The 288,358-nt window shown below is 40.6% G+C and overlaps 2 protein-coding genes and 1 pseudogene across 9 annotated transcripts in view; 1 reads left to right on the plus strand and 2 right to left on the minus strand.

The window, feature by feature from the left end:
- Positions 1-19,670: 19,670 nt before the first annotated feature.
- Positions 19,671-133,933, minus strand: RASA2 (RAS p21 protein activator 2). Of its 3 annotated transcripts, none has more exons than XM_059920192.1 (24): positions 133,760-133,933; positions 110,192-110,309; positions 105,761-105,864; positions 96,386-96,480; positions 86,954-87,030; positions 70,682-70,765; positions 68,940-69,012; positions 65,589-65,665; positions 63,649-63,750; positions 54,351-54,507; positions 53,833-53,981; positions 53,102-53,216; positions 52,598-52,672; positions 52,032-52,155; positions 49,593-49,699; positions 44,812-44,895; positions 44,301-44,378; positions 40,790-40,863; positions 40,087-40,193; positions 24,759-24,841; positions 23,895-24,103; positions 23,129-23,232; positions 22,577-22,766; positions 19,671-21,093 (listed from the first exon to the last, which is right to left on the minus strand). In XM_059920192.1, the coding sequence occupies exons 1-24, from the start codon at positions 133,884-133,886 to the stop codon at positions 21,063-21,065; spliced, it is 2,544 nt and encodes an 847-aa protein (XP_059776175.1). In that variant the 5' UTR covers positions 133,887-133,933; the 3' UTR covers positions 19,671-21,062. The 3 variants fall into 3 exon arrangements, with proteins under 3 accessions (XP_059776175.1, XP_059776174.1, XP_059776176.1); XM_059920191.1 differs by having other exon boundaries at positions 40,084-40,193; XM_059920193.1 differs by lacking the exons at positions 19,671-21,093; positions 23,129-23,232 and having other exon boundaries at positions 22,633-22,766; positions 40,084-40,193.
- LOC132365211 (large ribosomal subunit protein uL22-like) lies at positions 58,057-58,626 on the plus strand (annotated as a pseudogene).
- A 43,674-nt stretch (positions 133,934-177,607) lies between the features above and the next one.
- The window catches only part of ZBTB38 (zinc finger and BTB domain containing 38), a 117,314-nt gene continuing 6,563 nt past the window's right edge, over positions 177,608-288,358 (minus strand). Inside the window, exons 2-6 of one of the 6 annotated variants that reach the window (XM_059920196.1) lie at positions 253,159-253,321; positions 251,871-251,945; positions 233,977-234,042; positions 219,915-220,019; positions 177,608-184,175 (exon numbers count right to left, since the gene is read on the minus strand). In XM_059920196.1, coding sequence (XP_059776179.1) covers positions 180,582-184,175 — 3,594 coding nt within the window. In that variant the 5' untranslated portion in view covers positions 219,915-220,019; positions 233,977-234,042; positions 251,871-251,945; positions 253,159-253,321 and the 3' untranslated portion in view covers positions 177,608-180,581. Of the gene's footprint in view, positions 184,176-193,803; positions 193,913-219,914; positions 220,020-220,798; positions 221,117-221,446; positions 221,739-233,976; positions 234,043-251,870; positions 251,946-253,158; positions 253,431-288,358 lie in introns of those variants that run through there. The other 5 variants (XM_059920195.1, XM_059920197.1, XM_059920194.1 and 2 more) reach the window with 5 other exon arrangements.

Genomic DNA, 288,358 nt, shown 5'->3' on the forward strand with positions numbered 1-288,358 from the left:
GTCTTTTCAACAAATACAGGAGAAATAATTGGCTATGCATATGGAGAATCTTGATCTTTACTTCTTATCCATGATGCAAAGTTAAATTCTGTTCCTCCAGGGAAAATTTCAGGGCACTGCCCTTGCCACCACCAGTAATAGAGATGGCTTGGGAAGCATTAGAACCACCTCTAAGCTGGGGTTTTTATGAATCTGAAGTGGCTCCTCCACTGTCTCTTTCCCTTTCTGCTAACTGAAGCAGAAGACTCTGAGCCTTTAGAACAGGGCAGTACTCCTCAACATTGTCGAGGTCATCAAAAATGAAGAAAGTATGAGAAATTGTCACAGCCAAGAGGAGCCTTGGCTTCCCGTGGCCGCCCGGGCCCGCGTCCCCGGCAAGAATTGGCTCCTGGGCCTGACGTTTCCAGGTACCCAGAAGGGGGAGCGCATGTATGTTTTTGAATTATGGTTTTCTCTGGATATATGCCCAGGAGTGGGATTGCAGGATCATACGGTAGCTCTATTTTTTGTTTTTTAAGGAGCCTCCATACTGTTTTCCACAGTGGCTGCACCAATTACATTCCCAGCAAGAATGTAGGAGGGTTCCTTTTTCCACACACCCATTTGCAAATGGTGTGACTGGCAAGGGGTTAATCTCCAAAATATGCAAATAGCTTATGCAGCTCAATATCAAAAAAACAAACAACCCAATCAAAAAATGGGCAGAAGATTTCAATAGCCATTTCTCCAAAGAAGATACAGAGTTGCCAAAAGGCACGTGAAAAGATACTTAACATCGCTAATTATTAGAGAAATGCAAATTAAAACTACAGTGATGTATCACCTCACACCAGTCAGAATGGCCATCATAAAAAGGTCTACAAAAAAGCTTTCTTTATATTATGTCTAAAGTATGTATTATCAGTGTTCCAGAAGTTATATGAAATTCCTGGAAATTTTATACATCCTGACATAGAATGTTCTCTGTCATCAAAATTGAGGCTCATGCTAAAGGGACTGAACCCGAGTATTAGGGAAATGCCCTTTCATGCAAAGGCAACAACAGAATGTCAAGATTATAGCTCCTGTAGGTAAAGTCCATTCTGTGTCTACAAAAAAATTAACCCTCATTGCCAGACTTTTGCCATCCTGATGCCCTTGTAACATGGCAACAGTCTGCTCCTAAATCAGAAATTAAGATGGGTAAGCAATGCTGTTAATTAAACAGTCAGGGCTGTGGGAAATGCACAACAGCCTCTTGGCTCTTCCTGGCTCCCTGGAAGGAAAACCCCGTTATATTTGATGTGTTAAAGCCTTCCCTGGCTACAAGGCTGATGCACTCATAATGATAAAGAAAGTGTTAGAAAATGTGTTTTCCACTTGGTATACTTTCCACAATCTCCAGCGAACGGGGCGGCACCCACTTCATTGGACGAATCATACAAGCCTTAACAAAACCTCATCGACTTCTTAACTTTATCCTTAGTCATCAGGCAAGGTCAACAAAACTAATCGAAAAACTGGACTCAAGCAGAACAAAAGTTAATTACATGGGGCTGAATGAACTGATAAATATGATTATAATTTATATGACTTTTTTTTTTTAAATTTATTTATGGCTGTGTTGGGTCTTCGTTTCTGTGCGAGGGCTTTCTCTAGTTGCCGCGAGCAGGGGCCACTCTTCATCGCGGTGCGCGGGCCTCTCACTGTCGCGGCCTCTCTTGTTGCGGAGCACAGGCTCCAGACGCGCAGACTCAGTAGCTGTGGCTCACGGGCCCAGTTGCTCCGCGGCATGTGGGATCTTCCCAGACCAGGGCCCGAGCCCGTGTCCCCTGCATTGGCAGGCAGATTCTCAACCACTGCGCCACCAGGGAAGCCCTATATGACTTTTTGTCGGAACTATTACTGGCTTTTAACCTCTGTTTTCCAGATAGAAGAAAACCTTTCCCTTTAAGCTAATTATGACTTATAGCAGTTTGGTAAAACATACGTTTGTAACCAGAATGGAAGCATTTATCTTTTCTCTCTACCTGATTCCTCCTGAATTTAGAATCTCTTCAGTTCCTAGTAGGCTTTCCAAGTGAAAAAGGAAGGCCACTTCCTGGCAGAAATAAGAACCTCAAGATATTTTGGAACTTGAGAAGGGAGGAATGCACCCAAATCCGTAGGTATTGCAGGTAGAATCTAATGGTATGGCTTTCCTGGCCTTGAGAGGCCTTTTAAAACTTCAATTTGAGATCCCTTATGAAAAGTTCCAATAAAGGCAAATTTAACAGAGCCTATATGATCAGTTACACTTATGTAAATAATCAGGCCAAGTGTATAGAAACCAGACTTATTTTGCAAAAAAAAAAAAATCTTAATTGACTATGGTCAAAATGAAGATAATTTAGAGAGAAAAATTGTTTCAGTAATACATCTTTGTTGATATTGAGGTTTTATATATACTGAGGCGTTGTATTTACATCCAAGAAGCCACTTTGTTGTTATGTCACATTATTGTAAAGCTTAATTGAATTATTAAAAGGATATTCGAAGCTCATTTCTGCATCTGATCACAGTGATCTATCTTTGGATGAAGGTCAGGTGCTCCATGACCTGCACCTAGGAGATCGTGCATGCTGGAAAAGATATCATTTAAAGGACTATCTCCAACCTAAAGGGAAGGATTCTTATCAGGTACTCTTAACTAGATCATACACAGTGAAACTGAAGGGAATGAACTCTTGAATTCATATTTCCCACATAAAAGGGGCCTCTGCATCGGACTGGTTTATAGAGGGGACTGCTAACCTCAAACTCACCTTAAAACAACCCTCGGGCCAGGACGAGAAGCTGACGACAACAGTAGTCGACAGCTGACCCAAGAATCCAGGCCAGGCCTGTGAGACCCATCCTACTGGTTCAATTGAAGTTATTCAAATGTTTGTCTCCCTATCAAATTGAAAGTTACTCTTTTACTTCTAGCTATACTTTTGCCCCAGTATTCAGGATGGGAAGAAAATTTTTTAGTAAAGCTGTCACAAAGCGTATCTACTGGGATAGGCCCTTCATAATACAATACCTATCCCTGACTTTTCAGATGTTCCTCATGTTACCACTCACCCAGACCAACTTCCCTCTGACCTAATCTTTCAAGTTTAAATTCTTCAACATATTAATATGTCCATTCCTTATCCGATACTATCTTCAGTTCTTAGAGACTGAGCGCAACTTACCCCGAACCCCCACCCTTTCTCCCTTACTTCATTGAAAAATGTTTTAATAGCTGACAAATAGAAGGTTTATGTTTATTAGAACATTATGCTATCCTGTTGTCTATACATCAGGAAAGAGATGAACCTCCTTTCTTTCTTCTTTACAGAGTCAAGCAATCTATGTTAGCAAGATAGCAAGACACCGGTGGCAAAATCTTTGTGGCATCTTGGTTCCTAATGCAGGAGTGTATGTACACAAAGAGATGATCAGAAATTTATCAGCCACCATTGGTCAAATAGCTGAAAAGATTGCACTGCAGCACAACAGACATCCCTAAATTCCTTAGCTCAATTAGAATTAGATAATTGGGTTGCCTTAGATTTTCTAGTCCTCACACTTACGGGTTAAATTTTTTTTTTTTATTAGAATGGGGATAATAGTAACCTGTGCGACCTTGTTATTACAATGATAATTCCTGAGATAATGGTCAGTAGAATGATAGTAAAAACAATAGGGTTTCTTAGTACTGAAAGGATACAAACCAACATTCTTGAGGTATGGGCCCAATAGCTTAGTTAGCTGACTTTACTATAGAATGTAGTACAAACTGGTAGCATGAAGAATTTAAAATTAAGGGTAGGTTCAATTTCTATGATTCTAGAAATAAGAAGGTTTAAACCTCTATTATTTACTCTGTCAAAGTAACTCTTTCTTCACACATAATATGTTTGTGGTAGAATGCCTGATGTGATGACAGGTAGTGAAACTTCTCATATACACAGGGCTAATGTTAGTGGTAAAATTTTTTCATAAGAGATATATATGCTGATCATATATACGTGCGGCTGATTCACTTTGCTGTACAGCAGAAACTAACACAACATTGTAAAGCAACTATAATCCAGTAAAATTGTGGGTAGGATGCTTGAATTCATAGAAAGGAGACTGTTAGGAGTGTTTTAAGGATGACATTGACTGTATAGAATTCTGGCATATGGGGGTTGTTAAATGCTCCTAAAAGTAGAGTTGTTGTGAAAATATTTATTATAATGATATTGACATATTCTGCTAGGAAGAACAGGGTGAATGCGCCTGCTACGTTTTCTACATTGAAGCTAAAGACAGGTTTTGATTCTACTTCTGCTCAATCAAATGCAGCTCTGTTGGTTTCTGCTACAGTAGAGATAAACATTCTGGCTAGTGGTCAAGATGGGAAGTTTAGTCAAAGGCATTCTTGTGTAATAATTACTGTTGAAAGTGTAAATGATCCATTTATCAGTAGGACTGATAAGAGAATAATTGCTACTGTTACTTCTATGAGATTGTCTGTGCTACTGCCTGTAGACCTCCGATGACTGTGTATTTTGAATCTGAAGCTCATGCAGATCAGAGGATAGTAGAAATGGCTAGGCTTGATATAGCTACTATAAATAGCACACCTAGGTTTATGTTAACTAGCAGATAGGGCATGGGGAGAGGAATTCATATCGTGAGAGCCAGGGTTTAGAGCCATTATTGAGGATGTAATAATAAATACATAAACTGATGAGATCGATGGTCATAGTGGTTCTTTAATAAATAATATGACTGCGTCAGCAATGGGTTGTAATAATCCATAAGGGCTGATAATGTGTGGTCCCTTCTAGCTTTGTATATAGCCTAGGACTTTCTGTTCAATTAATATGACGAATGCTACAGTGAGTAAAAGTGGAATAATGAGTGAAAGAATGCTGATTATATATATTTTCTTAGGCAAAAGACTTAAACCTCTGTGGAAAAATGTTTTAGTTTTATGCAATTTACTGGACTCTGCCACCCCAACAAACCCTGCTCTATAGTGGGGTATGTATCAATTAATTGAATTGAAATTATATCATCAATTAATTCAAAGACGTTTTATAAAGAAGGCCTTATTTCTCTTGTTCTTTCATGCTGGGAGAAATCTAGAAGAGAAACTGACCGGGATGACTCCAGTCTGAACTCAGATCACATAGGACTTTAATCGTTGAACAAATAGATCACTAGCAGCAGTTATACCATTCGAATGTACTGATCCAGCATCAAGGTCATACACCCCATTGTCAATATGAACTCTAGAATAGGATTGTACTGTTATGCCTAGGGTAACTTATTCCACTTATCAATATTTTGGATTAATAATGATAAAGCATTTTGACTAGTTGGTCTAAATTTGAATCACTCAGAGGTTGTCTTATTCTCCAAGGTCACCCCAACCAAAATCGTTAATCCGTTAAAAACTATGTTATCCTTTAAAGTTCAGTTATTGTTTATTTTTTTGGATTAAGTAATCAATTAAAGCTCCATAGGTTCTTCTCATCATATATTATTCCCACTTCTTCATGGGAAGGTCAATTTCACTGATTAAAAGAGACAGTAAAACCCTCGTGTGACCAATTATACAAGGCCTCATTTAGAGAAAAAAATGACTATGCTACCTTTTCCACACATAGGGTACTGTGACCATTAAACAAGTGTCACTGGGCAGGCAGTGCCTCTGATACTAGAAGTGCTGGAGTTAATGTTTTTCATAAACAGGCAGGGTTTGTGATTGCCGAGTTCCTTTTGCTTTTTAAAAATCTTTCCTTAAATGCATGCCTGTGTTGGGTTAATAATGGTTTTAATAAATAATTAGGTAATGGTTTAGGTTTATTTTACTGCTAACTATCAGTGGGCTATTCATTCTGATATAAGCTTATGCCAGAAGTATTTCTTGTTACTCATATAGACAGTATTGCTTCTATTAATTAATAGATTAGTCCCTTATTAACTTAGGGGTTGGTTTGTATACTATTGGTATTACGATGAATATGTGGTTGACCTTGAATGCTTTCTTAATTAGTGGCTGGTTTTAAGCCAGATATGGTATTGTTTATGCTTACTCTCTAGGGAACTTTGTAACTAAAAGCTGTACCTTTTTAGAATAACATTTAAAATTATGTTAAAAGTGATGTTTTTAAAGTAATACTTAAAGTTGAAATTTTCTGGGCAACCAGCAGCCTTCTTAGGCTTCTCACCTTTACTCCTAATTCTTCTATTTTGCCACAGACGTGAGTTTGTTCTTGTAAACTGTTCATAACGAGCTCTTCTGATTTCAGGTGATTTACCTTCTCTATGTTAGTTTTCTAGTTAAATCATTATGCAAAAGGTAAAATAGGTAAGCCTTGCTTTTTGGTATTTTAATGCTTCTATCCTCATTCCCTTATGGTATTTTATTAGAGCACCAAATTTAAATTTCTATCTCCTACACTTTAGATGTTGAGTGAATGTTTAATTTACTTATGATAGTTGAATCTGCTGGGAAGTTACGGCTAGTTTTAGTACAAAGTGTCCATGTAGAATGAAATCTCCTGGGGGTAAACTAGGTACACCCGCATGCATCCAAGCACACTTTCCAGTCTGCTCACCTCGTTACAACTTACCTCCTCTTATATGTTTGGAACTTATTACTGGGATATGAAGTCATCGATATTGGAGAGGATGTGACGGTCAGTGTGTGTGTGCTTCCTGGCCTGAGTCAATTAAGCACTCTACTCACAATTCACTACTAAATCCTCCTTTGGTTTTTTATTTCACACAAACTTTCGTAGAAATTATCTTATGTTCCTAAGGTACAAAATGTAGCCCATTTCTTCCCCTCCCATAGGTTACAACTTGACCTAACGTTTTTATGTCTGATAATTATGCTTATTACGGTATTGTTCTTTACCAGGGTACCCTGAGGTTGGTGATGTTTAGGGCTGGTGAGGTTCATCAGAGTTTATCAGTTATAGAATAGGCTCCTCTAGCGGAGTACGAGTCACTGCCAAGTCCTTTGAATTTTAAGCTGATGTTAGTAGTACTCTGATGCTAAGAATAGTGGCATAACTAATCCCAGTCTAGATCTCAGCTGCCCTGTAATCAGAAATGTTAAAGTCACTTTCATAGCTTATTTTTATTTTAGCTATGGCTTTTTGCAGCTTAGCGAGGACATCATTTAATTTTGGGGGTAATCTTTTTTTTTTTTTTTTTAATTTATTTTATTCATGGCTGTGTTGGGTCTTCGTTTCTGTGCGAGGGCTTTCTCCAGTTGTGGCAAGCGGGGGCCACTCTTCATCGCGGTGCGCGGGCCTCTCGCTATCGCGGCCTCTCTTGTTGCGGAGCACAGGCTCCAGACGCGCAGGCTCGGCAATTGTGGCTCACGGGCCCAGCCGCTCCGCGGCATGTGGGATCCTCCCAGACCAGGGCTCGAACCCGTGTCCCCTGCATTGGCAGGCGGATTCTCAACCACTGCGCCACCAGGGAAGCCCTTGGGGGTAATCTTTAACATGCTTTACACTGGATTTCTACTAGCTTGGGTTAATCTTATGACCGAGGTGGCTGACATGAAATTTACCAACCCTAATTAGTTCATATAACTTACCCAGACTTTCGTTTTGGGCTTAATTTTTATCAATGTCGATTCCCATGGGGGCGTAGTTTAGCAAGTTGTTTTGAACTGCATTTTAGTGTGCTTGATGCCTACTCCTTTTAATCTTTTTTGATTTAGAGGGCATTCTCACTGGGATGCAGATACTTGCATGTGTAATTTCATGTGAAATTAATGTAAAGGCTAGGACCAAAGCTATGTGTTTATGGAGTTAGTAAACTCACCCAGGCATTTACAGTGCCTTGCTCTAATTATTAAACTCCATCAACAGTTGAGTAGGATTTGTACGTATCACATTTATGTATTTAATTGATGCATGGATATTCAATGTACTAGTTTGGGTTGTGTTAAAATTAGTATTGAAATATTTATTTTTTTCTTGTGGAGATTATTAAAATGTAATTTTTATTTTAAATTTTATTCAAAGTAAATGGCAGGTTGAGGGGGATGTCTGTCTATATAAGCCTTATATATCTAAGTAATTCAATGGAATTACTAGATTCTAGAATCTAGTAATTCTAAAATGGAATTACTAGAGTTAGGAGGCTAGTTTGTAGTTATACTAACTTTGGGTTGGTGAAGTGAAGGCAGTAGGTTTATTAAATGAGTTAGTTGAATCTTATATAGTTCTATGCTTTGACTTGTTTTGGGGGTTTGGCAGGGTGATAATTGTATATACATTATGAGAATTAGCAGGGATAGGGGTTTGATTAAGCAAGCTATTTACCTGATATGAGTGTGCATGTGTACAGAAGTGTGTAATTGCTCAATATCCTGTGACCACTGACTCAATAACATATGATGTTAAGAGTCTCATGCTCTATCGACTGAGCTAGCCGGGCACGTAGTGGGAAGTAGCCGCATAGCACAGGGAGATCAGCTCGGTGCTTTGTGTCCACCTAGAGGGGTGGGATAGTGAGGGTGGGAGGGAGGGAGACGCAAGAGGGAGGAGGTATGGTGATATATGTATGCGTATAGCTGATTCACTTTGTTGTAAAGCAGAAACACACCATTGTAAAGCAATTATACTCCAATAAAGAAGTAAAAACAAAAACCAATATATGATGGTAGATGATGTTGGAAAATAATATTCAGTTTCAGCTCAGCTACAAATTTCTAGACAGTGTGAAGGTCGCTATGGCCATAGCATGTCACAGCACCTCCCCCCCCACACCAGTTCCAAATACCAAAAGCATGAAACCAGTTATGTGTGAGCCTGGGCTGATTAGTCATTAGTCCATCGAGGTATATTAATGAAGGCGAAAGAGTGGGTGATTTTAGGTGAGATGGTCCTGAAATAAGAACCAGATGCCAGATATAGTTCGTTTATAGGAATCCCCATGGTTCATGAGCCTAGAATGGGGAGAGAGGCATATTTGTGGGTGGGTTGATGGTTTTTCGTGGCTAGATGATTAAGCTCTGGTTACAGGTTATGATAAACATGCTGAGTGGAAATGATTTGATTTTATGTGTTATGTATGATAAACATAGGTCCTATATAATATCAGTCACTTCAATTACCCCTGTGAATATTTGTGGGGACTGGAATCTAATGTGAATTGAAATGTTTAATGCATTATGTAGTATCAGTAAGCTGATGTACATGCTTATACACATGCAGTAGATAATTCATGATTATACATATGTATTACGTATGAGAAAGCATATGTACTTACTTATATATGTGGAAGGGCACATAATGCACAAAGTACATAGGAATGTTAGTGTAATGTTAATGTCCCAGAAGCAAGTTGTTCAGGGAATCGTTTAAGTAGAATTTCAGTTTTGGGTGCTGATGGTGGAGCTGGAGCTTCTTGCTTGAGTCTTAGGGAGTTATGTTGCTCTCCTTTCCTGGTTTAGAAGAACAAAATAATAAATATACTACAAAAACTCTTCATTTTAGGAGGTTATTTTCAATAATGCTTATTAGTGGCATGAGGACTATAATCCTAAGAAAGTATAGCGTAGATCCCCTTTGTCTGATGATAACAAAAGGGTGATCAATGGTTTGTCTTCCAATCCATGTTAATGTTCATAGGTGCCCTACAAGTACTCAGAATAAACATTGGCTAAGAGGTCATAATGTTATCCTTTGTTGCTTTGTTGTATGAAGTTTTGGGAAGATTGATAAAATGAGGAATGAGATGACTAATGCTAGTACATCTCCTACTTGTTGTGAATGGATCAAGAATTGCATAGGAAAATAAGAAGTATCATTCTCATTTGATGTGAGGGGGAGTGTTGAGGATGTTAGGTGGAATATCATTGTCTGGGTCCCCTAGAAGGTCATGTGAGACTAGTAGTAGTATTAATAAGCTTTTAATTGGAACAAGGTAACCAAGATATCTTTAATTGTCTAGTATGGATGAAGTGGGATTTTGTCCATATAGGATGAGATCCCTCTTGGACTGTTAGAGCCTCTTTCATGAAGGAATAATAGGTGAAGAACTGTTAAAGCTGCAATAATGAATGGAAGGATAAAGTGGAAGGTGATGAATAGGGTAAGGGTGGCTTTATCAACTGAGAATCCTCCTAAGATTCAATTGACTAGGTTAATGCCAATGTAAGGAATTGTTGAAAGGAGATTTGTAATGACCATGGCTCCTCAAAAGGATATTTAGCCTCATGGTAAGACATAACCTATAAATGCTGTGGCTATTAACTTAAATAGTAGGATAATTCTGATGTCTCATATTTCTAGGAAGGTGTAAGATCCATAATACAGGCCCCTCCTTACATGGGTAAATAAGCAAACAAAGAATAGGAAATGTCGGTTTGCATATAAATATCAGATGATTCATCCGTAGTTTACGTTTCGGTAGATATGCTTAACTGAAGAGAAGGCAGTTATTGTATCTGATGTATAATGTATTGCTAGGAATAACCGTGTTAAGATTTGTAAAATTAAATAAATATCAAGCAGGGAAGGAAAATTTCATCATGATGAGATTTGATGGGGCTGGTAGATCAGTAAATGCATTGTTAACAATTTTGATTAATGGGTGGGATTTTTAAATGTTGGGCATTAGTGTTCCTATAGTTGAAATATAATGATGATTTTTCAAGTCATTGGCCATGGTTACATTCCATGTAAGAATAATGATGACAGGGACTTCCCTGGTGGTGCAGTGGTTAAGAATCCGCCTGCCAATGCAGGGGACACGGGTCCGAGCCCTGGTCTGGGAAGATCCCACATGTCACAGAGCAACTAAGCCCATGCGTCACAACTACTGAGCCTGCACTCTACAGCCCGCACGCCACAACTACTGAAGCCTGTGTGCCACAACTACTGAAGCCCATGTGCCTAGAGCCCATGCTCTGCAACAAGAGAAGCCACTGCAATGAGAAGCCCATGCACCGCAACAAAGAGTAGCCCCCGCCCGCAGCAACTAGAGAAAGCCCGCGCGCAGCAACGAAGACCCAACACAGCCAAAAATAAATTAATTAAAAAAAAAAAAGAATAATGATGATATAGATTGTATTTATTTTAAGCACTATTTTGGTAGTTAGTTTTGTAGGTTTTTCTTCAAAACCTTCACAGATTTATGGTGGGCTTGGGTTAATTGTGAGTGGTGTGGTATTGTAATGAATTGTGGTGGATCGTTTTTGTGCTTAATGGTTTTTAAATTTTACTTAAGGGGAATGTTAATAGTTTTTGGTTATGCAACAGCTATGTCTACTGAGCAGGATCCTGAGGTTTGAGATTCTAATAAAACCCTCTTAGGTATATTTCTTTCATGTCATGATGGAAATGCAAATTAAACTCACAATGTGACATCCATTCACATACAATAAATGGTCATAATCAAGAACAAACAAATTAAAACGCTGGCAACAGTGTAGAGAAATTGGAGCCCTGACACATTGCTTATGGAAATGTAAAATGGTGCAGACAATATGTACAGTAGTTTGGCACTTCCTCAAAAAGATAAAGGTACAATTAGAGTTGGGTTCAAGAACTCTACTCCTACAAATATGCCACAAAGAATAGAAAGCAGGTGTACAAACAAAAACTTGTACACGAATATTCATAGCAGCCTTGTTGACATTGGCCCAATGGTAGAAACAATTCGAATATCCATCAGTGGATGAATGGATAAGCAAAACAGGGTAGATCTATAAACTCCCATATTATTCTGCCATATACAGAAATAGAGTAAGATGGTGCAGTGGATGTGGAAAACAGTATGGCATTCTGTCAGACACTCAAATTAACGTATGGTCACATCAAAATCCAACCCACAGGCTCAGGTCGGCTCTCACCAGCTGTTTCAAACCTAGGGAAACGTCTTTTTGCATTATGATCCTGTTTTCTTCTTTTGGAACCATGACTGATACATCTCATCAACTTCACAACCTTGATGGATTGAAAGTGCACAGGATATGATCTGGTTTGCCTTTTCTGTATGGTAACAAGTATCAGGACTTCATTTTTTTTCTTGTGATTAATTGTACATACCAATTACCATTTAAAACATTTTAAGTGCAAAATTCTATGGCATTAACCACATTCACATTGTTGTACAAATAACCTCAGCATCCACGTTCAGAACTTCTCCATTTTCACGGTGAATCTCTGTAGCCATTTGACACTAGTTCCCTTTAGCCCCTGGCAACTGCATTTTAAATATTTCCTTTGAATTTGACTTCTCTGGATACCTCCTATAAGTGGAATCATATCGTTTTTGTCCTTTTGTGACAGGGCTATTTGACTTCTCCTAATGGCTTCAAGGTTCATATATATTGCAGCACATGTCAGAATTTTCTGAATTTTTAAGGCTGAATGACATTCCTTTGTGTGTACACCACGTTCACTTTATCCATTGATCTATCAATGGATGGACACTTGGTTCACTTCCACCTTTTGCTACTCTGGTTAATGCTGCTAGGAAGATGGTTGTACCCATATCTGTTCCAGTCTTTGCTTTCAATATCTTGGGTATATACCCTGATGTGGAATTAATGGATCGTACGTTAATTCTCTAATGAAGTTTTTGAGGAACTGCCATACTAGTTTCTACTGCACCATTTCTCTTGATCCCTTTTATGGCAGAATAATACGGCGATTTATGGACCAAGTGCATTTTGTTTATCCATCTACCCATTGGTGGACATTTGCATTGTTTCTTCCTTTTGAATATTGTGAACAGCGCTGTTATCAATAGATGTGTACACCTGTGTTTAATACTTTCTGTTATTTATTCTAGGAGTGGAGTTGTTGTTCCATATGGTAATTGTATATTCATATTGAAAACATAGGTTGCGCTCTTTTCCATGTCCACAATAATGATTAATGGTTCCAATGTCTCCGCATTTTTGCCAATATTAGTTATTGTTAACTTTCTTGATTATAACTATTTTAGTGTGTGTGAAGTAGTTATTGCATTGTGGATTTGATTTGCATTTCCATCCTATCTTTTCATCTGCTTGTTGACCATTTGCATGTCTTGTATAGAGACGGGTCTGCTTAAGTCTTTTTTTCATATTTAAAACAGCTTGTTTGTTCATGAATTGTACAATAAAAGCTCTTGATATATACTGGATAAAGACCCATCAGATATATAATGTGGAATTATTTTCTTCCATTCTGTGGGCTGTCTTTTCACTTTCTGGATTGGATCTTTTGATGCACAAAAGTTTGATGTACAAAGTTTTCCATTTTGAGGAAATCCAATCTGTTTCTTTGTTGTTGTTGCTTGTGCTTTGCTGTCAGATCTAAGAAACCATTGCTAAGTCCAAGTATATGAAGGTTTATTCTCATGTTTTCTTGGAGATTTTACAGTCTTCCCTGGTATTTGTGGGGGATTGGTTCCAGGACTCCCAGCGGTTACCAAAATTCATGGATGTACATGTCGTTTTTATAAAATGGTATAGTATTTGCAAATAACCTAGGCACATCTTCCTGTATACTTTAAATCATCCCTAGATTATTTATAAGAACTAATACAATAGAAATGCTATATAAATATTTAAAATACAATGTAAATTCTATGTAAATAGTTGTGGGCATTTGGAAATTCAAGTATTTCGTTTTGAAAGTTTTTGGAATTTTTTTTCCTAATATTTCTGATCTGGAGTTGGTTGAAAACATGGATGTAGAACACATGAATACATGGGGCTGAGTGAAATTTTATTTTTTGCATTGAAGCCTTTTATGTATTTTGAGATACTTTTCATATGTGGTATAAATGGTCCAATTTCCTTCCTCTGCCTATGGATAGCCAATTGCCTAGCACCATTTGTTGAAAACATCATTTCCCCCCAATTTCATGCTGTTTACTCTTGTCTAAAATCAGTTCATCCTATACAGATGGCTTTATTTCTGGGATCTCAATTCCATTCATCTCTATGTATAGCTCATGCCAGTATCACAGTGTTTTATTTCCTGTTGCTGTGTACTAACATTTGAAATTGGGAAGTGTCAGCCTCCAACTTCGATTTTCTTTGTCAAAATTGTTTTAGCTGTTTGGGGTCTATTGAAATTCCATAGTTTGGGGTGTCCGAGTCTCCCCTTCACATGTATGTACCCCAATTTCCTTATGCATTCATCTTCTGAAGAAACCCTGATTCCTGGAAGGTTTAGACGTTATGAGTAGAGCTTCTGTGCATAATATTGTTCTTTTTTCATTTGGATATAGTTTTTCAAAGCAGTTCTGTGAATACTGGAGGCATAAAGATGGATCTCAAGGGGTGAGACTTGTTTGGCTTTGGAAAATACTGCCAAACTGTATCTCAAGCGGCCATATTTGTGTGCCATCAGCAATGAAGGAGAGTTGCTGTTTTGACCCATCCTCCAGTAATTGGTGTTGTCCTTTTGGGAGGAGGTTAGCAGTTCTAATATGTGTGTAGTGCTGTCTTATTGTTTTCATGTGTAACTCCCTAGTGGTATACGACGTGGATCATATTTTTGTACACTTATTTATTATCTGTATATCTTCTTTGGCCAGGTGTTTGTTCAGATCTTTACCCATTTTTAATGCAGCTGTTTGTTTTATCGATTTTTGTATAATGTGGGTACAAATTCTTTATCAGATATGTATTTTGCAAATATTTTTCTCCCAGTTTGTTGCTTGTCTTTTGGCTTTCTGAATAAGGCATTTTGCTGAGTAGAAATTTTTTATTTTATAGAACACATATTATGAATATTCTTACCCTTTTGGGTGTGGGCTTTACGTGTTGTCATGAAATTCGAAGCTCATGATCTACGTGACCAAATCCATGGCCATGTCAATTTTCTTATATGTTTTCGTCTATAATTTTTATAGTTTTATTTCTAAATGTGTCTGTGGACAATTTTGAGTGACTTTGGGTGTAAGTTGTAAAGTTTGTACCTATATTCATTTCATTGCATATGGTTTCTAACTGTTCTATAACTCTTTTTGAGAATTCGTGGGACATTGCCTCCATCTATCTTTATTCCCAAACATTAGTGGATTCGGCAGGACCGCCAGCAGCGAACTCAGCCTCCACTAAACTGAGTGGGTGCGGCCTGCAATTCCCAGTTTGCCAGCAGAGGGCGACAAGCCCGCCTCTCTTACCAGTGCAGGGCCTGCCTGATCTGCCCACAGACCTGGCTCTGTGCACAGCTGACAGGAGCTAGGTCTCCTTAGAACGTACCAGGGACTTGGTTTCAGGACAATGCAGGTCTGCATCCACGTTGAGTGGATCTCGGTTTCTTTAGGACCTGCTGCAAGGTGCTGCCATGGGAGGAAAAGTGATGAAAAATTGAGGAGAATCTTTTGTGCATGGCTGACTGCTGGAGGTCCGTCATCAGAGGACCCAGCAAAGGAAGGGCTTGATGTAAATAACTGTATCTCAGTTAGCTTTGTGGGCGAAGCAGACGATGTCCAGTGTCCTTCTGCTTGTGATGTTCCAGTTTCCAAGCAGTTTATTGGGGAACATGTCCTTTGGCGACTGCATGTCCTTTGTATGGCAGCTTTGTCATAAATCAACGGACCACGTATTTGTGGGTTTATTCCTGGGCTCTCTATTCTATTCCTCTGGCCCGTGTGCCTCTTTTGTTTACTCCAGCTGCTGGTCTCCTTTGTCAGGATTCCCTTGGCTGTTCGGGGTCCTCTGTGGTTCCATACGAATCTCACACGAATAGGACGCTAGTCTACCCAATCTCCTGCTGCCTCCTACGCCTGCGAGACTTTTCTCAACACAGCAGCCAGAGCAATCCAAAACAGCCAAGTTCATCATGTTACGCCACTGCTCAAAATGGTCTCTCACCCCGGGCTCTTACCAGTCCCTCTCACTCATTTCGCTCTGGCCACACTGATCATCTCCTTGCTGTTTTGAGCACACCACACATTTTCTTTCTTCTGCCTGGAAGGATCTTTCCCCTCATATCCTTAAGACTCCCTTTCCTCACCTTCTTCAGATCTTTGTTCAAATGTCACCTACCTTGTAAGGGCTTGCCTGACCACCTAATTTTATAATTGTATCCCAGCCCTCCCGGTCCCACATGCAGCACTCCGTCTCCCTTCCCCGCTTGACTACTTTGCTCCATAATACTTACCACCATCTGACATATTTTACCTGTTTAATCTTCCGTCTCGCCCCAGAATGCAAACTCCAAGGAGGCGGTGATTTTGGTTGTAGTTTTACTCCTGACAACTACTTCTGATGTAGAGTTTAAGAGACTTGGGATCATGATTTGGAATTTAGCCCATATTCCAGTGTTTCCCAAACTTTAAAAACAAATGCCCCGCATTAACACAAATATCTCAGCCTCCATATTGCAAAGGGCCTTCAGGTAATTACCAGGATCATGGTCTCACCTATGCTATTTGTACCAGTCAATATTTTGTTGTTTTTTCTGTTCTATGGATTACAAAAGTAGGTGTTTTTTGCATTTTCAAGTATAAAAATTATATTGACTCATGCCTTTTCAAACTACACCTGAGCCCTCTATCTCCTCAGGGAGATTCTGATAGGCCTCTCGAGGGGTCACTTACCCCACACTGCACTGAGTCTGACTAAAAATGATGGGTGCTTCTGTAACAGTGCAGTGTGGCCTTCTCAGTTCTGGGTGGAGTTGAGAAATATGTTAAATTTGGAAAACAATATTGTTCACTCCAGACAGAATTTTCCTTCATGAGCAAAAACTTCATGTATCTAAAACCATGTCAAAAAGTAGATAAATGCAAAGAAAGCAAAGGCTTTGATAGTATGAAATAAAAAGGATTTAACATACAAGGCAGAAAACTGAATGAATCTTAATAGGACTTTAAACAGGTTACCTTCTCTGCTGTTAATATAAAATCTAGGTATAAGCTTAAAATATGATGGCAAATGGTTCACCAAACTGAGAAGTCAAATGGCAAAATGACAAGCCAATGAATGAGACTTTCGGCCACAAAAGACTAAACCTCAGGTGAGGATACATAATGAGGAATGATGACCCAAGGTCTCTGGACATGTATCAGTTTATTTTTGAAGTACGTCATTCTATCCAAGGCAGGTATTCTCTGAAGGGCCACAATGGTCATTGAGACTTGGGGCAGTAGAGAAACTTACACCAGCGAATGGAACATAAAGGGACTCTGCTTGGCCTTAGGTGTCTCTTGTTTTGGAGTCATGAAACTTAAAGAGAAACCCAACAGAAGTATTATTGCCCCCTCTCTCTTCAAAGAACTAGTTTGTTATGTCATAGAATAGAACCCACACAGAACCCTTTGATGTTTCTATTCTAAGGTCTATTCTTTTTTTTTTTTTTTTATTTTGAAGGAACTAGTCTATAGATGTGCATTATATCCAGTTGACTGATGTTGTTGAGTTCAACTATGTCCTTACTGATTTTTCTAAGGTCTATTCTAATACATGGGCTAGTATGAGCGGGATTCTGGTATTTCAATAAAAACAAGATGTTTAGAGATTCAGAACCCTATTCCTTCCTCTTTGTTAACCTTCAGTTCCTCTGGAGTTGCAGGGACTAGGTTTTATGGAGGTTTATTTGAGGATACTAAGAGGCTGCTGAGGCAGTAATGGGGAAGATTCTGGCTTCTCTCGTTGGGGGTGCAAGTCAGCTCTAAACTATTTACTCAGAAAAGAGGGGAATATATTCCCACACACCAGATGTGCACGGCTCTCAGGAATGATGGGATCCTTCACAGCACCTGCACACCGTAGGTCTTCAAAACAAGTCTGCTGAATGAATAAATAAGGACCTCAGTCCATCAAAAATCAGCCTAGATAAATTCAGAAGATTACTGCACGCTTTCCAGATGGTTTGTTCTGTGTTACTGAGGACTCCTCACTTCTGCTATTCCCTTCCTAATAAATAGGTGAGGTACAATAATTTTAAATGAGAAGAAATTCTTACATCAGTGAAAAGGTAAGGTCACACAAAGAGTGGACAGGCTTCTTGTGGTTTATTATTTGAGTTATTTCCAAGCAACAGCTACAAAAGTTCTTAATTTTTATAATACTCTTGATAAGAAAATAAAATTTAAATAAAAATACATTCTCAACAATACAACATGGTTACACAAATTCACTACATTAAGTTTTGATAACTTACATTTTCAAACTGGACACTGTAAAAACCAATATTTACTAGCAACATTAATTTCCAAGTTAATAAAAATGGAAGCAGATAATATCAATCAATCAAGACTGGCAATTTAACTCTAGAATGAGTCCTGTATTTTTCACATACTGTAAGGACACCTAAAAGGCTTTGTAGCATTTTGTCTTTACAGGATGTACCATTAGAACAAATTAAAGGTGCTTTTACTTAAAAAAACAAAAAAAAACAAAAAAATCTGTCTTCTAAAACCTGGCATGAATGAGCCTTTCTGACAAATGAATGAAATTAGGCTTCAGAAACAAAAACAAAAGCCACATCATTCGTCATCTTTTTTTGTACAATAAGGAAAGCCTTGTTTTGACACTTAACCACTACCCGTGATAAACATATTTATTTTCTTTGGCAAAGAAAATAGTTCAATTTGATAAATTATATTCCTGGGAGTAAAAAAATGTTGCTATTGCCCATTATCATATTAAATGAATATTAAAAAAACAAAGCTAAATAAAGAACAAAACAAACAATAACAACAACAAAACAAGCAACATACCAGCATAATTTCAAACGATAGAAATGGCTAAACTAAGAACCAGAATTGGCATTTATGGCAAGAGTTTCTCCATATCATCCTTTTCTTTCCTTCGTGGGGTTTTCAGGGTTTTAGGGTAAAGTGAGCTGCCATGTATTTTTTTCAAGTTTAGAAAAGGCAGAGAAAGCAGATCAGGTAGTAAAAATCAAAGTACTCATAAGTAACAGCAGAGGAATGAGGAGGCCCTTGGAAGCAAGTAAGTACCTTGGTTATTTTGGGGTCCCACTGACGTGGTCTCTTATTTCAGAAGACTTTCAAAGAAAATTTCATGTCATATTACCTGTTTTTAGGCTGTGCCAAGGTGGTTATTAATTCCAGTCAAACTGGCTGTTTAAAAAGTGTCATGTGAAGAAAATAACTAGTAACTGAACTCTTCAAATTCTGAGTTACGTATTCACACAGCCTTGGTCCCTTTGAGAACGCTGTGATCTTTAAAAACCGTCATAACTGAGGGCTTAACATTAGAAATATTAGAAGAATATAACTAAAGAAGCCACTAGAGAGTAATGAGTGGTACCTGGCAATGTTCACATGGCCTTTCCAGGCAGACATTCAGAGACTCTTAAAATGAAATTTCAATCTGAATGAAATTCAAAAGTGAGAAATTTATTAAATGGTAAAATTCTTTCACACTGATGAATCAGTGTAGTTTATGGAATCTACAAGCTCATAAAATTTAAAAGACTTTTCAAACTTGTCTTTAAAATGGGCCAGGAATGACCTACCATAATGCAGACTAGGACTGATTCTTAAATAAAACCAACTGATTTTTACAAGTCCTTTAGAGACCTGTACATTAGAGACATTGCTCCGTTATAATCATTTATGGAACAACTTTGATTGTGTGCCAATGGTCTTTAAAAATAATTACCTAGTAACATTATAATTTAAAAACAATTACCAATAACATAATTGGCAAAGTGTATCTTGAAATATAGCTTATGCTCAGGGAAACAAAATAAGCACTACTAGCTAGATTTACATTAATAAGTAATCACAGTTTTAAACAGAAACATGTAAAATACTCCAAGGTTCAAAGTACCACATTTAGAAAATGTTTTGAATTTAAAAAGACAGAAGAAGAGTACCATGGTTTTTAATACTGATGAAGCAAAGTGCATCCCTCTTAACTTCAAGGTGGCAACTTGCTTCGATTGCTTATTTACAGTTATGATTTTAAGGATAAAAGTAAATTAGGGAAAAATAGGATTCGAACAGTTGCTTGCCCAAATTCCATTTGGCTAGCAGGCAATAAGAAAACAGCAGTGAAATATAAACATTTTCAGGAAAGCACTATTTCTAGACTTAAACACTGATCATTCAACTGATCATAAAGATTAGATACCACGGAGTATCTAAAGTATAATCTGGGGTGGCCCAGATGAGTAAAGTGCGCCGAGTGACTGTCCTCGAGTTAGATCTCACCTCACGCTGGCAGGAGGGCGTCCTATGGTGGTGGTCCTTATAATAATGGAGTAATGAGTGAAGTCGAGTGAGTTTACCACCACCTTTTCCCATTGTTTACTTTCTCTTCTTTTTCAAAAGTGAAGTCCTTAGAAGTCACATTAACCTGAACTCTCAAATCAAGAAAATGAGTACCTGATGTTTAAACAATGAAAAAAATTTAGTGGTCTCATTTTATTTCATCTGCCGTCACTCATCCCAAATGTAAACAAGATGCAGACAACAGTACATGTTCCCTGGTTTCTCCTATCTGAGTTCTGTTTGCATCATCTCTAAACAGACAAAAGATCTACCAGCTTTCAAGGATACTCTGGCAGGTTTCTAACATTTCTGTCGTTGTTCCTAATGTAATCTGTAACGACCAATGGACCAAAGGAGATTTTTTTTTTTTTTTTTTTTTGAAGAGGGAGGGTCTAGATGAACTAAATGGAAAGCTCTGAATAGTCATGGATTGAAATATTCCAGTAAAACACAATGTTGGCAGTATAGAGCAGGCACTAATGGTAGTGAAAAGTCCACAGAACACAGAGTGTTACAAGAAGAAATGGTTTCTTGCTATGGAGGAGTTTCTCCTTTTGTTACAAAGCTTCTTTAGGAAGATTCTTTCTATTAAAAAGAAGTTGCAGAAACATGGCTTTCGACATGTAAGATATGAAGGGAATCTTGGGTTTTAAATTCTCTAGGAACACATCAATACCAGGATTCCCAAACAGTTAATTTCAATTATTAAATATTAAATACAAGGTGAATGCAGGTGACTGACAGTGAAGCCAATGTTCATTCTTAAATACTATGAACAAAATATATGATGAATTGAAAAAGTCCAACAAAAATAATATTTTCCAGTTCTTCTGAGTCAATTGGTCAAACTCTTAAAATGTTCTCCCAATAATTGGATTTTCCCTAGAGAAAAATAGAGAAAATAAGATGAACAAATAAAATATTTAGTACAAGAAAGATTGGTATTTTTTAACAGAGGAAAATACAGCTGGGAAAGGGGGTGTGGGTACAGGGGGAGTGAGTGTGGGTGCAGGGGGAGAATACTATTTAAGAAGGATGGTCAAGCATTGACTAGGCCCTCATATGGAAACCTGCCGGGGCTCCAAGAAAACTGGATTACTACTGTTGGAAGAGAACAAAGTATACTAATGTATAAAAGACAGTATTAGGATGCTTACACTAATCTTCCTAATGTACTGAGCCTTCTATCTAGGGAGAACACAAATATTTATACCTGTCAAACTGATTTTTATTGTTTATAAAACATACATAATTATTAATCCACATAGGTTAAAAAAAAAGTTAAAACGGCGGGGCCAAGATTCAAAGCCCCCTCATTAATCAGCTGTATGACCTTGTGCAAGACGCTTAACTTCCCTGAGCCTCGGTTTCTCTAGCTGTGAAATGGGAATATAACCCTGTTGGGCTGATGTGAGGGTCAATGAGAGGGTGTGCACTGTGGCAAACACTTAGTTGCTGCTCCAAGAACCATCTGTCCCTGTCTACCTCTGTGCAAATCGAAACCTGACTCTAGCGCTAGTACTGGGCAGGGGAAGCTAGGGGTAACTCTAGACAAGGTTTCCTTCCTCTTGAGGAGGAAATAGCTTTTTCTGCCTCTGGCTGCTATTATTAAAAATGTGGGGCTCTGAACTATTGCAGCCCAGCTGTGACCATGAGGGGACAAGTTTGAGGAAGGCAGAAATCATCTTGTTGAAGATGGCTGAGCGGCTGGATTGTCCTTGATGACATTGTTGAGCTGAGCTAACCAACTGTAGAAATCAGGACTTAATTTGTGAGGTAAAAAATTTCCTATTATTTAAGCCACTTCAATTGGGATTTTCTGTTACTTGCTGCTAAACACTATCTAACTGATGCAATGTAAAGTACTAGGCACAGTGCCCAGTGGTAAGGAGTAAGCTCCTTAATAAACATTAACTCTTGCTGCTGTTTCCACCAGTGTCCATCTGCATCTGAGATGGATCCAAAGCATCACCTATAAACTACTTCCAGCACTACGTAGCTGATTCTTTTTTTCTAGTACTTAGTATGTATACAGGTACTGTAAGAGATAAAGAAGGAAGAGGATCAGCAAAACAAAACAAAAACAGAAAACTACTAAGTATTCAATTCAAAGATTACATTGGAATATAACATTAAAAAGTGATGACAAAGTACTGCATCAATATAATGAAATGATACCAGAACTGAAAAAGACAAAGATCCCTGTATGAGTGGCCAGGGAGATTCTTGTACAAGAGAAAGGTTCTGAGCCAGTTCTGAAAGACAAAGGTAAGCAGGAGGCCTGCACTTCCGGTGTGAGTACAGGGTAGCAGAGGCAATCTCAAACTATGTTGGCAGATGTTTTAAGTATCTTAAAAATACTTACTTGCTCCCATATTTTGCACTACTTGATCTTTTCTTCCTATACTTTTCATGAGGTTCATCTAGCTTCTCTACGACGCTTTTTATTTGTTGAATTGTCTTAAAGGTTGTTACAGAATCCTCGATTACAAAGTTAGAATAGTCATCAGGCTCTTTCTGTGGTCCTTGATAGACTGCTATAGTTCCACAAGCCTCTACAAGAAGCAGTAAAATCTCTGATCAGACAACTAAATTCATTAAATGTAATTTGTATTAATAGTATAAATAAGAACTTTTCAAGGGGCTCAAGCTGGGAAGATCTCCCCTGGAAATGCATAGATAACCAAAATACATACATTTTATTAATTATGATAATCACATTTATTCAAAAACAGTATTTTTACTTGATGAATATCTATGAAAAAGGCTCCCTTTGGGAGTTTGTCAACTTTCATATAAGTAACATTTTGGTAAATCTATGAGGTATCTTTGACTTTAAGAAAATGCCAAAGCAACACTTCAGGCATTGGTAATGAAAGATCATGGTTACATAAAAGTATTTTAATTGTATAGTTACCTTCCATTTTCTGCAGCTTAAGTAAACTGAGGGTAAAAAGGGAATAAATTCTTTCTGTTTCTCTGTCTTCATCAATATCTATTTGGATGTCTGCAGGGACACCTCTATGGTAAAAATGAAATCAAAGACATTGGAAAAATATCACTTTGTTAACATGCTAAAGACTTTTGATGGTTTGAGACTGAAAATAGAACCACAGAATTTTGCAGAAGGAACCTTAGGAATCTAGACTAATTTGATAATTAAATAAAATGGGGCCAAGAGAGGTTTGGTCATTATGCGACTCTAATCAAAAGGAAGGGAATTGTAAAGTGAAATCACTTTCATTACCTATGCTTCATCCCATTACTTTTTAAGTCTATAGGGCTAAGCCCTTCTTCCTCGGTATCTTGCTCAAGCTTGCCCATCTATTTAAACATTGCCCTTTTTTTTTTTTTGACCTGTGCAACCATGATTTATTTGAGAACATTTTCACTGCCCCCAAAAGAAACCTGTATTCATTAGTACTCCTCATTCCTCCCTCCCTCTAGTCCCTCACAACCACTCATCTACTTTCTGTCTCTATAAATTTACCTATTCTGGATACTTTATGTAAATGTTATCATACAGTATATGGCCTTTGTGTCTGGCTTCTTTCACTCAGCATCTTTTCCAGGTTCATCCGTGCATGTATCCGGACTTCAATCCATTTTATGGCTGAATAATATTCCATTGTATGAATATAACACATTTAAAACATTGCTTCTTTAATCAAAAAGAAACTTACGCAGTACATGGCTTGCAGCCGAGAGCGTTTTCACTGGTCTCCAGACAGCAGAGCCAGTTTCCGTTTAGATATGCAGAGGGATGGTAAGAACTGAGCCTGTTCTGATTGCATCGGCTCACCCTGCAGAGTACATCTATCCATTCATTAGCTTCCACACAATTATTTGCCTGGACATAGAGTGGTTTCTCTGTGTGTATCACTTGGAACATCTTCATAGGCAATTAAGACAAAAAGTTAGTGACAGAGTCTAAAAACCAAACACAGTACAAAACACAAAAAGGTACATAAGAGAAACCTAGTTTGCTTGGCTAGGTAACTGTTGCTTAGGTATCTTATAAACTATTATGTTTCAAGCAAGTTAGTCCCTGGGACTGTCGAGTCACATGGTATTAAATGGTACAACAGAGTATAATTTTTAGAAGTCACACAAATCCAAAGGAAGGAACTAGCATATAATCAGGAATAAAGGGACAGAATTTCAGATGGAGGAAAAAAGTATGAGTAAAGACAAAGCAGTGGGAAAACAGAGACAAGGAAATCATCTTGGTTGACTTGAGCGTATTGGTATGTACTGAAGGGTAGGAGAAGATAAGGTTGCACAGACTGGTTGGGACTATATTCTTAAAGACTTGAATGTCAAGCTGAGAAGTTTGAGAATACGCAAATATTGAGAAAAGTACCTTTAACTTAACAGGGGAGGCAGACTATATAAAGCATCAACAATAATGGACAATTTTAAGACAGATTTCTAGCCACCGATTATAAGATATTAATGATTAATAACAAATACTAAAATAAACCTCTTTTTAAATTTCCAGCTAAGTAATATATGTAGTTTAAAAAGCTTTAAATTATGTAACTTACATTTTTCTTGTTGAAAGAGCTCTCTTCCAGTTTTTCCACAGCAAGAATGTTTTTCACTGGAATCGTGTAAATTGCATCTTTGCCTAAATTATAAAAGAAGTAGGATAAAATTAAAATAGTTTCCATCAGAATTACAGAGGTGAGAGGTTAACTCTATAAGGTTTAAGATCATTCTCTTGATGGTAGGTGTACAAGAAACTTACAGATTTCCAAATGGTGCATATATAAGTATCCTTTGTTTTATGGAACAAATGAATTTTGATTGTTTTCTATAATGTGACTCCCTCTTTACTTTTTTAAAAATAAAATTAAAACATTTTCAAGGAAAAATGGAATAAATCTGATCTCCATGTAGAAAATAAAAATGTTATTATATTTGTAACACTAATTATGTGGGGACTGAAAATATACTTAGCAATAAAGGTCTACTCAAACCTTGCGGAGACATGGAATTTTCTTTCATGTAGTTATTAAATAAACAATGAATCTGACTGTATCTAAGTGGATTTTTCTGCTTTTCCAATCAAATATTTAATTAAGGAATTAACCCTCAGAACAATGATTTGAAATTGAAAAATTGTTCATTACTATCACATAATGGCTGGTCAGCTGACTAGAGCTACCAAATTTACTCTAAGAGATACAGGAAATAAAAGTAAAATTTTATTTGGTAGATCGAATCATTAACCTAATTTAAGAATTTGGGGACTTCCCTGGTGGTCCTGTGGTTAAGAATCCACCTTCCAATGCAGGGGATGTGGGTTCGATCCCTGGTCGGGGAACTAAGATCCCACATGCCACGGGGCAACTAAGCCCAAGCGCCACAACTACTGAGCCTGCATGCCACAACTGGAGATCCTGTGTGCCGCAACTAAGACCCAACACAGCCCAAAATAATAAATAAATATTAAAAAAAAAAAAGAATTTGGAAATTTGAGTTTTCTAAAAGAGCTTCACAATAAGGTGGCATGAGGATACAAAACATTTCAACTTACAATTTACTTGAGAATAAACTACATTCATATAGTCATAGAAACTATAAGAAACTATAAGCAAATATATTTATGACTTTTTCTGGTCATTTTGTAATGTTGTTCTTAGAAAATCAAAGCCTCGCTTCCCCTTCCACCAAACTTTGCTTTAATGACATGTGGGTTGAAGTGCTGGAGGCTAATACCTTTATATTTTATATTATCCATGGATTAATGTATAGCTTTTTGGTCAAACACACTAATTTGATTAATAAAGGTTTTCTTTCTTGAACAGAGAGGTTAACAGAGTATTTGCTAAGCCTGGTTCCTGATGTAAAATCTAAAATTTGTGTAATTCAAGAAGATGTGATATACAATTTTTTTAAAAGATAAAGTCACTTAATTCAACTATCATACACTGAATGTTTACTATATACCAGACACTGTCCTGTAACCACTTGGGATACAGGAGTAAACAGAATGCATAAGGCCCCTAATGAAGTTAAGCATTTAGGTCTGGAAAGACTGACGAAAGACAAATATTAGGTAGAGATGAATGCTATAATGACAACAACCCAAGGCGATATGATAGAAAGTAGTTGGGAAGTTACTTTAAATGGGGCAGGTAGGGAAAACTTTTCTGTGGAAACGACATTTAAATTCAACAAATACAAATTATATATACATGGGAAAATAAGAAAAGACTATCAGCAGTCTCCTGGGAGCTAGCTACAAGATCAAATTTATGAGGAGGTGGGAAGGGAGTAAACTGGAAGAAGCCACAGCCCAAACCACACGTAGGAAAAGACATCTGTAAAAGGAGGACTGGTTTAGAAAAGCTTCAAGCCAGAGTCCATGGACAGAGACAGTTGGCGGGGCGAGGGGGAACACACTCAGACACGTATCAGGACGACTGATTGGTACGCTGCATCTGGAACAGCTGGGTCAATTAGGTCCTCACCGCCGCCCTCGCCCCGCCACCTTGTGCTAAGCAGCAGTCAACAGAGGCATAGCCCCAGGCTAAAGCAGTAAGGATGCGTACTGGGCTGTAAAGCAGGGCTGCCACAGGTTGTTGAAAGCATCCACGCCAGAAGACAAGCACTAGCACCCTTGCCCCTCAGCAGCTCCTCCTGTCCCTCCCTCGAAATCACTGGCTGTAAGCTACTGAACACTCAAGCAGGTAAATGGTCTGTAACACAAAGATGAGCAAATCGCCAAAAAAATCACCAAACAGATGAGGAAAATCAGCACTCTGGAGGAGACACATATACAACAAAGAGAATAACATCTGAGGAAATCAGGGGTATAATAAATGAGGGGGCAAAAGAGACATGTCTTTCGGTACCAATCTACATGGGGCACCACAGAGATTCCAGAGAATTTAAAAAATTTGCAGGAAGTTTCTATCTTTAGATTTGTTGAATACACAAAAGCATGCCCATATCCTAGAACTGCTGTATTTGTTCATTTCTGGACAATACAGCATATGTAGAGAAAGTGCACTGCTCCAGGCACATATGATGTTATTAGAGTTAATTTCAGTTGATAATGTTAACTGGAATGAATTGCAAGGTGAATTAGTAAAATGGAAGATTTTACTGAGGACTCTCTAAATATATAGTACAAAAGGGCAAAGAAACAAAGTAAAAATGTTAAGAGCCATGATGGATGAATTTAGAAGTTTTGATATCTGTCTAATAAGCATTCCAGAAACAGAACAGAAAGTGTTCAGAGTAAAATTACCAATGAAAATGTCCCAGAGATAAAGGTATAAATCTTCAGATTGAAAGGATCCATCAAGTGCTAAGCAGGATGGAAGAAAGGTAATACTTAGACACTGGGCAGTAAAATATTAGAGCCTGAAGATTAAAGAAAAGTCCTAAGAGTTTCTAGGGAGAAGAATCAAGACTAAGAATCAGAATGACATCAAAATTCTCAGCAACAAAGGAAACGAGCAAACCATGGAGAAGTATCTTAAAAGTTCTGTGGTAAATGATTTTAAATCCGATCTAAATTATCCAAGTGTAAGGGTAAAATAGACTTTTTTTTTTTATATGCAAGGACTCAGAAAATTTATCAGCCCTAATGCCTATCTGAAATAATTCCTTGAGGACATACTCCTGCAAAATAAGTAAGAATTCAGGAAAAAGACAAGTACGTTATATAAAACATAGTGCTGGGCAAAGAAATCAGAAAAATTGATAAGCATGGTTAGAAAAATCATTAAAACATAAAAAGGTAAAAGAAGAGAACCTCTAATGATTAGTGATGTTGAGCATCCTTTCATGTGTTTGTTGGCAATCTGTATATCTTCTCTGGAGAAATGTCTATTTGGGTCTTCTGCTCATTTTTGGATTGGGTTGTTTGTTTTTTGATGCTGAGCTGCATGAGCTGCTTGTATATTCTGGAGATTAATCCTTTGTCAGTTGCTTCATTTGCAAATATTTTCTCTCATTCTGAGGGTTGTCACCTCACACCGGTCAGAATGGCCATCATTAAAAAATCTACAAACAATAAATGCTGGAGAGGGTGTGGAGAAAAGGGAACCCTCTTGTACTGTTGGTGGAAATGTAAATTGATACAGGCACTATGGAGAACAGTATGGAGGTTCCTTAAAAAACTAAAAATAGAACTACCATACGACCCAGCAATCCCACTACTGGGAATATACCCTGAGAAAACCATAATTCAAAAAAAGTCATGTACCACAATGTTCACTGCAGCTCTATTTACAATAGCCAGGACATGGAAGCAACCTAAGTGTCCATTGACAGATGAATGGATAAAGAAGAAAAAGAAATGAAATTGAGTTATTTGTAATGAGGTGGTTGGACCTAGAGTGCAGTGAGTCAGAAAGAGAAAAACAAATACTGTATGCTAACACATCTATATGGAATCTAAAAAAAAAAAAAAAAAAAAAAAAGGTTCTGAAGAACCTAGGGGCAGGATAGGAATAAAGACACAGACATAGAGAATGGACTTGAGGACACGGGGAGGGGGAAGGGTAAGCTGGGACGAGGTGAGAGAATGGCATGGACATATATACACTACCAAATGTAAAATAGTGGGAAGCAGCCGCATAGCACAGGGAGATCAGCTCGGTGCTCTGTGTTCACCTAGAAGGGTGGGATAGGGAGGATGGAAGGGAGACGCAAGAGGGAGGAGATATGGGGATATATGTATACGTATACCTGATTCACTTTGTTATACAGCAGAAACTAACACACCCTTGTAAAGCAATTATACTCCAATAAACATGTTAAAAAAAAAAAGAAACAAGAGAACCTAGTACTAAAATTTCAGATGACTTCATTAGGTAGATGCTAGGGAAAAATAAATTGAAAGTATGCTCATGTTCTTTCTCAGCTTGAACGGAGACTGTGATTAACTGCAGACAACAAGGTAAACATGTATGTTTAAACCTGTCTGTTAACAATTTAAAAGCAGAAACAGGATGCCCAAATTCTCTCACTAGGTAGGACAGAATGAACATGCGTGGGACTGATTATTCCAATAAAAAGGCAGGAGAAAAACCCTCAATAAACAGAAAAGCCTAATAAACAAAAAACATAAAACAAAGTAGCAATTACAGTAATCACAATAAATGTGAGTGTATTAAATTTCCTTATTAAATAACTAAAGTCCAGTTTAGATTCAAATCATCATCACCTCCTCAAAAAGTTAAACATAAAGTTAGTTACCATATGACTCACTGATTCCACTCCTAAGTACATAGCCAAGAGAACTGAAGACATATGTCCACACAAAAACATATATGTGAATGTTCACAGCAGCATTATTCATAATAGTAAAAAACTGGATACAATCTAAATGTACATCAACTGATGAACTGATAAACAAAATTTGGAATATATCCAAACACAAAATATTATTCAGCCATAAAAGGAATAAAGTACTGATTCACGCCATATCATAGATGATCTTTGAAAACATTATGCGAAGTCAAAGAACCCAGTCTTACAAGGTTACATACACACTGTTTAAGTCCATTTACATGAAATGTCCAGAATAGGCAAATCCATTGAGACAGAAAGCAGATTTGTGTTTGCCAGGGGCTGGGAGAAGGAAGGAGCGAGCAGTGACTGTTAATGGGTATAGGTTTTTTTGGGGGGGGGGATGAAAATGTTCTGCAACTAGTGGTGATTGCACAACTTTGTGAATACACTAAAAATGGATTGTACACTTTAAATGGGTGAATTTTATGGTTATGTGAATTATATCTCCATTAAAAAACCATTACCACCCCAAGAAAAACAGAATTCCAGCTATATATCGGTCCCAAGGAACACAGGTGAAATAAAATAACTGTGAATCTATCTTTTGATAGTAGTGTAAGGAAGCTGAGTAATTCCATTCCTTAGAAAGTAAGTATAAAACTAGGCAAATTATTAAAAACAACCACTTCAGAGCACTGGAAAACAACCAAAGGCAAGTAAAAATCTGAGATGTGTTTACTCAACAAACAACTGCTACCGCATAGGATAAGAACTGTGCATTTACAGTCTTCCTCCCTGAGAGTGTTTCCATAATTCCCCAGAGCAGTGAAAACTCACAGCTTTACTGGCTGGAGGTTACAAATTCAGTTTAAGGGTGAGATTTTGGAAACAAGAGAGCTATAGAAAGGCTGAGATAATAAACCTGCCACATCCTTGGCTGACTGCTAAAGATGCATGTATGTGGACCATCCCAGAGAGTCTGGCAAAAGTGGAAAGCCTGGGGAGACATGTGAATTTGCTGTGCCTTTGAATGTGTTCCGATTCACAAACAGCTCAGGTGATAAAGGGTGGAAAACTTACTGGCTTCAGGTATTTGAGCACTATGCTCAAATCACTGGCTGACCACGAAACTGAGCAAGCTCAGGTGAGAGCCCTAGGGAGGTAGTTAGGATTAGGGAAAAAAAAATCTGAGCAAAGGCAACAGCAGCTATACACTGACAGAGAGAAAGATAAAAAGAGACAGACACACACACACACAGAACAGACGTTGCAGTCTGAGTTCTTCAGAAGAACAAACAGAATCCAGACACACTATAATGTATTACCTACAAAGCCCAGTTTTCAACTAAAAAATAAGATGTGGAAAGAAACAGGAAAAGTGTGACCCATACTTGGGAAAGAAAGAAGCCAAATGAAACTGACTCTAAGTGGACTTAGACGCTGCATTTATTCTATTAGTGAACAAATCCACTATTATAAATATGTTCAAATAATTCAAGGAAAATATGCTAATAATGACTGAACAAATATGGACTCTAAACAGGAAAAGTAAAACTATAAAAAGAATCAAACAGAAATTTTAGAGCTGAAAAGCACAATAAATGGAATGACAAATTCACTACATGAGCTGAAGAGAAGATTTGAGATGGTAAACGAATCAATGAACATAAATAGAAACTATCCAATCTAAAGAACAAAGATAAAAAGGAATGAAGACAAATAAACTGAGTCTCAGAGAGACCTGTGAGACAATATCAAGCATGCCTGAGTAAGTATATTTGGAGTCCTAAGAAGGACAGAAAATGGACAGAAAAAAAATATCTGAAGAAGTAAAAAATTTCCCAAATTAGGTGAAAAACATTAGCTTATGGTTTAAAGAAACTCAAATCCCAACAACCTCTTGAAAAATTTCAACTGCCAAGCAACACATTTTATGCCCATTATCATAACAAAAAGGTAGGAAAAAGCAGTGATGATATAAAGAATGGGAAAGTCTTACTTTAATGAAGTTCAATTTATCTTAAAAAGATGTTTAGTGCATTTGATATCCTAAGAAATCCCTGTATACTCTACAGGTGCAAAGATATTCTCTTATGTTTTCACTGAGGCCTATGATCCTCTTGAATTAAATTTTGTGTGTAGTATGAGGTAAGGTGAAGTTCATTTTCTCTTCGTTTATCCAGTTGTTCCAGCACCATCTGTTGAAAAGACTTTCCTTTCCCAACTTAACTGTCTTGACACTTTTGTCAAAACTGAATTGACCATATATATGTGTGTGTGTCTTTCTGGACTCTTCTCTGTTCATTGATCTCTCTAGCTCGTATGCCAAAATTTCAGACTTGAATTACTTAATAATTACTAGTCTTAGTAAGTCTTAGTCCTCCAACTTTGTTCTACTTTTTCAACATTGACTCAGCCACGTTAAGTCCTTTGTTTTCCCATTGACATCAATTTTAGAATCAAACTGTCAATTTTTACCCCAAAAAACTTGGGATTTGGAGTGGGATTGTGTTAAAATCAAGATGAATTTGAGAAGTGACTTCTTAAAAAATATTGAACCTTAAAATCCACGAACATGATGTATGTCTCCTTTTATTTACATCTCCTTTATTTTATCTCAGCAATGTTTTATAATTTTCTTTAAAGTCTTATACTTATTTTAAAAAAAATGATCCTAAGTATTTTAGGTGGGTGTTTTTGAAGGGGGGGCTGCTACTGTAAATGGTATTATTTTTTAAATTTCATCTTCTAACATTTTGATGCCAGGTTATACAAATACAACTGATCTGTATATACAAGTCATGTATCCCAAGATCTTGCTAAATTCACTTATCAGTTCAAACAGTTGTTGTGAAGATTCCTTAGGATTTTTTACGTAACTCCATATGTCCTTTTCTTCTTTGGGGGGAAGGGGTCTTATTGCATTGTTTACAACCTCCAATACAATGCTGAAGAGAACTGATTAAAGTGCATAATCCTTGCTTTGCTCCAGATCTTAGATATGATGTTACATTTATTCTAATTACTTGTTATAGCTGGGCTTAAGCTATCATTTTGCTATTTGTTTTCTATTTGGCCCATCCGATTTTTGTTTCTCTGTTCTTCCCCTCCTGCCAAATTTATTTTTTGTGCAGGGGAGAGGAGACGGGCGAAAAAATACTTTTTTTCTTTAAAGTTTTCTTCTAGAGATTAATATATACAGCCTTAACTCATTACAATCTACTTAAAATTATTCTTGTGTCATGTCACATAAAATAGATGATCCTTGCAATAATTTACTCCATCCCCTTCCTTTGTGCTACTACTGTCATATATTCTACATCTAAATTTGTTATAAACTCTATAATTCAATGTTATAAATTCTGCATTAAACAGCTGTTTTTAAAAAAATTAAGACAGACATTATTACATTTATGTACATATTCACCATTTTCAGTGCTCTTCATTCCTTCCTGTAGATCTAAGTTTCCATATGGTGTTATGTCACTTCAGCCTGAAGAATTTCCTTTAGCATTTCTTATAGTGCAAGTCTACTTAACAATTTATCTAAAGGATTATTTTCATTTTTGAAGGAAATTTTCACTAGAATTCTAAGTAGAGAGCTTTTTTCCTTCAGCACTTGAAAGACACCATTCCACTGTCTTTTGGCTTTGGTTGCTTTTTATAAGAAGTTAGCTGTCACTTGTATTGTTCTCCTGTATGTAATCTGTCTTTTGTTCCTCTGCTTTTGAGATTTCTCTCTTTATCTTTGGTTTGATTTTTTAAAAAATTTATTTGTTTATTTATTTATTTTTGGCTGTGTTGGGTCTTCGTTTCTGTGCGAGGGCTTTCTCTAGTTGCGGCGAGCGGGGGCCACTCTTCATCGCGGTGCGTGGGCCTCTCACTATCGCGGCCTCTCTTGTTGCGGAGCATAGGCTCCAGACGCGCAGGCTCAGTAGTTGTGGCTTACAGGCCCAGTTGCTCCACGGCATGTGGGATCTTCCCAGACCAGGGCTCGAACCCATGTCCCCTGCATTGGCAGGCAGATTCTCAACCACTGCACCACAGGGGAAGCCCTGGTTTGATTATTATACGTCTAAGTGTAGTTTTCTTTGTATTTACTATGCTTGGTGTTCACTGATCTTCTTAGATCTGTAATATTATGTTTTTTGCCAAATCTGGGAAATTTTAGGCCATTATTTCTTCTAGTTTTTTTTTCTGCCTCTCTCTTTCTCTATTCTTTTAGGATGCCAATCATGCATATGTTAGACTGCCTGATACTGTCCCTCAACTCACTTAGGTTCTGTTCATTTTTCCCAATATTTTTTCTCTGTGTTCTTTGAGTGGATAATTCTCATTGATCTGTCTTCAAGTTCACTGAATCTTTCTTCTGACATCTCCAACCTGTTGTTAAGCCCATCCAATAAACTTTTCATTTACGATGTTGTACTTTTCAATTCTGGATTTCCATTTGATTCCTTTTTATAGTTTCTATTTTTTTCTTTTGCTGGAATTCCCCATCTCTTTAATCATGATGACTATCTTTTCCATTAAACCCTTGAAATATTTATAACAGCTTTAAAGTTCATATCTGCTAATTCCAACATGTAGTTCATATAGGGGTCTGCATCTGTTAAGTGCTTTTTCTCTTGACTAGTGTCATATTTTCCTGTTTCTTCTCAAACTTGTTAATATTTCACTGTATACTGGACACTAAGAATAATACATTGTAGAGACTGTGGATTCAGTTATCTTCCCTCAAAAAGTTACATCATTAGCTGATCACTCTGAGGCTTGGTTTTAAACTTTGTTTATATGATACTTTGTTTATTCTTAATCCTAGGGCATAGTCTTTACTTCTGAACCACCACCTTCTAAAATTCCAAACTCTGTCTCTGAGGAGGAAAGAAGCTGAGATCTCTGCTCATCTTTTTTAATCTTTCAGTTATTGCTTTTCACTAGCCTCTCTGAAGTTCCCCCTAGCATGAGCAGTTCGAGTCAGCTGAGGATTTCAGGGGAGTTCAAAGCAGATTGGAAGGCTCCTCCTTTTAATCTCCTCAATTTCTGCCTTCTCTGGCAGCCTTGAACTCTGTCCTTTTCCATTTCAAGGCAATAAAACTATGACTTTCTGGGAATTCCCTGGTGGTCCAGTGGTTAGGATTCCACGCTTCCACTGCAGGGGGCATGGGTTCGATCCCTGGTTGGGGAACTAGGATCCCACATGCCATGCGGTGCAGCCAAAAAAAAAAAAAAAAAAAGCAAACTATGACTTTCTGTTTGAATTCTAGCCACCTCATACCGCACAGATTGGGAGTTCTCTCAGGGGGAAAAGCCAAATAAACATAAATCTCACCCAGCATGGTTCTCATCTTTCAAGGGTCAAATTCTTCAGAGAGTCGTTTTATATATTCTGGCCAAAGTTTTTAGTTATTATCTATGAGAGAGTTAGTCTAGTACAAGCTTCTTTACTATTACCAGAACTCCCATGTCTATTTTTAAAAAGGCAACTTCATCAGTCTACTTGTGTAAGCCCAAATCCCTGGCATTATCCTTGACTTTCTCTTACTCTTGATATCCAACCCTACAGCAAATCTTGTGAATACTATCTTTAAAATAGATCCAAGATGTGATCTATTTTTACAACCTCCATTGTTACTAACAGGTAACATTATCCAAGCCATTATCTTGTCTCCCCTGAATTAGTGCAGTAGCTTCTTACTTGGTCTCCTTGCCTGCTTCAGTCTAATCTCCACACAGCACTCCACATGGCAAGGGAGATCAATCCTATCAAAACATAATTCAAATGATATCATTCCTTTGCTTAACACTCTCCAGTGCCCTGCCATCTTATTCAAACTCTTCCAATGATCCACAAGCCCTATAATATCTAGCTCCTCCATGGTCTTTTTGATCTCAGTTCCTGTGATTACCCCCTCATTCATTTTTTTTTTATAGTCACAAATGTGTTCTCTTGTCTCCTGAATACTCCAGGTGTACTTGTTTCAGGGCCTTTGTACGAGCTGCTGTTAGCTATGTCTGCATCACTACTACCTCAAATTTATCCACATAGCTCACTCCCTCACCCTCCTTAGGTCTGTGCTCAAATGTCACTTTCTCAGTGAAGCCTTCCCTGACTAGACTTTTTAATATTGCAACTCTCCTGAGTTCTTATTCCCCTTCCCTGCTTTATTTTTTTCCATCTCATTTATAATCATCCCATATAGCATAAAATTCTTTTGTTTGTTTGTTTACTGTCGATCACTACTAAACTATAAGATCCATGGGGGTAAGGATTTTGGTATGTTTTGTTCACTACTGTCTTCTCCAGAGCTTGGAACAAAATCTGGCACTCAGCAGGCACCCAATAAAATATCTGTTGAATATAATGCACAGACAAATCAATGGTGTTCTTTACTTATTAAAGAAAAAAAATACTGCAGAGCCCTGTGTATGAAAATATGAGCAGGTAAAAAGAAGTCAACCTAAATGTATTGAGATGCATGTTTAAAACATCATGGAAACTTCTTTTATATTGTCCATAGGTTATATGAGCTAGAACACTGATATCATATGGAAGTTGTGTAGGCTGGATGTATGTACCTGTGTATAACAGGTCATCCAAAAGTAGACAATATCTAATCAAGTTTGGAGAACACAAATGGAATTTCAGAGATGAATTTGTTAATAACCTATTATTTAAAAGAATAACCTATTAGTAGTAAGCTTGGCAGAAATTTTAGAAACCCAGAGCAGTGGTTCTTAATGTATTCAGATAACAGCATATCTGGAAAACATGGTGTCCTCTGAAGAAAACCACTTATTAAAAATTAATAAATGCCTTAATGAAGGAAATAAAAACATGGTCCTTACCACTGAGGAGTTTAAAAAACTAGGGCAAGAGGTAGATAAAAGTAATGACCACACAGTGTGACATAAGTTATCACTAATGTGCTAAAGAAACATAGTAAGAGAATACTCAACTGAGGTGGCCAGAAGCTTTATGAAAACGACTTCCAGAAAGAGCTGACACTTGTTCTGAGGGTTAAAGGACAACAGATTACACAGGTAAAGAAGGAAAGAAAGGGATTTCTAGATAGAGCAACTGCAAAAGCATGAATGTAAAAGAGCACAAATGAAAGGAGCTTCAGGAGTCAGTCTGGCAAAGTGACACATGGAGAATGCAAAAGATGAGGCTGGATGAGACAGGAAAAGGCTGGAACATCAATAACTCATTTGATTCCAGCATACAACTAGGAGAACTTTTACTTGTAGAAGATGACCACGTTATAGTGGATCAATATAAAATCATAATCACACTCAGATCCATAAGAAACTGTCAAGGTAATCGTGACTGATAGCTGACTGAATGCCCTATGATATTCATTTGCCACATGTTAATTTAGTGATATTGAAGAGTAATTGCTTACTATTACTAAGTGGGCATCAAAATTTAATAACTTATTTGAGAAAAACCCTTAAAATTGAGAAAATTCTATAAATTACTTTTCCAGTAAACGGGAAAACTATTATTTGATTCTAAGTGGTAGAAATACTTGATTCAGAATACTAGTGTTCAGTAGGAGGAAAGAGTGAAAGACTCAATGATTTAAAGCTATGTTACAGAATATTTGGGAGGCGCTCTTTCAGACACCAAAGTCATAAAGTGTAATAAGAGACTAATTACTTAGCAGTCTTAGCTATGCAAAAAACTGCAAGGAAACAGGAAGTAAGCAAAACATTTGCTGAACAACCAAAGAGAGAATCCAAAGCCTATGTATTTTATTCACAGAGGAAAGTCCTGAAATCGTCAATCAAGGCCTTTTAATCTTATGCATAATTTTAACAAACACAGTACCTACATCCTCACTCATAGTATATTGGCAGTAAAAAATGGAAGTAGGGGATAAGAGGTGGGAGTGAGATGTTACATTATTGTTCACTGACAGCACAAGAAATTTAAGATGACAGCCTGAACACAGAGGGGATAATGAAAAACTGTATAAAGCAAACACAGGAACACAAAAAAGCACAGCAGTCCAAGGCATGTAGCTGGGAAGTAAACAGCTGCACACACCCATAAGCAGCCCAGAAAACATCACTAAATCAGAGTACTATATAATAATTAATATTATCAATGACAGCCCCAAGCCATCTAGAAAATGTTAACTTACGTTCAATGAACTCTTTTTTAGAAGGCAGGGAAGCATGTAATACATTTTGGAAAAATCCAACAAAATAGTTAAAACAAAAAGCATGGATGCTTAAAACTGTACGCTTTGGTAAATAATCTTGAAACTTCATATAATAGAGCTCATTCCTCCAATGCCATTCCAACATGTTAAATTTCTTAAGGCCTGAAAATAATGTAACGTCTAATGTGTCTATTTTATACCTTAGAGCAGTCTAATCATTCTAGAGAATTTTATCATCATAAGATCACTGGATAGAACAGAAGTTCTTGAGAACTGTGCATGGACTCTGGGACTATGAACTCCCTGAAATTATATGCAAGATTTTGTGTCTATATTTGTTCATGTATTTTTCTAGAGGAAAAGGGTCCAAAGCTATCATCTGATTCCTAAAGTCTTAAGCCAAAGAAGACTTTAGAATGTTGGTTTAGATTAGAAAACACTTTAAATGAGGAGAAAATAGCCAACTTATTCACAGAGAATGACTAACTTACCTTAAATTTTATTTCAGTGTACTGCTGATATAAACATAATTAGCATATTATGCCAGCTATTTAAAAAATGGTGCTATATATGTGAGAGCATTTATATAGTATTCAACATAAACTGTAACTTCTAAAACATTAAAAATATGCTTAGCTTAAAGAATGCTGTCTGGAAGGGCAAGTATGTAGCTGATTGATCCTTAGTCACTGGAATATTTATATTCCACAACAAATTATCTGCGTGCCTGAAAATATAGTGCATTTGGCCTCTTATGTCTTACTAATATATTTGGACATATGTAGTCATTCTGGCTAAGGATCCTAAGGAATTATGAAACAAAAAAATTTCTTTTCACTTCACTCTTCGAGAGTCTCCACTGAAGCACTCTGCTTAATTGAGTCTACATTCTCTTGAAAGTATCTTACGTCTGGTGTTTGTTTTATCATTTCAGAATCTATACCAGAAGTTCTCTTAACAGATCTTTACCTAACAAACAGATTTGTCAGATTAACCAAGACTCTCCATTTCCTCTGTAGAACTTACTGAGTGACGCTCATGGGATGCTGAATGCTTGTGGCTGCTAGGGTACTAACTATTAAGCTTGTACCCTTCTGTTTCCATTGGTTAGGCTGTTTTCATTACCAAGTCCATTGAGTTTGTTCCCAGACATATTTATGCCATTTTTCCATGGTGTAATTATAATTTACTTAAACATTATGTAAAGTGACAAAATAAGTGCCGCCTACCAAGAGGCATGTATTTATTTGAAAATCAGGCAAACACTCTGAAAAGCTTTTCAAAAAAGGAGACCAACACCCACACAAATAAAGTTGATTTATATGGGTGTGAGACAGCTGCAAAAACTTAGGGTGACTATCATGACACTCTAAAAGGATCCTATAATTGGACTACTTTTCAAGTATTTAAGTTCTAGCTTCACTTTAGAGAAATCAACCTGAAAACTGATGCATTAGGGTTATGTTTGCACAAGAAAGACAGAGGGGAAATCTAATCTATAGATCCATATTCAAAGAAAAGATCTTGGCTATCATAAGACTGCTAAACAAACATATAAATATTTAAGGTATGAATGTATCTTTTTGTTTGTTTTTCAGTGATTCTTGCTTTAACTGACCTTTCTGGTTAAGTGAACAACTTTGGATCCTGACCACTTTGAACAGAAGGAATTTTACTGCATGTGATCTATGATCTGGATACTAAATTCTTGCTAAGGTATCAGAAACTAGTGGCCTTCTATGGATAATGCTTTACCCCCAAAGGAATAAACTTAAAAGGTAGAGATTTTAAGCACTATGTCAGTCCACTGAGGGACGAACTTTGCCTCTCTGAAGCCCTCAAATCACACTGAAGGAAGATGGCTCTCTTTACCCAAACAGATAGCCAATTTGTGCCTTTTCAGGGGGCAAATTACCAGAATTTTCATCTTGGAGTTAGCTTGGCAATAGTCTAGAATGAATCTTTTAACTGAATAGGAATCACAGCCTATGGTATGACTGTGGGAACTTTTGGCAAACCACTGAAACACTCTCATTTACTAGAAACTGATTCTTACCAATTTGACTCTGGAAGTTAAAATTCTGAGTTTTAAAATATCTGTTGTTCCTTATAGATTGATTACAAAAACAGGGATTTACCAGGGATTTTTAGAAAACAGGGCATACTGTAGGAACACCATTTTTAGTAACACAAGACATTCAAAGTGAGAGAAAAGTGTAATTTACATGGTGTTACTTGTCAAGTATTTATTACATTTTTAGTGTGTGCATATCACTGTGAGAAACCATGAACTACAGTAACATTAGTACTACAGTAGTAACATTACATATTAGTATGTAACATTACATATACAGTAACATTAGTAAAAACTAGTCACATTAAGCAGCAGAGAAAGAAATCTTCCGTGGGGATCAGGCAAAGCCCCACGACAGAGCATAAACACAACTACCTGGCTGCCTGTGGTAGGTGAGCTCCCTGCTTGTTAAGCAGAACCACCGTTTCTTGAAATTCTTTTTTCCAATCCGAGTTCTTCCCTGAGCTCTTTTATACATCTCACTGCCAAAACAACAGATGTAAACATTTAGCTACAAATATTAAAATAATTAATCCAAAACAAAGAATTATCCTTTAATTTTAAATGACATGAAGAGCTGTCAAAGACTATATTAAGTTTATGAAAATGTCTTTGCCATCTATAACTCCTGCATTTATTTTGGCCATAGTAAGGGAATAAAGTCCTTAAATAATTTGATATTTACAACTGTACTATCCAGAACTAAAAAGGCCAAGTGAGTAATTTTCCCCTTTAACTTCCAATGAAAACAACGCTACTTTTAAGACTGAATAATGCTGTTACTTTTTTCAACGCTACTTTAAGACTGAATAATGCTGTTACTTTTTTCAAAGTACTACTCTACCACCCATAATCTCATTATATTTGCAAAACAACTATAGCAGTGTATGGACAAGAAGTCATGCCCATCTGGCATGAAGTTTATAGGATAGTGAGGGTGACTTACCTGATTGATGTTACTTAGGCAGTTTTAGCACAGAATAAAGCCCAGATTTCCTCACTCCTGGACCCATGCTCTTTGTACTTACTTAATGTCTATACTGAAATATGACTTTAAAATCTGATTTCATTAAATTACCCTTCTTTCAGGTGCACAGGCTCACTGGTACCACTGGACACTTTAGTTTCAGTAGATGAAATTTCATCCAAGAACTAAATGGGGAAAGGGGCAAATATTACACTTTGTGATAAGGTACATCATAAATTCAGTTTATCAATGTCGCTGATAGATAATATCGTTAAGTTCTTCATTATTAAGGAATAAAGCAAAATACGTATTTAGTTGTAGAGGAAGTCCCTAATTTACATATGACAGGTATTCTAAAAGTTTATTGTTAAGTTACTTAAAACCCAGAATATATGTCCCTGTAGAAATAATTCAACCCACAATTCCTTAACTGCAACTCTGAAATCTAAAAAGCTCTGAGTACAAAGAGTTTTTTGGTTTGCTTTTGATTTACAGTAAACTCATTTACAGTAACTTAACCTGAACTGGTGAAAGGCTACTTATAGCCTGTATTTATCCTACTTAGTGTGAATATTCACTAATGTGCTACATAAACATTACTGTGTGACACACTTGGGGTATTATATAATATATAGCATATACCTATTATCTTTCAAAACTTTGAAAAACTGAATTCTGAAATACTTCCGTTCCCAAAGATTTCAGATACAGGATTGTGAACCTATACTGTGGGTCAGGAATTGTCAAACTATAGCTCAGCAGGCCAAATTCAACCCGTTTTTGTAAGGCCCACAAGAACAGTTTTTAAATTTTTTAAGGGTTGTAAAAACAAAAACAAAGAAAAATATGTGGCAGTCCCCTTACGCAGCCATCAAAGCCTAAAGTATTTACTCACTGGCCCTTTACAGAAGTTTGCTGACTTTCATCATATATAATTGACTTTAGCCCTGAGAGCTAGTATTTCAGTTATGACTAAAGTATAATTGGGTTCTTTGGAATAGACTGAAAAATCTAATAACCATTTAGAAACTTCCCATGGAAAATGTGGGAATGTGGTGGCTCAAGAAAATTTGAAGTACCCAAATCTAGCAATGGCAAACTACCCAGTGAAAAAAGCATTTAAGCTTCAAGAATATGCTACCTCAACTGGTCAAGAGATTCCTGACATGTGGCCTTCTCTTCATGGGAGAGGGAAATTAGTAGTTCAGGAACAATTCCTGTTCTTAGAGAGGAATCCTATTTTGCCCCATAAATGAACTATTTATTTGTTTAGTCCTTATTTTTTCCTTTATACTTTTCTATGTTGTCCCGCTTAGGGTTTAAAACAAAAACAAAGTACATTCCAATAAAGATGACATTGAGGCACCAGTGAATAATCTAAAGTAGAGTTTGTGGGCACAGTCATTTTCTCCTAAGACTGGCTACAGACTGCCCACCAGAACCTCCACTTGTGGGATTTTCCAGTGGAATGTTTACTTCTAGTTTGCTGGAAGAAATCTTGGTAACTGAAAGAACAAGAATAGAGTTTCTTTTGAATTATATATGGGTGACACAGAACAAGTATCCAAGGAAACTAAAGAAATGTCCTATTACATCTTCAGTTCTCACAGATCAACCATCCACTAATGGAGCGTGAAAAGAGTTATTTGAATATTTCATTTCTTAATATTTGCCTGCGGGCACTAATTTTCTAATTTGATAAATATTTATTATTTATTTATGGTAATTATTAAATTTATTATTTATTTGTTATATTGTTAAGGAATATGAGGTAAATCCACTTATATAAGGTGAAAGAAAACATAATAATTAAGATGGACTATAGGCAGGGTAAATATAGGCCTCAATTTGCTCAGGGCCATCTTTGTCTACAACTTTGGTCCCCTCATAATCAAAGTACTCCTCTTCACTCTTGAAAACTTTGTAGTTTTGGACACTAAATTATATGGTCAGCCTGTTTACAGACCTATTCAGGTTATTTTTCCTAAACTTTGTGGAAATAGTATAGGATTCAGAATTATAAACTGTTTTCTTCTGGAGCAGTGATCAATGTCACTAGTGAGAACACCACTAATTGAGAAATTGGGTTTCATAAGCTTTTGTACTTTCTAGCACTGCACATATCTAGACTAGTAAATAATAAAGAAAATTCATATATTAGGGCAAAATATCCTATGTAAATGTGAGACAGGAGATGTACTACAGTGATAGTGCATGAGAATGTGAGTGGGTGACTCAGAGCAGATCAGGAACAGACTAAACTCCTGGCCACCCTTAAATACTTTCTCCACTGACATTACCAACTATACACATTCCAATCGTATCCGGAAAAAGAAATCAGATGCTGCCATAGCCTAGGTCATAAAAAATGGAAAAACAACCCCAAAACAAAAGACAGAACATCATAATCTTGCCAACAAAAGTCTGCCTACACTGTCCCACAAACTGTTTCAACAATGTCCTGAGAATAAAAGGGCAGCTTTTTCTTTGCCTATTCTTTTGAGAGACTTTCTCCTCAAAAGCATTCAATGGTTGCTTAAAAAAAATTTTTTTTTTGGTTGAACTTGCGCTATGATTCAAGATGAAAAAAATCCAACTGGCTTTAATTTTTTAAATTATCACTTTCATTTACGAGTCCCTGTAAGAAATGTAAAAGTACACATAAAAAAATACAAACAAAATATACTCCTGGCAGTCACCTGTGAATCATGCTACAGAAATTGAATGTAATCTTTAAAATCTAACCATGTTAATTTAGATTCATTAAGTTAGAATTGTGATAAATAAGATACAGTACTTTCTTCAAGCTAAGTTTAGATGTACTTCAAAATAACTTTTCTTTACACATTTTTAGGGTTTTGTAACAATGCTACATTTTGTTTGGTGTGATTCAGAACTAAAGACTCAAGAAATTAAAAATCTTCCCAAAACATTCTCAACTTCTAAGTATAGCAACTTCTGTTTGTTGCAGCTCTTTTGTTATGACCTTATATACTATAGACTTTTGTACATTTTAAATTAAAGTAACTTTCCTCAGGTTACTAATCACAAGCCTATATTGTTTATAAGATATTCAATAATTCATATATTTTCTCCAATGGCAATTAAGTGCCCACTATACATCAGGTACCATTAAGTCTTTCCCCCTAGACCAGAGGTTCTTAATCAGAGGCAATTTTGTTCCTCAGGGGACTTATGGCAATGTTTAGAGACATTTTTAGTTGTAAAAACTGGGAACATGCTTCTGGCATCTAATAGTAGAGGCCAGGGCTGCTGTACATTTTACAATGGACAAAAATGCCCCTCATAGTCAAGAACTGCCCAACCAAATTGTCAACAGTGCTGCTGTTAAGAAATCTTAACTCTAGATATTTGTCATTTGTGTTACTAAGACACTGGCAATAGTAGCTGTTGCTAAAACTCATTTAGGTATTTTCACAGCTGAAAAACCCATAGTTCTGTATGGGTGGAGAAATATAGTAAAAGACAGCCTTTTCATGTTTGATGGACAGGTTAAACATTTTTTTTAAACTGGGGATTGATTCCTAGGAACAATATAAAATGTTATTTGCCTAATGCTATATGATAAGAAGTTAATATTTCCAGAGTAAAACAATCATACCTTTTTAACTGCCATAATATATCCTTCTTCTTGAAACATTTTGAAAAATTCACACATGAATGTTTCTTTGAAACTTGACTAAGAGAAAAACACATAGAATTTATATATGTTAAGTAGAGAACTAAGAATATAATTGACTGTATTTTTAAATATAGGATTAGGGCCTAAAGGGATTCAATCGTATATTTCAAGAGAGTTATGGGGCTTGGAGCTGAAGATTTCTCTCAACAGCTGCTGGATGATTATGGCACAAAAAGATAAACAAAAGGCTTTTGCATCTGTTAACCAGACTCTCTACCCCATCTTAGACACATTAGTTTAAATGAAACTGTCTTCTGTAACAGGTGACTAAGACACAACATCTAAAAGACAACTATCGCATCTATACATATATATGTTTTTGGTTCTGCTTTGTTTTTAATTTGAAAGGGAGTAAAGTGAGGGAGAAGGGATCACAGGGTACAACAACATTTAGAAGTGTGAATACAGAGCAAAAGATGTAAAGACTTACCTTGCTTTTGGACAGACTCCCCCAGCTTCCCAAAGTTTGAATGGTTTTTGAGATGAGAGTTAATGTTCTAATTGTCTGTGGATCCTAAAGAATGCAGAAAAGACACAAAAAGTCTTGTTAGGTTTTCAAGAAACAGAATTTGTGTAAAAAGTAGAATAGAGTGAACAGGCTACTTTGCTCTAAAACAGTGACTCAAAAACGTTCACTCAAACCAGTTAAAATCTAGCTAAGGATTGGCACAATTCACTGAACTAAGGAATTAAGAGACTAAAGAAGCCACATGTAATTGACAGTTCCTCTCAAAGTAATTATATCTAATGACATGTTATACTTTCTTTTGAAAGCCATAATTTAATCAATATTAATTTTTGGGGGGAGGGTACAGTATGGCAGATGGGATTACCTAAAAAATTGTATTCATTTTTGGAATGTCAATGGCATCTACTTTTTTCTACCATATGACTTAAAATGGCAGTTTCCAAATTTTCTGTATTCAACCCACTTGTAAGCATATTCAATACTTTTATGGCTTCTGCAATCAATTCTTTTCACCATGGAAGCAAAGATCTAAATTCAACTTAGGAAATGAGAAGTCACTTAGTTTATGTAGGATCTTAGCAGAAGGTAACTATTTGAGTCTATTATCCAGGCCTATCTACCAGAAAGAAGTAAATATAAATAAAGTTGACTAAATAGTGCTCCCTAATGAATCCTTGCTGCTTCCTTTCTTTTTTTTAATTGAGGTATAATTTACATTCAATAAAATGAACAGATTTTAAATGTATATAGTCTGATGAGTTTCCACCAATCCATCCATTTGTATAACCAATTCCCTTATCACTATATAAAACATCTTTTTTGTTTTGGAGATTCAAATACCCATAATCTGCCATCAAAAGACATGTTCAAGGGCTTCCCTGGTGGCGCAGTGGTTAAGAATACGCCTGCCAATGCAGGAGACACGGGTTCGAGCCCTGGTCCGGGAAGATCCCACATGCCACGGAGCAACTAAGCCCATGCGCCACAACTACTGAGCCTGTGCTCTAGAGCCCGTGTGCCACAACTACTGAAGCCCGCGGGCCTAGAGCCCGTGCTCCGCAACAGGAGAAGCCACGGCAATGAGAAGCCTGCACACTGCAGCGAAGAGTAGCCCCCGCTCGCCACAACTAGAGAAAGTCCGCGTGCAGCAATGAAGACCCAATGCGGCCCCAAATAAATAAATAAATATTTTAAAAAAGAGATTAAAAAGAATCAAAATAAAATTAAATTAAAATTAAAAAAGAAAAAGACACGTTCAAGAAAATTTAGATACAGAAATGCTTTAGTTTAGTGTTTGGTTGACATTCCTTAATATTTTACTATCCCCACACTGAAAATAGGCAGTGACTGTGAAGGTGAAGAGATGACCAGGATGTAAGGCAATTCTGGAAAAGAAGGAATATCTGAGATATGATCATTACGATATACTTGTGAAACAGTTACACACCTTAATTAAGGTTATTCAGAAATATTTTAGCTACAACATCCAGAAAATATTTTAGCTACAATATCTGTAAAAGGTCCCTCCAATTCTCTGCCTTTGAAGAATATAAAATTCTTAACAATGTGCTAACAACCTGAATTTGAACTGAATTTCATCAAGACTTCTCTGTTCAAATTTGGTTTTGAAATCAATGTTTTAGCTCATTATTTTCCTGAACTGGAAAAAGTGAGCAAACCATATTTTACATAATTTCTGCATGTCAGAGGTTTGTTTACACCAATATGGCCCTCAGTACTATTTGACAATCATATCATTTAGCTACTGCTGATTCCCTAGTGTACTCTACAAAGAAGCTGTTCTAAATTTTCACCCTGCTACTATCTGCCATCATAATTTTTCATAGATGCCCAGGACCTTCGTCATCTGGCACCTAGTACACAGACTAGCACTAGCATACAGTAGATGCTATATTACATTTATTAAATTGAACTGAAATGTTGACTCTGTCACCCCAAAACAATATATCCTATCCTTTTTTCCTTATATTAAGCTGAACCATGTGAAATTGCTGTTGACTATTTTTGATCTACAAAAAAAACAAAACAATTTCATAGGATTCACCATAATACTTCAAAGGAGAAACTGTTCTTTCCCCCCACAAGTTTATCCTATCACTTTTTCTTTTAAAGACACTCTTTCTGAATCATCCAGTATATTGATATATTAGTAAGTCCCCTTCTGTCTTTAATTTCTCCCTTTCTGTTGGTCTCTTCTCCTCTATTTAAACCATACATAGCTTTCCCCATTTTTGGAAAAGACATCATTTGATGAGCTCTCTCTCTGAGCTACCATCTTTCACCTATCAAACATTTACTGAGCACCTACTTGTCCTAGAAATTGTGCCATGTGCTTGGGATACACAAATTTGAAAAAGATCCAGCCCTTGCTGTTAAGGTATTGACAGTCCACATGCAGAGACAATAAATAGATGATTATAGAACAGTATGACAAGTGCCATGACAGAGAAAGCCCCAGGGTGCTACAGGCACATATAAGAGAGGAGCCTAACCCAGACTGAAGGGTTAGAGAAGTCTGCCTTGGCTGAGTCTTGGAAGGAGCTATCAGTGAGAGACTAGGGGATAGGATGAGAAGGAAAGTTCAATCTTTCTTCTTCACTATGAAACTTCTCAAAAGAATGGTCTACCATGTCAATGTTAATATAACCCATATTTTAAAATTAGTGTTTTTCAAAAGAAGTATTTATTCATGTGTATATGCACACACACATGTACATGCTTGAATTTGCCCATGTCTTTTAGCAGCAGGGCAAGCTCACTTTTGATATATTTCCTAGGTAAAACTGCATTCACCTACTTATTCCTTCATCTTCTGCAATTGGATTTTCTTCTTTTCTACTCTCCTAATATTCTCAAAATTCAAAGAACTTATAAATGTAAAATCTAACGACCTTTAATCGGTTCTCCTCCTCAACCACTCTGTAACTTTCAATACTAGTCTTGACAATGTCATCACCCTTAGGTCACTGGGATCATTCCTTGCTCTCAATTTCTATAGTACGGATTGTCTATACTCCTTACTTGGTACTAATCAGGTGCTAGTTTTAGGTTTATGTATGTAGTTTTAGATTATGTGTCTTATATATTTGCCTTATTTCCCCAATTAGAATGAAAGGCTCACTTAAAAGCAAACAGTAAAGTTATATGACAGTTTGAAGCAATCCTTCTGACATACTGATTGGAAAGATGACTTCAAATACAGAGTCTGTGGTTAGAAGGACTTTATTGTAACATCTGTTACAGGGATATGCAAATTCAAGTCTGAATATAAGGCAGGGTCACAAGCTCAGAGGTAGGAGTTCTGTTTATGTCCAGAATGTCATCAAGCTTTTGCTGCCCCACAGTCCTGTACAGCTTCAGTAACACAGCCACAGAAAGGACAGCCCTGTGAACAAAAGGCACTGGCCCAATCCTCCGCTGTAGCTACTCAGAGACCATTTGTTCTTTGACAAGAAAGCGTGTGATGCCGCCACAGCAGCATGGTTTTACTCAGTTCTCAAAGTTAAATAAGTGGCCAATGTGTAGCTGTCAAGAGAAGCAGTGGCCGCAGAGCCCAGTTTAACTCCAAAACCTGTGTGTCTTCCCTACACTGTATTAGCGAGTTTCCTAAGGGCGGGGAGTGTCTCTTCCTCATCACTGCATCTCCAGTGCTGAGCACAGCATCCGATACACTGTAGATGCTCAAACACCTGACTGCCTAAGAGGCAGGAAGGAACAGGGGTAAGCTTACAGCCTGGGAAGACTGAGTGGGTCAGTCAGTGAACTTTCTTAGTCCAGTTCAAATTGAGTGAGATCAAATCATAATTTATTAGTTGTGTGACCTTGGAGAAGTTCTTGAATTGTGGTTTTCTTATCTATAAATAAAGATGAGAATAGAATTTACCTCACAGGGTTACTGGGAGGACTAAGTAAGTTAGAACATATAAAGTACTTAGAAGAGGGCCTCGTACAAAGCAAGGACTAAATAAATGTTGGCTTTTATTATTATTATTTGTTATAAAAATCAGCAACAAAAACAATTAGATAAGATTATAAAATGTTTGGATCATAAAAGGTTAAAGAATTAGCAATAATACACTGTAGGAGAAGGAAACCGAAACAGCAAAAATAAGGAATTTTAAAATGTTAAGAAACATGGAAATCTATGCAGTGCAGGTTCAGATTTAAGTAACTAAATATGACTTCAGAACAGAAAGATTATATGCCTTAAGTTTTAAATCTCATATATTTATATCATCATCTCAGGTGAATAAAAAGTAAAAATATGGAGATACCAAACAAATTACATTCCAATGAAAGTTTCTACACCTTTCAGAAATGAGCCTCTTCAAATTTCTGTGAGATTTAAAGATATCTGCAAGATCAAACTAAACCTATAACTAATGAAAGAAAAAAGAGACATCCCTGTATTATGGAAATTTACAAACATACAGAACAGCAGAGGGAAAAGATGATGAATCTTCTTTGTACCCATCACCAAGCTGCAGCTATTACCAACATAGTATTATTATTCATGTGCATATCTTTTAGCAACAATAACAAAAAAACAGAATTTTCCACCTTCTCTGAAAGAATGAAATGGCTAAGAAAAATGCCCAGTAAATTTAAGTATCCGTTATAAGAAAACATAGCCAAGTGAAATTTGCCTGTTATTTTATCTTTTCTTATTTTAATAAAAATAAATTAAAATGGAATAAAGCTTTGAGAAGAACAACACTTACTGGATGATGAGGTCGCAAATGAAAAGTATGAGGTGATACTACCGCTACAGCAAAGAAACGAAGAAACACAAAGCTGCTCACTGCAGAATACTGAACATGAGGGTCATCTGCAGGAAAAAAACGGTGAAATGTCATGCACAAAAACACTGAATTAAAAGCCGAAGATGACAAGGTAAAAAATATTGGAAAAACATGTAAATTAAATAGGAGATAAATATAATTTGTATAGTAAGAACTGAGTGGATGAAATGATAGTAATGGTTATGACTAAATTAAAGGAAAAAAATCCTATGACTAGAAAAAAATCTGAAAGAAATAATAAATAATAAAGAAAGTGAAAGACAAAGCTGCTAGGTTGTCAGAAATATTTTAATTTGGAAAAATATGTCTTTCCTCATCTGCAAGAAGAGACTCCTGAAATTACAACAACAAAAATAAAAGTAGTATCTACCACTACCTAGTGGTAATACTGAATCCCCTAAGACTAAGATAGGCGATTGTCCTCAGTTTTAGGATACTGTTTCAATTTTCCCCTCAAAAATCTTGACAATATTAAAGGTTATGTAATAAAAACAGTTAGACAGAAATCTTTACTTTAAAAAAGCTACGAATATTCCCTATAAAAATGCAGATGAACTGAAGACAACTTGTGGCTGTGATCATTCAGCTACAGCTTTTGTTGCTGACTGGAGTCAACACTTCACGCAACAATCAATCAGATGGTAGAGACGCAGGTGAGGGAAACAATGTCTGCATTTGGTCTGAGTTTTAACTCTTCTAAGTCACTCAGCAGGTGGTCACCCACAAGTCATCTAATGTGTAGTTCTTTAATAACACTTGCTTCCCATGACTGCCTCCCCACTCCCCACCCATCTTCCCAGGGCAGTAAGAACAAATGAGAAAATAATGAAAATACTTTATGAGAACAGAACTATCACTACTGGAGTCTACTGAGAATATCTAAGGCCAACAAAAAGATAGTTAAGGAAATATGTTTGCATTTATTAAAAAATCATAGGATGTGTTTTAGATGATTCACATAAACAAGAATTAAACAGCTAATGCACACTGAAGGCCAAATTCACTGGGTAGTGTAGAGTACGGTGTTTGGTAGCATGCTTTGGAGTGGGCCGGGCCCAGGTGTGAGACCCTGCTTGCCTGCTGGCCATGTCACGGACCTTGGGCAAATTACTTGACTTCCCTAAACCTCAGTTTCATTAACTACTGAAGGGGAGCAGTACCTATCTCATGTGGTGTTGTGTAGGTGAGAGGAGATAATTCAGGCCAGCACTGTGCCTGTGCACTAAGTCCTCAATGTGGTTATTATGCTCTAACACACTACTTAAAAATATAATTTCAGTCGGCATTTCATCTTTCCATACTCTAATGTCTCTGCTCCCCTTATTTTCGTTACAAAGTCTAGATTCAGTATGCTTATTTCAAGTTAACTGTTTATATTTTTACTATAATTAGCAAAGACATCTAGGGCTGAATTTATCTACATGTTAGTTAGACAACTCAACCCCACTTTAGCTTTGGGTAATTTAGTGGAGCAGCAGATAACTGCACACACCTGTGTGCACATAACACACTTAAAAAAATATGATGAAATAGCAAAATCTCTTCAGATGGTTACAGAAATAAACTTACAGTTTCACACGGCTGGATAAGACTGATAATTTAAGCAGCTGCCTTACCTCCTTACCCTCCCCCCAATTACAGGCAGATCTGGAAAGACAGCCATAGTAAGTTTATTTACTTATTAGAGATGCATATAATTAGAATAATTCCAAGTATTGACAATCAGAGATAGCAACTGTTAATTTAATTGAAATGTTTCTAAGCAAAGCCTTGACACAGGTGTTCTTGCAAAATTAAAGCATGCCAGATATTGATATATGTTACCTCAAAATTCTATGTATATTGCAAGAGAGATGTTTCTAATGTCTAAAACCATTTTTGCAAAAACCTCTCATCACTAAAACCTTAGCATTCTCAAACTGTCAAATCTAGTCAGTTGTACAGAACTTAAAAATTCTCACTATTTTGAATGCATGCAAGTGGAAAAGGTAGTTGGTACAAATAACAAAGCTGTTTTTGTTTATCATATTTAACAGTCTCATAAGCAGCTGGTATAAATATTTACTTATATACTGTCAGGGTTCTAAGTTTCTGCCTTTCTTAAAATTACTGTTGATTTTGATTTGCTTGTATAAAGTTGCTATTATATTGAAATAAACAAGAGTATTCTGTTTTGAGATTACAAGAAAATTAAATCAGATGTTTCATTAAAAAGCTAGAACTATTTTGAAAAATGAAAGAAGACCATACTTAACAAACCATGAACACATTCACATAAACCAAACAGATAATAAATCTACAGAAAAATCAAGTATAGAAAAAAAAAAATGGCGTATTTTAGTAAAACAAGGCACTTACTAGGAAATCTTTGAGTGGCCATTTGCCTTAGAGAATAAAAGATATCACACATTACAGTGGGGCAACTCATACTTGACTTTACAATTGTACTGAATAACTTGTCTACATAGTAGCGCAGATTCTCCTGCAGGATTTAAAAAGGTAAACATTAAGATTTTGACTTTTATACATCTTCAATAGCCTTTATGGAAAAAAACGCAGCGAAAATGAGATATATTAGGCAGTCACCATCTAGTATTCTAAAGCTTTGCTTCCCTTCTCTAAACGCACTCAGCTAAAGGACATTTAATGAACTCATTTAATGAATTAGATTTAGACTAGTTAGATATAAGAGGTGAATGTATGGAATAAAATTCATAAGAAGCAGCAGAGAATAAAATGATCCAAAGAGAAATGAGGGAAATAACATTCTAAAAACTAGACATAGGAAATGCTGCTAATAGTATGGGCATTATGCAAATAAAAAGCACTGCTTCCCTCCAAATAACATTACTACAACATAAGTGGGAGATAGGTATACCATTAAGACCAATTTTAATGCAGTTATAAAGACAGTGAAGACTTACCTTATTATTTTCTACATTATCTCCCTCTTTCAATTTAATAGGATCAATTTCACAGGATTTTGAGGATTCACATATCTGGAAAATAGATTAATTTTTCATCTAATGCTCTTTTCTAAATAATTTGGCAAAATGAAAATAACTATTATTTTTCTGATCATACAATTATAAAAATTAAAACTGTAACGAAGTTTAAAACTCCCATCCAGAGATAATGTATACAATATGCCTAAAGAACTATATCAAAAAACATTTCTCATATATTTGAAACTCCAGCTAAAATAAACCCTATTAACAAAGAAATAATTATGTAGAGTATACTACAATGTGCCCTTCAAGTAAAAATCCATTGATGGAAAAGTAAATCATTTATTTTACTTCTAAAGTGTTCACCTGTGTTCTTTCAGTAATGTGTGAATGGATATATCATCCCCATCAGTAGATAACTTGATGAAAGAGATGCTATAATAAGGACAAACTATTAGTATCAGAGGTTATATTCTGTACCTCATCTAGAATAGGTTTTAATGTTACTTTCAGGTAGTGCCTTCCCACTATTTTCATCATCTCATCCAGACATCGGGTAGCCAAGGAATTTCCTCTAAAAATTGTGTTTGCATCTCTGAAATACAAATAGAAATAAGGTGAAACCAAGTGTAATAAACAAAGGCTGTAAAATCAATAATGAGGTATTCGACTTTGGTCATATATACAATTTTAGTAATTTTTACCAACCTGCTACAATTAGGATTTTCAAACTTAGCAAAAACAAAAAAATAAGTTAGCAAAAAAAAGTAACCTATATTTGAACTACAAAAGTAGTGTGTGTCTAAAACAAGTGTTAGACTATGACAGGAACAGGAAGCCATCTGATTGCTTTTAATGTCACACATGGGCATATAAGGGTGCCACATAATGGATAAGGGGGAAAAAACCCTTTTGTCCTGGTGTTTTATTTGTGACATGTGACTCATTACAATAAAGAAGCAAAGATTAGTAACAGGATATTTTAACAATGAGTGAAAAAAATCTTTTAATTGTTAACTTTACTGTTGGTGGATACTGCTTGCTAACTTAAAGAACTGCCTTTTATTACTTGCTAAGCAGTTCTTTTTAAGACCTCTATACAGAAAGGCTGGTCAATACAAAAGAACTGAGATTACAAAAGCAATTTGGCAAATTAAGGTCCAATTTCAACAGCAGCACATAATTAACATTTAATAAAATATAACTCTTACTGTGTATCCTTCAAGTCTAATTCAGCTACTGCAGTGGCAAAAGGAACAAGTTTATCATGGTGGAGCAGCAGTCGTACAAGGGGCAAAACAGCATCATTTTTATCTCGACATATTTCACCCAAAATGTAAGCAGCTGAGGCAGATATCGGCTAGAATACAGAAAGGTAGAAAACAAGCACAAAATCAAAGAAGCATGATTAAATATTCAATCATTAGCCTTTAAAAAGTAATTCAAATATGTTCATTAATGATAACTGTTGTATAGAATAATATTTAATTTTCTAGATCTTTATCAGAGATGAAATTTGGAGCAGATATTGGTATACAGTACTCTGGTTCAGAATATATATATATTTATATATATATACACATACATACAGAGTGTGTGTGTGTATATACATATATACACATGTATATATAGTTTTAATAAAACGTGATACACTGAAATCTTTTCCTCATCATTTACAGAATTATTTTAGCCTTTCCATATTAAGTAACACACAAGATTTTTAAAGTACCTGAACATCTGGTGATTTTAGCAGCAAGGTTTTCAAAGGACCATAGTACTCTGAAGGAAGCACATAGTCTTCTGTATAACATATATTTAATCGAAGGGATCCCAGGTCATCAGTTTTAGATGACTTGTTTCCGTTGTCTCTTGGTTGTAGCAAGTACCTAAAGTAAAAATAGAATCAATTCTATGCAATGGTAATGGGCATCAAAGTTGGTGAGGTAAACAAACAGCTAAGCTATCAAAAAACTAAATCAAAAAAGTCAATTTAATATTTAATGTTAGGATAATTCATTAAATAGCAGAGTATTAATTTTCAGAGGCTTAATAGTGGCTGTCTATTGAAATAGAAAGCTAAAAATAGATTTTAATCCAGGAAAAAAAAGTATAGATAATACAAAAATCAAGATCTCAAAAGGACTGAATAAGAGTCTGATTAGCTTGCAGGTTAGGAAAAAAATAAAAAATAAAACACAAAATCCAACATATTATCAAAAATAACTCTTTACCAACTAAATTTAAGAAAGACACATTTGGTTGAAATAGATAAGACGTACTACAAGAAGGTATAAGTGATCTCATTTTAAGGTAAATCCTACATTGTAAAAATTTGAACTTATTTTTTAAAAGTTAGTGATAGAAGGTTTATAAAGGATTTTTATATTATTAAAGGATTAACAGTGCAAATATATTGAAAATGTTTTTATTTGCAAAAATCAGATTTACATGAATTTTTTCAGGTAAGTAAAAGGCAAAAAATATATATGTAAAAAGTAGAGGCAGCTTTAAATATTCCAAGGAAAGAGAAGTGTTTAAAACTCAAGAGAAGTTTGTAGGACCAAAACCAGAAATCTAAGTTATTTTTAAAGACTTTCTGTCATGGAAATTAAAAAATACATACAAAAGTAAAAAGAGTAGCATACTGAACTCCCATGTACCATCACCTAACTTCAATAATTATCAACTCAAGGCTATTCTTGTTTTAGCCATCTCTCTACTCACTCCTCCCATCCCACTCCTGCATTATTTTAAAACAATTTCCAGGTGTTTTATAATCTCATCTATAAATATTTAAGTATATGTAACTATATAACTATAAATATATATATAAACTTTTAAAAATCATTACTATCCAATCAGTATGCAAATTCTCCCAAACTTAAACAGTTTTCTATATTCTAGTCAAATCCAAGTTTTATAGATTGTAATTGGTTGATAGCTTAAGTTTCTTTTAACCTATAGATTCCCTCTAACCACTAAGAAATCAGGTAATTTATCTATACAATTTTCCAGACTTGGGACTGTGTTAACTCTATTTCTGTGATGTCATTTAACATGTTCTTTTGTCTCCTCTGTATTTCCTGTAGTATTGTAGATAGATCTAGGGGCTTGGTTAGATTCAGATTTCATATTCTGGCAAGAACATTTCATTTAGAGTGTTGTGTAGTCCCACCAAGAGGCACTAATGTCTGACTGTTTCCTCTTTTTGTGATATTAGCAATCACTGATGACCACTGCCGAGAGTCATTAATCTGCACAGGTTGCAAAATGATAACTATAATTCTATCATCCCTCCTTCACTCATTAGCTAGAATGCTTTGTATAAAGGAGTCAGTAGTTTTGATATTTACTTTTGATGTCTTCCCCTAATAGACTAACTTGTTTAAAAATAGAAGAGAGGGGGTTTTAATAGAATTCTAGCTTTCAGAAAGATATGATAAAGATATAAAAGAGAACTAGAGAATTAACCAAGCAAAGTTTAAAAGATGAAGGAATGGTAATATAAGGAGAAGAAATTATACAGAAATTATATCACTACCCACAAAACAGGAATTCTTGTCTCAGAAGACCAACCTTCAGAACTTCTAGTCTCTGATTTGAGAAATACTGATTTAAACAATTTGCCTATGGAAATAATTGGAAATAAGGCTATTAGCAAAGATGACTCTGAAGTGCCTCTAAGGGAAGTCTAGCTGGCTGATCCTCAAGCATCCTGATGTGGGCATCACTTTGGTCAACTTCCAACAATGCAGTGTATGTTCTGTAGCTTTGCAGACTCAGATACCTAGTTTTAACAGCACATCTCAAAGTGAACCTGAATTGCAATGACTGAGCACAGAGACTAATATATTTAAAATAGAAGGCCAATTACTAAATTTATGAAAAGAAATACTGTTGACCCTTGAACAACATGGGTTTGAACTTCACGGTTCCTGGAAGTAACCCCCCATGGATACCGAGGAAAGACTGTACAACAGTCAAATGGCAAAGAGACCCACACTTTTTTGTGACTAATACATTTTATTATGGAAATGTTAATTCACAAAAGTAGGGAGAAGAGTGATAATATTAGTAAGCAACACCCTCACCATCAACCCCATGCACTTATCACTTGGCTTCAACAATTATCAACATTTCCCATAGTGTTTCATCTACATCTCCTACTTCAACTAATACCTCTTTTTACCTGTTAATACAATTGTTTATGTTTGATCAATACATTTTTTACCTATTGGTAAGCTATTTGGAAAGCCAAATTATTTATCAGAAGGTGCTGTGGTGAGTACAGAGACACAACACAGAGATCTAAGGAAATCTTAAGAATCTCTCAGCTAAGACAATTTTGCCAAGGAAAGAACAATACTTCTAGAACAGAATCCCCTTACCGCTTGACTGTGCTTGAATGGGCAGTCGCCACCCATGTTGGCCTCTTTGGGATACATTTTTATTCTGCCCCTTCTATTTTAACTCATGTTTTCCATATACGGAAGGATAAAATTACTTGCGTTACAGTTAAAACCCGGCTCTGCCTCCCAGGGACTGCACCTATCCATCCTAAACAGTGTCCTCAAACTCTAGTCAGGTTACAGACTCTGTTTTGGTTTGTTCTACAGAAATTATATTCAGAGGGCATCTCTAATTCCCTTATCTCCAAATTACTGGGGGAAGGAATATGCTTTATCCCTCTGGTACTCTCATAAAACTACAAAATACCCGCAAAATAGGTCTATAGTCCTAACATGGCACATTCTTTGCAGAGGGATTAGGGCAGTGTTATGCAGTTATTCATTTTTATGCATACACTGTTTTAGGATGCTCAGGAACTCCAGAAGGGCTTGCTCCTGCCGCTCTTTTTAAACTTGTCTCCTTGGGTTTCTTTGGCAGGATAAGAAATTCCTATGGACAAAATACTTCACCCATGTCTACTTGAACAAAATACAGAATTTCAAAATTGTCCTACCCATTCCTTGAAAAGATCATTTTTTTAAATGAGAAGGGACCACTCACTCGATTTTCTTTTTAATAATATTTTATAAGCAAGGGACACTCAAATCTTTGCTGACAGCTTAAAACAGAGAATACTTTTGAGTTTTAAACATATTCAAAAGTATTTATGCCAAAGTACAAATTTATTATGGTACATTGGTTAAGAGCACAAACTTTGGAGTCAAAGAGTTTGGTCCAAATCATAGCTGTATGACCTTGGGAAAACTGTTCAATCTCTCTGTGCTTGTTTCCTTACCTCTTAAATAAGGGGTAATAATAGTATCTAACTGATTTAATCCCTAAGGAGGTTATATAAGTAAAGCACTTAGAATAGTGCCTTGTACACAGTAAATGTTATTTATAAAACATTTATATACATATAACTGTTACCACTTAAAATATATTAAATAGCTTTTCCGGTAAACGGCCTGAGGTAACCTCTAAAAATGGTTCGATATTCACTTGACCCAGAAAACCACAAAAAATCAGGCAAATCAAGAGGTTCAAATCTTCGTGTTCACTTTAAGAACACTCGTGAAACTGCCCAGGCCATTAAGTGTATGCATATCTGAAAAGCCACCAAGTATCTGAAGGATGTCACTTTACAGAAGCAATGTGCGCCATTCCATCATTACAATGGTGGAGTTCGTAGGTGTGCCCCAGGCCAAACAGTGGGGCTGGACACAGGGTCGGAGGCCCAAAAAGAGTGCTGAATTTTTACTGCACATGTTCAAAAATGCAGAGAGTAATACTGAACTTAAGGGCTTAGATGTAGATTCTCTGGTCATTGAGCACATCCAGGTGAACAAAGCCCCCAAGATACGGCACAGGACTTACAGAGCTCATGGTCGGATCAACCCATACATGAGCTCTCCCTGCCACATTGAGATGATCCTCACAGAAAAAGAACAGATTGTTCCTAAACCAGAAGAGGAGGTTGCACAGAAGAAAAAGATATCCCAGAAGAAACTGAAGAAACAAAAACTTATGGCCCGGGAATAAATGCTGCAAAAAAATAAATGCAAGTAAAAGTTAAAAAACATATATATATAAAATAACTATACATAATGTCATTATTTATATAATTATGTACATGTAATTTATTATTTTAAAACACTGTTACAAAAATCTCAATTTAAACAATCTAAAGGAGCCCTGGTGAATTAAGCAGTCTTGTACGAATTAGAGCTAAAAAGAAAAACCTCAAGATTTGTTAAGTGGAGGATATCTGGTGTGTCTGAGGTCTAGGGATACAAAAAAAAAACAACCTCAAGTATATTTTCTTCAGTTTTTGAATGAAGTGTTTCAGTTTGAAAGAATAAGGAACAGGAAACAAAGAGAAGTTATCAACTGAAAGTGGCACTCAGTTGCTCACATGTATTTTTTTCATTCATAGTTAGACAAAAAAGCAATCCTAATGTTCTCAAGAGTCAGCAGTTTTGACAGCCCCTTAACAGAAAAAAAATCGGCATTTGAAAAATTTTAACAAGGTCTGTGTAATTAAAATTGAGGTAGGCAGGCAAAAACTACAATTATTTGTGTATAATGCTGCCTAATCTGGAAAATAACTGTTCAGAGGCACCATTACTAATACTTAAATGTTATTTCTGGTTCCAGAAAGATAATCATTATCAACAGAGTTTTACTAAAGATAGGAGATTAAAGATAGGTGCCAAAATTAGCAAACTAGAAAACCAACTCATCTTAAAGCAAATATTAATCTAGTTTTAAATTTGTATAAAGTGCTTATATTGAAAAAAACTCCAACCATGTGTTTTATTTACTACTTGGATCTTACTTTCAAAATTTTAAATTATAACATGAAAAGATGTTTGCATCTATTTTCTTAATGTTCATTTTGGATCATTTAGGAGGAAATTACTGTACCAGTGTGTACAATCACACAAAGGCTTTGCACATGTTAAGTTCTCTGACACTGATGTAACTGGTGAAATGAGACTGAACTAGATGATCAGAGAACTAAGGTTCTCTTTATTTATACCATTACAAACCAATGGAATACTGGTACCAAAAAAAAAAAAGATGCAGAAATTCTATATGTATTGATGTGGAATAATGGTGATGACAGCAGCAATAACTATAATGATGAGAGCCTGAGTTATACCCACGGTATACCCACTTGTAACTTACTTTACATGAAACCAATTCATCCTTTAACAACTTTGGGAGGCAGGTACTGTTTGTACTATCCCCATTTGATAGCCAAAGAAAGCAAAGGCATGCAGGTGGAACAACTTGTCCAAGGTCACCCAGGTAGTTAATGACAGAGTTGGGATTTGAACCAAGGCAGTTTCGTTCTGGAGTCCATACTCTTAACCACTATAAAAAGTCAACAAATACTTACTGAAGTTCTACTAAATTGAAAGTGAAAAAAAGTAAGGTACAGAATATGATACAGTATGTGTCCATTAAGGACCTAATTAAACTCAAAAGCTTTTGCACAGCAGAGGAAACCATAAACAAAATGAAAAGACAACCCACAGAATGGGAGAAAGTATTTGCAAACGATGAGAGTGACAAAGGATCACTCTCCAAAATTTACAAACAGCTCATGCAGCTCAATATAAAAAAAAAACCCAATCAAAAAATGGGCAGAAGACCTAACCAGACATTTCTCCGAAGAAGACATATGGATGGCCAAGAGGCACATGAAAAGATGCTCAACATCACTAATTCTTAGAGAAATCCAAATCGAAACTACGAGATATCACCTCACACCAGTGAGAATGGCCATCATCAAAAAATCTACAAACAGTAAATGCTGGAGAGGGTGGAGAAAAGGGAACCCTCCTACACTGTTGGTGGGAATGTAAATTGGTACAGCCACTATGGAGAATAGTAAGGAGGTTCCTTAAACAACTAAAAATAGAGCTACCAGATGATCCAGCAATCCTACTCCTGGGCATATATCCAGAGAAAAACATGGTTCAAAAGGATATGTGCACCCCAATGTTCATTGCAGCACTGTTTACAATAGTCAAGACATGGAAGCAACCTAAATGTCCACTGACAGATGAATGGATAAAGAAGATGTGGTACATATATACAATGGAATAGTACTCAGCCATTAAAAAAGAATGAAATAATGCCATTTGCAGCAACACAGATGGACCTGGAGATTATCATACTAAGTGAAGTTATGTCAGACAGAGAAAGACAAATATCATATGATATCGCTTATATGTGGAATCTTAAAAAAAAAAAAAAGACACAAATGAACTCATTTACAAAACAGAAACAGACTCACAGACTTAGAGAATGAACCTATGGTTACCAGGGGGCAAGGGTGGGGGGGAGGGAGAGTTAGGGAGTTTGGGATTGACAAGTACACACAGTGCTATATTTAAAATAGATAACCAACAAGGACCTACTATATATAGCACAGGGAACTCTGCTCAATATTCTGTAATAACCTAAATGGGAAAAGAATTTGAAAAAGAATAGATACATGTATATGTATAACTGAATCACTTTGCTGTACACCTGAAACTAACACAACATTGTTAATCAACTATACTCCAACATAAAATAAAAATTTTTTTTAAATGTGTACATTTGTGTAATGAATGGGAAAGAAGGATATATCCGTGTTTGCCTATACTTACATAAAATACTTCCACAATCTCAAACTAGTGGCTGCCTCAGAAGAGGGAAAATGGTTAGCTGGGGGACAGGGGCAGGAGATAGACTTTTACCTTTTGAACTGTGAACCATGTGAGTATACTACCTATTCAAAAAGTCTAATCAAATTCTGTGATCTACATATGATAAAGTTAAAACTAGATATTATCAACACTAATGAGCTAGAATATTAAGATTAGAAAGAATATGCCTGAAATGCTGAAGGTAAATAAAGCTTTTCCTGAGTTTTCATGTAGTTACCATCAACCCCACAAGGGGATGCTGCAGCTCTACAATTGACAAAGGAGGCTGAGTTTTAATTTGACTTAAAAGAAAACTGCATTCACATTTTTATATTTCCTTACATGCAGGGAAGTATAAATGAATTAGCAGATGTTTCTATTTCATGCTGTATAAATTTTAACACATACTTTTGGGCAGGTTACTTTTAAAATATTATTAGCAAAAAAAATAAAAATCTATGGGAATAAAATTAATTTCTGTTTGTTAGTGTTCTTACATCCTGCCTAGGTAGTTCTACAAATTTTGCCGAATTTGGAGGGCCTGTCTGGAGACCTGTTACTTAAAATAAGGCTATAATGGCACATTTCAAGTTCACTTTGAGGGGCCTTGGGAGGCACAAGGACTCACATTTTATTTTGTACCAAATAGCACGGCCTATCATTTTAAAGACTTAATGAACTGAGTTCATTTTAAAATGTATGCTAGGGACTTCCCTGGTGGTCCAGTGGTTAAGAATCCACCTTCCAATGCAGCGGATGCAGGTTCGATCCCTAGTCGGGGAACTAAGACCCCACATGCAGCGGGGCAGCTAAGCCCACGCACCACAACTAGAGAGAAGCCTGTGCAGTGCAATGAAGAGCCCGCGCACCGCAACGAAGATCCTGCGTGCCACAACTAAGACCCGATGCGCCAAATAAATAAATGAATAAATATTTTTTAAACAGTATGCTAATTTTATAGAAGGTGGAAGAAGATTGGCAGGGGTGAATGACGAGCCTCAAATGTTCATCAATTTTTCACAGTGACCAAGTTTCCATCTATGGACACATTTTGGAAATTACAGCGTATAAAACGCCACCATAAAGACTAATAAATCTTAGATCTGCATTAGCAAGAGGTAAAAATAAAACAAAATTTTTGAGACTCTAAATATCAGTCTAGGGACTTCCCTGGTGGCCCAGAGGCTAAGACTCCGTGCTCCCAATGCAGGGGACCTGGGTTCAATCCTTGGTTAGGGGAACTAGATCCCACATGCTGCAACTAAAAGATTCTTCATGCCACAATTAAAGATCCCGTATGCTGCAACTAAGACCTAGGATGGATGGATGGATGGATGGATGGATGGATGGATAGATAGATCGATCGATAGATAGATAGAAATAAGTATCAGTCTACTACGGAGAACTGTTTGAGGACAACAGAGTCCAAAGTGAAAAATGCCTGACGGCACTCAGGAGAAGCAAAATCCTAAAGACAAATGAGACTGCTGTCCACAGTAAGAAACATCTGAACACTCAGTTTCAACTCCTCTTCCAGGCAACTGAAACCGAGCCCTAAAAAGGGGGCTTTAAGAGGCAAATGAGAAAGGCATGCTGTTTATACTCAGTTGAAACCCAAGTCTAGCATGAGGGCTACTGGGCAACCTACTGGAGGGGAAAGGATATACACTTTTAGGTGCTGTAGACAGAAAAAAAACAATAGTTTCACACTGATTCTACTAAGGAAACTAACATCAGTTTAATGTCTGAACATTAACATGAGTTTAATGTCACTATTAGAAGTCACGAAAAGGTAATATTGTAGCCAATATTGAGCCACTAGAGCTCCTGAAAAGTGTGTTAACTGGATCAGCTCAACAACATCTAGATCATAGGCATTTAGAAAATAACATCAGAGCCATCCATGGTGCATTTCAATGGAAGCTGGGGTAGGAAAATCACTGGTGAGATCCCGTAAACAGCTGAATCCCTACAATAAACCTTTTGCTTTCAAACATCTACAGTTCCCATGCCCATCTTCTGAACTATAGATGCTGATTTGTGATCAAGCATCTTCTCACATGGGCAACTCTTACGTAAAGTTCGAAATGTTTTATATTTTTTCTTTAGAGTTAAGATTAAGTTTTGAACAGGAAAATATTCCTAGACAATTCAGTTCTTCTATCTCAGTACCAGAGGACAAGTCATAAAACTAATATAACTGTACTTATATTTCTGCAACAATAAATAAATGGCCAAATCAGTTAGTGTTAATGACTTTGGGCTTATCCATTAAAAACTTAAAATATGCTCAAAGTAAGCATTTATTTGCATATACAGTGCATGAAAGGGGATGACCTACTATGCAGTTCACTACAATGTTTGTCTTCTTACCAGGCTTGATGAGAAGCATCATTTCTTAACACGTTCACAGGAACCTTAATCTCACCGAGGAAAACATCTTGGACCAGGTTTCCATTGTTCCACAAGTCGATCCTGAAAATTTAAAAACTGGCTTTATTTTTTGCAAACAATGTGTAAGAGAACGCACATGACCAAAAAGCTTCAAATTACTATGATTCGTATTATAGCATTAATTTACGGTTCTGGGTACTTCTGCCATAAGCATCTTTGCCACAGACATCTTTGCCTTAAGCACTTTTTGCCGCAAACATTTTCACCACATAACTAATTGGTCAAAAGGCAATTCTGTGATAAAAGATAAAATAAAAAAATAAGAGAGACATTAAAAAAGACACAAACATAAAACATAAAAAATAAACAACAAAATTAAAAAGACTTTATTGCAAAATACAAAATTTATTTGAATACATTCAAAATGTGTGTAAATTCATGGCAATGCTGCACAAATACTGATTCTATTTTGTGGGCTGTACCTAAACGCTTATCTTCCAAGCCTTTTGTTCACAGTATTTCACACGTTGTTTTTGTTTTTGCTTCTTGATTTGTCTCCTCATTCAGCATTGCACTTTTTTCCTAGAATTTCTTCCTTCGTTAAGAGAGGTATGCGTTTCCAAACACTAGGATGCGTATTGGTTTCTGAGTTTTGTACTGAAGCCTCCACACGGTTGTTTGTTCTTGCCATAGTGTCACATGTCTGCTGATGGATGCTTCGAAGTCCTACGCGAAATGTGGCTTTGACTCTGTGCCTTTCAGGCCCTCAGACTCTTTCTCCTCCAATGTGGTGTGTTTCAAAATAAGAAACCAACTCTTGGGGCAAATCACCGTCACCTGTCCGCTCAGTGAAGCTATCAATAACGTCGATAACCAGGAGAAACACTAACACATTTCAACCAGTTGAAACCAAACTGTCAATCAGTTATTTTATTTTTCACAGCAAAGCTGACTTATGGCCAATTAGTCATGTGGCGAAAATGTCTGTGGCAAAAATGCCTACGGCAAAGATGCTTATGGCGAAAGTACCAGACATAATTTTACATGCTTAAAAACAAGAGATGTTAGCATTGTCTTATACCTCACTATCTAAACTAAGAAAGCAGAATACTGCAGTAGCTTTTACTTAAAAGCATAGAAAGTGACTATCTTAAATAATCTAAAAGAAAGCACTTAAGTTTCTTAGTTTCAAAGTCTACGCTTTATTTTAACCTGTAAAAATAAGGACTACAGAGTTCCTTTTTTGTTTTTGAGAAAAGAAACCAACACAAGACTACAGTTTCTTTCTCAATTAAAACCAGTTAATATGTAAAGATAGGTGATTTAGAAAAATACATTACCTGATCATTCCAAACATGTGATTAATACACCCTTTAGATGAACACACTGTTAACACCACACCTATACATGCATTCACAAAACTTTCCCCTCCCAAACAGCATAGATATTTAAGACCTAGGAAACAGCACAAACTTCAAACACATGCACCTGTTGAATCATCTTACAAGACTTCTTACCTCACTGAAATTTCTGTTAGACAGCAGATATGTTAAGAAGAATAAAAAAATTATTTCTAAATTGGCTAATATATAATTACTTTTCTATATATTCTTTGCATCCATTATGCTATGATTTAGAAATTTAAGGAGCAATTAAATTCGGGAAAAACTAAAAATATAACAAAATAGGTGAAAATTAGCTCATTTTATTTTTAAAATAAATACACCTTAACTATTAGTGCAAAGAAATCGGATTTTGAAAAGATTATTTGGATTTAAATTAGATGCACATTCCTCTAAGTTTCATCAATTAACTTGCTAAAGAGAATTCTGTTAAGCTTGAGTCACATTTTTTAGTTAAATTTAGGATTTTCTTTTGGCACAGAACATAGCAATTCTGTAAAACCCCAAGACACATACCTAATTTCCAGCTTTTCAATGTCCTCCTCTTCTACTTGAAACTGGGACTTTCTGGTGTAACTACTGGATCTGGTTACCTATAAACAAAATATTTTAGTAAAAAAAATTTTTAAATATCTTTCTCTTACATGAACTTTAAAAAACTATCATCCCTGAAATGTTCGACTGTGTATATTATAAACAGAGGGAAATGCCTAAGTAATATTTTACCCAAAAGCTAAATACAAAAACAGCTATGGAAATAGCAGAGTGGCAAGAATAAGGTGGCAAAAAAATATCAAGATCAACCTGACCTCCATACCCGTCCTCATCAGCTCAGTCTATGGCGACACTGGGTTCTCTGGCTCATATGTAATCTCTTGGTGACTCAGAGTAAAAGTGCTCCATTTCAGGGAAGCTGCACAGGCTAGGAACTGTTTGAAGACCTTCCCACATTTCTCAAGATACCAATGCCACCCGTACACTTCCTTCTCACGTTTTTACCAAAAACATCAAGGCCGTTGGCAGGAACTTCCTCAACTACTGTCCACCTGAACGTGTCCGTTCCCACACAGGCCTGTTTACTTGATGAGCGTTCTCATCCTCTTCCAAACAAGAGGATGAGACGATCCTCCTCTCTTCTAAGACTGCTCCGTCCCCACACAGTATGCAGTAATAAGCACGCAGTAAACACGCAGCAAGCATTTGATCTATTTTAATTACAGCTTTCTTGACCAGACTGTTCACCTCATTCAAGCCTAAGAAAAATTCTCCCCTTAAATTATGGTCTTCCTATCTCTCTCCTTTCACAGACAAATATCTCAAAACTGTTACCCATCCTTACAGCCTCCACTTCCTCACCACCCACTCACTACAGTAACTCCTTTTAATCTGACTTCCTCACAGATCACCCTCCTCAAACCCCTCTCTTAATCATCAAGTCTGATGATGAAATTCTTAGCTCTCACCTTCCTTGACCGCTTTATCTGGACAAGTGACCATACAACCATACTCCCTTTCCCCAGAGCTACTCTGCTCTTTGAGTTCACCCAGCACTATCCTGGCTATCTTCTGCTCTCTTGGCTTCTTCCTCTGGTACTTCTTCCTCAGAATCTATAAATATGGGTTTCCTCCAGGGTTTTATATTTTATTTTGCTCTAAGAGCTGCAGCACAGTGCTGTACAAAGTGCGTTCACATCCATTATCTCTTTTATTCATCAGAACACTGCTCTGAAGCAGGCAGGGCTAGATTTATTATCCTCATCTTGAAAATGAGGAAGCTAAAGTACAGAAATTAAGAGACATACTCAAAGTCAAATACTTAATATGTGGCAGAACTAACCTTCTTCACTTTTTTCCTTTATCGTATACCTCTATTCCCTTGGCTTTCTTTCCTGACTTGCTGTAAGCAATTCTTGATTCTTTATCTACAACGATCACCCATCTCAGTCATGAACTTCCTATGGGAGGATTTTGCATATCTGAGTTCAAGCTCATTATGCCCCAAACTGAACCACTTATGTTTTCCTTCTTAACTTTTCTATTTTTCCAGATTTGAAATCATGAAGACAACATCTGAGTCCTCATTTTCTCTCTTCTTCTATAACCAATTTGTTATCTTGCCATCTGCAGTTTCTTTCTCATCCATCTCTTCCTCTCATTTCCATATTACTCTCTTGAATCAGAGCCCCCCTGCTTTCTGCTTTTTCCTTTTTTTAAAAAACACCTAAGCTACAACAGTCTCTTGATCTCTGTTCTCTCTCTCAGCCATCTGGCCCACAGATCATGGTTAACTCTTCCCAAAACAGTGCATTACTCATTACTTCCAGGTTCAAAAACATTCAATGGCTAACATAGCGCTTCAGCCTGGCTCTCAAGGCCTTTCATTAGTTGGTCCTACTCCCCATTATTCCCTTTTAGTCAAATCACTACTTGCTACTCTTTGGACATAACTTTCTGCTTTTCTGTCTCTATGTCTCTGCTCAAAATGTTCCTTCTCTAATACTCTTTCCTCTGGCTTAACTCACCTAGAGCAGAGCTACCCAGTATCTACTACTGCATTTTACTGCTGCGTGTGTGCACGCATGTGTACGCTTTGGGTCTCCTGCTCTCACTAGAGGACAGAGATTGGACTTTTATCTTTATAATCAACTCAACAAAGGGCCCTTTGAATGAATGGTTCAAGGCCTAATATGTATGCTTGCACATAGCAAACAGGTCAGGTCTTGACTGTCAAAAGACCATCTGCTTGCTGCTGCAAGTCGCCCCTTCTTGGTTTTCTCCAGGCTAGATGTAACAGCCATTTTTAAGTACAGAACAACTGAACTGAGGAAGTCCTGAGCTGGGAAATGGGGCGTCTCACACTGGCGCACTTTCTTTTGTTTTCTTTCTTCCTTGCCTCCACCCCCCCACAATTCCTCCTACTTCAATCTTGGCATTTCTTCAACTGTGTTCCCTTATTAAAGTACAGTAATCAGGCATGGCTAGATGTGCCCTCGCTCTTTTTACTTTGAAACATCAAAAAAAAACACACACAAAAAGAAGGAAAAGCACAAAACGTAACTCTTTTTTTCAAATCTTCCCTACATGGTAATCTCAACTGCAAAATATTCTATGGGTAGAACACAATCTTTTAGAATAGAGTTTGATTATTTTTGTTTTTTTCCTATAGTTTTCTAATAATATGAAAAAGGATTTATTTAACAAATGCTCCACAGTAAAGAACTCCAAAGCACTGTATTTTGGGCAACTTCAAGGCAGCTGAAGTTCTCTGTGAAAATAAGCATGTGTCCATAGAGTGATTTAGCTAAAAAGAACTTAATAATAAGGCCTTAATCATGTAATACTTTATAGTCTCAAAGCATTTTCACATTTGAACCTCCTAAAAACTCTGCGTTAGGTAGGGATGCTACTGTTTTCTCTTACAAAATTATCCTTTCACAGGATAAGAAATTTGAGTCTCCCATGTAGTGATCTGTTCAAACTCAACTGGGACCAGAACCCAGATCTACCAAGTGATATCGTCCTTATTTAACTAGTGGTTTTCAGATAATATTCTGCAGAAGAGTCCTGGGGCCACTGCATGTTAGGTCAGGGGCTGGGTAAGGTAGGGTTCTGTGTGAAGGGGGTTGTGATATTGAGGATGACTGAAGAGTAGGTGTGGTCCTAGATCTCCCCATCCTCAAATCAATCAGAGTTCTGCCTTTATTTGTTTTATGCACTGGGCCTCTACTGTGTTACACTGTGGTTCTACTGCTTAGAAATGCTTAGTTGCATTAGTTAATAAAATTATGACTATGGCCAGAATTTGAAAAAAGAAGTAAATCAGCATTCAATATTCAATGTTAACATTTAAATAAAACAAAATGTTACCTCAAAGTAAAAGATTTCATTAAACTGCGGATTGCTTGTTTTCTTCTTTACTTTTGTCTTCTTTTGGTCATTCCTGTTCCAATGTGGTAGAGTTTTACCTTGTAGAACTTAATAGTACACAATTATAAAACATGCTATTTCCAACCAGGGAGCCTGACCTCTTTCTGTTTAACTGTTAAGATGACTCGGGGAAGGCAGTAGCTTTAAATATTACTTGGGGGAAAAAAACTGAGGTGTCTCTAAAACCTCAAATCAAAGAATACACAAATTTTGTATATCTGATATATGCCAAGATTTTATTATTCTATGGCTATACTAGATTGACTGCCAACCTTATTTCAGGGGTTTTTAATAACACATTCTATTATACAAGCAACTCGAAATAAATGGTAGAAGGAAGACAATGAGATTCAGAGTACCTTTATCTATGTTGAAAAATACCAGAGGAACACGAAAAGCATTCTTAGTTTACTTCTTGGGCTTCAGCTACAATGTGGCTTTTTTAAAAAACCTTTTATTTTGAAATAACTACAGATTCAGAGGAGGTTGCAAAGAAATGTACAGGGAAGTCCCATGTTACCTTTCCCCAGCCTCCGCCAATGGTAACATCCTCCAAATGACAGTACAATATCAAAACCAACAGTGACTTTTTAAAACAAATTCACAAGCCAAATAATTTCTATCTGTACATTACTAAGCAATTACACTAAAGAATCTATTAGGTATTGATTATAAACAAGAACAAAAACCAAAAACAGCTCCACTAGATTAAACATTTTTAACACACAAAACTCAATCCCTCTGATAGTATGAATGTTATAGGATTGAGTATCTGCTTTTAGCAAACAGGTCAGGTTTATATTTTTAAATATAAAACCATCTATAATAATAATAGGATACTATTGTTTGAGAACCCAATAAGTACCAGGCATGGTGCTTTACATACATAGGGACAAACACATTTTTCAAAGTGACTTACTGGTGATTTTCTAAAAAATAAGAATACATAGCTTGGGGTTGGGAAGAAGCAGTACATGTCTATGTGTATATACATGTGTTTGTGTAGAGGGAATAGTATGCTCTTTGTTTCCTGATTCTAAACCTTCAAGTTGTAGACAAATTTCAGACTAGTCAGGCTCTGAAAGAAACCATAATGAAATTATAAAATAGAAAATACTACAAAGTGTGATAGATTTTCCATAAATTATCATAAGTAATTAAAATCAATGATACAGTGCACTTCACCATGTTCTGGTACTTCAGCAGTTTGTCTACAGCTTGGAATTCTCTCTGTACAGCACAGATGCCATGAGCAAAAAAGGTATTTTTAGTCCTGAGTTGTTTTCCAGATAAAAATATAGAAATTCCTTTGCTATTTTGAGCTAGCATTTATTAAAACAGGATTCTACCTGCAATAAAAATCTAAGACGTTTGAAACTAGGAAAGCTGATGATGAATGAAGGTCAGGTTTATGTTTTAAAGTACATTTTAACTACTGTAAGACACAGGTTGCTCCCCATAGCCTAAGAGTCTGGCAGATTTGAAATGGCACTCATTTTCTTTTATAAAAATAGGAGTTGATTGTTTGCAAGTGAATAATAGAACTAACTGAAGATTTTTCTTTCAAAGCATTCGTTACTTTGTGTCATAAATAGCTATTTAGCAAGTTCTCTCAGAACTTTAATTTTGTAATTGTTAAACTTTAAAACTTAAAAATCTAATACTAATTCAATAAACATTACCTAGAAGGGCCCACAAGAGAAACTGTTGCATAAGGGTCACAGCTTTGTCCATTTATGAGAGGCAAACCATGGCATGCCTTGACACTAAGGAAGCATAAAGAAAAATGAACGTTATTATATTCAAGTTAAACAACATAAAACATTTATATTCAAGTTAAACAACCTAAAACATTATCTTTAAATACGAATTAATACATTCAAAGGGTTAAAATTGTTTTCCACATGTCTGAAGTTGTATGCCTATATACCACCTACCCAAACATATGTACATATGCATTTATTTAGTTTCGCTGTATTTCCAAATAGGACTAGACCACCTCAGTCAGTACTGAGACTACCAAATAATATTTGGATATACACAAGGTCTATCCAACAAGGTACACGCTGTGGTTTGATTATACATTAAAACTATTGTGGCTTCTAAAAAGGAAAAGAAAGCTGTGTGAACCTTAAAGGAGACAGTACAAACCAAGTCAAATCTGTGGCATCATATCCTCTGCTAAAGCATGAATGAGAAACAAGGAAACAACTGTGGTTTCCACTTAAAATCTGATTCATAAATAAAGGGCAAGCCACATACAGTTCTGCAGCCTTTTATTCTGACTCTCAGTAACAGCTCCTGCATCATTCTGTAGAAAAAGTTTTAGACCATAAAAACCAAGGTCATCTCATCCACTCCATGACAACACAGTCATTGGTATTTACAGAGAACACAGAATCTGACTTAATGACCTGCTCCTCAAATTTTCTCTTTATTGAGTTCACGAATTTAGTTTAGCATCTAAAGGTGTGCATTTCCCAGTGCCTACAAGAAACTCCTGAGTGTTAGTGAAAAGTATTCTTTGTTGAAAGATGTGGGCTATTGAGCAACATCCTAATTTCTCTCCACAACCCACAGATCATATACGTGGGTGAGGTGCAAATGGTGTGCTGCCGAGTAAAGAAAGAAATGATAATATGACTCATTTCTATTAAATTGGGTATCAAAAATCAAATTTAAAAAATTTCTGAAACTAACCGAAGAAAGTACAGGCCAAGATAACAATTCTGGTTATTAATGTCAGGCCTGGGTACAGTCAAATTTTCCCACTGTACATACTGTTTGAAATTTACACTTCTCAGGCTAAACCTCAAAATGATACCTGATTTTGATATAGTATTTGCAGTTTACTATTTATTTTCACAAAATGCATCAAACTCTCACAACTGCCTTTGAGAAGGGTATCATCATGCCATTTTAAAGAAGAAAGTAAGGCTCAAAAAGCTTACGTGAGAAAGTAACAAAATAAGGCTAAAGAGGTAATACAACTTGTGAGAAGTGGGCCGAGACTCAACTTCTACTTTCTTAACCCCATTTCTAAAATTTAAGTCCTCCTACAGTCCCACTGTGCCTGAATATACTGTATTACTTTCCTTCTAATACCAAATTTACCTCATGTAAACACTAATTATGTAAAATCTTAATAATAAAAATTCACTATAATTTTATGAGGTATAAAAACACTGAGAGGACTTCCCTGGTTGCACAGTGGTTAAAAATTCGCCTGCCAATGCAGGGGGCACGGGTTCGAGCCCTGGTCCGGGAAGATGCCACAGAGCAACTAAGCCTGTGAGCCACAACTACTGAGCCTGCACTCTAGAGCCCATGAGCCACAACTACTGAGCCCACGTGCCACAACTACTCAAGCCCGCGTGCCACAACTGCTCAAGCCCGCGCACCTAGAGCCCGTGCTCCACAATAAGAGAAGCCACCACAATGAGAAGCCCGTGCACTGCAACGAAGAGTAGCCCCCGCTCGCCGCAACTAGAGAAAGCCTGTGCGCAGCAACAAAAACCCAACTCAGCCAAAAACAAACAAACAAATAAATAAATAAATAATTAAAAAAAAAATAAAATTAAAAAAAAAATGAGAATAATGGTGACTTCCCTGGTGGCGCAGTGGTTAAGAACCTGCCTGCCAATGCAGGGGACACGGGTTTGAGCCCTGGTCTGGGAAGATCCCACATGCCGCGGAGCAACTAAGCCCGTGCGCCACAACTACTGAGCCTGCGTGCTGCAACTACTGAAGCCCACACGCCTAGAGCCCATGCTCTTCAACAAGAGAAGCCACTGCAATGAGAAGCCCGCTCACCACAATGAAGAGTAGCCCCTGCTCGCTGCAACTAGAGAAAGCCCATGAACAGCAATGAAGACCCAACGCAGCGAAAAATAATAAATAAATAAAATAAATAAATTTATTTTAAAAAAATGAGAAAAATGCTGTTCAGTATACAAACACTTCTATAAGAATACCCACAAACCAAAAAAACAATACCCATAATCCAAAAGTATGAGTCTATAAAAATAATCAGAAGTACTCAATTTTTAAATCTAAGTATAAAAATTGGGTTTTCTGACACACAAGTAGTATTATTAAATACAGATTATTTTATTTGCTACGTATGTTATGAAATATTTTCCTAATTACCTAGGATACAACTATTCTTCTAATTGGAAAATCAAGCAATTTCACGTCATAAACCATGGATAAGCTGAAAACGAATGTTAAAATAACCTTAGTATGCTAAATTATCTTGTATTTTATTTATATATGACACATAACGTATTTGATATTGACACATTTTTTAGGAATACAAAGGAAAATAAGTTTAGTCCAAACTTGTTTATAATACAGAATGATCTGATTGTTTTCCTTGGATTTTTTTTTTTTTAACTAAAAGACAAATATTAACTTCTACATACAGGAGTACATAGTACAGGGAGTAACAGGGAACAGATTTATCCTCCCACCTCAAACACTTAAAAAAAAAAAAAGGGGTAGTATCAGCAGCTCAGGACAGTGATCTCTGATGGGGGGAATAAACAAAGTGAGCCCTCTAACTGTCCCAGCCTACTGTTAGATGGCCTCCCTGAGAAGAAAGGAAGGGCTGTCAGCTGGGGAAGGCCAAAGTGACTAGAGTTTCCAGGGCAGAGTACTGGAGGAAAGAAAGCTGCACAGAGAGAAAGAAACCTCCAGAGAGCTACGAAAGTACTGGTCCCCCCACCCACCCATACCCGGAGTCTCCAGCTGAGCGCTGATAAACATACACATGTGAGGAAACTCTCTGAGGCTGGGGAAAGAACCATTAGAAAAGAGCAGAGGGAACAATTCCAGAAGCCCACAAATGACTAGCAAGAGATCCCATGGGCCACAGTAAAAAGCTGGTAATTATGGGTGCTGCCACAGTAGTGGGAAAATATTAGTCCCAGACTAAAGGCCACTCTTGTTCCATCTAACAAAGCCTATAAGCAAACCACAAATGAATCAAACTGTTTCCAAGTAACTAAGTCTTCAAGTATATTCATAGGAGTACAAAAATATCCAGCAACTTCACAATATCTAGCATCCAATAGAAAATAACCAGGAACACAAAGAATCAAGAAAATACAACCCATGATGAAAAAGAAAAACAAATCAATAGTAACAGATCCAGAAATGACACAGTTGATAGAATTAGTAGACAAGGACATGAAAAAAGTTATTATAACTATATTTCATATGTTTGGTAGAGACACAGAAGACATTAAATTTTGAAAGTCTACAAGGTTTGACATGACAAACACACTGAGTGGCATTAACAGAAGATTAGATATGGCAGAAGAAAAGATTAGTAAACATGAAGACAGAGTAACAGACACATTACATAGATATGTGAATGGCCTAAGCATGCCAATTAAAAAGCAGAGATTTTCAGATTGGACAAAAAAAGTTATACAGTGCCTTTAAGACTCCTTTAAATATAAGATAAAATTAAGTTAAAAGTAAAAAAAGTGGAAAAATATATACCATACTAATACTAATTAAAAGAAAGCTGATTTAATGGGTAATGACAACCCAAATGTCCATTAGCAAGGGTTTAGCTGACTAAATTATAGTATCTATAGGATGGAATTCTAGGTAGTTGTCAAAAAGAATGAGGTAAATCTATTCTTTAATTATTCTGATATGGAGTGATCTTCAGGATATATTCTTAACTGAAAAAAGAGGAAGTTACAGAACTCTATACTCTGTGTAAGAATGGAGTGAGAAAACGAATATATTTTAATTTTTATTTATACATGTGCATATATTTATTTGCTTGTACTTGTAAAAATACTGGAATGAAAGGCCAAAACTTTTAAATATAGGAGTTAGGAGGGTAGAGGACTGGGAATGGACTTATTCAAAGATACCTTTATATAGTTTTGAGTTTGGCAACATAGAAAACTTTTACATTTCAAAAGTAAGATTCAACTTAAGAAATAACCCTTAAAAAGTAAAGAAAAAACAAAAACAAACCTGAGAAACCACTAAAAAAAAAAAAGGGAATTAGTTCCAAGGACTAGAGCACAGTATTTGATTCTATATCCTTAGTGATATATTCTATATTCTTAGAACAAACAGAGCAGTAAGACCTCTAAAACTTCATTCAGTAACCTAATTATCAGTGATAATACTGGTATTATTATTTTGAATCTATTGTCTATATCTTCAAAGATAATGTAAATAAATAATTATGTTGTTAAGTATTTATGTAAAGTTAGGGATTAAGATTTCCAATGTTAGAAGAAAGAGATACCAGTATAAAATCAAAGTTAGATTAAAAATCTTGTAATATTAAATTTAGAAACATGAAAAAAAAGAAGGCAAGTAAACCAGCCAGCCAGGCAGCCAGAGTGGCTATATTAATAACAAAGTAGATTTTGCAACAAAGAATATTACCAATATTAGAATAAAGAGGGTTATTTTATAATAATGAGTTCAATTTATCAAGCAGACATAAAAATCCTAAATGTTAATAAGTTCCTATTATAGCTGTAAAACAAATGAAGCAAAAACTGATAGAACTGCAGGGAGAAACTGACAAATCCACAAATAGTTAGCGATTTCAACACCCAATAAAGCAATTAAGAATGAAAGTTTAAACAATACTGTCAACCAACCTAACATAATTAACATTTATAAAAAACAGTGTATCCACCAAAAGCAGAAAACACTCTTCAAATGCACACAAAACATGTACCAATATAAACTATATTTTGGGGACAAAAATTAAGTTTTGGTAAACTTTAAAGTATTCAGATCATATAAAATATGTTGACAACAGTGGAATTAAATTAGAAATCAGCAACAAAAAGATATCTGGAAAACCCTCAAATATTTGGAAACAAAATTAACTTACCTCTAAATAATCCCATGGGTCAAAAAATAAAAGAAAAATTATAAAGTATTTTTAAATGAATGAAAATGAAAACTCAGTATATCAAAATTTGTGGGATCCAGCTAAAGTAGTACTTAGATGAAAATGGATAGCACTAAGGAAAGAAGAAAGATTTCCAATCACTGACCTCAGCATCAATCAAAAGAAACTTTAAAAAGAAGAGCAAATTAAACCCAAAATAAATAGAAATAATAAAAGTGAAAATCAATAAAAGAGAAAACAGAAAATATATAAAAACAATAAAATCAAAAGCCATTTCTTTAAGAAGGTCATTAAAATTGATAAACCCCTAGCTACACTGATTAGGAAAAAAAGAGTGAAGACACAAATTACCAACATTAGGACATCACCATGAAGTCTACACATATTAAAGGGTTAAAAAGGAATAACTGAACAACTTTATACAAAGAATTGTACAACTCAGATTAAATGGTCAAATTCCTTGAAAGATATAAACTACCAAAATTACTAAAAAAAATTTTTTTTGAATAATTATGTATCTATTAAAGAAGTTGAATTCCTGGTTAAAAACCTTTCCAACAAAAAACAAAACAAAAACATTCCAGGCCCAGATGGCTTCACTTGTGAATTCATATATTAATCATATAAAAAATAAATTACATCAATTCTATAGACACTCAGAAAATCGAAGAGGAGAAAATACTTCCCAATTCATTCAAAGAGACCATTAATATCCTGATTCCAAAACCAGACAAAGACATTACAAGAAAAGTACAGACCAATATCCTTCATAAACAGAGATGCAAAAATCCTTAACAAAATTTCAGCAAATCAAAGCCAGCAATACATGACAATATTAACACAACATGACCAAGTGGACGCTGGCTTAACATTCAAAAATCAATCAACAAGGTTCACCATATTAACAAATGAAAACAAAAAAAGCGTAAGATCGTTTGAATATCCATCCCTGATAAAAATTCTCAGCAAACTAGGAACAAAAGGGAACTTTCTCAACCTGATGAAGGACGGCTAACATTGTACTTACTGGTAAAAAACTGAAGGTTTTCTCTCTAAGATAAGGAATAAGACAAGGATGTCTGCTCTCACAACTTCTATTCAACATCGTACTGGAGGTTCTGGCCAGTACAATAAGGTAAGAAGCAGAAATAAAAGGTATTCAGACTGAAAAGGAAGAAGTAAAACTCTATTCATAGAGGACACAATTGTCTATGTACAAAATTCAATGGAATCTATTTTTAAAAAGCTAGTAGAACTAATAAGTGAATGTAAAAAGGTTACAGGATACAAAACAATTTTTAAAATTTCCATATAGTAGCAACAACCATATATTCAATTTGTCTCAAGTTTCTCTCCTCAGGTTCTTTCCCTCAGCCTGTTTCTCTAATATAAAGATCACTGCCTGGACTTCAAGTCACTCTGTACCTATCTAATTTTTCTGTTTTTCTCTCCAAATTTCTTGACCTCCCCACTCACTCCTCACCCTACTGAAACCCGGTTTTTTCTGCATTTGTCATTCTATGGACAGTCTCCTCATTAAGGTCCCCTGAGTGTCAAATGCTATCCATGTTTTTCAGGGCTCCTCTCACTGGACTTCTTAGCTGCATGCAATATTCCTGATCACTCTCTCCTTGAAAACCTCTTCTCTCTTGGTTTCCTTGACCCTCACTCTCCTAACATCCCTCATATCACCTATCTGTCTCCTTCATGTTTTCCTCACATGTTTTTCTACATCTACTGCTGGATTTGCTCTCAGTCAACTGTTCTCTTTATGCTACATAACCTCCCTTAAGCCTACTTCTATCACATCTATTCTTATGGCCACAACTACCATCAACCATACATTTCTATATGAGATCTCACCACAGAGTTTAAGATTTTTATATCTAAATGCCTGATGGAAATGAAATCCCTACCTAGATGTTCAAGAGCAGCTAAAACTCAACTCATTACCATCTCTTATTAAAGCAGCTTCTCTTCCAGTATTTTCTCTTCATTGTGCATACCACCACCACCAAGCAACACAATCTAGAAATCTAGAGCCACACTTAAATTCTCCTTCCTCCTCACTTTCTATATCTAATCAATCAGTAAGTTTCAGTGATTCTACTCTTTAAATATTACTTCCTCTGGCCTCTTTTCTCACATCTGCAACTGTTGCTCTGGCACAGAAGCCATCACCTCTGACTTGGATCACCCTAACACCCTTCAAATTCACCTTTCTATACTTACTGCTGTCACAAATCTGATCTTTCTAAAATGCAAATTTGTCCATACTCTATTGCCTACAATCTTCCAATAGTTCCATAAGCTCATATAAGTTTTATAAGGTCACATGGTACATAAGCACCTCTTAAGATCTAGCTCCTGCCTATTTACCAATTTCTGACCAATCTCTGACTCAAGGTTCATATATTAGGCAACATCAAACTGCTTTTAATTATACACACACACAAACACCATGCTGTTTCTTGCCTCCATATTTTTGCCTATACTATTCTTTCCTTCTGGGGGAAAAAAAAAAACCCTCACTTTTTCTAGGCAAGCTTCTTTCTCTTCATCTTTTAAGAAGACAGTGTTACCTTTCGTCATTTAGTTGTTTTAAAATTTATTTAGTGCCTATTAAGTGCCAGATGCTGGGGCCATGAGGTGAATAAGACAAACACGGCCCATGCCCTCATGGAGCACAGAGTCTACCTGGAGAAAGAGATAACAAGCAATAAATGAAAAATAATAATAATTAGAAATACTGGCAAGTGCTATGGAAGAAAAAGAATAGGGTACCCTATTTTAGAGTAAGTGATATTTAAGTTGAAACTTAAAGGACAAGAATGAACCAGCTGGAAGAAGAATGGGCATAAAAGCATTCCAGGCAAAAGGAAAGGCAAATGTACATCTCTGAGCTGGAAGAGTAATGTCACATTTGAAGAAGTGAGAGAAGGCCAGCAAGCATATGAAGAGGAAGCACGCCACAAAATGAAATCAAAGAGGCAGGCCGGGTCACTGGTTCTTATGGGCCACAGTAAGGAGATTGGATTTTATTCTAAAAGCACTGCAAAAATCACTAAGTGTTGGGGCTTCCCTGGTGGCGCAGTGGTTGAGAGTCTGCCTGCCAGTGCAGGGGACACGGGTTCGAGCCCTGGTCTGGGAAGATCCCACATGCCGCGGAGCAGCTGGGCCCGTGAGCCACAGCTACTGAGCCTGCGCGTCTGGAGCTTGTGCTCTGCAACAGGAGAGGCCGCGATGGTGAGAGGCCTGCGCACCGCGATGAAGAGTTGGCCCCCACTCGCCTCAACTAGAGAAAGCCCTCACACAGAAACGAAGACCCAACATAGCCAAAAATAAATAAATAAATAAATAAAATTTAAAAAAAAAAATCACTAAGTGTTTTAAGCAGGGGACTGTCATGATCTAGTTTATGTTTCAGAAGACTGCTCTGGGCTGCTTATAAAGAGAATGGATTGCAGACTGGAAGACCAGCTAAAAGATTATTGAAATAGTCAAGGTAAGAAATGATTGGTGGTTTGAAATAAGGAGGTGTCAGTAAGTATTATTAAAAATTAGAAAATTCAAGAAAAATTTTTATAGAATCAGTAAGAAATAGATCCAATCTTGGGGGAGAGAGAGGAGAAAAGATTTTAAGTGACTCCCATATTTCTGGCTTGAGCTGTGGGGAGGAGCTGGATAGATACAAGAATCAATATAGCAGTTTTAAATGTGTTAAATTTGCAATGCTGTGAGACATCGAAGGTAGGTAGACATGTAAGTCTGGAGCTAGAAAAAAGATCTGGGTTGAATGCATAAGGTGTAGACAATTTTTTAAAAACTTTTTATTTTGAAATAATTTCTGACTTCCAAAAAGTTGTTAAATAATATGCAGAGTTCCTGTATACCCATCACCCAATGTTAACATTTTGTGTAATCAGAATAGAATTATAGAAGCAGGAAACTAACATGGATACGATGTTAGTTAATAATAAATAACAAGTTGTATTTAGCTCTCATGTCTCCTTAGTCTCCTCCATCCTAAAACAGTTCCTTACTTTTCCTGCTTTGCCCCATGATCTTGCCAGTACTGGCCAGTTATTTTGTAGAATATTCCTTAAATTGAACTTGTCTGATGTCTGTTCATGATTAGATTGAGGTTATGCATCTTGGTATCCTTCTCAATGCAAATTAACAGGAGGTACTGAATGTCTCATTATCAGTGACATTAACTTTGATCACTCAGTTAAGATGGTACCTATCAGACATCTTACAGGGTTAGTCTTTGAGACTATGCATGTATGCTGTTTGTCATTACACTTATGCTCACTTATTTAGCATCTCTAGATGATTCGTCCCTACACTAATTATTATTGTAGTGTTTGCTAATAGTGATGTTTCTGTTTCCATCACTTGTCCTATATTCATCAATAAGGAAAAGTAGTCCTTTCTCTCCCGTGTATTTACTTAATTGTTGTATCAGCATTGGCTCATGGATATTTATTTTATTCTACAGGTTTTAATCATTATCATTACTTATTTTGATGATCAAATTGTCCCAGATTTGGTTATTTGGAGCTCTTTCAAGTTGACTTCAACATCCTTTCCACATGCCCTCATTATTTTTTGAGCAATTCCTTACTTTCTGATTCCATAGATGCTCTGGGCTCATCTTGTATTCTTCTCTGCCCAAACCCTGAAACTAGTCACTGCTAAAAAGACAAAACAAAACAAGACAAAAAAAACCCCTCCACGTTCTTTTTATTGGAGCAGTTCTAATACTGTAGCCATTGGCCACATTTAGCTATTTAAATTATAATTAATTAAAATTAGACAAAATTTAAAATTTAGCTCTTTAGTTGCACTACTCATATTTCAAGTTTTCAATAAGCCACACAAAGCTAGTGGCCACCGTATTGGACAGTTAAGACATAAACATTCTCATCATCACAGAAAGATCTAGTGCATAGTGCTGACTAGAGAATGGTATTTAGAAGTCAAGATACGGGTGCTAAGTATGCTCATTGCTACTGGGATGACACTGTTTGCAGGCTTTCTCAGTGAACACTCAGAGCTAGTGTACACACACACACACACACACACACACACACACACCCATATCTATTAGACAATCTTACTTTGAGAAGTCTGCATTCAAAGGAGAGCAGAGAAATGGGGATGGTAGCTGGGAGAGGGGGCTGGAGATGAGGTCTGCGAAGGCATGTCTCTTAGAATGGAAGATCCTAGAACATGTTTACATGCTGGTGAGAACAATCTAAAAGAGCAGGTAAAGTTGATGAAACAGAAGAAGGGATAACTGAAGGAGCAAAGTCCTTTGTAGGGGAAAGAGAAAGAATCCAGAGTTCAGATGGAAGAATTCACTCCCAACAAGAAAAGGAGCACCTCATCGACTAAAACATAAGGACAAAAAGATGGAGGCCAATACAGGTTTGCAGATTTGGATTCAGGAAGATGTGACCAATTTGCAGTCTGTAGCGATGGAGAATCTCATAGGTGTATTAGAGAAGCACAGTAAAACTCCGTGATAGTTGTAAGTATCCATGTGAGGTTTGTGATCATGAATTTAAAGTAAAATTAGTCTTTCTGTGTGATTTTCTCCAGCAATATTCAGGTGCAGACTGAACACAGAAGAAGTTGAGTTCATTCATATAAAAGGGATATAAATATAAAAGGAAGAGAAGATCAGGGGAGTTTAGGGAAACTGTAAGAAAATGACTATAGTGACAGATCATAGAAAAAGACCTAGAAGAAAGTAAAAATAGGAGCAGGTAAGAAATGTGGTAGAGATTAGCGGATGGAGGTCTTACTGAAGTTCAGGAAATGCTACAGTGGGGAGCTTCCAGGTCTGGAGAATAATAGCAACTGCTGGGATATGAACCTTTCCACACACTACTCCCCAAAACTGTAGTTCAGCAAGGAGCACAAAGAAAACAATACATAAAACCATGCCTTGAGCATTACTGAAAAAACGAAAATACCACAAACTTCAAATACCTCTAAAGTTGAGAAATCAGCAGTAAGTTCCACAAAACTACTGCTGGAGTTCTGTTGCTGTATGGACAGTGAATATGGACAGTGGAGGCTTAAGTGAAAAAGAGAAGGAAGAAAAGAATGCAGATCAGCATATGTCCACATACAGACCTGTTTGTGAACATTTACAGCAGTTTTCTTTATAATAGCCTCAAATGGGAAACAATTCAAATATCCATCAACTGGTGAATGGGTAAACAAATTCCATACAAAGGAACACTATTTGTAAGTAAAAAGAAATGGACTGGTTTCCAGTTCTAGGACAAGATGGAGTACGTGCACACCTCCTTCTTCTTCCCATTAAGCACTGCTAAAAACCCTAGATGTTAAACAAACATAAGAAAACTGAAAGGTGAAGAGAAGAAGGCAAGCCAATTAGAGATCTTGGGACCCAAGGAAATTGGAACCCAGCAGTGAATTCCCTGGGCTTTCTTACACTTTATATATCCCAGACTGAGTGCTAGAGAAGCTACCAATGCAGAAACACCCACCAATGGGAGCAGACAACAAAATGCCCCAAGAAAAGCCAGCATTCTCTAGCCAAAGGACCAGGAACTGGGCAGCTTAGCAAGATAGAAACCATTTTTAGACAATAACCATCTACTCCAATCAAACACCATGAGAAACACTGTGGATCCACCCTCACCCCCATCAACAAAGGCCAAAAGTTCAGGGGAGAGCCTAGACTTCTACCTCTGACAGGTTGTAATGAGCCCCTTCTTCCCATGGAGTCAGTAGAGACCACATGAGGAGCCTGGATTTCCATCACCAGCCAGCACCAATGAGGCACTCCTCTCCCTCCATGCCAGGGTGGTGTCAGAGAATGCTGAGTGGGAAGGCAAGACTTTCACCACTTTCTAGGGGTAACTAACTCCTCCCAACCAGGGTGTCAGTGGAGGCCACGTGGAGCAGTAGAAAGGTACTCCTCCCTATCCCACCAAAGTGGTAACAGGAAGGAATTAAGGGGAACGTGAACTATGACTTTTGTTCAGCAGTAACAAGGAACACTTCTCACTCTTCCCCCAGGGTTATCAGGAGCGGCTGAGTCAGGAACCTGGACTTCTACCTCTACCTGACAGTAATGAAACTGGGACTCCTCTTCCCCCACCAGCAGAGGGTCAGAGGAGCCTGGCTAAAAGAGAAGATTTAAACAAGATCTAGAGTCGCATTATATAACACCCAAAATGTCCAGGATAGAACTGAAGACCATTCAACATATGAAAAACCAGACAATCTCCAACTTAAATGAGAAAAGACAACTGGCAGATGACAAGACTGAGATAACATGGATGTTGGACTTATCTGACAAAAATGTGAAAGCAGCCACCATAAAAATGATTCAATGAGCAATTATGAACATGTTTGAAATAAATGAAAAAATAGAAAGTTTCAGCAAAAAAATAGTAAGTCTCACCAAGGAAATAAAGATATAAAGAAGAACCAAATGGAAATTTTAGGACTTAAAAATACAATAACCAAAATAAAAATAATTCAATAGTTGACTTTAACAGTAGAATGGAGAGGACAGAGGAAAAGACCAGTGAGCTTTTAAAGACAGAACAACAGAAATAACCCAATATGAACAACGGAGGGAAAATAGACCGGAACAAAAAAGGGCAGAGCCTCAGGGATGTGTGGGACAATAACAGATCTAACATTCACGCCACTGGAGTCTCAAAAGGAGAGGAGAGAAAGCTGGCAGGGCTGATAAATTTAACAAGAAATAATGGCTAAAAGTTTCCCAACATGGCAAAAGACATAAGCATATAGATTCAAGCTGAGCCAACATCAAACATGATAAACCCAAACAAATCTATGGTCAAACTAAAACACTTAGAAAACTAAAGACAAAGAAAAAAATCCTGAAGGCATCCAGAGAGAAACATAGGAAAACCTGCATAGGAAAAACACTTTGAATGATAGTGGATTTCTCATCAAAAATCATGGAGGCCAGAAGGAAGTGGCACATTTTTCATGTGCTGGGAAAAAAAAAAAAAAAGAACTATCAACCAAGAATTCTATATCCAGTGGAAATATCCTTCAGGAATCAAGAAAAAAATCAAGACATTCTCAGATGAAGAAAAACTAAAAGAATGTGTCACCAGTAGACCTATCCTAAAAAAATGGTAAGAGGAAAAATTCTCTAAACATAAAGACAGTGATAAAAGAAGGGATCCTGAAATGACAGGAAGGAAAGAATATGGAAAGAGCAAAAATATGAGTAAATACAATAGACTTAGAATTCTCTTCTTTTCTAAATTGTGTTAATAACTGAAAGAAAAATTATAACACTTTGATGTGGTTGTCACTGTTGCACAGGAAATACTTAACACAATTATATTACAAATGGTGGAGGATTAAAAGGTAAGGTTTCTACATTTTATTCTAACTGCTAAAATGTCAACACCAGTAGACTATAAGTTACACATGTACAATGTAATACCTAAAGCAACCACTGAAAAAACTATACAAAGAGATACACTATAGATTAAAAAAACACTATAGATAAATCAAAATGTAATTCTAAACAAGTTCAAGTAACCCACAGGAAAAAGAAAATAGAGGGGACAGAAAACAAAAAATAAAATGGTGGATTTAAGCCTAACATATCCATAATTATATTAAAAGTAAATGTATAAATTCACTAAATAAAAGACAGAAATTGGCAAAATAGATTTTAAAAAGTGACACAACCATATTCAATCTTTAAGAAACTTGTGCACAACTGGCTGGATCTGAGTGGAAAAAAGCCAATCTCAAAAAGTCACAAACTATTAAGAGTCCATTTGCGTAAGATTTTTGAAATGACAAAATTTTAGATATGGAGACAGATTAGAGGTTGCAAACGATTAGGGATGGGGGTGGGGAAGGAGTGGTTGCGACTATAACGGGGTAGCATGAGGGAAATATTTACAGTGATAAAATAGTTTTGTATCTTAATTGTGGTGGTGGTTACACAAATCTACACATGTGATAAAATGATACCCTGTACACTATACAATGTCAATTTTCTGGTTTTTATACTGTATTTATAGTTATATAAGATGTAACCACTGAAGGAAACTAAGTTTAGAGTACACAGGACCTCTCTGCACTTTGCAATTTCTTGCAAATCTATGATTATCTCAAAATTAAAAAAAAAAATCAAACTGCCAGAGTTCAAATCCAGGCTCTACTCTCCCTGTACAAACCTGGGCTTATTTACCCAATCTGTGCATCGTTTTGTCATCTGTAAAACGAGGACAACAGTATCTACCAAGTTATGGCAAGAAACAAAGAAAATAATATCTAAAAAAGGATGAACTCCTGATACATAATGTGGATGAATCTCAAAAGCATGCTAAGTAAAAGACACAAGATACTATATATTATATAGATCTGTTCATATGACATTTTGGAAAAGACAAAAACTATAAGGAGAGAAATCAGATCGTGGTTGCCTAGAGCTGGATATAAAGAGAGGGGACTGAACACATCTCTGAGTAATGCCTTTTGGTATAGTTCTGACCTTTGAACTCATCCTGATATTCTACATATTCAGTAAAATAAAAGTAAACCAACAAGGATGGGGGAAAACAACATTAAACTAAATGCAAACCAAATCAATCCAATTAACTGTATTTCAAATGTACAACATAACTGAACTGAGCAGGGCAGAGAGTAATCCAAATACTTTCACTATATGCTCTCAGTCTAGGGGGAAAAACTGTAAACAAATTCTGTTTTTAGTAGGTAAATCCAAACTGAGGAACATGTGAAAAAACAACTGGCCTGTATTCTTCAAAAATCTCACTACCATGAAAGACAACGAATAGCTAAAAGTACAGGTTAAGGAGATTAGAGACATGACAACTGAATGTAATACATGATCTTGAACTGTACCCTTTCTTGGAGAGAAAAAAAAATGTCTTAAAGGACATTATTGGAACAGTTGACAAAAGTGAAATATTGTAACTGTAGATTAAAGTATTGAAATATAAAAACTACAGATTATACTTTTATTCTAACAATGTTAAATTTCCTGAATTTGATAACTGTACTAAAGTACACTTAAATATTATATTTAAGAGAATATCCTTTTTCTTAGGAAATACACACTGATATATTAAGGATCATAATATGTGCAACCTTCTTTAAAAGAGTTCAGAAAAAATTAACTGAGTAATATTATATATAGTATTTTATGTATATATATAAGCACATAAATATCAATATGTATATTTATATAGAGAGAGAATACCTCAAAGGATCTGGGGTGTTCATAATTAGGAGAATAAATTATAGTCTGGAGCAGCAGTAGGAGAGTAATATTGACCCTACTCCCTGGCTCTAAGGTATATGGGTATGGTAGAATACATAGCCTCAGACTGAGAAGGCAGTAGAGGAAACAGTACTTCAGGGGATATTCACGTATCAGTTAAGACAAAGAGAGAAAACATTCAGAAGTCAGGGATATCCCATTGTTCGTTGACAACACAGACGAAGGGTTTGGGTGAGAGGGAAAAGGTGGAAGATTGGGCTGAAACAGATTTCCAGAACAGTTAGAAGATTAGAGTCGGGGTGATAAAAGTAAGTTGAGAGAAAAGAGGAAAAAAGGAATTCAAAGCAGGTGAGAATCAATACTGGTAATCTCAAGGTATACATTTAGTTTTAGCCCCAAGGTCCCTAATGCTCTGCTGTGTTATATCTAGAGTTTCTAGAGGCCCTCTACTGGGAAGCTTTTCCAACTCGTTGCTGCTAGGTGGTTAGACACGTTTATCTGTGATCCTATATCTATCATGTAACACACATTAAATAAATACTGGTTGAATGAATTAATGACTCATCATATGTAATCTGAGTAGACTAGATGTGAGAAAATAAAGTGGAAAACAAATTAATAAAGAAATGGCATAGCAGAGTTCATTTCTGAAAAAAGTTTCTGAAGTATTTAAAATAAGGAGTTGGCTTAAAATTCAAAGAATACAAAATGGAGAATTATATCTAGTTGACTTGGTAAAAGAAATATGCTTACTGTACAACAAGCTGCTGGCACACAGTTCCATTTTCTGTTATCAGTTCATTCAATTTTAATTCAAGGTGAACTTTACCCTATAATGAAAAAAAAATTACAAACTGAGAAGTCTATTTTACTGATAAAATATTAATTAAAGGTATGTACTTTTTCAAATGGTAGCCATAATATTTAGTTATTCACTAACTAAATACTAGTGATCCTTAGCACATGGCTTTGTCTCCATTAAGTACTTGTTAAATGACTAATAACCAACAATGTAGATCAAAATCTGAAAAATAAGCAGTCAAATGCTTATATCAAACGTGGTATTCAAATCTAAGAATTTTATGCCCAGTTCAACACGTATTTATCTCAATTATCATGAATCAAAAAGAAAGATAAAACTTACATTTTAGGGAATTTTGCATTTAGCAAATTACAAGATGTAGAATGCTTTTTCCAGAGAAGATAATAAGTATAGAGACAGTATCATTAAAAGACAGAGAAATCATACAATTCTACAACAATAAAACTAAGTTAAAGCTAGTAAGATTCAATTTGTCAACACTTATTTTTCTCAAATAATTAAGATTTATGGAATATCTACTACATTTTAGGAGGCACTGTGGGAGTGGGTAAGAATCCAAAGAAGTATAAAACAAAGTCGCTGCTTATAAGAACTCACAATCTAGTTGGGCAGACAATAAATAAAAGATAACAATATATGGCCAAGAGCACTGATGAAAAAATGGGATACTGAAAATGAAAATAAAGGACTACTTTCTTAAACAGCCATTAATAAATGGGTTTTTAAAAAATTCAGTAGTATAAGTTTTAAGCAAACTATCAACTTCTCAAGAAACAAAGGCTTAGGAACAATATAATCTGGAGCTTGATATTTCTACCCTGCCACTGGTGATAAGCAATTCTAAACTGGTTGTGAGCAATTCTGAACTGGTTAAGAATCAGTGTTGGATTACCTCCACCCAGCTGACAAGACAAATTGCCACATTGCCAAGTGGAAATTTCAGGGGTGTGATATCCAGGGACTAATGACGTAAGTTATTTCATCAGAGATAGGAAAGTTTATTATCTAGTCACTGTTCCTCTTTGGAACAACCTTTTCAGACATACACAGAAATCTAACCTGAATCAGCCTATTTTTAATGGGCATATTTTATACAAGAGTGAGTCTGAGGTCCACTAACTACAAATCTCAGGGTTAGATGGATGAGCGATAAACACTGATGGATCTCAACACAAAAGTCTGCATGAGAAAGCTAAGCTCTAAAAAACAAAGGCAATAGCTGTCATAAAATCAGCAGTTAGGTGGAATTGGAACTATATCTAGCCAACCTTCCACTAAAAATCTAGACACAAATATTTATAAAACCATACATAATTTATAAAATAGGTCTTTCATTAGTCCAGCATTTAATATTCACAACCCCTACTATTCAAGAGTGACCTCAGGAAGGTTCATGATATGTAGTAATTTATAATATTACTCAACCAGAATTTTGAATCATATTTGCTGTCACACCAGCATCTGTGTCACTTGACAAATGAGTGAGCCTAGCCAACTGCACCAACATTTACATCTCAAAGCAGTTGTACCATTTTAACATGTATGTATTTTATGGTAGAAACCGTATACTAACAAGGCACTCCCAACTGTTTCTCAGGAAATGTCTAGGATCTAATCTATTTTTAAAACAATACAAACTTAATATAGAGTAGGAAAAAAGTATAATAATTTCATTCACAACTAAAAATCACAGCACTGTAGCAACTCAAGACTAGAAATCAGAAGATATTTAATGGGGTTCTACCAGGAATCATTATCAGAGTCAGAGCCTACCTAATATGTTCACTACTCCCGCTGGCTGTTAAACAGAACATTCCTTTGGCATTAGTCAACAATAACGTAATTACGTATTAACCTGGTCAAGAAAAGAGTGGGGAGAGAACAAGCAGACACAAGACACATACTATAAGGGTGGAACACTAAAATTAAAAAGCATTATGAGTTAAATTAAGGAAGTTATAATTTCTAAACTGGAAAACACTACCTCATTATATACTTTAACATGGAAATATATACATGATACTTAGTAGAAGAAACAAGTCACAAAAGAGGGTGTATAATACAATATTAATTTATAAAAATAAAACATACTATATATATTACTATATAAAATTACTACAAGGCTATCTACCACAACACTGATAGAACTTATCTTTGGTTGGTAGGATTTCAAATTTTTTTCTTTTTGTTCATCTAGATTTTGTAAGTTTCTACTACCATTGTGTTTTGCTTTCTAATAAAGAAAAATGAACAAGAAGTTTTAAAAATTATTTGAAGCTATTTTTTAGTGTTAGAAACCCAAATTTGAAAACATTTAAGAAAAATTTAGTATTCCTTACTATGTTCACATGACAGTTCAGTTTTACTTACATTTGTCACCATTTTATAGAGTTAGATTGCAGCAAAACAAGTTTATTTGGGGGGTGGGGAGGAGAGTTCAGCAAAACATTTCCTAGTTTCCCTTGAAGTCAGGGATAGTGGCTAAGGATAGCCATAAGATACAGTTCTGGCCAATGAGATATAAACAGAAGTTGCCGGTAGAGCATCCAAAGAAGCTTATTGCAAAGGCCTCCCTAACTTCAGCAGTGGCTTGAGAAGCTGGAAAGCTTACTCAAAACTTTCCACAATCTCAACTGGGCATGATAAAAATGGGAGCCCAGGGCCCACCAAGATGGAGTGGCTCTCATAAACACCCAGGCTTTCTGTTGGAACCTTTGAAGGCCTATGCTTGAGTACAAAGGGTGAACAACATAGATCAGCCTTTACAAAGAGTAAAACCTAGCCTGGAATCAGCCAAATTCCTAACTGGATTAAAGTGATCGGCCTCTAGCCTAACCACATGCCAAAAGCAAAAGTAAATCTTTCCTGGAGGAAGAAAAAAATATCATCCAGAGTTTCAAGTTATCTCTAAAATATTTCATATTTCAATGTCCAGCATTCCATCAAAAATTACAAAGCATGCCCTAAGACCACACACCAACCCACCCCCCGCAAACACAAAAACCAAAAAATCAAAAACTGACAAAGAGCAGCAGATTCACAGGAGACACAGATGCTGGAGTTAACGGACAGATTTTTCTTTTTTTGAAATAGAAAACAAAATGAAAACTCAGCAAATACCTGGAAAGTATAAAATATGTCAAATGAAAAATTTAGAATTAAACAATAAAATAACCAAAATGAACATGTATTTAACAGATTAGCCACAGCTGAAAAGAGGACTGGTGAAATAGGAGATAGATTAGTCAGAGAGGGAGAGAGTATAAGAGACATATGAGACATAGTAAAATGGTCTATTATTCACATAAATGAAGTCCCAGAAGAGAGGAGAAAGAATGAACAGGGGGAAAAAAAAAAGCTGAAGAGATAATTGCCTGGAATTTTCCTAAACTGAAGAAAGACAACAAGGCACAGTAATCAAGAGCCCCTAGGAACACCCAAGTAGGATAAAAAGAAAACCACACGTAGCTGCAGCATAGTAGAACCGATGAAAACAAAATATAAAGAGAAAATCCTAAGGCAACTAAAAAAAAACAGGGACATTACTTACAAAGAGGTAACTGTTAAGATGCTGACAAGGAACTATATTTGGTGATAAACATGCAATGGGATTCGGTCCACAACAGCTTTCTTATTATCCAACCTCCTAGGGGAGGTTCAGTGACAAAATAGTATACCTTTCACATGTCAGAAAATAATGGAAGTTCAAATATCTGACACTATATTCTATACTTCTATTTAAAAATAAATCAGATACTTAAAGGGTATTACTCTATATATATTTCATACCACTAATTATATTAGGTTGATATAAGCAATTATATCACATTAATTTGTATTAGGCAGCGTATTTAGGACCTTATTACTGTCTGAAGGTTTATATTCTAACTTTATTTCAGTTACTATTTCAAAAATTTCACATAGAAAAATCTGTGATTATTTTAATTTTATAGTATGTATAGTCTTGGTACCATTTAGAAGATATTATGTGAATTTCTGCATACAATTTGGGAAATTCAAATGAATATAGGTATTTGGGCAAAACACAATGCATGCACTTAAAAACTTCCTGAGTCTAAACATTTTTTTGTTTTATCAACATTAATAAATTAATTTAAACGACCATTAAATTGAATTTTAACAATCATTCCACAGAACTCAAGTATATTTCAACTGATGAAAATTTTTCTTCATATGAAGGAAACTTCTAGATTTCTGATGGATGTTTTTATATATAGTAATTAATTCTATAAATCATTTTGGACATGACTGCCTATCTGATGAAAAAATAAAGGTTTTACTTAATACCTTCTGTTTATGGATGGATTTGTTTTCTCTTTAAAGTAGTATTTATTATGATCTAGAATGGCTCATTCCTTTATTATTTCATGTTTATAAATTTACAAATGAAGTTTTTAAGATACCTTTATACTCATTATGTCTTAACAGCATGTAAAAAAAAACCCTTGATTTATGCATTATTGGCTATAATCTTTGGATTTTTTTAAATGCTTGCTTGTTTTAAACAAGGGCAGAGGCCATATTACCACCCCACACACACCAAAAAAAAAAAAAAAAACCTATAAAACAATCAATAACTTATGGCAGGATCCAGAAATTCAAGATAAGCTTGTTGGTAAAAAGACTTATTAACTAAGTAATTACATCAAAAGGATGTGATTGATATTGCATCTGGATTTACTGCTTGTACAAGTTGTGTGACACAAACACCCTTAATTAATGAGAGCACCAACTTCTCCATATGAGAGATTTGGTTTAATCAGTCTTATATAAAGGCATACTTTTTATCATAGTACCTAAAAAATAAAGAAAGGAAAAATACTTAAAGTTATTGTGAGTTCCAGGACCAAATAGCTAAAAGCATGGCTGCAGATGACCTAAGCCAAAAGAAGATTTATAGGAAGGGGCACCAACACAACTCATATTAACTTCGTTTACGTGGCAAAGAATACAGAGAAAGAACACAAAGTGAAATAGGATGATAACCAGGACCACAAACTTAAGGAAGAAAATGCTTTGAAAAAGAGGGAGCAGTCAACAGTGTCAAAAGTTGCTGAAAGACCATGTAAGAGGAGGACTGAAAAATGTCCACTAGACTTAACACAGTGTCATGCGTAACATTAGTGAGAGCTGTCTATGCTCTCCCTCCAACCCACTGTGGGGTTTGAAGGCAGATTAGAGTGGGTTGAGAAAAGAATAGCTCAAGCCAAGGGGGAACGCTGCAAAACAAAACAAAAAAGAACAGGAAAAAAAAAGTGTAGCAAAACACACTCATGAAATATTATTAATATTGTCTTGAATGTTTGAAAAGAAAACTGAAAACAATTAACATTAACAGCAATAATAAAGCATCTGGGAAACAATTCAAGGTAAGAGGTTAGTGTTCTTAGCAATTTCTGAACTGTTTTGGTATAAAACCCATCTTACTACTATGGAATCCTTTCATCTGAGGGCTAAATTATGTTTCTACATGTTACTTCCCTAGAACTTTAGAACTGAAGAGAATCCTATATACTGAAGTTCTCATGTCACAGTTGAAGGTCCTCAGACAACAATAATTTAGCAACTCTTTTGGGTACAAATGCCAATTAGAGCTAGGAAATCAAACATCTCCTCTGAAGTAGAGATACCAATCATTTCCTCTACCTAAACCCCTTTCTTAGGGGACAATGCCCCAAAACTTTAATCCCCAGTCATATCAAATTAGACTGCAGTGGGCATCTGACCCAAGTCTGCCAAATTTTCTCTCTAAATTGTGGCAGAGAACTGAGTCAGACCTTAGAGGGTGAGGGGGCCGTATGCTCAAGTAGGCTCAAAGACTGATGTGGCATTTTTTAGCTGTCAACAAGAAATAAGAGTGGATTTATAGAGAGAAGCAGAAGGGAGAGACATGTTAGTCTCATCAGACATACAAAAAGAATACCATGGAATCTCATCATTAAACAACGTTTTTTTTCTTTCCCCTTCCTTTTGCACAGTGAATAGTTATTAAAATTAGAGCAGGGGCTTCCCTGGTGGCACAGTGGCTGGGAGTCTGCCTGCCAAAGCAGAGGACACGGGTTCGAGCCCTAGTCCGGGAAGATCCCACATGCCGCGGAGCAACTGAGCCCGTGAGCCACAACTACGGAGCCTGCGCTCTAGAGCCCGCGAGCCACAACTACTGAGTCCGTGAGCCACAACTACTGAAGCCCGCGTGCCTGGAACCTGTGCTCTGCAACAAGAGAGGCCTCCGCAATGAGAGGCCTGCACACCACAGCGAGGAGTGGTCCCCGCTCGCCGCAACCAGAGAGGAGCCTGCGCGCAGCAACGAGGACCCAACGCAGCCAAAAAAAAAAAAAAAAAAAAAATTAGAGGGAAAAATAGAGAGAAAACATTAACTATTCACTTTACAAAATAAAAGGGAAAGAAGAAAAACACTGTTTAAACAGTGAGCACTTATACTCAAGGAGCACAGTGAGCACATGAGTAGGGAGAAATCAATCAGTGGGTCTCAATCCTATGTGCCTCCTGCAGTATCTACTGCTGTGCTGAGAAGTCTACACTCCAAAGATACAGTATATATTTTTCATTCACCGTGGTGCTAAATGCAAGCCAGCTAAGCTATTTTATGTGGTGGTCAACCAAAAACAAACAAACCACCCATTATTTTAGTTTACTTTATGAGAAATTAAAGTCTTTTCAAAAATAATTCTATGTGAACTGTATCTAGTCTATTATAGTAAGAAATCTGATCTCCACTTAGGATGCAGCTCCTATGTAAATGCCTGACAACTTTCTAGCTCTCACTGGCCATACTGAAGTTCTTGTAATTATACTCCAAGGAGCTTCCCAGGAACTTTCTAATGTCGCTCCCTATTTCTCTGAGCTAATTTGGGTAAGCTTCTGTGCCTTATACTCAGATTTTCCTAAGTGATTCTCTTAATAATCTATGTTGAAGCCTTTTTAAGACCAACAGTACAGAATAGTGAAAGGTAGTAAAGCACCGTGGTTAGGAGTTTTAGAATCAGACAAGCTCTTTATGGGAATGATGGTTCCATCACTTAATAGTTTTGTGACTTTGCAGATGTCATTTAACCTCTATGAATCCATTTTCTCCATCTATAAAATGGAGGTAATGCTACCTACACCTCATAATGCTAATCTGAAGATTAAGTGAGATAATATATATTAAGTCCTTAGTACTGTGCTAGATATATGCTGTTCTAATTACTAACAGTAATTATTAGATTAAATTCCTGCTGAACTCTGTCTCACAGCTTTCTCCTATGGCTCCACCAACTGCTCTTATTTCCATGATATTTTTATAAAATTTTATAAAACTTATGCAAGTGAACAAATTCATTAACAAAATAGGATTTGTATGAATCAGGCTGCTTTTCTATCTTTTTTAGACTCACGAGGTTGATTTAATACTCCTAGATCAGCTTTGGAGCGAAACAATATTCCCAATGTACAAGATTAATGTGATAAGTGTCATGCACCCCCTCCCATCCTCTAAAGTACTCTTCCTTCTAAAATTTATTTTAAATAGTGAGTAGATCTTACAAATCAACCATCATTTAAGACAAAAGAACTGTAAAGGTTAAAAACTCATGGTTATGAAAATAATTCGTAGCAAATAAAAAATGTCATGATATCTAACGGTTAAATGCTGTTTGCAGATTTTTGTGTTTCAGCCATGAGTTTTATATATACAATCAAATAAAAAGCCTGTTACCCAGTACTGAGCTCTAAAACCATCTCCAATAATTATATAAAGAGTATTCTATAGAAATTTCTAACTTTGGAGAGCTGGGTCCCTTAAATCCTTTAGCAAATAACACTGGCCACAAGAAAAAGAATGGACTTTAATAAACTACATCTTAAAATAATCCTCAAACTTCATTTTAGACCAAATTCTCAAAGTCTTTTCTTATCTTTCTTTTTTGTTAAAACTATTAAAAAGAAAAACTAGCACTTCAAAACTTTCACGTCTGCCTTTCGGTAAAGGCGTATTAGGGAAATGGACACCTGACTGACGGGTGGTAAACAGACATTTTACATTTGTATAACTATTAACAGCTTTCAAAATACTCTTAAAGGTATTTCATTTAATTCTCACAATCATATGAGTCAACATGGCAACTTTCATTCCCATTTTATAGAAATAAAATTCAAGGTCAGTAAAATAACCACATATGAAAATTAGGACCTCAATTTTTAGACTTCTACTTTAAAACCCTTTCCACTTCATCACATTGCCTCTCACCTGGATCATTTACCATACAGTATAACTGGGATAAGAATAAAAGTTATTGTCAAATGGAAAGAAAAGAACATTAAAATGGGGTAGGGTGGAAAAACAGGAGACGTTTCAATTATATTTTGTACTTAAGAAGGGGTTTTAGCAAACAAATACTTAATTTTTTGAGAATTTAAGCAAACAGAATGCTTGAGAGGTTATGAGGAAACAGACACAGGCACTTTATTTGCAAATACCTGTGGGTGTGTGTGCAGTACTTTTTTTTTTGCCTTAAACTTCTGTTTGAGTCACAGTGACAAATTATAACTTCTTTTAGAGAAGAAGAATTCTGCTTGCAGTTATGCCCTTGGGAAATGGTTTCACAATCCTTATCATATTTTATAAATAAATAGGGTTACAAAAAAAGGATTCCCTTTAGATAGAAATAATTTCTAAGAGTAACTCAGACTTTTCAGAAACAAATACAAAAGTTAAGCTACATGGCTAAACACATTTTTATTCACACATAGAATCTTTAAGACCTCTTATTTTGGCAAGAGGAAAGAAGAGCTTTAAAATAAGTAATGATACCCTTTCAAATAAAAAGAAAGATGAACAAAAGGAAGGGTGGGGTATGGGAATGAAGGCTCTGCATGGTGGGCTCAGGCATGGTTTGAATGAATAACATTTTCCCAAGTCTAGTGTATTAGAGAGTAAAGAGAGCATCCTGGTCAGTACAGATGAAATAAATCACAGACTTCTAAGGATTCTCCTCAGAGTTAATAAAACATACCTTTTCCATTAAAACCGTTTCCCCATCTAAAAAAATTAGTAATTTGCTACTGTGACCCAAATAAAAGAGCGAAGGAAGGAAAAAAACTGTCCTAATATAACCCCCCCAAACACATACGCGTGCACATACACGTACATTATTCTTGATTTCATGTGGCGAGGCATTTCCTTCCAGTTATTTGTTACTCAGAGGTCTATAATGTTTGGTGCCAGAATCTAAAATAAGGTATGATTAAGCTCTCTCTAAATGAACTAGTATAATTAGTTCGTTTTTCACTCATTTTCTGTGTGTGACAATCTCTTTCGTCACTTAATCCTTAATATTTACCTGAACCTCTGAATTGGAATCAATAGGCTGTAGTGAAAACCAAGTTTCTCTGCCACTGTGGTTACACAAGTCTTCTTTTTTGATGGCTACTTTTCCTGTAAGAAATAAGTAAAACAATGAGGAAACATATTATATATAATCATTAGCACTGTTACATATAATACTTTGTAGAAAACATTTAAAAATAATTTGTATCTGTTGATATCAAAAAATCCATTTTTATAAAGCATTTTTCTATATCCTAAAAACTGAAAAGGTGCCTCATTTCCCTCTACCCATTGGCAGACCCTTCTCTGGGCCATTTTGAATTAGGGGTTTAGACCAAAACTCAGTTGTATTTATATGCAACTGCATTTTTTTAGTACTTATTCAGATTCACATTTTCACCCAGAGTACATTCATCAGTATAAAAAGCAATGTACAATGATAGCGCAAACTAATCCTCTCAACTCTTTAACACTACGAATAAACCATATGTTCTGTCTGAGCAGACATATCTGCATTTAATAAGAGTTTATAAGCTCCAATTAAGAGAACAGAAAAACAGTATCATATGGTCACTAAGAATTTTGAAAACTGACTTGAAATTATGAGATTAAAATAATTTTACTAAAAATTTGCTTTATCAAAACACTGTAAACACTGCTTATGTTGCTTCAATGCATACACACACACACAAAAAAATCAAAGCAGTTCCCTAAAGAGTTTCTACGTCTCAGAGACAGATACAGTACAATGAACAAAGTAGTATGAGAGGAAGAAACAGAAATGTTCTTATTATAATGAAGTATTTGCCATGTTGGTACAAAGCATTTCCTTCCTCAATTCAAGTTTTAAGAAGTAGACATAGTTTTGCATATGACCGACAATTTATTCCAACATTCAACACAAAAGCTTCAACAAAGGATACATGCTAAAGTAAAAAATAGTTCACTTTCTTTTATTTTATCAAACAAGAATTTTCATTTTAAGTACCCTAATTATACTTCATACCCTTTTCACTTATGACCACCTTGGTCTTTTAGTTCAACATTTGAAAACTTTTAGAAAACAGTAAAAAAAAATTTCTGTCAAGATGTATCAATTTTTGTGTATCAAGTGGAAAGAAAAGGCATAACAGGAAAACAAACACAGAAAAACTGTCTTTAAAATTTTATTCTAGAATTAAGACAGTGGTAATGGTTGCACAACTCTGTGAATATACTTAAAACCACTGCACTGCACACTTTAAAAGGGTAAGTTTTATGGCATGTAAATAACACATCAATAAAGCTATTATTTAAAAATTTAATATTATAAGACCCTTATTCTACAATTTCCAGGATTTTTAGTTTTATACATAGTTTATGAATGTGTATGTAGATGTACATACATGTGCATGTATAATGCATACAAACATCACTAAAGCAAGGCCCCAACTTAAAAAAAGGGCTTTTAAAAAAGTTTATTCAGAAGTTTTCCGGTTTGATTGATGCATTTACTCATTCAACAAATAATCACAATGGCTTTGTATTTTAAATGGTGAGTTGATTTCCAGACTTCCTTAACCAAAGTCTATTTAACCAATAATGCTTCTAAAAACTAGAGTAGGAATCTACCTGTTCAATTTACAACTCACAACTCAGATCACTGGAAACACATCTTTGTCACAAGTGCCTTCCCAAAAGAGAATCCTCTCTTAGTTCACAGGTAAAAAAAAAAAAAATCCTAAGGCAAGGACCCTCTTCCTCCTATTTCATGTCTCATGTATCCATGGTACTCACTGTCACAAAAGAATTGAATGGTTCTTGTCTTTTGAGAGGGAAACTCTTTTCTGACTAGCCATATAAATAAGCCGTTTGTAAGTTGAGAAAAACCTGCAATTTCATTGCCAGCTCTTATTCTTATCAAGTTCCTTTTAAGATGTCAGTTTCTAAAATGTAAAGATTTAGTCAGCCTGAAGAAGCATGGAAGAACACATGATCTCAAGAAGTCAGAGAAACTGACAAAGAACAACAGAGAAAAATAAAGAAAAATATTTAAAGTCATTAGGTATTAGGATACCTGCAACATGTTCAGCACTTCAATAGGCAATATAACATATGAAAAAGAAATATATGTCATCAGCCCTAGGGAATCAAACAGGGTAGAGAAGGGTTAGGAGGGCAGGGAGGGAGGGAAAATGAATAAAAGAATGAATGAGAAAGGTGGGAGGGTAAAGGGGAAAGGAATTTGGAGAAAGAGGAGAGGAACAGGGAGGGGAGGAACAAGTGTCTGAAATACAAATAAGACCAAAAAAATCGTTCATCATTCTTATTCGTTGTGAGCTATCCTTAGTTAAACAGGTTAGATGACAGCTATTAAATATTAAAGGTAGGCAGCCTGATACAGTGGAAAGAGCACTGAACTGAAAGAAAAGCCAGCATTTACTGAACAGCTACCAGGTAGTAAACATTCTTACACATTTTGTTTAATCTTCATAACAATCTTGGGGGAAGAGGATATATTACAGATGAGGAAAGCTGAATGATATCAAAAACCTGCCCACTAACAAGTGCTAAAGCCAGATTTCAAAACCAAGGTATGCCTGCCTGTTCATGTTCCTTCCAACACAGACACTAACTCTGTAGTATCTACACTACAGACACTACAGACACTACAAACACTAATTCTGTTACTTATTAAGCTGTGTGATCTTGGGCAATTTATTTAAATTCTACATCTCATTTACCTCCTCTGTGTTTGAAACAACTTTCAGCTCTAATGAAACCTATTCCATGCCTCCAACGGTCTCCAAAGTGTTTTAGTTTAATGTTTACTATTTTAAACAAAGTTAACTCATTATTTCACTAGCTGTGAGATCACCAACATTGAAAATAAACAAATATATAAATAATCAACCAACCACCCCAGGAACCAAATACCCAACACACTATTTAAAGGTACCATTTCATTTCCCCACTGTACTGACAAACCCATAGACAGAAAGAGCTTAGACCACATATATACACAAATATATACCAGACGCTATATTAGTTCCTTAAAATCAGACAAGGAGAGGAAACACAAAAAGAAATGAAGGAACTGTGGACACAGAAACCATTTCTGTTGGTCTGTAAGTAAAAAAAAGTATTCTTAGCTTTCCATTACCACTTCTAAGCAGCATTTTCTTACTATCTGTAAATATCATATTATACTAGGCCCCCATTTTTAGGCACAACATATTCTTAGAAATTTCATCCTGATACAGATCACCAACCGGCAAAATCTTGATGGCCTTGTTCCTACTTGGCTACTAGTAGAAATGGCCGAAAGGGTAGATAAAAGTAGCAATAAGTGTGACTGCCTATACAAGCTGAAAAAGAACCAGAGGACTGAACAAATTCTGGCAGTATCAATAACAGCAATTCAATCGATGGCAACACTTAGATGCCTTAGTGTACAGGGTTTAGATTGATACCTTTTGGTCTCTGCGGCAGACTGATATATTAATGGCTTCCAATAAATCATACTTCCTTGTTCTATGCCACTGTGTGGTCCCCTCCAGCACTGACTCTGGGTTTGGCCATGCCACTTACTTCTGCCAATGGGACATCAGCAAATGTAATGCAAGTAGTCTTAATAAGCACCTGCAGTAGGGCTTAGCCTCTTGCAACCTCAATACCATGTGGAGTGGAAGGCCCAGATAATGGACAGCACCAGCCATCAGACCTATGGGTCAGATCATTCAGCCCAGTCAATTTTTCAGGTAAGTGCACATTAGTGACCCCAGGTGAGACCAGCAGAAGAACCACCCAGTTGAGCTTGGCCCAAATTGACAACCTGCAGAATCATGAGCAAATATATGATTGCTAAATTAAGCCACTGAGTACTGGGGTGTGATTTGTTATGTAGCAATAGATAACTGATACAGTCCCTGTGCAAACAGACACAAAAGTGTAGTCATAAGCAATTTTTAAACAGTAGGTTTGACTTAAGAGCTAAATGCCAGGAGAAATTACAATTCAAAGGGTTTAAGAAATACCTTCGCTATCTTAAACCCAACCTTATTTTATAGGTGAACAAGGCCTAAGAACGTAGAGTGACCTATTTAAGGTCACAAAGGCAGTTAGTGATAGAGTCATGAATGGAATTCAGGTCTCTAATATCCTAGTGAAATTCTCTTATAACATTCTAAACCATGGGGAAAGAAAAACAAGTTAACCAGTCTACTAAGATAACCATGGTTTAACTGCTTAAGCCTAGATCCCTCTGAAAACTAAAATAACTAGAAAATACACATTAGAAGGTTAAATATATATGTTTTAATATTATTAGGATCCTCACTGGAAATGGAATTTTATTCTTACATAAAGTTTTTCTCTTCTCTTTTTCTCCTTTTTTAAGGGAAGAAGACACTATAACTCAGGACAATATATCACACAGTAAAAGACTTTTAAAGCCTTAATTTTACAATTTTCTATCTTTTTGCAGCATGGTTCCTATGTTTCAAGTTTTCAATTAACCTATAATCAAGTTTTCATACTAACTGTTCCTGGCATATAAGGATTCGTAATATGAAAAACTATGACCCATATTAATAACAGTTATTACTTCCAGGAAGGGGACTGGGAGGGGGTCAGTGGACAAAATTAATTGTCTGTAATACTATAATTAAAATTTTTTTTACAAAAAGGAAAATATCCATATATTATTATACAATTAAAAATAAAAAACAAACAGGCTTTTAAAGCTATTCAACAAGTATACATTCTTAGATCTTCTTAAGTTTAAAAGGTGGCTCTCTCAACCCTAGCTCAAATTTCATTCCCAGAAAATGCTATGGCACTGTTTAGCCTACAACTGGGCAACTCAGTTATAAAATAATGAGGGAACTCAATTTCCAGTAGCTCAAAATTAAAAAAAACAAACTGCCGCCTAACTTTATGAGTTAATGACAAAAGAAAAATACGTTAAAGTAAAAAAATGTAAAAATTTGTAAGTGAAAATATCAAGATTATTTTCCAACTTTAAATTAAAGGCTATGTACGAACTGTGTTTACTTTAATAATTCCTATCTATAAAAGGAAAAACAATTTCTACTAAATGTAGAAATTTTATTTCTTAATAAGAATAAACTTTTTTTTCTTTTTTACCAGTTCCCACACCAAGTTATGGCCTTCTGATACCACTCCTCAAAGGACTGATTTTTACTTTAAAAACAAATAAAAAAACAAAACAAGGGCAACTTTTGGAAATCATAATTATAAACCTCAACTAAAGGCCTTTCCAAGAAATACTATATAATGACTACTTGTAAATAGGTAATGAAAATTACAAAACATTTTCTTAAAATGTTTAGTCAATCAAAGATACACACTCTCTCAAGGGTCGTTAATAATCACCAACAGCCTCTATCCAATCTTTATCCTACGCTACCTCTCTCTAGTCTTGCCATTAAAAGATCTCCTTGCCTTCTGAGATATTCATCTCTTCTATCTCTCTTCCAACTTCCTGATACATTTTATCAATCTTCACTAAAGCCTCATTTTCCCTGCAACCCTCCTTGAATGCTCCCAGGGCAATTTCATTCATTCCAGCAGAGGCTTCAAGTATCACTCAGTGCTAACAACTCTCAAATCCATACCTCCACATCAAATCCAGATTTCTTCTCTGAGCTTCAGATCTGTATTTCCAACAGTCAACCAACATGTCCACCAAGATACTCCCCAGGTAACGCAAGTTTAACTTGTTTGAAATTTAACTTATTTGAAATCAAAGTCATCCTCTCCCTTTCCCATCCTGAATGCTCCTTATCTCAGTTAATGACAAGGTGCTCCCACAACAAGACCATTTTTAACTCTTTCCCTTCTTATATCCTCTTTATCTTCTTAGTACCTATTTCCTATTTAAAGCTACTCCTGTGAAGTACATTCCCTCATTTGCATTTCCACTGCCACTACCCTACTCATCTCATTTGATAATAGCCTCCTTGATGGCCTCCCTGCCTTTAACCTCTCTCCATTCTAAAGCATAAACTATAGATCAGGGGTCCCCAACCCCCAGGCCACAGACCCATACTGTTAGGAACCCGGCCGCACAGCAGGAGGTAAGCGGCGGGCAAGCGAGCAAAGCTTCATCTGTATTTACAGCCGCTCCCCATCGCTCACATTACTGCCTGAGCTCCACCTCCTGTCAGATAAGTGGCATTAGATTCTCATAGGAGCGCGAACCGTACTGTGAACTGCACATGCGACGGATGTAGGTTGCACGCGCCTTATGAGAATCTAATGCCTGATGATCTGAGGTGGAGCTGACGCAGTGATGCTAGTGCTGGGGAGCGGCTGCAAATACAGATTATCATTAGAGAGAGGTTTGACTGCACAGAGACCATAATAAATCAACTGCCTGCAGACTCATATCAAAACCCTGTCGATGAGTGGCAAGTGAAAACAAGCTCAGGGCTCCCACTGATTCTGCATTATGGTGAGTTGTATAATTATTTCATTATATATTACAACATAATAATAATAGAAATAAAGTGCACAATAAATGTAATGCACTTGAATCATCCAAAACCGTACCCCTCCCCCAGTCCATGGAAAAACTGTCTTCCATGAAACTGGTCCCTGGTGCCAAAAAGGTTGGAGACCGCTGCTACAGATGGCATACTTAAAGTAGATGTTTATATACTTTAAAAATACGTGTATATATAGTTATATATATGTATATATATGTATACACACTTTAAATACGTAACCTATAGACTCTGAGTTTGTAGTTTGAAAGTTATTGTTTACACCACAGGAAGTTGTTAAACTACAAAACTATATTCGTATATGCAGTTATATATGATTTTTAAAAGGTTCCTCATTCTTAAAAGGATCAACACTACTGTCAACAGGATAAAGTCCAAATTCCTTAACACAGCTTTGAGGGTCCACCACAACTTGGTCCAATTCATATTCCCAGATTCATCTTCTACCAGCCTTGGCCTAAGTAATTTACATTTTCCAGCAGATACACCACAAACATGATTCACTTTTTCTTCTCTGCTTCTGCTAATCCCTATTATCTTGAAACTTCTTCCTTTTCCTACCTAGGCAGTCTCTGTTAATCCTCCACCAAACAAAATTAACTCTTCTTTCCTCTGTGCTCCCAAGTACTTTGTTCCTACCTACCTCCAGCACAGACCCTATTAAATATATTAGTATTAGAGTATAAATCAGCCTGAAAACCTGGGAGCAACTTGAATCTTATTCACCTTAGTATCCCCATCTTTTGTATGCCACATAGACAAGTGTTTGTAAATGTTTGTTTAATTGAATTAAGGGTGGAGCCTCAGGGGTGATCCATAATTAAGGGTTTGCTACACAGAGAAAAGTCTACATATAAGAAGTCAGAAGGAAGACAACTAGGAAAATACAATGTCATTAAACTGCCTTTTCCTTGGCTTTCAACAAGTTGAATAAGCAATCCAAAGAGTCTAATGTGACACAGAGGCAGATGAGGATTGAAAACTATGAAAATGCCTTTTGTGACAAAGTATTTGTTATGTATATAGCTGACAGAAGTTAACATATTTATCAAATATGGATGCATAAGAATAAATAAAAGATAAAATTCCATCCAAAAGAAAAATAAGCAAAAGAATTAACAACTAATTCATAGAAGAAAAATGTAAAAGACCAATAAACATATGAAAAATTCCTCAAGTTCACTAATAATCAGAAAATACAAGTTAAAATGAAATATTTCTTTCACCTATCAAATTAGAAAAATAATTTTTCAATGATAATATCCAAGAATGACCAGGGTATGGTGAAATGATTACGCCCATGTCATGTTTGGGGGAATGTAAATTAGTGCAATATTTCTGGGAGCCAATGGAAAAATATACATAAAAAAAAACTTAAAAATATTCAAACGCTTTGGCTCAGTATTTTCACCTCTAGGAATTTATCCTAGAAAAAAGACATGCAAAAATGTATGCAGAAGGATGTTCATAGCAACACCATTTAGAGTAACAAACATCTGGAAACATAAATCTCTACCATGAAAAGAGTGGTTAAAATAATACATTCCTATAGAAAGGATATTTTAAAAATTACTTGTGAAAAATATTTAATGACATGGGAAAAGGATCATTAGATGATATTAAATGAAAAAGGAAAAAAACTTGAATAAACAGTACAATGTAATAATATAAATGTGTGAAATAAAGAATGGGAAGAAATACACAAATTATTAACTCTAGCTGTTCTTACGCAGAGTCATTACCAATCCCTTAGAACATGTAATAATTTTACAATTAAGAGAAAGTATTATTGTTTTTAAAAGGTTATTTTATCTGCTCTAAAATGATTTTTGGCAAACTTCAAAAACAAGTTTGTCAGAAAAATGAAGTCAGATTATAGCGATTTAAAAAGAAATAAGTAGTAAGCAGAAGGATATAGACCATTTGTTAAGAAATTCAATAGCAAAAGCAGAAACAAATTAGACGGTAGTTAAGAGGTCAAAGCCAAATAAAGCGTAATCATTAAACTGTAGGAGATGAGCATGTTTCAAATGGGAAAGGAGAGGTGGAGATGATGACATTCAGGACACTAAAAAGGGAGAGTAATGCATGTAAATTACAGACCTCTACCTGTCATTCAAAGATAGTGGTGCAAAGACCATGGACGTGACAGTATGTGGCCAGTTAGTTTTGTCCTAGTCGATGCCTACAGATCATACCTCAGACAATTACTTAAGAAACAGTTACCAGTCACCAATATAGCCAGAGAGAAGAATATGACTAGATTAAACCGAATTATGACTTCTATTAGAAAAACTTCAAAAACAGATGTTCTTTGTTGGGGATCAAATACTGTGATCTTTGTAAAAAACATTCTTTGAACCATTCAACAATATTTACAGAGCATTTACTAAATATAACGCACTCCGGCAGTGACAGTCTCTGCCTTTATAAATATCATATATATTCAACTAGAGCACCTAGACATTAAACAACAAACTGATTTGTCAAATCAGATTCATATAAATCAGAGTTCTACCCAGGATCAAGCTTTACTAATAACATAAAAGAAGTAGACAAATAGACTCTGATACACCTGAAAAACAAACAAACGGATGAACAACTATAATGAATACTATAAAAAGGGACCCACCAGGTACTATGGAAACATATGGCACCATGAGTAGGGGGAGATCGGTTATGTCACTTCCCTGAGGAAGTGTCACCCAAGCTGAGCATTCAAATTAAAAATCAGATCCACAAATGAACATGAAGTCTACAGGAAAGGATTAGAAAGTTGAGAATATATTATTCTGTTGTTTTCAACACTTTATACTTAGAGAAAGAATGAATATAAACACCAATGTTGTGATTAAAAGACAATTCTGAATAGTACATACCTATACGAAGGTCTCTTTGTAAAACATTCTTATCATAAACATAGAAAGACAAATACTGGAAAGTTCTTGGAATCTCAAAGTAAAATTCTTCACTGAAAAACGGGCTAGAGAGAAAAGGGGGAAAGTTCATTAAATTTAAATTCAACAGTGTCCTCCTATAATATTTTCAATGAAATAAATTAAAATTACAGATTAAACACCATAAAGAAAAGCTTCAAGAGTTCCAAAATAATTCTCTATGCTAAGTTTCAACTAAACCCTGTATAAACCAAGCTGAACTCTGAAAGGACCTCGATTGCCAGGCTGGGCTCTGAACAAACAGATTTTCTGGAGTCCTGTGGACAGAATATCCAGTAACTGCCTGGGGTCATGCTCACCTAAAGTGGACACAAATGAGAGCTGAGGACAGTGTCATTCACACCATCATCATCTCAAAAATATGTAAACCACAATAATACATAACACCTAAAATGAATAATGCTATGTAAAATGTTATTTTAAAACATACTTTAAAAAATTAAAATACGTTATTTTTAATCAACTTTATTGAGGTATAAACCACATAAAATAAAATCTAATTTAAAGTACAGAAGTTAATGACTTTTGATTAATTTATAAACCTGTATAGCGTCCATCCCAATCAAGATATAGTAACACTGCAACTCCCCACAAAGTTCCCTCTTGCTTCTCTGCAGTTACCCCATCATACCTGTCACAGGCAACCAGTGATCTGATTTCTAGCACTAAAGATCTGGTGTAGGATTTCATATAAATGGAATCAAATAGTATGTACACTTGTGTCCAGCTTCTTTCACTCAGCTTAACGTCTATGATATTTGTTCCATCTTGCTGTGTATATCACTAGTTCATTTGTTTTAAGTGCTGGGTAATATTCCATTTATGAATATTCTACAATCCATTCTCCTAGTGATGTCATTTGAGTCGTTTCCAGTTTGGGCTATTAAAAATAAGGCAGCTATGAACACTTTTATACAAAGCTCTTTTATGTGTTCAGTTCTTTTGGACAGGTAACTAAAAATAGAATTGCTGAGTTAAAAGGTAGGCGAACTTTTAATTTATGAGAAACTGTCAAACTGTTTCCAACGTGGCTGTACTATTCTGCACTCCTACCAGCAATGTATGAGAGCTCCAGCTGCTCCACATCATTGTTAACTTTTGCTACTGAAAGTCTTTTTAAAATTAGCTACTCTACAACATTATAAATCAACTATACTTCAATAAAAAGTTGTTTCGAAAAATAAATTAGCTATTCTAGTGAATGTGACATGATAAATGTATATACCTGTGTAATCTCTACCCCAATCAAGATAAAGAACAAAGTTCCCTTGTGCAATGACTCACTCCATACTGTCACGGGAACCAGTGATCTGATTTCTATCGTGACACATTATGTTCAAGAATGCGTAGTGACAGAAATGGTTTTAAACTGTATTTCCCTGATGACTAACGATGTTGAATATCTTTTCCTGTGCTTGTTGCCCATTTGTGTATCTTATTTTAGGAACTATTTGTTTGAGCTTCCTCCACATATTTTAAAAGGTTTGTCTGTCTTCTTATTGGGTTTTTGGTTTGTTTGTTTGTTTGTTTTAATATATTCTGGATGCAAGCCCTTTGTCAGAGTATTTCCTCCTAGGTGTGGCTTGCCATTTCATTTTCTTGACAGTGCCGAAGAGCAGAAGGCTCTGATTTTGATAAAATCCGGTTGATCAGTTTCCCTCTTTTATGATTGGTGCTTTTGGCATCCTAAGTAAAGAAATCTTTGTCTACCCCCAAGTTGCTAAGAGTTTCTCCTACGAAACAGCTTATATTTCTAAGTTCATTTTAAGAATGCTCTTTTGATATTTAAATTCTCCTATGAAGAAATGAATCTCTGAAATTCTAGTTAACATCTTTTGTCAAGCGTACCTCTTTCCTGAGAATGTTTAAAGAACAAAAGGTACTTTAAAAATGTCACCATAAAATGCAATCTCTTCAAGTTTTCACAACTTAAAGAGAAGCTAAAATGCAAAGTAAATGACTCTTAAAGAAGTCATTTCTGACCCTGTCCAGAAAACAGTTGACTTAGCTTTTTAGTTGTTATAATACCTGGTCAACTTTTGTCAATATATTTTTCACTTCAAATGTAACCAAAATAAACTTAAAAGGTGGTCTGTCAAAATAGTCTTTCCAATTAGTCTCAATATAGAAATCAACAGAAAAACAACTATTAGGCAAAGACAGGTTTAGGTGTTTTTCTCCTTTGCATCATTTTATATACAATTGAGAATTTCCTTTATATATTACACATCCACACTCAAATATTATTTTTAAAACACATTCTAAAGCCAAATAAGAACAAGATGAGAATTATTCACTAAGTCATCTGTATCACTGTATCATCACAATCTCAACAATCTAATCCCCACATCTGGGCGCCCACATCTTTATTTTATAAATAAATTAATTAATCAATCCATTTGAAAAAATGTTTTCAACAACGTTGGTTAGAAGCAATAACTAGACATATAGTTTTTTTATAAAGCAATACTCTACTGTTATCACTGACCTATAATCCTGCATATCACTCCTAAGGAAATTCCTGGTGTGGGGAAGAGAAGCACTAGGTACAAGAAGTATTGCTACTCAAGTTGTTTATAGACCACCTACTTCTTAAAAGGATTTGAGGTAGAGATTTAGGAGCTATGGATTCCATATGTGACTCCTACTTACCTGCCATGAAAAATTCTATATCCAGACTACCTATAAAAACTATAATATTCAGAACCCATAAAAGATCTAAATGATATCTACTGACTTTTGACTTAACAGCTTATCACAACATTCACAAGGGTAGAAAACACTGAAATGAAAGCAAGGTGAGCAAGGGTTTATACTACAAATTCTTTCACCCTATTCCACAAGGAAGAATGCTAGGAGGCACCTAGAATCCAAGAAACATGTAGTCTAATTATATTGAAATGACCTAAGGTAACCATTGCTAGCCTTAAAATATCTTCCAAGTTGCTATGCATCTAGCATAATAATTTAAGATGGATAAAAATACTGGGTTTTATCATTTCCCCCACACAAATATCTGGAAAGGCAGGCAAGAGTTTTGGAAAAAAAGTAAGCTTATTTTAGTTACTCATTTACAAAGCTATATTTCATACTAGAAGCTACCACAAATATTCAATTTATTGAAAATTACTAGTTTTGTATATAACTGATTTTTGTGTGATATGGAATCAACATACATTAAATAACAAATTGAGATTTAAATAGTTTCAGGTCCCTATCCCAGTTTTGTTTCTAACTTCCTTTATTACATGCACAAATTATTCAGGCCTTTGGTGACTCAGTTTCATCATTTATATAAATAATTACAAATTCTAATACAACAGGGATAGGTGATTTACGATTAAAGATGTGAAGTATATTACTTCAAATCTCCTTGGGTTACTAAATATTTCATCCACCATACGTTCATTCCAACAACTCTTCATTCCCTTATTTTAACTCTTGTCTCTGAACAAGACTGCATCCTTCCAGTACAGCTCTGCACTAGAATTATATCCACAAACACTATTACAGGGAAGAGGTGGCACATTTCAATTTTATGAATTATAATTTACTATGATACTCTCGCAGTGCTATTAGACTTCCAAAAAATGACAAATCTACCTAAGAGTTCATTGCCTTACAATGCCCTACTTAGTTAAGTGACTTCTATAAATGTTAAGGGGTAATTTATTCTCAAGAGAAATAAAATAATGATGTACTTTGAGAAAAGTTCAAATGAGTGGGCAAAATTTAGCCTAGAGAAAAAACTGAGGTATATGGTAGTTGTTTTCAAAAACTTGAAAGAGTGTCACGTGAATGATGGATTAAACTTGTTCTCCAGAAATCCAAGGGACAGAATTAGGAACAATTAAGAGGAAGATACATTTTGAGGCAATGAAAAGCCACATGAAAGCAAGCACTGTGGCTATCTTGTTCTTGTGGATGTATGAATAAATAGCACCCAGCAAGTTCTTGGCATATGGTAGGTTCTCCTTTTGACAGACATTAATAAATTAAATGTAAGAGCTTTTCAAGAGTCAGAATAGTTCTAAGACCTAACAGGCTGCTTTTAGGAGGCAGTGAACTCCTTTGTCACTGGAACATTATTAAGCAAATGCCATATGACTACTTGTCAAAAATAATTGTCGGGAGGAACTAAGCATAAGGCATTTAGTCCAGCTCAATGAACATTACGGTTCCTTCAAACTCCGAGATTCTGTAACTCTAAAAATGAGCTCAGAATCTAAAAGGAAAATAAAAGTTTCAGATGAAGAAAGTCTTCTTGATGATTACAGTCAGGAAAATGTGAAAAACTTTTTATTCAATATATATATATCATATGAATGATAATTTACCAATTTTTTTACAAACCTTAAAGATTTTTCAACAACTTGGGTACGATAAACTTCTTCCTGGTCCAAATTTATGGTGCAGAAACAATCTCTCATTTTGTTGGGTCCAAGATATGGCAATAAATTTTTCGCTTCACCTGTTGGCACAAAAATTAAAACTGGTGTTAAATATCACCAGCTGCCTCATGCTAAGCCTTATATGGGACACATTAAATCCAAAAGAACATAAAAGATATAGCACAGAAGAAAAAATTAGTGATTAAGAAAGATAATCAACTTGGTCTAAAGGAATCTGGTGAGACGAAGGGAGGAGCTGTGTGTAAAGGGGCATGTGAGGTCATGTTATACCACCGCATCCCTGATCCTAGAAAAGAGCAATGTCCCCATTTATGTCCTCATCCCATCCCACCAGTACGACCCTAAAGACATGTCTCCACAATTAATCCCCCTTTCCTGTATCATTAATTTTCCTCTCTACTGGATCATTCCTGTCAGCTCATAAACAAACTTTGATATTTCCCAATTTTAAAAAAAGCACAAAAAGAAAAAAAAAAAAAACTCCCTTGACTCCGTCTCCTCCCTCATGATATCATTCCATTTCTAGACTCCCTTTCACAGCAAAACTCCTCAAAAACAATCATCTCTAGACACTGTCTCTAATTCCTCACCTTCCATTCATTCTTTGACCCTCTCCAATCAGCTTTTAACCCCATGACAACAGTGAAACTGCTCTATCTAGGGTCACCAATGCCTTCCATATTGCCAAACCCAATGGCATTTCTCTGTCCTCATCATACCTGATCTGACAGCAATATTTATTTAATATAAGTGAATGCTAACATCCCTCCTTAAAACTCACTCTTTTCTTGGCTTCCACAACACAGTAGTTTTGGCATTCCTCCTACATCATGGACCTCTGCTGACTTCTTTCCCTCCTCATCTCTAAATGCTGCAATGCTTCAGGGCTCAGTTCTGGACCACCTTCTCTTCTTTCCCTATGCAAATTCCTTCAGTATATGGTGTTCATGCTGATGCCTCCCAGATATGCGTTTCCAGGCCTGATTTCTCCTCCTCAACATTAGATATGAATACTCAACTGCCTCCCTGGATATCCAGTAGGCTTCTCAAATTTAACAAGTCCCAGACAAACCATCTGATTTCCTCCCCTAAAACCCACTCCTCCCCCACTCTACTACCATCTTCCTCTCTTTTTCTCACCATGCTCCCCAAACCTCCCACCCCCATGTCCAGTCCATCAGTAAATCCAGCAGAACTCCAAAATAAATCCCAAATGCAACCACTTCTCCTTGCCTTCATTAGTATCACCCTACAATCCACTCTCCATCAAGGAGTATGATCTTTTAAACATACTATTCAAGTCAATTACCCCCCTACTCCAATGCCATTCCATTTCACTTAGAATACAATTCCATTTCTAAATGCCCATTTTCATGGTCTACACAGCCCTACTGAACTGTCCTCTCCTCTCTGACCTCTTCTCCTCCCACTCTCCCCAGTGTTCACCTTCTTTCCATTCATCAACCATGTCAAGCTTGTTCGAGCTTAGGGCCTCTGCCTGAAATGCTCTAACCCTACATCTTCATATGGCTGCCTCTTCCTACCATTCAAGTCTCAGCTCAAATGTCACTTCCTCAGAAACCTTTCCTGACTATTCTATCTAAAGTAAATAATCCTGCTACCATATTCTATGTCTCTGTTTTCTTCAGAGCCTTTACAACTATCTGGAACTCTTAATTTTTACCTAAGTGTTTATTTCTGGTTCCCTCATTCTTTGAGAGTTCTTGGTTCCCTCATTCAATGCCTGAGAACTTACTGAGCCCCAAGATCTAAAATAGTGACTGTTAAATACTGAGAAATATTTGCTGAATGAATATTAAAGAATCAAGTAAGTCTAGTTTCGAAGTTCTTGTGAGATGCTCATTGGCTAAAAGGACACACAAAACTGTGGGTGCTGAAATCAGACACCAGTGTACTAAATTAGGAAAGCAATGTAGTTGGCATAAGGGAAAGAGCATTTCCCTGAGAATCATGAAACCAATGTTCCTGTATTACCTCTGCTATTAAGTGGACAAATGACTTCAGACAAATCTCTGAAGAACAGTTTTCCTAACGAAAGTCTGGGCTAGATAAACTCAAGTCTCTTTCTGCTTACCAACTTTAAAACTAAAGGCCAGGGACTTCCCTGGTGGCCCAGTGGTTAAGACTCCGTGCTCCCAATGCAGGGGGCGCGGGTTAGATCCCACATGCCACAACTAAAGATCCCGCATGCTGCAACTAGAGAACCCACATGCCGTGACTAAGACTCGGCACAGCCAAATAAATAAATAAATAAATATTTTTAAAATAATAAATAAAACTAAAGGCCATTTAAACTAATATCTTTTAAAGAAGTCTAGCAGAAACTTAAGAAGCACCTATGAAAAACTCAATAAACAAATGATTTTTTTAAATTAAAATTAGAAAAATCAGGGAACAGTCCCTCAGAGCTATCTGAGAGGCTGTCTCTCAGGCTTAAGTCCTGAGTAAGTCCACCGAATAAAACAGAATTCTCGAAAACTAAAAGTAGAATAAAATAAAATTAGAAAAATCAATGGAAAGGCACCAGTAAGATACTCACTGTTATTAAGTTTGTCATTGAGCGATTAGGGGAAAGAAATCAAGTTACCACGTCATAGAATAAGCATCTCAAGTCAAAATAAAGGAATCTAATCTTTTAAATGACCCCCAACTTGCCTAATATGGGTTGGCCTTTACAAATTCACTAGTTTCCTAACAGGAAAAATAATATATATTTGAATTTGTATCCATCCATCTTCTCTTCCTCAAAAGACTACATGTCCCTCCCTATTATCTATAGCTCATCCACCTACCTGTGCTCTCTCTACCCCATTCCCGCCCTCTCACTCCAGGACACTGCCCAGCAATTTTGTTTTCATTACTTTCAACCTTCTCCTTTAAGTCTCTCCTTCTTTGCCATCTGCCCTCTGTGTAATCCAGAGGGTCTGGGTTGTTTTTTTTTTTTTTAACTAAAAATCCACCTAGGTCACCATATAGGGCCTGGAATATAAACAAATTTGGAATTAAATCATAATAAACATGCTCCATATCTAATGAGGGCATCTTAAATACTAAATCACTGCCCTTGAACAATGTTGCTGTTTCATTCACACCAGTGCGATTTAAGAAAACTACGCTATATAAATGTACACATATTCCACCGCCCACCTTTCTAAGAGGGAGACAGTGGGGATTATTTTGTCTGCAGAATCCAATGAACTTGACATTATCAGACATTTACTCAGAATAATTAAAATTCAAGTTCTACGTAATATATAAAATGCACTCAACATCACTTCCTAGAAAAGCAGTTGTCATAATCTTTGAATATCTGTCACTAATGTTCAAAATAAACTACACTGAAAAGTAAATTCATCTAATCAATGCCAGAGCACCAATCAATCATGCTAATATATGTTGATTAAGTCAGCTATCAAGACTTTAAACTGTAACTCCAAAATACAGTGGTAATTAACTGGCACTTTATAAAAAACATACATCAAAATAATTAACTGTCACTTTATTTTAAAAAATCAAAAGTGAAGTAACTAATGGTTAGAGAATTAACAAAAATAATGTTGTACTCAATATATCTCTAAGCAGAAAGATTAATTTAATAGTACACACTTTATATTAAGCTACACAAAGAAGTGAGGAATTTTAGAAGATTATACCTGTCCTGTGTGTGATATTTTCATAGGGCCTCACTAGTTCTAGTTAATTATTGTATATAAATAAGCAAGTGCATTGGACAAAAACCAAACAAACAATAAACTACTGCTCCTTAAAAGGCAAGCTTCCGGAAAACTTATTCTATAATCTCTGCTTCAATCCTTCCCCTCCTACTCACAGCCTAAACCTACAATTTGGCTTCTGATCCTATTTCTTTACTAGAACTTTCAAGAACACTAATAATATTAAGTGCTGCCAAATCAAGTGACTGTTCTTCTGGTCCCACCTTATTTAATCACGCTTCAGTGTTTGATAACACTGACATTTCCTCAGCTTAGGTAACCCATTCTATTTTTTTTTTTGAACTCCCTCTTTCAGGCTTTTCATCCACTACCCACACTTTAAATGTCAGGTAACTTTGGGCCTCCACAGACCACTAAATTCATCATACAGGTGGAGAACCAATTTCAGGCATTTTTTTTAATATGTCATTATAAAACAATTTTAAAAATATACTAAAATACAAATACTTGTAAGCTTCTCAACATTATTTGATGGTATTATGTGCCATCATTCTCAATTTATCTATAGCGCATTTGATGATGGCTAGCCTTCAAGAGAATCAGGGTCTATATCTGTGGCAGATATGGTGGGTCAGTGTTCATCATCTGTTACAATGTCCTTTGGCGTATGATTGCCTGTACTGCAGAGACTAGAAAGCTAAAAACTACATTTCCCAGCCTATTTTGTAGTTAGGGTTGTGGATGTGATTTAAATTCCGTTAATTAGATGCACTCGCTGGAAATTTGGAGGACAAAAAAGAAGGGAGGTTGCATTTATGTTGCTTCTACTAGCAAGTACTGTCATGGAGATGTCCAAGTTTCCTGCAGTAGCACTGGCTGCAGTCCTTGTATCCAGTCACAGGTTTCATAGATATCAAGAAGGGTACAAGGCATCCATTCTGTCACACAGGTTGTGGCCAGTGTGGCTTAGCTCTAGGGCCAGCAGCAGCAGGGGAATTCCCTGGCGGTCCAGTGGTTATGACTCCACACTTCCACTGCAGGGGGCACAGGTTCGATCCCTGGTCGGGGAACTAAGATCCCACAGGCCGCACGGTGTGGCCAAAAAATAATAATAACAATAATAATAATAATAAAACCTACTTCTAGAGCGAGCAGCAGTGACAACAGTTTACCAATGAAGATGGTTGCTTGTTGTTGGCTGTTTCCTAATAGTGGAAGATTCCTGATCATGGTAGAGGTGGCAAGGTTCTAAGACTAGCAGCTAAAAGTTACAACTTCCTAATTTTGCAGGCACCTTTCTGATCCAAAAAGAGGTAGTAAATCCCTTCGTGGCCCAGATGCAATGTGGCTTTTGAATGTCATTCTTGAAAGTTGGACTAGAGTCTATTTCTTCGGTCTTTCTAACAATTCTGTAAGCCACTTAAAATCTTTTATTTAAAAAAAAATCTTTTATTAAATCTCTTTCTGCTTACACTAGCTAGAGCTGATTCTGTAACCTAATCCTGACTAGCTTTTTTTCTTATCCTTTCTACCTTTTCTAACAAATTTGAAAGTCCCATCTCACATTACTGGTCATCCGAGTTTGGTGAGTCTTTCAACTAGATGTGGCTATCTGGATCAAACATGGACTCAGAAATTATAAAGCAGTATCTCACTGACAACCACTTTTAGTGTTCCATTAGACAATGAGTTGAATAGCAGAGCACACTCAAAAGGTGAATGCTTCAACTTGGGAAATGGAGACAAATGGATCCTAACTCTCTGCATGGTTGTATCTGCCTTTGGAAAACATTTCTTCATTTCCTACTGCAGCATTTGGATGTGGTTTTGAAAACATGCTCAATAATACAATATCATGTTTCCATGAATTTGGGAGTGCCAAATTCTCAACATCCAAACCATGTGCACCATTTTGAGTACCTCCATCTTATCCTTAAATTTACACATCCTATTTTGACTCTGAAGTAAAAAGATTAAAATGTGTTCAAGACATTCAATATACTGCTAAGATATGACACTTGAGCAAGACAGCTGAAATAATGGAAATAGTTTTTACTTGCATTTGAATGAAAGTAGAAAATGATTTTAGCTCATTCTTGATTTTAAAAATTCTGTGCATGCCAGGGTACTTCAATATGCAAAGGTAGATACTTCCACAAAGACAGAGGTATTATTGGCCCTACAGCAAATAGTATAGCTCTGACTACATTTACAACTGTTGCTATTTCCTTCAACAATGAATCAAGAGCAGGAGGCATATTATTGACGAAACAACCGTTCCTCTATGAAGAAAGGAGGCTGGCCTTCAAGCACAACATCTTATACTCTGTAACAACACCATTTCTTGTTGAATTCATAACTGGTACTCTTTAAGAACTTTTCACTCTACATGACTTACAACATAAGTTGTTAACCAAATTTTTAAAAAAAAATCTTCTCTCCTAAAGCATGGATTTTTAGAGATGAACTAATCCTCCACCGGGCATTTCTTCTCCCTCACAGATGTACTGCAAGTAGGCCAAGAACACCTTCACACTACACATCACTGGTTTTGTCAACCATAAAATGAAATAGCCTGCCCATTCACGTGACATTAATTATTTCTCTGCATCATACATATCTTGCAACTTCATATACAGAGTATATAACAAAATGCTGTATTTAGCTTTGATCCCCTTCCTTCACACTGTTGCCAGTTACTTTTTTAATATGTAAACATATATATCACTCCTTGCTCAAAAATCTTCAATGGCTCCTCCATATCTACCACTGCCCACCTTGCAGGATAAACCTAAAATTCCTTCGTCTGGCATAAAAACCCTGCATAATCTGGCACCATCTACTACTTAACCTTTACCCCCAAAAGTTATGCTCCAGCAGTACTGTACTTTTAGTTCCTTGAAAACACTGTGTTCTCTCATGCCCCTGTACATTTGCAACACTATCTTCATCGCATGGGATGCTCTCAACTGATTTTTTTCCTCCCGAAAGCTCTGCTTAAGACCATCTTTGTTAAGTCTTCCCTCAACTCCTAGGTAGGCATGTCACCCTTTCCTCTATTCCCTACTGCATCTTATATGCACTTCTACTCTAAGGATCGTATTGTATTGCACTTGTATTTCATTCAACAAATATTTATTAAGTTCCTACAGCATGCCAGACACCTTTCTAAATGCTGGGAATATAACAATGAACAAAACTAGGTCTCTGCCCACATGGAACTTTTATACAGTTGAGACAGCGGGGACAAGCATCATAAACTCTTCAACAAGTAAGTATATAATATTTATTGCCATGGAAGAAAATAAAGTAAGGTAAGACAGTTAGGGAGTGCCAGGCCCAGAGGGTAGAGAGGGAGGAGAGCAATGTTATTTTATACAGGGACTCAAGGAAGGCCTTTCTGTGAAGATATTTGAGGAGATACTTGAAGGAGGTCAATGAGGGAATGAGTCACGCAGATACCTGGGGAAAGAGACGGACTAGCAGGAACAATAAAATATGCAAAGGCCCTGAGACAGGATAGTTTGGCACACTGAAGGAATAGCAAGGAGGCCAGCATGGCTGTAAAACAGTAAGCAAAATAGGAAGAGCGAGGAAACAGTAAGAGATGAGGTAGGATTGGGAAAGGAAACAGGTTAAATAGGGTCTTGTAGGCCAACGGAAAGTCTTAGGCTTTTCTGAATGAGATGGGAAGCTACTGAAGGATTATGGGCAGAAGAATGGCATGATCTAACTTTTGTTCTGAAGAATCACTGCAGAAGGAAAAGGGTGGAAGCAGGAAACTAGATAGGAGGCTACTGTAATAATTTTGATTAGAGATAACTGAGACTAGGGGGGCAGTCCTGGCATGGAAAGAAGTGGTCAGCTGGGCATATATTTTGAAGATAGAGCCAACAGGATTTTTGATAGTTTGCATGTGGGTGTGAGAGGAAAAGGGGTCAAGGATCACTTCTTAAAGGGTTTCAGCCAGAGCAGCTGGATGAACAGAGATGCCACTTCCAGAGGAAAGAGTCTCTTGTTGGGAAAGAGGGATCAAGAGTTTGTATTGAGTATGTTAAGTCTGAGATGCCTATTAGATATCCAAGTGTAAATGCAAGTGGGCAAAGAAGTGCTGGCTAGAGGTAAAATTTGAGAATCATTAGCAAGTACATAATATATGTCAAACCTTAAGACTATACAGGATCACAAGGAAGGTAAATGTGGAGAAAAGAAAAGAGATTTGAAGACTGAGCCTCAGATCTCTCCATCATTTTGCATTAGGAGAGTTAAGAAGGAACCAGCAAAGGAGACTGCTACATGTCTCTTCGCTGAATATAAACTTAAGGGACAGGACCAATGCTTAGCATCATGCTTAGCTTATAAAAGATAATGAAATATCTACTGAATAAGTATAAGTATGTGTATGTTTATAACTTTAGCATGGGCAAAAAAAGAGGTTCTAATATCACATCACGAATTATAAAATTGCATATAAACTTCTTTTTATAAGTTTGATGTAAGTTTATCCATGTCAATTTCTCCAAAGCTTTAAAAAGAAAATGTCTCCTGTATACAGTTACCAAAAGCACTAAATTTAAGAATCTTTATAGTGTTAATACAGAGATATATTGAAAACAAACAAACCAGTCCTGAAATGCACACATTCAAACATTTACTGAGTGCCTACTCAGATGCCAGGGATACATTAATGAGAAAAACAGAGAAAACTGTGTCCTCATTGAACTAACACAGATGGACAGATAATAAATAAGATAAATAAATTTAAATGGTATGTTAGTATTAAGCAGGAATGGGCACCACATGAAATGGCAGAGGGAGGGGAGCCAAGGAAGGCTCCACCTAGAAGGTAACTTCTGCATAAATACGTGAAGAAAGAGGGGAGACAAGTAAATATTTTATAGAAAATAGCTTTTAGTCATTGGCAAAAAGTGAACAATTTAAACCAAGAAGATAAACACCATTGGGAATCAAACCCAATAACCTAGATTAACAGAAATAGAAAGACAGCCAACTCTCTGTGTACAAGATCAATGATTCTGTGCAAAGGTCACAGGTCCAGAGCCTACCATATAAATTTTACCTAGGACTAGAATTCCAAATATCAGGGTATTGGGTAGAGATTCCAGTGTTATGCTTCTGGGCATGGATGTGAGTATGCATATATGTGCTTACGTGTATGTTTTGGGGGGACTGTGTGCATGCATTTATATCTATAGGTTTGTATGCATGTTTCTGTGTGTCCTAGAGGGGAACACTACTGGGATAAGTAAGAAAAGAAGATAAATATTTATCAAGCAGTTGCATGCTCCGAGACAGTGCTAAATATTTTCTCAAATACCTCATTTGGTTGGTACAACAACCTTGTGACATAAGCATTACTGTTCTCTTTTATAAACTAAAAAAAAAAAATTCACAGTTACACAGCTGGTACAGTGAACTGACAGAAATCAAATTCCAAAGCCTAGTCTTCCCATTCCTATTAATGTCTTTCTGAACACAGCAGTGTTGAGAGGAACAGACAGCTATTCCTTTCTGAAACTATCCTAAGAGATCTTGTAGAATCTCCAATCTATTTCAAAGGATACCTTAAGCACAGAAATAAAAGCCAATACAGACCCGCCAGCGTGATTAACTGCCAAGAGAAACTGCAAAGGGCCAGGGTCCTGGACAAGATGATCCGAAGATAAAGATTATTTGGAGTGGGAGGAAAGCTAAATCATAATAGTTCACTATATTCATTTATCAAATAAATAATACATTACACATAGATTTTTTTAGGGACTTCATATATATTATTTCACTTAATCTTCACAGTAACTTCTTCCAAGTAATTTTTTTTTAATACAGAAACTGGGAATGGAGGGATAACATTCCAGGAGTAAGGCAGGCACAACGTGAACAAGTTCGGGAGGTGGAAACAGGAGGAGTACCTTCAAGGAGGCAGTGAATAGTACAAATTGGCTAAAGCGTAAAGAGAGATGAAAGGTTATAAGAAAGGATGAGACTGTAAAGGAAAGATGGCATCAAACAGAACCTGGAATGCCAAGCTAAGGAGTTTCAACTTTATTCAGGAAGCAACAAGGGTCGCTAAAAGTTTCTGTGTGATCAAAACTATGCTTCAGGAAAATTACTAACAGTTACCAGGCCTAAACTGAGGGAATAAAGGGGAGATGGGAGGAAAAGAAAAATGGAAGAGGTACTACAGAGAGAAAATTCACAGAATTTGGCCTGAGTGACTCAGGATATGATGTTCTAATAACTGGAATAGCAACCTAAACAGAGGATTAGACCTTTAGATGGGGGGGAAGATATAAAACTATGCAAACATCATTTACATACACAACAAAAAAACGGAGTGAAGGAGAATGAATCAAACTTACGCTTAAAAATATAACAGTTTCAGTGTTGACAAGCTTAGAATAAAAGTAAAATGCTGTTATGCCATCTAATTATAGATAAACAGACAATCCTATATGTGTTCTTTTTTTTTGGCTGCACTGCGAGGCATGCGGGATCTTAGTTCCCCGACCAGGACTCAAACCTGTGTCCCCTGAAGTGAAAGTGCCGAGTCTTAACCACTGGACCGCCAGGGGAGTCCCAAGACAATCTTATGTAATGTTAACATATAAGGTCTTTCAAATTTTCATATAATGTTTAATTTTAATTTTTGCAGTAAGATGAAAGTTGCACAAAATTCTGAAAACATATACAGTACTGGTGCAAGTTAAACAAATTCATTTTGGAGACACATACGAGTTTCAACATGAGTTTCGTACTTAATGATCTGCATGTCCCTAGTCTCAACCTCCTGCATAAAAAGAGGTAATTATAATGCTTCAAGGACTACTGTGACTATTAGCTGAGGTCAAGCACTTACCACAATGCCTAGAACAGAGTAAGCACTCAGTAAATAGTAAGTAGTAGTGCCCCTCCTTGGTTAGAGATTCCTAAAAATTAGCATCTGTACACAATTCCCTTCACTCAAGCCATTAGGTCCTGACCAAAGATAATCTGTAATTTAACAACTAGATACACCAGAGAAGCTCACTTTTTTTTAATGAGACTTTTATTAAAGAAATAATACATTTCTACTAGAGGAAATAGATGCACAAACACCTGACCTTTCTATACCTCGGGCTGCACATCTCTAAAATGAGGGGTTTGAACTATTTCAAATGGGGGGGCACAATTTGGGGTTCAGCTAACCAGAGATTTATTTTGTCTGGCTTGCATAGTGTTAGGAAAAATGTAGCCAACATCTAGAAACTGGGAGAGTTAATAATAAATAAATCCGTATTTCTGGTTTCTCTTTAATAATCAGAGACCTGGCAACGTGGTTCTGAGTAGAAACTGTAGACAGACACCCTCTTTCGAAATCCTAACAATCCCCACCTGGCTTTAACTTCACTATGCCTGGTCTCTGTAGACTGGAGTTTGCAATGCCTTAACTAGTTAATCTTCTAGGCTCCCGTAGCTTTAAGATCTTGAGAGATAACACCTGAAATGTTTTAAAATGCACGTGGCAACATTGATTTCAAATGTTTTTAGATATTGCTACCCGTGGCCAGTTTAATCTCATAAACACTACAAGAACTGGATATACATTTATATTAAATAGCTGTTCATCAAGAAAACTATGAATATATACTTTACCGATTATCACCACTGCTTACGTTACAACGTGCCAGGCACTATAGCAAGTCATCCAATCTTTCCACAACCACTCTGTAAGATTAGAATAACTACCATTACGAATTTATACAAAAGGAAGCTGAGGCTCAGAGAGGTTAGGTGATTACTAAGAAAGTGGCAGAAAATGTTTTCAACATGCTACATTTTCATTTATCATTCAACCAATTTCTAGATACCTAATAAATACTTCCTATAAAAAATCTTACACAAGAGCTCTCTCTCGTTCCTTTATCTTTACAGTTCTCAATGGAGAAAGGAAGAGAAAAACTGCCGTAATCACACATGACCTTCCAAAAGGTTTCCTATTCACCCTCTTCAGAGTATGTCAGATTGCCCCAGGTGTACAGTAACAAAAAAGGAGGGGGGGGGGGTACCTAAGAACCACTGAAGAGAAAAAAGTTACATAGCTGTTATTTCGCTCTCTAGTTGTCACCTCGAAAGCACCACTGGAAAGTTATACATTTATATTTATGATACTATTGAGGCAGAGAATGAGACACCAATAGGCATATGGTGACTGCTGGAATATCTACTAGTAAGTAGGGTTTTCCAATGCATAAATTAACATGATCAGATAACTAGATTGTCAAGCAACTTTTCTCATTCCCAATAAATGATAAATTACCTTTCAAAAATATAATGAGATTCTATAATCCCACTCAACTGGTAATCTTAAAAAAAAATCAACACATTGCATAATTCCTAGCAGAAATCTGGTTCTACCTAAGAACAGGCACTATGATATCACCCTGGGACCTGGAGGTCAAAGAAACAGGGAATAATAAAGTCTCACTAACACTGCACTCCTACTCCATCATGGAAATAAGGTACTGTGCAATCACCAGTAAAACATAAACGAGGTAACAGCACTCAGTGAGCACTTGAGTGGGCAAAGGACTCCAGGAATCCAGTATAGTTTAGGTGGCTAGCCTAAACTCAATGAGCAAAGAACTGTTTTGTGGTTATAAAACCTGAACAACATAAAGTACAACCCTTGACAAGGCATAAAGTCAAGGTTAAAGCATGAATTCCATGGTAACTCCTCAAAAATGCCCTACTAGGTAAGATGCAGCTCCTCAGTGTGAAAGTCTACAGAACATAGTTAGGGGCCAATTGTTTTACACAAGTCATGTGCATAATAATTATCATACAGTTATCTATATTGCTATCATATTAATCACCTCCGACTGAAGCTCAGGCCGGAACAAGAAGTTAGGAAACTACTGTACATGAAAAGGCAAGTTTCGCAAGGTATTGCCAGGAAACCTCCATGGGCTATAGAGAGACGTCACCAAGTTGCAGGCAGGATCTTCCTGTGGTTTGCCTTGCCCACTTCTGGTTTCAGTTTTGAACGTGTGCTGATCCCTAAGCTCCCTACAGCCCCCTTCTCAAGTAGCAAACCAAACAGAAGCACATATGGCAGAAATCTCTCCTAGGATAGGCCAGTGGTCCCTACAGCTACAAGAAACTTAAAGGCTCCTAAGCTGACCAAGAGAGACTAGTATGGCAAGCAAATGAAAGGCCCAAAGCCAGGTGGTGACAGAACTAAGGGCTACATGGACAGGCCATATATGGGATAAGGCTACTACTTCTGATAACAGCATCAAGGAAGCCAAAATGGGACTCAGTCATGACCCAGAGTTTTTCAAAAAAAAAAAAGTTGCACCTAGATATAAAGAAGTTGCACCAACACAGGTGCATGTATATGGGGTGTGTGTGTGTGCGCACGTGTGTGTTTTCTAAGAGAACCGTTAACATGCACAAACCCACAGGAGCACAGCCAAGCAGACAGAAGAATAACATTTTTTGTGAAACCCGAAAACAGTACTAAAGATAAATTTTTATAGCATTCCAACATTCTAATTTTATTGACATTAGACCATAACCAATTTAGGGATAATTATTAACTTCTTGACAACAGAAATGTACTCATCAGTTCTTCCCAATATACCAACTCACAGGCAACTTGGTAGAGAAAAGGACATGGACTTTGGCATCTTAAAGACCTTCTGAATACCTGCCCCTGCCCCTTTGAACCCTGAGCAAATAACCTTTCCGTCTGCTTCTTTGCTAAAATAGGAATTAATAACAAACTTCTTCATGAAATTGGATTAAATGAAATAATTTACAAATTATCCTAACACAGCACCTGGAAAAGAGTAAATACTCAACGAATGTTAGTTCACTTCCCCCATCTACCAAGAAAATTTTTTTATAAAATAAAACTGTCCAGGGACTTCCCTGGTGGCACAGTGGTTAAGACTTCGAGCTCCCAATGCGGGGGCCCTGGGTTCGATCCCTGGTCAGGGAACTAGATCCCACATGCATGCCGCAACTAAGAGTTGGCATGCCACAACTAAGAAGCCCGCGTGCTGCAATTAAGGAGCCCGTGAGCCACAGCTAAGACCCAGCAAACCAAATAAATAAATAAACATTTAATAAAATAAAGAAATAAAACTGCCCAAATTCAAAACCAAGAGGTTCTGTACCACTCACACAAATGTTAACAATATTTTAAGGGATCAAAATTATTCTTTTTACTATATTCCTCTGAAACAAAACACTGAATTTTTTTTAAAGTCAACTTTCTGAATACAAACAATTGGTGAAAACAGGCAGAGCATGTGGGAATTCACTGTATTACTCTTACAGTTTTGTGTGTGCGAAGTTGTATCAAAATTAAAAGTTACCCAAAAAATTGACAGAAAAATTGACTTTATTTCTATGTGCACTCAAAATGTTACCCAACCTAACATTTGGTTGCCCTTATTTTTGCAGATAGGATAGTCTTCAACAGTTAGAGAAAGAGAGGCTCTCACAGAATAAGACAAATATTGTATAAAATTCACTTACACAAATAGTCATTTTTTGATAACATTCCTCATACATAAATACACTCTCCAGAAAAGTAAACCATTATAAGGCCAATTCCCTTTGTCCACCACTGACATAACCAATGTTGTTTATCTTTTCAAACATCTTTCTGTGCATTTTTCCATATACATATACAGAAGTCACATATAACTATACATACCACCCTAACAACTGGCTTCTTTCTTATTCAACGATACCTCTTGAAGTTCTTTCCTTTCATACTATAGATACATCTCATTCTTTTCAGCTGTTATAAAATATGTATATGAACATACTACTTAGCCATCATCCTACTGATGGACACTTAAATTGCCTCTGTTTTGTTTTACCAACAAGGTAACATTAAACATGTTTGTATATACCTCTTCTGCAACCGTGTGTTTCTGTAGGGCAGATATGTAGAAGTAGAAATGCATAGGGTATACACACTTAAATTTTTAACATATTGCCAAAATGCTCTCCAACACTGCTTACCAATTTAAACTCAAGCAACAGTGAAGAAAGTACCTGTTTACCTAAACCCTCACCAAATACTGAAATCAATGAGCTCTTCTTTTCTCACAAACTAATGACTTTTTAAAATCTGTATTTCCCTGATTAATTTTTGTTAAACCTTTCCAGTATTTTCTTATGTTTACTGGCCTTTTGTATCTTCTTTTCTGTGGAATGCCTATTCATATCCTTTATTTTTCTAATGGCCTTTTCCTTTTCAAAATTTGGATGAACTTTTTATATACTTTGGACACTAACAAATAAGGAGTATAGATAGTAGGCTAAGAGTAACAGAGCTAGTCTGCCCATGGCTCACTCGCTGTCTGATCTTGACAAGTTACTTAGTTTAGCCTCAGTTAAACTAAGGCCTCCGCGCCTCAGTTTCCTCATCTGTAAAAATGTGGATAATACCTGTACTTATAGAGTCACCGTGAGGATTTAGTTAACATACTTAAAGTGCTTTATCTTTTTTTTTTTTTTTAAACATCTTTATTGGACTTAAAGTGCTTTCAAACAGTGCCTGGCACAGTATAAGTGTTATATAAGTGGGGTTTTTTTTCCTGTAGGATTTGCTGCAAGTATCTTCTCCCAATCTATTTATCTTTTAGCTCCTGTTTATAGTTGTCTTCATTTACTTTTCCTCAAACAATTCTTTTTCCATCTCTATTCTAATATCAGAAATTATATACGTAGACGAAACAAACAAAAGACTGCCCTCACTGGATCTCATAACCAACTTCTCCTCAAGAATAAACAGAGACATCAGCCAAAGCATCTAAATTTTAAAAAATCTTTCCGCTAAAAAGATAGCTAACTTCCTTACTGCATAAAGCATTCCCACAAATCAGTAAGACGACTGATAATCCAGCAGGAAAAAAGGCAAACCAAATAAACACCAAAAAATGGGGGAAAAAATGGCTCTTAAAAATACGAAGAAAGGGGTTTCCCTGGTGGTGCAATGGTTAAGAATCCACCTGCCAATGCAGGGGACAGTGTTCGAGCCCTGGTCCGGGAAGATCCCACATGCCGCGGAGCAACTAAGCCCCTGCGCCACAACTACTGAGCCTGTGCTCTAGAGCCCATGAGCCACAACTACTGAGCCCGCGTGCCACAACTACTGAAGCCCGTGTGCCTAGAGCCCATGCTCCGCAACAAGAGAAGCCACCACAATAACCAGCCCGCGCACCGCAATAAAGAGTAGCCCCTGCTCGCCGCAACTAGAGAAAGCCCGCGCACAGCAACGAAGACCCAACACAGCCAAAAATAAAAATAAATAAATAAATTTATTTTTAAAAATATGAAGAAATTCTCAACCTCATTTAGAAGTGCAAATTAAAACTAAATATTAGGTGTTCCTTTTCATCTTACAGACCAGTAAAGATCAAGAAGTTTTAAAATACACACTATGGGGGTGTAAAGAAACAGGCATTCATATATTGCTGCTGGGAGCATAAACTGTTATAGTTTCTATGAAAAGCAATTTGCCACTGTCCTTTGAACATAAAAATGCACATACCACTCAATTCATCAATTTAACATCTAGGAATTTATCCTACAGACACATGCATTCATATGAAAAATATAATACCTACAAAATTATTTACTGCAGTAATGTTTGTAATAGCAAAGACTGGAAATAATCTAAATGTCCAGTCCAGGGGACTGGCTAAATAAACTGTGGTATATAGAGATGATGAAATTTTATGCAGCTGTTAAAAAAATGAGGCAGTTTCCCCCTCCCTCCCTCCCTCCCCCCCATATATATACACACATATATTTATGAAAAATCGTCAAGCTACTATTAAGTGTAAAAAGGCAAGATGCAAACAATGTGTATATTTTGTTGTGATATGTATATTGGTGAGACAGAGATATTAATACTCATACATTTAAGTATAAATGCTTAAATAATCTCTGTATGGATACAAAAGAAATTAATTGGTAATGCTTGCTTCTGAAGAGGGAATGGCTAGGGGAATAAAAGAAGTGAGAAAAATTAACTTTTTAATGTATACCCTTATGTACCTTTTGAATTTTGTACCAAGTATTTGTACTATCTAATCAAATGAACAAATAAACCTTTAAAAATAATCAAATGAAAACCTCCCTGTGATCACACCAAACTTTCTACTGGTACCCTTTATTCTTTTTTTGTTTTGTTTTTGTTTTTGTTTTTGCCATGCCACACGGCATGCAGGATCTTCTCCGATCAGGGATTGAACCCGTGCCCCCTACATTGGGAGCGCAGAGTCTTAACCACTGGACAGCCAGGGAAGTCGCTGGTACCCTTTAAATGGCCATGCATAGCAGGTTGCTAACATTCAGGTAGTTGGTGGCTTGTCTGTTCAATGGGCAAAAGCAGAAGCTCACCATCCTAGCTGCCCATTAACAAACCCTGTGGAATGTTTTAAACCTACAGGTGCCCAGGTACCACCCCAGAAATTCTGATTTAGTAGGTCTGGAGTAAAGCCTGGGCATCAGAATTTTTTAAGTTCACAGGTGACACCGATGGGCAGTCAGGTCTGAAAACAGCTGAGTTAGAGCATAACAAAAAAAGGTAAACATCCAGCCTCAGTCTCCACCTAGATTACAACCACAGTTTCATCACTAACCCTAACTACTTCACAAAGTTCTTAAAAAGGAACAGATGAGAGTATGTAGCTGGCACAGTGAAAATCTATTACTACTTCTGGACATTATCATTAGATAGGCAGTGTAATCTCCATATATTAAACACAGCACTTTTGCAACACTCATACTAATGAGTTCATCCTATGTAGCATTTTAGCAAAAACTTTGATAGTAGTGGACTAGTGGCCAACAGGCCATTAACTGTGTGACAGTGGAGTCTCTGAGTGTCAACTTCTTCATTTGTAAAGTGAGGGGACTGAACAAGATATGTTCTCTACCTTCCAGCTCTAAACTTTTATAATTCGCTAAGAATACAGTTGTCTAAAAGCAACTATTGCTTTAGGATAAACTAGTAAGAACCTTTTTCATCTCATTCACTGCTTAGGCCCATTTCACAGTCCAGTAGGTTGGTGCCCTGACACACACTCAGATGTGTACTGTGTACTGCTGAATAAAGTAATGGTCACAAAAAAAAAAAACTTGTCAGGATTCAAACAATCTTATCTAATAAATCTTCGTGCATATTACACACAATAAGTACACTAAACACATTTAGTATAGTGTTTATTACAGTATATTGCATATTACACATGATAAGTATACTAAACACATTTAAGCACTAAAATAAAAGCATCCAATGTACTGTCTTAAAGTATTAATAAATGTTTCAAGTTAAAAGGCAACAATCAAAGACTCAGTGCTGGACGGGATGTTAAAGACCACAACCAAACCCTTCATTTTACAAGTAAGAAAACAGAAGCTCAGCAAAGTTAAAGAATTTGCCCAAAGTCATTCTGTCATTAATGATATTCTTAGAACTAAGCTCACTGTAACAAATTTGTCAAGTACTGTTCATTCATGTTTGCATGTCTATTGGTATAGCCTTATAAAGTATATTATTTTAGCTAGGGATTTTGGTGAAAATAATGACATACAAAACTAAAGATGTATTGCAGAAATTTCTTTATATACATAAAAAGTTTCTTAATTTACATTAATTGATTACTATACAACAAAACTGATAGCAGCACTCAAAAGAAAACAGAATTTCATTAGATAAAACATAATCTGCTATTATTGTCAAATAATTTCACAAAGCACATTAGCAAGAAATAGGATTAGCATCTATGATTAAAGGATAAAACGATAGTTTTATTTCAGCTACGTTAGTTCCACAGTCTCTTAAGAGTCTATTCAAAGAGTTCTAAGTTAAAAAAGAAAAATTCTATGAACTCATTGAGGTTTACGTCCTGTCCTCCTCAGAGCAAATGATTAGCAGACTGCTCTGTGAACTTTTACAAAGAACCCTTTTCTCTCATTTTGATCCATCTGAAAGATGGATTCTTCTTCCATCTTAAATAACTCATCATCTCATTTCAAATTTCTGACAATAATGAGTTCTTAGCATGAACAAACCCTTTTTTAATCTCTATTAATTTATTAAATAACATCTCATTTCAAATGTCTGATAATAATGAATTCTCAGCATGAATAAACTCTTTTTAATCTCTCCCTCTCAATTCAATTGCATTGGTCAATAAAATGTTTTGATTTATATTTTATTACCAAAAAATTGAAACCTCCCATGACAAATAAAAATATTTAATGTGAAAGGTGGGAGTATTAGATTTTTCTTTCACAGGCTCAGGACCAATTAGTAACAATATTCATGGAATACGGTCAGGTAATAATATTCAATCCCCTAATAATAAGCAATCAGAGCATTCAGATAAATTTAATCCTTTTCCTAATAAGGCAACTTTGGCATCAATTCAAACCTAAGCTCAGTTGGAACTGTGATTTTGAAAGGGATGAACTTCCTGCCACAGACCCATGTAGTTTTTTTTTAATAATACTATCATCTTCTAGTTTGTTTAGCTGTAAAATTTACAGAACACTTTCACATATAGTACATATCTCAAATCCTCCTCAGGATAACATAGTGAGAGGTAAGGCATTTTCTAAAGGCCTATTTTGTTCTAGGCACCATGCTGACACCTGGACATTAAAAAAAAAAAAAAAAAAAAAAAAAAGAATGAATTCTACCTTGGAAGAACTCACAGTCTAATGGGGGAAGTAAATGATTTCTATACACTGTGTTACAAGGAAATCAACAACAACTTGTGATTCCCCAGCGGTACAAAGGCCTAACACATTCTCTCCAGGAATGAGGGTAGCAGTGTCCCACAAAAAAGGCTTTGGTCAGGAGATCACATGGAGCAGGCTTCTGAAGGATGAGTAGGAGTTCCCTGACATAAATATGGGGTGGAAGAAAGGAGAAGACACTCCCAAGCAGAGGGAACAACATGTACAAAATGGCTAGTGATGAGGTATTATTCCCATTTTAAAGGTGAGGAAGATAAGCTCAAAGGTAAGTGAGCTGCCTAAAGTCACATGAATAATAATTAACAATGTATGAAACAGAATTCAAGTCTCCTGATTTTAATCAGCTTTGTACATCAGGAAATGCCAGCACATGTTGGACCAGAACATAAAATAAACATTAAGTTTTTAGCTACTACTTTATTACTCCTTCCTAAGAGATGGCCCATATCTGATTCAGTTCCTGGGGGGATGAAGAGAATGATCGGGGAGGGGATTTATTTAATCCTCAAATCAAGCCTGTGAGAAAGAGGTGCTTTAACTACCCCCACTTTACACAGAGAGACACACAGAGGTTAACAGAGAACAGAGAGACACACAGAGGTTAACAAAGGTCAGAAATTAAGTGAGGAATCAAACCCAGGTGACTAACCTGACCAAGCCTCTAAACTCAAGCACTTAACCATATCCCACGGATCCTACACAGGGAGACCACGTGAGTTCTGGGACGTATCGTGGTCCCACAGATCTCGTACTGTACCACACATCTCAACGTTCACACAAATCCTCATTGGCTCCCTTATCAATCTGGTCTCCCTTGAGCAGGTCAACCCATGCATAAAGTGGTCTGGGCTCTTTGAGCAACATTTTTACAACATGATTTAACTGGATGAGAGCAAACTTAACAAAAAGCAGTAACCAAAAAGGAGGACATGACAAAATAACAGCATGAAGCTTGAAAGTATAAAGGAGAAAGCCCCAACTCCCATCTTTCACTTGTGTATGGGTTTTTTAGGGGGATGGGGCCCATGTCAAAGTGCTTCAAGAGGACTAACATACTGGCCACTCATTGCACAGGAGTTCACACCAAAGGATGGAGTCTGGAGTACAACCTTGCTTTCCTTGATCAAAGGTTCATACAACTCTGAAGACATCCAACAACTAAACCTGGCTCTTTAATATTAATATTTGGAGCTGCCGTGGTTTCCTACTGCACTAGTATGACCTCAAGGAATTAGGGATCCGCACATAAGCTCAAATACTGTAGCAACACTGGATTTGCTAATGTCAGTTGATTGTTTGAAAGTGACCACAAAATGTCATCTCACCTTGTGAAGTATACGGGGAATACATGGGATATATGGAAATATATGGGAAATTTAATAAATACTGGAGTGATACACCTAAAGAAGGTTGTGGACTACTATTCTAGAACTTTAGAGAGATATAAATCCAACCCTCCCACTTTCTGCTGGAATAATCTGGAGTTGAAGGGTCCTACCCAAGTCCAGTAGAAAGAACATTTCCTTTCAGGCTCACTTTCAGACCGATGAATCTATAATTCCCCAAGTCAAAGGCTCTCAATCAGCAGTTGGAATCTGCCAGCACATCTCCAGGCTGGTGGGCACATCAGGCTTTCCTCCGAGGTCTCTCTCCCAGCATGGTGAAAAGGAAAGCTGACACAGTTACCCACACCCCCAAGCTGCTTAATATCTGCACAGTCAGAACCGCTATCATCCCATTTCTGTGACTTTAGCACCTGCTAATAATGACACTTCCAGCCCCCCAGCCCCCAACCTGCAAAACCCACATGTCAGTTTCAGGGAAACAGAAAACAGCATCTCTTCACAGGGTTCTGAAGGTCAACCAACTCTAGATTACACCAGCTAAAAGGAGGGCAGAGAAACAGAGAGGGGAGATGGGGAGAAGCTTCGTATATAAGTTTCCTAATACCTTTTTTCTATGAAACAGACACTCCAAGACCTGAGCTATAAGCTGAGCAATTCAAAAAGCAAGAAGCTGACTGCGATAACAGATGTAATACTTCGACTATGGTTAAAGAGGTAATATCATTCCCAGCAAACTGGATGTTCAATCTCCAAGTCTGGGTAGTGGGGTTGCTCTCCCATAGAAACAAAGTTGAGTTTTTTTATTTGTAGGCCCAAGTTTCACTCACAGTGATATCACTTACTGTGCTATCTTTGCCATGGAGCAGGTGAAAGTTCAGGGCAGCTAAATCCTTCTGGAAACAGCCCGACCCTAACTCTCGATTCCAAGATATGTGTATATGTAGTTCCATGGTATAACCCGCAGTTATGTAAATCAGCGAGACTCCAACAGACACTGCCTAGCATCAAGTGACACTAAAATATAAAGTAGTGAAAATCTGAAAAATCAGATCAGTGGGGGGGTGCTCTGGCCCATTCATTTATAGTTTTCCCAAATATTAAATTAGATATATGCAAATATTAAGCATACGACTTAATTTGAATACCGAAAAGATTTCATACCCTAGTAGGTTGTGTTCGGATCTTAGATATAGACAAGATCTCATTCTCTGGTGTCATTTTTCCAGGTTTTAAGAACTGTACTCTCTTAAGAACCCCAGCACTACTTCTGGAAATAAAAAGGTGAGAGAATTTAACATGTCTGCTTCTGAGGTTTAATAAAACCCCAAATACTTGAAAGGGGGATCAACTTGAAAAAGGATAGTGGGGAAATCCAACCTCAATTAATAATATCACTATTCAGGAAGAGGAAAATTTTACATCCTGTGCAAGAAAGAGCATTGTTAACCATTTTAATGCAATTCGATTTTCTTCATACAAAGTAAAAAGTACTCCTCATGACTAAGGGCTATTTACATGAAACGTGAAGCATGTAGCATGTTTCCAATCTGAGGATACTGAATCAAGAAAGCAAAGCTAATTTTCGACCAGAGCAAAAGTAAACTGTATTGATATATCTTACAAATAGCCAAAAAAAAAAGTGTTTCCTCTGAATAAACTACAGTACTGTGAAAAAACTGGCAATCTGACGCCAAAGGGTCATTTTTTAAAAAAATAAATGTCCAAATGACTGAATTCAAATGGTCTGTCTACAGTAATGCTTAGGGCCTCTCAGCAAAACTGTGAAGGCAACTAGGATGGCTCACTCACAAAAGTAACAATTAAAGGCATAAGAAAGAAAGGAATTAAGTGGGTTAAGTGCGGGCTGGATGACTGTTTTGAGACCTGCTCACAGGAAGCCACTACATCCTGCCTGAAGTCCCTGTCAGTCACGCTGTCTCTCGATTCAAGTCCCCGCCGCAGCGAGGTGGGGCGAGTACAGGTGTCCGGCCCCAGCCCCTCCCGGAGCGCTCACTCGCGAGCACCCGTGCGACAGCCAGTCGTGCCCCAGGGCGGCCCGTTTCCTCCAGCCCTGGGCGCCTTTTCCACCCTTGCCCCGGCTCGTGAACCCAGAAAACAGGCAGCCCCCTCCCCTCGGGCCAGCCCCAGTTCCCCGCCCTCCTCCTCCTCCTCCGGCCGCGCCTCCCGGTAATTACCGCCCGGCTCCCACCGCGGGGCCGCTCCCGACGCCAGTAGCCGCCCGCAGGCCTGCGTAGGAGGGCAGCCGGAAGCTCCTCACGCCCCCGGCTCACGCCCCCGGCCGCAGCCCGGGCCGGGGCGTCCCAGCTTCCAGGCCGCGCCCCAAAGCCGAGCCCCTCACGCCGGCGCTGCCCCCGCCCCCCCCCCCCCCCGTCCCCGGCAAATTCCCGGCTCTCCACTCGCTCCGGACTGGGGCAGCCTCAGCCCACGCCGCCCCGTCCGGGAGACGCCTCCCCCAACACACCCCCCTTCCAGCCTCCCCGGGCCGGCCTTCCCCGCGCGCCTCGCCCGGCCCCCGCCCAGGCCACTCTTGGCCCCGGGGTCCCAGCGCGGCTCGGCGCCGCCACCCCCACGCGCCCGCCGCCCCCTCAGCCCCGCGGCCGCCAGCGGCGCCGCCGCCGCCGGATGGGTTCCCTCACCCCGGCCCCCGCTTACAGATCTTGCCCCGCAGGCTCTGCAGCACTCGGACGTCGCGACTGTCCTCGTCCCCGGCCTCCGGCTCTGCCGTCGCAGTCGCCGCATCGGAAGAAGCCGCAGCAGCAGGCGCCGCCGCCGCCGCCATGGTGCCGCCCGGCCTGTGCCGCAGCCTGGCCGCCTGCGTAGCGGGGCGAGGCGGAGCCCAGCCGCGGCCTCCGCGAGGGCGAGCCGAGCGCCTGGCCCCGCCCCCGGGCCGCGGCCGGGCTCGCCGCGCCCCGCCCCGCTCCGCCCTGCCCCCGCCCCGCCATGGGCCCCGCAGTCGCCGCCCCCGCTCTCCCCGAACCCGGGCAGCCAGGCGCGAACCCACCTCTTGGCTTTCCTCTTGGCCCCGTCAAAGCCCAGGCTCTAGCCAAGTGTGGCTCCGAGTCGTGGCTATGAGCAGCCTCAAAACCCCACTGAGAAAACACCGGCCCTCCCGAGATTCCCCAAATCCTCCTGGGAATGACTCCCCCCCCCGCCCCCCGCCGTCAGCGGATTTCCACATCTAATGCTCAAGGGAACTCCCTGTGGGAAGAAAAGAGAATGGAATTTGACAGTTGCGTGGACCTCCAAACTACCTTATTCAGAAGGAGCCGAGGTGCCTTAGAGACTCCGCCAGGAATGTCCACATGCCCTCACCCTCAAACCAGACGCCACACGCACACAGATTCTTACTTTTAAGTCAGAACACTGTTCATTCCGCAAAAGCTGGTTCAAAAAAAGGTCCCTCCCCCCAATCTCAACCTGAGTGCAGCGCCGGAGACCCTCCCATAGAGAAATGTTGAAGCCTCTACCACCGCTTGGGTACTTGGGAAACAAAGAGCAAAGAAGGGTCGGGTCGCATCTCCCATCCCCCCGCCCATAAGTGAGCTTGTTGAAAAGTTGATTGACACTAGGAAATTCGTAAATCTTTGACTAGTTTGTTAGCTTTTTTTTCAAGGGAACTTTTTGCAGTGAGTAAACTGCATGAATAATACCCTGGTATGTAAGGAGGAAGATGATTTCCTAGTCTTGAGGTTAACTGCAATGCCCTAAGAAGGAAGAAACTGTGACTTGATAGGGCAGGGTAGTTGTTTTCTAGGGCAACAATAGGAATCAGTCTGTCAACAAATATTTTTTGAGAGTCAGACTTAACAAATGATAGCTTCAGAGACTGCACAACGCCAAGGTGAAGACAGCCCCAGCTCTCCAGCAGCTCAGTCTGGGAGGAGACACAGAGAAGGGCAGAGGCACTGGGAGAAAAGAACTAAGATGATTAAACTGGGGAGTCAGGGAAGGCCTTCCTGGGAAATGTACTGCAGGAGGAACTGAAGACAAAGGGGGAGAGGCGGAAAGGGGCCAAGGAGCAGAGGCCGCTTGGGCCAAGGCTGGACAGCCAGAGAGAACGGCCTTGGTATGTGTCTGTGGCCGAGGAGTGACACTTCCAATTCTGCGTGTGTTGCCAGTGACCCCTATGTGATTTTTACACATGTTGGAGAAAGTGAACCTACCTCCTCTTATATGAATGTTTTGCTGTCATTTCAAAAATAGGTCCGAAGCTTAATTTCCCTACCTTCATTTCCAAATCGGAGTTCACAGCCATATTCTCTTACCTGGGCTAGAAACTTTGACTCTTTTTTGAATCCCTTGTCCCCATACAGTTTTCAGTTGCCACATCCTTCTGACTCTGCCGCAGTCTCTCCTCTCTCTTCCTTCCTTTCCATTCCCTGTCATTGCCCTTATCAAAACCATCCTCATTTGAGTAGTGTCAACATGTCATAGTGTTTTGTGTGTGTTTTGTTTTCAGAAAGAAGGAGCTTATGAGACTGACTTGGGTCGGAACCTAATGCTATCACTTTTACATGTGTGATGTTTGGGCAAGTTACGCAGTCTTTCTGAACCTGGTTTTTAACCGTAAAATGGGAATTCTATACTTATTCTTCCCTCCTCAAAGGGTGATTCTCAGGATTAAGTCATCCTTGAGAGTGTGTGTGAAGCATCTAGTGGAATGCGGGGCAGGTAGCAGGATTAACTCAGTAAACATCACCCCCGGCTCTTGACTGGAACTCTTAGAACAGGTCTCCCGTCCCTCTCCTTCCTCCTACACATCACTTAAGCTTTCTAAAGCAAAAATTGGAGTTTGTCACTTGTCTGCTCAAAAAAGCATCAATGGCTTCATTCATCCCTTAAGCCGGCAGCAAGCTACACAGTCCAGGTCATGAACAGTACTAGAAACGACGAAGAGTAAAGTTCACATTCCTTGGGCAAGCTTTCAGGGTTGGTCCTGGACCCAGCCTACCTGGCTCCTCTTATCTCCGGCCACACTGAGCCACTTTTCCCACCAGCCGGACGCTGTTAGGAGGACCCTTCCTCCTCCCGGACCAAATGCTGCCCCATCCATCTCTCTTTTTCTCTCACAGACAGAGGTTCTGATCTGTACCTGTTTATGGCATTGATCACTTTCTGCCTGGTGTTATGTTACCTGTGTACTTGTTTATCTCTTCTTCTAGATTCATTTTTTTTTAACTCTTCCAATAAATATCTGTTGAATGAATGATTTGAATCATATTAGCTCACTTACTTCCTCTCCTCTGCAGACCTGAAATTTTCCTGTTTGGGAAATTCTGATTTGTATCAATTATTCATTTTCCTACCTGTCCAAATGGTTAAAATAGGAATGGGAAACCTTAATAACAACCTATAATTTAAAATTAAAAGCTAGTTTTTAAAGGTTTCTTCCTTTCTTTAAAATAACATCTGTACAGATTCTCCTAATTTCCTTTCTTTTCACTAGCTTAACCCCAGGTCCATAACTCTATCACTAAATTGTTTGAAAACAGTTTTACATGAAGTGTAAAATTACACGTTTTTCCTCCCAGGCAGCCTTCCTGTTGCAGATTTCAGAATTATCATACTCTTTCAGTAAAACTCAGAAACTTCATTTTTTCTTCATCCAAAATCATTCCTAATTACTCTAATTCTGAATAAATGTTTAAGGACATTAATATTCTTTTGCTGGTACTGATTTGCTTTGCAGAGATTTTTAGCAGAGTCAATGTTTCCTTACTGTAAAATATTTGGGAAATAAGGTTTTGTAAAGACTCAAAAGATTTACTCACTATGACAAGAAGGCTGTTGCATCCCCCTCCCTTAATCGCCCTTGCATTGTGTTTTAAATTCAACTAGAGTTCCTCTCATTTCTTCATGATGTTTAGTAACTGGAACAATATTGCATCATACACAAACTTGCCCTTCACTTCCTTCCTCAAATTATTAATGAATGTGTTTAAAGGCCCTCACTCCTATCTCTACCCCCTCCATTCACTACTTTGTCTTTTCCTATTTCTTCACCAGTTTTTAACCTGTTCAGTCTTTCACCGTAACTTGGCTGGCTTCATGGTGTCCAAGGTAGGGAAACTTTTAATAAAAATATGTCCTGCAGCTAGAAACTAATCCCAGAATGTGTCAGTTATACAGCATTGTTTTGAATCAACAATAGCACACACCAACCCATAACATGGCACTATAAAGGGCTATCTCCTGGCCCTGAGTTATTTATTCGCCTTCTTCCTGGTGAGTCAGGGGAAGAGAAATGTGCTTGCTTTTCAATATTTAAATGTAGATCATTTCCATAGGGCTTTACACACATGAAGCAGAACTGATGGGGAGGCAAGCTCCTTTGGTCATTGATGACTTGGTTTCCCATTCATCTCATTAGAGTACCGTTTGTATCTCAAGCATTACACACTCAGTTACATTGTACAATTAGCCTCTACATCCAATCAGTATTTTTCTTTTTGATAAGTTAGGGTGGTGGAAGATGAGGTAAGACCTTAAATATTCAGAATACTTTGCAGAATATTCAAAATGTACTTTTAACTGTTCACCTCAAGATCAAACAGAGCCATAACAGGGATGTCTTCAAAACTACTCATACGTTTTTATCCTACAGCCTCCAGCTCCTCCATTAAAAATATTTTCAGATTTGCTCAACTCCTGGAACAGGACATTGAAAGGCTGAATATTGGAGCATGGGACAGTCTATGCCCTTAGGCCTGCCTGACTTCAGTTGTTTCTCAGCCTCCCTCCTTTTGCACTGTGATGGTATATCCACTATGCCACCACTGCACTTTTCTTGTTATTTTAGACTGATGCACTAATCAGTCTGAAAAGAAAACTGGAGAGTTGGACAATCATGCACTTGTTTCATCTCCTACTCTGTACTCAAGAGATTTCTGTATTTGTCTGGTCAGAGTCGTCCATTCGTCATGAACCCTGGAGACAGGCTGCATCCAGTTGGCAAGAACCGGACCAGGGCCCAGCTGATTTTCATGCTCTGAAGGCATAGCTAAGGTCTTCTGAGGCCAAGAACCCCATCACTTGCCTGGTTGGTACACATTTGAGTTTGTACCTTCAGCGGTCATCAAAGGAGGATGGGGCTAGAGACCCACCTGGCTATACTCATGGCAGGTTGGAGATAAACGTCATCCCCCATCCCGTTCCCTCCCCAGGGCCAAGGGAGAATAATGGAGTGGTGCTTGGATAGATGATGCCCTTGAGTTCTTCCAGACTCTGAAGGAGGAGAAAAGGAGACTTGGATGGAACTAGAAAGGAGCTGGCTACAGAACTGGCCCAAAAACTCCTCAGCAGCAAAACTCAGTGGTGGGGAAAACATCCATAAGGAGAGAGATTCAATAACACAAGCCCAAGAGCAACATCTCTGAAAAGTATCTCTATCTTCTGGCAAAACACGGAAACTAATAGTGCCCTGTATTGAGCACTTATTTGTGCCAGTCTCTTCACGTGGACCCATACGTGTTGATATTACGGTTGTTTATTGTTGCTTTTGTTGTTGTAGTTATTCTATGTCTCTGAGCACAGAAAGGTTTAAAAAGTCCCCCAGGTCAGACAGCTAGGAAATAGGATACCTGGGATGGGGAGCAGATGTGGTTCTGACTACAGTACACACTCTCAATCGCGCCACTCCAGTGCCATCCTAGGAGGATCTGTCTACCACTGGGCAGTTTTCCCGGCCGTAAAAGGTTGGGAGAGCCCAGTTCTGAAAGGCACTCAGTCATTCCTGACGGTGAGAGGAACTTCTGAGCAGCTTGCCTGGTATTTTGGAGGTGCAAAAGCTGTTTGGGTGCTTAGCCCCCATGCAGTAACACCGGCTCCAGAAAAGAACCATAGGAGAATCTTATTTGAACAAAGAAGGGAACAGGTTGCTCCTGGAGACAAAAAGGACTCCAGAAAGAGGGGGCCTGACTGGGGGGTCAGAGCCAGCAATTCCTGCACTCGCCGTTTGGTTACATAAGCAGGATTCTGTGGGTACAAAACGGTTTTATTTCTGGCTCCATGTCTTTTTCTCCCTGCTCTGCAACTACTTCTGTCCCAGCCCTCGGTCAAGTCTCATACAGGTTAGGCTGCTTGTCCCATCACTTTTAGTTACCAAAAATGTCTCATGACAGTAATTTAACTGTCTAGTTCAGACTAATAATCAAAACTTCTCACTTCAAAGTTAAGCCTTCTCCTCTGTCCAGATTTAGACCTGTCCCAGGCTGGAAGGTTTACAGGAGGAGGGCAGGATGACGTTGACTTCTTGCCTTTTTTCTGGGCTCCTTCTGCACTCAGTGAGGTTGCTGACACCTTGGGGATAGGCAGGGTCCAGGGGAAGAGGGCGTGGGGAATGATACCGTCTTAGACGACCTTCCCGGCATGATGTGGCATTGCCGCGCTCTGAGTCGGACGATGCTCACAGCTGCCTTTCTTTCATGGATCACTTAGGTGGGTTTCCTGGAGATTCTCTGTTCTGAATCTCAACTCTAGCCATGTCACCTCCAGCCAGCAGCTGATAACTGCAAACATTTGACCCCTAGATTTCCTCAGCCCACCCCTCTGCTGGGTCAATCCGTCTGGCACCTTCCACTTTGGATGAAGCTCTTTAAGTGATGTCTCCAGTCAATCCCTCCTGGGAATTGTGCGCCCTCTCAGTGGATGGGAAGCTCCCTCCTTCTCTCTCACTTTTGCCCTGCTGTTCTGCTACCTTAGGGCAGTAGCCTCAGCTTCTTGCCTTTAGATTTCTCAGGTCTGTCACACTCCAGGGACACCCCCAGGTGCAATGAGGAGTCCCTTGGAGGTCACTTTCACTTGTCTTGGTAAGAAACACCCTCTTTGCCTTTGCCCACAAGAAGGGCATGGAGAAGTGCCATAGCATAGTAACAACTCTTTCCGGAAGACTTTTCCACCCTCTTCCTGTTATAGGCCAGAGCGAAAGATGGCTAAAGCCGGCCCATGGAATGGCTCCCCCCGACTCTTGCAGATCCTGCATAGGAGGTCTGGCCTCTCATATTAGGATGTGAGTACTGTCCTGTCACACCAGGAAAGTGAGACGGGAGAGGCTAATCATGCCACTCCTCACACCCAGACCACAGAAGAAAATGATGGACCTTAAAGGAGACTGGCTGGGGAAGGCCTCCCAGCTGTTGGGAGGGAGTGGTCCAGAGACCCTCTCTGACTTCCTGAGAGGAGGATAGTCCAAAAGGGTGAGGCACAAGGGATGATGAGCTTGATGGCACTGGAACCGTGAGGCTGACCCAGGAAGGCATCATACCCCAGCCTGCTCCTGCAAACTGCAGACAGCAGGGGAAGGATGCTCCCTTCAGGAGGGCCTAGGTCCAGGGGACTCTCAGCCCCAGGGCGTGTAGAGTCTCAGAATCTGAATGACTGGCTGCTCCTGGGGAGAGTAGAGTGATGGCCTGCTAGTGTATATCTTCCAGGGAGACTGGAGAGGCCTACAAAAGTGCATGAAGGGAGAGTGAAGGTTAGATGACCTGAACCCAGGAGATGAATTTGCCGAGGGCTCACTCTCCAGGACTGGAGGAGGAATGCTTACTCAGTCAAAAAAAGCACTGAACCTTGATAACTACAAGCACCTATATCTAACTTGTCAAGTAAAAAAATCTATTCTTTCAAAACACTTTTTCTTTAGATATCACTTTAGGCTTATATATACCCTTTACCTAATTCTCTAAATGTTAACACTTTAAATATTTACTTTACAGTCTTGCCATTTATTCTCTCTCTCTCTCTCTCCCTCCCTCCACCCATTCCTGAAACCATTCCAGAGTATGTGGTGCCTCTACCCATAAATACTTCCATGTATATACCCTAAAGAAAAAAGAGTTCTCTTATGTGACCTAGCGCAATGATCAAAATCAGGAAATTAACAGTGATACCATATAGTAGGTAATCTACAGGCTTTATCCAAATTTCACCAACTGTCCCAATAACGATCTTTACAGAAAAGGAAAATCCCGGATCATGAGTTGCATTCAGCTATTATACGTCTTTAATCTAGGACAGTTCTTCAGTTTTTCCTTGTCTTTCACAAGCTTGACATTTTTGATCAGTACAGGCCAGTTATTTTGCAGACTATCCCCCAGTGTGTGTTGTGCATTTTTGGTAGGGATACTACGTAAGCAATGCTGAGTTCTTCTCAGTACATCTTTTCAGGAAGCTCCTGGTGACTGTCTATCCCACTACTGATGACGTTAACTTTGATCTCTTAGTTAAGATGGTGTCTGCCAGATTTGTCCTGTGAGGTCACTGTGTTCCCATGTCATGAATAAGTATCTCGTGGGCTGATACTGGATATTTAATAAAAGCGAATTTCTTTGTATCCCCATACATGTTCCTCCTTCCGTATTCTGCTTGGATGAATTACATCTTCACTTGGCCAACTGCCTAAGCTAGAAACCAGGCAGTCATCACTGTTTCTTCTTCCTTGTCTTTTGCGTTCAGTAACCAAATCCTATAGATTCTGCCCCTTTAATGCCTTTCAAACTGGTCTTCTTCCCCATTTCTACTACCACTGCTTAGCTCAGCTTCTCATCATCTTTCCCTTGAATTACTGAGACACCCCTAAGTAGGCTCTCTACTTCCTGTCTATCCCTCTCCCCACCCTACCCACTTTTGCCACCAGAGCTGTCTTTCAAAAATGCCAATCTGCATTTTCCTACCTAAAAATCTTTAATGAAGTAGTTGCAAACTGGAGGTTTTCAGGCAGTGATGGGAACCATATGACACATGTACTACAACTCTGTACCATAACAAAATACCACAGACTGCATGGCTTAAACAACACAAATTTCTTTTCTCACAGTTCTGGAGGCCAGAAGTCCAAGATTAAGGTTGTGGTCAATTCTATTTCTGGTAAGAGCTCTCTTCCTGGCTTTCAGATGGTGCCTTCTTGCTCTGCCCTCACATGGCCTTTCTTTGATGCCTGCACATGGAGAAAGAGAACGAGCTATCTGGTGTGTCTTCTTGTAAGGAGACACTAATCCTATTGGATCAGGGCCCCTCTCTTATGACCTCATTTGACCTTAATTACTTCCTTAAAGACCCCATCTCTAAACACAGCCACACTCCACAATACATATTTTAGGGCTTCAACATGAATTTCAGGGAAACACAGATGTTCAGTCCATAATACGCTCCCACATCTCCCTTTCTCATACCCATGGCACACACTGTTAATCAATCACAGCACTCTTTCCTACTGAATTTGAATGAGCCTCAGAACATTGTGTCCCACCTTCTGAAGGTCAAAGTCTCTCTTGAAGCTGGGACGCATGCATGTGACTCAGTTTCCCCCAGGGAGCTTTAGCCATGAGACACTTTAATTCAAAGGAGAGAAATATGAGGAAGAAGAGGACATTGTTGATGAAGGCAGTAAAGCATAGCAGAAAGACCTCAGGCAGTAAAGGTAGAGGCCTGTGTTACTGTATCCTGTGCAAACCACAGTGCCTGCGTATGTTGACCAGATGTGTGACTTGGGTATTGTTCTTAGATGAAAAGCTTTCCACTTGACTCTTTGACCCTCCGAGAGATTCTTAGTTACCCAGAACCTTTAATGCGTTTGTTTCCTGCTTAACCTAACTAGGATGGGTTCTGTTGCTACAACAACAAATACAAATGATATAGTCCTGCACTTTATGTGCTGATATGTCGAGCTCTTTGCAGCTTCCTAAATGTGCCAGGTGGTTCTGTGCAGATTTGCTGCACTCCACCTGCGCCCTTTGTCCAAGATATCCTCCCTACCCCACCCCATCACCATACTAGGTAGGAGGCTTTTGGCTGCAAGTAACAGAAAAACTGTCAGAAAATGGCTTAAACGGTTACAGTTTATTTTGTCCATAAAAAAAGTCCTTATGGGTCCTCAAAAAAATTAAAAATAGAATTATTATATGATCCAGCAATTCCACTTCTGGGTACATACCCCAAAGAACTGAAAGCAGATTCTCAAAGGGATTTGTACACCTATGTTCATGGCAGCACTATTCACAATAGAGAAAAGTTGGAAGCAACCTAAATGTTCATTGACAGATGAATGGATAAGCAAAATGTGGTATATACATATAATGGAATATTATTCCACCTTAAAAAAGAAGGTAATTCTGATGTGTTACAACATGGCTGAAACTTGAGGCTATTATGCTAAGTGAAATAAGCTGGTCATCAAAAGACATATACTGACATATCTTGGGCTTCCCTGGTGGCGTAGTGGTTGAGAATCTACCTGCCAATGCAGGGGACACGGGTTCGAGCCCTGGTCTGGGAAGATCCCACATGCCGCGGAGCAACTAGGCCCGTGAGCCACAACTACTGAGCCTGCGCGTCTGGAGCCTGTGCTCCGCAACAAGAGAGGCCACGATAGTGAGAGGCCCGCGCACCGTGATGAAGAGTGGCCCCCGCTTGCCGCAACTAGAGAAAGCCCTCGCACAGAAACGAAGACCCAACACAGCCAAAAAAAATAAAATAAAAATAAACAAGAACCTAATGTTCATTTAAAAAAAAAAAAAAAGACATATACTGAAAAATTCCACTTTTATGTGGTACCTAGAGTAGTCAAAATCCTAGAGACAGAAGGTAGAATGGTGGTTGCCAAGGGCTGAGGAGAGAGAGGAAGGGAGAGTTATTGTTTGAAGGGTACAGAGTTTCAGTTTTGCAAGATGAATGGTGTTCTGGAGAAGGATAGAGGTGACGGTTGCACAACAATATGACTATACTTAATACCACTGAATTGTACATGTAAAAATGGCTAAGATGGTAAATTTTATGTTATATATATTTTATCACAATAAATTTTTTTTCTGGTGGGTAGTCCTTAGGTACACAGCCCCAGGATGATTAATTCATCAACTCAACATTACCAAGCTTTTGAGTTAGCTTCTTTGCCATTCTCCTGGCTTTGACCTCATGAGCACAAGATGACTGCTGCAGCTCTAAACATCTCAACATCCAACGACAGGAATGAGCATTTTCTCCTAAAGTATCTCTCTTTCTCTTTTTTTTTATTAGAGGGGAAAACCCTTCCCAGACAGTTTTTCTGGAAGTCACCCCCACCATTACACTCCCTCCAACCCGGACCAGGTGTCTTCTCCTTAACATCACATTTGCAATCATGATGAATGTATAATTGTCTTAGCCTGATCAACATCAATACCCCTGAATCTGGAGATGGACTCTCCTTCCCAAAGTGCTTTTCTGCCTGAGACCTGAACTAAACCAATGTTGTGAGAAAGAAAAGGGAGCAATAGCCTCAGAGTAAACAGCCAATTCTGTACACCACACCAACATACCTACTTATCTTTCAATAATAAGTTCAACTGAAAATATTTCAATAACGCCTAACACCGGAGATTCATCTGGTTTGCTCTGTAGAACTGGCCTCTTCTTTCTTGGTGTCACTATAGTACCCTGTGTGTACATTCACTGTAATGCCCAAAACACATTTACCTTTCCATTTGTTCACCTCTATGTAAGATTCTCAAAGATTGTGTTACCAAGTCCAAACTCATACTGCTTGCTGCACAACAAGCCAATAAATCGAGAGCCGAGTCATCGGGGCAAGGAATAGTGACTTTATTCAGAAAGGCAGCAGACAAAGAAGATGGTGGACTAGTGTCCCAAAGAAACATCTTATCCAAATTTGAATTCAGGCTTATTTTATACTAAAAGGGGAGGCGGTGTGGCTAGTTGTTTCAAACTCCTTGGTGTCAGAATCCTTTGTTCCTGCAGCTGTCCAGGTAGATTATGTCACGATGTTCCTGTAAACTTCCAACAACACAAATATTATTCTCTGTTCTGCAACTTTTTATCTCTATATGAATGGAAAAGTATTATACCTTTAAAGGTCAGAGCCTTAAGAACGGGCTATCCTGTATACTTCAGACTATAGGCAACATTCTTAACTTGTAGCAAAAGCAACAGCAAAGTTTAAAGTAAAAGAAACGGTCCAATATGGAGTCAGATTTGTTTTTCCCTATTACAACTGGACAATATTTTATTTGTCTTTGCCTCTCTTGTGCATAGAAAACATGGAAGAACACAGAAGGCACTTATTAAATGATTGCTGATTGATGAATGAATAAATGAATGAATGAATGAGCAAATGAATGAGATGGCCTGTTTAGAGAAGCTGCTAATAAATGAGCTCAGAATTCTGAATTTAAAACCCACAAGGGAAACCAGAGCAGACCACATAACCATGGTGGGCTGAGCCTGAGCTTTGCAGAAAGCTTAGATGCAAAGAAAAGGCAACGTCTCAGAAGTCAGATGAGGAAGGTGGAAGGGAAGGAGGCAGGGTCTGGGGTTTGCAATCTTTCCCCTGGGCTGGGCCTGTGTATGTCACAAGCAGCTCATTTTTTGGCAGAGGTAGCTGAGGAGAGCAGAATCTCATGGGTCATGAACTGTTGTCTAGTAGTGGGCTAGATCTAACCATCTTCCATTTTTTTGTGGGTTGTTGTAGAAGCTGGAAAATTGATTTCAAACTTGCAGGTTGTTTTCATACTTGTTACTATGGTCAAATCTCCAGGGAGCTTTATCAGCTTGTGGCTACATCCTTACTCCCAGTAATCCATTTTAGCAGATGTCTTATCTGGAACAACACAGAAGAAATTTATTAGGATCTCAGTGAAAGTGTGCTGAGCGGTAGGACGGGAGGAGAGCTAGATTCTGAGAATTCTCTAGGAGTGAGCAAAAGATGGAGAGTAACCGTGACTGCTCGTATTGATCACGTCTTTTGATTTTTACACCATTTTTATTGGAGTATAGTTGCTTTACAACGTTGTGTTAGCCTCCACTGCACAACAAAATGAATCAGCCATACACATACAGATATCCCTTCCCTTCTGAACTTCCCTCCCATTTAGGTTACCACAGTGCATTAGGTAGAGTCCCCTGTGCTGTACAGTATGTTCCCATCAGTTGTCTATTTTATACATCGTACCAATAATGTATATGTGTCAATCCCAGTCTCCTAATTCCTCCCTCCCCTCCCCTTTCCCCCTTGGTATCCGTACATTTGTTCTCTACATCTACGTCTCTATTTCTGCTTTGCAAATAAGATCATCTATACCATTTTTCTAGATTCCACATGTATGCGTTATTATACCATATTTGTTTTTCTCTTTCTGACTCACTTCATTCTGTATGACACTCTCTAGGTCCATCCACGTCTCTACAAATGACCCAGTTTTGTTCCTTTTTATGGCTGAGTAATATTCCATTGTATATATGTACCACATCTTCTTTATCCATTCCTCTGTTGATGGACATTTAGGTTGCTTCCACATCCTGGCTATTGTAAATAGTGCTGCAATGAACATTGGGGTGCATGTGTTTTTTTGAATTATGGTTTTCTCTGGGTATATGATCATGTCTTAAATGTGATAGCTATTTAATTTGGTGTGCTAGGTTTATATTTTTATATTAAGAATAAAAATATGTATAAGGGCTTTTCATGAATTTTCTAGAAACCTTCATATTCAACTCTAGTTTTTCACAGGGTGTGGAATTCTTCAATAGAAATTCTCCTACCTTAAATGTTTTTAGGAACCTGAATTCTATGATTTGACTGATATTACTGTATGTATGTAGTGCTGTTTAAGAATTAATATCACAAACTTGAAATGTTTAAAATGGAAAAAAAAGCTGTCTTTCATTTGGTCTTTGGGAAGAGAAGATGTAAGGAAACAACAGCCCGTTTCCTCCATTTTTCTGTATGAGTTTTTCAACTGTGGCCTTATTGACATTTTGGCTGAGATAATCCTTTGCTATAGGGTCTGTTCTGCACATTGTAGGATGTTTAGCAGCATTCTGGCCTCTACCCACTAGATGCCACTAGCATCTTTCCCGTGGTGACAATCAAAAATGTCTGCAGACATTGCCAAATGTCCTTTGGGAGGCAAAATCACCCCCTGTTCTACATTAACACATCTCTTATATAGTAGCGGGGTCATTGTGTGTGTAAGTCAGAGACCTGTCAAACCTGAGATCCACATGGTCCAGTCCCTGAGTGGGTGGGGTTCTAAGGAGCAAAGTCCTGATAGGATTTCTACTCTTCATCTCAAGGAATATAAATAAGGGTCAGTATGTAATCTAGAGCAGCTCTTATCAAAACACCTTTCCTTTTCTCTAATATCCAACCATCCATTTCTCACCCTCTTTCCCCAGAATAGCAGCTCTCACCCACCCATTCTCTCCCTACATCCCTCTGTGGCCTCCTCCCACTCCCACTTGATGCCTCTGAACAACATTCATGCCCCCTACTCTCCATTTTTTCCCTTAGAATCTACCCGTGTGGCTTACACCAACTCGATCTCTCTTCCTTTCCCCTGATTCTCCAAAGATCTGATCTGGACCTTCCAAGCTCTTCTCCACAGTTGGGTGTGGGTGGATGGGAGGAACTGAGCTGCTCTAGCAGCACCAAATTTAGCAGTGGGGAGGAGGATGGGGAAAGCTGGCAACACTCACATGTGTGAAGAGTTGCAGATTTTTTCACCCTACTCACAAATGTGCAAAGAAGATGTAGCATTTCATTTCTCCAAAACTGTTCTCATCTTTCTTACCAGCTTCCAACCACTAAATAGAAGGAGAACTATTCTGGCACAATTTAAATAGACATTTTAGGTAAAGGGTCCATCTCTTTAGGTAAAAAATGCTACGTCTCTCGGGCAACTGCTGGGGCTAACAAACCCTGGAGAGACAGACAGCAGAAGATGGAACCCTCAGATGCATGCAGCCTCTCCTGCTTCCTTGTTGCTTTCTGCTGTGGGAGTGGTCTGGGCCTTCCTGGGTTGTATCTAACCCATCCCTGGGAGTTCAGTGAGGACCTGCCGTTGAGGCTGTATTTACAGTACCCATGGTCTGGTTCCTCCTGGAAGCTCACGGATGACTCTGTCGCTGCTCTGGCTGCTGCTGCAGACCCCTTACCCTCCATCTGGCTCTTGCCTAGAATGTTCACCCTGCATCTTGCTGCCGACTCACCTTTCCATCATGATGGCTGAGGTGTGGCCGTCTCTTGGCTCTCAACTCAGCTACTTTCCAGGCCTCTTCTATGGACCAGGTGGAAACTCCTTCATCCAATTTATTCCATGCTGGTTCTAGGGGCAGCCCAGGAAATTAGATTCTGCCTCTCTCCCTGCAGAATCGTGCTGTGCTATTGAGTTAAATCGGGATGTAGCCACTCCTGGGGGGTGCCAGCTGACCTGCAAGGTAAGCCCCTCCCAGAGTCCCAAAGATGAAAGTTTCAGAAGCCCTCAACCTTTCCCCCACCTACTTAACAAACCTGCCCACTTTGGGTGGAATCAGGAGAAGGGAGATTAGCATCACCTCTGACAACCTAGGGCTAGTGGGGCGGCAGGGATGGGGTGGGCATTCTTTCTTTTCCTTGTCTACTTCCCTGTGTAAACTCTATGATCAAACTGACTTTTGATATGCCAACAAGAGAAATAAAGGAATCTAGAACATCTTTTCTCTCCCGTGTGAAACCTAGCTTTTAAGATCATCTGGCGGAAAAATACGAAAATCCTATTTGGAAGCTGATACTTAATTTTTTTTTTTCTTTTTCTTTGTGTCCCTCTGTAACAACACTAAGCCTCCCTGAGGCAAGTGGAAACCGCTGGAAATACGAGGCAGGGGGAAGGGCAGTGTAAGGAAATAAAAAAGAAAGCAGCATATTTGGGTATCTCACAATGAAATTATCACCATTATATACACTGATAATTCTTCCCATCACATGTCATGTTCTAACGTGGTAGTTCCATAGAGGCCTGCAAGGGTAAGACCGCAGCCTGTGGGCAGACTGCGTCTGTCCAGCGAATGGCCGGAAGGAGATGTAGGTCCTCAGACAGGAAACCAGAACTCTGAGGGCAAATCTTAACAGACAGGAGAACTGTTTACCATCCTTGAGGTCTCTTGACCTGGAATCACAGGGCCTCAGGACTAGGACAGCCCTCCCAGGTGTGGGCTAATTTTCTCTCCCAAATGAAGTCAGGCCAGAGCCTGCCCAGAGAGACTTCTTTGTAGCACTGTGCTTCCCTGATTCTACAGTTCAAAAGGTCAATGTAATAAAATGTTTTTAATGGGAAGACTAACATAGGGTTATCAATTTAAAAGAAAAATTATTTTCTTGCAGTATAGTTGATTTACTATGTTGGGTTAATTTCTACCGTACAGCAAAGTGATTCAGTTATACATATATACACATTCTTTTTCATACTCTTTTCCATTATGGTTTATCCCCGGATATTGAATAGAGTTCCCTGTGCTATACAGTAGGACCTTGTTGTTTATCCATTCTGTACATAATAGTTTGCACCTGCTAATCCCAAACTCCCACTCCATCCCTCCCCTCACCCCCTCTTGGCAACCACAAGTCTGTTCTGTGAGTCTGTGTGTCTGTCTGTTTCGTAGATATGTTCATTTGTGTCGTATTTTAGATTCCACATGTGAGTTATCAACTTTTTATTTTGCCAAGCAAGTATGTTTAAAACAAACCCCTATTCCTATCATCAATGTTTATTTTTTTTTAAAAAAAGGACTTTAACACCTGAAAGGCTGGTGGTTTTGTTTTAAGGTAGGCGGCATTATCGGTAAGAAAGAAAGCTACACAGATGCCTGGAATGGCACGGAGCAAAGGCATGAACAGAGGCAGGGAAGGGAGATAGGCAATGTCTATTCCAGGGCGGTAGGTATACTAAGAAATGCCTACAGGATTTGTATAGGGGCCTATGGGAAGCAGACTGAAAGGAAGTTAGAGCATGTCATGGAGATCCTTCAGTAACAGGGTGAGAAACTGGAATGTCAGCTTTGAGAGAGTCAGACCTTTCTGACTCTTTCATGAGAAGGGAATTGACACGAAGAAAACCATGTTGGGGAAATTTAAGTTGTAGGTTACGTGCAGCCTCTGATGGAATTACTACATTTTGAGGGAGGGAGGCTAGAGAAAGGAAAGCCATTTAGGAGAGAAAATATGGAACCATCCCAGACTTTGGCTGAAGTGTAATCTTTAGTGGGAGATGAATGGGGCACTTTTTCTGTGTCTGTCGGTTATTGTGTCTATTGGTGACCATGGCAAGGATGGTGGGTGATTTTAAAGAGTGCTACATATATTCCTAATAACTTAATCCATAGTCACAGGGTAGACTTTAACATTTTAGACAATTCTTCTTTCATTCTGTACAGAAGTTTGTCCATATTTATGCCACCTTTCTGCCTTGATTCATCCTATCCTGGTGTCTGTACTGTTATATGGCTTGTACGTTTCCTTTGGATCACTTACCGCACTTTGTGATTATTTCATTATTGTGAGCATTTCAGTAATGTCTGTTTCCTCCACTAAACCACAGGGACAGGGTCCATGTATTTTCTTCACGATTATATCTCCAGCCCCAAGCTTGGGGCCCACCCGATATTTGATAGGCACTCAATAAATATTTACTGACTGTGTAAATGAGTGAACGAATAAATGAATGTAGGAAGAATGATTGGAGTCATCCCCCTCAAACACACGTCACCGAGTGCCTCTCTGTGTGTGGGCCTGTGCTAGGTTACGTCTTGTGATGGAGGGAGGTCCTCGAGGGCCACAATCAAACATAAATAATAGATCCCATGATCACTGCTACAGGAAGTGGGCTTGGTGGCTCCCCGTGGCCTTTCCCCTGCCTGTGTTTATGAGGCAGGGTGCTAGTGCAGCGCCACCTGTTGGAGAAAACAGAAAATCCAGCTTTTTGCTCAATCGCATATCTGTTTACAAATAAACACGTTGTAGTCCGATCTAGTTTTTGCCGACTGAGGATCTTCTCTGGCATTTGAAACTTTTTACATTTTAAAACTTTGGCTTCGGGACTTCCCTGGCGGTCCAGTGGTTAAGACTCCGCGCTTCCACTGCAGGGGGCACGGGTTTGATCCCTGGTGGGGGAGCTAAGACCCTGCATTACCTGCGGCAAGGCCAAAAAATAAAAATAAAAATAAATAGAGGGAGGGGATATGGGGACATGTGTATGCATATGGCTGATTCGCTTTGTTGTGCCACAGAAACTAACACGGTATTGTGAAGCAATTATACTCCAATAAAGATCTATTAAAAAATTAATAATAATAAAATAAAAATTTGACTTCATTTCCTCACCAAAATGTACTGTTTTCTTACTCTTTCTCTATTAAATAGTAGTTTGAATTCCATTCTCCATGTTTCAGATAAAGGAATCTTCTATGTTAAATTGTAGTAAAATTTCTGTTACACAGAAGGAGTCAGGGAGTGGGGCAATGACTAGAATTACCTTATGAGCCATGTATGCATGAGTGACTCGAAGACACAGATATTTGTGCTAGAAATACATTCTATAGCCATGGTGTGACAGCACAATAAAAGATTATTGAAAGGGAACTTCAGGAACATGCAGTTCCTCAGTCATTATCGTAAACACTTGTTATTACACTGGAACAGCGCAAACATAGCAGTTAATGGAATCCTGGCCAAAGATGTTACTACTTAATACTTTACAGGGACACATATATTTTCAAACATTGTATGTCAAACACATATGCACACCTTGGCCTATTTGTCCGTTTTAGGAGAAACGCATATTGACTTAAAGGATGCTGAGTTCCCAGGGTCTCTTGTCAGTGGTTTTCTCGTGTCAATGTCAAAGAGGAAATGTTGGCTTGCTAGTCTGGACAGATTCCAAACTCTTTTTAAAAGTCCTATGTTTTGGTATTTGATATTTTATCTTTTATTTGCTTTCCTGGCTCCAGGTTCCATATCAGAAGTGGAACCTCTTTCTGATCCTTTTATTTGGGGAGGTAGGAGGAAAAGCATATTTTCTCCTTATTGATTTCTAGGAAATATCTACATACATCAGATTAGAACCATTTGTATGTATATGTGATGTGCTGCTATTTTCTCATAGTCTGTGTGTGTGTGTAGCCTTGTTTGTAATATTTTCATAGAAATTGTCAATTTTTATGGATCCAAATTCAATCTTTTCCTTTGTGATAATTTTTATCACCACTTTTTTGCTCAGAATATCTTTTCTTTCCAGAGACCAGATATATGTGTACTCAGTTTTATTTTGTTTTTCTGATTTTTATATTTTCCATTGTGCTCTTTTTTTTTTTTTTTTAAGATTTTTAGAAATTTCATGTAATGTCTGAAACATTTATATTAACATATTTCCATACATATTTCCATACAAATACAAATATGATTTTTAGAAATTTCATGTAATGTCTGAAACATTTATATTAACATATTTCCATACATATTTCCATACAAATACAAATATAAGATTTTTAGAAATTTCATGTAATGTCTGAAACATTTATATTAACATGTTTCCATACAAATAACCCAATGAAAGTTTAGTATTAGTTGTTTTGTTTGTTTTTTTATACTGCAGGTTCTTATTAGGCATCAGTTTTATACACATCAGTGTATACATGTCAATCCCAATCGCCCAATTCAGCACACCACCATCCCCACCCCACCGCAGTTTTCCCCCCTTGGTGTCCATATGTCCATTCTCTACATCTGTGTCTCAACTTCTGCCCTGCAAACTGGCTCATCTGTACCATTTTTCTAGGTTCCGCATACATGCATTAATATACGATATTTGTTTTTCTCTTTCTGACTTACTTCACTCTGTATGACAGTCTCTAGATCCATCCACGTCTCAACAAATGACTCAATTTCGTTCCTTTTTATGGCTGAGTAATATTCCATTGTATATATGTACCACAACTTCTTTATCCATTCGTCTGTTGATGGGCATTTAGGTTGCTTCCATGACCTGGCTATTGTAAATAGTGCTGCAATGAACATTCGGGTGCATGTGTCTTTTTGAATTACGGTTTTCTCTGGGTATATGCCCAGTAGTGGGATTGCTGGGTCATATGGTAATTCTATTTTTAGTTTTTTAAGGAACCTCCATATTGTTCTCCATAGTGGCTGTATCAATTTACATTCCCACCAACAGTGCAAGAGGGTTCCCTTTTCACCACACCCTCTCCAGCATTTGTTGTTTGTAGATTTTCTGATGATGCCCATTCTAACAGGAGTGAGGTGATACCTCATTGTAGTTTTGATTTGCATTTCTCTAATAATTAGTGATGTTGAGCATCTTTTCATGTGCTTCGTGGCCATCTGTATGTCTTCTTTGGAGAAATGTCTATTTAGGTCTTCTGCCCATTTTTGGATTGGGGTGTTTGTTTCTTTGATATTGAGCTGAATGAGCTGTTTATATATTTTGGAGATTAATCCTTTGTCCGTTGATTCATTTGCAAATATTTTCTCCCATTCTGAGGGTTGTCTTTTCGTCTTGTTTATGGTTTCCTTTGCTGTGCAGAAGCTTTGAAGTTTCATTAGGTCCCACTTGTTTATTTTTGTTTTTATTTCCATTACTCTAGGAGGTGGATCAAAAAAGATCTTGCTGTGATTTATGTCAAAGAGTGTTCTTCCTATGTTTTCCTCTAAGAGTTTTATAGTGTCCAGTCTTATATTTAGGTCTCTAATCCATTTTGAGTTTATTTTTGTGTATGGTGTTAGGGAGTATTCTAATTTCATTCTTTTACATGTAGCTGTCCAGTTTTCCCAGCACCACTTATTGAAGAGACTGTCTTTTCTCCATTGTATATCTTTGCCTCCTTTGTCATAGATTAGTTGACCATAGGTGCGTGGGTTAATGTCTGGGCTTTCTATCTTGTTCCATTGATCTATGTTTCTGTTTTTGTGCCAGTACCATATTGTCTTGATTACTGTAGCTTTGTAGTATAGTCTGAAGTCAGGGAGTCTGATTCCTCCAGCTCCATTTTTTTGCCTCAAGACTGCTTTGCCTATTCGGGGTCTTTTGTGTCTCCATACAAATTTTAAGATGATTTGTTCTAGCTCAGTAAAAAATGCCATTGGTAATTTGATAGGGATTGCATTGAATCTGTAGATTGCTTTGGGTAGTATACTCATTTTCACAATGTTGATTCTTCCAATCCAAGAACATGGTATATCTCTCCATCTGTTGGTATCATCTTTAATTTCTTTCATCAGTGTCTTATAGTTTTCTGCATACAGGTCTTTTGTCTCCCTAGGTAGGTTTATACCTAGGTATTTTATTCTTTTTGTTGCAATGGTAAATGGGAGTGTTTCCATAATTTCTCTTTCAGATTTTTCATCATTAGTGTATAGGAATGCAAGAGATTTCTGTGCATTAATTTTGTATCCTGCAACTTTACCATATTCATTAATTAGCTCTAGCAGTTTTCTGGTGGCAGTTTTAGGATTCTCTATGTATAGTATCATGTCATCCGCAAACAGTGACAGTTTTACTTCTTCTTTTCCAATTTGGATTCCTTTTATTTCTTTTTCTTCTCTGATTGCCGTGGCTAGGACTTCCAGAACTATGTTGAATAATAGTGGTGAGAGTGGACATCCTTGTCTCGTTCCTGATCTTAGAGGAAATGCTTTCAGTTTTTCACCATTGAGAATGATGTTTGCTGTGGGTTTGTCATATATGGCCTTTATTATGTTGAGGTAGGTTCCCTCTATGCCCACTTTCTGGAGAGTTTTTATCAGAAATGGGTGTTGAATTTTGTCAAAAGCTTTTTCTGCATCTATTGAGATGATCATATGGTTTTTATTCTTCAATTTGTTAATATGGTGTATCACATTGATTGATTTGCGTATATTGAAGAATCCTTGCATCCCTGGGATAAATCCCACTTGATCGTGGTGTATGATCCTTTTAATGTGTTGTTGGATTCTGTTTGCTAGTATTTTGTTGAGGATTTTTGCATCTATATTCATCAGTGATATTGGTCTGTAATTTTCTTTTTTTGTAGTGTCTTTGTCTGGTTTTGGTATCAGGGTGATGGTGGCCTCATAGAATGAGTTTGGGAGTGTTCCTTCCTCTGCAATTTTTTGGAAGAGTTTGAGAAGGATGGGTGTTAGCTCTTCTCTAAATGTTTGATAGAATTCACCTGTGAAGCCATCTGGTCCTGGACTTTTGTTTGTTGGAAGATTTTTAATCACAGTTTCAATTTCATTACTTGTGATTGGTCTGTTCATATTTTCTGTTTCTTCCTGGTTCAGTCTTGGAAGGTTATACCTTTCTAAAAATGTGTCCATTTCTTCCAAGTTGTCCATTTTATCGGCATAAAGTTGCTTGTAGTAGTCTCTTAGGATGCTTTGTATTTCTGCGGTGTCTGTTGTAACTTCTCCTTTTTCATTTCTGATTTTATTGATTTGAGTCCTCTCCCTATTTTTCTTGAGGAGTCTGGCTAATGGCTTATCAATTTTGTTTATCTTCTCAAAGAACCAGCTTTTAGTTTTATTGATCTTTGCTATTGTTTTCTTTGTTTCTATTTCATTTATTTCTGCTCTGATCTTTATGATTTCTTTCCTTCTGCTAACTTTGGGTTTTGTTTGTTCTTCTTTCTCTAGTTTCTTTAGGTGTAAGGTTAGATTGTTTACTTGAGATTTTTCTTGTTTCTTGAGGTAGGCTTGTATAGCTATAAACTTCCCTCTTAGAACTGCTTTTGCTGCATCCCATAGGTTTTGGGTCATCGTGTTTTCATTGTCATTTGTCTCTAGGTATTTTTTTATTTCCTCTTTGATTTCTTCAGTGATCTCTTGGTTATTTAGTAACGTATTGTTTAGCCTCCATGTGTTTGTCCTTTTTACGTTTTTTTCCCTGTAATTCATTTCTAATCTCATAGCGTTGTGGTCAGAAAAGATGCTTGATATGATTTCAATTTTCTTAAATTTACTGAGGCTTGATTTGTGACCCAAGATGTGATCTATCTTGGAGAATGTTCCGTGCGCACTTGAGAAGAACGTGTAATCTGCTGTTTTTGGATGGAATGTCCGATATATATCAATTAAATCTATCTGGTCTATTGTGTCATTTAAAGCTTCTGTTTCCTTATTTATTTTCATTTTGGATGATCTGTCCATTGGTGTAAGTGAAGTGTTAAAGTCCCCCACTATTATTGTGTTACTGTCGATTTCCTCTTTTATAGCTGTTAGCAGTTGCCTTATGTATTGAGGTGCTCCTATGTTGGGTGCATATATATTTATAATTGTTATATCTTCTTCTTGGATTGATCCCTGGATCATTATGTAGTGTCCTTCCTTGTCTCTTGTAACATTCTTTATTTTAAAGTCTATTTTATCTGATATGAGTATAGCTACTCCAGCTTTCTTTTGATTTCCATTTGCATGGAATATCTTTTTCCATCCCCTCACTTTCAGTCTGTATGTGTCCCTAGGTCTAAAGTGGGTCTCTTGTAGACAGCATATATATGGGTCTTGTTTTTGTATCCATTCAGCCAGTCTATGTCTTTTGGTTGGGGCATTTAATCCATTCACGTTTAAGGTAATAATCGATATGTATGTTCCTATGACCATTTTCTTAATTGTTTTGGGTTTGTTTTTGTAGGTCCTTTTCTTCTCTTGTGTTTCCCACTTAGAGAAGTTCCTTTAGCATTTGTTGTAGAGCTGGTTTGGTGGTGCTGAATTCTCTTAGCTTTTGCTTGTCTGTAAAGCTTTTGATTTCTCCATCAAATCTAAATGAGATCCTTGCCGGGTAGAGTAATCTTGGTTGTAGGTTCTTCCCTTTCATCACTTTAAGTATATCATGCCACTCCCTTCTGGCTTGCAGAGTTTCTGCTGAGAAATCAGCTGTTAACCTTATGGGAGTTCCCTTGTATGTTATTTGTCGTTTTTCCCTTGCTGCTTTCAATAATTTTTCTTTGTCTTTAATTTTTGCCACTTTGATTACTATGTGTCTCGGCGTGTTTCTCCTTGGGTTTATCCTGTATGGGACTCTCTGCGCTTCCTGGACTTGGGTGGCTATTTCCTTTCCCATGTTAGGGAAGTTTTCGACTATAATCTCTTCAAATATTTTCTCTGGTCCTTTCTCTCTCTCTTCTCCTTCTGGGACCCCTATAATGCGAATGTTGTTGCGTTTAATGTTGTCCCAGAGGTCTCTTAGGCTGTCTTCATTTCTTTTCATTCTTTTTTCTTTAGTCTGTTCCGCAGCAGTGAATTCCATCATTCTGTCTTCCAGGTCACTTATCCGTTCTTCTGCCTCAGTTATTCTGCTATTGATTCCTTCTAGTGTAGTTTTCATTTCAGTTATTGTATTGGTCATCTCTGTTTGTTTGTTCTTTAATTCTTCTAGGTCTTTGTTAATCATTTCTTGCATCTTCTCAATCTTTGCCTCCATTCTTATTCCAAGGTCCTGGATCATCTTCACTATCATTATTCTGAATTCTTTTTCTGGAAGGTTGCCTATCTCCACTTCATTTAGTTGTTTTTCTGGGGTTTTATCTTGTTCCTTCATCTGGGACATAGCCCTCTGCCTTTTCATCTTCTCTATCTTTCTGTAACTGTGGTTTTTGGTCCACAGGCTGCAGGATTATAGTTTTTCTTGCTTCTGTTGTCTGCCCTCTGGTGGTTGAGGCTATCTAAGAGGCTTGATGGGAGGCTCTGGTGGTGGGTAGAGCTGACTGTTGCTGTGGCGGTCAGAGCTCAGTAAAACTTTAATCCACTTGACTGTTGATGGGTGGGGCTGGGTTCCCTCCCTGTTGCTGTGGCGGTCAGAGCTCAGTAAAACCTTAATCCACTTGACTGTTGATGGGTGGGGCTGGGTTCCCTCCCTGTTGGCTGTTTTGCCTGAGGCAACCCAACACTGGAGCCTACCCGTGCTCTTTGGTGGGGTTAATGGCAGACTCTGGGAGGGCTCACGCCAAGGAGAACTTCCCAGAACCTCTGCTGCCAGTGTCCTTATCCCCACGGTGAAACAGAGCCACCACTCGCCTCTGCAGGAGACCCCCCAACACCAGCAGGTAGGTCTGGTTCAGTCTCCCCCAGGCTCACTGCTCCTTCCCCTGGGTCCTGATGCACACATTACTTTGTGTGTGCCCTCCAAGAGTGGGATCTCTGTTTCCCCCAGTCCCGTCAAAGTCCTGCAATCCAATTCCCACTAGCCTTCAAAGTCTGATTCTCTAGGAATTCCTCCTCCCGTTGCCTGACCCCCAGGTTGGGAAGCCTGACGTGGGGCTCAGAACCTTTACTCCAGTGGGTGGACTTCTGTGGTATAAGTGTTCGCCAGTCTGTGAGTCACCCACCCAGCAGTTATGGGGTTTGATTTTACTCTGATTGCGCCCCTCCTACCGTCTCACTGTGGCTTCTCCTCTGTCCTTGGACGTGGGGTATCCTCCTTGGTGAAGTCCAGGGTCTTCCTGTCAATGATTGTCCAGCAGCCAGTTGTGATTCTGGTGCTCTCGCAAGAGGGAGTGACAGCACGTCCTTCTACTCCGCCATCTTGGTTAATCTCTCCCATTGTGCTCTTTGATTCATTTGAAATTGAGTGTACCGTTTGAACCAAGCTTCACATATTTCCCCCAAATAGGAAGTAATCTCAACACCATGCGTTTAATAGACCACTTTCTTTTCATTGGTTTCTGTTCCTTCTTTTATTATAAACTTCATAATCTTATACATAAAAATCAATTTCATGACTTTTATTTCTGTTCCAGCAGCTTGTCAATTATTGTGCCAATACCACACATATTTAACTCCAATAATTATTTAATAACTTTCAGTATCTAAGTCTTCCTTATTACTATTCCCCTTGGAATTTTTATTACCTATTCTTGTTTGTTTTTTCTTCCAAATGAACTATTAGAATCATCTCACTATTTCCCAAAATACAACTATTAGAACTTTGATTCACCCCTTTACATCCTATTCAATAAGTATTTATTAAGAATTGATATGAAGGAGTTAATAAACATTGACCAGATAATAATGGCATCAACATTTGTGTGTACTTCCTTATATTTGTAAGACGCTTCAAATATTTTAAAGGGTATCTCCTTTCATATTGTTCATCAAGGTGTTTCAGAATACTTGAACACAAGACAATTAAGGCAGATGTAAAGAGGGGAAAATCTTTTCACTGATTATTTAAAATGTGTTACTACTTATAATTCACTTTTCAGTAACAGCGAAATTCACACACCATACAATTCACTCATTGAAAGTTGTATACTTCAACAGTTTTTAGTATATTCACAGAGTTCTACAACTATCATCACAATCAGTTTTACAATATTTTCCTCACCCCAAAAAGAAACTCCATGCCTATCAGGAGTCACTCCCCATTTCCCTCCAGCTAGCCCTTGGCAATCACGGATACTGTATATCTCTATCGATTTGCCTATTCTGGAAATTTCATATAAATGGAGTCACGTAATATGGGATCTTCTGGGTCTGGATTTTTCTTTTACTTATTGTTACGTTTTTAAGGTTCATCCATATTGTAGTATGTATTAGTACTTCATTCCTCGTTATGGCCAAATATTATTCCACAGTGTGGATACACCACATTTTATTTATCCTTTCATCAGTTGATGGGCATTTGGGTTGTTTATACTTTGTGGATATTATGAATAGCCAAATGCTGCTATGAACACTCATGTACAAGTCTGTGTAGACATATAGTTTCATTTCTCTTGGGTATATACCTTGGAGTGGAATTACTGGGTTATATAGTAACTCTATGTTTAATCTTTTGAGGAACTGCCAGACTGTTTTCAAAGAGGCTGAAACATTTCACACTGCCACCAGCAGTGCATGGGGGTTCCAATTTCTCTACCTGCTTCCTAACACTTGCTATTATCCTTCTTTTTTATTGTAGCCCCTCTATTGGGTGTGAAGTGGTATCACATTGGGGTTTTGATTTGCATTTCCCTGATGATTAATGGTGTTGAGCACGTTTTCATGTACTTACTAGCCATTTGTGTATCTTCTTTGAAAAAATGTCTATTTAGATCATTTGCCTATATTTTTTCATAAATTTATTTATTTTATTTATTTATTTTTGGCTGCGTTGGGTCTTTGTTGCTGCGCGCGGGGTTTCTCTAGTTGCGGCGAGCTGGGGCTACTCTTTGTTGCAGTGCGTGGGCTTCTCATTGCGGTGGCTTCTCTTGTTGTGGAGCACGGGCTCTAGGTACACAGGCTTCAGTAGTTGTGGCATACAGGCTCAGTAGTTGTGGCTCGCGGGCTCTAGAGTGCAGGCTCAGTAGTTGTGGCGCACGGGCTTGGTTGCTCCAGGACATGTGGGATCTTCCCAGACTCGGGCTCGAACCTGTGTCCCCTGCATTGGCAGGCGGATTCTTAACCACTGCGCCACCAGGGAAGTCTCATTTGACTATTTCTAAATTGCGTTATTTGTCTTTTTATTATTGAGTTGTAACTGTACTTTATATATTCTAGATATAAGTCCATTATCAGATATATGATTTTCAAATGTTTTCTACCAGTTTGAGGGGTGTCTTTCTTTCATTTTCAAATGATGTCCTTTAAAGCAAAAAGTTTTTAATTTTGATGATGTCCAATTTATCTATTTTTTTCTTTTGTTGCTTTTGTTCTCATATTTAAGAAAGAATTCACTTTAAAAAGTTATCATGATGTGAAAATAGATGTTATTTGTGTGTGTGTGTATAGTAATTTAAATACCTTAAGCTTATATGTACATTCTTAGTGACTGGAGGTCCAGAAAACAAGATATGACCCTAAACTCAAATTCCACTGAAGAAGAGAGGCACTTTCTTTCTTTCTCTTCTTTTTTTAAGGCTGCACCGTGCGGCTTCTGGGATCTTAGTTCCCCTACCAGGGATTGAACCCAGGCCACAGCAGTGAGAGTGCCGAGTCCTAACCACTGGACCACCAGGGAATTCCTGAGAGACATTTTCTATCTGAGACAATTGCTTTAAAAGTTGGAAGAGGATGGGGTGGGACTGAGGGGATGGCAATACTTGTTATAACAAGAACACTAAATGTGGGAAACATTTCTTGAGCTTCTGTGATATGAAAATATTTTTTACATGGAAAAGTATTAAGTCCAGGAAGCACCATGAAGAGGTTTTCCAAGATAGGGGGCAGGGGGCGGAATAGTAGTTTTACTCACAGTTATCATATAACGGATTTGGTGAAGTCTTTAAACCCAAAATCAGTAGAAATTTGTTTTTCTTAGGACTGGACACTAGATATCTCAGTTACCTTGAGTCTGTAATGAGAAAAGAATAATTTATTAAAAAGATTGGCACAGAAACGTGAGCTATGTAATCTTGTATATGATGTAGCTTTTTATTTGGGGTACTGAATTTTTTTTTTTTTTTGACCACGTGGCATGCGGGATCTTAGTTCTCCGTCAAGGGCTCAAACCCATGCCCACTGCAGTGGAAGCGTGGAGTCTTAACCACTGGACCACCAGGGAAGTCCCTGGGGTACTGAAATTTAATTTCAATGAAACTTTCTTTGAAAGGCTATGGTTATTACCTTTAAAATTCTTAACTAAAAACTCATTGAAATGTCAGTAATGTCCTGCAATTTCCTGGATGAGGAAATAAAAAGAAAGACATTTAGAGATTTATTAAAAGACTTAGCTGAAAGTGGAATTAGAAATCAGGGTACAATCCAGAGATTACCAGCTCCCTATATGATCCCCTAGAAAGCAACTATTTCCATTGAGTAATTTACAAGATTTTTGTTAATGTAAAAATAGAAAGTGCTCCAGATGAGACACATATTTAACAGAAGTATGATGTGGAGGAGCCCAAAGACTTGATTTTTTAATACTGAAATCACTGCTTTTACGCTCCAAGATGCCATTCGTTCAAATTCCCTCCATCTGGGTCTTGCTTTCCTCCAGTACTAGGGGGAGTTCAACATTCTTTTCCTGGAGGAAGAGCTCAAGAACCAATGGAGTTCTCACGACCACCATACAACTTACAATTTTGTTTGGTAATGAAAAGTAAACAAATGCATATCTATTAAACTCGAAAATGTTCATCTATCCTGAAGTAATCTTGGGTGCCTCTAGTGGCACACATAACCTGTTCTTGGGGCAGTGGGCTCTTGACTCCCGCAGTCATGTCTGCAGACAAGGGGAAAGGATGAGAGTAGAAGCCGAGCATGGATGAAGGTAGAAGAGAGGCCCAGAGAGGACACGACATATACCTATTCTTCTACCCACTTTGTCTCATGGGCTCCTCCCAACCCTGCGGGGGAGGAAAAAGGAGTGGCACTCTACCCAGGGTGACCCCCAGGGGTGGGTTATTTACAGCAGGTGCCACTCGATCTGTGGTGCTCTGGCCCTGCCCACTTCCCTCCCACTCACACACATACCCAGCTCCTGGTCTCTAACACACACACACACACACACACACACACACACATGCACACACCCTGCACCAAGGGTAGCCTTGGACCTGCCTCCATAACTACTGAGAAAGGGTGGAAATAAAAGGCAGATTGTTAGTACATGAGCCTCTTAGGTGGCATTTTTGGTACTTCCTGGGAAATCACCCCTTGCCCTCAACCTCTGGCCCTCCCAGGGTCATTGCCCACCCCGCCCCCCAATGCCTCCCTCACGGGGGCCATTTATCCAGGCTCCCGTGGGTGTGCTCTTGAGTCAGAGCTGGCCAGGGAAGTTGAAGGGTGCTCAGTTCTGTTCCCAGGCTGCTGAGTTTCACTGAGAAGGAACAAATGATGACTGTTCTGCAAGGCCATACAATGAGCCGCTTTCTCCGAGAGCCGTGACCTTTACCCAGGAAGAGGCCAAGCACACTTATCAAGTCTCTGCATTTGCCGCAGAGGAGCTGTGATAAACAGAGCAAGAAGGCCCTCATTGTCACCGAGAGCTTCCAGAAGCCACCAGAGCTTTTTACACAGAGCCCTTGGTTGCCTGGTCCATGGCTGTCATCCAATTTTACTATGGAAGTGGATTATTTAAACTTAAAGAATAATTTATTTAGTTCAATTTGGATTCGCCTGGATGATCGCCAGTGACTGCGCATGTGGCCGTGCTATGACAGCCATGTTGGTTGCTCACTTATAACTCATCTCTTCTCCTGCTGTGCTCAAAGAGCTCAGGTTTTATGCAGCCATTTGGTGACCATGAGCCCAGTTCGAGGGATAACACTTATTGCGAACACCTGTTTCCTCTTTACTGCGGATTAGTCTAAATTGTGGGTCGCTGAGGGCCTTTGAGGAAGGGAGAAAAGCCCTGCCATGCTGCCCTTTCTTTCTGTTCTTGGACTTGTGTAAGTGTCCGATGCTTGGACTGACTTTGGCCATCTTCTGTCTGTGAGGGTAGGTATTATGGATGGCATTAACAGATGTAAATAAAGGCCTGAGTCCTTGTTGACACAACTGAACTTCAGAATTGCCTACGTTGAGACTGCTTGTTAAGTTCGTTTTTCTGTGGATTGCAATCCGAAGCCTCTTAACAGATATATATGCCTTTCCCCCGCCCCCACCCAGGGGATCTAACATCATTAGGCATAAAGCCAACCCTTCAGCAAACAATTTATAAATACTCTGGTTTCATTATGGCTTAAAGCAAGATGCTGGACTCCAGAGGATTTCCAGGGAGTTTGATTGTGCAGTTACACTGCAGAGGAACTGGAAATTGATTTGAACAATAAGCATCAGGTTGGATGGCCAGGGAATCCCCTTTCCTGTCACGACAACAGCCTGCTTACCTCAGAACTGGCTTTCTTCTTTGTTTAGTCCTTTTTCTCTCCCTGAAGGATTTGGAACAGAGATCCATCCATCGATCCATTGATCCATCCATCCATCCAACCATCCATCCATCCATCCAGTAAATATCTATTAAATTCCCTTTGTGTGAGCATTTGCCAGCGTGGCTATGATGGGCTCCCCTGGTTTCCCTTAGCCACGGGCTGTGTGCACTGTGACAACTGTGGCAGTCCTGTAGGCCATGGGCTTTTTGGCTAACAGCGTCCTGCTCCCAAAGCTGGGCTCTTCTGGAGGCAGTGTCAAGGAGGCCCTTGGGGGAACTCAGCCTAACAAAGATTTATCCCGTTTCAATCATGCAGGGCCCCTGTGTCAGGTGTGGGGTAAAAGTCATGCTGCAATCGTGATACAGGTGCTATTACATCAAAACATGCATAACGGGGACTTCCCTGATGGTCCAGTGGTTAAGACCCCACGCTTCCAATGCAGGGGGCACGGGTTCGATCCCTGGTTGGGAAACTAAGATCCCACATGCCGAGCGGCCATAAAATAAAATAAAAATTTAAAAAAAACTTTATTAAAAAAAACATGCAGAGTGGGTGTCACTGGCTTGGAAGAGGTCTCTGAAGAGAGAGTTTAGAAATGCTGCCTCACTTACTTGATAGATGAGGACACATACCCAGAGAAAATGAGTCACTTGGTCTACATATGTTAAATCGATCAAGCTGCACATGTGAGATTTTCAAAAAGAAAAGAGAGAAAAGCAGAAAAGAACAAAATGACCCTAGATATTTTTTTTACCACCACACACACACACACACAAAGAAATAAAGGCAGAACTTTGAATAAAGGAAAATCAGTGATACTTTACATATTTAAATTAGTAATCATGGGAATAAGCCAATTAATTTATCATCCTTCTCCAGCTGGAAGCCCTTCTAAAACTTAAGTTGAAGTTTCTTTTTTTTTTTTTTTGACAGCTACATTTATTTATTTATTTTTAGTAAATTTATTTTACTTATTTTTGGCTGCGTTGGGTCTTCGTTGCTGCATGTGGGCTTTCTCTAGTTGTGGCGAGTGGGGGCTACTCCTCATTGCAGTGTGTGGGCTTCTCATTGTGGTGGCTTCTCTCATTGCAGAGCACAGGCTCTAGGTGCGCAGGCTTCCGTAGTTGTGGCATGCAGCCTTCAGTAGTTGTAGGGCACAGGCTTAGTTGCTCCGTGGCATGTGGGATCTTCCCAGGCCAGGGCTCGAACCCGTGTCCCCTGCATTGGCAGGCAGATTCTTAACCACTGCACCACCAGGGAAGACCAACAGCATGTCATTATGAGGCTTCCCACGTAGTATGTGTCAGCTGTGAAACAGTTCCATCTGCCTGAAAATTCAGCTTCTCCCTGCTGGTCTTGGAGAGTCTCCTGGAGAGGCTGGGGGTGGCTGTAGCTCACGCTGGGGACACAGACTCTAGCCTCCTTCTACCCTGTGGAAGCCCTAAGTTGAAGTTTCAACTTTAATTTCAAGGAGAGGCTTCTCAGTGTGTGCTGTTTTCTACAGGTGACGAGCAGTGGAAATGCTGGTCTCTTGGTGTTGTTCTTAGAGCTCGAATTCATACCTTGGAGTTGTTGGCTCCCACTCTGGGGTCAGGAATGGTCACCAAGATTCAGAATGGTCTGGATGTTTGTAAGAGAACAACCTCCGGTGACCTTTTGAGCCTGAGCAGCTTGCCCCGGCTGACTGGCTTTATCTCAGATCTACCGGCATTATCAGGAATCCTAAGGGTATCAGATGCCAGAACCTGCTCAGAGGACACCTGCCTCGTCTTTCCCACCTCAGGAGACACAGGAGTGCAGTTCTAATGGGCACAAGGAGAGTCCATTGCCTTGCTGGAAACCCAGGAGTAGCATTGACTTCAGGTGTGTCTGGATTCAGGGCTCAGTGTCATCAGGACTCAATTTCCCTCTGTCTTGAGGCTCTTACACTGAGATAGTCATGATCTCAGGACCTCCAAGGTGGCCCCACTCAGCTCCAGGCAAGGAGGAAGCAGAATCTCCAGACTCTGTATCTCCCAAGCTCCAAGTCCAGTCAGGAGAGAATCATGCCTTCTCTCTTACAGCATTTCCAGGAGTCGCTAAGTCTCATTGGCTCTGAGTGGGTCACATGCACACTGCTGAGCCAATCACTGTGACCATGGAAATGCAAGGCATTGATTAGCTTAGGCCTAGATCACATGCTTCTTCCTCAGAACTCTTCCCAAATGGACAGCTACCTCCCCTTCCCAGGTGGTTTCCTGCTGCCACAATGCCTCTGTATTTCCTTCTGCTTTCATGGGACCATCACACATCGATTGGCCAGGGGCTGTGACGTGCAGTTACCTGGCTGCCTGCGTGGGGAACAGTCCACATATCCTAATGGCTTACAAAGGTGGAATTCTCACCTGGCCTCTGAGACTGGCAGCATCCTAGCCTTGGCCAATATACGAGACAGGTGCTACCATTTGGCAATTCAGTGGTTTTCAGGTACTTTATTATGCCCTCCCCAATCCTACAAATGTAGTTTCTTCCTTTCCACCCTTAATGGGTAGATGGCCCGTGGTGGCATCTCTTTGCTGTATTGGTGGCCACTTGAGAGCACTGGCAAGTTGGTCCATGGTCTGCAGCTATTGTCCATGGCTAGTCTTTGGCCCACAAGGGGCTCATAGATGCTCCTCATTCTCTGCAAGCACCTTCTCTTTTTACCCTTCTGGGTGTACCACGCCATGCCATACCATGGCACCCAGCCTTACTCTAGGGGTATTTGCACATACCCTCAGCCGTGTGTGTGTGTGTGCACGTGTGTGCGTGCGTGTGTGTGTGTGTGTGGGTGTGTTGTGCGTGTGGGTGTGTGTGCACGTGTGGGTGGGTGCGTGTGTGTGTGTGCATGTGGGTGCATGTGTGGGTGTGTGTGTTGTGCGTGTGGGTGTGTGTGCACGTGTGTGTGCGTGTGTGTGTGTGCTTGTGTGTGTGTTGTGCGTGTGGGTGTGTGTGCACGTGTGTGTGCGTGTGTGTGCGCATGTGGGTGCATGTGTGTGTGCGTGTGTGGGTGTGTGTTGCGTGTGAGTGTGGGTGTGTGTGTGGGTGCGTGTGTGTGTGTGTGCGTGTGGGGGTGTGTATGAGCAGTGGGGTCACCTCCCAGTCATCCAGGTAAGAAGCAAGTGTAACTAGTTTCTGGAATGGTGGTCAGGTACAACCCAAGTTTGAAGCAGAACCTGATGTCCTGTTATTGTCTGTCCCGTTCTGAGTATTAGTGTTAATCTAAAAACCCTTAGGTTCGGGATATCAAAAGGTAGGTACTACTGAGAAAGTTGCTGATAGCATGCACGCACCGGGTCAGTGCAACAACGACATTTATTTCCTTCAATAAGTGAAGCAGGGAGCAAGTTACTAGAAAGGGAAGAGGGGCAGGCACAGTACTGGAATGGGCTCTCCTGCTGAGTCCCAGCTGGAGCTTCAGTGACCTCTGCTGGCAGGATCTTCCTCTCTGGTCCACACAGGGTTAGCGTCTCCTTCAGGTCTGTGTGTCTGGTTCAGTGTTCAGAGAGATGTCGCAAGATTGATCTCAGAGAGGGTAGGGCAGACTGGGTTTTCATGCTAAAACTTTTACCAGGGGGTTGGAGGTCACAGCAGTCAGGAATTTAAGCATAGATCCTAACCTGCCTCCATCGGCTTTCTCTCAAATGTGAATGGCTTGTTTACAAGACTCATTTCCCAGATATAAACATGTTTTCTTTCTTTTTTAAGGAATACTTTTCTCAAAAAGAACACATTAAAAACACAGGTTTCACATAAACAAGCGTATAAAATTTCTTGAGAATAACATGTTTGCAGTTTGACAAAGTGAGGTGAAGACACTCTTGTCAAAATAAGTTCACTTTTTTATGTAAACGATGAGGCATCCTTTACAAATACCTCTACCAAATCCCACACTTCACATTGTCCTGCGCCATCTCACCCACAAAGACCTGTGAAACGCGGCTGTTGGTAAGGCCTGAGCCCACCTCCATGCCAGGAGACTTTTTTTTTTTTTTTTTTTTGGCTGCGTTGAGTCTTCGTTGCTGCGCGCGGGCTTTCTCTAGTTGCGGCGAGTGGGGGGCTGCTCTTCGTTGCGGTGCGTGGGCTTCTCATTGCGGTGGCTTCTCTTACTGCAGAGCACGAGCTCTAGGCACGCAGGCTTCAGTAGTTGCGGCACGCGGGCTCAGTAGTTGTGACACACGGGCTTAGTTGCTCCGCTGCATGTGGGATTTTCCCGGACCAGGGCTCAAACCCGTGTCCCCTTCATTGGCAGGCGGATTCTTAACCACTGCTCCACCAGGGAAGTCCCATGAGACTTTTTTATAACTGCCTGGGTACAACTGCAGTGGGAGACTGGGGTAGAAAGCTGGGCAGCAAAGTCGAGGCCACCACGACAGGTTCTGAGGGTCACACTGATGCAGTTACTGACTAAGCAGCTCTTGTCCCCATGGGACCACGTGATGGGCACTCGAGGGCCTCTCCCAGCCCACCTGCCACCTCTGATTATGGATCATGCTTTGCCCTCAAGGTCGGGTCTCTGCAGCCATCTTCTAACAGGGCTCTGTCCCTTTAACCAGAGTTCATTGGACCAGGAGTAAACTGACTGAGGGGAACCAGTCCCTTCAGTGGGGAGTAGGGGAGGGTGGGAATCAGATTTCCTTTTCCAGAAATTGGCAATTAGGACACAGGCATGGCAATCAGTCTCTGATAGAGACTTTGCCTGTCCTTTAGAGATGGCCAGCATCTTCCACTGCGGGCAGGGAGAGGCAGAGAAGGCCAGCCAGCACAGAGAGAACTGAGTAAATGTGAACACGAAGGGGACACAGAGATGAGGTGACGGGGAGAGAGAGAAGGCTTCTGTATCCTGATTCCAATTTTCATCCGAGGTCGAGGAACTGCCAGGAAACTGGGTTCTCATTTCCTATGTCGATTCTCATTGCTCAGAGTGGTGAAGGCCTTGGACTTGGACCTTTTCATCTATTAAATGGTGAAAACAATACTTTCTTTTCAGGTTCTTCTGAGGAATAGAGATGAAAGCATCTGGCACAGTGCCTAGCTCAGTTTTAGCTGAATGCTGTGTGTTTTGCGGTCCTTATGACTGGCTTTACATCAATGTGTCCTACTAGTAGAGATTATGAGTGTCAACCATGATGTTGGATGTCCTGGGTTTGAATCCAGACTCTGATGGTTGGGGGAGGTTATTGTTAGAAATGTCTTTGCTCTTTTTGAAGACTTTTTTGGGGGGAGGAAAACTTTATTCCATTCAGCATGGACATCTTTACCATCAATTGCAGAGAACCAGCCTGAGACTGAAGCCAGAGGAAAGTAGAGCAGAGAGAAAAGAGAGAGAGAGAGAGAGAGAGAATATAACTTTGCCTGAGCCCTTGGATCCAGTTTTGCTTAAAGCCAACTATTCTGTCTATGGCAATTGAGAAGATCCTGACTCAGTTTCTTTGTTCTTGTGTTGAGACGTAGACATACAATGTACTAGAAACTAAGTCTTGTATTTCCCACCCACTCAGCCCCCGCTGCTCCCCATATGGTCTGAAGGTAGGGTTGAGGAATAAAGGATTGAGGGGTGGTTTCTAAAGGAAGTTCAGGTGCTTTAACGATAAAAATAGAAAGGGACTCAGCAGGAAAACCCATCCACCCCACTTGGAAGGACAGATGGGGGACTCGGGGTGGGGTGGGAGGGGGAGGGAGAGGGAGAGAGGGCTGGGAAGACTGAGACAGGCCATCACTTACCCTTAGAGTGTACTCCACGAAATGCCTTGTGTGGGCATCTGGAAGCTGCGTGATGAGCTGGGTTCCCCAGAAGTTTCTTCAGAGAAACGAGACTACAGGGGGTCTTTGTGAAATAACTAAAGGATTTTAGTAGGAGTTGCCCCTACTAAAATCCTTTAATTCTTTAAATTAAATCATTTAAATGAATAATTTAAGTATTAAACGGTGGAAACAACACCTTCTTTCAAGGTTCTTCCAAGGAATAAAGATAAAAGCATCTTTAACCATGCTTGCTCCTCCGTTCTCCCAGCCCAGACCTGCACAGCCTGGCTAGATTTCTGTGTGGTCTGGAAGTTTCCTCACGGCGGAGGGGTGGATGGTGGAAAGTCAGCAGTCCCATTAATTGTTTCAAACTGAAATTGCCACTTTGTTCTACTCGTGTCCTGGCCGCTGATGCCCTGTTTCTTTCTGAACAGCTTCTTCCCCATGAGGGTCACCAATCAGCCCGGTTTTCCCAAGACTGTGCTGGTTTAGCACTTCGAGTCCTGCATCTCGGGAAAACCCTCCTTCTTGGATGCACTGGGATGGCTGGTCACCCTAGAATGGGGACTCGGAGCTCCTCATGTTTGAGAGCGCCGTTCTGACGCTGGAAACATAGAGCTAAATGAGCCAGCTCTGGGCTCAGCCTGGAGGGGCTGGTTGTCTGATAGCAGGGCTGGAGTTGAAAACGAATGATCTCAGATTGCTGTGTGGGACTGAGGCGAAGGCCAGCAGAGGTCTGAGGGGCTGGGGTTTTGGACCTAGATATTGAGAAATGATTATGCCTGTGGATAAGGGGGGTGGTGGCGGTGGGGATGGACATTTCAATATGGCCCAGAGCTTGTACACAGACAGTGTGATGGAAAGCCAGGCATTTTGAGGAACGGTGCCCAAACATTTGCAGGGTTGAGGGCAAGCACATAGATGGAGGTGTATATATCATATATCAAAATATTTAAAAGTTATAAATCAGGCTAACAAGTTCTTAATTAAATACACTCTACTCTCTTCCCTTGACAAACATACTTTCATAACGAACTGAAAGGCCAGGTTTGAATTTGGAATTCCCATCTCTTTGGTGTTCCGGGCTGGAATGAGGCAGCACAAGAAGGGCTGGGCCCTGGTCTTCCTCCCATACCTTCCTACCCTCAACTCTGCTCCTTCCCACATTGCCGGGGGCCTCATGTGGACCTGAAAACTACATCCCAAACTCTGTCCAAATCCCCTTCAAACAGCTGCCCCTTGCCATCCCTGGGACCTGGCAGAGTGACACTGGCAGAGAAGAGGCCTGAGCAGGCCCCGGAAGGGGACAGGGAATTCTCAGGTCCTGGGTACTCTGAGTGCGGTCTGGGGAATGGCACAGATTCTGGGTGGGCCCATCTCTGCTGGCCCTGCAGACTCTTTGTCCCTAGGGGAGGGGACCTCTGGAGGAGGCCAGGACGGGGCCCTCTCACTTGGTGTCAGAATGATGCTGAGTGGTGAGCAGTTCCCAGTGGCTGGAACGTTGTCACATCAGCACGAGCGATAGCAGAACAGGAGGCTGGTTCTCACTGTGACGAGACATGACAGAAAGAGTGGCCCCGAATTCTCACCTTTGCTCTTTAGGAGGAGAAACGTCAGAAAATACCCGGGAAATGGCCCGCCACTCTTCCCACTCACCACAAGTACACAGGAGCTGGGCACATCCAAGTCAATGTGCGGGACCTGGCCTTTTGACCCAGTAAAACTGAGAAGCTAGAAATTAACAGGACCTAAACTATATACTCTCTCAGGTTGTCAGGGTGAGGGAAACAGGCCACTTGGGAACGAGTCAGCTTCTCTCTGGCAACACCCCATTGCTCCAATGAAGTGAGTAAGCTTTTTGAAGTAGAGATGTCCTTTCCTTGTCCTTCCGTAGAGGACCAGGACCTGCCTAAAGTAAGCGACGACCCAGACTTTCAGGGCTATGACATTGTACAGCAGGGGGCGCTGAAGGAGCTTGAAAAACCTTTCTGAGGCTGCTCTACACCTCAGTTCTACCTCTCCTGGTCCAGCTACAGGCTCCCCCCATGTCTGACCCTTTTGAGCAGATGTCTAAAAGTTTTAGATTTTAATTACTTATAGGAAAAACAACACACACACAGACACACGTGCGCACGCACGCACACACACACACACACACACACACACACACACACAATTCCATTTCCTGATTGGAGAGAGACAAGCAAAAGTATGAAGTCTTCCATTTGCCTTGGGGCACACAAGGCCGTATTTTCACCCCCAACATAAAAAGAGCCTTGTTTAGATCATCCTTGAAATTTGGCCCAATTTGTACTCTCCTCATTTCTTTCCATTCATAGTATTTTTAGAATTTCTTCCTCTCTCCCAAACTCCTGATAGATAACCCCAGGAACTCTCTGGTTCTACTACGGATAATGCTGTGCTCTTCACCACCACAGCTTTGCTATGAGAGGTTGTGCTGTGCTCTTGGGCTCCGGAACCCTTTTGCCTCTCCTATCAGGCTCTGGAGCTCAGATGCCTGGGATTAACTCCACAGTGGGTAAGCTGTAGGACCTTGGGTAAGTTATCTAACTTCTCTGTGCCATGGTTTTCTCAAAGGAATTATCCCTTGCAGTAGCTTGTCTCTAAAGATGCCTGCGATGGGACTTCCCTGGTGGTCCAGTGGTTAAAACTCTGCGCTCCCAATGCAGGGGGCCCGGGTTCAATCCTGGGTCAGGGAACTAGATCCCGCATGCATGCCTCAACTAAAGATCCCTCATGCCGCAACGAAGATCCTGAGTGCCACAGCTAAAACCCAGTGCAGCCAAATAAATAAATAGATATTAAATAAAAAAGATGCCTGGGGGCTTCCCTGGTGGCGCAGTGGTTGAGAATCTGCCTGCCAATGCAGGGGACACGGGTTCGAGCCCTGGTCTGGGAAGATCCCACATGCCGCGGAGCAACTGGGCCCGTGAGCCACAACTACTGAGCCTGCGCGTCTGGAGCCTGTGCTCCGCAACAAGAGAGGCCGCGACAGTGAGAGGTCCGCGCACCGCGATGAAGAGTGGCCCCCGCTTGCCGCAACTAGAGAAAGCCCTCGCACAGAAACGAAGACCCAACACAGCCAAAAATAAATAAATAAAAAAAAGATGCCTGCCATCAATCCCTTCCCTCCCCGTACGTGCCCGCCTCTCCCCTATCGAGAAGAGGACTCCGTTCCTCCACCCTCTTGGATCTGGGCTGGCTGCGACTGCTTTGATGCCCAGTGCAGTCAAGCCCTTAGTTGACTCCACCCCACCAGCATCTGACTACAACTGCATGGGAGGCCATATAAGAACAGGTTGCACTGGTCATTTCTTAAGTAACTTTAATTCAAAATAATCCATGTGCCATTGTGGCATATTTTGGGATGGCCTGCCCTGAGCCCAACAGTGTATATTGCAAAATGATCACCACGAGAAATCTAGTTACAACCCATCACCATACACAGTTATAATTTCTTTTTTCTTGTGATGAGAACTTTTAAGATCTACTCTCTTAGACCATGTTCTAAGCACTGGAGACACAGCAGTGAAAAAACCAGAGAAAAACACCTAGATAAATATTAGAACCTGGAAACTGCTGCAATTCTAAGCCTTCACTATGCGGAATGTAGATCCTTTAGCCTTTCCTGAGACACCTCATGTCTGACCCTCCCTTTGTGTCTGTCAGATATCGAGGTCTGCACTTCCTTACATTAAACCCAGGCTCCACAATTCTTGGCTACAATCAGTCTCCCGCTAGTACTCTCAACTCCCTTGCCTCCTCATCCTCTGTTCCGCCCTGTTCCACCAGGTGGAATCCCAACCTTCAAACCCTGGTTGCCTTTGTCTGTCTTTCTTCTCCCCTTCAGAGCTAAGCTTCTTGAAAGAAGAGTCTCCCTCACTCTCTCCACCTCCACTCTCGCATCCACCCCTCAGTTCCCACCTGCACCACCACGCTGGAGCCACTCGTGCCAAGATCACCAGCTGAGTCACTAGGGCAGGCACATACCAGCTCTCATGAGCCCATTGGATGCCTCTCTTCCCAACTTCATGTTTACTGACACCATGTTGTGGCTTAAAATCATCTAGGGTGGGAGTATTCACACCACAGACACTGGCACACACTATAAATCGGGCTTTCTCCCCCTACAGGGCTGGGGGTAACCATTTACCAGCACCCCACTACCACTCACCAGTTGCTGAGGGCGAAAGGGCATTTCTCAGACTTTCCCTACTTGGTTTTATCTCCACTCGACACAACTGATCATTCTCTCCTCTCTTAGAGGTTCTTCATCTCTGGCTTCCTAGGCCGCCACAGCCCCCATTTTCCTCTAACTTCTCGGCCCCGTCTCTGCCTCAGCCTTTAAAGGCTTTTATTTAACTCATCTTTCAAAAACTGGTGTTTTCCGGGATTCTGTCTTCTTTTCCTATACAAGCTTCATAGGGGACACCTTACATTCCTATAGTTTCAACAATTCTGAAACCAAAAGGTCATCCTGGACCCTTCCTAGCCCTCCTTCCCATATCAATCCAACATCAAGTCCTGCTGATTTTTTTAAATAGCTCTCAAATCCTCCCCCTTCTCTCTATGTTCACTGCCTGTACGCAATCCACACCATCATCATCTCCAGCCTGCAGTAGCTTCCTAACTGCTCTACTCCCGGCTACTACCGTCCTCTAATTCATTCTCTACATTTCAGCAACAGTGATTTTTCACAATACAAAACTGATGAAAATACCTCTTTGTGTCCCAAACTGCTTGAAACAGTTCAGTGGCTTTCTGTTGCTCTTAGTATAAGATCCAAGTCCTCAGCATGACCTGGGAGGCCTGCATAACCTGGCTCCTGTCCTCCAGTCTCATCTCAGACCTCTCTCTTGCACCACTGATTCCAGGGCACTGTATTCCCTCTAGAAGCAGACTTTTGTACATGCTATTCCCTCCACCTGGAAACCCTCTACCCTTTCAACTCTCATTCATCCCTTAGCTCTCAGCTCAGAAGTTACTTCCTCAAGGATGTCCCTTGGACTCCCAGACTGGGTTAGGTCCCCCCATTAGATGTTCTTATAGCACCATGTAACTCTTCTTCACAGCGTCTATTGCAGTTGTAATTATTTAGCTTTTTATGTTCCCCACTAGATCACAAGCTCCAGGGACTATCTGTTTTGCCCACTCTTGGATTCCCATTACCTAGCTCATATATGTTTTGAATGAATGAAATATAAGTTTCAGATCTATACCTGAAGCCTGTCCCCTCTTCTGAACTTCTGATCCGTGTATCTAGTTGTCTGCTGGTGACTCCATCCTTCCAATTCCTCTGGCCCAAAGCTTGGAGTCATCCTTGACTCTTCTGTTTTCCTCACCCCCTGGGACCTAAACCACCTGCACGTCTTATCAGATTTATCTTCAAAGTACCTCTCCTATCTCAGCTAAACTGTATGTGCCTCCTGATGGATGAACATAACCTAACCTAGCAAGTTGTCTTGCTACTTCTCAGACCGTGAGAAACTCTCCAGGACCTAATTTCCTCAAAAATAAATTGCAAAGGGGGGGGGGGGGGAAAGAGATGTGAGGAACTGAAGATTAAAAGACACTCAGCTGTATCAACCAACTGTAGTGTGGGACCTTATTTGGATTCTGATTCAAATTGCAAAAAAGATTATGACAATTATGACACAATCAGAAATTTTAACGGATGGATTTGATAATATTAAGGATTTATAAGGGGTTATAATGGTACAGTTATATTGAAAACATTTACTTTTTAACAAAGGTACATTCTGAAATATGAACGTATTTACAGATGAAACAGTATGATGTCTGAGATCTACTTCAAAATAACACAGTACAGAGGGGAAGCAGGTGAAGGTACAGATAAAACAAAATTGGCTGTGAATGGTTGATTGTTGAAGTTGGATGACGGGTTCACTGGGGTCCACTGTACTATTCTACTTCTGCATGTTTGAAATTCTTTAAAGACTTAAAAATCATCTATCCAGAACGTGACCTAGTCTTAACGCCTTCGTTATGCCCACTGTTAACCAAACCACTGTCATCTCTCACCTGTACGGCCCCAGCCTCCCATCTGATCTCCCCACCCACCCTTGCCTCGTCCTGTGGTCTCTGCACTGCAGTGAGCGTGATCCTTTAAACACATCAGATGGTTTCCTCTCTGCTTAAGCCCTACAATGGCTCCTCATCTTGCTTGGACCTGTGGTACACCTCTCTGACCTCATCTCCTAGCACTCAGCCTCTCATGCTCTCCCCCCAACGCCTGCCATGGTCCTTCTACCCTCAGGCTAGAGAGCAGGCCCACGAGGCCCTGGTGATGTGTCCTTAACATGCCTCTCCTGATTCACCACCCCACACCCCAGGCTTGCGGGGTCTACACTCACTTGTGGTTTCTTTGTTTTAGTCACAGCTACCTGGACCTGTCCCCACTGGGAAGCCCAGGCTCCATCAGCCCCAGCTAGGAGCTTTGGTTCTGAGCCCCTAGGAGCTCAGGGCTTATCTTGTAATCATCTATTGCCTCCTTTCCTGGACTCAAGTTCCTTGAAGTCACAGGCTACCTCTTCTATCTCTGTAGGCTTGACAAAATTCCCGACACTTAAAATTCAGCACATTTTGAGTAAATGAATTAAAATTCTTTGTAAGTTAGCATGTTACATCTTTTAAATATACGTACCAAAGTTTCTTGGAACAGGAATAAAATACTCATAATTACACAGAAGTCATCACATAAAGATTATTGAAAAATGTTTTTGACTTCTCAGTATAATATTCTAAATAGAATTACTTGATATCTCAGATGTCAAGAATGAAATAATAAAAATGTAATCACATTTCTGTTATAACCAGTTCTTCCATTAGTTGTCTAAATTTGGAGTGTTGAGTTTTAAAAATTGCACACTGAGTCAACTTGCCTGCTCCCTTGACCATCTTGCTTGAAGAACCAGGGTCAAAGGATGCAAACTGGGGAGGGAGGGAGGGAGGGGTCAAAGGAGTTTGATTAATAGATGTCCAGGATGTGGGGTGGGAGGTGAGTTCTTAGGTAAGGAGGAACTTGAAATGGAAGAATCGCTGCCCCTGCAAAAAGGAACTGATAAGAGACAGGAAGTGGAACCAAATCAGTCAATAGGGGATGAAGAAAGAGGAAGGTGAGCGATAGGAAAGAAAAGACCTGAAATCATTAAAAGAATATGTACAAATAGGACTGCTTTGCGTGATGTTTTTATGCTTTTAATCCAGTTAGTTTCCCAACTGTTACAAATTCTTTCAATATTAATTCTGTTGTTTTGATAGATAATTAAGTTCCTTTTAGCAGAGAGTAGTTAAGAGAATTTTTGGAGAATTCAGTTTGGGTTGCTCTTCAAACACAAAATTGATGCTATGGGCCAGCCATTAGGGCTGGAAATTTGAGTTATTTTCCCTGTGCTGCTGATGGGTTGTGCTGCCTGAGCCACTGGCCCTCCTGTCACATCACCCATCGTGACTGCCTGTATTTGCAGATAATTAGCTAAGGTTGCAAGTGATGACGGCACAGATTGTTTTATGTGAAAAATGACTAGTTTATAATAGCATTATAATTTCACCCTGTATTCAAAAAAAAAAAAAAAGGGTGTACAAACTCTTACAAACTGAGTTCATAGGGCAATATCCTCAAATATAAGAGAAACCAAATGCCCAAAGTACAGAGGCCTCAGTGAGTAAATGAGAGCTGAGTCCAGGGAGGCTGAGCCTCTTTACAGCTGTCATCGTGACAACTTCCATCACAAGCTGCATCACAAGCTGTCTCTTTTCCTCACTCTCCGTTGAGTTTGCATTAAGCATTTCCCTCTAGGACGCTGAGAAGGAACAAAAACATGGGCTCTGGAGTCAGGCAGCCCTGGGTTGCGATCCTGGCACTGCCTGGCTGTGGGATCTGCTCAATGTCACTATAAAATGCAGACAATGAGGTCTACTTCCTAAGGTTGTCGGGAAAGGACTGAATGAAATAGCCCATGGAAAGAATGTTGTCGAATACCTGGTAGTTAATAAGTGTAATGTGTTTTCTGTGGATGTCTAGAGCAGAATACTTCCAACACTCTGATTTATCGTAAGATCAGGCCTATCCAAAGCACTAAATGATAACAAGAGTTCAGTCTCTTTTATTCTGCTTTTTTTTTTAATGTCATATTCCATTTGAGTCCTAAGCATGTAAGCAGGTACCATGGAATGTAAACAAGAAAGGAAACAGAAATATATCGTATGACTCATATGTGAAACAATGCTGTGACTCACACAGATGAAATAGCTGCTTGGCTGCACAAAATAATTAACACTAAAACGTTTAAAAAGAGACAACATAGGAATAAGCTATTTTAATCAAGCAAAAACAAATTTATATCCATTAGTTCTAAAAATAAAATTAGACTTTTCCAACCCTTAACATCTGTATTTAATAATATCTTCTAACCAAAATACAGATGCTAAAACAGCAAATTACAATATATCTTGTACAGCATACAGTATGTTCACTGTTCACACTTACTTTAATTCTAGTTGGTCGTTATGTACTCAATGCATAAACAGCACTTAGAATAAAATTTTCACAATTAACAAAAAATGCGACAAGGCTGTCTTAAAATGGCTCTGCTATAAATTGTATAGAATATACAGAATTACAAAGTCAAGTATTTTTTTTATCAAAATATACACCCCTCCCTGAAACTAACACAAGCTATCAACATTTTAAACGAATAATACAATTATAGAAAATATTTGCAAAATTATTTTTTCATGTATAAATATTCTGCCATATTTACTTTGGTCTAGAATTATCAGCATACAAGTCCACTTAAAAAATATCCACATGGAAGGGCTGGGAGACATCAGTAGAAGTAATAATTTTGTATTTGGAGTTACCTCAAATCAAAATGACTGAAACACACAGTAATTCTCCTTGATTCATACGCCTAATTGAGATAAAACAAATTAGTAGATCACAGGATTGCTTATTCAATTTTCTAATTATCAATTCAAATATTCATAAGCCCTTTGCAACTATCTTTTTAACAAAACCCAAATGAATAGTGCAGGTATACATATATACAATGTATAAAATAAAGTTGAACTCGTTTGCATTTTTCCATTTTCCTCTATTACATAATACTGTTTGTAAGTGAAAGCAGATGAACAAAAGATAAATGCAAATACAATATTGGGGTTATTTAACAGCAAAGTACTATAGTATAAAAAGGTCAGCTTTGATCATGTCCTTTTCTGGGTGTTTAAATGCTTTCTTGCCCACCCCAATCCTTATTAAGTCTTCTTCATGGAGATATCACAACGCTTGAAGAGAGAATCTGGAGTCCTCTGAGCTACTTCTTCACAATGGTAACCTTGGAACCTTGGGTAATCTTGGGTTTCCAGCTATCACATCCCATGAACATGAAAGGCTGCAGGTCATCCTTGAAACGGGTTCCAGATTCTGCTCATACTGGTCATCAAAGGGTAAGAATGTTCTCTCTCTCTCTCCTATTCTGGCAGTTTAAAAAGTAAGAATCATGACTTCCAGCCTCCCAGGAACCTAGTCCACGTGACGGAATATCCTATAGGGCAGTTAGATTTTGAGGGCAGTGTTGATGGTGTGGGTCAGCATAAAAGAACATTAAAAACGGAAGTGGTTTTTAGCAAGCGGGCTAGATGCCTGCAAACATTAAGACAAGGCATCATCTGGTTTGTGGATGTATTTCTGAGCCATGTAAGTAAGTGATGGAACCTTGTCACTCCACATTCTATCTCCCCACCCCCCAAAGACAAAGCTCTGTTCGAGGCAAGGAAGGTCATCACTCCCTCTGCCCCCTCAAGTCATTAATGGGTGGGGTGGGGGTGTGTGTTTCTCTTGTCCTTTTTTTTTTTTTTTTAAGTAGTATGTATTTGTGGGCTGCATAATCTCCAAGAAGGGTAACAATTGTAGGGATTGGGTTCTCTGTCACTTTCAAGTGCCTGGGAATTCACCACTGTACACATGCTTTGCGCTAAATTTCCTGGACACTCCTTCAGTGGCAATGGAAGGCGTCAGGTTTTACTTGAACCCTTGAGACTGGTTAAATCTATCTGGAAAGACCTCCATGTCCATGGCCTTGTGACGGATGGAAGACTGCAGGGAGTTTCAGAAGAATTTGACCTTTCTTCATTTTCTGAAGTGAGGCCACTAAAAAGTAATATACAGCACAGCACAGGTAACCACAGGTAACTTCTGGGAAGGCTCTCCCCCATGGATAAGGCATGACCTATGTTTTCTGTGACTTGAGTAGACCAGTTCTAATAACAACTCAGCCATAACTTCAAGAGAACAGCATTCCATCTAAAAGCATACACATGCTCTTAAATAATATTCAAGATGCTTTCTACTGATTTTTACATCAGTCCTCATTATTTGCAGATCTATTGCTCATCATTATAATTCACTACAGGGGACATGGACAGTTAAAAGTTAGAGTGATTTATATATGTATTTTACAAGGTTTGTGTTGCAGAAAAGTAGTTCTAGATAATGTATGAATGTCCTACTCGGGTTACTCATTTCACACATATTTTCAACTATATTATTTCATATGTATCCATTAATTTAAACAATTTTAATAGAAGCTGGTTGGGAATAATGACTGTCATAGCTCATTTACCTTTGAACTTATTTATGAAGATGACATTTTCATGACATCTGACCCTTATTTTCTCCAGTGACTAAAGACAGTTCAGCAGCCAGTTCCTATGAGCACTTAGCAGAAAGTTTTAAATTACGCTAAAATTAAACTCTTTTCTTTCCCCCGACTGGCAGAAATATCATAGCTGAGAACTTCATAAACTTTCACAGGACACCTGGGATATTGGAAGATTCAGCTACTTTGTTTTTGTGTACTTTGCATGAAGTTAATGCTAAAACCCAAAGTAGATATTAGGATCCTTTTTCTGGAATTTTCACAAATGAGATTTTCTTTGTTACATTTCACTCCTTCATGACTGTTATGTGAACAGAATTAAACAGAAACAAAAGAAAACGGCTAACTTAAAAAAAAAAAAAAAAAAAACGAAAAACTCAAACCCACCAACTTATAGTTTCGAAGATTTTTCTAAGTATCACCATTCAAAGGACATTATCAACAACGGTTTGTCCATTATCCTTTTGGTCATTGTCTTCTGAATCAATGAAATGTGGATTCTCCAGGGGATTTGAGTTTTCGTGGCCCGTGTCACCTTCTGTTTTCTCCCGCTGACTTGGGCTTTTGAATAAGTGTTTCTTCTGGTGCATTCCAAGGGCAGCGGCTGTTTTGCAAATTTTGGGGCACTGGAAGCAGGCATAGCCCTTCCCATTATGCTCCCGGATATGCCTCTGCTCATGATTCCTTTTCGTGGAGAGATACAAAAAACTCTGAAAGCAGAACTGACAGTGGTATCGCTTTTCACCAGTGTGGATTCTTTCGTGGATTTTGAGGGTCTCATTCAACGTGAAGGCCTTGTTGCAATACTGACAGACGAACTCCTTCACGCCCAGGTGGATGCGCTCGTGTTTCTGTAGGTTACCTTGCACCGAGAAGCACCGTCCGCAGGTCTTGCACTGGTACGGCTTCTCTCCCGTGTGACACCTCATGTGCATCTTCAGGGTGGAGGGGCTCTGGAACTGCTTGGAGCAGAGCTCACACGCATAAGGCCTGGCCGTGAGATGCCGGTGGGGCCTCCCTTGATTCCCAGCCCCCGAGGCTTTGTCGCCGTCGCAGAGCTCACACTGCAGCTTGGGCATCTCTTTATTTTCTTCTTCCTCGAAGGCCTTCTCCTGGGGAGCCTTCCCCACTGCGCAGTCCAGTTCGGCCGGGTATTTACATTTGCTGCTCGGGCTCCTGTTTTCATGCTCCTTCCTCCAGTTGGCTTTCCTCATTTTTCTCAACTGTCGGGATTTCTTTTTGGGTTTGTAGTTGTAGTAAGGGCGCCATGGTTTGTCCGTGGAATCCTGGTCACTGGCATCGTCAAACATCTCACTCATCTCCACGCACTCGGACTGGCAGAGCCCGATCGGGCTGTCTCCATTGGTTTCCTGTTCACTCTCTCGCGGCGGAGTCTCTTCCTGCATTTGGTACTTGGGCCTCCTCCCTCTTTTATAGAACAATTTAGATCCTAGGATGTGCCTTTTCACAATGGCTTCGTTCCCGATTTTCACCGTTATCTGGCAAAGGGGCGCCACGTTGCTGTTTGTGGAGGTTCCCGGGAGAGCAGGCTTTGCGATGTAAGTTTCAATTTTACTAGTTTCTTTAATGATGTTTGTGGTTTTGCTCAATGACCCTCCAGGATCAGCAATGTATCTGGACTCCTCTGGTACTTCTCCCCTGTTACACAGGATGGTTTTCTTTTTCTCCTTCATGCTCTTGGGTCTGCTGACAACCCTCCCCACTTTGTCCGGCTCGGGTTTGCCATCGTCTTTCGGGGTCTGACTGCCAGCCAGGTCTGAAGGGGCTCTGGGGTTGTGGCTGCTTGTGGCAGCAACGGCATTGCTGTGCATTATCACCGATGAAAACTGGCTGCTGTGCACGATGACCGAGGGGGCTGAGCCACTGTAGCTGATCACAGAGGTGGAGTTCTCACTGCCATTACTCACAGACAACACGGGCGCGTCCCCTGCCCGGAGACCTGAACCGACGGCATTTTCAGTGGAAGAAACTGACACCTCCGTTGAATAAAAGTTGTTGTCCAGATCAACTTTCAACTCTCCCCTCTCTCCCCATTTGGTACCCTCTGCGTTTTGCACACTGGTGGAAGTGGGTACATCCTGACGTGCTGGTGTTTCCAGTGGGATGGCTGGACTGCTGGTCAAAGTGTTTACACTGTTCTGGAAATTCAGAGTAGGCAACTCAGAGTCGTGCGGATTCTGAATAACATAGGGGCCGGGTGCAGACTCATTCATCTGACTGTTTTCTCGAGTATTTTCATAGGAAGAATGTCGGTAGCTCTTGTAAGGAGCCCGCTTGCATTTCATGGGCAGGAGCCTATAAAGCTTATATGGATAGACACTAGGCTTCAAGCCCCCGTTTGCTGTTTTTTTACTGATGGAAAGTCTATGATCGATGGCATGGAAAGACTTCTGGTGGTTTTTGAGTATATAGTAGGTCATGAACGTTTCCAGGCAGAAAATGCACTGATACCGCCTTTCTCCTGTGTGCCAAATCTCATGTCTTGTCCTGTACTCAGCCAATGCAAACACTTTGTTGCAGTAATGGCAAGGATACGTTCTTCTCCACGAGTGAACATTGGCATGTCTTCGGAGGCTGGATAAAGTCACATAACTACGTTTGCATACTACGCAGCTGTAGAGCATTTGCCCGTTAACAAATTTAACCATGTGTTCTGTTTCTGGCAAGGTACTTCCGGGACTGGAAAATTCACCAATCCTATTCTCAGATAATAAAGGTTCTGGACCTGTGAATGCACCTCCATTCTGCCCAATGGTGGGATAGTTTTCTAAGAAGCGCTGATTCCCTCCAGGAACGGGCATGTGGCTTGACCTCATACAGATCTGCTCGTGCCGATCCAGTCTGTTGAGGGTGCTGAACTGTTTGTTGCAATGCTTGCACACCAAGGGCTCCTGGGTTGGCTTGTGAAGCTGCATGTGGGCGCTGAGCAAAGTGCTACTGTCGAAAGATTTGGAACAACAGCTGCAATTGTAAATGAGAGGCGGCACCTCTGTGGCTGGCAGCGTGGGGACATCAGAGGATTTATTTTCATCTGCCCTGGGAAAATGGACCTCTCCTTCGCTGTTGTTGGGAGATTTTGAAAGGGAAAGAATTGCAGCCGGCTGTGGACTTCCTTCTTGATTCATTTCCAAGTTGGTTGCTGGAGGGGGGGGTATATTTTCTGGAGGTGAATCCGAATCCTGGGGTACGGAGAGCGTCTTTGGCTTTCGGCATGTTTTCGGTTTTGCTGCAACAGCTTCGCAGTTTTCTTTACCTGTTTTCCCAGGTGAACTGCTGTCCCGTTCCCGTACAGGCAGACTTCTGTAAGCCTCGGCCACGGAAGACACGGCGTAGGAGTGCTCGGCGAGGGTGCGCACGGGCTCCACCTCGTGGCAGACGTCAGTCCTCTCCAGGCAAAGGCTGGTGGTTCTCATGGAGTCGGAGACCTTTTTGAAACTTGCCCTCAAGTCCAGTGGAGAAAACATGTTATTACTATTTTCTGTTTCGATGATGGAAAATGCATTTGTGATCCTTGGCCCATTAGTGATGGCTGGTTCTTCATGCCTTTTTTCATTTTTTTCTTCTTTAACCACTCCCTTCTCGGTAATGCAGAATACATAAGGACCTGGGGAATTTGAAAAGTTGCGATCGGTAAGATCTTCCAAGAAGGATATTCCCAGCTTTTTTCCTGCAGCTGCAAGATCAGTGACTGTTTCTTGTCTCTTGACGACGACTGTGGAGCTGTAGATATAATTAAGGATTTCTGTAAACACTTCGGCTTTGAGATCATCCAGCTCCAGGACGTGGCTGGAAATACAGATGGTATGGCTCCAAAAGATATTTTTGAAATAAAGGCTTGAGGCAGCCAGGACATTGCTGTGGGCTTTAAATTTGGTGTCTTCCACAATGATAGTGACATCACATAAAATGCCCCGAATGCGCTGCTCATTCAAGATGGAGAGCACTGTGTCGCTGTGAAAGTCGTCCTTGAGGTCCCTGGAAAGGGACATGACTGTCATCTGAAACAAGAGGAGAGAAATGGTCAGAGACCCTTCCACAAGGAGCTCCTTTATTTGTAGGCTGTTTTCAGTTTCTTTGAAAAATGTTTTTTCTATGAAAATGAATGTTTTTTTTTTAAATCTCATTCTGTTGCTGCTCCCAAGACTTGGAGTCAACCTTAGAAGCTTAATCTTTATCTTGCCCCAGCCTGTTCCTCATACCACTGCTAATAGTTGTTATAGTTGGAAATCCTCCCAGAACTTTTTCTCCTTCTTTCTCCAAAGTTGTAGCTTGGAGAAAGGTTCCCCCGCCAAATGTTAAAGGTCTCATCATCACGCAGGGCTGCTGCATTGAACTCTTAGAGTCGGGCAATTGCCATGGTCCTACCACAAGCCTCCTTATCTTATTTCAGAAGATCGCCCTGATGATCTGATCCAAACGTAATTCATGAAGCAGGAAAACGATTTTTTAAAAGTTTTCCCTAAGTAAGCAGTACCTGTGAGTAAAGGCATTGGCTGCTCGGGAAAGAAGCAAAAACTGGAGGAGCCATTCCTGATTTGTGGCTCTGAAGGGTTTCTCAGCGTAAAGTCTCAGTCTGCATGACCAAGTCTGACCACTAGGGGCACCCTGCCCTCTGGCCCCTCCTTGTGGGGACCCATCCCTTTCCTTCTGATTTCGCTTTTATCACAGCCAAAGTAGACTGGGGTGTTCAATCGAAAAGGAAACAAAACAAAACAAGGAAAGTATATTTCTGAGTTTACAATACCGTGTCTAGTCACAGGTTCCTAAATTAGCACAATTTAAAGGCACTGTGGCTCTTGTTCTGGTCTGAGGATCCTACCTCGGTTGTTCCCAGAGCCCGGGTCTCGTTATCCTCTATGTTCTATAGTGAGCCTAGAACGGCCAGAGCCTACCCACTAATATTCTAGTGAGGGACAATCCAAAGCAGTGGCTTTCAGAGTTACCCACAGTAAAAAATACATGGTACACAGTGACTTAAGACAGAAATGAAACAAACTTACCCTTACTATGTGTGATGCAGTCTGTTCTGTCCTGTTCTCTTTCACTTAAAAAATGCTAACAGCAACTCACGAAACTAATTCCACTACACGCTAATGAATCACTCCTGCACTTAAACTGTACCCCACCCCCCACCCCCCAAAATACCCCCTTTGGTCTAAAGGATATACTACCCAGCTGTTCATCAAGTCTATCTCTAATCACATGATGTCCAGAAAGCCATATATCATGCTGCTATTTCTTTCACTCCCAGTGGCAATGTCTTCCTAGCACTGGAGTATAACGTTTAGCCCACGGCATTTATTCAGTTGGAAAAGACCAGATGGCCACATAAAGGATCTCTTTTTACCTTTTTGTAAGGATTATAAGCTCTGCCCATTATGTTATTTAGTGTCCTTTATACAAGAATCCATTCGATAACTTCTTTTTATCTCATTCAGCCATTGGAAAAAGAGCATTTCTACTAACAAATTCTTTATTATTCAGATAATGAGAACAATGTACTCACCACGTTTATTCTCTCTTAATTCTCCAGACGAGGATGCTTAGAACTAATGTTTACCATTGCCTGTTGTAGCCACTGTGAGCCTGGGTTTCTGGTGTGACTACTGTCTCACTTTCTTGATTTAGGGATAGCTCTTTTACTCTTGTTTCCCCTGCCTTTAAGTGGAACCTTCCATGAATCTTTTCTAGGGATGTGGGGGATTAAATCTTTAAATAAAATTAAATGAAAAGGGATCTTTGGGACTTCCCCGGTGGTCCAGTGGCAAAGAATCCAACTGCCAATGCAGGGGACTTGGGTTCGATCCCTGGTCGGGGAACTAAGATCCCACATGCCTCGGGGCAACTAAGCCCAAGCGCCACAACTACTGAGCTCACACGTCTCAATTAGAGTACAGAGCCCCCGCGCTCTGGAGTCCACGCGCCACAACTACAGAGCCCACCCACCCTGGAGCCTGTGTGCCATAACTAGAGAAGAGAAAACCCGCACGCCACAACTTGAGAGAAGCCTGCACGCCACAACTAGAGAGAAGCCCGTGCTCCGCAACTAGAGAGAAGCCCGAGTGCCGCAATGAAGATCTCGCAAACCACAACTAAGACCCAATGCAGCCAAAAAAATAAAGAACATAAACTTTAAAAAAAAGGGGATCTTTATGGCTTCCTCTGTGCCCTGAAGGGAGAAAGGTTCACCCCTGAATGGATCGCAGGAGTCTATCCTTCACTGGCTTATAGATCAATAACATACTTGGCTGGTGGTTGTTTGGCCTTCCTTGAGGTCTCTCTGTTCTGGGCCCCCTGTAGCATCTACTTTCTCTCCTGACTCGTACCTTCTCCTGTTCGGAAGGGTCAGACCGGACCATAACGGGCTCTAGAGGACCCCCCACAGCAAGTTTTATATTGCAAGTACTAGTTATCATTAAAAGTTATCATCAGATTTGGGTTTAAAACAAATCACTCAGGATCACTTAGGCTGCAGTGTGTGGAAAGGATCAGAGGGAGGCCAGCTGGCTGCAAACCAGCTAGCGAGGCCGTCCTAGTGGTCCAGGTAAGAATTAATCCATCCACCCCAGACAGAGTGAGAACCTGGGAAGGAGTGGGTGGCTCCACGCACACCTAAGAAAGTGAGACTGAGGGAGTTAGTATCTGAACTCAAAATTTACTTTAATTCCCTCGACCAATATTTATTGAACAACTGCTAAGTACAAGGCATCAGGCTAAGTGCTACAGGAAGACAAGGGTTCATTTCTCTGTTGAACAGATGTTTACTGAATACCTACTTTATGCTTTGGGACAGTAGTTCCCAAACCTGGTTATGCATCAAAATCAGTTGGGAATGGGCCCGTGAGCCACAATTACTGAGCCTGTGCGTCTGGAGCCTGTGCTCCGCAACAAGAGAGGCCGCGATAGTGAGAGGCCTGCGCACTGCGATGAAGAGTGGCCCCCGCTTGCCACAACTAGAGAAAGCCCTCGCACAGAAACGAAGACCCAACACAGCCATAAATAAATAAATAAACAAATACTTAAAAAAAAAAAATCAGCTGGGAAGCTTTAAAATAGTACAGGTTTACAGATTCCCCCTACTTTGCCCCTGCAGAGATTCTGGTTTGGAACAGATTCAGCTGGGGTGAGACCCTGGAATCCATATGTACTTTTGTACCTTATTTCGTGAATAAGTAATACATTCATATGATAACAAATTGGAAAGGCACACCGAGTAAACATTGACAAGCCTCCTTCCCACATTGTCTCAGAGGCACTTCAGGTGGTTTTTTATCAACCAGCCAGAAACAGGCCTGGGAGCTGACACTAAAAGCCAGGGCTGCTAGCAGAACAAAAATACTGCCCCCAAAGGTTTGGGGTATAGCAGGGAAAATAAGATGTGTTCATGAAAAGCCGTAAAACAAAGATTCCCAGGGAAGGTGAAGGATCAAGAGCGCTGGGAGAAGGTTTCAGGAGTCAGGGGAGAATGGCTTGGGAACGGGTGTGAGCCCAGCAAAACCTTGCAGATATGGACAAAGCTGAGGAAAAGGAATTTCAGTCAGAAAAAGGCACAGTCGAGAGTTTTACGCCCACAAGAAGCCTGTAATCTAGGAGTCAGTGTAACACTTTATTTTTATTTTGTTGTTGTTGTTGTTTGCTTTTTGTTTTTTGCCACACCACGCGGCTTGTGGGATCTTAGTTCCCCGACCAGGGATTGAACCTGGGCCCTCAGCAGTGAAAGCGCGGAGTCCTAACCACTGGACTGCCAGGGAATTCCCAGTGTAACGGTTTAGGACAAGGAATCCAAATCCGCCAATGTGAAGTGAAAAAGCGGTGAAAGTTGTTGAAGATGCAATTTCAAGCCATATTCTGCCTGTCCAAAGTGCAACAAAGAAATAAGTTAGAAGTCTGTAGACCACAGGGGACCCACCGTAGGCCACAAGCACAGCTGGTCCCCAGAGGCTGTGTTTGACCCACATGGTTTTTGGAACCATGTTTTTGAAAAACTGAGCTCCTGTTGAAAACCAGTAAGATTTAACAAAAAAATCAACATATCTTTTCTTGAGAAATAGGAAGACTGGACAGCGAAGGGGCTGTTGGCTGCCTGGCAACCGCGTGGCTGTGTCCCTGTGTCACTGTCACCTGCACGCACGTGCCACCTGTCCAAGTACTTACCGCCAAGCGGCTTCTCTCGGTAAAAAGCCCAGCCCGGCCCCTTTAGGCAGTTTGGTTTGTGCAACTGATACGAACATTAGGCAGAATCACTTTGCACCCACAGTTCTGAACAGACATACTTAACGATATCCCTAAAATTAGAATTAAGACATAAATGAGCTCGTGGGGGGAGGCAGTCATTCTCACCAAAAATAGTATTCTTTGACTTAAGAAAAATTAAAGTGATCTTCTCCTCTGTTATATTTCTTCACTGAGAGTAAATGAAAACAGAAGTCTTAGGAGTTCCTGCCAATGGAAAGCCCACAACAGACTTCAGAAAAAGAAACAGAAGTTGGAAAGCAGATGAGATTCAATTTACACGTAATTTTCTAAAACGTGTTCAAAAAAGCAGGTTTCGTGCAGTATATTTATTATTTTCAGTAGTACAGCTGAGATGGAATAAATAAGCATGAAAAAGGCTAACAAAAATGATGTAAATGCAAAAATTTTGGTAAGCCAATAGTTTAAAAAAGTAAAGTAATTTGTAATTAGATAACTGTGGTCATCTGACTTATGTTACTATTTTCTTGAGTTGGTATTTTAGCTGTAATAGCTTTTAACATACACCTTCTAAACACATAAGTACACATACATATATATCCACGTGCACATATCAATAAATCTATGACTATATAACTATATGAACATATGCTGTATGTAAATATATTTTATAAGCACATCAAACAGGCTGAACTTTTAATTCAGCATCTAAAAAACAGGATACTTGGACTTCCCTGGTGGCGCAGTGGTTAAGAATCCGCCTGCCAACACAGGGGACACAGGTTCGAGCCCTGGCCCGGGAAGATCCCGCATGTTGAGGAGCAACTAAGCCCGTGCGCCACAACTACTGAGCCTGCGAGCCACAACTACTTAGCCCACATGCCACAACTACTGAAGCCCGTGCGCCTAGAGCCCGTGCTCCACAACAAGAGAAGCCACTGCAATGAGAAGCCCGTGCACCGCAACGAAGAGTAGCCCCCGCTCGCCGCCAACTAGAGAAAGCCCGCATGCAGCAACGAAGACCCAATGCAGCCAAAAATAAAATAAATTTTAAAAAATAAAAATAAAAAACAGGATACTTGAGAGAGAAAGGGGGTGCAACTAAAAACTATGCCAGGGCAACAGGTATACATTGGGACTGTACCCTGGGAAATGAGGATGAATGATCATCCTGTTTTCATATACATAAATATATAAACAAAATATATATCTCTATATAAATTAAATATAAAATTCTAAAGTTATAATTACATATATGTACATTTATATAAAGTATAATTTATAAATATGTAAATGCTTTTAAGAATTTTATAAATATATGATAAACGTACTTTATAATTATACTTCATATAAATGCCACTGGGAAATTCTACTTAATTAGCATATTTAGAATCTGCTGCTGCTTTTGTCTCCTGCCATATTCCAGCCTTATACAATACACATTCATCTCATGCAAAGGTGGGCCCTTAAATAAGATGCTTTTGATGATTAAAATGACTTTTCTTCACCTACTTTTAGAATTAACTAGTTTTAGAAAAGTAAAATAAATCTATGCTGATGGTAAAATATTCAAACAGTACAGAAGTGGATTAAGGTACAAGGCAGAAGCCCCCTTCCCCATGCCAGCCTCCTCAATACACCCACAGCACAGGGACTCCCTATACAGGTCCTTTTCTCATGACTCGGAAGGATTTCTACGCTCTGTCTGTATGACGCTTTAGAAGAAAAACTGTATTTCCTCTTGAGGTTCTTCTATCCTCGCCCCTAGCTCCTCTGCCGGGCAATTCCTATCATTCACTCATCTCAGATGACACCTCCTCTGGTCAGCCTCCTTCCTCACGAATTTCTAGTTTGGGGTTCCTACCTTTATAGTCGCATGTAATGTTGTGCGTCTGTCCACATTTCTATCTTTCCCTGTTTGCGCCTTGAGCGCAGGGACAACCTAGCTCATCTTGGTACCCTCTGCGGCTGTAGGGCGGGTACAACGCACTGTTGATGTTGACAGTGAGCAGAAACGCACTGGCTCCTCAGACCCCGAGCAGCAAATGGCTTAAATAACATATTGTGCTTAGAAAGCTTTCTGGTTTAAAGCTTTAAAAATTAGACCTAGGTGAACCCAAATTCTACTCTAGAGAAAGCAAAATTACCAGGAAAATAAAAATAAATTCCTGTTCTTTTTTTCCCCCCTAGTTTCCTTCTAACCTGGCGGTTCTCAAAGTATGTTTCATGGACCTCTGGGTCTCCCAAGACCCTATCGACAAGTTCTTGAGGTCAAAACTATTTTCATAGGGGCAGGACAGGAATAAAGACGCAGACGTAGAGAATGGACTTGAGGACACGGGGAGTGGGAAGGGTAAGCTGGGACAAAGTGAGAGAGTGGCATGGACATATATACACTACCAAATGTAAAATAGCTAGCTAGTGGGAAGCAGCCACATAGCACAGGGAGATCAGCTCGGTGCTTTGTGACCACCTAGAGGGGTGGGATAGGGAGGGTGGGAGGGAGACGCAAGAGGGAGGAGATATGGGGATATATGTATATGTATGGCGATTCACTTTGTTATAAAGCAGAAACTAACACACCATCGTAGAGCAATTATACTCCAATAAAGACGTTAAAAAAAAAACAAACGATCTTCATGACAACACTAAGATGTCATTCATCTTTTTTATCATGCTGACATGTGCATTAATGGTGCAAAAGCAAAGATGGGGAAAACTTCCGGCAACTTAGCAAACATCAAGCCAATAACACTTGGATTAAGGAGTAAAAATTATTCATTTTATTAAATCTTGACCCTTGACTATACGTCTTCTTACTGTTGTGCGATAAAATGGGAGGTACACATAAAACACTTCTGGTGCATACTGCCTTGAGAAAAAGTACTTGGGTGTTTCTTTGAGTTCTGAGTTGAACTAGACAATTTTCTTTTTCATGTAACACCATTTTTACTTGAAAAAAATGGTAAGACAAACCATGGCTATTCAAACACGGGTATTTGGGCAAACACTTCCCTGAAAATGAACTAAGTGAGTCTGTCCTTTCAAGTAAGTAGCCACTTTGTTGCCAGTAACAGAAGACTTTGAAGCAAGAACAGAATTTTGGAAAACCTGCATCTACCACAATGAGCTCAACACTCCTCAGTACACAATGATTTTTCTGATGATGTTGGTGGTGATGTAATGAAAGTGGTTTCTGGATACTGAGTAATGAATCTGGAAGATATGCATGGCTCAGTGAACCAACATTTTCCAAATGACCAATGCATATTGCCAAAAAAAATCATGCAGGGGCTAAAAGGTGTAAGAGAGAGCAGTGGATTTAAATGTAACAAAGTACAGAAAGTTCATTGATATGGATTCCATGTTGCAATTAACCTTTAAGAAATTCCCACTGGTAAGTTCTGGTGTAGTATCAAAGAATATCCACAATTAACTGAAAAGATTATTAAAAAACTTCTCCCTTTTCCAATTACCTAGTTGTGTGAGGCTGGATTTTCTTCGTATAACTCAACTAAAACAACACATTGCAGCTGAATCCAGAAGCAGATTTGAAAGTTCAACTGTCTTTCTCTGAAGTCAGATATTAAAGATACAGTGTACCCTTGAACAATACAGGTTTGAACCACTCAGATCCACACTAATTTTTTTCACTAAGTACATACTATAGTACTACACGATCCGCGATTGGCTGAACCCACAGATGCAGAACTGTGGATATGGAGGAGGGGAGACTGTGCAAATTTTCGACCACATGGAAGGTCTGTGTCCCTAACCCCTGTGTTGTTCAAGGGTCAAATGTATTTGCAAAAACATAAAACAATACCATTCTTCTCACTATATATAGATATAGATATATATATAGATAGATAGATAGATAGATATAAGATATTTTTCATGTGGACCATTTTTGAAGTCTTTATTGAATTTGTTACAATATTGCTTCTGTTTTTTATGTTTTGGATTTTTGGCCAAGAGGCATGTGGGATCTTAGTTCCCTGACCAGGGATCAGACCCACACCCCCTGCATTGGAAGGTGAAGTCTTAACCACTGGACCGCCAGGGAAGTCTCTCACTATATTTTTTGCTTTAGAAAATAGTTATTTTTAAAATACATCATTTTATCATGTAACTGGGTTTATCATAGTTAATTTTCATAAGTTAATAGTTTTTAAATTCTCATTTAAATTTTTGAATATGATAAATATTGATAGATATAATTCAGATAAACAAAAGCTCTTTGGGTCCTTAAAGATTTATAAGAGTGTAAGGGGGTCCTGGGAATAAAAAGTTTGAGAAACACTTCTCTAACCTATAAGACAATGCTCAAAATCATTTTTAAAGAAACTATTTAGAAATTATTTTACTCAATAAAATGAATCATATATAAGCCTAAAGGAACTAAAGACAAAATAAATGAAAGCGTGTTAAAATACAAAGCAGAAACACCCAGGAGACAGAAGGAAAAACCAAGGGATAGAGAAACACAGACAGACACACCTTACAGTCACACATATACACACCCTCTACAGCTGTGTTTAATTTTGCAAGCGTGAAGTGATTGCTATCTATCACTTGAGTTTGAGCAGGGCTGAAAAACAGGTGGACCAATTTGCCTAGTGTGGTCCTGCCACACTACACACTCAGGTGAAAATTGTTCCTTGATTTGCAGGGCTGCCGCCTATATTCTGTTTGCACAATCTATCATTGCTTGAATCCTTGCCTTCTGAGTCTCAAAGTTTAGCTTGGTCACAGCATTCCGTTTGCCCTTACAATTCTATCCATTCATCTACTAAATGAGCCCCTCCCCATTATATCCTGGATACTCATCCTGGGTTTGAACTTGAAATCAAAGGAAACAATTCTTGGCAATGATCCAACCAACAAATTCCAGTATTTCCACCTTAATTAAATCTTCCCTCCCCAAATTTGACAAGGCAATTTTACTGAAATACAGAGAAGTCAAAAAACTTAAAAATGATAGTTTCCATAAAAATTTTAACTCTCACAATGTCAACCAAAAGAAAAAAAAAAATTGAAAAACCTCAAGTTGTTTAACCAGTGTAACTATTATGTAGAACTTTACAGACCTTGTTAATAAAATCTGGTGTACTTTTATTAGCAAATCTTTAAGACATGACAGATGGAAGGTGAAGTAATCCTGTCCAGCCTGCATTCTTAGTGAGAATTCAAAGTCACTTACTCAAGGCCGCTCTCCAGGGCCAGACTGATTCCCACTTTTCTGTATCTTCTGATCAGAGAAAAAGCCAAGAGCCCTCTTGCAGCACCTTGGCCACTCAATTCCTAACGTACATAATAACGAAACTAAATCAACAGAGCAACTTTCTCCTCTTTCTGCTACAAGTCTTCTATAAAAAGACACTTAGAAATAAAACCCAACTGGAAAAGAACACACTGTATTAGGATACCGACCTGGAATCCTGCAAAAGTCAAACTCACAGTCCGTTCTGGGCCAGCGCGGGGCCCATACTGAAGTGGAATCTACTGCATGGATCTGCTATTCTCTGCAGAAAGTGTTCTGACAAAGGACACTGCTTCAGTGATCTGGCTCCACCATCCCACACACATCTTTGCAGTGCATTTTCTCATAGTCATGTTGGGTGGCTACGTCAGACCTCCTCACGTGACGGGGTGTTAGAAACACACGCATCAGATCTCGAAAACAGATTACAAAACAGTAGCCCTTTATAGAGTTCAGCGACGTCTAAGAAAAGGAAAATCCTCCTGATGTGCCTTCTAAATGCAGCCCAAAAGGAGCAGAGAAGAGCTGCATTTATCAGACTTTCACGCATTTAAGCTATCAGATTCAAGAAGGTGTAGTATAACAAAGGAGGTTTGTTTTTCATCTGAAATTCAGGTGGTTGGAAAGACTAACATCAGGAAGCTGCTAGAGTCCATCCAACAGAGAGGGGGACTGGCTTGAAACACCTTTACTGAATACATTATTTTGAATAGGTAAATGTTTGGTCTCCAGACTTGCAGTTGCATGCATATAGACTGTGAGAACGAGTATTATCAGATTCATGGGTGATGTAATGTGCCCAGTTAAATATTTCTGGTTGCTAGTTTGGAAAGATGAAAGGGGGAAAAGGTGCTTTGTTTCTTTTTTTCTTTTTGAAACACAGCAGTGTTTAGGGTAGCCCTTGGGGTCACCTCACCATCAAGCTTGCCTGGACACCTGCTTGCTTACGAAAGCTGGCAAACGGGCTTAGAGAGTCTATCTCTGAAGCCCTGAAGCGCTGCGTCCATTTCTTGTCTCCACCAAATTCCACTGACATTTAGAGATGCTAATGTGAAAAGGCATTTTAAATTTGAATGCTGTGGGAACTGAGTTACCAGAATGACCGGGACAAGGGGTCTTGTCCCCTGGAACTTCTCATTTTAGGGGTGAGCTTATCATCTAGAGTTGGTTTCAAAAGCCAAATACCATTTTCTTAAAGGGCCAGCTGATCGAATGGCCCTGTTCCTCTCAGTTGACCTCTACCTGTCAGGGAGGGTGGAGGGAAGAACTGTTGTACATTCTGGCTTCTGAACAACAATGAACCTCCTGCGAGTCACAAGATGGGTTATCCTAAAAAAGGACAGAGACCAACTGCTGCTTTGGTGTTAAACCACCTAAATCCACCTGCCATTGCATCCTTGTTCTCCACCCCCGGCTCCCCCTGTACCCCAGCTTTTGGGGGACTCCTGCAAGACAATGAATCACAGTTTGCATGGACTCTTTCTGGACAAATCAGAAATCGGGCAGAGAGGAGTGAACCAAGAAATGCACATGAAAAGCACCACACACAGTGCTTGGCACACAGCAGGGGTTCGATGAATGCAGGCGGGAATCAGCTTGAGAACTGACGGCGTCCTCCTCACCTGTGACTACGGAGAGAACTGCTTAGGCACACAGCGCGCAGGGCGGCCTTTCAACAGCACAAAGGAGATCCAAGTCAGGCCCTACTTAGAGCCCTTCAGTGGCCACCCCCAGATGTTAGGGTAGAATCCAGACCCCTCGCTGTGGCCTGCGAGGCCCTGCACTGCCCACGGGTCCCAGCCACTCTCCCCAGACTCACCGGCCCCTCTGCCCCGTGCTCTGTGCTCACACTCAGGCCTCCCTGGGCTGACTCCACCTTCCGACTCTCTCCTGGCCCTGCTTCCGGTCCTGCCCCGGGGCTGGCTCACTCATACTTCAGGCCCAGCTCAAATGTCAACCCAGAGGCCCACCCCATCTCTCTATTTGCTCCCGGCTTTACTTGCCCTCGCATCGCCTGGTTTATTTCCTTCACGCCACACAATTATCACAAGGTACTTGCCTGCCTGTTAACTGTCCACTGTACCTGCCAGAAAGTAAACTCCAGGAGGGAAAGGACCTTATTCGTCCCATTCACTGCTGTGTCTCCAGGCCACAGGGCACGGCAGGCACTCGGGAAATGTTTGAAAGCACAGAGACTCACCCTGATGAGAAAAGCGACCTGCACTCCTGGCCCCCCTTATCTGTTCTGCTTGTTTCTCGTGCACAGCACTCCTAACAACCCCAAACACTACGCAATGCGCTCATTATTCATTATCTGTCTGCCTGCTAGAACTTAAGCATCACGAGGGCAGCGATCTTTGATTTTCTGTACTGATGTATCTTAAGCATCTAGAACAGTGCCTGATACATCGCAGGCCCTCAGTAAATATTCATGTACTAAATGAACGATCTGTACTATAAACAGATACACGTTTGTGAATCAGCACTATAGACGGACAGGCACTGGAGTACTGCGAATGACAATTTTCATCTGTGTGAATTCCGCCCAATCAATTCTGAATAAAATTGCTTTCATCTGATACATTTCAGGTTGTAAAGCACTTCACATTAACTTAATCCCCTTCATAATCCTGCGAGGAAGGCACACAAGATGGAGATACTACTACGAACTCACAGGGTTAAATGAGTTAACAGAGTCGGTGCTCACCATATGGAAGCTGTTACTCTCATGCCCACAGTATAGATGTGGAAACTGAACCCAGAGAAGTGCCTCGCTTACAGCCGAGTTGTAATTTCTGAGGGCGGCACCGCGCCCAGCCGCCTGCACTCTGCTGCGTCAGGAGCGTACGCGCACACACAGAGCAGGAGGGGAGTCAGAACAGCTGACTCGCTGTCTCCGGCACAAAATGGCTCTGCACCAAGTTCAAGCTGCAGGCCGGTTGTACAGGATCCCCACTGCGGAAGCCCGCGGCCGGGAACAGGCCCAGGTGAGATTCAAGAGCTAAGGCCGTCGGCGGCAGCCTGCCTGGGTCCCATGCCGAGAAGTCACTGGGAAATGTTGCCTGACATGAAGCAGAATCTGCCAGAGGGGTCCCCAAAAAAGGGCAGCTGAGGATCAGAGTTCAGGCAAGCAGACCCCTGACCACGGGCGGCAGTTCCCGGGGCAACCTGAGCATAGCCAGATGATGGGCCGTGGGCTTGGGGCCCATCACGGCTGGCCGGGTGTACAGTAACGGGGAAAAAGGCATTTACAGGGTGCCAGCCGAACACGGAGTCAGTCACGGTGTTTGCCCCACAGCCCAGAATTTGCTAAACACCCAACGCCAAGGCCTTTACGCTATACTCACATGTTGCCAACTTAAAATCTTTAGTATTAAAAAAAAGTTGATTTTTAAAAGTTTGTTGCCAATTCAGTCCAAGCACTCGAGAGACAAAAGCCAAGGACGTGCGCTGCCAGGATTTACTAATCTGAAGCGAATGCATCAGGAAGATGAGTTTTCATTTTCATTTCATTTGGGTACTCACCCACCACGAGTACTTAGATTTACCCTTTCATTATGGGCCTGGGGATGATACGGCCTCAGGGATCACGAGGCTCATGCCGGGGACTTGTCAGGCAGGAGGAAGCATGAGACCAGTGGGGATGAAGCATCAGGGGAGCTCTAGAGGAAGAACATCTCCAGGGTGGGGCCAGCTTTGGGAGCGAGCCTTCTCCATGACAGAGAAAAGAGTCTCCTGGCCGACACGGAGCTGAGGCATGGCCAGTGAGGCTCATTAAGACCCTAAGCCCCAATTCCAGTATCTTTACTAAGGCATATAAGGTCCTCTGTGATTTGACCTCATTTCCTGCCACTCCAACCCACACCAGCCTCCTTTCTGTTCCTTGAATGTGTGAGGATCTTCCCACCTCAGGGCCTTTGCACATGCCGCTTCTGAAGCCAAGAATGCCTTTGCAGCAGCCTATCCGGATCTCTATCCAACAATCCCTTCCCCCTCAATCAGGTGCATCTGTCCTATACTCTCAGCATACTCTTCTTTCACAGTACTTACTACTATTGTAATTAAGTATTATTTGACAAATGTGTGCTTTACCACAAGAGTATAAATTCTGTGAGGGCTGTGAGACTGTTTACCACAGTCTCCCCTAGCTCCCAGTACCACACGTGGCACATAACAGTGCTGATAAACCTTTATGAAATAAATGCAAAAACAAAAACCACCCAAACAGTAAGCTCTCTAGAGCCCACCATACCTGGCACTATTACCAAGCTTTCTGGATCCAGCATTAGGTCAACGCGAACTGCCCTACTATTTGTCACCTATGCTAAAAGGGAGAAACACCTTTGTTGAACATTAAAAAAATCAAAAAGGCTGTTCTGACATTGTAAAAGGAAAAAAGAAAAAACAACCACACACACACACACACACACACCCCAACTCTGCTGGCCTGAAGCTGAGCTGGATAAGACAAGCCAGGGCCATCCACTGCTACAAAGTATTTACTGCTCACACAAGTTAAAACAATGAAACACAGCTTTGAAACACTGCAATTGCTTACTATTATTGCTTTGGCTCTAAGACAGGAAAAGAACACTCCTTTAAGCTCTAATGATATGCTTTGTTCTGTTAAAGACAAAACAACAGGCCCAAAATGGAGTTGCTTATGCTAAGCCCCATGTCACCAAACGGAAACTTAACTTAAAGTTTTGGCTCTTCCTGCAAAACAATCCTAAACTAGGTATCAGCTTAAATCAGGAATAGACTGATCGGCACGAGTTAGGTAATCTGCCTGACAACCCCCGTCATCCCCTATAAGGAAAGGAACCTTGCAATAATCAACCCACCTTTTTGCCTAGTATAATTTCCTTGTTCTGTTCCCTTCTTCCAATAAAATCTGTCACCTTGTATAGCTCTTTGCAGCTCCATTCTATCTGCTAGACTGCATGCTGCCTGACTCATGAATCACTAAATAAAGCCAGTAAGATCTTTAAAATGTACTCAGTTGAATTTTGTTCTTTCGCCTTTAAGCTCCAGGGATTTGGCCTTTTGTCTACTGAGTGCTTGGACTGAATTAGCAACAAACTTTAAAAAAGTTAACTGTTTTTTTAAATACTAAAAATTTAAAGTTGTCAACATGTGGGTATAGCATAAGGCCCTGGGGTTGGGTGTTTGTAAGGACCCTGCTTCTGTATCTGTCCTCCCTTCAAGCACTCCCAGAGGTGTCCACTCTCTGTAACCACTTTTCAGTTCCTTCCAGTGTTTCCCTCACTCAGCCTCCTCTCATGAGAAGCTGATCTGGAGAAGGTTCTGGGCTAAGTGAAGCACAGCTGGGCTTGTGGCCTGCTTCTGGGTCCCCAAACTGTGGATGCTTGTGCTTCCTGGTACACCGGTCTGTGACCCACTCCAAAGGCATACACAAGCCCTCTTCCCCCATCAGGCAACCAACAGTAAGATGGAAAAGGCATTGTAATGTGAGCTTATAATGGTGGGTCTCAGCGGAGCCGCACCTCAGGCTCACCTGTGGAACCTCAAGAAGAATATGCGCCAGGTGACACTGTTGACACTGAATCAGTTTCGGGAACAGGGTCTGGGCAGGCAGGCTTGTTGCATCCTGCTGAAAATTACCCAGGTATGTTATGCTCACGAGCTGGTCCACGACTTCTAATTACACTTTGAAGAATCAGGTCACTGTGTCCCCTGCTCGTGTTGGAGCCCCTCTGGGCAGCCTTCCTGAGGACTGCTTTAAAGTGACATCGACAACCCGCCACAAATGCGCCAACATCCCCAACTCGACGCATTCTGTGAAGGAGGAAGTTCACCTAAATATGCCAGCCACGTGCCATGCCCGCAACACCAGACGAGCGCATCCCTGTGCCCGGTACTGTTCTACACACTCCGTACACACCATCCCGAAAAAATCTCACAGCAACCTTATTCTGCAGATGAGAAAACGGAGACTCAGAGAGACCGTGCAACTCGACCAAGGTTATTTAGCCAGTGAGTGGTAGAGCTGGGATTAAAATCTGGTTAGGGTGACCCCAAAACCACACTCCTCACTGCAGATTCAGGAGCACCAAGAAAGAAAGCACTTAGCTTTTCCAGCTCTTTCTTGGTGTCAAAGGCTCCTATGCTCATGACCCCAGCCTACCTACCAGTGTGTGAGCGCTTTGGCAATCGGTAGCCTGGACTTGAGCAGGGCTGCCATGTGCAGGGGGACAGGTCATGTCCTGCGGTACATTGTGAGGGTAAAGGGCGGGGCTGAGAGCCAGTATGCACTCTGCTCGGCCAGGCATGTACCCTGGTGAGGGCTGCATCCCCCTGCCAGGAGAAGCCATTTCCCTGATATGCACAAAGACTCCATATGGACCACCAGATGGCCCTGGGGTGAACACTTCAGGGAAATTCAGAATTTTCCATAAATTTCTACTTTTATTTTCTCAAGAAAAGTAAACTTCAAAGCAATAGCTGGCACTCATAAATATTATCATTTTGATCCACTTCCATTTCAAGGTAATATTTATCAAATGCCTTACCACCCACCAGTTACTGAGTGTAACACAGGGGCTACCACGAGAAGTGGGCACAGAAGGGGCGGAGGGGGGAGATTAAAGCTACTGAACTAAGAGAGCTGAGGGACCCCAGAGCACTGTATTAGTCCACTCCTGAAACAGGGCTCTCCTGAAGGATAATCTGGGACAAGGCAGCCAATGTCCAGTCTGGCACCATGGCTAAGAGCCTGAACTCTGGTGTCAAGTGGCTCTCGTCACATTCTGGCTGTGACCTTGGGCAAGTTTCTTAAACTCTGCACCTCAGCTTCTTCATCTGCAAAATGGAGCTAATAATAGAATCTACCAGGTTAATGTGAGGATTAAATGATAATACCTATAAAGTGCTTGGCTTAATGTCTGACACGAAATCAAGCTTAATAAACATTCGCTATTATGAGTATTACTATTACCAATTAATTATTATTAGTGGTAAATGTCAGCAGGAGCAAGTATTACCAAGTCTTGGCCCCCAGGCCCCAAATCTAGGGAATGTGAAATTCCTCAATGGCAGGGACAAGTATTCTATTTCACTGTGCGCCCAGGGTTCCCCAGTCCCCACCCCAGTGTTTAATACCCCAGAGGGGCTCATTAACTAATCATTCTTCTTTAATGCAGAGAGCAGTTATTACATCTGAGCCTTAGCTCATAGGTGGGCATTTAGTTACCAGTATCATTGAAATGATTTTCTTTTTTTAGTTGCATCATTTGTTAGCATTTCTTCTAAGCCTATGGAAGAAGGCATTAAAATTTTAAGTAAAAATTATTCATGTTGGCTATTTGCAATTTATTAGCAATTCCAGTAAAAAGCTTGATAGAAAGGAAACTAAAATAATGTTTAAGACAAATACTTAAATCATCTATACATTTCCAGTCTGTGCACTTGTCCTTTTAAGTCAGAAGGTCACTCAAATTTGGCTATGTAAACACGGCCAGGTGCTGGCCGTTTATGGGGTCACGTTCCTATTTTAGATGGCGATATTCTTTTATTTCATAAGAAAGCCTCCCCTGGGGCTTCCCTGGTGGCACAGTGGTTAAGAATCCGCCTGCCAATGCAGGGAACACGGGTTCGAGCCCTGGTCCGGGAAGATCCCACATGCCGTGGAGCAACTAGGCCCGTGTGCCACAACTGCTGAGCCTGCGCTCTAGAGCCCGGGAGCCACAACTCCTGAAGCCCACGTGCCTAGAGCCCATGCTCTGCAACAAGAGAAGCCACAGCAATGAGAAGCTCACGCACCACAATGAAGAGTAGCCCCCACTCGCCACAACTAGAGAAAGCCCGCGCTCAGCAACAAAGCCCCAATGCAGACATAAATAAATTTAAAAAAAAAAAAAAAAAAAAAGAAAGCCTCCCCTGTGTTCTGCTTCATCACCTCTCCTGTCTCTTTAGACTCCTGGCAGACCACATTTGCTCCTTTGCCCTCACACCAAGGAGGTTTTGCGGGGATAAAGTCTTGAGACCTCCTCTCTCTTATTTTAAACTAGGGACCTAATAATATGTCAGTTTGGTTATGATTTATTTTAGAGAACATTTTGATGTTTCAGTATTTTGATTTAAAAGTCTTTATAGTTTATGCCTCAGTTTAATGGATTCATTAGGTTGTGGCTTATTCAGTAAAAAAATTTTTTTAAATTTGGGTTCAGTCTGGGGTTTTGCACATTTATGTGCTGATTTTGGATTCTGGTTCAAGCTTCCACTGAAGTCCCTGATTAAAAGTTTTGACAACTGTCAGAGGTAGTCAGTTGTTCCAAGCTTTCCCCTTCCTGTTCCCGGGGGCCGTCCTTTCTCCTCCTGTGGAGATATCTTTATCCTCAGAGGGTAGAGCAGGGCCCCTGCTTACATACCCCTGGGTTCAAACTCCAGCTCTGCCACTTAGTAGCTGTATGAATTTGAACAAGTTAATTAGCATCTCAAGACTTGTTTTTTTTAAATCTATAAAATGGATATAATAGTGCAACTTAATTCTTAATAGGATTAGAAGAGACAGTCCAGATAAAACCTAGTATCTCATTCTATTGCTCTTTTTCGCCCTGATCATTTCCCATGAAAATTCCAGAAAACAAAACAATTCCTACAACCCTTTTCTCTGGCCCACCTCATTATGATAATAGCAACCAATTTAACGCTTGTTGGTTGAAAGGGTGTTGGAAGCAGGGTAAGTGGGTATTTCCCTGGGGCTGAAGTGGCAAGATGAGTGGCCTGGAGTGTCCCCGTCTTCCAGGGAGCCCAAGCAACTTAGCTCTGGGCAGGCTGGACGGTCAGGAGCTATGGGGCTCAGGCCAGGCTGACGCCCAAAGAAGGGAAGTTAGAAGAACATAATTATGGAAGGTAAGTGCAAAAATAAATATTTAGCAGAATAAGGGACTGTGGGGTAATTCACTAAGCATTCCTATACTAAGGTCTTGGGAGCATATGTTAATAGGGGTACGGTAATGTCATTGAAAGAACAAATAACTCACTTTTAAAGAACAGGTACATGCATCACGATGTAATATAATATCAATAGAGCCAATAACTGTGTATGAACAAATGCAAAATCAGTGACTCTATTATCTTGGGGAGCCCTGCATGCCTTTACACATATTCCCCCAACCCCCTACCAACCCCACTGTGAAGGATAAGCAGAGAAGAAGAGGCTGGGGTTCTGAACATCCAGAGAGAGCTTCTACCCTCGAGTGGCCTCTCTAGGGCCACAGGTTGCTCTTTCCAGTCTGATAAAGGCACTGAGCAAGACTGCCCTCGACCGTCATCTTAGCCCTGGATAAGATTATTACTCAGTTTCTTCCCACACAGAAATAGCAGGAACATGGATGTGGCTAGCCTCACCAGTATGAGGAGACAGGGTGGGGGAAGGCAAAGCATTTTTCAGCCCGAGTGCTCTGTTCCCTTCACACCTTCAATCTGTTCCATCCTCACCTCTTGGGGAAGGGGGCCTTGAAGTACCATAAGGTAAGTTATATGCTCTGAGTGGCAATCAATACCAGCAAGAAGGAGAGGGGGCAGGGCAGAGTCCTAGACCAGGAGAGGTGCGGCCGGATGCAGGATACAGGGGGAAGGAGGCCAGAGGGGAAGCGGCTCGGGGCTCCCTCTTGAGGCGGCCTCTGTACTGATGCCCCCTGTCCCCCGCCCCGGAAACAGGACCCTGGCCGTACAGTACCACAACTCTGGGAAGGTCCGGCTCACTGTGTCACTGAGCCTGTCCACTCTGCTCTCCCAGGTGTCATGGGCATAATAATAGGGTTAGAGTCATAAAAGTAAACTCCCCAAGGCAGATCCTACCTTTGAAAGCAGGCAGCCTGTCCTCAAAACATGATCCCTAGACAGAGCCTTTCCCAGGCAGCAACTCTTTCAGGATTGTGTCCTGAGGTTCCTTTACATTTGGTGACGAGAGTCCATTCCCAGTTCACAGTACCATGTCCACAAGATGGTGCTGAGTTCACACAAAGAGATGCTCTTGGGTCTTGAGTAACTGGGAATCTAGTCCCCCAAACCTTTCTCAAAATGGCAGATGAGGGAGCCTCCCTTCAAAATAAACAGACCTTGGGTGTTTTAGATAACAAAAAGCAAAGGGAGCAAGCTTCTTCGTGGAGCGCGCCTTCCAACTCCTTCTTAATTTGCCACAGATGGATTCTAGAGATCCTGCAGACCAGGGGTGAGGACCACTCCACCCAGTGTGGGAATTTCCTCCTCAGGGGAGCAGTCCTCACGGGGGGCCCTCAACTGTAAACTCTGTCACGCGACAGCCCTTGGAAGGTTTGCATGTCCCTTTCCCGGGCTAAGCATCTCCCATTCCTTTGCTATGCCCTAGCAAAGACAGTTTTATAAGATGAGGAACTTTAGATTGTTTAGTCCAACCCTCTCATCTTAGATATGAGAAAATGGAGGGACGGAGAAGTAGAATGACTTGCCTAAGGTCTCATGGTGTGACCAAAACAGGTTTCTACACTTCTGGCTCCGCACGCCTTACAATGCACCATACTCCTCAACTGGCAGCTGCTGGGACCCGCTCACTGACAGCAGGACTTCAGAAAGTACCTGACCTCCCTAAGCCTCAGTCTCTTCACATATAAAATGGAGCAAATCCTACACACCTCCTGGGGTGCTGGGGGGATTCAATGGGTACAGGAACACCCATTCAGTGCTAGTGCACAGCAAATAGTACGTGCACGATAACTGATTTTATTTATAATATACAGCATTTTTTTTTTTGGCATGGAGTTCTTCTTTCTGTTCTCGTGTTCTTCTCCCTCTTTGGCTTCCCAACTTCCAAGACTGAATTTTTTTAACTGATACTCAAAAACTCACTCATTCTGGTCAAATTTAATGGTGTTCACTTGGTCCCTTACCTCTAATCTGTGGGAATATTTTAGAACAATTCCATCTTAAAATATACCTACTGATTCCTTAAAAATGATATGCTGACTCCTGCTCCAGAAACTTTCAGGTAAGTTTAGGGTGGTGATGTCTGTGACAAAAAAGCTGTTTCCTATGTTCTCCTCTGGAGAGTGGCAGAATGTGATTCAAGATCAGAAGTGTTATACTGATGACGACTTAGAAAATATTCTTCAATCTATTAGAATAAAAAAGATAAAGCCTCAGCTTCTTCTTTAAAGAGGAAGGAGGTTGAAGCCACACAGTCACGAAGTCACCTTGACCCTGTGAAGAGAAACTCTGGTGTCTTAATACACTAATATGTTTGGAATGGAGACGCTAGGACCTCAGGGTAGGTGAGCTTTTGCTCTGAGACCCAGAAAACCTCAGAGTTGCTGGGGGTGAAATTGCTGGGAATAACCTACGAGTAAAAGAACAAGACATCAAGCCCCTGGAGCTGATCTGTGGTCCCTGGGTTGGTCCTTGGTTACAGGTGACCCAACGCAAAACCCTGACCATTACATTCTCTCAGCTCCATTGTATCAATAAGCACAGCAAGACTAATTTCCAAACATCCTTCTCCTTCCACATTCTCCCTAACTAGCCTGGGCCACTTGTTTTTTCCCATCCCAGCATCCTCAGACCCTGCCGCACTGGGGAATTCAGCCAGCCTGCAACTGTTCCAGTGCCCATATCCGCTCACCCAGAAAAACACTGCCTTCCCCGTCCTGACTGTTCCCAAACGCCAACTTTCTGGACCCAAACGCAGCACAAAGACAAGAACTCCTCGCCTTAGTCCTGTTTAGCCCTATACCATTTACAAATCACTTCCATACACACCATCTCCTCTCCTTTCTCATAACACCCCTGTGGGCTGTGAAATAATATTTCCATTTCAAAGATGAAGATGCTAAAGCTCAGAAAAGTTAAGCCAAAATCCCAACACCACATGGCTTGTAACTGGCAAGGTTGGGTTTTCAACCCTGATCTTGTGACTCTGGGTCACAAATTCCTTCTAGCACACTTAAAAGGAAGACTATATTTATGTGATTCCAAATGTTAGTAAATATAAACCACCATCTCATTTATGATTGATATGTTTAGTGGTTGTGTATTTTTTATGCCAAATTCAGCATCGAATGTGTACTTGCCACTCAAAAAACTACACATTAGCTATTTTTACCAATAAAACCAGTTTTTCCTGATCAGTCGATATACCAGACATACTGCTGACCAAGTGGTCACCTACACGTTCTACTTCATATTCTCTGCCATTTTGCATGACCTGACCACACAGCATCTTGTTTAATTCATTCGGTAAAGTGGGAATGATACCTGAGATGATTATCATGATAGTTAAACGAGGCAATGACTATAGAGACCTCAGCTAGCAAGTGTTCACTTAATGGAATTACATACTGCTACCACCACCACTACTGCTACAACTGCATTACATTCATTAAAACCAAGTAGTTAAAAAAAAAAAAAAAAAACCAAGTAGTTTTGTTTGCTAAAAAGTGCCTGATGAACCATAAGGCAGCGTGGATACAATGATTCAGAGAAACAGAAGAATGATTTTGTCCCCTCGGCCTTTTTTAATCCTTTCTTTCTTTCCCTTTTCAGCAGCCTCCTGGAGCCCACAGTCCGATGGAGGAGACAAGACATGCAGACAAATAGCTCCTCCATGATGACAGCAGTGCTCTAGTGAGCATGACCAGGGGTCTGGAGCAGGCAGCCTTAAGTTGGGTTTGCGGAAGGCGAGTCAGGGAGGGTGAGGTGGAACCGAGTCTTGAGAGACATGGAGCATTATTTTGGAATCCAAGAGGGAAAAAGGCATTCTATTCTAGGGAAAGGTCGAGCAAAGGCAAAGAAGCAGGAAATGGAATGACGCATTTGGGGAAGGGCAAGGAGGTGGGATGTCTGTGGCATGGGGTGTGGGCAGGGCCGGGTGGGAGATGGAGAGAGAGAGACTGGCAGGGACCCAGTCGTGAAGAAAGCATCGACTTTGGACTCGATCCTCTAGCCCAGTAGTTCTCAACCCTTACCTGCATATTGGAATCACCTATGGGAACCTGAAAACATACCAACAGTCAGGCTCCAACTCGAGATTCTGATTTGTTTGGTCTTGGGTGGATGCTAGGTATTGGGATTAAAAAGAAAAAAGAAAAAAAACTCTCCAGGTGATTCTAACGTGCAGCCTGGACAACGGTGAGTCATTTACGAGATTTGAAGCAAGAATCATGTGACACGTTTGCAGACAGGTCATTCTGGGAACAGTCTGATGAGAAGGATGTCTGGAGGGGATCTGGAAAGAAGGTAAGGAGACAGGTGGGGATGACAAGGAGAGAAAGAAGTGAAAGCGATCTGGATGGAAGCATCAACTAGTTGGACATTGGAGGAGAAAGAAAGAGGGGAGAATGAAGGTTGACACACCAGTTCTGTTGCCCGCATGTGCTATTAACAGGCAGGGAACCGGACCAAAGAGCTGGTTTGGAAGGAGGAGAACGAGTCTGTGCTCCCTCTGAGGAGCCCGTGGAAGACGCAGCTGGCGCTCTCCACCAACCGGCCTCCACGACGGGCCGTGATGCTGAAAGGAAGCTGGGGTGGAGATTCACTGGTGCTGTGCACTGACACATCGGAGGTCGCTGCACACACAAGCGTGGCTAATGCCCAAGGAAAGCGGCTAAAAAGGAAATAGGGCAAAAGAAGGAACTTGAGGACTACCAATACTGAGAGGGTAAATGGATCTATCAGAATCACCTGGAGGCTCTTACTAAAAATTCAGTTTCTTGGTGCCACCCCAGACTGACTGCATCAGAACAGCCACAGGGTAAGACCCCAGGAACTGATTTTTCACAAGTTCCCAGGCACTTCCGAATCAATGCTAGGCTTGACACTGTATCCGTTTCCAAACACTGCCGTAACAAACTACCACAAACTTGGGGACTTAACACAACAGAAATTTATTCTCTCACAGTTCTGGAGGCCCGAGGTCCAAAATCAAGGTGTTGGCAGGGCTGAGCTCTCTCTGAAGGCTCCAGGGGGGAGAGTCTTTCCTTGACTCTTCCAGCTTATGATGGTTCCAGGGTTCCTTGGCTTGCGACTGCATAACTCCAATCTCTACCTTCATCTTCACATGGCCCTATCCTCTTTATGTGTCCCTCTTCTGTGTATCACTTATAAGGACACTTGTCATTGGATTCAGGGCCCACCTGATAACCCAGGATGAACTCATCTCAAGAGCCTTAAAAAATTTCCATCTGCAAAGATGGAAAAAAGGAAATTTTCCTTTTTTTGGAAAAAAAGGTCACGTTCACAGCTTTGGGGATTTAGACATAGCTTTGGGGATTTAGACATATCTTCCAGGGGGCTACCAGACACCACAGCAATAACTCATCTGGGTGCATGGGAGAGGGGACTGGGGGCCAGATCTCCAAGCTAAGTTCCCCAACAGTGGCAGGAAGAGGTGGAAGAAAAAAAGAGAGAGCCATTTCAGGAACTGCTAAGTATACAGCTCCACTTCCGAGTCTCATGTAGCCCTAAGGACCCCAGGCCACTAAGTGTCCAGTGCCTCAGGCCATCTGAAAGTACAGTACAGAAAGGAAAAAGAATCACCACAGTCATGAATTAACAAAATGCTAGACCACATTACCCTCAAAATACAGGCGAGAGCTTTGAGGGGCTGAAAAGGCTTTTAGTTAATTCACTTTCTAAACTAAATGAATTTGATATGAAGCTAGGATTTCATCTCTAAGGTCCTGTGGCCATTTTCTCCTCACCACCTTGGTAGCTTCCAGTCCAAACAATAAGCCACCATGGCAGCATGGGATCGGTTATTTCTACTTTTCAAAATGTTTCTTAGGAGCAGGCAATACTCTCGGTCACCAACATTAAAAAAACATGCAGCTACACCTCCCTTCTCATCACCTACCAGGGTCCCAAAATCTTCACTGAGACTGGCTTGCCCCTCATTTTTACACCGATACATGTTCTACCTTTAAGTTCTACATTTTTACTATTTGTGTCGGCTCCCTGATGCACAAAGGTTGTCTGTCCTCTAACATAGGAATTTCCCTTCTTGGCAACAGGGTTTGCATGGCCAGAAGGTCAATGGGGTGGGGGCTAGGAATCAGGTACTCTGTTGAGGTTAAAGTCACAGCCAGGGGACCGAAGCCTTCAGAATCAGATTCTTAGTGTGGTCAAAACCACCCCATCATACATCCCTACCGTATAATGTAAAAGGCACATCCCTCCCCAGCGTCCACCCCTGAGACCGTCCCAAAGTACCCCGCCTAGTTAGCAAGTCCACAAGGACCAATCTCTATGCAAGCCTGTCTCTGTGCTTCACCACGGTGCCTAGAGCAGTGCTCCCCAAACATTAGCGTGCAGGAGTGAGCTGGGGATCACGTGAAGCGCATTTTCCGACACAGTGGGTTATGTGTGCGGGGTCCGTCTTCCTTTATGTCAGGGTGGTGGTGGCAGAGGTACACAACCAAGTTTAAGGTTTAAGGAAACCAAGTTTCCGTATCCACTGGGGAAATGACAAGAGTTATAATGGCGGTGATGACGATGCCAATGACAATAAGAGCTGGTATTTACTGAGCACTTTCTACATGCCAGGCCCTGTGCTAAGTAAGTGCTTTGCAGACATTATGACTCACTTAGCACCAAGAGAGCTGACGAAAATGAGAGTGATTAAAAGATGTTTAGAAAAAAAGGAAGGCATTATAAATTCCAGGATGTGCGGAAGGTCAACAGAGTGTCAACGGAGAGAGAGGACAATTCTCACACTGTCCCAGCCTAGGACGAGTTAGGAAGTTGCTAACTGCCTGATATTTCAGAAAGCAACCTTGGGCCAAGCAGGTCAATATCAGAGACCAGGTATATCAAGACATGCCCGCTGTCCTCTGCTGTCACCCCATGGCCCAATACCATCCAGGTTAGCCTCTGCAGGCTTGGCTCCATTCAGCTGTCCTGGGAGTGACATGGCCGGGTAAGGCGGGGCTTCCATTGGTGGGTCCTTCCTGTTCCATCCTGAAATGGGCACACTGAGCGCTGGGCAGCTTAGTCAAGGCTGTTCTGTCTGATGCCTCTCCAGGTGTCCTCTGACATACAAGGTGTGTTCTGCTGCTGCAAATCACTTTGCCTGTATGAGACGGACACGCTTCATATCCAGAGTAGCTCCTTTATTTGCTGTGACATGGAGAAGGTTCAACAGCCATGAATTTTTCTTGGGCTGGGTCTTGGAGAGCTCCACGCCCAATGCTCTGCAGGAAGACTGGGCAAGCTGCCACTGAGGAAACCCAGCCTGGTGGATGGAGTCAGATGGTGTAGCCCTGTAACTGCCGTGCAGAGCAGCAGTCCAGAAGCTGAATTCGGCCTGCAGACCTGTTTCATTCAGCCCCACAGTATTTTAAAACGTTTTAATGCCCTCCAGTTTGCCACGATCTAACCATTCTATCTTCCTATGCCCAGCCCACACTGAACATTCATATTACCTTCCTGTCCCTGGATGTATCTGAATTTTAGACCCTAATCTATAACATAAGGATAGATCACTTAAGCCTGGAACATATCAATCTCCATACAGTGATTCATAGCCCTCCTAAAATGTAAATGGTGAGATATCAGTATTCAAGCTTTCAAAACTACCGAAGTACTCCATCTCAATGAAGAAGAGGTGGTGGGAAGCCTCAACACGGAATATATTTGGGTCACATAATATTTCTTCAGGATCCCTCCAGTTTGTTCATTCCCATGTGGGAAATTTCCTACTGAGTCCTGGGGGACAGAGGGGCAGGTATCAAACTCTCCACTTTGCTTTAAAGTCAAATTTTTAAAAAATTTTTATTTATTTTTTTGGCTGTGCCGCACGGCTCGCAGGATCTTAGTTCCCTGACCAGGGATTGAACCTGGGCCCTGGCAGTAAAAGCACTGAGTCCTAACCACTGGACCGCCAGGGAATTCCCTAAAATCATTTTAATGATACAGTCTGCTCAAGCTTCGAGAAGGAGAATGATAACTCCTAATCAGCCCTCCACACAATCAGACTCACACTCTCAGAGGCACCCAGCTCTCCATTTTAATAGAGCGTTCGGTTCCATATTCAGCAGAAGCAGGTGATGTAACGAGGGAAGCAGTAACTGCTGAGAATGCACAGCTGCTCAGTGGGTCAGGGTATTCTGAATTGATACCATGCTCCGTCACAGCGTCACAGAGACAACAACGGTTCGAGAAACTAGATCACAGAGATGGAGCCTGGAGGTCAAACAATGGGGTCAACACAATAAAGCATATCCAGCAAGATCACAAGTGTCCTCAGGGAATCTCAGAGAACTATTCAATGGAACAATGGCGGTCAAGCCAAGGAAGCAAACCCCGCTCTAGAGACGTTGAGGTGCAGAGCCGACCCAGTTGGTCTGGAGAGCGGTCTAAGCATCTGTCATGCTGGGGGGGACCCTCCTGGAGAAGAGCTGCTAACGCTCTTTTTTTTTTTTTTTTAAAGCTATACTTTATTTTTTTATTTTATTTCCTTCTTGGCCACGCCACGCGGCACGCGGGATTTAGTTCCCAGACCAGGGATCCAACCCACGCCCCCTGCAGTGGAAGCAAGGAGTCTTAACCACTGGACTGCCCGGGGGAGTCCCGAGCTGCCGGTGCACTTGCCCAGCTCTACCACGCCTCTTCCCCACCATCAACAGACAGCCCCACATTCACAGTGGTTCCCCACCTGGATCCAGACACAAAATGCCAATGCACAGAGATCATTTTTATAGACCTGGGCTCTCAGATATTTACTTGAGTCCACGTACATACTTTCCTTGCACACACATTTCCTTCTCCTCTGTTTTCCACAATCCCTCCTCCCATGTTTTCCATCATTTCTCTTCCACCTCCCCTTTTTCCAGTTTGAAGCCACTGCTGGCAATACCGCAATCTCTGGAAAGAGGCCAGGCATGACAGCACAGATCTCTGAGGCAGCACGGGATTGTGAAAGTCACCTCAAACTAGGATTCAGGAGATGCAGGTGACTGGCAGGGGTGTCAAGCTAGCCCACCGGCCAGTTTGACATACAACCAGAGGCAAAGAAGCTTTTCTGTACTGCGGAAAGGCCACAAAAACTCTGGCCAGACACACAAATGGATGCACAACGGTTTAGACAAAAGAAACTGACTGGGGAAAACTGTTGGGCAGGGATGGGGGGCGGGGGAGGGAAGAGTATGAAAGGAACTAAGTTCCAGTTGGCTTTTGCCAATTTTACCCCCCAAAGAAATTTGATTAAAACTAAATGAAGGTTTCTGGCAGTAGATATCCAAATAGTTTCCCTGCTCACCTGTTTCAGACTGAAATTATCTGGGGCTGAGGCGAACAGGGAGCAATTACATCAATAAATATGTTGTCTGCATTTAAAAAAAAAGTAAAATTCCCCAAACAAACCCAAACCCACTGTAGATAAAAACCCACAATAGACTGTTTAGAAAAATTATGCTTTAGATACACTGATCTAAAAAAAAAAAAAAAAAAAAATCTAAAGAACAGGCTGTTCTGTAGAACAGCTCGAGTTTCTGCCTGTGCTTTCATTTTAGAAAACAAATGCTCATAGACTCCACAGGGGGAGGAGTTAACACAGGGATTCAAACTCACAGAAAATGGCCACCGGGTTTTAGAAACCTGAACGCAACAAACAGGGGCACTCTGGGGACCTTCTGGGAACACAGGGCACTTACCTTTCACAAGAGTCATTGTCTAGAGACAGATATAACCTCTTTTTCCGACCAGCAACATAAATCATGGCCTCTGAAGTATTTGTTTGCTGAACGCCACAATGACTAATCACCCGACTTTTATTTTCCTCCCTGAGTCAGGAAACCTCATGGGGGGAAAAATAGGTCATTTTTAATGGAAGGTAGCTGCTAGGATTGGATGTAAGACTCCCGTTTAAGCTTCATAAAAGAGAAAAAATTAAAGGCCTCGAAAAGTATTTCCTAAAATAGAGAGACGCGCAAATCATCTTATTGCAAACGCCTATCATTAAATAGAAAAGAAAGTCTTAACACAGATCATTCGAACATGGTACAAAGCTCCTGAGTGATTTCCTGAAAAAACGTCAAAAAACAAAGATGAATATTAAGAATATTAAATAAACAACAAAACAAGGTAAGAACTCACTTCGTAGTGCATATTCATTTAGAGAAAATAACGTTCTCCCAGGTAATTTCTGAGAGAATATTTCACTCTTTTTCTGTGCAAAAAGTCAACTTGCAGGGTACAGGGGCTAAAGAAACTCCAGAATTGCTAGACCTTGACAGGAAAAACTTTAAAGGTCAGGTTTTTTTTGTTTTTTGTTTTTTTTTTTAACCTGATTTAACACAGCACCCGGGGTAGGCCAGTTCTCTAACATCTGAGTAAAACCCCATTCGGGGCTTCATTTCACTGCCACGTCATCACTTTTTCCATGTATCCCAGTGCCTTCTGCTTCCTCAAAGTGGTCCTCCCACCCCTTCCCGTTTTAAAGCAAAGGTGGAACGTGCATTAGTGCAAAGGAAAGGGCAGAACACACGACAGGAGGAATCTGCAGCAGGCACCCGGGACGCAGCTGTGACTGGCTACTGCCACTCGCATGAGCACCAAGGGCCACCCGAGACCTTGGCACCCCTGCTCTCCGAGTTCGGGTCAAGGACCACAAGACCAGAATAAATAGGTCTACGCAGGGACAGACCAGAATGCCGAGTAGGTTTTGAAAACAGAAAATCCTCACTTTGGTCTAGAAGCGAATCAGCATTCTATCAGAACTAATCAGAAATCTCCATGCTTGCATGAAAAAATGCTTATACATTTGGGGAGACTGATTCTGAACGCCAGTCTCTCTTGCCTGGTAAGATAATAAATTCAGCTTTGTTTTTACTGAATCGCTGCTCTTATTATCTAGTGGTAATCTACCCTGCAAATAATCAGAAGTTGTTCTAACACACGAACAGGAAAACTAACACAAACAAAACGGGACCTAGAAACAACATCCAACTCACAAAGCAGGAAGTGGCAGCTCCTATCTCTCTCACCTGGCACAGAGCCGGCCTTCAGGGGTTACTGAAATAACCCCAGGATGCCCCTGTAGCATTTGTACAGCCACTGGATTTCTCATGACAACAGGGCACCCTGCGATGAACACGCACATAGGCATGGCCAGCAACATGGGGTGTGCGAGCTGGGTCTTCCTCTTCATACTCCCTGAGAAAATGTTTCATTCCTCTCGAAACTACATTATGGTAGACCTCAGCGATTTTCATTTAAATGAGAGAGGGAAAATGCTTTAAAAAACAGGAGACAGGGCTTCCCTGGTGGCGCAGTGGTTGAGAATCTGCCTGCCAATGCAGGGGACACGGGTTCGAGCCCTGGTCTGGGAGGATCCCACATGCCACGGAGCAACTGGGCCCGTGAGCCACAATTACTGAGCCTGCGCGTCTGGAGCCTGTGCTCCGCAACAAGAGAGGCCGCGATGGTGAGAGGCCCGCGCACCGCGATGAAGAGTGGTCCCCACTTGCCGCAACTAGAGAAAGCCCTCGCACAGAAACGAAGACTCAACACAGTCATAAATAAATAAATAAAAGAACGTGAATTTCTTTAAAAAAACAAAAAAACAAAAAAACAGGAGACAGCCTTCTGCCTCTCCCAGATCAAAAAGAAGTGTTCTTCATTACCTTAGCTGACAAGAATCCAAGGGCTTCGATGGGACGGAAAGTGTGCACTGTAGTGTCCTTTTAGCAATGTCTGTGGGAAGCCCAGCAGGCACGATAGGCTGCTCTCCCCAACAGAATAGTCGTAGAGTGCCGGTGCCTCCTTAGGCTTTGCTTACTGACTGCCGCCTCCTGCTCTCCTGATAATCTGCCTTAGGACAGGACCTACCTGTTTCTGCAGACAGCGTACCAGACGGGCAAGGGACACTGGCTTCTGTTCCCTGTCTGCCACTAGCGGTGTGACCCTGAGCAAATCCTATGACTTCCCTGCACTTCTGTTCCCTTATGTGGAATGCGAAGAGGTTGGGCTAGTTTATTTCTAAGGCTCTTCCTAGCCATAAAATTTCAAACCGTGATTCCCTACCTCCCATTTTGTCACCTTTTGATTGATTCCCAGCCAGTAAAAATCCTTATTTCCTCCAAAGCAGACAATCTCTCTCACTCTTAAGTTCATGCACTTTCCTCAAAAGCGTATGGGGTAAAGGCAGAACCTGAGGTCTGGCCAGTACTAGTATCCCTTCGAGGACAGTCGGAAGAAGCTCTGCAATCCGGGACCCCTGGCATGCCTCAGACATGGAGTTACCATATGCTCGCTTCAGCACCTCTGCTTAGGGGCCTTTGCCATCATTGAGCCAAACCTTCTCCAGTTACAGCTGAGGAAATCAAGCCAGCAAAGTTACATGCCTTTCTTTCCCAAGGTTGCACAGTGGGTCAAGGGAAGAACTGCCAAGCCTCCAGACCGGTCTCGTACACGGTGGTCTTTTGACCTCTCCCCAGACCCCCTCTGCAGGGCTCTGGGCTCCTTCCCTCACCCCCTGTAGACTTCCTCAGGGTCTCAGAGGGTAATCAACAAACACTTATTGTGCACCTCCGGGCAATCCCCTAAGGAACTGTTTTAAACTTTCAAAGTGACAGAGCACTCTGGGAACACTCAGCCCCACACAGGGACAGGGATAGCTATAGCAAGACACAAATCTTGATCTTATCAGTGCAGAAATCCATTGGTGTCTTCACTCTAAAAGAAAAGCCTGCAGCAGCACTTGGATGGTAGATAAGAATAGGTGACAAAGATAGGGAGGGCCCACGAGGGTGGAGTCCTGATCTGATACCTGGCACACAGTTCATATTTGTTGAACTAACTCAAGTTTGCACGTTACCTTTGTCCATTTGCTTCTTGTCAAAAATTCTGAGGTTACTGTAATACCAGGGACAAGGGTCTCTAAGCCACAATCAGGAACAATGATCTATTTCATACTCTCAGTATGTGTCTGGGGAAACTACCCGGGGTGTGGAGAGAGGAGGCTGGACTTTGGAGCCAGATAAGAGCCCAGGGTGTGAAAATCTCATCTCTACAACATCTGCCACATTACAGAACCTCTTTGCCTCAATTTCTACCACACCAGGTTATTTGGAGATTGTAATAAGATGGCTGAGATAAGGCACATAAGGTATAGAATGGACTTCATGAAATTCAGTTCTGTGTTCTCTCCTCAAGGGCTATGGGTATAGACGGAGAAACCCTGATTCTAGGCAAGGCTCCAGGACATTGGCATCCTGCTCCAAAAGAAGCAAACCATCAATGGAATGCCAACAGTTATAAAATGACTCAGTATAGTTTTTTAATAAACATATCCCCATTGAGTCATCTGATTTGTAAATTACGTACAAGGAACGTAAAGCACAATTTACTATACACAAGTCAAATATGTTTTATATTCTCCATACATAGCTTAACATCAAGCATGTATATATGTCTCAATCCTTTCCTGTGAATAAGCAAAGAAGAGAGCTGGGACTAGGAGGTGAAAAAAGGATAAATTATTCTCTCATCTATAAAATGAGGTTGGGAACAACGTGAACTAAAAATTATATGATTCCAAGATGCGGAGAACAAAGGATATATAATGACACAGATGTTTATCAACCAGAAGACACAGAGTCAGATAGACAAATGCATCAAAATATTTTAATGGCGTGATTGTGCACTGTTACTGCCATTAAATATATTATTGGTAACAACATTTAAAGTTACACTGGTTTTGCAAACTCTGGGCATAGCGACAGGGTGTCACCACTTACTCTGCAGGGAAAAGAAGATGATTTGGGGGCTGTATGTCACCCAGTACTGCCGTGGATATACCGCGGATGGCGATAGTGGGGTGCGATAAGACCACCGTTCCTTGACATCTGGGATCCATGTGTTTTTATCTCATTGCAAATATAATCCGTAAACATGAATAACACAAATATAAGAATTCTGAGCACAGGCATATCTCTACGAAATTGAAATCAGCCTATCAAGTCTCAGGTTTACACCCTTCCTCTGCTTCCTAGAAACTGGCATTTGTTAACCTTCATCACAGCAGTGCTTGTTTAAAATGAAGATTCTCAGGGGTCCCACCTGAAATTTACTGAATTCGAATCTCTGTGCTAGGGACCTGGGAACCTACATTTTAATAAATTCCCCAAGGGGATTCTTATCCGTACGAAATTGCTGGTCACTTGAACTCTCACAGGATAGGTTAGCTATCGTGGGAGGTATGTTCTTTCCATGACAAAACTAACACACTAAAATAAATCATAAAGATAAGGCTTTGGGTATAGATGAATATTATGCAAAAATATATATACCTAAAAAAAGTTGTAAGGGGAAGGGAATCAGCATTTATTAATTGCCTACTACGGTATAGATCCTGACCAAATTATATATTACTCAATCTTCAAAATAATCCTATTTGAGTTATGGATGGAAAAAGTTAGGCTTAGAGAGTAACTTTTCTGAAGTCACAACCCTGGAAAATGGCCCAGCTAGGTTGTGAAACTAGATTTATCTAACCCCAGCCTTCTCATTCCATTGTACTAAGCTCATATGCCCATGAAAACACACACACACACACACACACACACACACACACACACACACACTCTCTCTCTCTCTCTCTCTCTCTCTCTGTCTCATGTCATACAACAGCCATATGGTAAAAGGCAAAATACAAATTTAATTACTGTTAGAAACCTTTGCGTCAACAGAAATGTAGTTTTTAAAGAGCTTTCTATCAACGGATCGTCTTTGGTCGATCTGTTGACAACAGAATAAAGTGGATGACTACCATTAAAACCACATTTAACAGCCTGAATTTTAGTAATCAGAAATGTGTTTTGGGGCTTGCAAGGATCAAATTTAACAGTGACTCTTAATTTGCACAAGCTACAAATTTTTTGCAAATGAAACCACTTGATATTCATTCTGCAAGGAAAACACCAACAAAGGAAAGGAAAACACCAACAAATGTGTGATCTACCACTTGTCAAACCAATGGCCCTCCTGGGCCTCATCCCGCCTCCTCCTGCGTCTAACACTCCAGGCTCCCTCCTCTGGGAAACACCCTTCTTCTGGCTTCTGGAGCCCTCTTCTCTTGTTCTTCCTCACTCTCTTGCCAGACTTTTCTCTAGGTCCTCCCTAGGTCCTTCTTTTCTCATAAGGCTCCACCCTCAAGCTTTGCCTCCCTATAGTCTCCCACCGGAAAAATCTCTTCTCTCACCTCTCGACTTTTTCTCACAACCCAGTGTCTCCCAAACTAGCCCTGGCCTTCCTCCAGGGTACAAAGTCCCTGATCGTCTGGGGGACATCATACTTCAACACTTCAAACTCAGCCCCTCACCTCCTTCCAAGTATCTTCATGGGTACCGCTGCTTTGGAAATCTCAATGTCAACTTTAGCTATTTCTTCTCTACTCAGACTTCCAATTGAGTAGATTGGAAATCAGATGTCAGATTGTGTCAGTTTTTCCCTTTGCGTCTGTTCCTTTCCTGTTTCACTGCTATCACCCATTTCCGGTCTTCCCTGAGTTCCCCCCAACCCTGTCTTTTCCTTGGTGGACGGTGGTACTTGTCTTAACTGGTCTCCCTGTCTCTCGTTTCTGCCCTGCCTTTCCTTCCGATCTCATAGTAGGTACTCGATAAATATTTGCTGTAACATTTATAGAATTCCTAGAAGTTTGCAAAGCACATTCATACTCAACATCTCCTTTGTTCCATTTGGAGCTTAAGTTTATTACAAGTAGCATTCAAGGCTTACAATCTGATTTCTGTTACTTAATGCAATCATTGGAGCTACCTCTAACTCTGTACCTTGTAAATTAAAGTATCTCTTAAATTGCTTTACTTCTGAACATTCAGTGTCTTGTGTGGCCTACAAGCTAAAAGAGGAGAGCATTTCAAGTCAAAGAAAGCCCCCTTGTCAAACTGCTTTCTCCTCTGCCGATAGGTTAAGTGGACAAAGAAAAGGCCTCTATGTAAAGGTGACAGTAACAGCAGAATCAAAAAATTAAAAGAAATTCCTTTCTGAAGATTTTAAAAAAGATTTTCCTACTTATCCAGTTGGAATCCTATTTATGGGTTAATCTCCAACATCCTTGCAGCCAATACTCTAGCACGTTAACAGAAAAATTCTAATAGTTGAACGATAATTCCTTGCTAAGAGAATGCGCATGACCATTATCTTGACTGTAAAAACATAGTCATATGTTTGGTCTTGAATACCCAAGTAAGTGCCTTGTAGGAGCTCAATAAACATTTGTTAAATGAACAAATAAACAAATGAATTCAGAGAAGCCCTTTACTATTGTTTATAAATTGAAAGCGTATGTATTCACAGGTGGATGGAAATGTATGTCAAATTTGAATAAAATGAAAACTTGCATTGAAGGGCCAGAACTATGATGTATCAACTACTCTGGTCTCTTCCGGATCCGCTCCAACTGACTGCCGGGGAAGCAGGTGAAGGGGAGAGGAGCTAATATCAGGCATTGCCCACCTGACTCCACCTCTCTGGAGTTAAGGTTATAAGCTCCTAGAGGGCAAGCACTTTCCCTTGAACTTCATGGTCCTAGCGTTGTGCTTTACATACCGAATGTGCATCCTAAGTGTGGTCTGAGATACAAAGCACTCTATGACCTGCCTGCATTTTCACATTTCAATCCTTCACATCTCTTCTTCCTTATTTCACAGGGGTATTGTGAGGAGTGAGTAAAAACACAGCACTTAAAGCCCTTAACACACTGCCTTGCACTCACACACAGAAGTGCTTGATAAATGGTAGTTGTTGTTATCACTATCTGGGGCCCTCTCTATGCCTCAAAGGTGAAGTTTGGTGTTCTGGGCTGTCAATACTCATCTGTGCAAACAATGTGTGTCCCGGGGGCGGGCCCTTCACGCTTGTATCCTCAGCGCCTAGCACGGTGGTCACCCTGCAGCAGGCCCAGAAGCTGACTGTATGACTGAGCAATCGAGATGCGAGCTCCAGGCCTGTCCCCACCCAGCCCACTGGGTCTCTCTGAAAAGTCATTTAACCTCTCTGGGCCTCAGTGACGTCGGTGGGTCCTTCCGGCCTGAAGAAGAGACCTACAGAAGCTCCCACGACAGTCACTGGCAGAACTGGAATGAGAAGCCCTTAGTTCCCCCTTCATGTCTCCTTAACAACAGCTTGCCTAAATGTCACTGTCACTTTGTAATCCCCAAACCTGGTGGATCGCTGGCAACAAATCATAAGCTCCTTGGGAGTGGTTCAGTCCCTCAGAAAAAAAATTTCCTATTTCATGTAGAGTACGGAGAGATGCAAATTCAGTTACCTCAGTTAGAACAGAGCAGGCTTAACAGAGTTAGTTTCTCGTGCTTTGGAAGAAATCACTTGGAAATCCTTGGTTCTGAGTCCTCCATCTCCACCACATCGAGATCTAAAACGAAGAAAAAGAGCAGTGTCCCATAACTGGGTGCCAGGACTGAATATATCAGCAACAAAAGTGATTGCAATTAGCCTGTGTACTGAACACCTACTGTAAGTAAAGCACTGGGCAAAGTGATTGACACATGCGACTTCATATAGTCCTCACAGGAAGAAATTCCCCCATTTTTACAGCTACGTAAAGAGGCTCTGGAAGGTCACGGAATCTGTTCAAGGTCACAGAGCTAGTTTATGTTAGACCTGGGACTTAAATGCAGGTTCAACTGATTCCAAATCCTGGGTTATGAAGCTGTTAGTCAGGGTTTAGAAACTTTTTGACAGTGACCCACCGTTTTTAAAAATCATGTTATATAAACTGAAACCCCAAAGCCTAAAAAACAATGCTTACTCTTATTATGTGCAATGCACTCCGATATTTTCTATTCTATTCTATTATTTTTTATATTGCATTATATATTCTATATCTTCAAAAAAATCCGGTAGTAACCCACTAAACTAATTTCACAATCTCCTAATGGGTCTCTACTCTTGTTGGAAAAACACTACACTCAGAGATAGTACCTCACCAGAAGTTTCTCTGAAACGGCGGACTTAATCCTCCTATGCTTTTTAACCATGAGAACCTGACCTAGCAGTTGAGCTTCATAATTAGGAGAAAACTCTTTAACCTTTAAAATATGTATAAAGCACCGTAATACGTATCATCCATAATGGATCCTTAGAAGAGATATTCAATTTGGGCCAAAGTCCAGAATGGAATTAGTCACTTACCTATAGCAGAGGAGTTATAAAGTGGCACCGCGGACAGACTAAAATCTCAGGTGATTTATAATATACCCTGCAAAGAAGTGGCTAACAGCGGGCGGTCGTGTTGTACCAATAGAAGAGACCTAACTACTGCCGAAGTAGGAGGCTGAGATTGCAAGCCCCTGGGGGCAGGGCCCTGCCTTTGCACGTCCCCTTCAATGCCAGGGGCTCTGGTGTTCGACCAAGTAAATGCTCAGGTTCCCGATGGGTCAGGACCGGGGTCCAAGTCGCAGTCCGGGAGAGGGGAGATGCGGCTGTTAGCGCAGTTCCCGAGCCTGCTGGACCGGCGCCCGTCACGTCCCCAGCCCTTGGGTGTGCATCTGTCCCCGGCCCCCCGCCTTCCAGCACAGCCGCGCAGATGGGCCACTCGCTGCGGCGTAACGTGCCCGACCCTGCGGCTGGACCCCCTCCCCCAGGGCGCGGGCCCGGGCGTCCCGGCACCTGCGGGCGCCGGGTCGCCGTAGCAGCTCGGCTCTCCGACGTCCGCGGAGCTCCCAGCCCCGCGCCAGCGTTTCCCGGCCGGGTTTCGAGGCTCCCTCCTGGGAGAAGAGGGGTCGGGCCGGCCGCGTCTCGCCCACCCGTCCCGCATACGGCCCCTGCGGTGGCACTTACAGGGCTCGGCCGCTGCCCCGCGAGCGCGTTCCCCGGGGGTCCATGGCGCTTCCGGACCCGCGACTCAGGCCGCGGCGTCTCGCAGCACCGCCCAGAAAATGGACGCCGGCGGCTCGGCTCGGCCGGCCCGGCCCGCCCCCGGCGCGGGGTTGGGGACGCAGCCTGGCCGGGAAGAGGGCTCCCCGGCCTTAGCCGCGGGCCGGATGTCGGAGCATCAACGCGCCCAGGACCCGGCCTCGGGAGGACACGGCGGGGCCGCGGCGGAGGGACGCACCACGGCCCCGCGAGGCCTCAGACCCAACCTGGGTGCGACTGGGGGCGGGGTGGGGGGAACCCACGACGGCCCCAGACGCCAGGAAGGGAGCAGCGGCCTCCGCCTCCCTCTCATCGGGGGAGAACACAATTCAGAACCTGCCGCGAGGGCAGCCGAGTTGGGGCGTCTACGGCCACAGAGCCTAGCCACTATCAGAACCAGGCCTGGGTCCGCAGAGGGGGCCCTGGATTCTGCACCCAGATCCCAGAGAACATCCAACCCTTGCACATTTAAAAGAGGCAGGCTTCAGAGAAGTCAACTGCAGTTTTAATTTAAATTCTCGGGAATCGAGTGTCACCTGCGCTTTCCCACGGCTGACAGGAGAGGCCTAGATTGATTTTCCTAACGTGCTATAAAAGCTAGTTCACGCAAAAGACCCGGGCCTCTTCCTTAAATAAAGCGCACTGACTGCCTGCTGGGATCTCTCGTCCAAGATTCAGGGACTGCTCATTGAGAAAGTATTTACTGAGGCCTGCCACAAACTCGCCTTGCGGAGGAGCTAACAGTCTAGTGCTCTAATGTGCAGGTTTTGTTTGCTTGTTTTCTACAAAACCATCCATGTTCCCTGCGTTTTGGTAGTATGCGTCTTATTTTAAAATTTTCTTTTGAAAAGATTCATTCCCAGGTTACAATTTATAAAGGATAAGAAGTAGGTTCTTTGCACGCCTTACATCCTGTTTTTAGCTTGGAATACAGTGTACACAATTCTGCATCCTAGTTCCTGATCACGTTTTAAGATTGTGATCATTCTGATGAATAAAGGAGATTCCATTATTGTATACAAAGCAGTTAGAACATTTTAATAATCACAGAGAAATATACTGACTTAAAGTCAAATTAAAGCATCATGTAATTTAAAAATAAAGACAGGGTTTTGAAGGTTGATAGATTGGGCAACCTGCACACACATGTACACGAGCAGGTCGCAATCTCCTCAAAGCCAAGTGCCCTTTATTCTTTCTCCGTGGGCCACGTTCAGAAAGAGCTATTCCACTAAACTGCATTTATTAACTAATGATTCATCTTCGTACTTAAAAAAAACCAACAATCCTGCAATGTTTTTGTATACGTAATTGCCAATCAGAGCTACAAAACCTGAGCGAACACGTTGTTAATCATGGATTCCAAACTAAGGAAATCTGTGGTCTGATTGCAAGTTTATGTGTTTCCACTGAGGCTTTTGGGAAAACTAAGGCATGGGGATTAGGAACTTCTAGCTGGGAAGTGCCAGTATGAGGTGCTGTTCTCTGTGCTGCCCAGCGATTGGAAGGTGGGAGGTGGTAGAGTGAGGCAATTTGGCCTTTGGATTCTGCCTGCCTGGGTTTAAAGCCCAGCTTTGTCAATTACAAGGCTACTCACTGTGTGACTTTAGGCAAGTTACTTAACCTCCCTGAGCCTTGGCTTGCTCATCTGTAAAATGGGGCTGATTTTCATATTACGCTTATCTCGTAGGGCTTTTTGACAGTTAAATGGGATAACACGCGTGAAGCATCTGCATACGGCTGTCGGTGCTCGAGGTCAAGTATTCAGAGTTCTAAGTTCCTACCATCCAAGCAGTAAGAATCGTAGTTCCCGTATGTAAAGCAACTTTTATACCATGGAAATTTTCCATGGGTAGGCTGCCAGGGTCACATGGTGAGTGACATAAAGGGATTTTAAATATAGGTCTGACTTCACAGTCCACTTTCTGTGCTGCTAACATGTTCCAGGTGGTACCTTGGTCAGATGCTGTCAACAGCTTGTTAAGGGTGAAATCGGCTCTGGCTTTCCTAAGAGGCTTAGCAAGTGAATGGCTCCTTACATCCACTTGGGAATTCATAAACAGTGGCATTTCTTTCTCACTAGGGCCAAATGTTTCTCCAAAAGCGAGTAGATTTCCCCTAAATTGTTATTAATAACTAAAATATCACGGCAACAGTTTTAAACACCACAGCCTAAAACTTACATAATCAGACTGTCCTTCAAAATTTTCCACCCTTCCTCATGACCGGTCACAGATTCTCTCTCTTAATCATTCTTCTTAGTATGGGGAATTATCTGGAAATTTCCAAGAACGTCCCAACTTGTCATAATTTTATTCTTTTCTGTAAAAATTTATTCCTTTCAAAACAACTAAATGTGATATATTTTCATATCCTTATAATATTTTTCATTTCAATGCATTTGCAAATAAGAAAAAAATATCCTAAGACTTTTAAGATTCTCTCCTCTCTTAAATTTCTACTAGTTCTTCAACATCTCCCCAGCACGGCTCCTGATCCTTTTCTAGCGGCCTTTTCTAGGAAGCTGTCCTTGATTTGTACCTCATTTCACTTAATCCCCACATGATTTCTGTTATGTTACAACTGCCTGTTTCAGCTTTCTGATTGAAGACTCTTGGCCAATTTATTTAGTGCCCCCCTTCTTTCTCTTTTTTAAGGTTTCAATGTTATCATTATATAGAAAACAATCTAAGGTGTGTCCCTTTGAAACCCACTTGCTTCCTTTGTTTCCCACCATGGGTTAGGAATCTGTAACTCATTCCGCCTCGCATTCTTCACACACTGTTAATTTAATTTATTGTTTTACTTCTCTCTTCCCCTCATCCTGGGTACTCACTCACCAAGTTCTGTCGCTTGGCTTCCTCTTATATGGCTGCTTCTCTCTTTGCCTTTAAGCATTTTAAGAAAGTCCCTGTCCAAATCATCTTCTCTGATCTCCACCACATTCCTGAAAAGCCTCCTGTGATGTCGTGTTGAGAAGTCTACCAAGGGCCTTGCAGAGGCAGTGGGTAGAATGCGGGTGGCAGCTTCCCGCCCCTAGGAGCCAGGCAGGAAGTAGTAGGAACTGGGGTCTACAGGATCATTCACGTCCCACCTAAATGGGGAATGGGGTTGTCACTACCCAGCCCCAGACCAATTGTTGCCAGGTGGGAACGCCAGATCTGCAGAATTTTCCAATGAAGCCCAAATCAGGATTTTTATATAAAATATATTCTGTATCTTGATCAGGTCTCTAGCTGTAATGACCAATTTACAGAAAGTCTCTGAGACACAGGAACATGTAAAGCAGTTGGGGGGTGGTGGTGGGATGAACTGGGAGATTGGGATTGACATATACACACTAATATGTATAAAATAGATAACTAATAAGAACCTGCTGTATAAAAAATAAATAAAATTAAATTTAAAAACAAAAAAAACAGCGCCAAGGAATGTCATCTGAAACTTCCGATTTGAGGAAACTCTATGAGTCAAATTGTTTCTTCAACAAAATTTTTATGACAATAGCAAGGATGAAAGAAAGAGGGGGAAGGAAACCTATAGATGAAGTGAAATTTAAGGGAATATTAATTGCATTGTATGGACCTTATTTGGAACTGTGCTTTGAACAAGTTTTGTTTTTTTTTTTTTTTTTCAAATGACCTAACTGGACAAATCTGAATGCTGACTATGATATTTGAAGTTATTAAAGAATTCTTGTTATTTGTTGGTGTGATAATGATGCTGTGGTTCTTTTTCTTTTTCTTCCTTTTTTTTTTTTTTTTTTTATATAAGCAAGTGTGTACATGTCAATCCCAAACTCCGTAACTCTCCCTACCCCAACCCTTCCTCCCTGGTAACCGTAAGTTCTGAGTCTGTTTCTGTTTTGTAAATAAGTTCATTTGTAAAGCGATATCATGTGGTTATTTTTCTTTCTTACTAATCGACATTTTTTTAATGTATTTTTTTTAGGATTCCATATTTTTAAAACTTTTTATTTAGAACTATTTCAAAGTTATAGAAGAGTTGCAAGAATAGTACCAAAAAATTATATACACTCCAATCATATCTTTTTAGCTATTTTTTTTCTTGAATCATTTGTAAGTTGCAAACATTCTCTTCCACACCTAAATACTTTAGCATTTATTTCCTCAAAAAAAAAAAAAAAAGCGTCTTCTCTTAGTATCCTTGTCTTTTAGAGAATCATACTAAAATATTTAGCAATAAAGCGATGTGATCTGGGATTTGCTTTAAAATAATACAGGAGAGGATTTACATGAAACAAGATTGGCCAGCCATTGAGAATGGTTGAAGCTGGGCGAGGACTGTACAGGGGTTCATTAAACTAGTTTTTTCATATTGTACGCGTGTTTAAGATTTTCATAATAAAGTTTTAAAAGATTATGTTAATGAAAGACTTTACAATGATATAAAATGCTTATGATATGATATTAAGTAAATAAAAAGAAGATACAAAATTGTCTATATTATCTCAACTATTAAAAAAATCGCCAGGCATAGATAAAGGACTGAAGGAATGCACGCCAAAATGTTAACATTCCAAATTATTTCCAAGTAGATATATACTACTTTTATAATTAGAAGTAAAAAATACAATTCAAAAAATAGAAAACAAAGTTGGCAATGGATTCAATTAAAATTCTTGTTAGAAGTCAAACAAAGTACATATATGGGTTGGACTGACCAATGGTCCCCCGGTTTGCAGCTTTTGACTTAGAAAATGGGTCCACAAACTACGTCCGTCCTACAGGCCAATTTCGCCTGCCACCTGTTTTTGTACAGCCTTCAAGCTGAGGATGGTTTTGACATCTTTAAATGACTGAAAAAAAAATTCAATAGTAAAATAATATATCATGACATGAAAATTACATGAAATTCAAATTTCATTGTCCATAAGTGAAATTTTATTGGGACACAGGCAAGGCCAATCATTTCTGTATCTATGGCACTATGTGTGTATATATATATAAAATATATATAATTATTATTATACTTCGTATTATATATTAGTATGTTTTTAATTTCATCAATAAAGAGTTCATAGAAATTTGTTTTCTTTGTTGTTATATAAGTACCTACATATCATCCTCAGTTTTGCCTTGATCCACAGAGCCTAAGATATTTACTATCTGGCCCTTTACGGAAAAAGTCTGCCAACCTCTGGCTTAGAACTGGGTTTCCCATGTGACCTAAAAGCAGCTTGGTTTAGCAGAAAGTGCACTGGACTGGGAGTTAGGCGTGGCCACTTAACTCTCTGAGTGACCTGGAGAAATCACAACTTCTCTGGGCCACAGTTCCCTCAATGACAGAATAAAGTGAGTCTAAGTTTCACACAGCAACTGAAGTCTGTGCTTCACGTTCCCGTAAGAGCTAAGCAAGAAGTACAGGATGATGGCAGCATTACGTGCTGGTGTGCCAGCAGGGGCGGTGCTCCTGGAGACCAAGGAATTCAAACAATCAGAATATCCACTGGGGATGGTTTACCGGGCACTCAGACCAGGGCCTGCAAAGGTGGGTGAAGAGCAAGGAAGACAGGCTTTGGGGGCTCCAAAAGCAGAGCAGCACACCTGTGAGGGCAACATGACTTCGGGCAAAAGAGTTTCTAAAGTCTGCTGCTTAAAATGGGTATTTTGGGTCTATCTCCAGGCTGAGCTTTGTGGAAAACCAAAAGCATTTGGTCACAACCCATGTAAAAATCTGCTCATTTAAAGTTTAATCCAGATCTAGTCAAGTGACGGCAGCAGGGCTGGGGGGTGGTCTCTGGCATCCTCAGCATGTAGAATAGGAGCCTTGGGATAGAGACTTCATAAGCTTCTGGGATAAATCACCCTTAAGGATGCCAATCTGCGGGCTTTTCATAACAGTCAACGTGGGACAGTTAAGCCCTAAGGCCAACATTGCGGCCGAAGCCAGACAGAACATGAGAGCACCCAGTCCTTACACAGCAGGCCCGCAGCCTGCATCTCAGGGGCTCTCCCAGCCTCCTTTTACTCGTTGCAACCCCTCCCACTCTTTTTCCCTTGTACCCCACGCCCCCAGCTTCAGGGTGCAGCACAGCAGCCTGCTTTCTGACTGCCTGCTTTGTTCCCTCTTTCTGATTTTCCGCACACCCCTCCCCGCCTCCTTGCTGCCCTCTCCCCACTTTGCCTCCGAGATGGCCCTTCCACAGTGTTTCCCCAATATCCTGCATTTTCTGATCTTTCAGTGATGCCCCTCTCTCTCCCTACTAAAGGTCCCCTGCTTCCCTTCCACAGCTCAAGAAACAAGAGAAAAGGGGAAAAAATTACAAGGGCACTGCCCTTCTGGGATTTAACCACATTCTCAGCTGGTGGCTTTTGTTTTCTCGTCTCACTGACTTGTAAGGCCCTAGGGGCAGGGACTCTACGTCATGCTCAGTGCTGGGGAAGATGGGCAGGACTGTGAAGCCTTAATTAGAGTAAGGCCTCAGACAGGGTAGAAGATTTGAGCAGGCAAAAAAAAAAAGGAATTTCAAAATATCTATTTGGCAGCAATGACCACGGGGTAAGGAAGAGGTTTGTTTAATCATATAAAAAGAATCATGAAAGTCTTCACAGCATTTTATGAACGCAGAAAAAATATTTATAGTGGCATTTTAAAAACAAAACCGAACCAGAAAACAAACTTCCTCCACAGGCCAAATATAGTGACTGTAGACACAAATGCTAGTCTCGAACCCTGAACAGGAATAGCTGCAGAAGCAAGAAAGTCATTAAAGGAAAAGATGCAAAATGAATTACAAGATCAAAAGAGCCATTTTCTGGTCAATGAGATGTTTGGGCCATGGCAGTGCCATGCTGGGATCACCTAACAAAGACAAGGGCTTTGGCAATTGGTCTTTGATTTACCTGCTTCCCACAGAAGCAGAACGGCCAGCAGGGAGACCCCCACTGTCTGTCAGGGAAGGTAAAAAGGCAGAAGCATCTTGCCTGCATCACGAATCCAAATTTTTGCATTCAAGGCCTTCTCAACTTAACATCTGCTCATGAATGCAAAAGAGTGGCAGCCGTTATGGAGGTCACCTGCTAGGGCAGGCAGACCAGCTTGGAGAAGGGCAGCCAGACACACGGTGGCTTATTAGGAACCAAGACATTTTGGGAAGGTGATTGAGGATGAGACACAGAGTCCCAGGGAAGAACCATCTTCTCCATTGGTTGAGATGACCCCAAACTGAAGGCTAGCCTTCAGGAAACAGTATAAAAGGCCACTAAGAGAACAGCATGCCATTCATTTCTTTCTGGAACAGAGAGGATATACAATTGTACCTGTCCATACAACCCCCTAGCCTTGTGAAAGTGGACGTGAGCTTCACAGGGAATTTCGTGTCACATTTCCATTCTGCCTGGGTTGTAGTGGTGCCTGTCACACAGTAGATGCTCAACAAATATCTGAAGAAGTGAACTGAACAGTTGAAGCCCCTCCCCACTGATGGGCAATATTCTACTACAAAGAACTAGAACATTCTTCATGCAGTGGAATGTTTCGTGGCTAGTCAAAACCAAACAAAATGTAAGGAGTCAGCCAGGCCACTTCTAACTTGTGATAAGCAAAGCCCACCAAATTGTGAATCAGTGTTAGAAGGTGCTTCTGAAACATTGAGAAGACTTTGAAGGGTCTTATAGTTTCTAAGGTGTAGAGCAAACCTATCCCTTTGTTCTTGGAGCTTCATTAGCAGACGAACCTAAAAGGCATGAAAGAGTTCTGGTTCTGAAGAATCTCCTTAGTATTATTTGTTCAAATAGAGAAAGAACACTCCAAGCAGTGAGGTCTTTAGAAAGCCACCAGCAGACAGAGTTCTGCAGAAACTGAAGTGTTTGAGGTGTCAGAGGTCAAAGACAATTTACTGGCAAGATGGGACAGACCCTTCCACCTCCTGCCTTTGAAAAAAAAAATTAAAGGAAGTGGCTCTCTCAATGTTTTGCCATGAATTGAAGTTCTGGAGTTCTTAAGAAAAATGAAGCAACAGGCTTCCCAGAAATTTCCTTGCTTGGGGATTCCTTTCTTCTGTGGATTTCTTGGGTTAGCACTGAATCTGTGCCCAAATTTCAATACCACCTAGGACTGCAAAGTCCAGAACTTCACTGCACCTTCTGAGACCGTGTTGCAGTGGGTCTGGGTCAAAGGAAGTGACTCTGCTGGCACTGAGTCCTGGGAATTTGACTAAAACCAGCCATGCGGGCCTGGCCCACCGTCTTGCTTCGCGGGCAGCTTACCTAAGTCAGGCTCAACGCACCAAGTCCTCAGAGCTGGCTCTCATATAATGGCAGTTACTCGTAGAAAGGAGTTTGTGGTCTGAGCATGAACACCCCTCTTCCTGGTAACACTCTCCATCAGCCCTCCACCTGTCTGGATCCATCTCACCACCCAGGTCTCCACCTAAATACCACTCCTCCGGAAGGCTTTCCCTGGCCAACCATTCTAAAGTGGCTCTCCGCCTCCCAACAACACACCCTTGTTTTTTTAAATTTTGTCTTCTCTTTCTCCTTTGCACTTGTCTTCTCCAATTAATTGTTTACATATTTATTTTTGTGCCCCTGGCCCCTACCACTCCACCACACTAGGCGTGGGTCTATGAGAGGCAGGCCCTGGTCTCTCTTGCTCATGACTGTATTTCTAGCCTCTGGAATATGCCTGGTATGTAGTACGTACTCAATATATTTGTTGAATGTTTAATTACCAAGAAAGCCATTAAGAACAGCACTTCCCTTGGAAGGGAGCTGCTAGAATGAACCATATGGTACCAGGGAACTCAAAGGCTTAGCGTATTAAAGAGAAGATCGTCTTTCTAGATCCATCTCCCCATATCAACCAGCCCTAAGACGTGGTCTGGGTACCCATTTCCTCTACGGGGGATCCATGGAAATTGCTGAGGTAGATCAACATCCCTCTAGTAGCAAGAGATGCCATCTTGGTAATCTCACTGAGTTAATAAGGTTTGGAAAAACAATTCCTATTCTCCGAAAAAAGAGTTGAGAATTTTAGACTACAAATCATTCAGGCAGAAAACCACAGATTTGCCCATTTTGTTTTGGTGAGAACAAGGCAGTTGTTTGCACATTCTTCCTGTCGCACCTGCTCTGGCCTGCCCAGTGTAAACACCTTAGCCAAAAAGTATAAATGGGTTAAGCACTGCCTTTTCAACAATGAGAAGGGATAAGTGCCATCCTCTACAATCGGCAGGAAATCCAATGATAATTGTAAGTGGGTAAGTTTAGAAAAGCTTTGTGCCTGGTGAAATATGAAGGCAAAGCATTAAGGCGAAATACAACAAAGTAATAAATAATAATTATTCTTCCACTCACTGGTCTATTAATTACAATGACAGTGGTACAGTATACTTCCCAACAGTCTTATTTGGCTTTCAAGCTCCTTGACTTGTGTTTAAAATTCTTTTAGGAGAGACCAAGAGCCACATAAATGAATAATGCCACAAAAAATCATGAGGTATGAAAATCTACAAGGTAACACAACCATGCTTGAGTTAAAAACAAAAGGATCGACATTTTACAGAGAAGAAATACACTGTTGAATCTCTCAGGCATTCAATTGTAGGGTAAAACAATTCCATTGAATCCATCTAATCTTGTGATTAAGATTCAAACGGGTTCAAAATGATTAATTTGTACCGGCCTATCAGAATAGAAGACATTGAGTTGTAATCTTTCCGAACAGCAATAGTGTTTTAATTACAAATGCTGGGCTCATTATTTGCTCAAGACCGAATGACAATTAGCTTGATCCTACTGCAACTGTTAATGCTACTGATACTAAAATAAACAGGCAATGCTGAATCAGGGTTCCGACATTTCCCTTCAGTTTACAATCCTCTGATTGATGCTATATGCAAAATGTACTTAGTCTTTTTAAGTCACAGGCAAGAAGGAAAATGGCTCCCAAACAGCAAAAAAAAAAAAAAAAAAAAGGTATTGCAGGAAGGATATTTCATGGCAAGCCCAGAGAGCAAAATCACTGTGAGATGAATCATGTTCTAATATAATTGAACCAGAGAAAAAACACCAAGCAAAATATTTAAGTTGGCCTCAAAACAACAATACCACCACAACAACAAATCTTTAGTCCATTAGAGGTTTGATTTTATAGACAGTGCTTTGGAATATTAGGCAAACTGCTAAGATAAAGCAACTGTTTACACAGATGGTTGTGCAGCTCAATGTTCTACACACTGGAGCAAACCTCAGGGAGGTTTTGGGTTTGGCAGCACCTCCCTCCTAACACACCTACAAAGATGGTTGCCCAGAGGCTCCATGTGCACTTATAGTTGGGGCTGGGGTGGGCTTGGGTTTGGGTCCTTCTCTACTGAGAGCTCGGCGGTTACCAATGGAGGGATCAGGCAAAACAAAAGCATAAGCATTTTCTGATTCTCAGAATTTCTGAGATACCTATTGTTTCAGTGGCGCTGGTGAACTCGTGATAATGAAACTACACCTTTGCACACAAGCCTTGACCAGCATTCCGGAGCACATGACAAAGAAAACCTTAATTTTGAAAGTGCTGAACACAAAGGGGAAAAGAAAAAGCTCTTACTGTGCAAGGTTTCTATGTATAGAAATATGGCTTAATTTTTAAGACTGGAAGACCGCATGTATAAATGTCTAAAACCAGTTCAGACTCTACATGAGAGGAAAAAGAACTGCAAAATTTTCATGAAACATTTTTTTTTAAAGACTATCTTTTGCATATCTGTTACTGCATTTTAAAATAAGATGTGGTTACTAAAGAAACAGGTTCTGGCCCAGTGTTAATTTGAAACTAAAATATATTTGAGAAGTTAAGCTCAAAGGAAAGAACCCATGAATTTATTTTGAAAAGTGCCAGAATTTGGTGCTTACAGAACCACAGCTGTATGGTTTGCAATGAACCATTCTAGGGACTCTGTTTCATTCAGTGAGGCTATTTTTCTTCTAACAGAGCCACCTATATTTAATATTTCCCCCTTTAAAATTGGAATTCCTCATCTCCCCAAATAATAGATATACAAATAATGCATTTATTCTTGTACATTATCTAAAATTGATTTTGGAAGCCTCTAAGTTTTTATTTTCATCTTTCATATAACACGTTTAAAGACCGCTTCTTAAAATTTAAATATTTTAAATGTTTCTTATTAAGCTTATTTGCGCTGTTCAAAATTATCTCCAGAAACCCATTTATTTTTAGTTTCAAGCTAAAATGGAGCTGAATCCACAGACTTTTCAAAAAATTCTTTTGTGGTCTAATGGCGCCACACCTATCATATATGTGATTTTTTAGGAGGAATCACCTCACTTTTATAGCAGAATCATTTTATAAGTTTATAAAAGCTATATATTTGTATAGTATCTGAATAGTAAAGGCCATCCAACTGAATACCCTCCCCTCCCAATTACAACTGTCTTATTTAATTTGTTTTAAAAGTCATATTTTAATCTATTTAATGTTCTTGCTACATGGCTCAAAAAAAATCTATAAAACATGCAAATTTCAACCTACCTGTATGTATCACTTAATGCAGTGCTAGCATCACAAGACATTCAGCCATTTTTATGTAAAGCGATGGAGACCAACTGATTTCTCCGTCTTCTTGCTCTCAAGTTTTAGATGCAATTGTCACACACACACAAAACCATACGCAGAACAGCTTGAATGTACTGTGATCACGAGAACTGAATTTATCAACAGGAAAACAGGTTTGAAAAAAGAAGTTTCTCATCCAAGGTTTCTCTGAGGCTGCAACCAAGGAAGTAGCGTGTTGAATTTTTTTCCCTTCCTCCTCTGAGAGTTCAAAGCCTGGAGCTGACCACTGCAAAGGCCACTGTCACATCTGCTGAAAATCAAACCACTGATACCAGCACTGAAAATACAAATTTGAGAACCAAGTTGTTTGTACACCATGGAGTGCATAAGAGTTAAAAATAGATTCCACCTTGCCTCCTACCCGCATAATAAACATGTAAGTTTCAAGTGTTTAATTTGATATTCACATTAATTAACAATACAACATACATTATTTAAAAGACAGCAAATGCAAGAAGAAAGGGGAGACACCATCTGGTAGCAGAGTTTTGTTGTTGTTTTTGTTTTTAGGGGTTTTTTTTTTTTTTTTGGCTTTGTTAGAAAAAAAAAGGTAAAATTCTATTTTGAATGTGATGAAAAGCAAACATCCAGAAGCAAATGAATCGGAGCTGAAAGGTGATGCTGAAATAGCTGAGGCTGTAATGAGGCAAAAACAAGTCTTCGCTACCAGATGATATGGCATCCCGAGCATTTACATACTCACATCTGAAATACTAGGCAACGTGTAATGAATTCTATACACAGCATGCACACAGAGCACAAGCACGGCTAATCCTGCCTGCCATCTTAGGCTCGCAGAAGCAAGATACGCACTGCAGGCAGCACACGAGCACTGGGGAAGGAGGAGGCAAGGGACAGCTCACCTTAAATGCAGTGTCTGATTAATGTTGTAAGTGACATTGCATATCAGCCTCAGAGTCTTGGTTCAACTGGGTAGGAGGGAACAAAGAAAAATGTCATCAACTGGTGATGCAAGATGAGCCCAATCACTAAACACTGTTTAGCAAACTCCAAATTCTGCAACCAGACAGTAGAAGGCATTTCATACAGTTCAGCAGAGCTGCTGCACAATGAATGTGCCCTTCTGCTTCTGAGAATCAAACAATCCTTTTGCTAAGGAAGAAAATAAGCTGGAACGAACACTGTCATATCTTCTTCTTGAAGAAAGCTTTCAATACAGTATGTATCTGGTTCGGGATGCATTTTATAGACTGTTAATTTCATAGAATGGCTAGCAACAATGACAAACACAAACCTTTTAAGCTACTGCAAAGTAAAGAATAATATTATAAAGGGTGTAGCATTTCTAGATTATTTTTCAGAATCCTAAATGGTGCCGGCAGGCTTGTAGAAGAATGCATGATCAGCTGTCTGTATCTGTGCTATAACCTCTAACCACAAGCCGTGTAAATGTATTCTGCTAAATGTATCTGCAGTACAGAACGGCAGACACCTCCCCAGTCGGAATGGTATTAAAATGTGAATGAATTTGCTTAAACTTAAAAGCAGAATAAAAGCACTTACAGAAAAATAAACTGATGCTGAGTTCCTTTCGATGTATAGCTGACCATCACGAACGATAAAATAAAAGCTGTCCTTAGGACACTGACCTAAATAATGTTAAGTCTCGCAACAGCATACTGTACTTGCTCAGAACCTAGGAAATGCAGAATGATTTTTCTCCTTCCTCCCCCTCCAAAAGCTAGAACGTAAAGTAACAAGCCATTAACAGAAATACCAAATGGCTTTGTGTATATATATTGTACATACTGTAAGGGAAGAAATGGTGTTGAGCTGACATGCAATGTTTCTTTGTTTTACTTTGAGGCTTAGCTACGCTCCCACGATGACATTGACATCATGGAGGTCAGGGCTGACACTGGGGTGCTATCTGTTTTATGAGTGAAATGTTTTCCGAAAATTAAATCTCATCTACTCAAACACCGAATTTCATGTCTTCTTCAATATCCCCTCCCTGCTGCCGCTGCTCAAGATTGATGGGCTTTACTTTGGCTGTATGTAATAAATTGGAATCACCTTCTGTAGAGACTCCAATACATAATCGTAGGAATTAATTTTTTAAACAAAAAACCTTCAAGAATTCTTATACATCCCCTTTCAATCTTTCCTATCAACACACACACACACACACACACACGCGCGCGCGCGCGCACACACACACAGACAAAGCTCAAATTGCAATGAAATGTTTAACATGTGGAACAAAAAATGTGGAAAGAGCTGCTTATTCAGGATTTTGAAGAAATGCCTAATAAGCAAAGACTGTTTTGCTACAAAACCAGTGTCACCATGTTCCCAAAGAGAGGAAAACAGCATAGCTTGCTAGGAAAATTTCCTCCAGATCCTGCTGGCAGGTAAAAATCAGAAAAGCATTTCATTTACCATGCTGTATAAAACATGAAGTCTTTTATTTTTAAGGAAATGGAACAGATTCTTTTCTACTCTTTCTTCAGCTACAAAGAAACCATACCCACCCCCAGCCTTAGATCCTGGACATAAGCCAACATTTTTAGAAAATGTTATGAGACTGATTTTGAATATATAATACGTACGTTTTTCTTCTTCTTATTTCTCCAAAAGTCTTTAATTGCCTATTGCATCACTAAATATGCTAATGTAAATTAATTTTAACACGTGCAAAAATGAATTAATCTTTTCTGGGGTTGCCTCTTTCTTCTATAAGAACTGGCTGCAAATAATCAGGTTAGCAAAACATTTAAGTTGCCCAGAATTTTTTTAAAGGAGAAAATGTATTTGAACATCTGAACTTAGGTACTAGGTTTCACAGCCGGATCTTTTGTTTCTAGCTCTCATTCTGTCTCCTTCCACCGAACCCAAGTGATTTTTTAGCTCAATGTATAGAAAGTATACAGCCCACCTCTATCCCGTACACTTTAGAGTCTCTGAGCTGGGTTGTCCAGATGGTCGGTCATACCTGAACCACTCCGAGTCCTCTTCGCTTTGGAGCACATCTCTCTCCCACAACTATTCCAGAAATAGACGTGGCTTTAACGGAAACAGTAGCTCCTGGTCTAACCCCGATGGTGGACCCATCTTCCCCGCCCCCACCATCATTGCTCTATGAGCTCTGGTTAGCATTGACAGCGACAGAAAATTAGGATGGAGTATCCCTAGGCTAATTCCTCCTTTACCATGGAGGTTGAGAATTAGTGAGCTTATAACGCTCAGTTGCAAGGTACCAATTTAATATATGGTCGTCTATAAAGCGGGGTCCTTAAAGTGGGGTTGGAGGAGGTTGAAGTGAACACTTAGACATTTGATGCCCTTGGTGTCTGTCCAGATAGTCCTCATTAATAACACTCGAAAGCTAGACATTCACATTAAAATACAAATTATTATCATGCAAGCTAAAGATACACGATATGGAATCTACTCTGACCACATAGAATGAAGTCGCTGCCTCCTCTGCCTGAGATAATAAATGACAGTGACAAGGACAGTAATCCAGATCAGGCTCCCACAAGATGAGTGAATAGTGTTATGTCCGCTTTACAGGGGCAGGGTGGCGAATGCGGTCAGGTCCCTTACTGGTGCTTGTAAGTCGGATGCCAGGGCAAGTGGTTTCCAAACCTCCCAGTGGGGTTCTCTGTCTACCGTCTGTCAAATCGAGCCTAAAAGCCACATATCGCTTTATTTTGTGATGTTCCAAAATATTCAACGAGCAAATGTGGCTCGTTTACCGAACCTGCTTGTATTAAACAAATTTGAGCTGTAGTTGAAAGCATTTAGATGCATGAGCTTGTTTAGACAGACATTCTCGACTAGTAAATCCTGTTTTGCACTTAAAAAAAAAAAACCATGCTCATGCCCGAATTACTTAAGCTTTGTCGTGATTACAAGTGGCAAGGGTATGCACTCATTTATGATTTTTAAAAATTGTGTGCTCATCAACCTCCTCAGGGCATAGGCACAAACGTTCATTTAACAGACAAATCCTTTTTCCGTGATGAAAATTTTAACCTGTTTTTGCCACTTTGATGAGTCAAGCACAAGGAACCCAAAATAATCCGGCAGGAGCAGGCTGGAGAAGGACAGAGCTAGCAGTAAGGGCTGCCTCTTTCACTTTGATTAATGCCCTTACTTGCTTACAGTCTCCTTCTGCAATCTGAGCTCATTTTATTTTCAGTCCTGTGGGTTAAAGTTAAATTGCATGACTTATGCAAAGTACATAATTCAAGTATGAACAAAGCTTGACTCTCTGTTTAAAAAAAACATAAAGTCAGGGCACTGAGTCCCCAAGGAATCCTTGGTTTATAAACATTTGGATTGGTTTGCACATTTCTTTGCTCCATTCACTGCATTAAAAACTACAGCTGGTTTCCGTTTATACCTAATATAGATATTCAACCTTTGTGGGTAAAATTTGTTATCAGGTTCGGCTATTCTAATCTTGATTTTTTTTTCCTAATCTCAATTTTTAAAAATAAAATGTTTACCAGATGTAACATTTTTGTTTAAGTTCTTAGAATTTAAAAAGTTTAAACATTTTTATGAGGTTGGTTATTACATTTGTTTGTGGGATATTCATGGAAACAACATGGTGACTTAATTTATCAATGACTAAAAATGCCTTTGGATGATATTTTAGCCTAAATTTTTAGGAAAGTCTAATGCTACTTTGAACATCTACATTTTGCCTAGATATCTGGGCAGGGACTTCTGCTTTCTACTTTGATCAGAGCTAAGTCCATAGTAGCTACCATTTATTGAAAACCTACTATGTACTCAATATTTTAGCTATATTATATTATTTAATTCTAACCCAATAATCCTGCAAGGTGGGTATTAGTTATCATCAACTTTAAGTGAGGAACTAATTGAGATTACCAGTCACACATAGCAGAGCTAGGACTCAAACCCAGTCCAATTGATTCCAAAGTCTGGGTCTTTCCAACAATCCTAAAAGGATAAAACCTCCTCCATCCACATTCTGTCCTGATGTATCAATAGGAATCTTCTGATTGTGCAGACTCCTGGTAGAGGGGACCCCTGCTCCCTGGAGCCAGGACTACCCCTGTTTAGATGAACCAGCCTCAACTCTCCAAGCCCTGGGAATTGTGGGTACCAACTGGAGACAGTTTGGACCAGCAGGTGGAAAAGAATAAGAGAAGAGGAATTAACTAGACCATGTTGGAAAGTTAAGGATAGAAAGCAGGATAACAGTTTTGGTCAGAGATTTGTCATAATTTGGAAATGTTTTATCAGGTGAGATAAGTGGAAAAGCTTACATATCCATTTGAGCAAACTACTTCACCTAATGAAGTCCAGTCTTTTCATGGTACAGATGAGGAAACTGAGACTATGCCCAAGATCACACACTTAGTAAGTGAGTTTACCCATTTGCTGTATTAAAATTCTTCTACAAGCCTGCATTTGTGAATAAACTTGTTATCCAGTTGTTAGATTATTCTAATCTAAATTATCAAAGAGGGATTTCCCTGGTGGTCCAGTGGTTAAGACTCTGAGCTACTATTTCAGGGAGCACGGGTTTGATACCTGGTCAGGGAACTAAGATCCTGCATGCCGTGCGGCCAATCAATCAATCAATCAATCAATAAATAAATAAATAAATAATCAAAGAAAACTCAGTATAACAATCAAGACTGACCTGGTTCCAAGTACCATATGCTAACATATATATATGGAATCTAAAAATAAAAACTGGTCATGAAGAAACTGGGGGCAGGACGGGGATAAAGACACAGACCTACTACAGAATGGACTTGAGGACATGGGAAGGGGGAAGGGTAAGCTGGGACAAGGTGAGAGAGTGGCATGGACATATATACACTACCAAATGTAAAATCGATAGCTAGTGGGAAGCAGCCGCATAGCACAGGGAGATCAGCTCAGTGCTTTGTGACCACCTAGAGGGGTGGGATAGGGAGGGTGGGAGGGAGACGCAAGAGGGAGGGGATATGGGGATATATGTATACATATAGCTGATTCACTTTGTTATACAGCAGAAACTAACACACCATTGTAAAGCAATTATACTCCAATAAAGATGTTAAAAAAATAAATTAAAGAAAAAAAAAAGACTGACCTGGTTTCTACTCACAGATAGATTTCTGTCCTGAACAGACAACTTAAGTCCGTATGATGAGTTCCTTCCCCAACATATTTTAAAAATGGACTTTTGAAAAGCCTAACTTTTGAGTAAGAGATTTTCCAAGCTTAGTGTTTCAAATGAATCATTTTAATGATTGCCTCTCTATGTGAACATCTGTACATTCTGCCCCCATTTAAGATCCCTTCCAGCTCTGAAGGTTTGTGATTCTAAAAAATCCAGCCCCGCTTGCTTGCTTTCTAGGTTGGTTAGGCCAAGAGCTGGACTCCAAGTCTCCTGCCTCCTGGCTAGGTGACCAGATGACTGTCTCACTCATTGGCAGTAATGTTAGATGCCAGCCAGATGGCTTGCAAAGGGGGCTTTCAAATCAACTCCATCAGCTCCACCCTGCTCGGAATATGAGAGGAGGATTATCTCTCTCAGTGGTCCTGAGGCAGTAGAACAAAGGGTCGGGTGAATGGACATGCGTGAGGAGTTTGAGCTCCAGGAAGCCTGCTCCAGTTCTTAGACATGAGGTTTCTCCCTTCCATCCATCAGCACTTGTGTAAGATGAGGGCAAGGAGTACACACTTGATGGCAAGGACCGGGCAGCAAGCCTTGGGGACCAAACTGAGGTTACCCTCGAGGAAAGAGTTGGAGGGAGAAGGGAAATGTGAACCATGTGGTTTTCAACCGAGAAAAAGTGGTATGTGACTTAGGGTTGCCAGGGAGACTGTGGTGGACAACATCCCACCCCAAGCTAATTCAGCTCAGACTGTCCCGTGGGAATATCCTCAGCATGGCTCACCACCATTTTCGATGTCACTACCTCAGCTTTAGCAGCAGAATAGTCCCTGCTTTCATTTTGCAGTGCATTGGAAATGTGGCACTAATAAAGACCTTGCGTGCCCATGGAGACCAAGAGCATTCCTGCATCTCTAGTCACACGTTCATTCGCAGCCGTCACTGTTTGCCACTCCCCAGATGGAGAGCAAATGAAACAGCAGGGTCTTCTAGATCCTGAATTGGCAAAAGACATTCAGCAAGAAGGCTGAGTTTCTTCTTTCTAGAGAGATTAGCAGGCAACTAGGTTGAAGAGGGAAGGTGGTGACGTAAATGAAAGTGGAGAAGGAAGAATTCTTACAGATGGGTAAAATCTACCCCACGTGAGAACATAATCCTCTCCTCATACCTTTCTTCATCCTGGGCAGCAAATATTCCAAGACAACCTGGGAACAAATTCATTTGCTTTCTCTTCTCTCAGATGAATGAATTTGTGGTTCGGAAAGGTCACAACCATGAACCTCTTCTCACCAGAGCAGCCTAACAAACCTCAGTGAATCTTCACTTCCTTTGGACTAAAGATAAAAGCACAATATGTTTTTGTTGTGTTGAATTACCTGCCTTTACTCACGTCTCTGGCTGGCATCCTGTGAGATCTCTGTATCTCCCACAGCACCTAGAGCATTGCCAGGTGCAATGGAGGGGCTTATATGGGTAGGATCTTGATTAACCAACACCAAATTAGGGGTCCTTTCTCAGCTCCCACCACTACCAGTGGAATCTTCAGCTTTGTCCTTTGAAACGACTTCCTAAAATTAGAGAACTTGTTCCATGAGTTAAGGAACGGATCTGGGGACTAAAAATACCTATGGAAGTCTTTCAAGTTCTTAATCACTTGTTTACCAAGTCAGGGGGGTGGGGGGACAAGTTGTCTGGCAAGCAGACCACAGGCTTTGTTTACATCTGTCCCTCCTATAACAGGGAAAGGGGACACAGAAATAAGGGTGGCTTGACGACCACACCACTGTCTCCAAAATGTGCCTCAACGTTTCCTCGGGCTCTCAATGGCATAGCGCATTTCACAGAATTATAGGATGGGCAAGGCACTTCAGATGATGTCATCTGAACCCCTTCTTTCTTTTTCTTTTTTTAAATAAATTTCATTTATTTATTTATTTATTTTTGGCTGCGTTGGGTCTTCACTGCTGTGCGCAGGCTTCCTCTAGTTGCGGTGAGCGGGGGCTACTCTTCGTCGCGGTGCGCGGGCTTCTCATTGCCGTGGCTTCTCGTTGCAGAGCACGGGCTCTAGGCGCATGGGCTTCTGTAGTTGTGGCTTGCATGCTCTAGAGCACAGGCTCATTAGTTGTGGCGCACGGGCTTAGTTGCTCCGCGGCATGTGGGATCTTCTTCCCGGACCAGGGCTCGAACCCGTGTCCCCTGCATTGGTAGGCGGATTCTTAACCACTGCGCCACCAGGGAAGCCCCTGAACCCTTTCTCTGAGGGAGGAGAAAATCAGATTCAAAGAGATTGTGATATCTGAAGACCTCAGCAACCAGGATAAAAGCCGTATTCCTTAATTACTAGTATTCTGCTCTTTGTAATTCAACACACTGGCTCAATTTAAAAAAAAAATCCACTTTTCACCTAAATAGGTGCCTGACAAATGGTTATAGAATAAGTGAATTAATGAATAGATTCCAGTATAGAGGGTTTATAACTTCTTTCCCAGTTCCTCTCAGAAGAAAATGTTATAGAATACTTAATTTTTTTAAAGCTCAACTAAATATAATTTTTAGCAAAATAGTAAATATTAGGCAAAATATCACCTGGGACCAAGTGTTATTTGGGAAGTATCAGAGGTGATAGGCTTGATTGCTATATTAAGTCATTCAGATTAAGTTCAGCCAGCTGAAGTAGGCTTTTGTCCTATTTGGTTTGCAAAGAAAAATCTCATGAGTTAGCATAAGCAGCTAAAAATAAGTTGCAGGTTTCATTTTCTGTTGTTCAGTATGGTTTTGAAACCAGAAGGTGCAAAACTAGGAGATTCACCAACGCCCACTGAAGAGCAACAATTCGAATAGTCCCCGTTCTGGCCCAGCAACCTGATTACAGCTCACAACCAGGCCTAAGACACGTACACCTATGTCCCTCTCACCACGGTCTCTTGAGATGGCTGCCCCTGATGAATAAGGCATGGCAGGAAATTAGGGCCTGAGGCCAGTCCTGGGGGACAGTGGCTTGTGTGTGTGTGTCTTGTCATATCCGGACAGGATGTCACATAGACATCAGTCTCATGTGCACAGCCTCAATCTTAGGTGGTGCTGGGGACCCCACCACAAAACAAGGGAATAAATAATGCTAGAATTTCACTAAGATGAGGCCCTGAAGGTAGTGAGCACAGCAGGTACCCCTCGACCTAAATGCCCAGGGCCTTGTGCGATTCCATACTGCAAACCCAGGGGGCTCACGATAAGTTTAATTTCAAAACTGTCTTCCCAGGGCCAAGTCTGGCAAAAAGGTGTTTGACAGAGGCATAAATGCTTCAAAGGGAAGGCAGCCATCTCACACTGGAGCGTTCAGCTGCGGGCACGAGGCCCGGAGAGAGCAGAGCTGGTGAGAGAAAGCCCTCAGCGGAATGAGATTGAGAGGGGGCAGAGAAGGGTTAATCTCCTTCCATTAGAGGAGGGGCCATTTGGTGAAGGTGAAGAGAATAATCTGTATGAAGAACAGGGAAGACATAGAGCCATTCCAGAAAAGAAATGACCGTGCAGGGGTGAGAAGGATGATTTGTCCTCGATTTTTCACCGTGAGACCATTTCTTAGATCTGAGTCTTTGAAGTTACAGTCTCAGGGTGGAGGAGGGGAGAACATTCACACTCAGTGCTGGAAGACGAGCTTTGATTGGGTCTGAGATGGGCTGACTCTGATTGACTCTGAGAAGCAGAGGGTGAGGCCAAAGCCACCAGGATGCCGCCGTAGACGCCTAACCATAAATTAGAAAGCGGCAAAATAAACAATAGGAGTTGCTCATAAAAGAGAAGCCAGTGGAGTGGCTGAATCCCCCTTCCTTGGGGTGAGGAACAACCTCTCCCTTTTTTTAAACCTAAAATAAAACTTTTAAAAAGTTGCTTTTAATAATTTTTGGGGAAAGAGTTTAAGATTCACAAGAAGTTGCAAAAATAGTACAGTAACTGTATGATGTCATCTGTCTTCCCAGAATGGTATTATCTGATACTACTGTAGTACATTCTCTAAACCAAGAAAGTAATATTGGTACGACACAGTTAACTCAGGTACAGACTACTACTTCAGATTTCACCAGTTTTTACATGCATTCTGTGTGTGTGTATGTGTCTGTGTGTCTAGAGCTCTATGAAATTTTATCACATGTGGAGATTGGAGAAGCCATCAACACAATCAAGATACAAAACTATTCCATCACCACAAAGAAACTCCTGTGCTACCCCACCATAGTCCCACCTTCCACCAACCCTAACCCCTGGCACTGATCTGTTCTCCAACACTGTAATTTTGTCCCTTTAAGAATGTTATGTAAGTGCAATCATGCAGTCTGTAACCCTTTGGAACTGGCTTTCTTTCACCCAGCAGAATGCCCTTATGATCCGTTCATGTTGGATGGGAAGATGTGCCTTTTTACTGCTGAATAGTAATCCATGGTATGGAGGTACCACAGTTTGTTATCCACTGAAGGACACGTGGTAGGTGTCCAGTTTTAAGCTATAACAAATAAAACTGCTATGAATATTCATGTACAGATTTTTGTGTGAACCTAAGTTTTCATTTCTCGCCTGTAAATACCCAGGAGTGGGAATGTACGGTAAGTGTATGTTTAACTTTATTAAAAACTATCAAACTGTTTTCCAGAGTGGCTGAACCATTTATACTCCCACCAGCAGTGTATGAGCAATCTGGTTTCTCTACATTCTCGCCAGCATTTGGTAACATCAGTATTTTTTATTTTAGCCATCCTGATAGATGCATAGGGGCTCCTTTTGATGGTTCCCAGTCAAGATGGCAGTCAAGTGTGGGGCCTTCAGGGCTTGAATGGCATGGCTTCAGATCTCTTTCACTGTTCCAGCTTTCCTAATACTTGTCTACACAGCAGTGTGGGCTGTCTGGCATTTTGATGATGGAAAATGGGGCTCTTGATACGGGGTGAGGTTTCAGGTTTTTCTGGTTCCTCTTGACGGCAGTAGTGGGACATTGCCATCTGGGAATGTTGGGCTTCTTTGAGGCAGTACCTCTTGGCCCAGCAGGCAGACTTGATACCAGTGATACTTGCTCCCATGGGGTAATAAGAAGGCCATGATATGACAGTCAAGGGGCAGTGACGGACTTTGCCTGGGCTGGCGTCCTCCTGCAGCTTTGGCCAGAGACTGTATAAGTGCTTTTTATTCCTAAAGTTGGTAACTTATTAGCAGGATGTGTGTCTGTTCCGGCAGGGTGGTGGTGGGGCGGACATGGAGTCAGCACAGACAGGTAAGGATGGGACCACCAGTGGCACTTGTCAGATGTCACAGGCCACACTGAACAGTTCTTGCCCTTGGACCTCCTACTCTGTTGACCACTCAAGACTCTCCAGCAGCATGCGGACACTTTGTCTGGATGTCACGGAACTCTGACTTCCACCTCCTGGGAGTTAGATCTGGAGGCACTGCTGTCACCACCCCATGGATCTTCCTAGCCTAGGGATCCAGGTCCTGCCAGCAATTAGAATTCCATGTGCATAGCAGAAGGTGTCTCAGCCAAGGAAGTTGCTCAGGACACCAGGGAAATGGGCTTTGTAAAGGGCCAGCCTCATAGCGATGACTCGAGTTGGCCCAGCCATGTCTGGAAAGTCACCTTCCATCTGCTGTACCCCTGATTCAAGGGAGGCTGTGGACCTTCCCAGAATCCATACCCATCATGACCCTGACTCCACAGGTTTGGACCAGGAGGCCAAGAATCAGGAGGGCAGTGATCCTGCATGGGGACAGCCAAGAGATAACGGAGATCGTGCACAGAAGCAGGGAAGCTCTGTGATCCTAGGCAAATTCCTTCATGCTTCTGTGTGTAGGATGGGTGCAGTGAACGAAGGCGCTCCTTTGACTTTTGGCTCTTGTGCTTTACCTGGTGCATTCACAGGACATGGACGTGAACTTGGGCATGGAGGAACCTAAATGGTGATATATAGAACCTGACCGTGAACTGGGGACTGTTGGGGGCTGAGCAGTCTGTGGAGGCTGAACCCAAAAGTCAAATGACACGATAGTGACCCTCCAGAAGTGGAGGTAGTATTGATCAAATGAGTGGAAGGGCAGCCAGATACTATCAGGTGACCAGTGGGTATGGTCTGATGGCTTTGAGCAGAGTTATACAGATAAGATGGATAGTTACACTTCCTCTTAGAAGGTGGTGAGAATTTTCAAATTTGGTTGTTGTTTGTTCACTACGTTCTCTGGTGTAACAGAGGATTTTCCAAGTTTCCATTCTTGGGTACCTCTTCTCTGGCCCATTGTCCTCGTTCGGCCAGGTGCTCCTACTTATCTGCTGTCAGAAGGCAGCCCAGCCCACAGCACCTTTCGGATATAATGAGGCAGGCGCAGACTGGGGCAGTACCTTGCCTGACCGTGAGGTTGGGTAATGAGACTCCATCCTCCAGGCTGAATGCACGGCAGCTCCCCCCGGCTCTGGCTCGGTCTTTTCAACTCACGCTGCTGCGACCTAACTTTTGCCACAGTATGAGTCTTGCCCTTGCCTGCCCCTGCACTGTTCTCTCGGCTTCTGATTCTGGACCCAACCTCATACTCAGCCCTCATGGTCTGGATCCGTGTGGCTATCCTGTGTCCTCCTTGGTCTAAGTGTTACCACCTCGGGGTTCAGGGCCCAGAGTGGTCTCATGAGGTGACCCTTGCAGGGTCTGGGCCGCCCACACATGTCCTGAGGTATGCCCTGCCTATCAGAAGGCAGATAAAAATTCCCTGGTGGAAGCAAGCGCTCACTTCAGGAGTCGGTCTTCTCTCGGCGCCTTGTCTCTACTGCTGTAACAGAGAAGAACAAACCTGACTCCATAGTGGATCTATTCCTTTAGCTCTAACCTTTGTGCTCTGTGGCCTGTGCTTAGTCATGCTGGCTCTGCACGTTCTGTAAAACAGTGTTGCCCATAGCCTGAAATATAAGTGATAGCCCATTCTCAAGGCTCTGACCTTTAAAGGTATAACACTTCTCCATTCACATAGAGATAAACAGTTGCAGAACAGAGAATAACATTTGTCTTGTTGGAGGTTTATAGGAACATTGTGACCAGACCTACTTGGACAGCTGCAGGACCAAAGGATTCTGACACCAAGAAGTTTGCAACGACTAGCCACACCTCCTCCCCTTTTAGTATAAAAGACGCCTGAATTCTAACTCTGGTAGGCTGGTTGTTTGGGACCCTAGTCCACCATCTTCTCAGTCTGCTGGCTTTCTGAATAAAGTCACCATCCCTTTGCCCCAACACCTCCTCTCTCGATTTACTGGCCTGTCGTGTGGCTACTACTACTGAGCTTGGACTTGGTATCACTACCCAGAGGTTGGGTGGATCCGGGCCCTTTGTTTATTCAAGTTCTAGTTCTACCTTTGCCACTAAATCTTTGGGTAACAACCATAAGTGAGTAAATTAACCATTCTGGGGCTCAGTTACCTCATATTTACGATAAGGTTTCCTAACTCCCTAGCTGATAATCTTTCAACTATACCAAACCACGATTAAGGAGAAATTAAAATTAAAATTCAGAAGCCAAAAAGAGCCTTTAAGTTAAATTCTGGTTTAGATATATTAGCTTAGGGTTAACTATTTTCTGTCTAATAAGTGTTGCTGAAAATGAATGTTTATTGAATTGAATGCAGCATTAACAATAGTTCTCAGGCCTTAATGTGCATAAGGATTGGGAGGGTATATTAAAATGCATATTCCTAGGCCCCCTCCTCAGAGCTTTTGATGCCACTGGGGCCTAGGAGCATGCATTTTAACATGAGAAACTGAAGGGGACTTAGGTTTTGAAATAGACATTGGTAATTTTTTAGAGGCTAATTTATCAATATGCATTAGGAACTTTAAAAATAGGTCGTTTGACCTACTGATTCAATTCTAGGAATTTTGCCTAAGGTGTCCACCAAGATTTATCTACAAGAATATTTTTGTGTTTATAATAGCGGAACACTAGAGGCAATAAAAATGTACATAAAAAAAGAATGGATATATTAAGATATATCCATGCAATGGAAACACAGCCATTAAAAATCAAATTTTCAAAATCATTTAGTGACTTGAAAAAATGTTTACAACATAACGTTAAGTGGGGTGAAAAAAAGCATATAAAATACCATTTCAGTAATGTTTAAAAGAAGAAAAGAATATATATGAAAAATGGAAAAGAAATACATTGACATGTTAATATTGAATTGTTGCTTGGTTGTTGGATTACTAGAGATTGTTGGTTTCTTCTTGATATTTTTCTGTATTTTCCAGATTTAGATTTTGTATAGTGACTAGTTATGGCTCTTTTTACAAATTTTTTAAAAGTAAAGAAAAGGAATTTGCCTCACGTAGAGTGAAAAGAGAGGGAAGAGTGGCCTCTTAGGAGCCCGGCCCAGCCATGGCCTCGCTGCTGCAAGAGGACTTGGAAGACAGATAGACTGAGTCCGGTGCTGGGGTGAATTTTAAGCTACATCCTCTTTTGCAAAGTACCTTGACATAGTCGATGCCAAGGAATTTGGGTCAATGAGAAAGTCCTTTTCACTAGATAATACTTTCCTGCTGCATTTGAAGATAACAGACTATAGGAACTGGAATGTGGAAGGGAATTCACAGTTTCCACAACATCTTTACTGCTCTTGGGTTGATCTCATGCTTGTTGCCTCTGTGTGTAATCCCCCCGGCCCCTACCCAGAACACCAAGCAGAGAGACTGCACTCTGCTTACGGGCTTCTGGACAGATGATGGGCTCTGTTCCGGCTTGGGAGACGCCACCCAGGGCCAGTGCTTCTGTGGAGTGTTTTCAAAATCTCCTCTGGCCAGTGCACTGGGAGCCCCATCGAATGCCAGGAAGCATCTTTTTTTGGCAGAGAGATGGCTCAAATACCCTCCCTCATGGATCTTAGTGAGTCCCAGGTCAAATGTCTCTGAATAAGATTAGAAGCTTCGTGGTTAGGCCCCTGGCCTAGAGTCAAAGCTTTTCAAATGTCCTTGAAATTTTTACACCACATGCTTTGGCTAGTTAGGAAGTGGTGCGGGGACTTCCCAGGTGGCGCAGTGGTTAAGAATCCAAATCTGCCTGCCAGTGCAGGGACATGAGTTTGGTCCCTGGTCCGGGAAGATCCCACATGCCACGGAGCAACTAAGCCCGTGCGCCACAGTTACTGAGCCTGAGCTCTAGAGCCTGTGAGCCACAGTTGCTGAGTCCGCGTGCCACAACTACTGAATCCCGCGCGCCTAGAGCCCGTGCTCCGTAACAAGAGAAGCCACCGCAATGAGAAGCCCGCGCACCTCAACGAAGAGTAGCCCCCGCTCAGCAACGAAGACCCAACGCAGCCAAACATAAATAAATAATTTATATATATATATATATATATATATATATATGTATGTATATATATAAAGGAAGTGGTGCTAAGGATTCCAGATGAAAGTCAATTTAGAGAGACCAAAAAATAAATAAATATGATACTTACAGTATTAATAGCAATATCAAAAGCCAAACGCCAATGCTGACCATAACTATGGTACTTGTTTTCATCAACAACTCGAGTTGCCACACATTTTCCTAAGTTGCCCAAACCATTTCACATATATTACCTTACTTATTCTGACAGAATCTCAGTTTTACATTTTTTAAAAATACCATTTCGGAAGCAGGAGGAAGCTATAAAGTTCTGATGAAAACCAGAGGCTTGAGTTAAAAACAAAACCCTGAAGTCTTCAGTGTGGTGTTTTCCAACTGCGTTCTTGACAAGAAGTCAGGGGATTTCAGCATGAGAAATTACGAAGCCCCATTACCGTGAATTCTTAGCTTTGGTGTCTGTGACGTGGCCTGATTGCAAAATCCTCCAAAGGGAGTAACACGACATTCATAATGCTGACCCAGAGCAAGAGGGGAGCTTGTACTTCTGTGCCATGAAAAGTATAAAACCTCTGGGGTTAAAAATAACAAACTGGTCCAGGCACTGCCTACGTCAGCCAGTTGTGCCCAGACCACATCTGCGTATCACAAATCAACAGGGATGACCTAAGCTCTGAAAAGACTATGAGTCCCCAGATTTGAATTCTATCCCTCATATGGAATTAAGAACGGAAAAAAAAAATTTATATATATAAAACTGAATCACTTTTCTATACACCAGAAACAAACCCAACACTGTAAATTAATAACACTTCAACAAAAAAAATTTAGAAGTAAAATAAAATATAAAATTATAAGTTAAGGAAGCTCAAGAAAGTCTAACTTTCCCCGTAATGTCTACTTGGACGCTTTTTTGAAAATGTCAAAGATCAAAATATTTACAAAGTGTGTATTTGTTACCGCTGCCTTGCTGGTGGGTCCGTGGTGTCACCCAGTGTGCTGTACCAATTCCCTGTGGAGGGTTCGTGCTGGTGGCAATGAAATTTTGATTTGGCGGCCGCACTCCTCTCTCTGCCATGCTAGGCAGCTAGACATTAAAAATCAGCAGGTTGACCCCAGCTAACCCCTTCTACACACACTCATTTGCCAATTCCTGCATACTTAGTGCTTTGAGGAGTCATTATCACATGGCAGTTGAAATTAACAAGCTATGACTAAGAGTCTCCCCAGTGAATGGACCCTGACTCCTTTTCCTCCTTGACCATGGCCTTTGGCCCTGCCCTTCCTGGCAGACTCCTTTAGGCTTGTACATGCAGCAACAGATCGTCCCCACTTGGCTCAGCTTTTGAAACCTGGTACTCGTTCTCAACTTACTCCTCCTGGCTGCTCCCTTGTTACAGGCACTGTACTCTCCCGTTCAAGCTGGTCTTATCTTTAGTTTACTCCACTAGCCCAGCCAGCTCTCTCCGCCCAGTAGACACTTCTGGGACCCACCAAACCAAGAAAATGGACTTTCAGAGGTTGAAGCACTTTTGCAATAAGTAACTTGTTCTTCTATTCCACTCCTCCTTAGCCCACTCCAGATGTGAGGAGGCTGGGCAGAGGCGAGGCAGCAGTAAGAGGAGATGAGGCCAGACGTTAGGCTCCAAGAGAGCCTGAGAGCTGTGTTAAACCAGCCAGTAGCTGGCCTTCCCACACAATGGACAATGTATATTCTTCAGGGTGTGGGTGTGAGTGCCAGAAATGTCAAGTCCAGGGGTAAAATATAATCAGAAAACGGACTGTCTAGTCAGATATTGACAACAAAACTAGAGAAGTAGGTACCAGGCAGCTCAGGCAAGGACTGGAGTCCATTTTTATAGTGTGTGTGCTGTTGAAGTGAGCACATATAGTCCATTTTTATTGGAGGTCTTTATGATGCCTTGGGACCATCATAGAGGTACCACCATATGGTTTCTGATATTTACCAGCGAGGGGGATACTGCACTAAGAGCAACAATGGTGAAAAGGTTACATAAAGTATCAAATTAATTCAGGGTTCTTCAGACAGGGCTTATAACCTTACCACTCATTATTTCAGTAAATGTTTTGCAACTTTTGCTGAAAAGAAAAAGCTAGAATTGTATATCAAATCCTTTGGGGAGCATTAATCTCCCCAGCCAGAGCCATTTTAGTCTGCTTTTACATGTTTCTCTAATAACTTGATTTGAAGATCCCATCTTGTCAGGAATTCCCTCCACTACCTCCCACTATTAAAAAGTATGCCAAGATCTGGAGGAGGGTAGCTTCCCAACACCCACAAGAGCAGACAGAACCATGAGTTAAAGAAACTATGAGCTTTCCTAGTGACCACTGGTGGAACAGAATTCTGTTGGACAATTCCAACAACCATGACTACACCCAGGACCAGGAAACTGAGCCAGAATGGTCCTAGACCAAGAGGACCTTTTGGGGGGGGGAAGGGGGAAGAATGTCCTTCGTGGTTCACTGGCCAGTGGTGGCCTGATGGCGCTCATGTAAATGCTTAGGGTCAGAATGGACAGAGGCATCTTGAAAAATCTCACCCACTGCTCCTTGCCCACTCTTTACCTAAGAGTGTCTGTTAGAGAATTCTAAATATCTGATCACTGTTTATTTCTCCCACTGCTTCATTCTGCTGTCCTATCCTTGAGCATCTCTAAGTTCCTTATTATGCTGTACCAGAGAAGACTACCTCTTTTCTCCAGAAGCTCTCCTGAGCTGTCACTGGCAAGTGGCTGCTCCCCACCCCAGGGACTACATTTCCCAGACCTCTTTGCGGTCAGATGTGGTCATGTGACCGGCATTTTAGCCAATAGCGTATTAGTAGAAGTGTTGTGCACCACTTCTAGGCAGGGGCCATGAAAGTCTCCATGTGCACCTTTTCACGCTCTTTTTTTCCTCCTCCACTGGGAAGTGGAAACAATCCCAGGTGACCTTGGAAACCACATACTGCAGAAGGTGGAGCCTCTCTCAACCCATGTCTCTGAATGAATGCATGAAAGAGAGTTGCCCCACTAACCTCTACTGTTACAAGACCAAGAAATAAACTTCTATTATGTTTGAGTCATTATACATTTTTCGGTCTATTACAGCAATTAGCCTATCTTAACTATTCCTATTACCCTCTTTGATACAGCTGTTATCATTGTGTGCAGAAGTCCCTGTGCCTTCTCCCCTTTCCTTAAACCTTACTGCAAAGCAAAAGAATAGATTTAGTAAACTAAATTTAAGCAGCCATTAGGGACAAATGACACTCACCAAATTAATGGTCACAGCATTCAGCTCTTACAGCCAGAAGAAGAGTGGTTTAGCAGAGCCTCACTTCAAGACAACCTGATATATGAAAATAAAACAAAAAGTAAAATGTAAGACCTACAAAACAGATATATTGGTGTGCCATGGTTAATTTCCAAAGGGTGTTTTCAGTTTATAAAGAAATCTGCCACTCTTTTTCAGTAAGCAATGAGCTTCCCTATTGCATTCATAACATAAGATACATTTTAAAATACCCTCCCACCCCATCATTATAAAACTGAATTTATAAAGAACAATTCTTCTCTGCTAAGTAAGCTGTACAAAGACTAGATAATGACTCAGGAGATGTCTTTGGAAGCCAGGAGAACTGGGTATGATTTCTATGTCTGTGTGCTCTGCAGTTCTTATGTACATGTTAAAACTTTTCTCTCGGGAATTTAACTCTCTTGGGTAGAAACTTCCAGAGCTTGTAAAATTACAAGCTATGCAAAAACTTAAGATTTCTTTAGGTGAAATTAAAACAGACACCAAAGATACATTATAATCTGTCTTTGTGTTTAATATCATCCCAGATGCGATGGCACACGTAGGAATGAAAATAAGCTCTCTGTAAACAGGGCAGTGAGACAGTGGAGGTGTACACACCAGAACAGCCACAGGCAACCAGAAACACGCTGGGTAAAGGCAGCTGGTTGTGGTCGTTTTCTTACCAGAGCTGCCATCTTTTAACAGGTTAGGTGCGAAAATACCATTTGACGGCCCAGGGCACGTATTTGCCTAGAACAGGGTTTATTTTTGTGTCTGATTACTTGGTATAAGATCCAGGAAGCAAATAGTTCAGAACTGAACAAACATTCTGGCTGTCCAAAACAGAGCACTAGGGCAGAAGGAGGAAGAGGAAACAAAACAAGAGGAGTGACGGGGTGGAAGGCACGACATGGGCCATTTTCCCCAGAATTCAGCCTTAGTGTGTGTGTGTGTGTGTGTGTGTGTGTGTACACAGATACACACACACACACACACAGATATATATATATGTGTGTGTATATATATATATATATATATATTTTTTTTTTTTTTTTTTCGAGAGGAAACGCATTCTTGTCTGGTCCTGTGGAGAAGAAAAAGATCAGAGAGATCCCTTTGGTGCCGTATTCGGAGGGTCTCCCAGATGCAGCCCCCATTCCCTCCCTCCGGGCTGGGGCCTGCCAGGCACAGGTGTCAGGGAACAAGATGGCGCCCCACAGTGAAGGGCGCTGAGTGAGGGGGTCTGGGGGTGGCCTTCACTTACTCGGAGGCGCTGGCTCCTCTGAAACCCAGACGCTGCCAACTCCCTGGACTCAGGAGTTATAACCGCCTTCTTGCTCTGGGTTCTTCACTTCTTGTCGAGATCAGCTCCACATATCTTTCTGATGATGTCACCCATTCTGACTTCCTACATTTTGAAAGTTGATCTATAAGTAAAACCTTCCGTGAGGCTTCAAAGAAAAAAAGCAGCAGCAGAAAAGGAAAGAAAGGTGTGCTGTGGGGCGATGGAGAGGAGGAGGAGGAGAGAGGCAGTCGCCTCCTTATTTTGAGATTTGCTGCAGTCTGCGAGTGCCACTCCCCAGCCAGTTTCCTGGCTGCAGAGGGAGGCCAGTGGCCGGGCGTGGGTGACGTCAGGGCCAGGCCTGAGTCATCGCCAGTGGCCGGTCTGCCCTGCCACTCGGTAGGGGACAAAAGGAATCTTTGATGTCCAGAGGCCCTCCTCTCGGGACACTCGCCTGGACGAGCAGCAGGCCAGAACATTCCTGCCGCCTCCCCACCCCCGGCCGCCCTTCCTACTTCCGGAACCGTCCCAGGCAGATTCAGCAAGGCCTCCCCAGGGGACATCGCCCTCCTGCATGGCAGAGGCATGGCCTCTTTCTGCCGAAGAAGAAGCAGGGGAGGGTATTTCTCTGGGGATTTCTCACCTCACCCTCCGGCATCCCCCCGCTTCCCTGTGGTGCCACCTTACCCAGGGAGTTGCTGTGGTACTCAAAGAGATCTGGAAAGGTGGCAAGTGCCCTTGTCACCCACCCTGGGCAGCAAGCAGTGCTCAGTGTCTATTCTCTGCCTTCGTACCATGACCCTGGGCCTCCGCTCTCTGCTCTCGGGGTACCAGTGTAAGCTTGCACATCCTGGATTGAAGGGGGCCCCTCTCTTTAAGAGGGGTATTTATATCCCAGTGCCTGCCACGGGGCGCAGTAAACACATGATATATAAGTGAATGATCATTTTAAAATAAAATAGTAAAGAACATGTATCGAATACTTGCAGTGAATGTTGGAGCCTCTGTGCTAAGTGCTTTAGAGATTATTTCGTTTATTTTTATCATGACAAAGCTATGAGGTAGGTACTATTATTATTCCTAGTTCTACAGATGAGGTGCTCAGAGACATGAAGACACTTCTCTAAAGTCTCATAGCTAGTTAGGGGCAGAGTCTCCATCATCTGATCTCAAACCCTGTGTTCTCAACCATGTTGCTGAGTGGCTGAGAGAACGAATGAATATTGACCAAGAGTAGCCTGTCCAGGTGAGGGGAAATGAGGGTGATGATGGGGCTTGAAACCACATCCTATGAGGAAATAGTGGAGCAATTAGGGATGATCTGTTTAGGGTAGTAGGCCTCAAGCTCTTTCGATGGGTCAACACGATGTCTGAAGCTTGGATACTCAGAGTGGCCGGGGGGTGGGGCAGGGGGAGGGCAAGTCTGGTCGGGTTCAAGGCGCGGTGAGGAGCTAGAACCAGAAGACAAAGCTAGGGAGGTCTGGTGGTGCGTGGTGGATGCAGGGTCTGAGGGCACAGTGGACAGAGCAGCTCAGAGGCCCAGACTTATCTTCATTGCCCCCTGGCCTCAGGGGTGTGGGTGGGAGGGTGAGTGCAGCTAAAGGCACAAGCCTGCGGCAGACGTGAAGACAACGGGGAAGAATGACACGAGCGCGTTCTCAAAGACCCCGAGACTTAGAGAAAGAGCTGGAACTGCCATGTGGTTTCAAAGCACCAGGAGGGGCTGGAAGTGACAGGAAACGGGGCTGGACCTGACAACGGCAGTCGCTGCCCTGAGCGCTGCCCTACCAGGAATCGGCTGCTTTTCTGGGACGGAGTGAGAGTCCCGTCAGGGGCTGTGCTCAAGCCAAGGTGAGGAGGGTTGGCAAGGGGAGAACATCCGTTTATGGGGGTATCCGGGCCCTGGATAAGAATGACCTTCGAGGTACCTTCTCCCCCTATGGTTCATGATTCTGTGGTTGTACTTTTCCATGATTCCAAGAGGAAGACAAAAGCCAGGACTTTCCAACCCCTTGTGGCAGTGGGCAGAGAGGTTCTGGCCTCCTCAGTGATGCCACTCCGCGGCTCTCCTTTCCACCATGGGGCCGGGTGTCTGGTCACGGGATCCCTCTCCTGGGCTCAGGAAATCAATCCCTCTGATCGTTGGGGACGTCGTTGCTTTGTTCCTGGAACTGCTGCCAGTTGCCACTCTGAGGAGTTACACTTGTGCTGTGGGGTCTGACTCCCCAGGCAGGAGGAATTAGCAGAGGTGAGCTTCAGAAGAGAGAAAGCCACATGCTTTGGATCAAGGCAGCAGCAACCCGGGTCACTGTCAACGTCTGCACAGAGCCTGACCTTGGGCTGAGGAGAGCGCTTTAAGTTCCAGGCATTTCTGGCAAAGGCTTGTTGATTCTTTTCTTCTCTGTGCAGAAAATGCCCCTGGGCACCTCCCTGCTGTTTCCCCAAAGGCTCCATGGCCTTGCTTGCTTCATATACATGGGTATTTATTTCTCTAATTAGATGAACAGAGGCTGATTTTTTTTCAATCTACCTTGTGGGACCAGGATAATGTGAAGAGAAAGATAAAGCAAAGAAGGAGAAATGACGAATAAGCTTAAGTGAGACACAGCTCCTTGCATTGTATGCTCTGGGGTTGATTCTAACAGTGAGGATAAAATCAGAGAACTGGGCAAAACATCTATTTGAGGACACAGAGATGTAAGTACAGCGACACCCGTAACCTCTACGCCATCTGGAGAACCCTCCTCTTTGGTACAACAAATGCAGTTATATACTGGAAATTTAAAAAACAACAACAAAGACTTAGAAGACTTGTCTGTACTTGCTGCCTCCAATTTTTCTCATCTCAATCACTTTTAAAAAAACAATTTATTATTATGGTATAATTTATATGCCCTAAAGTTAACCCACTTACAGTGTACAAGTCAATGGATTTTAGTCTATTTATAGAAGTGTATCATCCAAACCTCATGTTAGAACATTTTTATCACCCCAAAAAGAAACCTTGTGCCCACTAGCAGTCATTCCTCATCTGCCTCCACCTCCCCGCAGTCCTGGGCAAACATTAATCTTCTCTCTGTCTCTGTAGATTTGCCTCTTCTGGACACTTCGTATAAATGGAACCATGCAATATGTGGCCTTTTGTGTCTGGCTTCTTTCATTCAGCATAATGTTCTTAAGGTTTGCCCATGTTGTAGAGTATATCAGTACTTCATTCCTTTTTATGCCTAAATAATATTCCATTGTGTAGCTATAACCACATTTTGTTTATCCAAACATCAGCTGATGAACACATTGTTTTCATTTTTGGCTGTTACAAATAGTGTTGCCATGAACACTTGAGTACAAGTTTTTGTGTGGACATATGTTTTCGTGTCTATTGGGTGGATACCAAGGAGTGGAATTGCTGGGTCATAAGGTAACTCTATGTTTAACATTTTGAAGAACTGTCAAACTGTTTTCCAAAGAGCTGTACCATTTCACATTCCCATCAGTGATGTGTGAGAACTCTGATTTCTCCACATCCTCACCAACAATCTTATTGTCTGTGTTTTAGATTCTAGCCATCCTACTAGGTGTGATGTAGTATCCATTTTGGTTTCGATTTGCATTACCCTAATGACTAATGATGTTCAGTATCTTTTCATCAACTTATTGGCCATTTGTATACCTTCTTTGGTGAATTAGACAATTCAAATCCTTTATTCATTTTTTAATTAAATTATTTGTCTTTTTATTTTTTACTTGTAGGGGTTCTTTATATATTCTGGATACAAAGCTTTTGTCAATTATATGTTTTACAAATACATCTCCCTGTCTGTAGGTGTTTCATTTTCTTTATGGTAGTCTTTGAAGGAGAAAAAAATTTTAACTTTGATGAAGTCCAACTTATCTATCTTCTCTTTTATCATTTGTGCTTTTGGTGTCACATCTGAGAAACTGTTGTCTAACCCAAGGTCATAAAGATTTACACCTGAGTTTTCTAAGAGTTTTATAGCTTTAGTTCTTACGTTTAGGTCTATGATTCACTTGAAGTTAATTTTTATGTAAGGTAAGGATCCAAATTCATTCTTTGCACATGGATATCCAGTTGTTCCAGAACCATTTGTTGAAAAGACTATTCTCACAAGAATTCTGTACATCTAAAACTGATCTAGAATTTTAAAAGTTATTTAAATATAGTCTATTCTTTCCCCCAACGAATTGTCTTGACCCCTTTGTCAAATCTCAACTGACCACAAATATTAGTTTATTTCTGGACTCTTAATTCTATTCCATTGATCTAGATGTCTGTTCTTACACCAGCACCACACTGTTTTGATTACTGTAGCTTCATAAAAAGTTTGGAAATTCAGAAGTATGAGTCTACCAACTTTATTCTTTTTCACAGTTGTTTTGGCTATTCTGGATCCCTTGCATTTCCATATGATTTTCAGGATTATCTTTTCAATTTCTGCAAAAAATCCAGCTGGGATTTTGACGGAGATCGTGTTCTACCTATAGATCAACTTGGGGAGTATTTTTCCAAATTTATTAGCTGTATGAGTTTAATGTTACTTAGCCTATACCAGCCTCCTTTTCTAGTCTGAAAAAAAAAACCCCAAAACCAAAAACAACACCACCTCATGGGTTTGTAATGCGGATTAAATAAGATAGTGCTTATGTAACCCTATTAAGACCATGACCCACCTGGGCCAGTGTCAGGATGATGTTATAGTCTGAGAAATCCAGCCCAGTCGTCAAAAAGTAACTTCAAATTAACTTATATTCAATACTTGCATTTCTCAAACGTCATACAGAGCCCCCTGCAATTCTTCTTCACAGCCTTTTCCCCTCATATGCAAGCCCTTTATACCCCACAGCTTTAGCCTCCCCTTCTTTCTCCCAAGCTCCCTACAAAGCTTTTTCTCCAGCCCTAACCAGTGTTCTTCCAGTCCCTCTACTTCTGTCCAGTTCTTCTTCTGATGGGGCAGGAAAAGAAACTGGACAGGCAAAGCCAGAACTCTTCTTAGTGAGCAGGAAGAAAGGAAAATCAGGGAGCACTCAAGTTTAATTTTTGTCCCATCACTCATATAAAGTGCTTAGTGCAATGTCTGATGTATAAGAAGGGCTCAATAAAGGTAGGGTTTTTATTTTTTGTTGTGGTGGTGATTACACCACGCCCATCCAGACTTTACGTTAATGGTGTGGGGTTTCGAACAGGACCTCTGAGAATCGAGCCTGGCGGCTACTGCTCAGTGGCCCATCCTCACTCATTTAGGTGAATTTGGGATTTTTGCTCTTTTTTCTTCCTCCTCAAAGAATTAGCCCCTAGAAAAATGTAAAAAGTTCATCTTTGAGGCTCCCTGAGTCATGTTTGGGGGCCATATCTCTGTTTCTTCCCTTACCCAGCACCAGGACCCTATGTTTCCTCCTCTTCTCCCATGAAAACTTCTGGTACAATGCTTTTAAAACTGAAAGTCAAGACCCACTGTCTATTGTGTCAAAATGAGCATTGGTTTCCAGTGACAGAATAAAAGAAAACAGAATAGAAAATTTCCAAGTGCATTACACGTAAGACTTCTGTTTCAGTTTTATAACGTGTGTGAGCTGGGTCTCTCTGTGAAACCTATTTCTTACTGTGGTTCAGGGTTTTTAAAAAGTTTAAAAATCAGTGTTGGAGTAGATTTTTTTTTTAATTAATTAATTAATTAATTTTTGGCTGCATTGGGTTTTTGTTGCTGCGTGCGGGCTTTCCCTAGTTGCGGGGAGCAGGGGCCACTCTTTATTGCGGTGCGGGGGCTTCTCACCGAGGAGGCTTCTCTCGCTGTGGAGCACGGAGCTCTAGGCGCACGGGCTTCAGTAGTTGCGGCACGTGGGCTCAGTAGCTGTGGCACGCGGGCTTAGTTGCTCCGCGGCATGTGGGATCTTCCCGGACCAGGGCTCGAACCCGTGTCCCCTGCATTGGCAGGTGGATTCTTAACCACTGCGCCACCAGGGAAGTCCCCTGGAATAGATTTTTCACTTTCATTAAGGTGCATAAATATCTCATAAGAGCGTAAAGTAATACCCCTCCAAGTGGCCTGTTCATTTTGATGGGGATTGAAACCTTATGTCCTGTCAGTAGTAAAAGATTTGGGGACATTGAGGCCTTTTCCTGTAATTTATAACACTTTGATGGAGGAATATCTTCTGTAACCTGTTTGGACCTACCCTCACCCAGTTCCCTGCCCCCATCCTCCACCCCTGCCAGGCTATCTCTTAGCTATCACCTCTTCTCACTCCCACAGTATCTGCAAATGCACACCCTGAACTTGCATGGTGGTTTCTATTTTTCAAAACTCTTTCACCTACTCCGTCTCATTTGATTCTCACAACTATCCCATGAAGTTGACAGGTCAGATCCAAATCCATGCTTGACCATTTAACTCAGTATTTAACCTTAAGTAAGTAACTTCTCAGCCTATCTCCTCAGCTCTCTTATATGTAACCAGAAAGGTTAAGAGACTTGGCCAACATCACACAGCCTGGAAGTGGCAGGACCAGGAAGAGAACTAGATCTTTCACCTTTTAGCCTCGTTGTTGCACAGACTCTCCTCATGGAGATGCACAGCTTCTTTTTTGTGGTATGATTCATCTAACTGCCTTACAAAGAATGTTGAAAAAGTAAAGAACATTTTGCACTCTTCCACCATATCTAAAACAACGACTTTTATGGCACAAATCACAAGACAAATAGCTCTTCATGCCTCGTGGTTAAGGGTTATCATCACTCAACATCAAAGGCTATTTATTAAAGGCTGGGGAGTTGGGAACCGACAGCAAAGTCCAAGGAGGAGGGGCAAACAAGTTCCCCCAGGGCTCTGTTTTGGCCTTTGTATTGCAGAGTGCTCCCCCTAGTGGCTATGGAGGAAAACAGCTTCTGGAAAGCACATTTCTAGATTCCATCCATGTCGACGCCATCAGGGAATGCTGGTGCTTCAAGGGATCGTGGAAAGCACTTGGTTCAAGGTCTCCCGTCACTGATGAGAAATTGAGGACTAGAGCAGTGGTTCTCATCCAGGGTCATTCTGCCCCCAGGGGACATTTGGCAACGTCTGCAGACATTTTTGGCTGTTTTTTGGTTGGGGCTGGGGGGATGTTACTGTCAGGGATACGTAGAAGCCAGGGATACTGCTAAACACCCTACAATACACAGGACAGCTCCCCCATACCCCCAGCAAAGAATTATCCAGCCCCAAATGTCAATAGTGCTGAGGTGGATTAGAGAAATGGTGTGACCCTCCCAAGAACTTGCATTTTTTCCTCCCCCCCCCACCCCAGCTTTATTGAGATATAATTGACACATAAACAAAGACTTGCAGCTTATTCACAGCTTTTGACAGCTCAGGCTAAGTGCTCTCATTCATTCCTTTTAAAGTGTTTTTATTAGAATTGAGAAAAATTCAAAAGCAATACATGCTTATAATTAAAAGCAACGTAATGAAAGATTTTCCATCACTCCTTCACATAATCAATGTTAACATCCTTAGTGGTTTATTAGGTGGGACTATATTAAAATGCCAACTATAGATCATTTTTGACTTACAAAAATGGCAATGTCCTGTGGTAATACTTAAGATATTCATGGGACTTCCCTGGCGGTCCAGTGGTTAAGACTCCATGCCTCCACTGCAGGGGGCACAGGTTCGATCCCTGGTCAGGGAACTAAGATCCCTCATGCCGAGAGGCCAAAATAAGTAAATAAATAAATAATCATATTTTTAAAAAAAGACATTCATCCACTTCTCCACGTGCTCACCAAGACAAACTTCAATCCGTATACGGAGGGTTCTTTTAACTTTGCTTGTTGTACAAAAGCTGGAATTGTCAACAGTTTGCTTTTTTTTTTAATTTAGTAAATTGTGAATCTCTCTTCAGATCCTTCAGATAAGGATCTCCTGTATGTTTCCAGAACTTGGGGCTGCTCGGTACTGTGGGCTCCAAGGAGATTAGATGGCCTATAACAAGGCATTAAATGACACTGCATCACGTGGTGTGTGTCTTTAATATCTCTCTGACACCTGAGAGTTCACTTTTTTGCAGAGAGCTTGGCTCAGGATTAAGATCTTCTGTAGGCCATGCTATCTAACTAGAAATGAATAACATCCTTTTGTTGTTGTCGTATTAATTATTATAGATACTTTCTAGTTACAGCAAGTAATATCGGTTTCCTATTGACTATGGTGCTATAAAAACTTCATTTCATAACAAATTCCCATGTACTGGTCAATTTAATGTGTCAGCTTGACTGGATCACAGGGTGCCCAGATATCTGGCTAAACATTATTTCTCGGTGTGTCTGTGAGAATGTTCCTGGATGAAATTAGCATTAGCATTTGAATTGGTAGACTGAGTAAAGCAGATGGCCTTCCCCAGTGTGGGTGAGTATCAGACAATCTGTTGAGGGCCTGAATAGTACACAAAGGCAGAGGCAGGGAGAATTTGGCCTCTCTCTGCCTTTCTGCTTGAGCTGGGTCATCGATATTCTCCTGCCCTTGCACTGAGACCTATACTATGGGCTCTCCTGGTTCTCAGGACTGTACCACTGGCTTTCCTGGGGCTACACCTTGCAGATGGTGGAACATGGGACTTCTCAGCCCCCATAATTCTGTGACCAGTTCCTTATAATAAATATTTTCTCTCTCTTTGTCTCTCTGCCTCTCTCTCCCTCTCTCCCTCTCTCTCTCTCTCTCTCTCTCTCTCTCTCTCTCTCTATATATATATATATATATATATATATATATATATATGATAATATAACTCCTTTTAGTTCTGTTCCTCTGGAGAGCTCTGAAGCCAACTCAAATAAGAATGTTTTAATGGTATAAGGTTGATTCAAGTTTGGGAAAGAGTGATCTAACTCTTGGTATGGCCAATCATATGTTGCCCAATCATTCTGATAGACAAAGAGGTTTTTTTCCCAGATATTTTTGTTCATTTGTTTGTTTTGCTATTAGAGTAATGCTGCAATAAATATTCTTGCACTTATACTTTCATATTTTATTCCTATGGAATAGATTGTCCAAAGTGAGATTGTTGACTCAAATTTTTTGTGTGTATTTTTAATTTTATAGGTATTTCCAGATGGTTCTCAAAAAAGCTGAAGCAAGTCATACTCCTACCAGCAATATATGAGACTGAACATTCTCTCATGTCTTTGCCATCACTGTGTGTTATCACTCTTTTTAAATTTTACCAATCTGATGGGTAAAAATTGGCATTTTGCTTTTGTTTTAATTTGCATTTCCCTGACTCTAAGTATAGTGGTTAAAAGCACAGAGTCTGAAGCCCAAATATTGACACTTAATGGCTGTATTTCCTTAATCAAGAGTCTTAAGATACTTTTCACATCTGTCAAATGGAGATAATCAAAGTACCCCCTTACAGGGTTGCTATAAGGATTACGTGAGTAAATAGATGTAAAGCTCTATGAAAAGTGCCTGGCTTATAATGAGCACTGTATAGGGGTTAGTATTATGGGTGAGTTTGAATAACTTTTAGTAAGTTTATTGACCATTTGTATGTCTCTTTTGTGAATTGCCTTTCCATATCCTTTGCCTATTTTTCGATTGATTTGTTTGTCATTTTCTTATCAATTTGCAGGTGCTCTTTGATACCTAATATAGGTATCTTTAGGCACATATTAGCTGTGTGTTGCAAATATGCACTTTTCTCTATCATTGGTCTTTTGACTTTGTGTGTTGTATATATTTACATATACAACACATTTAAATCGGTATGTAGTCAAACACTTTCCTTTATGGCCTCTGTGTTTCATGTCTTGCCTAAGATTCCTTTTGCTTTTAATGTCAAACAAATGTACTCCTAATTTGGAAATATATTTTTAATTATTTATTTTACTCCACTATTTAAATCTCCATGATCATGACCTATGGTAGTGAGAACAAAAACCACAAATTAGCGTCTCAATAAGTTATCTTGTTATCCACAGGAATCTTCCCATCTGGAAAAACACTTTTCATTTGATCCTGTTGCCCCATTTCTCTCCTGCTTTCTCTTTAAAAGGTCCCATTCTTTTTTGCCATCTATCTCCTCTCTTCTCAAAACTCTAATTTACTATCTTCTTCGTTCCTGTTACTGGAAGATAGTAATTAAAGGTTACCAGTAACCGGCTACAAACCAATTCCATCACCTTTTTCTTGGTCTTGATCCTTCTTGTCCTCACTGTGTCATTTGACCCTACTGGTCACTCCCATCTTCAGGAAAGACTGTCCTTTGTTGGACTAAAGATGCTGGTCTATCTTGACTCTTCTTTGGCCCTTGTAGCAAACATCATTGTTTGCCTACCCAAGAGCACCTCCATCTCCCTTCCTTCTTGCTGGCAGAGACCACCACCCATCACAGAAGATGACAATGTCACATAGGCACATTTTCGGCCTACCTAAGTTAAGGCACAGATATATGATGTGGTCCTGACGAGTGGTCTGAGAGGGAAAGTCTGTTGGATGGGCTACAGGGAAAAAGTTTGCTCTCTTATAAAACAAAGATGCATATTTTATAAGCAACTATATGAAGAGGTGATACCTTAAAGAGCAACAAGGCATCTTGCAACAATGAGGAGAAAAGCCAGAGCACAAAAGCCACTGCACTAAGATGATAGAGAGAAAGATGGAAGAATGTGCATCTTTGGCAACACTGGTAAGCCATGGATCAAATCTAGAAACTCCCATCTCCAGATTTCCTGTGAGTAAGATAATATGTCCCTGTTACTTAAGCCATTTATAGTTCAGTGTCTTCTTACTTGCAGCCCAAAGCTTCCTTACTGAGCATTCACATGACCCCATAACAGCTACTTACTTTTATGGCCTCATAATGGCTCTCCTTGGCCTTCCAACCCCCTTCCACCATCCTGCATCTAGAACATTCTCTCTAGAGCCACTTTGATTGGAGAATTCTGTTGCTTACACCATCATTGGTAATATTATACCAAGCAAAAGAAGCTAGTCACAGAAGACCACATATCATACGATTCCTTTCATATGAAATGTCCAGAACAGGAAAATCTATAGGGGCAGAAAATAGATTAGTAGTTTCTTAGGCCTGGGATGGGAATGGAGGGTTAGGGGGCAACAGACAAAGGGTATAAGATTTCTTTCTGAGGTGATGAAAATGTTCTAAAATTGACTGTGATGATGGTTGTACATATTTGTGAATACACTAAAAAACATTGAACTGTATACTTTAAGTGGGTAAAGTTATGGTATATAAATTATATCTCAGTAAAGCTATTTAAAAAAATAAAACCTTCAGTGGTCATCCATTACCTAGAGAATAAAGCACAAACTCATTGCCTTGGTATTCAAGGCTTTCCACCCTCCAGCCTCAAACTACCATCTAACTTAATCCTTCGCTACTTCCCTATAAGGCAGACAATCAAACAGATCATGAGTGGTTCCAGAAATACAACCCATGCTTTTCTGCTTCTCTGCCTTTGCTCCTATGTTCCCTTGGCCTAGAATGACCTCTCTCACCACCTTGGTCTCTCAAAATTTAACTTGCCTTCAAGGTCCAGTTCAAATGTTCTCCCTCATCTTCCCAGGCAGAATTGTCCCTTGCTCCTCTGAATTCACAGAATTAGACATACTTCATGTGGTGTTTATCTGTCCCTTTTACAGGCTCATGGACACACAACCTCACTGACTGTATTAGCTCCACAGTTTCCAAATCAAAAGTTGGGTGGTAACAGTGGGTCAGGAAGAAAGAATATTGCAAATCAAGACCATTTCAGAGAGTTTAAGTTATGTGGTTGCCATGATAGTCTTCCCACGAGAGCAGACCATCTCTGTCGGACATAGATTAGTGCTACACGTCCTTTCCTCCCTTGCAGAGTGTTCACCACTGTCTCTCAGGTGGATGAAAGAGCTTGGTTTCCCTTTTTCTCCAGGATGCATGGAAAAATGGGCTTACGTGCTTTTAATGAATGGTCTGTGTTAATGAATTGTCTGGTGGTTAATGAACCCCTGTGTTATATGCCACATAAGTAAAAGCTAGGTTGACTATACACACATTTTTAAAGACTATAAAGGTCTTTTAAAAGAATAAAAGAGAATATTTTTTATAATCCTATGATGGAGGAGACCTTCCTAAATAAATCACAAAATCCCAGGTGCCATGAAGAAAGTCAGTGATGGGGGCTTCCCTGGTGGTCCAGTGGTAAAGAATCCGCCTTACAATGCGGGGGACAAGGGCTCGATCCCTGGTCAGGGAAGTAAGATCCCACATGCTGCAGGGCAAATAAGCCCGTGCGCCACAACTACTGAGCTCGCGTGTCTCAACTAGAGCCCGCGTGCCACAAACTACAGAGCCCACGCACTCTGGAACCCGCACGCCACAACCTCAGAGCCCATGTGCCCTGGAGCCTGCGGGCCACAACTAGAGAGAAGCCCACATGCCGCAACGAAAGATCCTGCATGCCGCAACGAAAGATCCTGCATGCCTCCACGAAGATCCCGCATGCTGCATCTAAGACCCGACGCAGTCAAAAATAAATAAATAATAAATAAATATTTTTTAAAAAGTCAGTGATGGATTTCTCTCCATAAAAACCTAAGCCTTCTGGATGGCAAAAGATACCATAAGCAAAGTTAAAGGACAAATGACAGACTCTGAGATGATATTTTCAAGAGTTATAATAATTAAAAGATGACTATCAGTACTAACTAAAAAACAACACATTAAAAAGGGCAAAGAATATGAACAAGTGATTCATAGAAAAAATCGAAATGACGAATAGTGTGCGAAAGGTGCTCAACATCGTTAGCACCAGGGAAACGGGGACAATGCAATGAAGGTCTTCTGCTTGTCAGATGGACCACCATGGAAAAGACTGAGACTATCCATCACTGTCAAGCATATGGGGAAAAGATCAAACATATAGTAGTGTTGCATATATACTTTAATATGTATAATTTTTAAAGAGCAATTTCGTAGGATCTAATTATTTTCTGCCACAAACAGGTATTACATTCATAATTCTCAAATCAGCTTTTAAAAAACCATTCTTGATGGTTAATGAAGGAAATCTCAAATCCTTCCTATCCCAATTTCCCCATTCTAAGAGGCTTATACTGAGTACACTTTTTTCTTTCTCCCTTTCTTTCTTTCTCCCTTTCTTTCTTTCTTTCTTTCTTTCTTTCTGCGTTGGGTCTTTGTTGCTGTGTGCGGGCTTTCTCTAGTTGCAGCGAGTGGGGGCTACTCTTCGTTGTGATGCACGGGCTTCTCATTGCGGTGGCTTCTCTTGTTGCAGAGCACGGGCTCTAGGAGCATGGGCTTCAGTAGCTGTGGCTCGAAGGCTCTAGAGCGCAGGCTCAGTAGTTGTGGCGCATGGGCTTAGTTGCTCCACGGCATGTGGGATCTTCCTGGACCAGGGCTCGAACCCGTGTCTCCTGCATTGGCAGGCAGATTCTTAACCGCTGTGCCACCAGGGAAGCCCCTGAGTGCACTTTTAAAGATAATATTCAGGTTGCTTACAATACTGAATAAGGACCCCTGGCAGGATTAATCGTCTTGAAAAGCCCTACTCTATTTCTTTAAGTGAGAATTTAATTTTAAAATGCTCCTTTGTTTGCCTGAACTGATATTAGCCATATTACCTGGCTTCTTCTTAATATGGTGCACAACCAACTGACTGACTCTATGGGGAGGGACAAGGGTGGGGGAGGGACTGGGGAAGAGAGGGAGGAGAGGATGGGGTAGCTGCTGTGTCCCGATTCCCTTCTGCCTGGCTTCCCTTGATCAAGGGTCAGTTGTATGGATGCTTTTCATTTCCCTGCTGTTGGTTTCCCTGCTTTAATATAAGGTTGGGTCTCAGTATAGAGTTTTATCATCTTTACAGTCCACCAAATACGCAGACTTTTCCTGAGCCTGGTATATTCCTTTATCCCACTGTCCTTCCTAAATAGGGCCATATCAGTCCTATAACACATTTGATGAGTTAGAAAAGGGTGTCCCCTCAGGCACAGCCCCCTGCCCGGCTGCAGAGCTCTGTGAGTGGAGCACAGGGGGTCTTCAGGCCCTCCTGACCCCCGGGCCACTATACTAGCAGCCCTTTTCCTCACACCAGCCCTAGACCAACGGCTGCACAGGAAATCTTTGCAAATTGCCGTTTCCTCATTTCGAATGGTCACAGGACACAGTGGCACCTGCTACAGTTAATGCTGCGGACACGTGGCTTGGGTTTCTTTCCTGGCTGCTCCTGCTAAGCTGCCCTTTGAGATTTCATCAGGGGCCCAAATCTCCTGCGTTAATGCTTTTAGCCACCTCACCACCACCGCCCCCAACCCAGCACACACACAAACACACACCCAACAGGCTCAGTGTTCACCCATGAAACAGAGAGTGACGGAGAAGTCAATCGGTGCCTTATCCTTTTTACTGTTGTGCCCTTATCAGTAAAAAAGAATGATAAGGTAATTTTCATCTCGGCCTTCAGTTCTAAGTTCTGGGCTTGTCCTCCTCAGGGGAAAAGAAATAGTCCTTTGTGTTTCGGAGTCTTAAACAGAGACATTTCTAGGTCCCAGGTTAAGGTCCTTCACTCAGATCTTCGGTTGGAAACCAGTTATATTAAGAAGAATTTTTCAGGATGGCGGAAACAGTTGCTGTTTTGAAAGGAGGGATATTTGGTCCAGGCTTATTGGTGGCGTCCCTGAGATGGAGAATTCTGTGTGTGTGTGTGTGTGTGTGTGTGTGTGTGTGTGTGTGTATGTGTGCGTGTGCATGTGTAGAGGTAGTGGATGCAGGTTTCCAGGGTGGCAGGAGGGTCTGTGTCCCACCATCCCTGCAGGAACTCAGGTGAGAGGCTACCTGAAAGCCAGTGGGGGCTGGACACCACACACTCCTGCTTTGAGAGCCTGGATGGGGGTTTCCATGGATACCTGTGGCCAGTGGCAAGAGGAACATAGCAACAAGAAGCCTCTGCATGGTCCTCCAAGCCAGAAAAGGCCAGCACATGGGGTAGCAGAAGGAGCAGTGGTAACCATGGCGCCCACCATGGCCTACGAATGAGGATATCCCCTCTTTCCTGGGCCTGTGAGAGCCTGGGAGCCAGGGACAGGGAGACCCAATAACCATGATATTGGACTCTTCCCCAACCTTGGTGAGTAAGAAATTTGAAGCCAAGTTTAATTTGATTTTAGAGAAATAGAAAAATGTAGCATCCTTTGCACCTGGGTCTGGTGGAGCAATTCTTACCTGTCACCCGCATTTCTCTCTATAATGTAATCTATGGGATTTCCCCTTGGAATGAGAGGGGCTCCTGCATTTTGACCAGAGCTTCCTTAACTCCTTCCTCTGATCATAATCTTCACCTCTTAGAAATTCTCTTTTGTGTGAACAACATGCAGGGGACTTCCCTGGTGGTCCACTGGGTAAGACTCCACGCTCCCAATGCAGGGGGCCTGGGTTCTATCCCTGGTCGGGAACTAAAATCCCGCATGCCGCGCAGCGCGGTCAAAAAAAAAAAAAAAAAAGAGAGAGTGAGAAGAATCATGAAAATGGGGTCTGGAATTGGGGACACCAGCCTAGACCTAGATCTCGATGACACTAGTAACTCTCCCACTGCCCAGGAGGTACAGCTGGGGACAACTGGATGAACTGCAAGTCCCTACACAAAGGGATTTCGTTCCTTTGAGTCAGAGTTTTAAATTAACACTCACTGCACAAAAAGGCAATGTAGTACGCACTCTGCAGATACAGAGAAGTAAAAGATACGGTCCTTCCAGGAAGAAGGCACCAGCTCGCTGGAGATATAAGACTATGGGCCATGAAATGCAGAATGGGGCCGAGGTGATAGGTAAAACACAGGGAGCCCAGGGAGCCACAAGGACTGGATGAGTCAGGGAAGTCTCCCTGGAGGAGGCGTCCTGGGAGGAAACCCTTGTCCCATCCAGTTTCCTGATTTCAGTTGGCTGGAAGAGAGAAGTGGAAGGGAAGGAGAAGTTTCCAGGGACTTGAAAAAGGGACAGAGGTGAGAATGCTCACTGCTTGGTTGAGATAGATGGTGATGTTGGGAGTAACAGGGGAACACAGGGAGTTCCATCTGGAGGGTGGGACCAGATCGTGGATGGCTTTCTGGGCAGCAGAGTTCAGACATGAGGTGGTTAAATTTCCAGCACGAGAATTACATGATGAAAGCAGAGTTTAAGGTGGATTAGCAGGCAGCTCCCATGAGAGATGCCAAGTGTTAGAGGTTCTCTGGGTTAGTAATGATTTTTTTGTAATGATGCTTATGGTATGAAAAAAGAAAAGTTGACTTTGAGATGCAAGCATTGTGTGTGTTGTGCATAGAACTTCTAAAGAGGTTTATTCCTTGATGTGACTTAATCTGCACTATTAGTAAAGGAGAGTAAAGGAATTGTTGATTTAGGAAATCAACAAGTCCAATCAGGAGGGTCTGGGTTGGAGAAACCTGGGAACTAGCCTAAGACCAAGTGCCCAAGTGTTAACTTCAGAAGGTGGTCATGAGAAACTGCGGAAGTTGGCTGATGACCATGTTGTTCTGCAAGACCACACTTGAAGGAGGAATAAAGAGAGTGTCCCTGAAGACAACTGCTGGAGTCCAGCACAGCTCCCAAGAAACCATCCCAGCTAAAGGTGACTAAGTGGCACCTGGGAGCAACCTCACTGCACTCAGTGTCTGATTTTGCCATGTGACCTTGCTCATTCACTCATTCACTCAAATGCACTCCTTCATTCAGGTATTTATATGCACTAAGGCGCTATGGAAGGTGCAGACTCCAAGAATGAGACAGACGTGCACAGGAATGATGGTAGCTCAGAGCCACTGTTCTCTCTCTCCTTCTTCCCCCTCTCCCTTCCTCACCATCCCCACCCGCTGGAAAACTGAAATCGCTCTTGTATTGGTAGGTGATTGGTTCCCAGTTTTCTTCCATGAGTTCCAATGTCAACTCTTGCTTTCTGTCTAGTAACGTAAGTGAAGACATTCAACAAGAAGTTTCTAGAATTCCTTCCTTCTCTGTTCCTTCTAAGGGGTGTGGGTTGGAGGAAGGGTCCTTGGTTTGTCTGAGCTGAGGTAAGGGATGCAAAATGGAACAGGCTGGAGAAGGGGGGAATCACCCTTGGGGGAATGGGGTCAGAGCTCCCTGAAAGAAGAGAGGATTAGGGTTGGGTAGAAGAGGGAGAGGAAGGAGGGAGGAAGAGAAACATTGAGGGTGATGGAGACAGAGAGCTTGGTGGGGAGAGGAAGAGAGAGAGGGTCTGAGTAGTCCTGGTGAGTGAGCAGACGGGTGGGGGAAGGGACGGCTGTCTCTTTGGAGGAAGCTTTGCTGTGTTGTGCTCCCTCCGTGGCCTGCACTGGGCTACTTTTCAAGGCTCTTGGGTGGGGAGGAAGGTTTTTCCATTGTTCGGGGGGTTTTTTTTGGCTGCAAATCAGTACTAAGACTGAAGGCAGCTTAGTCTTATTTGGGGGTGTTCCTGCTTCAATTATGTGGTCAAGTTTCCTCAGCCTTCTCTGTGCATGTTTGACATCTGAGCCCATTGGCCTGTGGGCCTGTAGTGATTACAGATGTGACCTTTATGACGACAGCATGGCTTGAAGTTCTTCCCCAGGCCCCTCACACACCGATACTGTTGTTTCTGCCATTTTTTTTTATCCCTTCCCTCTGCTCGGTCTAGCCAGCCATCCCTTGATGAATGTTTCTTCCACTTCTGTTTCCTTCCTCATCTTTCTTTCAACTTGAAGCCCTTCCACTGACCTTCTCCTCATCTATATATCTTCACTCTACAACATACTTTGAATCCTAGAATTCCATGAAATTTGGATTCTGAGAGGTCAGAAGATCACCCGGTTCTTTCATAGCCTATGCACACCTCGAGGACAGAAACATAGACGTTTCTGTGTCCCCAGAAGCAGGCAAGGTGCTGGGAGGATTCTCCTTCCCCAAGATAACCACAGGGCTCCTCCCTCACTGCATTCTGGTCTTACAGGGAAAAGCAGCCCTCCTGCCCACTCCCCAGCTCATTTTCCTGCTTTATTTTGCTTTATCACCTGATATATTATACAATGATTTATTAAATTGCTGAATATCTGTCTTCCCTGCTCCCCTAGAATGTAAGCTCTATGAGGGCAAGGACCCCGTCTGCACCTCAGGCCTAGAATCAGGCTGGCATAAATATTTATGAGTATGTGAATTCCTGGTAGTTTCAGGTACGCAGTCAATGTGGAACTGAATTAAAGAATTGGAAGTCTACTTCTTGAAATATAACCTCATAAAACGAGGCTTTCACTTTGTGTTGAAATCTTGAGCCACCTGAGGTTCAAACTGCATCTTCTCTTTGTTTTCCATGGAGATTTTTAAAACCCTCAAAAAATATCAGCTTAACTCAGATAAAAATAATACGTTGTTAGATGAAGATTACACTTAATACTTAATATTTTCAGTTTATAATATTGAATCTGAGAGAAACAAAAAGGGGAGATGGATGTTATCTACAATTTTTTCTAATTGTTTTGTTTTGTATATTGGACTTGGACTATGTATTTAAATTGGCCTTTGGAATGAAAGTATGTCATATGCCTTTTTAAAAAAAAAGTGTGACTCATTCGTCAGAAGAATTCATGAAACATGTAAGTGTAAATGTAAAGCAAAGACTTTATACTTATAAAGGATAAGTGTAAGGCAAGCAACTGGTTAATCGCCCCCCAAGTCAAATGGCAGTGAGGTCAGCTCTGCAGGAGCCCCCAGCGTCCCCTTCCTGAGTCCTGGGCACAGCTCTCTCCCTGACCCAAACGTAACACAATTCTGACTTGTGTGATCATCTTTCACCTGCTTTTCTTTATAGTTTTGCAACCCATGTCTTATAATTTTTAAAGCTTTGTCCAAATAATCATGCACATTGTTAAGAAAAAAATAAAAGCCATGGTTTTCTGTCTTTCCCAGTCCCACTCTGCAGAGGCAACCACTTCTTACCTTCCAAGACATTTCTTCTGGTAGACATCTCCATACCTTTTAACAATATGCTTATGTTGCTATTGCATGATGTACCCATTTTAAGAGGGTGAGAGTAGAGGAGAGAAGTGAGCTTAGCAACAGAACAAAAATTTGAATTATATCTGACCTGTCATTAGCAACACTGGATGCTAAAAGACATTGGAGCAATTTTTCAACATTCCCAGAAAAAAGATTTCAACGTAAAAATCTCTTCCTAGCCAAGGTATCAATTAAATGTGAAAACTGAATACAAGGTGGAAGAAAACTGATTGCCTACACATCCTTTCTAAAGAAGTTACCTGAGGATCTGCTTCAGTAAACCAAGGGAGTAAGACCATAAAGAACAAGATGTGGGGTCCAGGAAGCAATTGAATCCAGGGAAGATACCAAGTGATTCTGGTGCAGGAGACTGGAGAGCAAACTGTCCAAATAGGAGTGTCTCAGGAGCAAAGAAGGGGATTTGAAAGAAAGCCTGACCAGCTAAGGAGATTAGGTAGACTTGAGAATTAAATAATGGTGAAGATTCTCACAAAGGCAAATACAAACTCCAGGGGGGGAAAAACCAAAAAGCTATACAGGAAAAGACATGTAATCAGAGTGATTACTAGCCCAAAGGCACACAATATTTTCACGGTCACAGTAATGTAGACCCTGTTACTCATTTTCAACTTCTAGACTATTGAGAGAGCACGAAAGACTTAGTTTTGGTCTCAGAACAGATTATAAACATCATAGAGGACCTCTTCTACATCCTCGATGTGTAAACTTTATGATTATATGTCTAGAAGACTCATGTCCTTCACCTCTGGGAAACATCTTATATTTCACATTATCTAATTTTTCTTTCTGTAACTTCTGTTGGTCAGATGTAGGACATCCTGGATTAGCCTCTAAGACTTTTTTCTCTTATGATTTCTATCCCTTTGTCCTTTCTCTGGGAGATTTCTTTGAATTTATATTCTAATGCTTCTGTTGAATTTTTTAATATAAATGTGGTTTTTAATTTGAAGGGGCTATTTACACTTCTCTGATTATTTCTTTTTCATTCATTGTATCCTGTTCTTTTACGATGAAATATCTTTCCAGATTTCTCTGAGGACACTAATTGGAGGTTTCTTTCTTCCTTTGTGTTTCGTGTCTTTACTCTTTCCTCTGGGTCATGCCTGTGTTTATTTCCATCTAGCTTTCATGTTGTGACCTTTCTTCACAACATCCTCATGAGGATGAGGCAATAAGATGCTAATTGGTACTTTTTTTTTTTTGCACATGGATGGGGCTTATTAGTTGCGCATTTACATTGTGGTGATCTAGCTCTGCCAGTTACTTGCTGTGCGACCTTAGGCAAGTTATCTAACCACTCTGTTCTTCAGTTTCTCCTGGAGTTGTTGTGAACATTAAATGAATTAATATGTAATGTATTCATTACAGTGTTATATGACTATTTACCGCTTCTATTACTTTTACTATAATTACCTGGCAAAGACCCAGCTAGGGAACTCCTAAATCCCAGCATGTCAGGGTCTTATCTTTGGGGCCATTACATTTTGTAGAGAGAAGAACAGGTTGTTGTTTTTTTATTGGAAGGGGGAATGTGTCAGGGGTGGCCTCTCTGGCTGCCAAGTGGGGTGAGAGGCCAACTGCTCCTTTGTGCCATTTTATCAGTCACCATAGTTTCAGCCCCATCACTCTCACAGCTGCTGTTTATGAATTGCCTAGTATCCCAAGTTCTGTCTTGCAAAAGATTTCCTTCTCTGTTCTATCTGCCTTCAAATTCCCACTCACATAATAGAAGTATAGCTTCCTCTATTCTCTTTCTTCTGCCATCACTCCTCTATCCACTATCTACCCTCCAGAAATTCTTTGAAATCTCTTATCTGCTGAGAGAGTCCCTTTGCCATTACTGAGTATTTACCACTTTTTAAATGTCATTATTATCATTTTAGTGGGGTTTTTGGTGAGGATAAAATCAAGCATGCTTCATCTGCCATCTTTAAGCAGACATCCATATACTCTCTTGATAGGTACAGTGCCACTTTCTGTGTTTGAAATCCTGGCTCATTTATATGCGTTTCTTTCACTTGTAGGGTCCTTTAAACTTGGGCAAGGGACTTCCCTGGTGGCGCAGTGGTTAAGAATCTGTCTGCCAATGCAGGGGACAAGGGTTCAAACCCTGGTCCAGGAAGGTCCCACATGCCGCAGAGCAAGTAAGCCTGTGCGCCACAACTACTGAGCCTGCGCTCTAGAGCCTGCGAGCCACAACTACTGAGCCTACATGCCATAACTGCTGAAGCCCGCATGCCTAGAGCCCGTGCTCTGCAACAAGAGAAGCCACTGCAACTAGAAGCCCCGCGCACTGCAATGGAGAGTAGCCCCTGCTCGCTGCAACTAGAGAAAGCCTGTGCACAGCAACGAAGACCCAACACAGCCAAAAATAAAATATAAATAAATAAACAAATTTATAAAAACCAACCAAACAAAAAAAACTTGGGCAACATGCAGAAGGGAGGGAAGACAGGAAGTGGTAGCCAAAGTGACTTGCTATAGTTGAGGGCTCTTAGAAGATAGTCTACTAATGCGTTCCCCTCCTGGAATGATACAGTCGATCTGAATTTGCAGTCAGCAGCAGAGAGGGTTTTAGGCAAAGGTTCAGGAAAGATATTGCAAGTAATGATAAACGTAAATCACTTAGAGAGGGAGATATAAATTACTTCCCAGTTTCAATGTAGTTATTATGAGTATTTCTTTTACTGAAACTACTACCAGATCATTCCTCTGTGATATTATTGCTGCAAGTCAGTATGTACATTAGCTCAAGAATGAATGTGAGCTATTTTTGCTAAATACAAAATAGTGGTAGTTCTATTTTGAAAAACAATCATTCGTGGGCTCATGATGCACTATTTCCATTACATTTATCCTGTGAATGTACTGAGTAAAATTAGGCCACTGCTTTGAAGCTCAAGATGGTAGAATTCACAACCATTTATTTATTTAAGCATTTTAAAATGCTTCTTACTGGCAAATGCTTATTACTGGCAATAATAACTTCAATAGATTCTGAACTGCTCTTCAAACAAATAATTACAGATAATAATACATTGGTAACCACAACCCTAATTAAAGAATTTGCTAGTGGCTAACTTACGTTAAAGAAAAATACTTTTTTTAAATGGAAGTATAGTTGATTTACAATGTTGTGTTAAAAATACCTTTTAACCATGACATATGTTATCAGTCAGGGTCTACCCAGAACAACAGAAATTACCACACATATTTATAACAGAGGGAATTTAATGCAGGTAATTGGTTACACAGTTGATGGACAATCTGAGAAGTTTAGATTAGTGACCGTGGAAGTCACTGCCATGCTTGGGCCAGAGGGAAAATCAGAGGAGGTGTTGTTACCAGAGACCAGCGACTGGGGTCACTGATGTCGGCTGGAAGCACAGCTAGCCCTCCTGGCAGGAGCTGGAGCCTTGCTACAGCTACTGTCAGAAATGTCATAGAAGGGCCGGAGGCTTCCTGGGAGAGAAACACCCTGGCCTTTCCCTTCCCCCAGCCCAGTGCTTCTCATTGGCTGAGCCCAGCTGGAACACAGGTGACCTGGCAGCCTGGAAAAACCGCAGTGGCCAGTCCCCCTGAGACACAGAGCAGAGCAGGGGAAGGTAAGGAATGGATCTGAAACCAATGGGCCCATGACCCGAGCAACATGTACATAGCATTATACATAGTATGGACATTCCTTAGGTTAAATATATGTGTCTATGTATAATATAAATATATATGTGTATACCTCTGCAGCTCTGTTTGCACTCAGATTAAATTGGAGCCATAGTCTTGGCCAGTTGAGCCAGGGTTATCTTAATGGGTTAAGATCAGGTTCGAATGAGCCATAAAGTATTGCTAATATAATAACTATTGCCAATTAAATGACACTTTTATTTTTTAAATCAGAAAACATATCAACCAGCCTTTGGACATGGAAACCATTTCTTTCCTCTCATTTTATCTCTAATCCTAATTCTAGGAGCATATAATCTAAGATGCACAACTACAGTTTCCATGACGGCATAAATGCCCACCCACACAGAATACATACACCGTATGACTTCTAAACCAGCACCACCAAGTTTAAGATTCTTGGGGCTTCCCTGGTGGTGCAATGGTTAAGAATCCACCTGCCAATGCAGGGGACACGGGTTCGATCCCTGGTCCGGGAAAATCCCACATGCCGCGGAGCAACTAAGCCCGTGCACAACTACTGAGCCTGCGCTCTAGAACCCGTGAGCCACAACTACTGAGCCCGCATGCCACAACTACTGAAGCCCATGTGCCTAGAGCCCATGCTCCGCAACAAGAGAAGCCACTGCAGTGAGAAGCCCGCACACCGCAACGAAGAGGGGCCCCCGCTCGCTGCAACTAGAAAAATCCCACGCTCAGCAACAAAGACCCAACGCAGCCAAAAATAAATAAATAAATAAATTTATTTTTAAAGAAAAGCTTCTTCGGTAAATGTCATGAGACTATGAAAGAATAATATTCTGAAACCCAGGCTTTGCAACAAAAATGAAGAATAATTCTTTGATTCTTCCTTTATAAAAGCTAGTAGTGGAAGTGCTGAGCTGGCTGTTTTCCCACACTAATTTCCTCCTGGCAGACAGCAGAATAAAACATTCACAGTAGACAGTGCCTTCTTTCAGAGATTCTGAAATCTACCGGGTATGTGTAGGAGCCTTGAGCCTTAGTCTCCTTCAGACCTGAGCACTACGCCATAAAGGAAACCCCAAGAGTTTGAGACATGCCCTTGGCCTGTGCTTTCTAGAAAGTCGATGTTTGGCTACATGGAGCAGACCAGGCTGGGCCAGACTGGACATTGACTCATTTCCTATTTACCCTGAGTCTGAGCGTCTCACCCCAACTCCCCTCTGCTCCTTCAGCAAGACTTTCAAGCCAAGAGGAAATAAAAACGTTAAGAAGCTGTAGACTGTGCTGCCTTTTTTCATCCTCGCCCTTTGTTGCAATGGAACAACAGCTTGGATGAACAAAAGGCAACTGTACAATGAATTCTAAGTAATTATAATACAAATGGGTAGAAGGGAGAAAAGGAGAAAGAGTAGAATAAATGAAAGGGGAGGAGCTAACAAAGAAACTTCCCAGCTAGTGGGAAACGTTTATTTCAACGCTGCTACCCTCACCCGCACCCCAGCCTCGAGGTTATTCACAAAGAAAGTCTCCTGGTAACTGGTTGGCCCTGCCGGCTGATCCCAGGAAGCCTTAGCCAAGCCAGTTAAGTGAGAGTCTCTGGGGTGAGAAGCCAGGTGTCAGTAATTTTAAGGTCCCTGTGATTCTGACGTGCAGACAGGATTGAGAACCTCCGAGGTGAGCCCCTGCCTTGGGCAGAACGTGGTCAAAGGGTGAACGGCAGGAGTCTGGGAGGTGATTGCTCTCACTGGTGAAAAAATCAAGTCACTATTTAGGGAACTGGCTGCCAGTCGGGGGTTGTTCCAGGAAATATCTTCCCAGACAGTGGCCTCAGTAAGCCAGAAACTGCCACCCCAGCCCCTGCAGAGGACAGGCACTCCCTTCTGCTCATAGGCTCTGAGCACAAGTTCTCCATGCGGCTGATCTTGTCCCCTGAGAGGCCTTTGGGAACTCCACGGGGGTGTTTTCAGTTGCCACCAACATCGGGGCTTGGGGAGGAAGGTAAGCTGTGGGAGTGGGTAAGAGAGGGATGGGGAAGGAACTAATGTTGGAAAGCTACTGCGTGGCAGGCACGGGGACGGGCACCTGGGAGAGGAGCGGGATCCCACCCTCCCACGTCTCCGGCCCCCAACACGCACGCACGCACGCACGCTCACGCACACACCACGCCCTTCGACAGATTTTCTGAGTTCAGGGAGAAGTAATATGCCAGCGCATGCCAGCTCAGAGATGGAACCCGAGGGGGAGATGGGAGAATACTCTCCTTGCACAATAAGGCAGGAGAATTAGTTCACACGAAAGAAGCTCAAAGTTGAACGAACAGAAGCACCGTGAGTCGCACATGCAGGCAGATGGGGCTGGGAAAAGAGGACTCTCTCCTCGCACCGTGAGGTCTGCTTGGCTTTAGATCTTGTGGGACGGAAGAGCGGCAGCCGGAGCAGAACTCCACCTTCTTCAATGCTCACATCCCTGCATCCTCCACGGGCCAGTGTTCACCTCTTCCCAGCACAGGTGGTCCAATATCAGCTGTCCAGGCCCGGACCTTCCATCCCCAGGGGGCACCTCTGTGGTCACTCCACACCTGTGTCCCCAGAACTGACTCTGACCAACCCTCTCAAAGTCTTCTATATATATATATATATATATATATATATATATTTTTTTTTTTTTTTTTTTTTAATTTAATGTTCTGCTTTCCTAGGAGCACTGCATCTCCCTTTCCCACAGAAACCACCAGAGCTTCTTCCCAGACCAGACATCTATCCAGAGTGGCTGCCTCGTCTTTTCAACCCACCCAAATACAGTTTTACCCAGCTACTTTCTTTTGCAAAAGTTCTCAGAAGCACATCTGGGGTGGGGGGAGGCAGTTGCTAACTCTTGGCAATACTCAGTAAAGTCTAGACCCTTGATGACAAGAAGTGTCTAGATATATACCAGGCCTAGCTACCTTCTCGGGAAGATGGGAAATCACTTTATTTCTTCCCTAGGATTGACAGAAGGGCTTCTGGCCTTACCAACTCTGGTAGGCAGGATAATGGCTCCCCCACAAAGATGTCCACGTCCTAATCCCTAGAACCTGTGAACATGTCACTTTACATGGCAAAAGGGGCTTTGCAGAAGTGATTAAGGTCATGAACCTTGAGAGGGGGAGATTATGCTGGATTATCTGGGTGAGCACAATGTAATCACAGGAGTCCTTCGAAGCAGAGCGCCAGTGAGAGGGGGGCGTGACTATGGAAGAAGGGCCATGCGGACACAATATCACTGGCTTTGAAGATGGAGGACGAGAGGCACGAGCCAAGGAAGGGGGCCAGCTTCTAGAGCTGGGGAGGGTGGGGAAAAGGGTTCTCCCCTGGAGCCCCCAGAAAGAAACACAGTCCTGCTGACACCTTGACTTTAGCCCAGTGGGACCCATGTCAAACTTCTGACATGCAGAACTGTCAGATAATAAGTATGTATTTTATCAATGGTTGTTCAGCAGTTAGTTGTGATTTTGGTGTTTCCGTAAGAAGAGGTGAGCTCACGTCCTTCTACTCTGCCATCTTGTCTCCTCTATCAATAAGTATGTATTTTAAGCCACCAAGTATGTGGTGATTTTTACAGCAACAGGGGAAAACTATTACAGAACTGACTAAAATGTAGCCAAAAGTTGACCACAGTTTAAGGTCTCCTGTCCTGCTATTACTAGAATACAAAGTACACCCGGGTTCCTAAGGTAAATGGAACAAATGAAGCAGATTTTATGCTTTGGACGTACAATTTAGAGCCACGTCTGCCAGAGTTTCCAGGATCCAAGTTTTCTCTCCTCTACTGTTAGAGGTTCTTGGATGGAAATGTTTGAGAATCGCTGACAAGAGAATCCATTGGCCTCATTCATGGAATTCACACAAGCGAGCATGCCATGGGGCATAAAGACAAAGGAGACAACTGCCATGAATTCGAGCCACGTAACCTTCTCAAGGTTACACCGCGTTTGAGGCAGAGCTTTTGTGAATATTCTTTTCCCAGAAGGAGAATCATACTTTGAAATCTGCCTGGCCCTGGCTCCACTGTGGTTGCTCAAGATGTCAGTCCATTTCTTTCTCGGCAGTGGCCCCAGAATCTTCAACCTGCTCTGCCCTGGAATCGTCAACCAGCAGAGGACCTAGGCTACCACCCTCTGCTGGTATGGACCAGAAGACCATGCGTGAACTAGAAGCCTTAGCATGCTGTGGTCTTAGGTGCCATCTCCCAGCATCTGTGGCCACCAAGGAAGAGGCAATCCACCTGCTCGGCCCTCTTCGCTCTGAGTCCTTCTCCTCCACCATCTTCCCTCCCCTACTCCTGGGAGTTGGCCAGCCTTGCGGCCTGGTCAGCTCATGTTCTGGCCTCATGTCATCATCTAATCTCCAAGGGCCCTGTGACTGCTCCCTGACGCTCCCGCCACACTGACGTTTATGACTTAACACCAAGCCCCAAGCTCCCCAGTGATGCTGCTGCCCTGCTCCTTGGACGGAACCCCCTGGAAGCTGAGGAAGGTCACAAGATTACACTGGAGTCTGACCCCACTACTGGGGTCTTGGATGCTATGATTTGCCCATTTTTTTCCCTTTGCCAGTTTTTTAATTGGGTTATTTGTCTTTTTATTATTAAGTTGTAAGAGTTTTTACATATTCTAGATACAAGTCCCTTCTCAGACTAAATATAATTTGCAAATATTTTCCCCTATTCTGTGGGCTGTCTTTGGATGCTTCTTAATCATCCTTACACCCATAGTCTCCAGCACAGTAGGTATTTAATAAATCCTTATTGAATTCAATTGAATTCCTCTTAGGTCTTTTAGGCAAAGTCTTTCACCATCTTTTTTACTCTCCACTCAACTTCAACTTTCTTTCTTAGAGTATAAGAAAATATAAATAAAAATGAACAATACGAACAATGTGGACAGGACATACGCATCTTTGGAAAAAATCTAAAATGTAAGCGGTGGGTTGTTTTTTTGTTTTATTGGCCGCACTGTGCGGCTTGTGGGATCTTAGTTCCCCGACCAGGGATCGAACCCGTGCCCCCTGCAGTGGAAGCACGGAGTCCTAACCACTGGACCTCCAGGGAAGTCCCTTAAAATGTAAGTGGTTTCTACACAACAGATTTTAACAAAGCACTTAACCTCTCCAGGCCTCAGTTTCCTCCGCTGTAAATTGGAGAGCGCCTTTGGGAGCTTGAACTTGGTCATCTCTAAGCTGGCTTCTACTCTAACATTTAACAAATTTAACAATAAAAGAGGTCAAGACCATTCCTGGTGGCATGCTGGGCTTAAAGCAAGTCACTTAGAGTAATTACCACGTCTGTCTTGCTTGCTGCTATATTCCAAGCACAAAGCACTGTGAGCTACACATAGTAGATAATCAGCTAGATGAATAGTTCTACTCAATTCCCAGTAAACTCATTAAGCGCCACACCTGTAAATGTATCAATGACTCCCAAATGTATCTCTAACGTGGATTCTTTCTGATGTATCCATTTGCTGATTCAACACTTCTGTCTTCAGGTCTAACAGTCATCACATGCTAATGCAAAAATAGAAGCCTTGATTCTCCACACCTCCCCAGATTTGCTCCCTAACTCCCTGCCCCATACCAGGCTTTCTCATTTCAGTAAATGGTACCATCCCCAATGAGGTGCTCAGGCAAAAACGCAGGAATCATTCTTAAGTGCTCTTCTTCCCCCTTAAGGGTTATCCAATTCATCAAAAAGCCTTATCAGTTCTACCTTCAAACCATACTCTTAATCAGACCACTCTTACCCTCTCCCCAGCTTACCACTCTGGGCCAAGCCACTATCTTGTCTTCCTGGGATTCCTGCAGTGGCCTTCTAACTGATGTTCTTGAATCTACTCTACCCTGCCTTCAATCTTCCTTCCTATAGGAGCCTGGATGATTCTCTAAAAATTTAAGCCATGTCATACTACTCCCATGTTCAAAACTCTCCAATGACTTCCTATCACACTTGGAATCCGTCCAAAGTCCTGACCATGGCCTAGAAAGCTCAAGTGATCAGGGCCTGTCTTCTCGCTGATCTGACCTCCACATCTCCCTGCCTCGTTGTCTCCAGTCCAGCCTTGCTGACGTCCATATGCTCCTTAGACATACTCAGCACGCTCCACCTCAGGGCCTTTGCACCTGCTGATGTCTCCCTGGTTCACCTGAGATTGCAGCATGGCTCGCTCTCTTGCTTCGTTCAGGTCTCTGCTTGAATGTCACCACCTCAGGGAGGCCTTATCCAACACCCTTTCTAAAGAAGCCCCTTCTGGGACTTCCCTGGTGGTCCAGTGGTTCAGACTTTGCCTCCCAGTGCGAGGGTGCAGGTTCCATCCCTGGTTGGGGAGCTAAGATCCCACATGCCTCGCAACCAAAAAACCAAAAAACATAAAACAGAAGCAATATTGTCACAAATTCAATAAAGACTTTAAAAATGGTCCACATCAAAAAAAAAAAATCTTAAAAAAAAAGAAACCCCTTTTGCAACTCACAGTCCCCTTATTCTGCTTTACATTCATTCACAGTACTTAACGTCCTCTAAGTTACAGTATCTGTGTGTTTACTTCTTTTTTTTTTTTTTTTTTTTTTTGTGTGTGTGTGTGTGTTTACTTCTTAATCGTCTCCCCGACTAGAAGGTAAGCTCTATGACGGCAAAGATCTCCTCTTTGTTTATTGCTTTGTTCACTGCTGTGTTCCTGGTGCTGGGTACCATTTCCAGCACATTACAGACATTCAATAAATATTGTTGACTAAATAAGTAAATCATTGGTATCACAGTTTATCATCTGAGAGCAAGCCCTGGGTTTGTGCCCCAACTCTCCACTCGACAACTGAACAGCTTGGGCCAGTTGTCTAACTTCTCTAGGTCTCAGTTTTCTCATCTGTAAAAATGAGCTAGTGATACCTATTGTGAAGGATGTTGTGGAGCTTAGAGATAAGGGATGAAAGTGCCTGGTATTAGGTACTCACTGCATAGACCTACAATTACTCATAAAAATAAACATCCTTCTTCATGCATTGCTTCGTTCAGGGACAAAGGTGATCATCAAACCTGCTCTCTTAGAACCACAACTTATTGATGGAAAATGGTACATTAGAGGCTGAGGAAGGAAAGGAATCCATTGCAGTGCAGGAGACTCAGAGAGCTGGGCTTATCCACTAGCCAGAGTAGCCAGGCTTAGAGATACTACTTCCAAATTCAAGTCAAGGCACTGCTTTGTCTTGCGGACAGCAGCAGGGTTGGAGACAATGATTCAAAACGACTTCAGCCTTTGTCTCATCTGGTCCTGTGGTCTGGTCACAGGACCAGAGCAAGCAGTTTCCTACGCTGCTGTCTGCTAAGAGGCCCATCGACACGGTGAAATACTGCGAGCCGTCGCAATGGAGAAGGCATTTCTACGTGTGCGGACACGCAAAGAAAGGCCTTCAACACATGTTGCCGAGTGAAAATCTCAAGTTGCAGATGAGATGCGTGTGTACAAACACACACCAGCAACACTCTACTAGACTTGTATACAGGTTTCTATATATGTATGGAAGCACATAGAAACCGATAGAAACCATTACCCTCATTTTCACAGAGAAGTGGGCAGGCGACTAAAACTGGAAGTAGGTGTCAAAAGAGACTTCAGCTTTATCTAAAATAAATTTCTACAAAGAGACGATTACTTCTCTAATTACAAATTAATTTTTAAAACTTCCCAAACAAGCTGATGCTAAAATACCACATTTAAGGTCAAATGAAGCAATTTACTTTCCCCAACTAGCAGTTCTCAAATGGGTCAGTCTTAGCCCCAGCGGGTGTTTGGAAATGCCTGGTGGCACTTTTTTGACATCCAGGGTATTGTCATTTAGTTCCCCAGGGACGAGGGATATTAAATGTCCTAGTGGGTGAGAAAGTCCCACACCACAGAGTAGGATCCCGGCCCAAATGCCAACAGCGGTCTTGGTGAGAGACACTACAAAAGCTTGGATTGGTTGTACTTATAAATTCATCTGTGACTCCCCATTAGGAATTTTCTGTCTTTGATTTGAGCTACCGAGATACCCAGCCCATGATCCATCTGGATATATAAAACAGTAAATTTTATACCTGACGGGCTAGGGAAGGAAGTTGAAAAGCATGCCAGTTGCTCTGGCTGGGAAGCCCAAATGGCTTGGGTTTTATGTCTCCATGTAGAGCGTGTGAATATTTCTGAGAATAAGGGTTGTCTAAGGCACCAGCCAGTGCCACTGTACCTAGCTGAGGCCTGAAGACAAATGTCCCACCGGTCTGCAGTCAGGCCAGGGCTGACAGCCTTCCAGGGAAAGTTGGCAGGGGTCCTTTTCCAGTGGTTAAGTGTTCCCATACAGGACGGGCTGCCCTCAGATGCCCAGCCCTTGGGAAGCAGCTCCCAGCTCACAGTAATGAGAGCTAGAAAGATAACGATAGGCAAAAAAGAACGAATGTGTTATATTTTCCCCTTCAATTCCTACTCTCTGACACTGTTGTGGTACATGCATTCATAAATATTAATTGGGCATCTACTAGGTGTCAAGCATTGCACTAGGCGCAGGATATAGCAGAGAATGAGACAGCTATCCTTACGTTCTATCTGGGAAGACATCATAACTAAACAGATATACGTAAATCAGATCATTTAAAATAGTGATGACTGTTAGGATGAAATAACATGGGGTAGTGTGATTGACAGAGACTAGGGGTGGCGTCAACATATCACAGAGGCCAGCAGAGACCTCTGTGGGGAGGCCGTCTGAGGAGGTGAGCTGGGCCCTGGGAAGAATAACTGTGCTGGCTTTGGCAGCCGTGGAAGGCCTGTGTCTGTAGGGGCTGTTCTTCCAACCCAGCTGCCTAGGACAGCAGATGTGGACCACACCTTTACCTGCTCCATGGCAAGGAAAATTATGATGAGTAATATTCACACTTCTTATTTTGTTTCCTAGCTGTCTCCACCCAGGATTTCACCTGCATCTGAGAAGCTGATTTCATTTGTTTAGGAGGTGTAGAGGTAGAGTGTACTGGCAGACAACTAGCGTGGGATTTTACAAGTTATTGTCACCTAAAAACACTTGTATGGCACTTATCTTGTGCTTCACAAATGTTAAGCCATTTTGTCCTCACAACAAACCTATATACCAGGCCCTGGGGAAGAGTATTATCCTCAGTTCATGCGTGAGGATGTGGGGCTGTTTCTCCCATCACAGCCCCTTCCGTGACGGTGCGGTGTGGTCCTGCATCAGCACTGGGCTGGGGAACATGGCAGCAGCAGCCGTGGTGTCAGAAATGCAGATTCTTGACCTGCCCAGGCTACTGAATCAGAATCTTTTCTCTCCAGTGATTCTTACGGATGGCCAAGTTGAAGACCACCGATCCAGCACATCTGTTCATTTTTAGGGAAATGACCTGAAGGGTGAGCCTTCCATTGTTAGCTAATTGTTCAACATCAGCTACGTGTTTTGTGTTAAGGTACCTTTTCCCTTCCTTAGTTAACATTCACTTCTCAGGTAGAGGAACTAAGCATGGGTGGAATCAACCAGTTAACCAAGGCACGTCTAAGCAGGACATGGTACGTGCAGATGGCCGGGGTTGCTGGTGCCTGGGTTGGGGAAGGTACAGGGGAGAGGCTGCAAACTACAAGATATTGTTCCTGCCTCAGAGAGCACCTAGTCCCCGTGCGGAGAAAAGATAACAAGCGCCAGATGGGGAACAAATAGAGGTACTGTGCTTCTACAGCGACATCCCATCCCAGGAACAAATAACTGAGGTCAGTGTAACCATAATATATCCTTGGAGGAAAGAAAGAAAGAAATGAGGCAGGGGGAGGGAGGGAGAAAGGGAGGGAAAGAAAGAGAGAAAGAGAGAGAGGGAGGGAGGGAGGGAGGAAGAAAGAAAGACAGGAGGGAGGGAGGGCCAGGCAGGGGAGAGGAGGCTGGGGAAGAGAAGGGCAGGACAGGGGGATGATCTTAGGTTGTGAAGTATTCCCCCCACATTCCTATGAGGAGATGCCTCAGAGAGAACATGCACTTGCCCATGGAGCTCTCTAGCTGAGAATGGATCTAACATTTAAAGATTTTTTTTCATAACACATGGCTCCCTGAGCACACAGTAATCACATCCCCTGGTTGTCAGCCAAAAAACACAGTCTGCTCTGGTGCTAAAGGAAAAACCGGCTGTGCCGGGTTTGCTGAGAGACGTATGGGTCCCATACCTTATGGGTGATTTAAGGGATTTTCCAGAGATGTTTTGATGACATGTATTTTCATCTTATGTGCTGGCTTCAGACCCTGCCCTGTACATAAGATACCACACTGTGTAGGAAGGTCTCCTGTGTTCTGACTTCCTCTATTGCCAAAGCTGAGAAGCTTGTTAAGCAGACCCTGTCCCACGCTGCAAAGTCCACCCTGGGGGAGAGGAAGCGAGGCTGCAACCTCCGGAGGAAGCAAGAGGCTCACAGCTGTTGATGGATTCTGACAGTGCAATTCCCCCCTGCGACACCCCTGTGCTCGCACAATGGACATGTGGGCTCAGAACCCCTGCAAACTACAGCGCAGGGTCTGTTAGCCGCTTGCCCTGTTGGGCTTCCTGTGGCCAGCCTGATGCCCTGGCGACCCCTCGCCTCCACTCAGCGCCGGCTGGACCCAGTCAGCCCCAGGGTCTCCCTCTTACAATGTGACCTGCGGGGCAGTGGGTCAGAGGCCCGCAGGCTCTGGCGCCAGGAGGACCCATAGACTCTGGGCTGGTGGCCACCTTGAGGACAAGGAGGGGGTGACAAGCAGAGGCCGGCAGAGAGAAGTTGGAGTTGAGGGAGGCTGAGCTGAGCAACCAAGCGGGTGGGTGGCTGCCCCAGCCTTCCTCCGCCGAGCCTCACACCGCCCACCCCTCTCACTGAACCGGTCCGCTCCGTTCTGTCTCCCGCATCCACCCAAGGCTTCACCGGCCCTACCCCTGCGGGCCTCCGAGGCCTGCACGGAGGAGACAGGTGTAACCACGTGGACGATTCACGTCAGAGCTTCCATCACTTGTGACCTCTGGTGACCCAAAATGCAAACTTCTAGAATTTAGATGGTCTCAGCAAGTTCATTTGTCTCTTTCTTACAAGTCAGATTTTTTTTCCTGGTTCTGTGTAAAATGCCCACACTTTGGGCCAAACCCTTCCTTTTCTGATGGTTTCTCAGTGTTACAGGTGCACTGTTCAATGGTGGGCATGAATTTTTTTCCTACTGTTTATCACATGAGCCATGGAAATAATAACAGTGGGATGCAATGGTTTTCAAAGTTTCAGCACAGATTTTTTTTTTTTTTTTTTTAATGTTACTTGAAACTTCCATACAGAAGAGCTATAAGCCTAGTTAGCTCTGGGTTCCTTCTCTCTGCGCCCCTCCCCTACTCTCAGCTGCAGGCTCCCCTAGAACCCAAGGGGCCTGGGAACAAACAGTAGGTGCAGTGCTCAGGGCGGCAGCTTGTTTCATCCTTATCTCAGGCAAACATCAAGGAGCACCCGTTACATATTATAGACATACTATAGCCTGCCCCAAGCTCTGGAAATGCTCTGGAAACACAGCAAAGTGAAAGACCTGTCCCCAGCACAAAGGGGAGGCAGGGCAGATAAGATGCCAGCAGCCATCAACCCGGCCTGGTACAAGGGTGTCACAAGTACACTTAGGGCTACGGGCTCAGAGATGGGAGGAGAGACCAGATGGGGCTTGGGCAGGGTTTCTGTGTATTTACATAAGAAGAGAAAGTAAAATCTGAGGGGTGGGAGTGATGGGTGCATCCAGACAAGAGGTGCGGGCAAGGGTGGAAATGTCTGTGAGGTGTCCAGGGAGTGCTTAGCTGATGAATTTGGTCGGAGAACAGGGCGTTTGGAATGGGAAAATGGGAAGGAGGCAGAATTCGAATGAAAGGCCAGGAAAATTCAGCTCATTTCAGAGGCCATGAAGAGCCGTGAATGATTCAACTTAGGAGAAAAAAACATTAGGAAAAAGAAAAACAAGATAAGCGCAAGAATCAGACGTCGAGCCGCTCAGATGTGCCGTTTGACACGGTCTGCAGGAAAAGAGAGTGGTCACCAACGGGAAACGATGACACATTTCCCGCTGCTGACCCTCCCCCAAAAGGGTCACACGCCTTGAGATCAGTGAAGGCAAAATGCATTATCTCCACTTATTCATCAGACATCAAGCAGCGTGGTGACTCATGTGAAGTCACCCAGCTGAGGACTCCAGGGGTCTTGACTCACAGGCCTTCCCAGAAGAATCCTCTCCAGTAAGAACACATGATCTCCAGACACTTGTGCAGCGGCCAGTGAGAACTAGTCTAGTCTCCCACTAGATCTGTGCTTCTCAGACCTTACTCTTTCTGCCCAAATCCAGGAATGGGGAACACCCAAACTCTCTCCCAGCTCAGCCTCAGCTTATAGCCTCAGCTTACGACACACAGCCAAAGGAATTCAGAGGAGAACAGCCTTATGTTGA

Source organism: Balaenoptera ricei, chromosome 4 (assembly GCF_028023285.1).
Source record: "Balaenoptera ricei isolate mBalRic1 chromosome 4, mBalRic1.hap2, whole genome shotgun sequence".
Classification (NCBI taxonomy): Eukaryota; Metazoa; Chordata; class Mammalia; order Artiodactyla; family Balaenopteridae; genus Balaenoptera; species Balaenoptera ricei.

Excerpts from the sequence above, each read along its gene's own strand:
- RASA2 (XM_059920191.1), bottom strand. The coding sequence starts at position 133,886 with ATGGCGGCGGCGGCGGCGCCTGCTGCTGCGGCTTCTTCCGATGCGGCG. Across the intron at positions 96,481-105,760 it reads ACAAAGAGACCTTCGTATAG|GAAAAGTAGCCATCAAAAAA; the intron begins GTATGTACTATT and ends TATTTCTTACAG. Across the intron at positions 44,379-44,811 it reads GGAGTCTGTCCAAAAGCAAG|TCAAGTTTCAAAGAAACATT; the intron begins GTAAGTCTTTAC and ends TTTTTCTCTTAG.